The sequence below is a fragment of the Triturus cristatus genome, chromosome 6, assembly GCF_964204655.1.
Source record: "Triturus cristatus chromosome 6, aTriCri1.1, whole genome shotgun sequence".
In the NCBI taxonomy this organism is placed as follows: domain Eukaryota; kingdom Metazoa; phylum Chordata; class Amphibia; order Caudata; family Salamandridae; genus Triturus; species Triturus cristatus.
This window is the reverse complement of record NC_140589.1, coordinates 363,905,555-364,193,912: the sequence shown is the minus strand read 5'-3', so window position 1 is coordinate 364,193,912 and position 288,358 is coordinate 363,905,555. Positions and strand designations below refer to the sequence as shown.

The window sequence follows — 288,358 nt, the reverse complement described above, 5'->3', positions numbered from 1 at the left end:
CAACAGAGGTGCAGAAGTAGGCATGAAGGGTGCAGAAAGAGGCAAGAGAAGTGCAGAAAGAAGCAAAAGAGGTGCAGAAGGAGACAAGAGAACTGAAGAAAGAGGCAAGAGAGTTGCAGAAACAGGGAAGTGATGCTCAGAAAAAGGGAACAGGTGTGCAGAAAGAGGCAAGAGAGGTGCAGAAAGAGGGAAGAAAGGTACAGAAAGAGGGAAGAAAGGTACAGAAAGAGGCAAGAGGAGTGCAGAAAGATGCAACAGAGGTGCAGAATGAAGCAAGAAGGGTGCAGAAAGAGGCAAGAGAACTGCAGAAAGAAGCAACAGAGGTGCAGAAGGAGTCAAGAGAACTGTAGAAAGAGGCAAGAGAGTTACAGAAAGAGGCAAGAGGGATGCAGAAATTTGCAACAGAGGTGCAAAAAGAAGCAGGAGCTGTGCAGAAAGCACCGACAGAGGTACAGAAAGAGGCAAGAGGGGTACAGAAAGAGGTGGAAGAGGTGCACAAAGAGGCAAGAGGGGTACAGAAAGAAGGAAATGGAGTGCAGAAAGAAGCAACAGAGGTACAGAAAAAGAGGCAAGAGAGGTGCAGAAAGAGGAATAAGGGGTACAGAAAGAGGCAAGAGGGTTGCAGAAAGAGGCAAGATAGGTACAGAAAGAGGTAGAAGAGGTGCACAAAGAGGCAAGAGGGGTACAGAAAGAGGCATGAGGGGTACAGAAAGAAGGAAGGGGAGTGCAGAAAGAAAAAGTGGCAAGAGAGGTGCCGTAATAGGCAGGAAAGTTGCAGAAAGAGGGAACAAGAGTGCAGAAAGAGGCAAGAGAGGCGCAGAAAGAAGCAAGTGAGATGCAGAAAGAGGCAACAGAGGTGCAGAAAGATGCAAGCAAGGTGTAGAAACAAGCAGGAGAAGTATAGAAAGAGGCAACAGAATTGCTGAAAGAAGCAACAGAGTTGTAGAAAGAAGCAAGAGAAGTGCAGAAAGAAACAATAGAAGTGCAGAAAGAAGGAACAAGGGTGCAGAAAGAGGGACGAGGGTGGAGACAGAGGCAAAGGGGTGTAGAAAGAAGCAAGAGAGCTGTAGAAAGAAACAAAAGAAATGCAGAAAAAAGGAACAGAGGTGCAAAAAAAGAGAAGAGGGATGCAGAAAGAGGCACGAGGGGTATAGAAAGATGCAAGAGCTGTGCAGAAAGAAAAAAAGAAGTGCAGAAAGAAGGAACAGAGTTGCAGAAAGAGGGAGGGAAGAGGGGTGGAGAAAGACGCAACGGGTGTAGAAAGAAGCAAGAGAGCTGTAGAAGGAAACAAAAGAAGTACAGAAAGAAGGATCACAGGTGCAGAAAGATGCAACAAGGGTGCAGAAAGAGGGAAGAGGGGTGGAGAAAGAGGCAAGAGAGCTGTAGAAAGAAACAAAAGAAGTGCAGAAAGAAGGATCAGAGGTGTAGAAAGAGGCAAGAGGGGTGTGGGAAGAGGGGTGTGAAAGAGGCACAAGGGGTGCAGAAAGAAGCAAAAGAGGTGAAGAAAGAGGGAAGAGGGGTATAAAAAGAGACAAGAGGAGTGCAAAAAGACGCAACAGAGATGCAGAAAGGGGAATAGGATGAAGAAAGAAGCAGGAGCGGTACAGAAAGAAGAAAGAGAGCTGTAGAAAGAAACAAAAGAAGAAACAAGGAACAGAGGTGCAGAAAGAGGCAGGAAGGGTCCAGAAAGAGGGGAGGGGGTGCAGAAAGAGTAAGGAGAGGGGCAGAAAGGGGCAAAAGGGGTGCACAAAGAAGCAAGTGAGGTGCAGAAAGAGGCAAAAGAGGTACAGAAAGTAAAAGAGATTTGTAGAAAGAGGCCAGAGAAGTGCAGAAAAAGAATGAAAAGTTCAGAAAGAACCAACAGAGGTGCAAAAACAGGCAACAGGCAAAAACAGGCAAGAGAAAAAGGTACAAGGGGTGCAGAAAGAAGCAAAAAAAAGTACAGTAAGAGGCAAGTCAGGTGCAGAAAAAGCAAGAGCAGTGCAGAAAGAACCAACAAATGCGCTGAAACAGGCGTGAAGGGTGCACAAAGAGCAAGAGAAGTGCAGAAAGAGGCAACAGAGGTCCAGAAAGAGGCAAGAGAGGTACAGAAACAGACAGGAAAGGTGCAAAAACTGTAAAAAGAGGGAAGAGAGTTGCAGAAACAGGCAAGAGAGGTGTAGAAAAAGGGAACAGGTGTGCAGAAAGAGGCAAGAGAGGTGCAGAAAGAGGGAAGAAAGGTACAGAAAGAGGCAAGAGGAGTGCAGAAAGAAGCAACAGAGGTGCAGAATGAAGAAAGAAGGGTGCAGAAAGAGGCAAGAGAACTGCAGAAAGAAGCAACAGAGGTGCAGAAGGAGTCAAGAGAACTGTAGAAAGAGGCAAGCGAGTTACAGAAAGAGGCAAGAGAGGTGCAGAAAGAGGGAACATGTGTGCAGAAAGAGGCAAGAGGGATGCAGAAATTTGCAACAGAGGTGCAAAAAGAAGCAGGAGCCGTGCAGAAAGAACCAACAGAGGTACAGAAAGAGGCAAGAGGGGTACAGAAAGAGGGAAGAAGGTTGCAGAAAGAGGAAAGATAGGTACAGAAAGAGGTAGAAGAGGTGCACAAAGAGGCAAGAGGGGTACAGAAAGAGGCAGGAGGGGTACAGAAAGAAGGAAGGGGAGTGCAGAAAGAAGCAACAGAGGTACAGAAAAAGTGACAAGAGAGGTGCAGTAATAGGCAGGAAAGGTGCAGAAAGAGGGAACAAGAGTGCAGAAAGAGGCAAGAGAATTGCAGAAAGAGGAATAAGGGGTACAGAAAGAGGCAAGAGGGATGCAGAAAGAAGCAAGTGAGGTCCAGAAAGAGGCAACAGAGGTGCAGAAAGATGCATGGTAGGTGTAGAAACAAGCAGGAGAAGTATAGAAAGAGGCAACAGAATTGCTCAAAGAGGCAACAGAGTTGTAGACCGAAGCAAGAGAAGTGCAGAAAGAAACAATAGAAGTGCAGAAAGAAGGAACAAGGGTTCAGAAAGAGGGACGAGGGTGGAGACAGAGGCAAGGGGGTGTAGAAAGAAGGAAGAGAGCTGTAGAAAGAAACAAAAGAAATGCAGAAAGAAGGAACAGAGGTGCAAAAAAAGGGAAGAGGGATGCAGAAAGAGGCACGAGGGGTATAGAAAGAACCAAGAGCTGTACAGAAAGAAAAAAAGAAGTGCAGAAAGAAGGAACAGAGGTGCAGAAAGAGGGAGGGAAGAGGGGTGGAGAAAGATGCAAGAGAGCTGTAGAAAGAAACAAAAGAAGTGCAGAAAGAAGGATCAGAGGTACAGAAAGAGGCAAGAGGGGTGTGGGAAGAGGGGTGGGAAAGAGGCACAACGGGTGCAGAAAGAAGCAAAAGAGGTGCAGAAAGAGGGAAGAGGGGCACAAAAAGAGACAAGAGAAGTGCAAAAAGACACAAGAGAGTTGCAGAAAGGGTGAATAGGGTGAAGAAAGAAGCAGGAGTGGTACAGAAAGAAGCAAGAGAGCTGTAGAAAGAAACAAAATAAGTGCAGAAACAAGGAACAGAGGTACAGAAAGAGGCAGGAAGGGTCGAGAAAGAGGGTTGCAGAAAGAGGAAGGAGAGGTGCAGAAAGAGGCGAAAGGGGTGCACAAAGAAGCAAGTGGGGTGCAGAAAGAGGCAAAAGAGGTACAGAAAGTAAAAGAGATTTGCAGAAAGAGGCAAGAGAAGTGCAGAAAAAGAATGAAAGGTTCAGAAAGAACCAACAGAGGTGCAAAAACAGGCAACAGGCAAAACAGGCAAGAGAAAAATGTACAAGGGGTGCAGAAAGAAGCAAGAAAAGTACAGTAAGAGGCAAGTGAGGTGCAGAAAAAAGCAAGAGCAGTGCAGAAAGAACCAACAAATGCGCTGAAACAGGCGTGAAGGGTGCAAAAAGACCAAAAGAAGTGCAGAAACAGGCAACAGAGGTACAGAAAGAGGCAAGAGAGGTACAGAAACAGGGAACAGGAGCACAGAGAGAGGAAAGAGAGGTGCAGAAATAGGGACGAAAGGTACAGAAAGAGGCAAGAGGAGAGAGAAATAAGCAAAAGAGGTGCAGAAGGAAGCAAGAAGGGTACAGAAAGAGGCAAGAGAACTGCAGAAAGAAGCAACAGATTTGCAGAAAGAGGGAACATGTGTGCAGAAAGAGGCAAGAGGGATGCAGAAATTTGCAACAGAGGTGCAAAAAGAAGCAGGAGCCATGCAGAAAGAACCAACAGAGGTGCAGAAAGAGGCAAGAGGGGTACAGAAAGAGGGAAGAGGGTTGCAGAAAGAGAGGTGCATACAGAGTCACAAGGGGTACAGAAAGTCGCAAGAGAGGGGCAGAACGAAGCAAGAGAAGTACAGAAGGAAGCAACAGAAGTGCACAAAGAAGAAACAGAGATGCAGAAAGAGGCAAGAGGGGTACAGACCGAGGTAAGAGGGGTGCAGACAGAGGTAAGAGAGGTACAGAAAGAGGGAAGAGGGGTGCAGACAGAGGTAAGAGAGGTACAGAAAGAGGGAAGAGGGGTGCAGAAAGAGGCAAGAGGGGTATGGACATTCGCAAGACAGGTGCAGAAAAAAACAAGACCAGTACAGAAAGATCTAAGGGAGTTGCAGAAAGAGTCAAGAGGGGTGCTGAAAGAGGCAAAAGAAGTGCAGAAAGACGCAACAGAGGTGCAGAAAGAGACCTGGGAACTGTAAAAAGAGGCAATAGAGTTGCTGAAACATGCAAGAGATGTGCAGAAAGATGGAACAGGGGTACAGAAAGAGGCAAGAGAGGTACAGAAAGAGGAAAGAGAGGTGTAGAAAAATGGAAAAGGGTACAGAAAGAGGCAAGAGGGGTGCAGAAAGAACCAACAGAAGTACAGAAAGAAGCAAGAGAAGTGCAGAAAGAAGCAACAGAGTTGCAGAAGCCAACAAGTGGGGTGCAGAAAGAGGAAGAGAAGTGCATAAAAGGAGCAACAGAGGTACAGAATGAGGCAAGAGTAGTGCAGAAAGGGGCAGAAGAGTTGCAGAAACAGGCAAAAAAGGTGCAGAAAGAAACAAGAGCAGTGCAGAAAATAACAACAGAGGTGCAGAAGGAGGCAAGAGGGGTGCAGAAAGAGGCAAGATGGGTGCTGGAATTTGCAAGAGAGTAGCAGAAAGAAACAAGAGCAGTGTAGAAAGAACCAAGAGATGTGCAGAAAGAGTCAAGAGAGGTGCAGAAAGAGGCCAGAGTTGTGCAGAAAAAGGGAAGAAGGGTGCAGAAAGATACAAGAGAAGTACCGAAAGAGGCAAGTGAGGTGCAGAAGGAGGAAAGAGAACTGTGGAAAGAGGCAAGAGAGTTTCAGAAACAGGCAATAGTGGTACAGAAAGAGGGAACAGGTGTGCAGAAAGAGGCAAGAGGGATGCAAAAATTTGCAACAGAGGTGCGCAAAGAAGCAGGAGCCATGCAGAAAGAACCAACAGAGGTGCAGAAAGAGGCAAGAGGGGTACAGAAAAAAGGAAGAGGGTTGCAGAAAGAGGCAAGAGAGGTACAGTTAGAGGTAGAAGAGGTACAGAAAGAAGCAACAGAGGTTCAGAAAAAAGGCATGAAGGGTACAGAAAGAGGCAAGAGAAGTGCAAAAGAAGCAACAGAGGTACAGAAAAAGAGGCAAGAGAGGTGCAGTAACAGGCAGGAAAGGTGCAGAAGAGAAAACAGGGGTGCAGAAAGAGGCAAGAGAGGTGCAGAAAGAGGCAAGAGAGGTGCAGAAAGAGGGAATAAGGGTGCACAAAGAAGCAAGCGAGGTGCAGAAAGACACAAGAGAGATGCAGAAAGAAGTAAGCGAAGTACAGAAAGAAGCAACAGTGGTGCAGAATGAGGGAAGAGGGGTGCAGAAAGATGCAAAAGAAGAGTAAACACAAGCAAAAATGATGCAGAAAGAGGCTAAAGGGGTGCAGAAAGAGGTAAGAGAGTTGCACAAAGAGGGAAAAAGGGTACAGAAAGAGGCAAGTGGGGTGCAAAAAGAAGCAAGAGAGGTGTAGAAAGAAGCAAGAGAAGTGCAGAGAGAGGCAAGAGAAGTGTAGAAGGAAGCAACATAGGTGCAGAAAAAGGAAAGAAAAGTGCAGAAATGTGCAAGAGAGTAGCAGATAGAAGCAAGGGCAGTGCAGAAAGAACCAACAGAGGTGTAGAAAGAAGCAAGAGTGGTGCAATTGATGCAAGAGAAGTGCAGAAAAAAAGCTAAATTAGTGCCAAAAGAGGCAGGAGGCATGCAGAAAGAGGCAGGAGAGGAGCAGAAAGAGGCAAGAGAGGTGCATACAGAGTCACCAAGGGCGCAGAAATGTGCAAGAGATGTACAGAAAGAAGCAAGAGAAGCACAGAAAGAAGCAACAGAGGTGCAGAAAGAGGCAAGAGGGGTGCGGAAAGAAGCAAGAGAAGTGCACAAAGAAGAAACAGAGATACAGAAAGAGGCCACAGGGGTGCAGACAGAGGTAAGAGAGGTGCAGAAAGAGGGAAGAGGGGTGCAGAAAGAGGCAAGAAGGGTAAAAACATTTGCAAGACAGGTGCAGAAAAAAACAAGACCAGTACAGAAACAACCTAGAGAGGTGCAGAAAGAGCCAAGAGGGGTACAGAAAGAGGCAAAAGAAGTGCAGAAAGAAGCACAGAGGGTTGCAGAAAGAGGCAAGATAGGTACAGAAAGAGGTAGAATAGGTGCACAAAGAGGCAAGAGGGGTACAGAAAGAGGCAGGAGTGGTACAGAAAGAAAGAAGGGGAGTGCAGAAAGAAGCAACAGAGGTACAGAAAAAGTGGCAAGAGAGGTGCAGTAATAGGCAGGAAAGGTGAAGAAAGAGGGAACAAGAGTGCAGAAAGAGGCAAGAGAGGTGAAGAAAGAGGAATAAGGGGTTCAGAAAGAGGCAAGGGGGATGCAGAAAGAAGCAAGTGAGGTGCAGAAAGAGGCAACAGAGGTGCAGAAAGATGCAAGCAAGGTGTAGAAACAAGCGGGAGAAGTATAGAAAGAGGCAACAGAATTGCTGAAAGAAGCAGCAGAGTTGTAGAAAGAAGCAAGAGAAGTGCAGAAAGAAACAATAGAAGTGCAGAAAGAAGGAACAGAGGTGCAGAAAGATGCAACAGGGGTGCAGAAAGAGGGACGAGAGTAGAGACAGAGGCAAGGGGGTGTAGAAAGAAGAAAGAGAGCTGTAGAAAGAAACAAAAGAACTGCAGAAAGAAGGAACAGAGGTGCAAAAAGAGGGAAGAGGGATGCAGAAAGAGGCACGAGGGGTATAGAAAGAAGCAAGAGCTGTGCAGAAAGAAAAAAAAGAAGTGCAGAAAGAATGAACAGAGGTGCAGAAAGATGCAAAAGAAGAGTAAACACAAGCAAAAATGATGCAGAAAGAGGCTAAAGGGGTGCAGAAAGAGGTAAGAGAGTTGCACAAAGAGGGAAAAAGGGTACAGAAAGAGGCAAGTGGGGTGCAGAAAGAAGCAAGAGAGGTGTAGAAAGAAGCAAGAGAAGTGCAGAGAGAGGCAAGAGAAGTGTAGAAGGAAGCAACATAGGTGCAGAAAAAGTAAAGAAAAGTGCAGAAATGTGCAATATAGTAGCAGATAGAAGCAAGGGCAGTGCAGAAAGAACCAACAGAGGTGCAGAAAGAAGCAAGAGGGGTGCGATTGATGCAAGAGAAGTGCAGAAAAAAAGCTAAATTAGTGCCAAAAGAGGCAGGAGGCATGCAGAAAGAGGCAAGAGAGGAGCAGAAAGAGGCAAGAGAGGTGCATACAGAGTCACCAAGGGCGCAGAAATGTGCAAGAGATGTACAGAAAGAAGCAAGAGAAGCACAGAAAGAAGCAACAGAGGTGCAGAAAGAGGCAAGAGGGGTGCAGAAAGAAGCAAGAGAAGTGCACAAAGAAGAAACAGAGATACAGAAAGAGGCCAGAGGGGTGCAGACAGAGGTAAGAGAGGTGCAGAAAGAGGGAAGAGGGGTGCAGAAAGAGGCAAGAAGGGTAAAAACATTTGCAAGACAGGTGCAGAAAAAAACAAGACCAGTACAGAAACATCCTAGAGAGGTGCAGTAAGAGCCAAGAGGGGTACAGAAAGAGGCAAGATTGGTACAGAAAGAGGTAGAAGAGGTGCACAAAGAGGCAAGAGGGGTACAGAAAGAGGCAGGAGTGGTACAGAAAGAAAGAAGGGGAGTGCAGAAAGAAGCAACAGAGGTACAGAAAAAGTGGCAAGAGAGGTGCAGTAATAGGCAGGAAAGGTGAAGAAAGAGGGAACAAGAGTGCAGAAAGAGGCAAGAGAGCTGCAGAAAGAGGAATAAGGGGTTCAGAAAGAGGCAAGGGGGATGCAGAAAGAAGCAAGTGAGGTGCAGAAAGAGGCAACAGAGGTGCAGAAAGATGCAAGCAAGGTGTAGAAACAAGCGGGAGAAGTATAGAAAGAGGCAACAGAATTGCTGAAAGAAGCAGCAGAGTTGTATAAAGAAGCAAGAGAAGTGCAGAAAGAAACAATAGAAGTGCACAAAGAAGGAACAGAGGTGCAGAAAGATGCAACAGGGGTGCAGAAAGAGGGACGAGGGTAGAGACAGAGGCAAGGGGGTGTAGAAAGAAGAAAGAGAGCTGTAGAAAGAAACAAAAGAACTGCAGAAAGAAGGAACAGAGGTGCAAAAAGAGGGAAGAGGGATGCAGAAAGAGGCACGAGGGGTATAGAAAGAAGCAAGAGCTGTGCAGAAAGAAAAAAAAGAAGTGCAGAAAGAATGAACAGAGGTGCAGAAAGAGGGAGGGAAGAGGGGTGGAGAAAGAGGCAAGAGAGCTGCAGAAAGAAACAAAAGAAGTGCAGAAAGAAGGATCAGAGGTGTAGAAAGAGGCAAGAGGGGTGTGGGAAGAGGGGTGTGAAAGAGGCACAACAGGTGCAGAAAGAAGCAAAAGAGGTGCAGAAAGATGGAAGAGGGGTACAAAAGGAGACAAGAGAAGTGCAAAAAGATGCAAAAGAGATGCAGAAAGGGGGAATAGGGTGAAGAAAGAAGCAGGAGCGGTACAGAAAGAAGCAATAGAGCTGTAGAAAGAAACAAAAGAAGTGCAGCAACAAGGAACAGAGGTGCAGAAAGAGGCAGGAAGGGTCCAGAAAGAGGGGAGGGGATGCAGAAAGAGGAAGAAGAGGTGCAGAAAGAGGTGAGAGGGTGCACGAAGAAGCAAGTGAGGTACAGAAAGAGGCAAAAGAGGTACAGAAAGTAAAAGAGATTTGCAGAAAGAGGCAAGAGAAGTGCAGAAAAAGAATGAAAGGTTCAGAAAGAACCAACAGAGTTGCAAAAACAGGCAACAGGCAAAAACAGGCAAGAGAAAAAGGTACAAGGGGTGCAGAAAGAAGCAAGAAAAGTACAGTAAGAGGCAAGTGAGGTGCAGAAAAAAGCAAGAGCAGTGCAGAAAGAACCAACAAATGCGCTGAAACAGGCGTGAAGGGTGCAAAAAGAGCAAAAGAAGTGCAGAAACAGGCAACAGAGGTACAGAAACAGGCAAGAGAGGTACAGAAACAGGCAGGAAAGGTGCAAAAACTGTAAAAAGAGTTAAGAGAGTTGCAGAAACAGGCAAGAGAGGTGTAGAAAAAGGGAACAGGAGTACATAAAGAGGCACGAGAGGTACAGAAAGAGGGAAGAAAGGTACAGAAAGAGGCAACAGAGGTGCAGAAGGAAGCAAGAAGGGTGCAGAAAGAGGTAAGTGAAGTGCAGAAAGAAGCAACAGAGGTGCAGAAGGAGACAAGAGAACTGAAGAAAGAGGCAAGAGACTTGCAGAAACAGGGAAGCGATGTTCAGAAAAAGGGAACAGGTGTGCAGAAAGAGGCAAGAGAGGTGCAGAAAGAGGGAAGAAAGGTACATAAAGAGGCAAGAGAAGTGCAGAAAGAAGCAACAGAAGTGCAGAATGAAGCAAGAAGGGTGCAGAAAGAGGCAAGAGAACTGCAGAAAGAAGCAACAGAGGTGCAGAAGGAGTCAAGAGAACTGTAGAAAGAGGCAAGAGAGTTGCAGAAAGAGTCAAGAGAGGTGCAGAAAGAGGGAAGAAAGGTACTGAAAGAGGCAAGAGGTGTGCAAAAGAAGCAACAGAGGTACAGAAGGAATCAAGAGAAGAGCAGAAAGATGCAACAGAGGTGCAGAAAGCGGGAAGACATGTACAGAAAGAGGGAAGAGGAGAGAGAAAGAAGCAAAAGATGTGCAGAAGGAAGCAAGAAGGGTACAGAAAGAGGCAAGAGAAGGCCAGAAAGAAGCAACAGAGGTGCGGAAGGAGACAAGAGAACTGTAGAAAGAGGCAAGAGAGTTGCAGAAACAGACAAGAGAGGTGCAGAAAAATGGGTGCAGAGAAAGGCAAGGGAAGTGCAGAAAGATGAATTTTAGCATTTAAAAAACCTTGCAAATTCTCTTAAAAAACCATAATTTTCACACATGTTATAGTTAGCTGGACATTTCACTCGTAAAAAAACAATGAAATTCCCCCGTTATAGTTAGTTTAGATAACTATAACTCGCGCGACCGCCACTCTATCACAAGGATGATGTCATGAGTGATGCCACTGACCATGTCATGGGTGTAATATGTGTCGTCATGAGCAGTGGATTGCGGGCGCGCGAGTTATAGTTATCTAAACTAACTATAACTGGGGAATTTCATTGGTTTTTTACGAGTGATATGTCCAGCTAACTATAACATGTGTGAAACCTATGGTTTTTTAAGTGAATATATCTATATATATATATATTCCAACAAAAAGCACCCGACATTTGGATGCCCACACGTTTCATGTAAATCCTTTATTCCACAAGATAGCATCGCACATCAGTAAGGTAGGAACAGCCAGCTTTTGCCACCAAATTCTTTCTGACGCTTTTCAGGCGTCCTTCCGCCCTTGCTCACAGAGATGGCTTGTAAGAAAAGCAGCGGAGCAGGTGAAAAATATAATGATTAGCTTGTCCTGCCCAGTGGGCTTGTGCACACATTGCACGCTGGTCTCCAAATGTCGGGTGCTTTATTGTTGGGATATATATTTTATATATATATTCCACATGAAAAGCACCAACAGTTGGAGACCCACACGCATCGTGTTAAATGCATTTACTCTGCGAGGCAGCATAGCACAACATCTCCGTAGACACACCATAACTTGGCACCAATATCCTTATGCATTTCGGGCGTATCGCCCTTGTTCATAGGAATGGTTGAGTGAGGGGATGCAGCGAACACAAGTAAGTTATCAGTGTGTTAAATGAGGTCCCGCTCTCAGGGTGTGTTCGCTTAGTGTATGATGGTACATGAAGTTTTCCAAAGTTAAACCTTTAGTAGGATCACTGCTGTCTCCCCTAAAATCAATAAAATACCACAGTGGGTTGCTGCATCACTCCAGAGTCGAGTGCCATGCCGTTTCACCCTCAAAGAACTGACACGCAGAATAAATGCATTTAACACGATGCGTGTGGGTCTCCAACTGTTGGTGCTTTTCATATGGAATATATATATGTGATCTTTACCGGCCAAAACGCGTATTGGCAGGCAGAAGAGAGCAATAAAAACAACTTCATACACGAAGAGGAGTTCACGCATTCTTTCTCGCCGAAGTTCAGAGGTTTGAGAGTGCTTGGAGTCGATATATATATATATATATATATATTCACTGAAAAAACCATAGGTTTCAGGGGTGTTATAGTTAGCTGGACTTTTCACTTGTACAAAACCATTGAAATTCCCCCGTTATAGTTAGTTCAGCTAACTATAACTCGCTCGCCCGCAATGCACTGCTGATGACGTCACATATTACATCACTCATGACATGGTCAGTGACATCACTCATGACATCACTGATGACATCTCAAATGACATCACTGATGACACAACAAAAATCAATACAATTGTGTGACAAAAATTAATTAGAATTAATATTTTTATTTAATAATCTTTTTTTGTGTTCATTGCTTTGTTAATATTCATGATAAATGCTTGTATATACATGATTATTGTTATTTAAATCAAAGAATAGATTTTGTTGTGAGAAACACATTCATAGGATTATCAATGATCAACCATTAAACACATCACAAAAATAAATGAATAATTCAATTGATAAATAATCTTTTCCGTAGCATGAAAACACTGAGTAAGTACAAGAAATTGTAAGATTATAAAACACTGAACAAGTTCACAGAAATATGAAATGACGCGTTTCGGCAAAGCCTTCTTCAGAATATTCTTGTCAGTGATTACTATAGGGTGGTAAATTATTTGTTCAAGAAGCAGAAAATTCCTTGATCATGAAGCCAGCAAGTGGTCATAAATAATCAGATTGAAGTGGATTGCGACAAAGCTCGAGGGCTGTTGTTAGTCTGAGTGAGTTAGCAAATGACTCTTATTCAGTACATATAAATCCCGGTATACTGGACAATGAGAATTGATAATCTATACATCCTCTGTTATATTTGATGAAATACTCCAAATTTCACATCCCAAAAGAAATCAATGCTTATGGAATCATGTCGCGTATTGAAGATCAATGGTTATATGTTTAAAACCTCAGTCGATATCCTGGGGTTCAAAGGGCAATCGCGATTACGGAATTTTTGTCACACAAATGGATTGATTTTTGTTGTGTCTCTGAAGTTACGACGTTTTGTGCCACTTGATCCTTGCACTGAGCCTGGTGCCATTGTGTCTTTTCCATATATTGTATGAGTGGGTGAATTCCTGGGTATATGGGTTCAACAGTGCATCTGTGAGGGACTGTATGGGTGAGTGAGTGTGTGTATGGCTGTGTCGGTGAGTGAATGGATGTCTCAGTGGTATATGGGTGAGTAACTGCATATGTGAAAGGCAGTATATGTGAGTGTTGGAGTATATAAGTGACTGTATGTGCGAGTGAGTGATTGTGAGCTTGGCTGTATGGGTGAGTATGTGCTTCTGTCAGTAACTGTATAGGACAGTAAGTATTTGTTAGTATCTGTGTGAGTAGTGATTGTGTGTGTGTTTCTGTATGGGTGAGAAAGTGGCTGTGAGACTGAGTGTTTGGGTGAGTGAGTAGGTGTGTGAGTAGCTCTATGGGTGACTGACAGTGTATGAGTGGGTGTATGAGTAGATATATCAGCAGCTGTATTGGTAAAGGACTGGCTGTATGAGTGCCTGTATGGGTGAGTGAGTGGATGTGCATGTAGACATATGAATCAGTGAGTGGGTATGTAGCCATGGGCTGTACAAATGTCTTTGATATTAACATTATGTACCGGTATTGGTGTGTCAATGGTTTAAAGAATGGTAGTCTGAAATTTGGAGTGGGTGTATGAAAGGTTATATTGGGATGTGAGTAGGTGCATCAGAGATTATGTGTATGATGTCATCAGTGATGTCATTAGGGATGTCATTTGAGATGTCGTCAGTGATGCCACTGACCATGTTATGAATGATGTAATATGTGACGTCATCAGCAGAGCATTGCGGGGGCGCGAGTAATAGTTAGCTCAGCTAACTATAACGGCTGAATTTCTCTGGTTTGTACGAGTAATTTTTAAACAATGTTACTGCAAATTCATGCTGGATCTGCTGTAGAAAAAAAAAGCACCCTTGGAAAAAGAAATGGGGTGGCCAGGGCCCTGAGGGTAGTGAAATGTATTTGATAGGGGAGAGGGGTGTGCATCCCCCTCCTGGAGCATTCTTGACACCCTCAGGAACCCATCCCATGGGGCCTACTTTAATTTTAAGGGAGGGATATGTGGCCCCCTGTCCCAAGGCCCCCGGGCTCCCCCTAACCGAGTGCCAAACTAATTTGGGAATAGGATATGCTCCTCTCTCTCCTAGCCGAAGTACAACCCAATGAACCTATTCCCTGGGGCCAAATTCTTTTTTATGGAGGAGAGATCATGCTCCCCCTCTCTCCGAGCCAAAGTTTGACCCAGGGACTCCATCCACCAGGGCTCAGGTGTTGTCTATCGCCTCTGCCAGGCAGGAGCAAACATGTTATTTTATTGCGGACTGGGAAGAATGCCTGCTCTCGATGCAGGAGCAGGCCTAAAATCTGCTCATGCAAGGTGGGAGCATACTTTTTTTTTACCAGTTCCAGCCAGCATCCAGGATGGGTGCTGGTCGGAGAGCCAAAAGGGACTGTAGGGACCCTGGAGTTTCCACCATGGCACTTAATAGATTTAATAGATGTGGGTGCCCCGGGTGGGCACCAGCGCACCCACAAAAATAAAATGTGGCAGGTTCCTGCCTAGGCTCTCTCCACACCCCTTAATAGATTAAACAAATGTGGAGGCACCTAAGCACCATCAAACAAAAAAGCACCCGGCCCCCGTAAGGACAGCTGGCAAGGGCCACGTGGACCCTGGTGCTCTCCCTGTGGCCACCGATGGATTTATAAGTTGTGGGTGCCACGGGTGGCCACCCACAAAAATAGAGATGGCTGTCTCATGCAAGGGGAGCCAAAAAAGGCCGCTGGAGTTTCTCTGTGCCCCCTAATGGATTTAAAAGATGTGGTATGCCGGGTGGCCAACGGGGCACCCTTAAAATAGTGAAAAAAAATAAATGAGCAGCCGGAGCCGCTCACTTATTATTCACTGCTAGAGAAGGAGTGCCCCATTATGCTCTTTGTAGGCTAATTTAATTATATTTTGGTGCATAGTGACGCCTAAATCTAGGCAGGTGCACCACCAGCATATTTTAAGTGTTGTGTGGAACTGTAAGGGGTATAGCGGCCCCTCAGAAATACAGAAAAAAGTAACCCTATCTTTTTTGGGGTATATAGGTCAGAACCTTAGGAAAATCTGCTTTTAATTATTACCAGAGCTGGAGCTTTTGCTGTTCAGCTTGGGAATGCAGGGATTCCTTGTTGTTGGTCTTATGGCTGTGTTATGTAGCTTGAGGAGTGTAAAAGAAAGAGTCTGACACTTGATTAGGTTGTTTTTCACATAAATGCTGTATTTCAATGTTTACTGACAAATATTGCAATGATCCTTTGACAAAACCTATACTGTCTTTTATATGTTGACAGTGACTGACATTAAAAACACCCTAGAACGTCACTGAAAAAAACAAAGGCTAAAGCAGCATTATAGTTAGGTGCCTATGCCAGTTGCAGCATAACATGTTAAACTAAAGAAAACGCTAACATTTACAAGTTGAAGTAACTATAACTAGTCCCCTCTGCATGTACTGCTTCTACCCTCACATATTGCATCACTGAGGACATACACAATGACAAGGTTGATAACATCCCCTAGGGCATCTGAATTGACATAATTTATGACAACATTGTGCATAGTGGGGAGCTAGTTGTTGTTACTTCAGGGCTCGAGTTATAGTGGCTTCAGTTAACTATAACTGGTGAATGTTTTTTTTTGTTTAATATGCTATCTTGCAACTGGCATTGTCACCTAACTATAACGTCAATGTAACATTTTGTTTCTATGTGTATATGGTGCATCTCAAGGCGCTTGAGAAACGCCGAACCACCGCAACTCGCAGCGTATTGCCAGACCAGAAGACTGGGTGATGATTGCATCGCGGTGCCTCTGCTTACTTAGGAGAAGGTACACCGGCACGCTGTGATTATTGATGGTAGGGTGAAGGTCAGCAAATCGAGCCACCAGAACACTACGAGAACCATAGGTCTAAGGGAGCTGCAGTCACCGCCCACTGGGGCAAGGACTTCCACATGTGTTACTGCAGCCAGTTAAACTCTGGGCAGCAAGTTTGAAAATTTCCCCTTTAAAGGTGGAAGGAGTGTCTCCGCATATCTCAGTGAGACGCTCCGTTACTTGAAGTGGACAATACATCTAAAACAAAAATGGCATCTGAGGAAGGCACGGAGTGCCGAAATGCATAATGCCGTTTGTTTTTTTAAATTAAAGGAGGTCGATTTTAACTTACCTGTGTGGGCTCACGTCTTTCCTACTGGAGAGGTTCGTTTGGTCGGATGTTGTGTGCGTGGCCACTCGCACTCAAGCCCCCACCCTTAAGAGTTCTGCGGACCGTGGCAACTGGTGGTGCAGCTCAAGGCGCTTGAGAAATGCTGAACCACCGCAACTCGCAGCGTATTGCCAGGCCAGAAGACTGGGTGATGATTGCATCGCGGTGCCTCTGCTTACTTAGGTGAAGGTACACCGGCACGCTGTGATTCTTGATGGTAGGGTGAAGGTCAGCAATTCGAGCCACCAGAGCACTACAAGAACCATAAGTCTAAGGGAGCTGCGGTCACCGCCCACTGGGGCAAGGACTTCCACATGTGTTACTGCAGCCAGTTAAACTCGGGGCATCAAGTTTGAAAATCTCCCCTGTAAAGGTGGAAGGAGTGTCTCCGCATATCTCAGTGAGACTCTCCGTTACTCGAAGTGGACAATACATCTAAAACAAGCAATGGCATCTGAGGAAGACACGGAGTGCCGAAATGCATAATGCTGTTTGTTTTTTTAAATTAAAGGAGGTCGATTTTAAGTTACCTGTGTGGGTTCATGTCTTTCCTACTGGAGAGGTGGAGAGGTTCGTTTGGCCGGATATATATATATATATATATATATATATATTCACAGAAAAAAACATAGGTTTCAGGGGTGTTATAGTTAGCTGCCCATTTCACTCGTACAAAACCAGAGAAATTCCTCCGTTATAGTTAGTTCTTCTAACTATAACTCACGTGCCCGCAATGCACTGCTGATGATGTCACATATTGCATCATTCATGACATGGTCAGTGACATCACTGATGACATCACTGATGACATCTCAAATGACATCATCCACTGAATGTGGTTTAGTTTGAAATTTAAATATGTATTATATATATACCAATCTGTATTGAAGATTGAGTGGATATATAACTGTCTGGATGGAGGATTTAGTCGCTGTCTGACTGTCTTTTTAAGTGAGTAATTAAAAGTGTCTCACTTAATACATGGATTAGTAACTAAACTATGTGAATGTGTACAGCACTGTCTCTGTTGTTGTATAGCATGCTGCCTCAGTTGGTCACTAACTACATGAGTGTGTATATTAGTTATTGATTAGTTGGGTGAGTATTTGTATGGGACACTGAGTTTGTGTGTGGTTGGATGGGGTGTGTGTAACTCTATGCATAGATGTGTGAATGGTTGATTGACTAGTTGTATGGGTTTAAGAGTGCATGTGGAAACAGTTGTTTGGGTGACTGAGTGTATTTATTTGTGTGTTGGTGAGCGAATATATGTTTTAGTTGTACATCTTCAACAAAGTAAAAAAATAAAAGTCATTGTATGTGAGAGTTGGTGTATATAAATAAGTTTGTGTAAGAGTCAGTGATTGTGAGAGTAAATATACGAATGAGTGTATAATTGTAATGGTGCTTTTTTAACATATTAACGATGAGTTACTATGTGTTTGAATAAATGAGGTGTCGTTGGATAATTGTGTAAGTGAGTAAATTTAAGTGCGAAACATGTTTTTCATGAGTGAGTAGGATGACTGCATAACCGACTAAGATGACTGCTGATGTGTCAATGTCTATATATGTGTATAAGTGCATTTGATAGCGTTCTATTAATTAATGACTGCATGTATAGATGATTCTGTTGTTGAATGGGTAGTTGTGTGTGTAGACTTAGGAATCAGTGAGTGGGTATGTAGTAACTGGTATTGGTGTGTCAATGGTTTCAAATATGGTACTCTGTATTTTACAGTGAGTGATGAAAGGTAATACTAGTGTATGATGTGGTGTATCGGATTGTCAAGTGGATGATGTCATCAGTGATGTCATTTGAGATGTCATCAGTGATGTCATCAGTGATGTCACTGACCATGTCATGAATGATGCAATATGTGACATCATCAGCAGTGCATTGCGGGCGCGCAAGTTATAGTTAGCAGAACTAACTATAACGGAGGAATTTCTATGGTTTTGTACGAGTGAAATGGGCAGCTAACTATAACACCCCTGAAAACTATGGTTTTTCCTGTGAATTTCTAAGGTTTTTTAAATGCTAATTTCTAACTATAACGTCTCAGACACCTATGTTTTTTTTCAGTGAATTTCAAAGGTTTTTTAAATGCTAACTTTTAAGTGTGATAGTAGTTATAGCTATTTTTTTGTACTAATTTCCTACAGTTTTTTAACTGTTTATTTATCAATATTTTATTCATTAAATAACATATTTTTCTGAAAATTGCAAAAAAACATTTTTTAATTAAAACTGAAATATTGATTAATTTCCTTGTTCTCATTTTTTATTTTAACATATTTATATCATTTTCTTAAAAAAAAATCCAATTTTTTTCGCAGTCGCGCACTCAAAGTGTACACATCACGGTGGGTGCACGCATTCTAGCCGCCATTTTAGAAAAGTCATGAAGGATCCGCGTACGGTGTGCGACGGCTGCGTGTTTTTCAGTTACATCATATACATTTAATATCACGTGATATGCGCGATTGGCATGCGACCAGTCTGCGACTCCTGCTCCCGCGCATTCGCGACACATGCTCATTACAGTACAAGATGTTTGCGCGCTTGCGGGTCCCGCATGACATCATATACGTGCTGGGGCGCACTGGGTGCGCGACTCCCGCAAAAAAAATTTATGTTCCAAAATGATATGTATGTGTCTTTAATATACATATTAAGGCAAGAGATTATGTAAGATATTCATCAAAATAATATATTTGTACTTATAAGCAACTTATATTATTTTTAAATATATTTTCGCGAAGTCGGGTGCGTGTGTCGTGAGTGCAGAAAACCAGGTCAGCAGAGCTGCTGTAGAGCCAGAGAACCAGGTCAGCAGAGCTGCTCTAGAGCCTAAGAACTAGGTCAGAAGAGCTGCTCTAGAGTCAGAGAACCAGGTCAGCAGAGGTGCTGTAGAGCCAGAGAAACGAGGTCAGCAGAGCTGCTTTAGAGGGAGATAACCAGGTCAGCAGAGCTGCTTTAGAGCCAGAGAACCAGGCCAGCAGAGCTGCTTTAGAGCCAGAGAACCAGGTTAGACGAGCTGCTTTAGAGTCAGAGAACCAGGTCAGCAGAGCTACTCTAGAGCCAGAGAACCAAATCAGCAGAGCTGCTTTAGAGCCATAGAACCAGGTCAGCAGAGCTGCTTTAGAGCCAGAGAACCAGGTCAGTAGAGCTGCTCTAGAGCCTAAGAACCAGGTCAACAGAGCTGCTCTAGAGCCAGAGAACCAGGTCCGCTGAGCTGCTGCAGAGCCAGAGAAACCAGGTCAGTAGAGATGCTTTAGAGGGAGAGAACCAGGTCAGCAGAGCTTCTATAGAGCCAGAGAACCATGTCAGCAGAACTGCTTTAGAGCCATTGAACTGGGTCAACGGAGCTGCTTTAGAGCCCAAGAACCAGGTCTGCAGAGCTGTTGTAGAGCCAGAGAACTAGATCAGCAGAGCTGCTCTGTAGCATAAGAACTAGGTCAGCAGAGCTGCTCTAGAGCCAGAGAACCAGGTCAGCAGACCTGCTGTAGAACCAGAGAAACCAGGTCAGCAGAGCTGCTTTAGAGAGAGAGAACCAGGTCAGCAGAGCTGCTTTAGAGCCAGAGAACCAGGTCAGCAGAGCTGCTCTACCTGACACTGACTGACTGACACTGACTGACACTGATTGACACTGACTGACACTGATTGACTGACACTGACTGACTGACACTGATTGACTGACACTGACTGACTGACACTGACTGACACTGATTGACTGACACTGACAGACTGACTGACACTGACCGACACATTGACTGACATTGACTGACACTGACTGACTACTCTCTACTACTCTACTACTGACTCTGTACTACTCTCTACTACTCTATCTCTACTACTCACTCTCTACTACTCACTCTCTACTACTCTCTACTACTCACTCTCCACTACTCTACTACTCTCTACTACTCACTCTCTACTACTCACTCTCAACTACTCACTCTCAACTACTCTACTACTCACTCTCTACAACTCACTTGCTACTACTCTCTACTACTCACTCTCTACTACTCACTCTCTACTACTCACGCTCTACTACTCTCTACTACTCACTCTCTACTACTCTCTACTATTCACTCTCTACTGCTCACTCTGTACTACTCACTCTATTACTTTCTACTGCTCTCTACCACTCTCTACTATTCACTCTCTACTACTCACTCTGTACTACTCACTCTATTACTTTCTACTACTCTCTACCACTCACTCTCTACTACTCTACTACTCACTCTCTTCCACTCTCTACTACTCACTCTCTACCACTCTCTACTACTCACTCACTACTACTCTCTACTACTCACTCTCTACTACACTCTCTACTACTCTCTCTCTTTACTACTCTCTACTACTACGCTCTACTATTCACTCTCTACTACTCACTCTCTACTACTCACTCTACTACTCTCTGCTGTTTTCTAGCACTCACTCTCTACTACTCTACTACTCTCTCTCTACTACTCTCTCTCTACTACTCTCTACTACTCAGTCTCTACTACTCACTCTACTAATCACTCTCTACTACTCTCTCTCTACTACTCACTCTCTACTATTCACTCTCTACTACTCACTCTCTACTACTCACTCTCTACTACTCACTGTCCACTACTCACTCTCTACTACTCGCTGTCTACTACTCTCTACTACTCACTCTCTACTACTCACTCTCTACTACTCTCTACTACTCTCTCTGCTACTCACTCTCTACTACTCACTCTCTACTACTCTACTACTCTCTACTACTCGCTCTAATACTCACTCTCTACTATTCTCTACTATTCACTCTACTACTCTTTCCTACTCACTACCACTCACTCTCTACTACTCTACTACTCACTCTCTACTACTCTCTCTCTACTACTCACTCTCTACTACTCACTTTACTACTCTATACTACTCACTCTGTACTACTCACTCTCTACTACTCTCTACTGCTCACTCTACTACTCACTCTCTACTACTCTACTACTCTCTCTACTTCTCACTCTCTACTACTCTCTCTACTACTCACTCTCTACTACCCACTCTCTACTACACACTCTCTACTACTTGCTCTCTGCTACTCGCTCTCTACTACTCTCTAGTACTCACTCTCTACTACTCACTCTCTACTACTCACTCTCTACTACTCTCTACTACTCACTCTCTACTACTCTCTCTACCACTCTCTACTACTCACTCTCTACTACTCTCTACTACTCACTCTCTACTACTCTCTCTCTACTACTCTCTACTACTCACTCTGCTACACACTCTCTACTACTCTCTACTACTCACTCTCTACTACTCACTCTCTACTACTCTACTACTCACTCTCTACTACTCTCTACTACTTTCTACTACTCACTCTCTACTACTCTCTACTACTCACTCTCTAATACTCACTCTCTACTACTCACTCTACTACTCTCTACTACTCACTCTCTGATACTTTCTCTACTACTCTCTACTACTCACTCTCTACTCTCTATTACTCGCTCTCTACTCTCTACCTCTCTACCTCTCTCTCTACTACTCTCTACCTCTCTACCTCTACACCTCTACCTCTACACCTCTACCTATACACCTCTACCTCTCTACCTCTCTGTACATGCACACATATGCACATAAATATATGCATATATATGCATATGCATTTATATTACCTACTGGCGGTCGCCAGTAGGTAGTTATAGTTAGGACCCCTTTTCCATAGGAAATCCGCAACATTCTATTTTGAATAACTTTGGCGCCGGTCGACGAATCCTCGCGAATTTCTCAAAATAGGTGGGGCGCTACGCTCCGCTCCTACCCTGAAAGTCTCGGGGGGATTCGTCAAGCGGGGGCTGAGATAAAAGGGGGGTCCCAAAACGCGTTTTTCCCATGCATTTTTCCATAGGACCTTTAGACAGGGCTACAGCCCGAACGGCTGAACAGAATTACTAGAAATTTGGCAGAGAGGTAGTCCTCAGGTCAAGGAAGTGCCTTTTGTAGGTTTGGTGTAAATCTGTTCAGTAGATTCTGAGAAAATAGCCTTTAAATCAATATATATATCTGAGCCAGCTTACGGTACGCTTACCGTAAGCTTACCGTACGCGTACGGTGGCGTGCGCGAGCGCGATTCTGATTGGCTCTTAGATCTTAGTAAACATTCGAAACAGCCGAAACCAGGAAGCGGCGGCTGCCATTTTCTCTCTCGCACTGAGAGCTAGGTTGTTAAATAAAACCAATAAACATGTAAAGGGGCTGTTTAGACAGCTCCCACACACATAGCCATGTTGAGGGAGTCCCCAAAGACCCCCCAAGGCCAAAAATGCAATTTTTTTTTTTTCGCTAATTTCGCCGATTACGTTTACCGTACGCGTACGGTAAAAAATGTAAAAAAAAAACACTATCCACACTCACCCCACCCCCTGCGCTTTTGGTGGCCGAAGGCCACCAAATGTGCAGGGCTCAATATAATTGTGAAAAACCACAATATTTTAAACAAAAATAATAAAAGAAAAAATTAACAACACTCTCTCCACCCCGTGTGCAAATGGTGCCCGAAGGGCACCATTTGTGCATGGCTTATAAAAATTACGAAAAATTAAAATATTACCTTTCAAAACGAAGTGCATCATATGTCCTCCATGTGCGCACGGTGCGCGAAGCGCATCGTGCGTACATGGCCCATCCTGCGTAAAGTGGGCGCGCGGTGCGCGAAGCGCACCGCGTGCTTACTGTGCGCGCACGGTGCGCGAAGCAATCTTCTGCTGATAACATATGTGTCTTTATGAAAAAAAAATATTTGAAATATATGTATAGCTAAAAATGTATGGAAGAAGACATGGGCAAATAAGTGTCTAAACACAGTATTAGCATCAGCAGAGGATTGCGGTCGCGTGAGTTATAGTTGCCTGCACTAACTATAACGGGGGAATTTCACTGGTTTTTTATCAGTAAAATTTCCGCTAACTATAACATGTGTGAAACCTATGGTTTTTTCAGTGAATATATATATGTGTATATATATATATATATATACATATATAAACATATAATCTGCATATCTATATAAATATAAATTCATGCAAACATATACATATACATATATGCATACATATGCATGGTATGTATATGAAATTTTGAAAAACACTAATAAAATCAAAGCTAAAAAGCCACCTAATTATAAACAGAATTTCTTTAACTTAAACGAGGGCGTGACCTATTGCATTTTCAATGCTTGTTTACTTTGGTTCCATCAAGAAGGCATTCAGATGTGACACATTTGCCATAAATTCTGAATGGTAGCACTCTAGTTCCTCATTAGATCACTGTAGCAAAGCTACTGCTCACCAGGGAAGTCTGCTGCTGGTATTCAAAGTGCATGTTTCAGTCTGCATGTCAGAACTTTTTAATGAAATAGAAGAGGATTTGAGAAGTCAAAATGTGCCCAAACTTTTCTTTCTGCAGCACTAATCATAATTTCTATGGCAAAATGAACCCCCTCATTTTGTTCCTTTGTAAATTAAATGTTTTAAATGTTACCACTTTATTCCAATCAAGATGGCTTCAGGTGTGCCATACCTTTGTCATAAGTAAGACTGTTAGCGCTCTAGTTGTTCTTTAAAAGACTCCAGGATTTCTGTCATTGGGCTATACTTGGGCTACATCTCGGTGATATTTGTGCTACATTTGGGCTCTTTTGTCTCTGGTGGCCATCTTGGGAACCTTGTTATGAAGATTCCTAATTTCCTCATTTACTGCAGTCTCCTCAGTAGGCATACTGTCAGTTTTTCACTTTGATTCAATGAAGAAGGCATTCAGATGTGTCACACATTTGCCATTAATTCAGAATGTTAGCACTCTAGTTGCTCATTAGATCACTGTAGTAAAGCTACTGCTCACCAGGGAAGTCTGCTGCTGGTATTGAAAGTGCAGGTTTCAGTCTGCATGTCAGAATTCTTTAATGAAATAGAAGAGGATTTGAGAAGTCACTCAAAATGTGCCCTAATTTTTCTTTCTGCAGCACTAATCATACATTCTATGGCAAAATGAACCCTTTCATTTTGTTCATTTTTAAATTAAATGTTTTAAATGTTACCACTTTATTCCAATCAACATGGCTTCAGGTGTGCCATACCTTTGTCATAAGTAAGACTGTTAGCGCTCTAGTAGTTCTTTGGAACACTCTGGGAAGCTGCAGTAGAACACAAAGGAATCAACTGACAGTCTCTGCCCTTGTTGGATGTACATGTTTTACTGATAATGTCAGACTTCATTCTCACATGACTGAGAAAGATAATGTGAATTTACTGAAAATATGCTCTCAGTTTAGCTTATAGATCACCTTCCATACCTCTGTGGGAAAAGCATGTGAAAATAGTTTTCTCTCAAACATGATTCATGATATCCCAGCAGAAGGCTTTTTCACATGGTAAAATCACCTTAGAACATACCACAATTCCTAAAATGAGTATGGTACCATCAACAAATGATTTATAATGTAACTAAAGTCTTAAAACCTTCTATTAACTGCAATGCTTTTTAATGAGGTGCTATCATGTATATTGGTCCCAAGATGGCTGCCAACACTTCTTGGATGAAGTGCTGACAGCCAATCAGATCTCACAATGAGATGTGTGGTTAGGCTCTGCCTAGATATATATATGATTTTACTTTTGATTTTCTCAGGAACTACTGAACGGATTTATACCATATATGCAAAAGGCACATGCCTGACCAGAGGACTACCTCTTTGCCAAATTTCAAGTAATTCTGTTCAGCCGTTCGGGCTGTACCTTCGACTAAAGGTCCTATGGGAAAATGCATGGGGAAAACGCGTTTTGGGACCCCCCTTTTTTCTCAGCCCCCGCTTGACGAATCACCCCGAGACTTTCAGGGTAGGAGCTGAGCGGAGCGCCCCATTAGTTTTGAAAATTTCACGAACATAAGTCAACCGGCGCCAAAGTTATTCAAAATAGAATTTTCAGATTTCCTATGGGAACTCGGTCCTAACTATAACTATCTACTGGCGACCGCCAGTAGATAATATATATATATAGATATATATGTATATATATTGTCAGCAAAGTGATCCTTCATTTCCACGCGCTCAAAAATGGGTGCTCTGCATTGGGGCCGGATCTTGGCCCATTATTTTGATCACGGTAAGTGAGCTGTCATTTGTGTCTACCATTTATCCCATCTTTGCCTCAATGTGGCATTATGGGAATTGTAGTATACAAATTAAACATGAATAATAACAAACAATAATGACTCTTACATTTGTAAATCTCTGCCACATGTTTTCACAATAATTAAGCATGTTATTTTCAGGCGCTATGGATATTGTTTGCGAGATATTCGCCATTCGTCAATTTATATGGTATAGTACCTATATTGTTAGCGCTTGCCCATTTAATTCTTTTGCATGAGCTTTCTTGTAATATTGATAATTAGTTGATATAGTATCAACGTTCAAGTGACACAGAGATTACTCAAGTGCATACTACAATTCCCATAATGCCACATTGAGGCAAAGATGGGATAAATGGTAGACACAAATGACAACTCACTTACCGTGATCAAAGCCGAGAGTAGGCTGAAACGCGTTGGTCTGTGTGGAATATAAATATATATTGAAAGCTGAAAAGTCAAGTCTTGTGTGCCGCGTCTTTTGTTTGAAAATTGAAAATAATGGGCCAGGATCCGGCCCCAACGCAGAGCACCCGTTTTTAAGCGCGTGGAAATGAAGGACCACTTTGCTGACAAAAAAACGAATCAAATCCAGAGCGCCCTTTCCGCTGCGGAAGCAATTGCATACCAAAAGAACTCGCCCGGAGGTAGAGCGCCGTGCGATGGGGTCGGAGGACCCCATCAAGTCGGGAGTCTCCCGGAGGTGAGTGTTGATTTCAATGTCATCGCAGCAGCGGAGTGTAACGGTTTGTTGACTGTTTAAACAAGCAACCGATCCGTAAACAATACGGCGGTTTTAACAACCAACGAACATTGCTTGACCAGCTATTAAAACAAGAGGGCAATTTTTAAATACTACTCAGAAGTGAAAAAAGTATCTGCCAGTAAACGTTATAAACGCTTTTAGCAGAGATACGAGCAAAATGGAAGCGCAAGCAGCCAAACGCGCTACGAAAGCAGAAATTATGTTTAAAGGAACCGGAGGAATACAAAGTGATACAGGCAACACAAGCACTGCGAGCAAAACACCAGACACGCTGAAGCAATTATTTAATCAAGCAGAAAAACTGTACAGAAAAGAAGTTAATAAAAGTTGGGAAATCATTGCACTTGAAAACTACATAGAGGTTAAACGCATTCCTAGGGGCTTACGAATATTCACAATGTCCACACATCCAGATACCAAAAAAGAATTAATAGATGAATGGGTGGAAAATAATTTACAATGTTTCCTGAACATGATGCGTATATTAATCAAACATGCCAAATTGGATGTAATAGAGCTAACTCAGAAAATAGAAAAGTATCTGCCAGTAAACGTTATAAACGCTTTTAGCAGAGATACGAGCAAAATGGAAGCGCAAGCAGCCAAACGCGCTACGAAAGCAGAAATTATGTTTAAAGGAACCGGAGGAATACAAAGTGATACAGGCAACACAAGCACTGCGAGCAAAACACCAGACACGCTGAAGCAATTATTTAATCAAGCAGAAAAACTGTACAGAAAAGAAGTTAATAAAAGTTGGGAAATCATTGCACTTGAAAACTACATAGAGGTTAAACGCATTCCTAGGGGCTTACGAATATTCACAATGTCCACACATCCAGATACCAAAAAAGAATTAATAGATGAATGGGTGGAAAATAATTTACAATGTTTCCTGAACATGATGCGTATATTAATCAAACATGCCAAATTGGATGTAATAGAGCTAACTCAGAAAATAGAGGAAATCGAAGATCTAATCAAACAGCAAACAAACAAAGAAGAAACAGGAAAATTGCGCAAAGAAATGGATGGTAGATTAGAAAAGTATGAGACAGAGATTGAAGAACGAAAACAAAGGAAATACAAAAGGGATGAATTAGACTATGCACACAGGAGAATACTAACCTTTGCAAAAAGCTTTGATACCCTGAAGAAAAATTTCCCTCCACAACAGATAACAGTAACACCTGGTAGCACTAGCCAATCTGACATAAGTGAAGGAGAAATAATAAGTGGTCCCGGAGAAAGAGTTCCATCAGATTTTTTAGAGGAAATGCGACTCATGAACCTGGACAAAACACTAACCAGAGGGAGAGGTCGCGTAAAAACATCAAATCAAACACGATGAAGAGGAATTCGAAGCCAAGAAAAACTAGAATAGCAAAAAGAAAAAAGAAATTATCCTCTGAGAAACCGCAAATAGAAAATCTAATTGTTAACTTATCACACCATATTTTATCGAAAGAAGAAACATCATTACTCAATAAGGGGCTTTCCTTCTGTCTGGAGAAACACTTCAATCCAACTCAGGTCAGAATTGACTTATATAAATATGTACACAAATTAAAACTAGCTAAAATACATGCAAATAAATCTAATATGCAACCAGCCTAAGTAAAAACACAAGGCGCAACTAACGAACCAGAATGGACGATTGAAGAAATCCCTGATCTTCAAAATATGTTTGATCTAATGTATAATAGGGGTGGGCGGAATTTGCGGAATTAACCTTCGCAAATTATCGCGAGAATGTTTAAAATTATCGCAAACAAGCAGAAATATCGCAAAGATGCGGAAGTTTTTTTCCGGCATGTTCGCGAGATTTTCTGCATGGTTGCGGGTCGCCAACTTACCCATGTGGTTGCTTGCGGGCGCGGCCATCTTGTTTTGAGTTGTTCTCGCGGTGCATGATCGCGAGAAGAAAGACGTGATCGCGCGACGCATGACGTCACTGCGGGCGCGAACTGTCGCGAGACAGCGCAAATGGCTAAAAACAATACAACATCTCATGGAGAACGCGACCGGATCAAGAAAACTTGTCGGCGAACGCAGGGATTCAGGTAAGGCGATCGCGCGCGCGCGAGAATGTATCATTTTACAGCGCGAGCAAGAAACAAATTATCGCCAAGCTGCGGAAACCGGAATTTTTGACATTTTCGCGCTCTCCGCGGAACGCAAAAATGTCAAATTATCGCAATTTCCGTGAACGGAACAAAATTTTTGCCCAGGCCTAATGTATAACCAAAATCGTGCAGAAATAACTGAGGCACAACTGATGGGTCAACTAAATCTAAATACTGATAAAACAGTAAATAGTGGATTAAAAAGAAAATCTAAATATTGCCCCACCTTGTCACCTGCAAATATATTTGATCTGTTCTCTGATGCCATCGTTGAAGAGTTAGAGAAAATGCAAAAACTACGCAACACCGATAAAAGGGAAAATTTAACAACAAAAGAGAGAATTGCTATAAAATCGTTAATGGATGACAAAAACATAATAATTAAAACCGCGGACAACGGAGGTAATATTGTTATTATGGACATCAAAGACTACATGAATGAAGCTCTGCGACAATTAAACAATGTCAACAATTATTGTAAAATAGAGAACAACCCCATGAACAAAATGGTAATGGAATTGGATGGGTATTTACAAGAATGGCACAAGAAAGGTCTACTGAATGAAGAGGAGTTGAAATATCTCTCAATAGATTTCCCTGTATCACCCACAATATATTTCCTACCCAAAATTCATAAAACCCTAATTAATCCACCTGGAGACCTATCGTCTCGTCATGCGACTCATTATATGAGAATGATTCACAATATGTAGACAAATTTTTGGCGCCCATAGCGAAAAATATGAGCTTATACATTAAAGACACCGGAGATTTTTTACAAATCCTGAATGGAATTACTTGGAATGAGGAATATCTGATGATAACAATTGATATAGTATCCTTGTATACTTCAATCAGACATGAAATAGGACTTGAAGCATGTGGGTATTTTCTAAAACAAAGAAATATCAGTGAGCTACAACACACTAGGATGCTTCTATCCATGATTGAGATGTGCCTGACAAATAATGTTTTTCTCTTTAACCAACAACTTTTTAAACAACGATGTGGTACAGCCATGGGAATTTCTTTTTCGCCAAACTACGCGAATATAACCATGAGCTGGTGGGAAAAAAACATAGCCTGGGAGGCAGCAAATCAAGAAGATGTAGAAAAAATAATATTATGGGTACGCTACATAGACGACCTGTTCTTGGTTTGGAATGGTACACTACAAGATTTCAATCAATATTACTCCAAGCTCTGTAAGAACAACATCGGTCTAGAGTTTACACTGAGCACAAGTAAGAAAGAAGTAGACTTTTTGGACATCAAGGTCTATATTGAGAACAATCAAATTCATTCTACTCTATTCCGCAAAAAAAGTCTACAAATAGCATACTACATGGAACAATTTTCCATCCAAAAACATTATTGGCCAGCATTCCATATGGTGAGTTCACTCGGATGAAACGCAATTGTTCAAAACAGACAGATGCGGAACAAAAGATTCAAGATTCAATGACCAGATTGAGAACAAGAGGGTATAAGGAAAGAACTCTTCAGAAAAGTAAAAAAAGAATAGACAAGAAAACTAGAATGGAAACGTTGACACCGAAAGACACCAAACAGAAAAAGGAACAGGATCCTCCTCGCTTCATAACAACATATAGCAAAGAAAGTGGTTTATTGGCAACTAAAATCAAGAAATATTGGCATCTAATTTCTGGGGATCCAGATATTGGTCAGATGTTGGGAGATAGACCAATGATAACCTACAGGAAAGCAAATTGCCTTAAGGACACACTGGTATCAAGTCATTTCAGAATGCCCGAGGCGGAGAATTGGTTAAGCAATCAACAAAAGGGTTTTAAAAGATGCAGTGTCTGCAAAGCCTGCAAAATTGGCAGAAACAAAAACACCATCATGGATCCGAATGGACAAACTATCAAAATTGAACAAAAAATCCTTTGCACATCAACACAAGTGATATAAGTGATTCAGTGCAACTGTGGAATGCAATATGTGGGAAGTACAGTGTGTATGCTGAAAAAACGTATATTAGAGCATATGAGGGCTGTTAAAAATAAAGACATGTCATACCCAACAGCGAAGCACATGGCATCTTGTCAAAAAAGTGATTGGAGAGCCATGAACTATTATGGAATATGGATGATACCCCAAAAAGAACGAGGTGGAAACAGGATGAAGAAACTGAGGCAAATGGAATCCCGGCTGATTATTAGATTAAAAACAAAAAACCCGAGAGGGATGAACTTTGATGAAGAACTTTTTGTACATTTGGAATAAGGAGAGAAACTGTTCATTACTGACTTATTGATAGTCTGCATTGAAATTAAATTGAATTGCTGATCGTCATGATACAAACAATATGGATAAGGGTACTATACCCAATGGCATATATGTGTAGAAAAGCATCATGATGGTAACAAAAGTGGATGTATGCACTTGAGTAATCTCCGTGTCACTTGAACGTTGATACTATATCAACTAATTATCAATATTACAAGAAAGCTCATGCAAAAGAATGGGCAAGCGCTAACAATATAGGTACTATACCATATAAATTGACGAATGGCGAATATCTCGCAAAAAATATCCATAGCGCCTGAAAATAACATGCTTAATTATTGTGAAAACATGTGGCAGAGATTTACAAATGTAAGAGTCATTATTGTTTGTTATTATTCATGTTTAATTTGTATACTACAATTCCCATAATGCCACATTGAGGCAAAGATGGGATAAATGGTAGACACAAATGACAACTCACTTACCGTGATCAAAGCCGAGAGGAGGCTGACACGCGTTAGTCTGAGTGGAAAATAAATATATATTGAAAGCTGAAAAGTCAAGTCTTGTGTGCCGCGTCTTTTGCTGAAAATAAATAAATAAATAAATAAATAAATTTAAAAAAAGAAAATATATATATATATATTCACTGAAAAAACCATAGGTTTCAGGGGTGTTATAGTTAGCTGGACTTTTCACTTGTACAAAACCATTGAAATTCCCCCGTTATAGTTAGTTCAGCTAACTATAACTCGCGCGCCCGCAATGCACTGCTGATGATGTCACATATTACATCACTCATGACATGGTCAGTGACATCACTCATGACATCACTGATGACATCTCAAATGACATCACTGATGACTTCACTGATGACATCATCCAGTGAATGTGTGTTTTTCTGAAAATTAAATATGTTTTATATATGTATATCTCAAGGTCGAAGGAAGAATAAATGGGTATATAAGTGTCTAAATGGATGATTTGTTTTTGAAAAATTGATTGTGTAACTGACTGATTAAGTGTATCATAGTGAATACATGGCTTAGTGAGTAATGTTTAAAAATTTAAATATCTGTATCAGTCTCTCACTTTGTGTATAAGTGGCTGCATGGGTTGGTGAGTAGCTACATGGGTGTCTATATAGGTTATTAGTTGGTTTTTTGAGTATCAGTCTGAGTGTCTGCATGGTTCGGTGGGGGGTATTACGTAGTGCATAGGTGCATGAATGAGTGACTCACTGTTTGTATGTGTTGAAGACAGCATGTGTGCAGGACTGTATGGGTGGATGAGTGTGTGTATGGGTGTGTTAGTGAGTGAATGACTGTCTCAATAGTGCCTTTATGAGTAACTACATATGTTTTAAACTAGTATATGTGACTATCGGTGTATATAAGTGAGTATATGTGAGAGTGAGAGATTGAAAGAGTTCCTGTATGAATAAGTATGTGTTTCTATAAGTGATTGTTTAAAAGACTAAGTATGTGTAAGTTTCCGTAGAAGTAAGTGTGGTGGTGTGTGTATAACTGTATATGCAAGTAAATGTATGTTTGATTCTTTATTAGCATGAGTGACTATGTGTGTGAGTAACTCTATGGACGAGTGAGTACATGTATGAGTGACTGTATAGGACTGTTGGTGAATGAGTGGATGTGTATGTGGATCTTAGAATTACTGAAGAGGTTGTTGTAACTGGTATTGGTATGTCCATTGTTTTGAAAATGTTAGTCTCTATTTTTGAATGTGTGTATTAAAGGTTATATTAGGGTGAGAGGAGGTCTGCCACTCTATCACAAGGATGATGTCATCAATGAGGTCATGAGTGATGTAATTTGAGATGTCATCAGTGATGTCATGAGTGATGTCACTGACCATGTCATGAGTGATGTAATATGTGACGTCATCAGCAGTGCATTGCGGGCGCGCGAGTTATAGTTAGCTGAACTAACTATAACGGGGGAATTTCAATGGTTTTGTACAAGTGAAAAGTCCAGCTAACTATAACACCCCTGAAACCTATGGTTTTTTCAGTGAATTTCTGAGGTTTTTGAAATGCTAATTCCTAACTATAACGTGCCTGAAACCTATGGTTTTTTCTGTGAATTTCAAAGGTTTTTTAAATGCTAATTTCTAACTATGCCTACAGAGATAGGCATGTGAAGAAAGAAGGAAAAATGTACAGAAAGAAAAAAAATAAGTGCAGAAAGAAGCAACAGAAGTCCTCAAAGACAAAGAAAAGTGCAGGAAGAAGGTTAACGTGCAGAAAGAACAAAAAGAAGAGCAGAAAGAAGCCTTGTTGCAAAATCATCCCGTACCCTCCACTTTTTCAGACGGATACTGGTGGTTACTGAGTCTGACTAACCAGTCCTAGAGCTAGTGCTATGTTAAAAGACACTTAGAATACAGTGAAAACACCTACATACACTAGGGAACATTATGCGTTGGGGTCCCCCTGTGATTAGCATGAACTCCTCTGTAAGCCCCTAGTATATAATAGGGCAGGGGGATTAAAACTACCTCTTAAAACAGGCCACATGGCGTTTTTGTACACGTTAACTCAGGCCCCGTCCCCTCCCTTCACCACTGTGTAAACACGCCCTGTGTCCGTTTTTAGTTGGGAGATTAAGTTCATTTGAATCCTGAGGGTCCCTAGGGTCCAACTAGCCCACTAGGTACCTCCAGTAAGTGCCACAGAGCTGCGTTGCAGAGAGGTGTAAAAAGTGGCACGGCCTGGACCACCTCTCTGCAATGCAGCTCAGTGGCGCTTACTGGAAGCACTTGGTGGGCTAGTTAGCCCCCAGGGGCCCTCAGTATTGAAGGGAAATTATATCCCCAATTTAAAACGTGCCATAGTGCGTGTTTGCACACGTCACCTCAGGCCCCGTCCCCTCCCTTCACCACTGTGTAAACGCGCCCTGTGGCTGTTCTAAGTTGAGAGATTAAGTCCCCTTGAATCCTAAGGGTCCCTAGGGTCAAACTAGACCACTAGGTACCTCCAGTAAGCGCCACAGAGCTGCGTTGCAGAGAGGTGTAAAAAGGGGCTTGGCCTCAGAACACCTGTCTGCAGCGCAGCTCCCTTTTCGCATACTGGAGATGCCTGTTGGGCTAGTTGGCCCTCAGGGACCCTCAGTAGTGAAGAGGAATTAATTCCCCAACTTACAACTCGCCAGGGGGCACGTTTGCAGAGTGCTGCAAGGAGGGGGCGTGGCCTCCGGCACGATGCCAGTCTTTTATTTATTTTAATTTGTTTAAGAAGGGGGGCTGTGTGGTTCCCCTTCTTATTCTAATTTATTGGCCCTGATGACCCCATCCCCCAGGGCCTGTCTCCTAATTATATTTTTTTGACCCCAATCCCCAGGGCCGGCCACTGCTTTTTATTATTTTAAAAAAATATATATTTATAGACACACCTAGGACATGCTGGACAAACCGTATGTACCTATCACCATGACGATTTGCGTGATATTCATTAAAAGGCGACTATGCATACAATGAATCCACGTGGAATGTATTTACACCACTAGTGAAGCTCTGACATGTCTGATGCCCTACCGTGCCTAATCCCGGTAGACACCCTTGTCGTTTATTTATACAAACATGGGTAGCTATTGATGGGCACATTTAATACACATGCACACCAAGCCATTCAAAGGGGATTCGACAAAAATTCGACCAAAACTATGCAAGAAACCCCCCTCACGGTTAATAAAACACACATCCACTGCCGGATGTGTAATACTTTTTATTTTACTCTCTGGAAAGGGGACGAACATCACTTGAGAGTCACAGCGCGCTCCTGGCAGAGCCCAATGCTGTGTTACACCCACCATTGCCTGCCGAGTGCCACACACCTCTGTGTTGTATTCCACTAGCTAGTGCATATGCTATGACACTCTCTAGCCCATGTGCACTGTAACACCACCCCGTGAATATGTCATGCCACACTTGTCTTCGCACAGGTTATATTGCCCCATCTAACGTGGCTTCCTCGATGCCTATGTTATAACGCACAGTGCTATGCCATACATATTACAATCTGGGATCCATATCTTTGTCACAGTGCATATGCAACGTTACACTCCCCAGCACATATTTTATATTACAACTTTAGAGACTAGTTATGTTACACAACACTGCCCTGTGCATATTACACTCCAAGGCGCATATCGCATAGCACACTCTTGCCTGTGCAATCTCGCGCTCTCCAATGAATCTGTCATTGCGCACAATGTATTGCATATTATATTTCACGCCCAGTTCATCTTATATCACACTTTTTGGTGCATAGTTTATACCATACACTATATCTAGTTTTCATTTTCAATCGTGCTCTCAGGACTATGTTCTATATAACACTGTGTTCACCTACCCTTTTCACGGGCATTACATTTTGCGATAGGGGGTGGAGGGTCAGGGTTTGTTTCTGCCAAGTGAGCCCGGAGTCACTGTCACAAACGTCCTCTTCTTCCTGAATAAAAGTGAGATTATGCTGCATACTTGTTCATATTTTAAGTAGTTCGCACAGACACACGTTTTAAAAACAATAAAGTTCCTAATACCCGCCTTCTCTGAACAGTTAGCTTGCTGCACCATCCCCCTCCTCCCTATCCTCTGTTGTGTGAATCCATGGACTAGCCTCCTCCCTCCTGCCATGCATGGTCTGATGTGCTGCCACTGCCCTAAATTTAGTATGATGTACCAGTCCACTCCTCCTGCCCTCCATTGCCCAATTCTATGCCCCATCATTGACCTCCTGCTTAAACTCTGTGCTTAGCTTGCTGCCCCTATTCTCCTTCCCCCCGCCCTCCGATGTCTTTGTGCATGCCCCTGCTCCATCCTTTTTGCCCACCATGTTCCATGGACCTGCCACTCCTATCTACTCTGAGTGTTCTGTTGAGCTGCCACTCCCCTCCCACCTGCCTAGCATTGTCAGATTACTGTAACCTGTCCCTGCCACCTCCACCCTGCCTGTCCACATGCCATGCCCCTATCCTCTTCCTCCTGTCCTACATGGTCCATTGTACTGCCACACCCTTCTGCCCTCCCTGGTCTGTTGTGCTGCAACTGCTCCTCCTGCCTGCCCCGTGCGGTCTGTTGTGAGGCCCCTTCCCCTGAACTTTCTTGTCTGTGCACAGGTCCTGACCCTCCCTTCTATACTCCATCGTCCTTTGTGCATGCCCCTGCACCCTCCTTCTTGCCCATCATAGCCATTGTGCTGCCACTAACCCTCCCACTTGCCATGCATGGTCTTCTGTGCTGCCATGGCCCCTCCCACCTTCCCTGTGTGGTCCGTTAGCTGCCCCTGACCCCCTCCCACCTTCCCTCCATGGTCTGTGTGTATGCCATCACAGTCTCACTGTTGCTCTTCATGGTGTGTCTTGCTTCTAGTGCCCATCCTGCCTGACCTCCATGGCTATCTTGCTGCTCCTGCCCTGCCCCCTTGCCCCCAGCCCTCTGTTTACATATACAGACCCCTACTCCTTCCCTCCTGGCTTGTCTGTTCCATTGTAATGCCCCTGATCCGTCCCTCCTGCCCTTTATGGTCTGTTATGCTGCAGCTTTCTCTCCTGTCTGTCCATTATGGTGAGCTAGCTACCATTGCCTCTTTACCCTCTGTTCTCTGTTGTCCATGTGCATGGTCCTGTCCCCTCCCTCTTGCTTTCTATGGATTTTTGTGCTGCACTCCCGTCCCGCATGCCCTGTGTGGTGTATTGTGCTGCTGCAAACCCTGATGCCTGCCTTGCAGGGTCAGTTTGGTGCACCTCTCCATGTCCCTCCTGTCCTCTGTTATCCAAGTCCATGTCCCTACCCCATTTCCTTCCATGATCCAATGTACTTGCGAACATTTTGAACTTGGTAATAGGGAGATTTTGAAAAAAAACTGGGGTATTGATTTTCCCCTTTGAGTTACATTGAAAAAGAGGAGATTGTAGACAGAAGACAGATCAAATAAAGCCCATTTGAGCTTCAAAACATTGGACGTTTCCTGGCTGAATCGGGTCTGTTGGCATGTATGGTTGTACTACCATTGCCTCTTCCTTCTGCCCACAATGGTCTATTACATGGCCACAGCCTCTCTTGCAAGTCCTGTATTGTTGGTTTGTTGCCCCTGCCCCCCTTTCCACTGCCCTCCATAGTCTGTTGTGCTGCCACGGCCCTTCCTGCCTGCTCAGTGTGGTTAAATTGTTGCCTTTGCACCCTCCTACCTGCCTTCAATTTTCAGTGTCCGTGCCCCTGGCCTCTGCCTCTCAACAGTATCCTAATGAAAAACTAGATTGCTAATATTCTATATTTATTACAAAAGTGTGGAACGCCTGACGTCATCTTGATGTAATCAAAACTGTAATACCTAGAGCATTTCCTTTAGCAATTACATATATGAGAGGGTCTTATTGGCATCAAAATTATGGTTAGTGCTCTAAAAGACTAAAATAAGGACATATTTTCTGAGTTTTCAAATAGCGACAAAGCACTTTTAAATTATTTGTTATCTTTATGTTTTTTTATCCAGTTGACCACTTGATTAAATGTTGCACTTAGGGGAGAGGATGTGGTGTTACTTCCAGAACTGCAGACTTTGCAACTGGGGAACCAGGTTGGAGTTTCTGCTTCAACTCGACATCCTGTGATTCTGGTCAAATCACTTAGTCTCCCCATGTCTACAACCAAAATGAATTTGTTCTTGTGTGGTGTAACCAATGCTCATGTAAAGCACTCCAATACCTGACAAGTCTGCACTATATAACACTGCAAAAACACAAAATAATAAGTGTTTTTCACACTTCTGTCATTGGGCTATATATGGGCTACATCTGGGTGATTTTGGGCTACATTTGGGCTCTTTTGTCTCCGGTGGCCATCTTGGGAGATTTATTTGTTAAGAAGTTTCCTAATTTCCTCATGTACTGCAGTCTCCTCAGTAGGAAATGCTTTCAGTTTTTTACTTTGATTCCATCATGAAGGTATTCAGATATGTCACACATTTGCCATAAATTCTGAATGTTAGCACTCTAGTTGCTCATTAGATCACTGTAGTAAAACTACTGTTCACCATGGAAGTCTGCTCCTGGTATTAAAAGTGCATGTTTCAGTCTGCATGTCAGAATTTTTTAATGAAATAGAAGAGGATTTGAGAAGTCACTCAAAATGTGCCCTAATTTTTCTTTCTGCAGCACTAATCATACTTTTTATGGAAAAATGAACCCCCTCATTTTGTTCCTTTTTAAATTAAATGTTTTAAGAGTTACCACTTTAATCCAAGCAAGATGGCTTCAGGTGTGCCATACGTTTACCATAAGTAGGACTGTTAGCGCTCTAGTTGTTCTTTGGAACACTCTGGGAAGCTGCAGTAGAACACAAAGGAATCAACTGACAGTCTCTGCCCTTGTTGGATGTACATTTTTTACTGAGAATGTCAGACTTCATTCTCACATGACTGAGAAAGATAATGCGAATTTACATAGAATAAGCTCTCAGTTTAGCTTATAGATCACCTTCCAAACCTCTGTGGGAAAAGCATGAGAAAATATTTTTCTCTCAATCATGATATCCCAGCAGAAGGCTTTTTCACATGGTGAAATCACCTTAGAACATACCACAATTCCTAAAATGAGTATGGTACCATCAACAAATGATTTGTAATGTAACTAAAGTCTTAAAACCTTCTATTAACTGCAATGCTTTTTAAGGAGGTGCTATCATGTATATTGGTCCCAAGATGGCTGCCAACACTTCTTAGATGAAGTGCTGACAGCCAATCAGATCTCAAGATGAGATGTGTGGTTAGGCTCCGCCCACATATATATATGATTTTACTTTTGATTTTCTCAGGAACTACTGAACAGATTGACACCAGACCTGCAAAAGGCACATCCCTGAGCTGAGGACTACCTCTCTGCCAAATTTCAAGTAATTCTGTTCAGCCGTTCGGGCTGTACCTTGGACTAAAGGTCCCTATGGAAAATTGCATGGGAAAAACGTGTTTTGGGACACCCCTTTTTTCTCAGCCCCCGCTTGACGAATCACCCCGAGACTTTCAGGGTAGGAGCGGAGCGGAGCGCCCCACCTATTTTGAAAATTTCGCGAGGATTCGTCAACCGGCGCCAAAGTTATTCCAAATAGAATGTTGCGGATTTCCTATGGAAACACGGTCCTAACTATAACTATCTACTGGCGACCGCCAGTAGATAATATATATATTACCTACTGGCGGTCGCTAGTAGGTAGATATAGTTAGGACCCTGTTTCCATAGGAAATCCGCAACATTCTATTTGGAATAACTTTGGCGCCGGTCGACGAATCCTCGCGAAATTTTCAAAATAGGTGGGGCGCTACGCTCCGCTCCTACCCTGAAAGTCTCGGGGGGATTCGTCAAGCAGGGGCCGAGAAAAAAGGGGGGTCCCAAAACGCGTTTTCCCCATGCATTTTTCCATAGGACCTTTAGACACAGCTACAGCCCGAACGGCTGAACAGAATTACTTGAAATTTGGCAGAGAGGTAGCCATAAGGTCAAGGAAGTGCCTTTTGCAGGTCTGGTGTAAATCTGTTCAGTATTTCCTGAGAAAATAGCATTTAAAAGCATATATATATGTGGGCGGAGCCTAACCACACATCTCATCCTGAGATCTGATTGGCTGTCAGCACTTCATCCAAGAAGTGTTGGCAGCCATCTTGGGACCAATATACATGATAGCACCTCATTAAAAAGCATTGCAGTTAATAGAAGGTTTTAAGACTTTAGTTACATTATAAATCATTTGTTGATGGTACCATACTCATTTTAGGAATTGTGGTATGTTCTAAGGTGATTTCACCATGTGAAAAAGCCTTCTGCTGGGATATCATGATTGAGAGAAAAATATTTTCTCATGCTTTTACCACAGAGGTTTGGAAGGTGATCTATAGGCTAAACTGAGAGCTTATTTTCTGTAAATTCACATTATCTTTCTCAGTCATGTGAGAATGAAGTCTGACATTCTCAGTAAAACATGTACATCCAACAAGGGCAGAGACTGTCAGTTGATTCCTTTGTGTTCTACTGCAGCTTCCCAGAGTGTTCCAAAGAACTACTAGAGCGCTAACAGTCCTACTTATGATAAACGTATGGCACACCTGAAGCCATCTTGCTTGGATTAAAGTGGTAACTCTTAAAACATTTAATTTAAAAAGGAACAAAATGAGGGGGTTCATTTTTCCATAAAAAGTATGATTAGTGCTGCAGAAAGAAAAATTAGGGCACATTTTGAGTGACTTCTCAAATCCTCTTCTATTTCATTAAAAAATTCTGACATGCAGACTGAAACATGCACTTTCAATACCAGCAGCAGTTTTCCCTGGTGAGCAGTAGCTTTACTACAGTGATCTAATGAGCAAAAAGAGTGGTAACATTCTGAATTTATGGCAAATGTGGGACACATCTGAATGCCTTCTTGATGGAATCAAAGTAAAAAACTGAAAGTATTTCCTACTGAGGAGACTGCAGTAAATGAGGAAATTAGGAAACTTCATAACAAATAAGTCTCCCAAGATGGCCACCAGAGACAAAAGAGCCCAAATGTAGCCCAAATATCACCCAGATGTAGCCCAAGTATAGCCCAATGACAGAATGTCCCAGAATGTTCTTAAAAACAACTAGAGCGCTTACTGTCTTCATTATGACAAAAGTAAGGCACACCTGAAGCCATCTTGATTGGAATAAACTGGTAACACTTAAAACATTTAATTTAAAAAGGAACACAATGAGGAGGTTCATTTTGCCATAGAAATTATGATTAATGCTGAAGAAAGAAAATGAGGGCACATTTTGAGTGACTTCTCAAATCCTCTTCTATTTCATTAAAAAATTCTGACATGCAGACTGAAACATGCACTTTTAATACCAGGAGCAGACTTCCATGGTGCAGTAGTTTTACTACAGTGATCTAATGAGCAACTAGAGTGCTAAAATTCAGAATTTATGGCAAATGTGTGACATATCTGAATACCTTCATGATGGAATCAAAGTAAAAAACTGAAAGCATTTCCTACTGAGGAGACTGCAGTACATGAGGAAATTAGGAAACTTCATAACAAATAAATCTCCCAAGATGGCCACCGGAGACAAAAGAGCCCAAATGTAGCCCAAAATCACCCAGATGTAGCCCAAATATAGCCCAATGACAGAAGTGTGCAAAACACTTATTATTTTGTGTTTTTGCAGTGTTATATAGTGCAGACTTGTCAGGTATTGGAGTGCTTTACATGAGCATTGGTTACATCACACAAGAACAAATTCATTTTGGTTGTAGACATGGGGAGACTAAGTGATTTGACCAGAATCACAGAATGTCGAGCTGAAGCAGAAACTTCAACCTGGTTCCCCAGTTGCAAAGTCTGCAGTTCTGGAAGTAACACCACATCCTCTCCCCTAAGTGCAACATTTAATCAAGTGGTCAACTGGATAAAAAAACATAAAGATAACAAATAATTTAAAAGTGCTTTGTCGCTATTTGAAAACTCAGAAAATATGTCCTTATTTTAGTCTTTTAGAGCACTAACCATAATTTTGATGCCAATAAGACCCTCTCATATATGTAATTTCTAAAGGAAATGCTCTAGGTATTACAGTTTTGATTACATCAAGATGATGTCAGGCGTTCCACACTTTTGTAATAAATATAGAATGTTAGCAATCTAGTTGTTCATTAGGATACTGTTGAGAGGCAGAGGCCAGGGGCACGGACTCTGAAAATTGAAGGCAGGTAGGAGGGTGCAAAGGCAACAATTTAACCACACTGAGCAGGCAGGAAGGGCCGTGGAAGCACAACAGACTATGGAGGGCAGTGGAAAGGGGGGCAGGGGCAACAAACCAACAATACAGGACTTGCAAGAGAGGCTGTTGGAGGGAAGATCTATTACGGGTCAAGGAAGCTAGGGGCGGTCCCCAGATCCCCGGGAGCCACCACAGAACTGAGCAGGAGAGTGAGTCAGGGACAAAAGGGGCACCTTAATTTGAGCCAGGGTGCCTAGGAACGCTTGCTCCAAAAATGAAGAAAACAGACATATGAGACATGGAATTGGAGGCAGAATACAATGGCAGTTTAATGAGAAGATGCAACTTCAAAGAAACCGCAGAATAGAGACATAAAGTACAAAATACAGAATCCAGATAATCATACAGCTGTCATAATATTCTCTGTATCTCAATTAATGTGCTGACAGAGAGAGAGAGAAAACACATCTATAAATGCATCATGAGAAACAAGTTACACCAAGGAAAATGTTACCTAGGAACACTCACGTTTACTCTTAGAGCAAGCATTCCTGCAATTACAATACAAAATCTTTTAAATGCAAAAGTAAAGAGAACAATGGTTAAACATAACATGACATTTCATATAGGTAAAATAGAATAAGATACTTCAAGCAAAGCAGAGCAAGACATTTTAAGCAAAGGAAGACAGGAGCTCCCAGCTCTTGGGGAAAACCTGTACTGCCTGTTAACCTACATACAGACGGCGAGGTAGTCCGTCGATATCTGTGGGTGCTCCCTTTTTATATCATTTTGTGGGCTCCTTTGCACGCTACATCTACCTACGTATGCTACCCAAAAGCTTCGTCTGCAGATTTTACCAGACATTTCGTCATTTACCCACTTAATGCTGACAATGGACTGGGTGAAAAGGTCAGTCTCTCAGGCCAATCGCTTATCGTAAGTTCCATAGAGCAAGCAGAAAATAATGGGTATTGTACGGGAATTCAATATATTCATGTATAAAATCTCCTCAGTTCTCCTAACTTGACGCTCTGCGGTTGCCACTTCCTTAAAAGCGGGAAACCTGCCCAGGAAGCAAGTACCAGTCCAGGATGCAGCCTACTGTATGTCAACAGCTTCAGGGGGATGTTGAACTTTGATACCGAGCACGGAGCACTCGGGTAGGGTGGGGGCTACTAGTTTGGATCAGAAGGCCTCGCAGACCTGCCTTCAGACTGCTATACACTAAAATTGCAGAGCTATGGTCAATTTAACAAAGAGGCCTACATATTGAACAGAAGGGCCTACACAGGGGTTTTATGCTGGCTGAGTGGTAAGGATGTCTCAGGATAATTATATAGCAACACAGGACCCGCTGGTCAATTTAATACGGCCTACAAATGCAGCTGGCAGGGCAAGGACAAGGGTCTCATACTTCAGGTGTGGACAGAACGGGCCAGGGGCCCCCTGTGATACAAAATCTACCCTCCTTCAAGGCTGTGGCAATGTAATAGACCATTGTGGGCAGAAGGAAGAGGCAATGGTAGTACAACCATACATGCCAACAGACCCGATTCAGCCAGGAAACGTCCAATGTTTTTAAGCTCAAATGGGCTTTATTTGATCTGTCTCCTGTCTACAATATCCTCTTTTTCAATGTAACTCAAAGGGGAAAATCAATACCCCAGTTTTTTTTCAAAATCTCCCTCTTACCAAGTTCAAAATGTTCGCAAGTATGGTACATTGGATCATGGAAGGAAATGGGATAGGGACATGGACTTGGATAACAGAGGACAGGAGGGACATGGAGAGGTGCACCAAACTGACCCTGCAGGGCAGGCATCAGGGTTTGCAGCAGCACAATACACCACACAGGGCATGCAGGACGGGAGTGCAGCACAACAATCCATAGAAAGCAAGAGGGAGGGGACAGGACCATGCACATGGACAACAGAGAACAGAGGGGCAAGAGGCAATTGTAGCTAGCTGACCATAATGGACAGACAGGAGAGAAAGCTGCAATATAACAGACCATAAAGGGCAGGAGGGACAGATCAGGGGCATTACAATGGAACAGACAAGCCAGGAGGGAGGGAGTAGGGCTGGGGGCAAGGGGGCAGGGCAGGAGCAGCAAGATAGCCATGGAGGTCAGGCAGGATGGGCACTAGAAGCAAGACACACCATGAAGAGCAACAGTGAGACTGTGATGGCATACACACAGACCATGGAGGGAAGGTGGGAGGGGGTCAGGGGCAGCTAACTGACCACACAGGGAAGGTGGGAGGGGCCATGGCAGCACAGAAGACCATGCATGGCAAGTGGGAGGGTTAGTGGCAGCACAATGGCTATGATGGGCAAGAAGGAGGGTGGAGGGGCATGCACAAAGGACGATGGAGGATAGAAGGAAGGGTCAGGACCTGTGCACAGACAAGAAAGTTCAGGGGAAGGGACCTCACAACAGACCACACGGGGCAGGCAGGAGGAGCAGTTGCAGCACAACAGACCAGGGAGGGCAGAAGGGTGTGGCAGTACAATGGACCATGTAGGACAGGAGGAAGAGGATAGGGGCATGGCATGTGGACAGGCAGGGTGGAGGTGGCAGGGACAGGTTACAGTCATCTGACAATGCTAGGCAGGTGGGAGGGGAGTGGCAGCTCAACAGAACACTCAGAGTAGATAGGAGTGGCAGGTCCATGGGACATGGTGGGCAAAAAGGATGGAGCAGGGGCATGCACAAAGACATCGGAGGGCAGGGGGAAGGAGAATAGGGGCAGCAAGCTAAGCACAGAGTTTAAGCAGGAGGTCAATGATGGGGCATAGAATTGGGCAATGGAGGGCAGGAGGAGTGGACTGGTACATCATACTAAATTGAGGGCAGTGGCAGCACATCAGACCATGCATGGCAGGAGGGAGGAGGCTAGTCCATGGATTCACACAACAGAGGATAGGGAGGAAGGGGATGGGGCAGCAAGCTAACTGTTCAGAGAAGGCGGGTATTAGGAACTTTATTGTTTTTAAAACATTGTGTCTGTGCGAACTACTTAAAATATGAACAAGTATGCAGCATAATCTCACTTTTATTCAGGAAGTAGAGGACGTTTGTGACTGTGACTCCGGGCTCACTTGGCAGAAACACCCCCTGACCCTCCACCCCCTATCGCAAAATGTAATGCCCGTGAAAAGGGTAGGTGAACACAGTGTTATATAGAACATAGTCCTGAGAGCACGATTGAAAATGAAAACTAGATATAGTGTATGGTATAAACTATGCACCAAAAAGTGTGATATAAGATGAACCGGGCGTGAAATATAATATGCAATACATTGTGCGCAATGACAGATTCATGGGAGAGCGCGAGATAGCACAGGCACTAGCGCGTGCTATGCGATATGCGCCTTGGAGTGTAATATGCACAGGGCAGTGTTGTGTAACCTAACTAGTCTCTAAAGTTGTAATATAAAATATGTGCTGGGGAGTGTAACGTTGCATATGCACTGTGACAAAGATATGGATCCCAGATTGTAATATGTATGGCATGGCACTGTGCGTTATAACATAGGCATCGAGAAAGGCACGTTAGATGGGGCAATATAACCCGTGCGAAGACAAGTGTGGCATGACATATTCACGGGGTGGTGTTACAGTGCACATGGGCTAGAGAGTGTCATAGCATATGCACTAGCTAGTGGAATACAACACAGAGGTGTGTGGCACTCGGCAGGCAATGGTGGGTGTAACACAGCATTGGGCTCTGTCAGGAGAACGCTGTGACTCTCAAGTGATGTTCGTCCCCTTTCCAGAGAGTAAAATAAAAAGTATTACACATCCGGCAGTGGATGTGTGTTTTATTAACCGTGAGGGGGGTTTCTTGCATAGTTTTGGTCGAATTTTTGTCGAATCCCCTTTGAATGGCTTGGTGTGCATGTGTATTAAATGTGCCCGTCAATAGCTACCCATGTTTGTATAAATAAACGACAAGGGTGTCTACCAGGATTAGGCACGGTAGGGCATCAGACATGTCAGAGCTTCACTAGTGGTGTAAATACATTCCACGTGGATTCATTGCATGCATAGTCGCCTTTTAATGAATATCACGCAAATCGTCATGGTGATAGGTACGTACGGTTTGTCCAGCATGTCCTAGGTGTGTCTATAAATATATATTTTTTAAAAATAATAAAAAACAGTGGCCGGCCCTGGGGATTGGGGTCAAAAAAATATAATTAGGAGACTGGCCCTGGGGGATGGGGTCATCAGGGCCAATAAATTAGAATAAGAAGGGGAACCAAACAGCCCCCCTTCTTAAAAAACTAAAATAAATAAAAGACTGGCATCGTGCCGGAGGCCATGCCCCCTCCGTGCAGCACTCTGCAAACGCGCCCCCAACAGGCATCTCCAGTATGCGCCAGGGAGCTGCGCTGCAGCCAGGTGTTCTGAGGCCGAGCCCCTTTTTACACCTCTCTGCAACGCAGCTCTGTGGCGCTTACTGGAGGTACCTAGTGGTCTAGTTTGACCCTAGGGACCCTTAGGATTCAGGGGGACTTAATCTCTCAACTTAGAACAGCCACAGGGCGCGTTTACACAGTGGTGAAGGGAGGGGACGGGGCCTGAGGTGACGTGTGCAAACACGCACTATGGCACGTTTTAAATTGGGGATATAATTTCCCTTCAATACTGAGGGCCCCTGGGGGCTAACTAGCCCACCAAGTGCTTCCAGTAAGCGCCACTGAGCTGCATTGCAGAGAGGTGGTCCAGGCCGTGCCACTTTTTACACCTCTCTGCAACGCAGCTCTGTGGCACTTACTGGAGGTACCTAGTGGGCTAGTTGGACCCTAGGGACCCTCAGGATTCAAATGAACTTAATCTCCCAACTAAAAATGGACACAGGGCGTGTTTACACAGTGGTGAAGGGAGGGGACGGGGCCTGAGTTAACGTGTGCAAAAACGCCCTGTGGCCTGTTTTAAGAGGTAGTTTTAATCCCCATGCCCTATTATACACTAGGGGCTTACAGAGGAGGTCATGCTAATCACAGGGGGACCCCAACGCATAATGTTCCCTAGTGTATGTAGGTGTTTTCACTGTATTCTAAGTATCTTTTAACATAGCACTGGCTCTAGGACTGGTTAGTCAGACTCAGTTACCACCAGTATCCGTCTGAAAAAGTTGAGGGTACAGGATGATTTTGCAACAAGGCTTCTTTCTGCTCTTCTTTTTGTTCTTTCTGCATGTTATCCTTCTTCCTGCACTTATCTTCGTATTTGAGGACTTCTGTTGCTTCTTTCTGCACTTCTTTTGTTTCTTTCTGTGCATTTTTTCTTCTTTCTTCACATGTCCTATCTCTGTAGGCATAGTTAGAAATTAGCATTTAAAAAACCTTTGAAATTCACAGAAAAAACCATAGGTTTCAGGCACGTTATAGTTAGGAATTAGCATTTAAAAAACCTCAGAAATTCACTGAAAAAACCATAGGTTTCAGGGGTGTTATAGTTAGCTGGACTTTTCACTTGTACAAAACCATTGAAATTCCCCCGTTATAGTTAGTTCAGCTAACTATAACTCGCGCGCCCGCAATGCACTGCTGATGACGTCACATATTACATCACTCATGACATGGTCAGTGACATCACTCATGACATCACTGATGACATCTCAAATGACATCACTGATGACATCACTGATGACATCATCCTTGTGATAGAGTGGCAGACCTCCTCTCACCCTAATATAACCTTTGATACACACATTCAAAAATAGAGACTAAAATTTTCAAAACAATGGACATACCAATACCAGTTACAACAACCTCTTCAGTAATTCTAAGATCCACATACACATCCACTCATTCACCAACAGTCCTATACAGTCACTCATACATGTACTCACTCATCATATGTACTCATACACCTATACATCCTGTTACACAATGCCACTCATCCATAGAGTTACTCACACACATAGTCACTCATGCTAATAAAGAATCAAACATACATTTACTTGCATATACAGTTATACACACACCACCATACTTACTTCTACGGAAACTTACACATACTTAGTCTTTTAAACAATCACTTATAGAAACACATACTTATTCATACAGGAACTCTTTCAATCTCTCACTCTCACATATACTCACATATATACACCAATAGTCACATATACTAGTTTAAAACATATGTAGTTACTCATAAAGACACTATTGAGACAGTCATTCACTCACTAACACACCCATACACACACTCATCCACCCATACAGTCCTGCACACATGCTGTGTTCAACACATACAAACAGTGAGTCACTCATTCATGCACCTATGCACTACGTAATACCCCCACCGAACCATGCAGACACTCAGACTGATACTCAAAAAAACAACTAATAACCTATATAGATACCCATGTAGCTACTCACCAACCCATGCAGCCACTTATACACAAAGTGAGAGACTGATACAGATATTTACATATTTAAACATTACTCACTAAGCCATGTATTCACTATGATACACTTAATCAGTCAGTTACACAATCAATTTTTCAAAAACAAATCATCCATTTAGACACTTATATACCCATTTATTCTTCCATCGACCTTGAGATATACATATATAAAACATATTTAATTTTCAGAAAAACACACATTCACTGGATGATGTCATCAGTGATGTCATCAGTGATGTCATTTGAGATGTCATCAGTGATGTCATGAGTGATGTCACTGACCATGTCATGAGTGATGTAATATGTGACGTCATCAGCAGTGCATTGCGGGCGCGCGAGTTATAGTTAGCTGAACTAACTATAACGGGGGAATTTCAATGGTTTTGTACAAGTGAAAAGTCCAGCTAACTATAACACCCCTGAAACCTATGGTTTTTTCAGTGAATATATATATAACTAGATATATATATATTATCTAGGGGTGGGCGGAATTTGCGTAATCGCGTTACGCAAATCTCCGCGAAACGGTAAAAAATCTCCGCGAACACGCAGAAATTCCGCGAACACGCGGAATTGCTTGTTCGCGATACTTTTTTCCTGTTCGCGAACGCTGTTTGCGTGCTCGGGGTGAAATATTTCGTGAACACGCATATTGAGAACGCGAACAAGCAAAAAATTTCGCGAAGTCGCGGAACGCAGATTTTTGGGCAATTTCGCGTTCTCCGCGGAACGCGAAATTACCCAAATTCCGCAAATTCCGCGAACGGAACGGAATTTACCGCCCAGGCCTAATATTATCTACTTGCGGTCGCCAGTAGATAGTTATAGTTAGGACCGTGTTTCCGTAGGAAATCCGCAACATTCTATTTGGAATAACTCAGGCGCCGGTTGACGAATCCTCGCAAAATTTTCAAAATAGGTGGGGCGCTCCGCTCCGCTCCTACCCTGAAAGTTTCGTGGAGATTCGTCAAGCGGGGGCTGAGACAAAAGGGGGGTCTAAAAACGCATTTTCCCCATGCAATTTTTGATAGGGACCTTTAGTCCAAGGTACAGCCCGAACGGCTGAACAGAATTACTTGAAATTTGGCAGAGAGGTAGTCCTCAGGTCAGGGATGTGCCTTTTGCAGGTCTGGTGTCAATCTGTTCAGTAGTTCCTGAGAAAATAAAAAGTAAAATCATATATATATATGTGGGCGGAGCCTAACCACACATCTCATCCTGAGATCTGATTGGCTGTCAGCACTTCATCCAAGAAGTGTTGGCAGCCATCTTGGGACCAATATACATGATTGCACCTCATTAAAAAGCATTGCAGTTAATAGAAGGTTTTAAGACTTTAGTTACATTATAAATCATTTGTTGATGGTATCATACTCATTTTAGGAATTGTGGTATGTTCTAAGGTGATTTCACCATGTGAAAAAGCCTTCTGCTGGGATATCATGATTGAGAGAAAAATATTTTCTCATGCTTTTCCCACAGAGGTTTGGAAGGTGATCTATAAGCTAAACTGAGAGCTTATTTTCTGTAAATTCACATTATCTTTCTCAGTCATGTGAGAATGAAGTCTGACATTCTCAGTAAAACATGTACATCCAACAAGGGCAGAGACTGTCAGTTGATTCCTTTGTGTTCTACTGCAGCTTCCCAGAGTGTTCCAAAGAACAACTAGAGCGCTAACAGTCCTACTTATGATAAACGTATGGCACACCTGAAGCCATCTTGCTTGGATTAAAGTGGTAACTCTTAAAACATTTAATTTAAAAAGGAACAAAATGAGGGGGTTCATTTTTCCATAAAAAGTATGATTAGTGCTGCAGAAAGAAAAATTAGGGCACATTTTGAGTGACTTCTCAAATCCTCTTCTATTTCATTAAAAATTTCTGACATGCGGACTGAAACATGCACTTTCAATACCAGCAGCAGTTTTCCCTGGTGAGCAGTAGCTTTACTACAGTGATCTAATGAGCAAAAAGAGTGCTAACTTTCTGAATTTATGGCAAATGTGTGACACATCTGAATGCCTTCTTGATGGAATCAAAGTAAAAAACTGAAAGTATTTCCTACTGAGGAGACTGCAGTACCTGAGGAAATTAGGAAACTTCATAACAAATAAATCTCCCAAGATGGCCACCGGAGACAAAAGAGCCCAAATATAGCCCAAAATCACCCAGATGTAGCCCAAATATAGCCCAATGACAGAAGTGTGCAAAACACTTATTATTTTGTGTTTTTGCAGTGTTATATAGTGCAGACTTGTCAGGTATTGGAGCGCTTTACATGAGCATTGGTTACATCACACAAGAACAAATTCATTTTGGTTGTAGACATGGGGAGACTAAGTGATTTGACCAGAATCACAGAATGTCAAGCTGAAGCAGAAACTCCAACCTTGTTCCCCAGTTGCAAAGTCTGCAGGTCTGGAAGTAACACCACATCCTCTCCCCTAAGTGCAACATTTAATCAAGTGGTCAACTGGATAAAAAAACATAAAGGTAACAAATAATTTAAAAGTGCTTTCTCGCAATTTGAAAACTCAGAAAATATGTCCTTATTTTAGTCTTTTAGAGCACTAACCATACTTTTGATGCCAATAAGACCCTCTCATATATGTAATTTCTAAAGGAAATGCTCTAGGTATTACAGTTTTGATCACATCAAGATGACGTCAGGCGTTCCACACTTTTGTAATAAATATAGAATGTTAGCAATCTAGTTGTTCATTAGGATACTGTTGAGAGGCAGAGGCCAGGGGCATGGACTCTGAAAATTGAGGGCAGGTAGGAGGGTGCAAAGGCAACAATTTAACCACACTGAGCAGGCAGGAAGGGCCGTGGCAGCACAACAGACTATGGAGGGCAGTGGAAAGGGGGGCAGGGGCAACAAACCAATAATACAGGACTTGCAAGAGAGGCTATGGCAATGTAATAGACCATTGTGGGCAGAAGCAAGAGGCAATGGTAGTACAACCATACATGCCAACAGACCCGATTCAGCCAGGAAACGTCCAATGTTTTTAAGCTCAAATGGGCTTTATTTTATCTGTCTCCTGTCTACAATCTCCTCTTTTTCAATGTAACTCAAAGGGGAAAATCAATACCCCAGTTTGTTTTCAAAATCTCCCTCTTACCAAGTTCAAAATGTTGGCAAGTATGGTACATTGGATCATGTAAGGAAATGGGGTAGGGACATGGACTTGGATAACAGAGGACAGGAAGGACATGGAGAGGTGCACCAAACTGACCCTGCAGGGCAGGCATCAGGGTTTGCAGCAGCACAATACACCACACAGGGTATGCGGGACGGGAGTGCAGCACAACAATCCATAGAAAGCAAGAGGGAGGGGACAGGACCATGCAAATGGACAACAGAGAACAGAGGGGCAAGAGGCAGGACCATAATGGACAGACAGGAGAGAAAGCTGCAGCATAACAGACCATAAAGGGCAGGAGGGATGGATCAGGGGCATTACAATGGAACAGACAAGCCAGGAGGGAGGGAGTAGGGGTCTGCACATGTAAACAGAGGGCTGGGGGCAAGGGGGCAGGGCAGGAGCAGCAAGCTAGCCATGGAGGTCAGGCAGGATGGGCACTAGAAGCAAGACACACCATGAAGAGCAACAGTGAGACTGTGATGGCATACACACAGACCATGGAGGGAAGGTGGGAGGGGTTCAGGGGCAGCTAACTGACCACAGAGGGAAGGTGGGAGGGGCCATGGCAGCACAGAAGACCCTGCATGGCAAGTGGGAGGGTTAGTGGTAGCACTATGGCTATGGTGGGCAAGAAGGAGGGTGCAGGGGCATGCACAAAGGACGATGGAGGATAGAAGGGAGGGTCAGGACCTGTGCACAGACAAGAAAGTTCAGGGGAAGGGGCCTCACAACAGACCGCACAGGGCAGGCAGGAGGAGCAGTTGCAGCACAACAGACCAGGGAGGGCAGAAGGGTGTGGCAGTACAATGGACCATGTAGGACAGGAGGAAGAGGATAGGGGCATGGCATGTGGACAGGCAGGGTGGAGGTGGCAGGGACAGGTTACAGTCATCTGACAATGCTAGGCAGGTGGGAGGGGAATGGCAGCTCAACAGAACACTCAAAGTAGATAGGAGTGGCAGGTCCATGGAACATGATGGGCAAAAAGGATGGAGCAGGGGCATGCACAAAGACATCGGAGGGCAGGGGGAAGGAGAATAGGGGCAGCAAGCTAAGCACAGAGTTTAAGCAGGAGGTCAATGATGGGGCATAGAATTGGGCAATGGAGGGCAGGAGGAGTGGACTGGTACATCATACTAAATTGAGGGCAGTGGCAGCACATCAGACCATGCATGGCAGGAGGGAGGAGGCTAGTCCATGGATTCACACAACAGAGGATAGGGAGGAGGGGGATGGGGCAGCAAGCTAACTGTTCAGAGAAGGCGGGTATTAGGAACTTTATTGTTTTTAAAACGTGTGTCTGTGCGAACTACTTAAAATATGAACAAGTATGCAGCATAATCTCACTTTTATTCAGGAAGAAGAGGACGTTTGTGACAGTGACTCCGGGCTCACTTGGCAGAAACACCCCCTGACCCTCCACCCCCTATCGCAAAATGTAATGCCCGTGAAAAGGGTAGGTGAACACAGTGTTATATAGAACATAGTCCTGAGAGCACGATTGAAAATGAAAACTAGATATAGTGTATGGTATAAACTATGCACCAAAAAGTGTGATATAAGATGAACCGGGCATGAAATATAATATGCAATACATTGTGCGCAATGACAGATTCATTGGAGAGCGCGAGATAGCACAGGCACTAGCGCGTACTATGCGATATGCGCCTTGGAGTGTAATATGCACAGGGCAGTGTTGTGTAACCTAACTAGTCTCTAAAGTTGTAATATAAAATATGTGCTGGGGAGTGTAACGTTGCATATGCACTGTGACAAAGATATGGATCCCAGATTGTAATATGTATGGCATAGCACTGTGCGTTATAACATAGGCATCGAGGAAGGCACGTTAGATGGGGCAATATAACGCGTGCGAAGACAAGTGTGGCATGACATATTCACGGGGTGGTTTTACAGTGCACATGGGCTAGAGAGTGTCATAGCATATGCACTAGCTAGTGGAATACAACACAGAGGTGTTTGGCACTCAGCAGGCAATGGTGGGTGTAACACAGCATTGGGCTCTGCCAGGAGCGCGCTGTGACTCTCAAGTGATGTTCGTCCCCTTTCCAGAGAGTAAAATAAAAAGTATTACACATCCGGCAGTGTATGTGTGTTTTATTAACCGTGAGGGGGGTTTCTTGCATAGTTTTGGTCGAATTTTTGTCGAATCCCCTTTGAATGGCTTGGTGTGCATGTGTATTAAATGTGCCCGTCAATAGCTACCCATGTTTGTATAAATGAACGACAAGGGTGTCTACCAGGATTAGGCACGGTAGGGCATCAGACATGTCAGAGCTTCACTAGTGGTGTAAATACATTCCACGTGGATTCATTGTATGCATAGTCGCCTTTTAATGAATATCACGCAAATCGTCATGGTGATAGGTACGTACGGTTTGTCCAGCATGTCCTAGGTGTGTCATTAAATATATATTTTTTAAAAATAACAGTGGTCGGCCCTGGGGATTGGGGTCAAAAAAATATATTTAGTCAGGTACACAATCAATTTTTCAAAAACAAATCATCCATTTAGACACTTATATACCCATTTATTCTTCCATCGACCTTGAGATATACATATATAAAACATATTTAATTTTCAGAAAAACACACATTCACTGGATGATGTCATCAGTGATGTCATTTGAAATGTCATCAATGATGTCATGAGTGATGTCACTGACCATGTCATGAGTGATGTAATATGTGACGTCATCAGCAGTGCATTGCGGGCGCGCGAGTTATAGTTAGCTGAACTAATTATAACGGGGGAATTTCAATGGTTTTGTACAAGTGAAAAGTCCAGCTAACTATAACACCCCTGAAACCTATGGTTTTTTCAGTGAATATATATATATATATATATTAGGAAAACTTCCGGCAAAACCGGTTCCTCTCCAAGCGGGGTCAGTGCGAGGTTCGGGTGTCAGAACCCAGTTGTAAATCCAAGAAATCCAGTGGTCAATTAACTCACTAGAAAAGACTCACACACCAGGGTCACTGTAAAGTCCAAGTGTAGTATTGAAGACACGTTATGATGAATCAGCAGCGCTTGCCGGATTTTGTTTTAAATTCAGTGTATATTGATTTGAAGCTTAATATATCTTCCAAATCATCGGTGGAAAACACCACATGAAAGCATTTCACTTAATTTTGTTTAACACTTCAGCGGCAATGTAACCACACGCCGAACAAAAGACTCTCTTTTACTTTCAACAAGAATGTAATGTTGTGAACTACAATGGACATTAAGATAGTCTGTTTATACTATCTATACATGCAACCAGTTCGTGTTGGTCCGTCTTTTGTTTTGTTTAATGTACACTTTAAATGGTGGATACAGACGGTGAAAGCTTGGCTTGTGATAAAGAGTGTTCCGGTCGAAACGTGTCACCAATAATACACTTGGACTTACAGTGACCCTGGTTTTCTTGTGAGTTAATTGACCACAGAGACACTCAGACAGTGACACGCCCACTCACCGACCCACTCAGGCACCATACTTACACAGAGACTAATGTACCCACTCAAATACCTTTTCAGACACTCATGCATGCACTCATATACCCCCTCTGACCCTTATGCCCCAAGTCACAGACTTACTCAGATGCTCATTAGCCCACTCACAGACTCACTCAGACACTCATACACCTAGTCACAGACCCACTGAGAGACTCATGCACGCAGTTACATACGCACTCAAAGACTCATGCACCCACTTGCATAAACATACAGAGATTCATGCATCCACTCACAGACCCCACTCACTCAACCATTAATATTCTCATGCAGTCATTCACACACCCTCTCGGATACTCATACACACACTAACAGACATACTAACAGACTTCTGCGTTCACTGTCAGACCCTGTCAGAAACTGACACACTTACTGACAGGCCCACTAAGACACTGATGCACCCAGTAATAGGCCCGCTCAGAGACTTATGCACCCAGTCACACACCCACACAAAGACAGATCTGCCAACAGAGAGAGCCTTTGAGAGACTTATAGTGCCACTCAGAGACTCATATATCCACTGAAAGATCTAGTCAGACAGTTATTTTTCATACACACTGTTCCAGCTACATTGATGGACTGATATATGTTATTATAGAGTTATTTAGATAGTGATGTATCTAGTGTGATGGTTAGAATAAATGATAAAGTTATGCATTTGGAATGTGGTGGTGGGTATTAAAATCCTGATTTTGCTTTGTGTTTTTGTGATGTATTAGCAATGATCACTGTCACTGCCATCATCGCTAAAACGGAAAAAAGGTTTAAAAAAAGTTTTTTCTATAACATTACTAGAAAAATATCAGTTTAAACAGCACAGTAATACAACCATGGTGTTTAAAACACTGTAATATGTGTGCATATATGGTTTTTAGACTTTATGGAAAAATGTGCATTTGTCGCGGTCACCGACGCCATCACTACTCCAGGTGTCACCGCAAAAACAGAAAATAGATCTTAAAGATGGTTTTTCTAGCAAGTCAGTGGAAAAATATGAGTTTAAACAGTACAGTAATAAAACCCTATTGTCTAAAATACTATAACATGTGTGCATATATGTGTTTTACACTTTATGAAAAAGGCAAGTTCGTCGCAGTTACTGCTGCCATTGTGACGTCAGTGCCAAAACAGAAAATAGGTTTTGAAGACGGTTTTTAAAGAAACTTACTAGGAAAGCATGAGTATAAACATGTTTTTATACAGTCATGTAGATACTAGTGTGTGTTGTGTAATGTTTAGAATGTTTTTTTTGTTACAATTTTGAATGTGGTGGTGGCCGTCAAATGTGTGGTATTGTTTTGTGGTTTCACAACATATTCATTACCATCGCAATACTGTCACAAACAGTCCCTAAAATTGCGGAAAAAAAGGTTCTTTACAATATTTTGGGCACTAGGGTGGCTCTGACAAGACTCTTTGTGTTGATTGTGTGTAGACGAGAGCAACACATAAGACCGGATGCAGAGATTTAGGTTTGCTTAGAAACACTCTGTTGCCTTCATCTGTAAAGTGCACTCCATCATTTATATAGATACCATGCATATTTAACCTCTTCAATGCCCGTGACGAGCTGGACTCGTCATGGGCCGCGGTGGCGCTGTGCCCATGACGAGTCCAGCTCGTCACAAACCCCGCCCGCTAATGCAACGGCCGGCACAGGGCGGGGAAAGGGGCGGGCACCGAAGGGGTTAAATGTAGGTTGTTTTTGTAGATAAAGCCCTTGTAATGTTCTCTGAGGAAAGCAGAAACAGTTTTATTAATATGTTTCCTCTATTTGTCAATTTGTAAACAGAACTTAGTTCTGCCTTTGGCACATGTTAAAGTACACCAAAACAGTGGAAGGGAAAACCATCATCAATTCAGCAAAGATATTCTTCATTGCTACCACAGTGCACAATCATAAGGTCAGAGGGTGGTGAATCTGCAATGTTTTTAACCAAAAGCAGCAACTGATGAAACTTTAATTCTCTCTGCCCAATCCAAATAATATTCACATTAGCCAAACCCACATTTCTGTCAATACTTCTCTTTCTTGCAGCCCTCACCAGCCCAATAAACATAACTGTGGCCCCCAATTCACACTCCAAGCATTTTGAAGAAAGGAGGAGTTGCACACAGGACAGGTCTGCAGCTGAATATCACTGTCCGTACAATGAAAGACAGTGAAAATGCATGTGTGCTGGTGGTTTGAAAAAAACGAAAAATTGGATTGGATGGAGGGAATCTGCAGGTGAATAAAAGTAGGTAGAATTTGTAAATGATTAGTAAATAGATGTCTGATTGGTTCTGGTAAATAAAATAAAATGTAATAGAGAGTTGGATATGCTCTACAGTATGTGCAGTAAACCTTACCTGCCGCCGTTCTTTTTGTAAATAGTTTGGCCCTTCTGGAATATGCTGCGAACTTGTGACCTGCTGGTTCTAGTGGGTTTCTATGGAGAATGTGCTGAGGGTGTATTGAAGGAAGGGTGTTAAAGAGACAGGTATTCGTTTTTACTAATTGACGACGAGGATTAGGTTCATTGTTTTATATGACAGGTCTGATTACCTAGTGAGGATTTTGCAATAAACTGTGGTATAGTATAACAAATTTAATTATAAAGGAAAGTAGATTTTCCAACTCCTGTGTTTCTCGCAAATTCATCTACTTCTAAGAAGGAGTGAAGGGGTAGACAGACAGAAACCATTCAGAAATGCAGTTACAACAATGAAATATGATAGGAATGTTTTCATTTGCTGACATTTGCTGGGAATGCAAAGTTCAGGAGGTTGCCATTCATGGTTACTTTGTGTAAGAATGGTGTGCCATTCCTGTGCTCCCCTGAGAGAATTGCATCTATCTAATGAGAAAAAAAGATCTTATCAATTAACTCAATCTTCTGGTATGTCAATTATATTTGTTAATTACTAAGGTATATATTATGTCATATTATAACAAAAGATTTTGAAATATATATATAAGTATTTAGAAAAAGGATGATATATAATGATTCTGTACGTGGTTTTATATATCTATTAATAAGAGACTAAAACAAAGTTTGACTCATCTGCAGACTAGATATCTGTGAAGTTAATTTACAATGTGTTTCCATAGACCTGCATGATGCAATTGGGCTCTTTTACTGCATTTTGGGAGTGGTAAAAGAAAACAGTGCTGATTTATTGCACACTACTGGTTAAAGTTGTATATAATAATATAGTATTAAATGTGAAAAGTTTGCATGTGTATGCATGATGTGCTGTTCCCAAATAATGCTTTTATTTTAATTGTGAGAGTTGTAGTCCTATTTTATCCATTAGAAAAGAGGACTAGAACCCTCACAATTGGAAGTAGAAACCATGCACTGTAGGTCTACATGAAGTATAAATCTGTCAAGCGTGACAGCTATGTAGTACATAATCTTTAGTGCAGTTATTGAGTAATTACAGGGTAGGTTTGTATGTGCATAGATGGTGAGATATCGTCTTGAATTATTGTTCTAAGTGAGATTTGTAATATAGCACTGCTAGCCATAGTTAAAAATTTAGTGTTTAGATATGGACTACGATTTGTAATGGAGAGTGTGGCTTGTACTCTCACTGCCAGCATGTAAAATCAGTTTGTTAGATGTCAAATTTATGTTTTAGTGCACAAACCTGACTTCTGACATATGTTGTAGGTATGCCATAAACCATGGTTCTTTCTGGTAAAAAACAGTGATAGTTGTCCATTTGTGTTTCTGTAACTTACTCATTATGTGGACACTACTATGTGAAGTACTATATACACTATACCACCCATGTTGTAACTGACACACATGTTTCTAAAGTAAATAGGCTCTGATTCTCCTAGTCAAGGATAACCAGAAGAACCTATACATTCACTAACATACTCACAATGTAGATATATATCTAGCACTATCAAAACCTGTTGGAGATCAGCTTCTAATTCTTAATTAACCCTGGACGGTGAACTCCGCTCTGCTCGCGGAGTTTGCAGAGTTTTCTGCACTCCGCGTTACACGGAGATTGTGGAGTCCCGAAAAACTCCGCTTCCCATTGCGGAGCAGAGTTTTTAATCCTCAATGGCGTTCGTCAACATCAAGTTGGCGACCACAAGCGTGGAAAATTAACCTCCCGGCGAGATTTTTCCTCGTTCGCAATTGTCAACATCAAGTTGGCGAGCCCGAGAGTGGAGAATCAACATACCGGCAAGATTTCTCAACGCGGGGGGTCAGGTTTCTCATTGCGAGTGGTCACGTATGCTCGCGACAGCTCGTGTTGAGAAACTGCCCGTTCGCGTTGAGAAAGCTGCCAGAAGGAATGAAGGGACCGCTTGCACTATGCATGGTTCCTTTCGCAATGATTGCACAGTGCGAACAAGCATCCGGCACTGTGCAATCACCACGAACAGCATTTTTCTATTGTACTCTGCCGCTCTCGTAGCTCCGAGTAGTGCGGCGGAGTTTTTTTTGCACTTCGCGGAGTGCCGCGTAGTGCAAGTTCACAAACTCTACCCAGGGATATTCTTAATACAAGCACCTAGGAATTCATTTAGGTATCTATGTTCACATTTTTACAGCTTTCAGAACAGAGAGCCAGACACTGGTACATTTTCTTAAGCATGTTATAGTACTGCTAGCTAGGCCATAGCACTGGGTACTATGTGGGTAATATGTAAGATATGTACTTTTAATATCTGAGTGAGCTATATGTGCTTATAAACATTCTTGTACTCAAGTGTACTTGCAGTGTCCAATCCATGGGTGTAGAATTTAATAAAATATCTACCTATCCATGGGGCAGGTTGCTTCATAAATCTACTTGTCCTGTAACAAAATCCACTTGTCCCTTTTGTGCCATGTAAGGCAGAGACAAATTATGGCAGAAATCTCATTACATAGGAGCTCTAAAATAGCCTCTCTGATTATGCCGGGTCTCCATCCATTTAATTTTCTTTTTTTTTTTGTAATCTCTTTATTTGCATTTTATAGATTTTCTTACGAAATACAGTATACAAAGGATCATTAGTGAATGTCCGCTTCGGCCATGACCGTTCTTGCTCCCAAAACTTTACACAGATTCTTATTTATTACATTATTGTTTAGAAAAACAGGGGAATAACATGTTGTATATATCGGAAGGTCTATCAATACATTTTGTCTTGCCACCGATCTATCCGTATATCTTACATAACTATGTGTTACTTTTGCTTGGATTATTTTAATGCAGTAATGAGGTTACTAACTTATACAAGTAAACAGTTATATAACTTTGTTTACCAGTGCAATCTACACCCACAACAATTGAGCTGCTCCCAACATGTTTTAGCGCCTGCCTCCATACTGCTAATTTGATCAGCTGTGTTTGTTTATACCACTGCCTGTTTCTCATTAGTTAACAGATTGAGACCATATCGGCCACCAATTTCATTCCTACTCTGGCCTAATTGGGCTCAACCAACCTTCTTCTTCATCTCCATCCCCATCCGATGACTGTGCCCCTTCCTCTGATAGCCCAGCTTGCTGTAGCGACACCAGTATTGTGTCCCAGTGTAATGCAATGGGATATTTGCGTAGCCCCGCTGTATCTTTTTTGTGTAGAGCTGCACTTTCAGCCTGAGCCCACACCAGTAACAACCTCCTCCATTACTCTACCGATGGAGGGTGTTTATTTTTCCATTTACGGGTGACTAGTATTTTAGCTGTTTTGAGACCTAGCTCTATAAATCTGGATGTGACTTTGTGTTTTAAAGTCTGGGATACACTCCCAATATGCATTCCCCCATGTTTGTAGCCGTGGCTGGTCGGTGCATTCCGACAAACGTGCCCGACCTACCTCCAATACCTGTGCAACTGGGGACCATTCCACAGCATGTGGAGTAGGTCAGCGCCAATCTGTTCACAGTGGGGCATGCAGTGTCTGTTAGTTGAAAGTATCTATTTATTTTGTCTGGAGATAATTAGGCTCTATGTATGATGTAGAACGGTATTTATGCGGAATTTTGCGTTCTGCGGAAATGGTACAGCGTTTGCTAGTATCATATCCCATTTCTTCTCTTCCCAGGGCCTGCCCCTGTCCATTTTCCAGTTTGTGCGCAGTGCCACAGGGGGCCTCTGTGTATGTGTCGAAAATGCCTCCATTAGCCAATGTACGATATGAATGCCTGTTCCTATAACATGTAGGTATTGTATTACTAAGTGGGATCTTGGTTCAGTGTTCAAGTCCCCCCCAATGCCCTAGTCAGCACAGACATAATCAAATTGTGCAATATGAATTGACTTGGTGGAATATTTGTGCCTTGTATTAATGCTCCGAATGGTGGTAAGGTTCCGTCTGCAAATATGTACCCCAGTGTTTGCACCAACAGGGCTCCTTCCATAGTAGAGTTTGAATACTACCAATTCCCTTATGTTGCCACGTTTCCTCATATCTACATGTTGGGACTGAAGGGGATGGTAAACAACAGTTCCAGGGTTGGAATGCCATTATGAGTCTGTGCAAATCCACTAACTTGCATGTTTTAACTGTTTTCACCAACTCTTCTCAAATCTTTCTCATACTGAGAAAGGTTGGAAATTTACTCCTGACAATGGCAGACATAAAACTTCTTCCAGGCTTGGGGAAAAAAGAAGTTGGAGGAAAGTGAACTTGCAAACACTCAGATTTTCGCATGAGAAAATCTACACCTGCATATTTGCTCATGCTAAAATACAGTTCTCAAATATTTTCTAGGAGTACTATTTCTTGGCCTACTTCTGTAAAGTCTTGTGAATTCATGAAAGCCGTATATCTGCATTTAATGCAAGGACATAGGTGCACTTTTGAGACTTAATTTATTAATTGGGCCTCTAATGGGGTTTGGCATTAACCATGACCTTTTGTGTTTATTAAATTTCTGTCTATGTCCCTCTCTCTCTCCCTCTTGATATGGGCTAGCTTGTGAGTGACAGCATTCTCTTCTCTCACAAGGACCATATCAACACACAGTTGTTTTTTTCAGAGCCAGGAACTAATGTGGAAATGTGTGCTTTTTGAGACCAAAACAATTTTAGTTTTTTTCCAATATTTGTTATAATGGTGAGGGCCCAGCAGCTCCCACACCAATAAGGTTTTACAAAAGCCATGCCAAAACAAGTCACTCATTGACAAAACAAAAAGGTTAACCAACAATTTCAGAACTACTGGCTTTACCAATGCGTTTTTTTTTATGTTTCCCATAATATTATTAAAACTGGTTACTCTGATTTTCCATTATGAATATGTTTGGGAAATACTTGCATACATCAACACATTTTACTAAATGATGCTGCAAAGAAATGGTACCTACATTTTTATAGTAGTTTAGCTAAATGTTTTTGCATTTATTGTGAACATTTTATTTTGAAAGCAAAGAACTCTCAATCTTGCTTTCAAGCTTTTACAAATATTTGCATCTAATCAGAGGGCATTCTGGGTGTGTTATACATAGCCTCATATTGCTAATCATTGAAAATGTGTGTACACATCTTTATACTGGAACCACTGTCAGTAGTGCAGTCGGAGATAACAACATTTCTTAGAGCGCTCACCATATTAACAAAGACTGTGCATTAATGAACCATAAATACACGTTGAACAGCATTGACACATGGATGCAAATATTACCTTAACTGCTGAGAATGCCCTTCCCTGTTCCATAATATGGCACTGTAATCTGGCAGCCAAAGGGTTTGTGCTGTAGGGGGTTGGGCCTACTTGTCCCAAGGACAAAATACACATGAAAACCTGTTGCCCTTGAACCCCAAACTATATGTCCCGAGCGTCTGGCTGTAGGAATTCCACATCCCTGCTGATCCATACTTTATTTTGCCATAACTAAGTAGGAACATTGGCATTATGTCTTGTGTGAGGTGTAATTGACATGTGCATGCAGTTATACTGTTAGGGCTCTCTTCTAACTTAAACATTTTCCACAAGGTGTAAACTGCTCTTTTAGAACATATGACTGCGCACTAAGGAAGGGTGTAGTTAGGCTATAGCATAGGGAGCTTTATGCTTAAAACGTACCTCATGTACTCTGAAGATTCACTGAGCTATATGTATTTCTACAGAACCATGTTTCCAATTATAAGTGTACCAGACTTCTATGGGATACAGCTAAATGCAAAAGCAGACACTAAAACAACCAACATGCACTCCCTTAGAGACACATTTTGATAACCACATAGGTTACGAACAGAGGCGGTTATTTTCCTACATACTTATATACACATGCAAGTACATCCCCAGATACAACTGACACATTCATTCACATATCAGCTAAAGCACTAACACCTTCACATCTAATATGCACAGAAGTAGCCTTTACATCATATTTTGGGCCTTCTACAGTTTAGCGTCTGGATACAGTTTTAGTGCTAGCCCAACCTTCATATTTTAAACACCTGCATAAGATATAGCCTGATTTTCTATTAGATAAAAGTGACCACTGAGGTAGGCTGTAGCTAGTCCATAGGGTAGGCTGCTATGAACTTAAAAGGTAACACATGTACTCTGAAGATTCACTGAGCTCTATGCATTCATACAAATTAATGTACCCCACTAAACATTCACCTCATCAACCAGAGTTTATTGTGACACAGCTTAGTAGGAAAGAAGACAGTCACAAAAACACTCACTGACATAGTAACAGAAGCATCTAATGATGTACTGATATAGACACGTAGAAGTGTTATCTATGTAGTGCTAATGAAGGCAGTTGCACACAGACTTAAAAAACCTATTACTCACTGGCACATTGATGAGTCAAACCATGCAGTCCCTCAAAGAGACAGTTAGATAATTATAGAGGTAATAAACAGAAGCACTTTTTTGCCCACAAACGTACATGGACATGCAATGACAGCCCCGGATAGCACTGAGACATTCATTCATTCATGAACTCACACATTCAATTATAACATCCACATAAGATGCTATTGCATCATGTTTTGGGTCTTTTGCAGTTTAGTGTCTGGATGCAGTTTTTCTGCTAGTATCACTTTCATATTTTAAACTGCTCTACAAGGCATAAACAGACCTTTTATTATAAATAAGTCACCACCGAGGTAGTCTGTAGCTAGCCAAAAGGACAGGCTGGTATTTGCTTAAAAGGTAGCACATGTAGACTGAAGAGTCACTGAGCTATCTGCTTCTTATAAATTCATGAGTTTTAAACATCCACTGTACCAACCAGAGTTTAATCTGACACACCTTAGTAGAGAAGCAGACAGGCATTATAACACCGACTGACCTAGTGACAGAAGCTTCTGAAGAAGTGCTGATATAGACAGGCAAAAGTAATATATATCTAGCACTAATGAAGGAAGTTGCAAACACACCTAAAATGTATTACTCACTAACACATCCAGGAGGCAACCATACAGCCCTTTACAGACACATTAAAATAACCATAGAGGTTACAAACAGAGCCAGTGATTTGTCCATAAACTTATATCACATCCAATGACAGCCCCAGATACAACAAGACATGTATTCACATATCTGTTAAGGAACTAACACTTCTAAGTGCAACATGCATATAAGCAGCATTTACAACAGATTATGGGCCTTGTACACTTTAGCATCTGGATGCAGTTTTAGTGCTAGCCCATCCTTCATATTTTAAACACCTACGCAAGCCATAGACTGATCTTTTATTAGATAAACTTGACCACCAAGGTAGGCTGTAGCTAGGCCATAGGGTAAGCTGCTATGTGCTTAAAATGTAGCACATGTACTTTGAAGACTTACTGGGCTATATGTTTTTATACAAACTCATGAACCCTGTTACACATTCACTGTACCCAGGGCCGGGCTGGCCGTAGCAGGCACCGGAAAATTCCCTGGTGGCCCGGAGGGGTGGGTGCCAGTTTTGTACCCCTAGGAGCCAGTTTTGTTACTGGAGGCCGGTTTTGCAGCAGTGCTGCAAAATAGGTACCCTGTAACAAAAGTGTGAGCAGTGCTTGTAACTAGCACCACCCCCCGGGACGGTCAAGCAGCAATCTTACAACGCTGACTGTACCAACCAGAGTTTAATATGACACACCTTAGTTGGAAAGCAGGCAGGCACTTAAACACTCAGTGACATAGTGACAGAAGCATCTATGTATGTAGTGGTAATGATGGCAGTTGCACACATACCTAAAAAACCTAATACGCACTAACACATCCAAGAGGCAAGAAATGCAGCTCCTTAAAGACAAATTTACATTTCCTTAGAAGTTACAAACAGGTAGTAGTTAACTCACAAACGTACATGCAGATGCAATGACAGCCCCAGATATATCTAAGACTTGCATTCACATATCCGCTAAAGAATTGACACTTTCAAGTCTAACATGCACAGAACTAGCCCTTCCATCATGTTTTGGGCCTTGTACAGTTTAGTATCTGAATGCAGTTTTAGTTGTTGCACAACCTTCATATTTCCTACAAAAGGCACAAACTGATATTTGACTATATATAACTCAGTACTGAGGTAGGATGTAGATAGGCCACAAGGCAGGCTGATATGTGCTGAAAAGGCTACACATGTAGTTTGAAGATTGACTGAGCTAGATACGCTCAAATAAACTAAATGTAATGTTTAGAAACTCATTGTTTCCTACATCTCTTTCCTCCTGGACGAGTTGGTAGATACAATGACCTGCCTGTACAGATACTAGCGGCCAAATAAAGATCTACTAGACTTTACTCAAAGGACCCTAGATTTAGGCAATGTTTCCCTTACATGTTTTATCCACTGTTTGAAAGTGACGTGTCTGGATTATCTTATGCCATAAATCACATTATACAAAACAGTTGTAGATCTCCAAAATCTATCAGCAAGGGAATTTGAGAAAGTTCATGGAAAAGATGAACAACTGGAATTTATACATGATTATTCTAATGGCATGTCAAGTGGGTACCAACAAATATTGGTGTCATCGTCATGGTGAGCGGAAATGAAGGTTGAGAATTTTAGGAGCACCAACATGGTTTCTAACACTCAGTTGTGCTGAGTATGCATGGGATGACCTGCTGGAATTCTACTGAGACGCAAATTCAAATATAAAAGACATTATTCTGAAGACACCAGGAGAACTCTGCTCATTGAATACTGCAAATGTTTGTAGATATTTCAATCGCGGATTTCAAGTAGTGATGTCTTTCATCTGTGACAAAAGTAATCCTCCTCTTGGTGAAGTAACTGATTTCTTTTGGTGCAAAGAGTACCAAGCCAGAGGTGCTCCACACATTCAAATGCTGTTATGTGTAAAAGATGCCCCAAAGATAGGAACAGACAGTGATGCTTCTGTGTCTTTTATAGAGCAGTATGTGACGTGTGTCATCTCAAAGGAGCGTGGTGAAAAAATGTTAAGACAACAAGTTCTATGATTCCAAAATCATTGGTGTGGGAAATACTGTTGTTGAAAATATAGATTGAAAGGGACATTTTGTATAAGATTAAGCTTTGCCTTTCCATGAACAGTGATCTCAGAAGGGAGAGTTAGCAGCATTTTGTCTTGACTTGCATGTCCGACTGGATCAGTTCCTTTGCCACTCCACCACACAGCTGAGAGTAACAGAAGCTGAATACCTAGGGAAGACCCTTTCCGATCATTGCCCACTTTTTTGAAAATATATTTGATTGAGTTTTGAAGCATAAACACAACAAGAAAATGTACATGCACTACTCTACACACCACTTCCACCTACCTGTGATAGATTTTGTCACCTTCAACAAGCATTGTGCCTTCAGATAGTATCAAAAGTGCATAGTAGCCCCCCCCATTTGCCCCAAATCTTAGCAAGTTTTCAAGGGCAACCCATAGGAACATAAACCAATTCCTCCTGCTTGGCACACCAGTCCATACCATTCAGATATTGTCAGCGGGTGTTGGCATTTCCAATCCCGCTTTACATTCACATTTGCTAGACCTACAAGCATTCGGTCTTCCTGGGCACCCACATCTCATGCAAAAGACAGACCCAACAGTGCCAGTTTAGGTGCCAATGCAATCATCCTGTCCAACACTTCAGATGAAGACTGAGCTATACGTGCCAAATAGCACGCTACAGTTGGACACTGCTACGCCATGTGAAAGAAGTTGGAGTTAGACAGTGAGCAGTGGGTTCAGTGAGAGTCTGTGAGAATTCCAACTCACCAGAGCCACTGTGGTGTAAATTAGTTCATGTTAGATAGTGCAACTGTATCAGCCACAGGTGCATTGGTATGGCAATCTCACTAGGGCCATGCAGGCCTCGCGCCATCTAGCATCTTCACACTCCCCCACCTACTGCTCCCATAGGTGTTGGAGCATTTCAAGATCCTCTGGGGCATTATACACTACAAAATGGTATATCTGGTAAAAGTGGCCCATGAGCAGCTTCACTTCCAATGGGCTGAACTCAGCAGTTCATGGAGCGAAGTGTGATATACTGTAAATGCATGTCGAAGTTGCAGGTACTTATGAAACTGCATAGGCGAGAGTATAAAGGATTGCTGCAGATCTTGAAATGAGTGCATGTTTGTCACGCTCCATACAACTCCCAGTGTTGTGACCCAGATCAAGTCAAATCCCTGCAAGCCCTCCAGTTGGGCCGTGTGACCGAGCCAACGGCCTCTCTATTGAGTTGTTTATTGGATTAATTTCTTGTTCCAGCCGAAAAACCTATTGGCTGCCCTCCAGGTCAGTAAAATTGTTTTGGTGACTTCTGCAGTCTGGAATGGGAATACAGGATGTGAATCACATTGGTATTCTGTGCCGCTCCAACCCCCCATTCATCCAGTCATTTATCACTAGGAGCTGGGACACCAAGAAATGTATTCAGATATCTACTTCCCCTATCCCTCTGTCATAGATGGACATGCAGGATTTGCTAAAAACTATGCGGGGGGTGAGAAGGAGGTCCATCACCTCAGTGAACCATGTCTTGGGGATATTGAGTGGGCAGCTCTGCAACATGTATAGAAAACGTGGCTGAATCATCATTTCAATAAGTACAACTCGACTCAATGTGTTCAGGCAGAGACTTCTCCAGGTGTTCAGATGTGCTTTGTTAATAGTATGTAATGGAGTGAGGTTCGAGTTGCGGGTAATCTCCAGCAACATGGCAATATGTATGCCCAGACATTTAAAGCTGAGGTGGTGGGCTGGAACGTCTGACTTCCAGGAGAATGTGGCATTGGCACCACGTACTAGAACAAGAAGTGATTCGTATCGATTCATACAGAGGTCAGAGGTCTCTTCAAGAACCCCAGTGAATGTCCAGCACTCAGAGACCAAAGTCTTGAGGGTTGGCCAGGAAATGGATGCCATCATCCACATATATGGTAATCCTGTCCTTGTGCACCCCAGTCCAATCCCACCCCTTCACCCGGGTATCATAGTGGATAATTCTTTCCAGAGGTTCTATGGCCAGAACAAACAGAAGCAGGGAGAGAGGGTACACCTGTTTGGTACCACGTCTAAGTGGGAAGGGACAAGACAGTACTTCCTTTGAAAAGGACTCATTGGAGTCTGGTAGCCAGCACTTTGACAAAAATCTTAATGTCACTGTTATCAGGAAGATAGGACAATACGAGGCACAGCACTCCAGTGGTTGTCCTGCTTTATGAAGGACCACTATAGTTGTAAGCCTAAGCCAGCCAGGACAGAACAGTCTTGTGCCACTTCCTTATAGAACCTGAGTAGATGCGAGATAAGAATGTCACAAAATGTATAATAATATTCAAGGGGGAACCCATCAGCACCTGGGGTTTTCCTGGTATTCAGAGAATGGACAGCCACCCTAACTTGTCCTCCTTAAGAGGGGACTCCAGCTTTTCTCACTGTGACCATTCAAGATGTAGAAGAGGTACATCAAGTAGGAACAGGCAAGCCTCCTCCTGCGGAGACATGGGCCGGTGAGCATAAAGTCACCTGTTAAAGTCAGCAAAGGTGTCCGCTATCTCACTAAGGGTTCAAACACACAGTCAACTGATGTCCTCCAACACTGGTGAGCCTCATTGAATGCCAGCTGTCTGAAGGGCAGCCCGTCCACTTCCTAGTTCTTGACGTAAGGATTCAGACATGTCAGTGGCTATTTTAGATGCCAGGTGCAGAATATGGATTTCAAGCTCTGTGATGCTGCAGAGTTTGTCTCGTTCTGCATGTTTGAGGAAAGATTTGGCCAGCCCCCCGATGGACAACTTTACCAGCTGCTCACACAGTACCAACAGTACCCTCTGTGGCTATATATCCCTCAAATCGGTCATCAGTAGGAACTAGGCATTTAATCGTCAGAAGGGTTGTTTGCATGTCATAGGGGTTCCCATGTAAAGCAGAAGTAAAGCAGAAGTAGTGATTGATCTAAGATCCCACAGGGAAGAATGTCTGTAGCGGTTCTGAGTTATTCCTCACTTTTACAGCATACTGAGTGGGAAGAGCCTACATCACCTGTGCCCACCTGGAAATTGAAAACTATGGCCCTCGACGATACTGCCTTCCAGGTGAAGACTCAAGACATGCTGCTCAACTATATAACGGAAAATAGGGGGACAGCCACCAAGAGATTAGTAGACTGGAATGCCCTTAAGACTGTGGTGAGGGGCCTGAGGTGAGGGACTACTGCAAACATGCGTTCATTGGGGCACAGGGAGAGATCAGTTGGGAACTCGTCCAGGTGGAGGGCTCCATAGAAGGACTTGAGAAGGCTGCACTGACTTTGGATGCTGCTCCGGAGGACTTGACTGAAGGGTGGGACCGGTACGGCCACCCCCTAGAATCCTTATGGTTTATAGACTGTAGGATGTACCAGGCAAGGCACCTCAAGGATGGTGGCAAACCAGGTCACCTGTTGCATTGGCTCTTTTGGAGCACCACTGCTACGAGCTAATAATCAATATAATTTATTCCCTGATGTTGGTTGCACCTGCCCTAGCGGCAATACATGAGGCTTTCTATGAGCATTACCGGGCTCTATATAACCCTGATCCAATGCAGTGATTATCTAACAATCCAGCTGAAGGGAAGAGAGGCACTGAACAGTCCAATCACAGAGGATGAGGTCCATGGTGCTATTCAAGACTCTCCTATATGTAAATCTCTGAGGTTGGGCAGCCTGTCGGTTGAATTTTAAGCTAGTCAAAGTTTATACCGCTGCCCCTGAGAAGGGAATCTTGTCCCCCTCTATGTTAGAAACACTGCTAGTGTCGCTCCTGAAGCCGGGAAGAGAATCGCTGAAGATATTTTCACACACACCTCAATCTCCGATGGGCAGTGAGTATATGATACTTAAAAAGCTACTTGCAACAAGGTTAATGGGATATATGCCAGTACTGGTCCTTTCTGATCAAAATTGATTCATACTGGGTTGATCCACAACCCTTAATATTCACAGACTGCACAGATTGCTACTGGAGGCCCTATAGAAGTAGCCTCATGTGGTGTGCCTAGTGTTAGACCTGGAAAAGGCATTTCGTACCCTGGACTGGGAAAATATATTTGTGGCCCTGCACCAAATGGGCACACAGTGCTGGTTTTTACAGATGATCAAATGGCTCTATACGGCCCCGGTGGCGAGATTCTGGATTGGTTGGAATATTTCTGAGCTTATCCAGATGAGTAGAGGCACACACTAGGGCTGTCCCCTCTCCCAACTGCTCTTTGAGCTAGATCCTCTTTTGCAGTAATATCAGCAATCTGGCTAAGACTTGGACATACCTAATGGTGGTGTCATGCAAGCTGTCTCACCATATGTAGATGATGTATTTGTGTACATTAAGAATATCCATAGCGGTATCGGTGATTTCAGACACATACTGGATTAATTCAAGAGTGCCTAAGGTTTGGGAGTGAACTGGCAAAAGACCTGTCTTTTTCCACTTCATCTGGACTGTCTTCCATGCCCCATAGCAATCGGCAAGCAAATTGTTGGGTGGGCCATCCACACATTTTGCTACCTAGGTATAAATATGTATCATACAACTCAGGACATTCTGGAGGCTAATCTTGGGAGAGCAATATCCTCTCTGAGATCCCAGATAGCATTTTAGTGCTCTCTCCATCTGAAGGTGCAAGGTCTGATCAAACTCTAGAAAATGCTGCCAAGGCTCCTACAGTTTTTACTAATTAGCGAAAACTTGTCCCTAGTAGCACCTTTAAGACAATGAATGCAATGTTGAGCAGGCTAATTTGGAATGGGAGAAGATGCAGAGTGGTGCTGGCCAAGCTCCAACAGCTGATAGAGTATGGACTGCGAGTTCCAGTATTTGAACAATACTACCTGGTGGCACAACTCCAGTGGCCAGCTTGTTGCTTGGCTGACTGCCATTTTGTGGAGATATATAGGGTGGAGGTTGTTGAGAATGGTGCAGGAACTGTTTCTTCTGGGATTGGTGCTGCCAGCCACCTCAAATGCCCTCATTAGAGGGTTGCGCCTGAAATGTCACACTACACCCTGGATATTCCTCTGGATTCCATTCGTATATTTCGATCAAGCATAGGTAGAGAGGGATTGCCCATCTGGGAGGCGTTAGGGGTGGATACGCTGGGATCTTTGTTTCTTGATGGAGCTCTGATCCCCTTTGATCTTCTGTCAGAAAAAAATGATCTTGCAGTTGGCCAATTTCTGGCACCCATACGTCTTGTGTTAATAGTAGAGTGCATGTGGGGCATTACTGTGACAGAACCCATGACGCACCACCTCATGCTGGTCCTCTACCCCATGGGCAATAGGAGGAGACTAGTTACATTGTTAACTAAAGCCAGTTCCTATAACACTCAAGACCCATTGGATACATGGCAGCAGGCCTTGGAGAGGGACATTGGATATGAGCTGACCCTTAAGGAATGGGATAGAGTCCTACTGTACCCTAGGAACATTTCACATATTGCCCACTTTCAATATATACAGTTTAATGTGCTACATATGGTTTAATTAGCACAGTTAAGATTCATAGGCTATTCCCTACTGCATCTCTGGAGTGCCCTTATTGCCGGGCCCCAATAGTGGATATGGTGCATTTGTTTTTTAACTGTCCATCAGCTAGAACACTGTGGGTGGAGGTCTGCACCACACTCTCATGGGCTGAGGGGACTTGGCCAGTGTGATGAACTGCTTGCTGGGTCTTTCAAGGTATTGTAAAATGGGAGAGTCACTACTCGCTTCATTAATCTGATCTTCTTGCTAGCTAAGCAAACCATGGCTATGCACTGGGAAGCCCTGGCACTCCCTGGTGTGGATTACTGGTAGAGGGTGAGTATCCAATAGGGGTTGGCAGAGGGAGTAGTGTTGCATTATGAAAAAGTACGGGGCCTACAAATGCGCTGTTTCAGCAGAATGGGATGCACTGCTTACCACACTCTCCTGAGGATGATGACATGTTAGCTTGATTGGGCATGTCATGCATCTGCTAGTCCTGTGCTTCTCAGAAACTACACTTTACCTTCTCCTGGCATGCCCCTCTTACCCCCACATCAAGCCTAGGGATGGTTCACAGGTGGGACTGTATACCTCTACCCTGTTCTTATTCTCAGTAGGTGTTAAGGCTCATGTTCAGTTCATTTAATAATACCCGCTACATATTTGTATGCCATCATGGGATCCGAATACAATGTGTAAGATTGTGAATTGCAACAAATAATGTGATTTACCAATATACCCTAACTGTCTGTACTGCTGATGATACTACATGACAAACATTTTTATAAAAATAGTTCCAAAAATATCATCAAGTAGAGCTCCATCCTCACAGTATATCACATACTTCATTCATAACTCCATCTGGTGTGTACAGGTTTTGCAGGATGCTTTTGGGCTTGCATCAGCCACCTTATTTTTCCAACAGATGACGCAACTTATTTTGATGGGGTGTTTAAGTTTATATGTTATTAAGATGATATTTGTTATGGGAGTACACGGGAATAACATGATGAGGTCCTCTGAAAGAATTAGAAAAATTTAAGGGTGCTGGTCTAACTCTTAAGAAAGAAAAATCCCAAATTAGGGTTAGATCCATCTCTTACCTAGGTCTTGTTCTATTGTAGGATGGGATCAAAACCAAATATGATTTGGTGAGAGCCATAAAGAATGCACCTTCCCCTAAAAATAAAGATGAAATTAAATGGCTCTTGGGCTCGTCTGAGTGTTACTCCAAATTTGTATTACAGACCTCACTGATCCATTAAGTAAACTTTAACAAAAACGAAAGATATGTTTGGGATGAGACATATTAAGAAGCATTTTTGACATTAAAAAAGTAGATTATGAATGCTCGAGTACTTGGCCATTTCAATGTCAAAAGACATTCTATATTCATGACCGATGCCAGCAATATTCAGTCAAATTGTTGTAGATAAGGAAAAATTGTGACATTTGCTTCTCATGGACTATTGAATGCTGAAGTCAGATTTTCAGTGGTGGAACAGGAAGCACTTGCGTGATACTACGCAGTGCAGCATTTTAAACTTTTTGTTCGGATGAGGTATACCCGTTGTATTAGGAGCAGATCATCAACCATTAGTTTCACCATTTGTTGTGAAAGTAGTAGAAAGAAACACACCCAGAACGTCAAGATTAGTATTAGAACGTTTAAACGTCCATTTATTTTATGTTCCTGGTGCAAATCATTTACCGATTCAACACACAAAATCCTCGGGTATGAGAACACACATATATATGCTTGAAGAAGAGACAGCAAAGATGATCTTAACGTGCTACTAAGGGATCGCTTAATTAGGACGTGATCCCAAAACATCCCTGAGCTCCTCCCTAACAGTGCAGGGGTAGTAGCCCTCGGCGGGGCTTGGGTTCCCCATCAAGAGGAGAATCCCAGATGATGAAGCATGCCACCTTGGTGGGTGATGGGATTACGTCCTAATTAAGGGATCCCCCTTAGTAGCATGTTGAGATCATCTTTGCTGTCTCTTGTTCAAGCATATATATGTGTGTTCTCAGACCCGAGGATTTTGTGTGTTGAATCGTTCAATCCTCGCTGGTCTCTGAATTCCCTAGGACCCCCCTTCAACTGTGTTGTTTCATTGCAAATCATTTTCCCACAGATTTCTTATCCAGAATGCCTGTGCTACATGAAGGAATAGTAGAAGATACCTTTGATGAAGTTGTGGTAGCAGCAGTTTTAGAAAGGTTGAATCAAGAAGAATGTCCTGAGAACATGAAAAGAGCTCATACCTTGACTGAAGTTAAGGAAAGGATAATATAAGGATGGCCATGGTAGTATTCCGTGAAGGATTCTTGGGAAGTTTGAGATGAACTTTGCATAGAAAATGAAGATGTACATTAAGTGGATAAACTAGTATCCCCAGAGGTCTGTATGACAAATTAATTAAACTAGATCATGAAGGTAATTTAGGGTGTAGTCTTGCTAAAAACAAAAGGGCAGATTTGCTGCACTGCCCTACTTCACAGATAAAGGGCAGACATGCAGTGTATCTATGGCATACGGTGCATCCCCATCCTTTTCCACCATGCTGGCATTGTTTCGACAGCCTAGGACCAACACTGCACCCTTGCACCATGGTGCAAGGGTGTCTGCATTGAATGCAAGATTGTTTTTGTGCAGGAAAGGGCACCTTCCTGTATAAAAACAATTCTGGGATGTGTTTTCATCTTTCTATGTGTACTGCAGAATGCTCTCACACCACAGCTGGGACTGCTAAATATTTGGGCGGCGACTGACCATACGGTCACCCCACGCACCGCGCTCACTCCTCCGTGTGTGAGCCCAGGCTGCCCCCGCTCCCGCCAAGTGCCGCCGCTGCCCGCAGCTGTGCTCCTGGTCCCCGACCGCTGCTGCTTGCGCTGCCTTGTATTGTACTTTTTCCTGTGTTTATTTCGTTCCACTTTAGTGTGCTGTTTCTGCTTTGTATTTCTGAGATTGTATTTCTTCCCTGTGTTATTTAGTTTTACCTAGTTCGTGGTTTTTGTCCCCTGGTGCCCCTTGCTGTGCCCAGCCCCTGCCGCGTTTCCCGCCACCTCCCCGCTCCCCGCCGCTGCCCCCCTGCGGCCCCGCCCACTTCCCTCTGCCGCCCTTCCCATTCACCTCCCCGCTCCCGCCTCCCAGCTGCTCCTCCCTCCCTCTGCCCCCCACTCTCCTCATATGGCAGAGTGGCAAACGTGCAGCGTTGACGTGCAGCGGGCGCGCCAAAGGTAAGCCTGTCTGCGCCCGTCCGCGCCTGGACCGCGCCCAGCGCCCAGACCCCTGGCCCCCGCAGACACCAGCCCACCCGCCGGACCTACGACGCCACCGACCTCAACGCACTCAACACCGGCCGGATCCCAGGATGCTACCGAGCCACCAAGAGACGCACCCACGGACCCTTCAGCTGCCACTCCTGCAAATTCTCCTGCATCCGGACCTGCCCTGCACCCGCACCCACGAAGCCGCGATCCAGCAGCAACCACCTGAAGTGCATCCTGCTCAACACCCGCTCTGTCCACAGACACGCCGTGGAGCTCTGGAACCTTCTCGACATAACATCACCAGATGTCGCCTTCCTCACGGAAACATGGATGAACGCCTCCTCAGCACCCGACATCGCCATCGCCATCCCGGACGGATACAAGATCACCCGGAGGGACCGCGGCAATCAGACCGGAGGAGGCATCGCCATCATCCACAGAAACACCATCCGCATCACGACCAACACCGACGACACCCTCACAGCCGCCGAACACCTTCACTTCCAGATCCACATCGACCACAAGACCACCCTCAGAGGCACCCTCATCTACAGTCCCCCGGGACCACGCACACAATTCAGCGAAGACATCGCCGACTTCATAAGCCCGCACGCCCTCCCCTCCGCTGACTACATCCTCCTCGGGGACCTCAACTTCCACCTGGAGAACAACAACGACCGCAACACCACCACCCTGCTGGACAACCTCGCCAACCTCGGTCTCAAGCAGCTGGTGACCACCCCCACCCACTACACCGGACACACACTCGACCCCGTCTTTTCCTCCAGCAAGGACATCGCCTTCAGCCATGCCACCGGACTCCACTGGACGGACCACAGCTGCATCCACTTCAGCTTCAGAAAGAACACGATCCACCACCACCAGCAACGGGTTGCACGCAGAAGCTGGAACAAGATTACAGCCGACCAGCTCGCCGCTTTCCTGAGCCAGGACCCCCCCGCCAGCTCAGCGAACCCCAGACCGGCCGCCAACAACCTCACGAAGTGGATCAGCAATTGCGCAGACGACCTCGCCCCTCTGAGGACCCCGCCCAACAGACCCGGCAGTAAGAAAGCACCATGGTTCACCGACGAACTCAAGAGCTCCAAGAAGAACTGCCGAGCCCTCGAGAGAACCTGGTGCAGAGATCCAACACCAGACAACATGACCACCCTCAAGCTCGCTACTCAAAAACACCACCAAGAAAACCGCATTCAAGGAACGACTGGACAACAATGCACACAACAGCAAGGAACTCTTCAACATCGTAAAAGAGCTCTCCAACCCCAACGCCGGAAACAACGACATCACCCTATCACAAGACCTCTGCAACTCCCTCGCCTCCTACTTCCACAACAAGATCGCAGACATACACAACAGCTTCAGCACACAGCCAACGCACCCCACGACCGCACCCACACCCTAGTGCAGCACCTCAGCAACGTCGGAATCCAAGAGAAGGCACTAGAATGGATCGTCTCCTTCCTCGCCGGAAGGACACAGATAGTCCGCCTCCCCCCGTTCAGATCAGAAGCCACTGAAGTCATCTGCGGCGTTCCTCAAGGCTCCTCGATCAGCCCCACCCTCTTCAATGTCTACATGAGCCCCCTTGTGGCCATCGCACGCCAACACAACCTCAACATCATCTCTTACGCCGACGACACCCAGCTGATCCTCTCCCTCACCAACGACCCCGCCACCGCCAGAGCCAACCTACACGAAGGGATGACAGACGTAGCCGAGTGGATGATGAACAGCCGCCTGAAACTGAACTCAGACAAGACGGAAGTCCTGATCCTGGGCTCGTCGCCCTCCGCCTGGGACGACTCCTGGTGGCCCCTTGCCCTGGGCAGCGCACCCAAACCAACAGACCACGCACGCAACTTGGGCTTCATCCTGGACTCCTCCCTCTCCATGACCAGACAAGTCAACGCCGTCTCCTCATCGTGCTTCAACATCCTGCGCATGCTACGTAAGATCTTCCGGTGGATCCCCACCGAGACCAGGAAGACGGTCACCCAGGCCCTCGTCACCAGCCGACTGGACTACGGCAACTCCCTCTACGCCGGAACCACTGCCAAACTCCAGAAGAGACTCCAGCGGATCCAGAACGCCTCAGCAAGACTCATCCTCGACATCCCCCGACACAGCCACATCTCCGGACACCTGAGAGACCTGCACTGGCTCCCGGTCAACAAGAGAATCACGTTCCGACTCCTCACCCACGCACACAAAGCCCTACACAACCAAGGCCCAAGATACCTCAACAACCGCCTCAACTTCTACACTCCCACACGTCAGCTTCGATCGACCAACCACGCCCTCGCCACCGTCCCCCGCATCCGAAGAGCCACCACGGGAGGAAGGTCCTTCTCCTACCTGGCCGCCAAGACGTGGAACTCCCTCCCGACCCACCTCCGCCTGACTCAAGACCACCTCGCCTTCAGGAAGCAGCTCAAGACCTGGCTGTTCGAGCAGTAGGGGACCCCCTCGCTCCCCAAGCACCTTGAGACCCTCCGGGTGAGTAGCGCGCTATATAAATGCATTGATTGATTGATTGAACAACAGCTGGTGATGCTGGGATACACACTAGTTAAGCGGGAACTGGCGTAAGGGTGGGGGGGCAGCTCCACCCTCCACTCCGGTTTCGGCGAAAGAGTTAGACAAGTGCATGATTGCGGAGAAGGAAGTATTCATAACCCAGGGGTGCCCCAAAAAATGGGAGAGGAAATGGTCCAAATGGAATGTATATCGTGGAGACATATGTATATCCCCAATGGTGGAGTTGGAACTGCGCAGAAGGAAGAACAGAGAGCTACTTGATTAATGTATATGCTTTGTGGACCCCTGCATAATGTATAATGGTATAAGTAAGTGTACTCTTTATGAATCGGTATTGTATGTATGATTACTATTGAATTCAATAGAGATTTAAACAAAAATAAAAAAATGTGTAAAGATGCTGGTGATTGGATGAATGGTAATTTTGTGAACATGTACAGTAGGTTACTAAGGTGTATTAAAATACACGTTTGGCATAAAGATTACATTTTGCGACTCTAATACATAAAGTCCTTTGTGATGTTTGCATAAATTATATTAGCTTTATGGTTTCAGGTTTTTATATTATGTTATATTTTGCTGCTCCTTTATTCCACTCATAGGAAGGAGATGTCTACCAAACCTGTATAATGTGCCTGGAGTGCTAAAATGTTTTGTCATTATACAGCTCGGCATGGATGGCACTGTGCTAATCCTATGCTTAAAGAGTTTGTTGTAGAAACGGCAAAAGACTTTGTCTCTTTTTAGCTTGGCATGGTTGGCACTGTGTTAATCCTAGGCTTAAACTCTTTGCAAGAAAAACAGACATTTAAGATGCACACATTCAGAATGACTTGGGGTTGTAGGGTGATCTATGCAGGAGCTGCTCTCCACCTAAACTATCAAAAGTTCTTTGTTTCTATTTTGAATAATTTATGTGGCACTCTAAGCCTGAACGGGTATTGTTTTGACTGATACTGGATGCTTTCTTGTATCTGGACAAAGATAAACGTCTCTGAAGAGCTATGATAGGGAAACATATGTGAGGGTTTGCTTTTATTCATTCTATGATTGCTTGGATGGTATTTTACAAAGAGAAAGCAGGAATACTCTGCATAGAGAGGTAAAATGCTGTTGTAATTTTGCAACTTGGCGTGGATGGCACTGTGCTTGCCCAATGCTTTAAGAATTTCCTGTAGAAATAGCAAAGTACTTATTTCCCATTCTAGCTCGGCATGGCTGGCACTGTGCTAATCCAATGCTTAAAAACATTGCTAGAAAAGAAGAGCTTGTCAATCCGCCATGGATGCCTCCTCATTGAGACTCCGTGATTCGGAGCTCCGTAGTCCCAAATTTCTGGGTGGTGCATCTCCCGCGGCTGGAAGGCCGCATAAAAATCAAAGCTCCAAGGTTCCCACCTGTGGAGACGCACTCTAACATCCACTGCAGCAACCTTCATGAGGTAAAAGCCAGATCGGCAGGCAGATCCAGTTTACAGTATGCCTGTCGATTCACGCCTGACACGTTTCATGCTCATTGCACTCTTCAGAGGCGCGACAGTCATTTTGGCATAGAGGCCACACCTCCCACTTATAAATATGAGCCCTCCAATGGGTGACTCGAATCAGTCCGCGTTGGTTTGTGGGTCTTGTAGTGTGTGCCTCAGTTGCATGCCGCTGTCTGAGACGTTTCAAGCCCACCAATGGGCCTCCACTCGCACATCCGGCTTGTCAATCCTCCATGGATGCCTCCACATTGAGACTCCGTGATTCGGAGCTCCGTGGCCCCAAATTTCTGGATGGTGCATCTTCCATGGCTGGGGGGCCTCGTAAAAATCAAAGCTCCAAGGTTCCCACATGTGGAGATACACTCTGACATCCACTGCATCAACCTTCATGAGGTAAAGGCCGGATCGGCGGGTGGATCCAGTTTAAAGCATGCCTGTCGATTCACACCTGATGCGTTTCGTGCTCATTGCACTCTTCAATCCGAGTCTCAATGTGGAGGTATCCATGGAGGATTGACAAGCCGGATGTTTGGGTGGAGGCCCATTGCTAGGCTTGAAACATCTCAGATAGCGACACACAACTGAGGCATACACTACAAGACCCACAAACCAACGCAGACTCATTCGAGTTGCCATTGGAGGGCTCATATTTTTAAGTGGGAGGTGTGGCCTCTATGCCAAAATGACTGTCGCACCTCTGAAGAGTACAATGAGCACAGAACGCGCCAGGCGTGAATCGACAGGCATGCTGTAAACTGGATCCGCCCGCCGATCCGGCTTTTACCTCATGAAGGTTGCTGCAGTGGATGGCAGAGTACTTCTCCACAGGTGGGAACCTTGGAGCTTTGATATATAAAAAAGGGGGGTCCCAAAATGTGTTTTCTCCATGCAATTTCCATAGGAAACTTTAGACAAGGCTACATGTCGAACGGGTGAATGGAATTACCCAAGATTTGGCAGGGAGAAGGGTCTTGGTCTAGAAATCACACTTTTGTTTATTTGGTGTGAATCCGTTCAGTAGTTTTGGAGAAATATCAAAATTTACAGATATCGATATTTGGGAATTCTGCCATCTGATTGGCTGAGGCGTTACGAGCAAGAGCTTGCTGGTTATTGGCTGCGAACGGTTGCAACTAGGAAGTGTTGGCAGCCATTTTGTGATTCCGTTGAAGCGAGTAAGGGGAAAATAGGGAGAAAAAAGTAGGAAGGAGGAGGGTAGGTGCGCTGTGAGCTCTGTGGGGTGGTTAGAGTGTGCTATACAGGGAGTGTGAAGCGAAGTATTCATCCTTACCGGTGTGAAAGTGCTGTTTTGCCCAGAGTGAGATGGTGCTGAGGTGAGGTGCCGGTACACTCGGGGATGAAGCCGTGAGCTGATTGCTGTAAACTGATTTGCTCTGGACACTGTAGCATACTGGCTGCTGTAGCATAGCTGTGCAAGTGGTGTTAGTATGCATTTAGACTATAGCACTGTGAGCTCTGTGGGGTGGTTATGGTGTGCTATACAGGTAGTGTGAAGTGAAGTATTCACCCCTACCGGTGTGAAAGTGCTGTTTTGCCCACAGTGAGATGGTGCTGAGGTGAGGTGCCGGTACACTCGGGGATGAAACCGTGAGCTGACTGCTGTAAACTAATTTGCTCTGGGCGCTGTAGCATACTGGCCGCTGTAGCATAGCTGTACAAGTGGTGTTAGTATGGGTTTAGACTATAGCGGGAGTAGGAAGCAAACTACTCACCCCTACTAGTCTGAAGACTCAAAGGGAGTGTTTTAGCAAGCAGGAATAAATAAATATTTTAACGAAAGAAGAAACATTATTACTCAATAACGGGCTTTCCTTCTGTCCGGAGAAACACTTCAATCCAACTCAGGCCAGAATTGACTTCTATAAATATGTACGCAAATTAAAACTAGTTAAAATACATGCAAATAAATCTAATATGAAACCAGCCGAAGTAAAAACAAAAGGCGCAACTAACTAATCAGAATGGACGATTGAAGAAATCCCTGATCTTCAAAATATGTTTGATCTAATGTATAACCAAAATGGTGCAGAAATAACTGAGGCACAACTGATGGGTCAACTAAATCTAAATACTGATAAAACAGTAAATAGTGGATTAAAAAGAAAATCTAAATATTGCCCCACCATGTCACCTGGAAATAAATTTGATCTATTCTCTGATGCTATCGTTGAAGAGTTAGAGAAAATGCAAAAACTACACAACACCAATAAAAGGGAAAATTTAACAACAAAAGAAAGAAATGCTATAAAATCGTTAATGGATGACAAAAACATAATAATTAAACCCGCGGACAAGGGAGGTAATATTGTTATTATGGACATCAACGACTACATGAATGAAGCTCTGCGACAATTAAACAATGTCAACAATTATTGTAAAATAGAGAACAACCCCATGAACAAAATGGTAATGGAATTGGATGGGTATCTACAAAAATGGCACAAGAAAGGTCTACTGAATGAAGAGGAGTTGAAATATCTCTCAATAGATTTCCCTGTAACACCCACGATATATTTCCTACCCAAAATTCATAAAACCCTAATTAATCCACCTGGGAGACCTATCGTCTCGTCATGCGACTCATTATATGAGAATGTTTCACAATATGTAGACAAATTTTTGGCGCCCATAGCGAAAAATATGAACACATACATTAAAGACCCCGGGGATTTTTTACGAATCCTGAATGGAATTACTTGGAATGAGGAATATCTGATGATAACAATTGATGTAGTATCCTTGTATACTTCAATCAGACATGAAATAGGACTTGAAGCATGTGGTTATTTTCTAAAACAAAGAAATATCAGTGAGCTACAACACACTAGGATGCTTCTATCCATGATTGAGATGTGCCTGACAAATAATGTTTTTCTCTTTAACCAACAACTTTTTAAACAACGATGTGGTACAGCCATGGGAATTTATTTTTTGCCATACTACGCGAATATAACCATGGGCTGGTGGGAAAAAAACATAGCCTGGGAGGCAGCAAATCAAGAAGATGTCGAAAAAATAATATTATGGGTACGCTACATAGACAACCTGTTCTTGGTTTGGAATGGTACACTACAAGATTTCAATCAATATTACTCCAATCTCTGTAAGAACAACATCAGTCTTGAGTTTACACTGAGCACAAGTAAGAAAGAAGTAGACTTTTTGGACATCAAGGTCTATATTGAGAACAACCAAATTCATTCTACTCTATTCCGCAAAGAAGTCTACAAATAGCATACTACATGGAACAAGTTTCCATCCAAAAACATTATTGGCCAGCATTCCATATGGTGAGTTCACTCGGATGAAACGCAATTGTTCAAAACAGACAGTTGCGGAACAAAAGATTCAAGATTCAATGACCAGATTGAGAACAAGAGGGTATAAGGAAAGAACTCTTCAGAAAAGTAAAAAAAGAATAGACAAGAAAACTAGAATGGAAACGTTGACACCGAAAGACACCAAACAGAAAAAGGAACAGGATCCTCCTCACTTCATAACAACATATAGCAAAGAAAGTGGCTTATTGGCAACTAAAATCAAGAAATATTGCCATCTAATTTCTAGGGATCCAGATATTGGTCAGATGTTGGGAGATAGACCAATGATAACCTACAGGAAAGCAAATTGCCTTAAGGACACACTGGTATCAAGTCATTTCAGAATGCCCGAAGAGGAGAATTGGTTAAGCAATCAACAAAAGGGTTTTAAAAGATGCAGTGTCTGCAAAGCCTGCAAAATTGGCAGAAACAAAAACACCATCATGGATCCGAATGGACAAACTATCAAAATTGAACAAAAAATCCTTTGCACATCAACACATGTGATATACGTGATTGAGTGCAAATGTAGAATGCAATATGTGGGAAGTACAGTGTGTATGCTGAAGAAACGTATATTAGAGCATATAAGGGCTGTTAAAAATAAAGACATGTCATACGCAACAGCGAAGCACGTGGCATCTTGTCAAAAAAGTGATAGGAGAGCCATGAACTATTATGGAATACGGATGATCCGTACAATAAAAGACTGTGAAAATGCATGTGTGCTGGTGGTTTGAAAAAAACTAAAAATTGGATTGGATGGAGGGAATCTGCAGGTGAATAAATAAAAATAGGTAGAATTTGTAAATGATTAGTAAATAGATGTCTGATTGGTTCTGGTAAATAAAATAAAATTTAATAGAGAGTTGGATATGCTCTACAGTATGTGCAGTAAACCCCACGAAGAACGAGGTGGAAACAGGATGAAGAAACTGAGGCAAATGGAATCCCGGCTGATTATTAGATTAAAAACAAAAAACCCGAGAGGGATGAACTTTGATGAAGAACTTTTTGTACATTTGGAATAAGGAGAGAAACTGTTCATTACTGACTTATTGATAGTCTGCATTGAAATTAAATTGAATTGCTGATCTTCATAATACAAACAATATGGATAAGGGTACTATACCCCATGACAATGCATAGATGTGTAGAAAAGCATCATGATGGTAACAAAAGTGGATGTATGCACTTGAGTAATCTCCGTGTCACTTGAACGTTGATGCTATATCAACTAATTATCAATATTACAAGAAAGCTCATGCAAAAGAATTAAATGGGCAAGCGCTAACAATATAGGTACTATACCATATAAATTGACGGATGGCGAATATCTCGCAAAAAATATCCATAGCGCCTGAAAATAACATGCTTAATTATTGTGAAAACATGTGGCAGAGATTTACAAATGTAAGTGTCATTATTGTTTGTTATTATTCATGTTTAATTTGTATACTACAATTCCCATAATGCCACATTGAGGCAAAGATGGGATAAATGGAAGACACAAATGACAACTCACTTACCGTGATCAAAACCGAGAGTAGGCTGAAACGCGTTGGTCTGAGTGGAAAATAAATATATATTGAAAGCTGAAAAGTCAAGTCTTGTGTGCCGCGTCTTTTGCTGAAAATAAATAAATAAATAAAGAAATTAAAAAAAAGAAAATATATATATATATATATATATATTAGGAAAACTTCCGGCAAAAACCGGTTCCTCTCCAAGCGGGGTCAGTGCGAGGTTCGGGTGTCGGAACCCAGTTGTAAATCAAAGAAATCCAGTGGTCAATTAACTCACTAGAAAAGACTCACACACCAGGGTCACTGTAAAGTCCAAGTGTAGTATTGAAGACACGTTATGGTGAATCAGCAGCGCTTGCCGGATTTTGTTTTAAATTCAGTGTATATTGATTTCAAGCTTAATATATCTTCCAAATCATCGGGGAAAACACCACATGAAAGCATTTCATTTAATTTCGTTTAACACTTCAGCGGCAATGTAACCACACGCCGAACAAAAGACTCTCTTTTACTTTCAACAAGAATGTAATGTTGTGAACTACAATGGACATTAAGATAGTCTGTTTATACTATCTATACATGCAACCAGTTTGTGTTGGTCCGTCTTTTGTTTTGTTTAATGTACACTTTAAATGGATTTTTCACAATTTAGTAGTCCTAAATTTAGCCTTAGGACTACTAAATTGAGAAAAATCCTAATTTTAAGACTTTCGGTATTCACAGAAGGCATTTAGGAGTCCTAAAGTTAGGAGTCCTAACTATACTACTACTAAACTGAGAAAAATCCTAATTTTAAGACTTTCGGTATTCACAGAAGGCATTTAGGAGTCCTAAAGTTAGGGCTCCTAACTTCTGTGAATACCGAAATGAGTGAGTGCCTTCTGTGAATACCAAAATGAGTAGGTGCCTTCTGTGAATACCAAAATGGTAGTAAGTTTAGGATTTTGTCTTAAGTTAGTTCTGTGAATCGGGCCTCTAGTGTTTAAAACACTGTAATATGTGTGCATATATGTTTTTTAGACTTTATGGAAAAATGTGCGGTCACCGACGTCATCACTACTCCAGGTGTCACCGCAAAAACAGAAAATAGATCTTAAAGATGGTTTTTCTAGCAAGTCAGTGGAAAAATATGAGTTCAAACAGTACATTAATGAAACCCTATTGTCTAAAATACTATAACATGTGTGCATATATGTGTTTTACACTTTATGAAAAAGGCAATTATTGTTCTAAGTGAGATTTGTAATATAGCACAGCTAGCCATAGTTAAAAATTTAGGGGCAGATTTATGTTGCCTGGCGCATCCCTGCAAATCAGCAAGGATGCGCCAGGAATGATGCGTCACGCAAGTTTACCCTTGCGCCACACATGATGCGCCGCATTTATAATGCGGCGCATCATGGTGCAGGAATAAACAGATGCGTGACGCATCCAATGGCGTAAGGTTGGCGCAGTGCTTCAGTTGCGTCGCAAGCGCGACGCAACTCCAGCACTGTTCCAACCAACCCTATCCCTAACATGGTGCGTCAAGCCTTACGCCTGCTTCAAGCAGGCGCAGGGTTTTGGCGCATCAGCGTTGGGAAAGTGACTCAGTCAAATCTTATAGATTTGACTGAGTCACTTTTCAGGGGCGTTCCTGCGACGGAACGCCCCCCCTATGTCGACACGCCCACGTGAAACCTGACGCAGGTTTTACGTGGCGCAGGGCTTTACATCGTGACGCATCTCCATAGATGCGTCACGATGTAAATATGGCGCAACGTGGCGCAGGGTTTACACCGCCGCTGCGTCACAAAAGTGACGCAACGGCGGCGTAAAAGTGGCGCATCTCCGACATAGATCTGCCCCTTAGTGTTTAGATATGGACTACGATTTGTAATGGAGAGTGTAGCTTGTACTCTCACTGCCAGCATGTAAAATCAGTTTGTTAGATGTCAAATTTACGTTCTAGTGCACAAACCTGACTTCTGACATATTTTGTAGGTATGCCATAAACCATGGTTCTTTCTGGTAAAAAACAGTGATAGTTGTCCATTTGTGTTTCTGTAACTTACTCATTATGTGGACACTACTATGCGAAGTACTATATACACTACACCACCCATGTTGTAACTGACACACATGTTTCTAAAGTAAATAGGCTCACATTCTCCTAGTCAAGGATAACCAGAAGAACCCATACATTCACTAACATACTCACAATGTAGATATATATCTAGCACTATCAAAACCTGTTGGAGATAAGCTTCTAATTCTTAATTAACCCTGGGTGGTGAACTCCACTCTGCTTGCGGAGTTTGCAGAGTTTTCTGCACTCCGCGTTATGTGGAGATTGTGGAGTTTCGAAAAACTCCACTTCGCATTGAGGAGCAGAGTTTTTAATCCTCACTGGCGTTCGTCAACATCAAGTTGGCGACCACAAGCGAGGAAATAAACCTCCCGGCGAGATTTTTCCTTGTTCACAATTGTCAACATCAAGTTGGCGAGCCCGAGAGTGGAGAATCAACATACCGGCAAGATTTCTCAACGCGGGGGGTCAGGTTTCTCATTGCGAGTGGTCACGTATGCTCGCGACAGCTCGTGTTGAGAAACTGCCCGTTCGCGTTGAGAAAGCTGCCAGAAGGAGTGAAGGGACCGCTTGCACTATGCATGGTTTCTTTCGCAATGATTGCACAGAGCGAAAAAGCATCTGGCACTGTGCAATCACCACGAACAGCATTTTTCTATTGTACTCTGCCGCTCGCGTAGCTCCGAGTAGTGCGGCGGAGTTTTTTTTGCACTTCGCGGAGTGCCGCGTAGTGCAACTTCACAAACTCTACCCAGGGTTATTCTTAATACAGGCACCTAGGAATTCATTTAGGTATCTATGTTACAGCTTTCAGAACAGAGAGCCAGGCACTGGTACATTTTCTTAAGCATGTTATAGTACTGCTAGCTAGGCCATAGCACTGGGTACTATGTGTGTAATATGTAAGATATGGACTTTTAATATCTGAGTGAGCTATATGTGCTTATAAACATTCTTGTACTCAAGTGTACTTGCAGTGTCCAATCCATGGGTGTAGAATTTAATAAAATATCTACCTCTCCATGGGGCAGGTTGCTTCATAAATCTACTTGTCCTGTAACAAAATACACTTGTCCCTTTTGTGCCATGTAATGCAGAGACAAATTATGGCAGAAATCTCATTACATAGGAGCTCTAAAATAGCCTCTCTGATTATGCCGGGTCTCCATCCATTTAATTTTCTTTTTTTTTTGTAATCTCTTTATTTGCATTTTATAGATTTTCTTATGAAATACAGTATACAAAGGATCATTAGTGAATGTCCGCTTCGGCCATGACCGTTCTTGCTCCCAAAACTTTACACAGATTCTTATTTATTACATTATTGTTTAGAAAAACAGGGGAATAACATGTTGTATATTTTGGAAGGTCTATCAATACATTTTGTCTTGCCACCGATCTATCCGTATATCTTACATAACTATGTGTTACTTTTGCTTGGATTATTTCAATGCAGTAATGAGGTTACTAACTTATACAAGTAAACAGTTATATAACTTTGTTTTCCAGTGCAATCTACACCCACAACAATTGAGCTGCTCCCAACATGTTTTAGCGCCTGCCCCCATACTGCTAATTTGATCAGCTGTGTTTGTTTATACCACTGCCTGTTTCTCATTAGTTAACAGATTGAGACCATATCGGCCACCAATTTCGTTCCTACTCTGGCCTAAGTGAGCTCAACCAACCTTCTTCTTCATCTCCATCCCCATCCGATGACTGTGCCCCTTCCTCTGATAGCCCAGCTTGCTGTAGCGACACCAGTATTGTGTCCCAGTGTAATGCAATGGGATATTTGCGTAGCCCCGCTGTATCTTTTTTGTGTAGAGCTGCACTTTCAGCCTGAGCCCACACCAGTAACAACCTCCTCCATTACTCTACCGATGGAGGGTGTTTATTTTTCCATTGACGGGTGACTAGTATTTTACCTGTTATGAGACCTAGCTCTATAAATCTGGATGTGACTTTGTGTTTTAAAGTCTGGGATACACTCCCAATATGCATTTCCCCATGTTTGTAGCCGTGGCTGGTCGGTGCATTCCAACAAACGTGCCCGACCTACCTCCAATACCTGTGCAACCGGGGACCATTCCACAGCATGTGGAGTAGGTCAGCGCCAATCTGTTCACAGTGGGGCATGCAGTGTCTGTTAGTTGAAAGTATCTATTTATTTTGTCTGGAGATAATTAGGCTCTATTTATGATGTAGAACTGTATTTATGTGGAATTTTGCGTTCTGCGGAATTTGTACAGCGTTTACAAGTATGATATCCCATTTCTTCTCTTCCCAGGGCCTGCCCCTGTCCATTTCCCAGTTTGTGCACAGTGCCACAGGGGGCCTCTGTGTATGTGTCGAAAATGCCTCCATTAGATAATGTACGATATGAATGCCTGTTCCCATAACATGTAGGTATTGTATTACTAAGTGGGATTTGGGTTCAGTGTTCAGGTCCCCCCCATGCCCTAGTCAGCACAGACATAATTGAATTGTGCAATATGAATTGACTCGGTGGAATATTTGTGCCTTGTATTAATGCTCCGAATGGTGGTAAGGTTCCGTCTGCATATATGTCCCCCAGTGTTTGCACCAACAGTGCTCCTTCCATAGTAGAGTTTGAATACTACCAATTCCCTTATGTTGCCATGTTTCCTCATATCGACATGTTGGGACTGAAGGGGATGGTAAACAACAGTTCCAGGGTTGGAATGCCATTATGAGTCTGTGTAAATCCACTAACTTGCATGTTTTAACTGTTTTCACCAACTCTTCTCAAATCTTTCTCATACTGAGAAAAGTTGGAAATTTACTCCTGACAATGGCAGACATAAAACTTCTTACAGGCTTGGGGAAAAAAGAAGTTGGAGGAAAGTGAACTTGCAAACACTCAGATTTTCGCATGAGAAAATCTACACCTGCATATTTGCTCATGCTAAAATGCAGTTCTCAAATATTTTCTAGGAGTTCTATTTCTTGGCCTCTTCTGTAAAGTCTTGCGAATTCACGAAAGCCGTATATCTGCATTTAATGCAAGGACATAGGTGCACTTTTGAGACTTAATTTAATATTTGGGCCTCTAATGGGGTTTGGCATTAACCATGACCTTTTGTGTTTATTAAATTTCTGTCTATGTCCCTCTCTCTCTCTCTCTTGATATGGGCTAGCTTGTGAGTGACAGCATTCTCTTCTCTCACAAGGACCATATCAACAAACAGTTGTTTTTTTCAGAGCCAGGAACTAATGTGGAAATGTGTGCTTTTTGAGACCAAAACAATTTTTGTTTTTTTCCAATATTTGTTATAATGGTGAGGGCCCAGCAGCTCCCACACCAATAAGGTTTTACAAAAGACATGCCAAAACAAGTCACTCATTGACAAAACCAAAAGGTTAACCAACAATTTCCGAACTACTGGCTTTACCAATGCTTTTTTATTTTTATGTTTCCCATAATATTATTAAAACTGGTTACTCTGATTTTCCCATTATGAATATGTTTGGGAAATTCTTGCATACATCAACACATTTTACTAAATGATGCTGCAAAGAAATGGTACCTACATTTTTATAGTAGTTTAGCTAAATGTTTTTGCATTTTTTGTGAACATTTTATTTTGAAAGCAAAGAACTCTCAATCTTGCTTTCAAGCTTTTACAAATATTTGCATCTAATCAGAGGGCATTCTGGGTGTGTTATACATAGCCTCATATTGCTAATCATTGAAAATGTGTGTACACATCTTTATGCTGGAACCACTGTCAGTACTGCAGTCGGAGATAACAACATTTCTTAGAGTGCTCACCATATTAATAAAGACTGTGCATTAATGAACCATAAATACATGTTGAACAGTATTGACACATGGATGCAAATATTACCTTAACTGCTGAGAATCCCCTTCCCTGTTTCATAATATGGCACTGTAATCTGGCAGCCAAAGGGTTTGTGCTGTAGGGGGTTGGGCCTACTTGTCCCAAGGACAAAATACACATGAAAACCTGTTGCCCTTGAACCCCAAACTATATGTCCCGAGCGTCTAGCTGTAGGAATTCCACATCCCTGCCAATCCATACTTTATTTTGCCATAACTAAGTAGAAACATTGGCATTATGTCTTGTGTGTGGTGTAATTGACATGTGCATGCAGTTATACTGTTAGGGCTCTCTTCTAACTTAAAAATTCTCCACAAGGTGTAAACTGCTCTTTTAGAACATATGACTGCGCACTAAGGAAGGGTGTAGTTAGGCTATAGCATAGGGAGCTTTATGCTTAAAATGTACCTCATGTACTCTGAAGATTCACTGAGCTATATGGATTTCTACAGAACTATGTTTCCAATTATAAGTGTACCAGACTTCTATGGGATACAGCTAAATACAAAAGCAGAGAGACACTAAAACAACCAACATGCACTCCCTTAGAGACACATTTTGATAACCACATAGGTTACGAACAGAGGCGGTTATTTTCCTACAAACTTATATACACATGCAAGGACATCACCAGATACAACTGACACATTCATTCACATATCAGCTAAAGAACTGACACCTTCACATCTAATATGCACTGAAGTAGCCTTTAAATCATATTTTGGGCCTTCTACAGTTTAGCGTCTGGATACAGTTTTAGTGCTAGCCCAACCTTCATATTTTAAACACCTGCATAAGATATAGCCTGATTTTCTATTAGATAAAAGTGACCACTGAGGTAGGCTGTAGCTTGTCCATAGGGTAGGCTGCTATGAACTTAAAAGGTAACACATGTACTCTGAAGATTCACTGAGCTCTATGTATTCATACAAATTAATGTACCCCACTAAACATTCACCTCATCAACCAGAGTTTATTCTGACACAGCTTAGTAGGAAAGAAGACAGTCACAAAAACACTCACTGACATAGTAACAGAAGCATCTAATGATGTACTGATATAGACACGTAGAAGTGTTATCTATGTAGTGCTAATGAAGGCAGTTGCACACAGACTTAAAAAACCTATTACTCACTGGCACATTGAGGAGTCAAACCATGCAGTCCCTCAAAGAGACAGTTAGATAACTCTTGAGGTAATAAACAGAGGCACTTTTTTGCCCACAAACGTACATGGACATGCAATGACAGCCCCGGATAGCACTGAGACATTCATTCACATATTTATTCATGAACTCACACATTCAAGTATAACATCCACATAAGATGCTATTGCATCATGTTATGGGCCTTTTGCAGTTTAGTGTCTGGATGCAGTTTTTCTGCTAGTATCACTTTCATATTTTAAACTGCTCCACAAGGCATAAACGAGCCTTTTATTATAAATAAGTCACCACCGAGGTAGTCTGTAGCTAGCCAAAAGGACAGGCTGGTATTTGCTTAAAAGGTAGCACATGTAGACTGAAGAGTCACTGAGCTATCTGCTTCTTATAAATTCATGAGTTTTAAACATCCACTATACCAACCAGAGTTTAATCTGACACACCTTAGTAGAGAAGCAGACAGGCATTATAACACCGACTGACCTAGTGACAGAAGCTTCTGAAGAAGTGCTGATATAGACAGGCAAAAGTAATATATATCTAGCACTAATGAAGGAAGTTGCAAACACACCTAAAATGTATTACTCACTAACACATCCAGGAGGCAACCATACAGCCCTTTACAGACACATTAAAATAACCATAGAGGTTACAAACAGAGCCAGTGATTTGTCCATGAACTTATATCACATCCAATGACAGCCCCAGATACAACAAGACATTTATTCACATATCTGTTAAGGAACTAACACTTCTAAGTGCAACATGCATATAAGCAGCCTTTACAACAGATTATGGCCCTTGTACACTTTAGCATCTGGATGCAGTTTTAGTGCTAGCCCATCCTTCATATTTTAAACACCTACGCAAGCCATAGACTTATCTTTTATTAGATTAAATTGACCACCAAGGTAGGCTGTTGCTAGGCCATAGGGTAAGCTGCTATGTGCCTAAAATGTAGCACATGTACTCTGAAGACTTACTGGGCTATATGTTTTTATACAAACTCATGAACCCTGTTACACATTCACTGTACCCAGGGCCGGTCTGGCCGTAGAAGGCACCGGATGTTTCCCTGGTGGCCCGGAGGGGTGGGTGCCAGTTTTGTACCCCTAGGAGCCAGTTTTGTTACTGGAGGCCGGTTTTGCAGCAGTGCTGCAAAATAGGTACCCTGTAACAAAAGTGTGAGCAGTGCTTGTAACTAGCACCACCCCCGGGACGGTCAAGCAGCAATCTTACAGCGCTGACTGTACCAACCAGAGTTTAATCTGACACACCTTAGTTGGAAAGCAGGCAGGCACTTAAACACCCAGTGACATAGTGACAGAAGCATCTATGTATGTAGTGGTAATGATGGCAGTTGCACACACCTAAAAAACCTAATACGCACTAACACATCCAAGAGGCAAGAAATGCAGCTCCTTAAAGACAAATTTACATTTCCTTAGAAGTTACAAACAGGTAGTAGTTAACCCACAAACGCACATGCAGATGCAATGACAGCCCCAGATATATCTAAGACTTGCATTCACATATCTGCTAAAGAATTGACACTTTCAAGTCTAACATGCACAGAACTAGCCCTTCCATCATGTTTTGGGCCTTGTACAGTTTAGTATCTGAATGCAGTTTTAGTTGTTGCACAACCTTCATATTTTAAAGTCCTACAAAAGGCACAAACTGATATTTGACTATATATAACTCAGTACTGAGGTAGGCTGTAGATAGGCCACAAGGCAGGCTGATATGTGCTGAAAAGGCTACACATGTAGTTTGAAGATTGACTGAGCTAGATACGCTCAAATAAACTAAATGTAATGTTTAGAAACTCATTGTTTCCTACATCTCTTTCCTCCCCGACTAGTTGGTAGATACAATGACCTGCCTGTACACATACTAGCGGCCAAATAAAGATCTACTAGACTTTACTCAAAGGACCCTAGATTTAGGCAATGTATCCCTTACATGTTTAATCCACTGTTTGAAAGTGACATGTCTGGATTATCTTATGCCATAAATCACATTATACAAAACAGTTGTAGATCTCCAAAATCTATCAGCAAGGGAATTTGAGAAAGTTCATGGAAAAGATGAACAACTGGAATGTATACATGATTATTCTAATGGCATGTCAAGTGGGTACCAACAAATATTGGTATCATCGTCATGGTGAGCGGAAATGTATGTTGAGAATTTTAGGAGCACCTACATGGTTTCTAACACTCAGTTGTGCTGAGTATGCATGGGATGACCTGCTGGAATTCTACCGAGAGGCAAATTCAAATATAAAAGACATTATTCTGAAGACACCAGGAGAACTCTGCTCATTGAATACTGCAAATGTTTGTAGATATTTCAATCGCGGATTTCAAGTAGTGATGTCTTTCATCTGTGACAAAAGTAATCCTCCTCTTGGTGAAGTAACTGATTTCTTTTGGTGCAAAGAGTACCAAGCCAGAGGTGCTCCACACATTCATATGCTGTTATGTGTAAAAGATGCCCCAAAGATAGGAACAGACAGTGATGCTTCTGTGTCTTTTATAGAGCAGTATGTGACGTGTGTCATCTCAAAGGAGCGTGGTGAAAAAATGTTAAGACAACAAGTTCTATGATTCCAAAATCATTGGTGTGGGAAATACTGTTGTTGAAAATAAAGATTGAAAGGGACATTTTGTATAAGATTAAGTTTTGGCTTTTCATGAACAGTGATCTCAGAAGGAAGAGTTAGCAGCATTTTGTCTTGACTTGCATGTCCGACTGGATCAGTTCCTTTGCCACTCCACCACACAGCTGAGAGTAACAGAAGCTGAATACCTAGGGAAGACCCTTTCCGATCATTGCCCACTTTTTTGAAAATATATTTGATTGAGTTTTGAAGCATAAACACAACAAGAAAATGTACATGCACTACTCTACACACCACTTCCACCTACCTGTGATAGATTTTGTCACCTTCAACAAGCATTGTGCCTTCAGATAGTATCAAAAGTGCATAGTAGCCCCCCCCATTTGCCCCAAATCTTGGCAAATTTGCTAGGGCAACCCATAGGAACATAAACCAATTCCTCCTGCTTGGCACACCAGTCCATACCATTTCGATATTGTCAGCGGGTGTTGGCATTTCCAATCCAGCTTTACATTCACATTTGCTAGACCGACAAGCATTCGGTCTTCCTTGGCACCCATATCTCATGCAAAAGACCCAACAGTGCCAGTTTAGGAGCCAATGCAATCCTCCTGTCCAACACTTCAGATGAAGACTGAGCTATACGTGCCAAATAGCACGCTACAGTTGGACACTGCTACGCCATGTGAAAGAAGTTGGAGTTAGACAGTGAGCAGTGGGTTCAGTGAGAGTCTGTGAGAATTCCAACTCACCAGAGCCACTGTGGTGTAAATTAGTTCATGTTAGATAGTGCAACTGTATCAGCCACAGGTGCGTTGGTATGGCAATCTCACTAGGGCCATGCAGGCCTTGCGCCATCTAGCATCTTCACACTCCCCCACCTATTGCTCCCATAGGTGTTGGAGCATTTCAAGATCCTCTGGGGCATTATACACTACAAAATGGTATATCTGGTAAAAGTGGCCCATGAGCAGCTTCACTTCCAATGGGCTGAACTCAGCAGTTCATGGAGCGAAGTGTGATATACTGTAAATGCATGTCGAAGTTGCAGGTACTTATGAAACTGCATGGGCGAGAGTATAAAGGATTGCTGCAGATCTTGAAATGAGTGCATGTGTGTCCCGCTCCATACAACTCCCAGTGTTGTGACCCAGATCAAGTCAAATCCCTGCAAGCCCTCCAGTTGGGCCGTGTGACCGAGCCAACGGCCTCTCTATTGAGTTGTTTATTGGATTAATTTCTTGTTCCAGCCGATAAACCTATTGGCTGCCCTCCAGGTCAGGAAAATTGTTTTGGTGACTTCTGCAGTCTGGAATGGGAATACAGGATGTGAATCACATTGGTATTCTGTGTCACTCCAACCCCCCATTCACCCAGTCATTTATCACTAGGAGCTGGGACACCAAGAAATGTATTCAGATATCTACTTCCCCTATCCCTCTGTCATAGATGGACATGCAGGATTTGCTAAAAGCTATGCGGGGGTGGAGAAGGAGGTCCATCACCTCAGTGAACCATGTCTTGGGGATATTGAGTGGGCAGGTCTGCAACATGTATAGAAAACGTGGCTGAATCATCATTTCAATAAGTACAACTCGACTCAATATGTTCAGGCAGAGACTTCTCCAGGTGTCCAGATGTGCTTTGTTAATAGTCTGTAATGGAGTGAGGTTCGAGTTGCGGGTAATCTCCAGCAACATGGCAATATGTATACCCAGATATTTAAAGCTGAGGTGGTGGGCTGGAACGTCTGACTTCCAGGAGAATGTGGCATTGGTACCACATACTAGAACAAGAAGTGATTTGTATCGATTCATACGGAGGTCAGAGGCCTCTTCAAGAACCCCAGTGAATGTCCAGCACTCAGAGACCAAAGTCTTGAGGATTGGCCAGGAAAAGGATGACATCATCCACATATATGGTAATCCTGTCCTCTTGCACCCCAGTCCAATCCCACCCCTTCACCCGGGTATCATAGTGGATAATTCTTTCCAGAGGTACACCTGTTTGGTACCACGTCTAAGTGGGAAGGGACAAGACAGTACTTCCTTTGAAAAGGACTCATTGGAGTCTGGTAGCCAGCACTTTGACAAAAATCTTAATGTCACTGTTATCAGGAAGATAGGACAATATGAGGCACAGCACTACAGGGGTTGTCCTGCTTTATGAAGGACCACTGTAGCTGTAAGCATAAGCCAGCCAGGACAGAACAGTCTTGTGCCACTTCCTTATAGAACCTGAGTAGATGCAAGATAAGAATGTCACAAAATGTATTATAATATTCAAGGGGGAACCCATCAGCACCTGGGGTTTTCCTGGTATTCAGAGAATGGACAGCCACCCTAGCTTGTCCTCCTTAAGAGGGGACTCCAGCTTTTCTCACTGTGACCATTCAAGACGTAGAAGAGGCACATCAAGTAGGAACAGGCAAGCCACCTCCTGAGGAAACATGGGCCGGTGAGCATAAAGTCACTTGTAAAAGTCAGCAAAGGTGTCCGCTATCTCACTAGGGGAGCGCATGGGGCAGCCCTGGGGATCGCCGATGAATGGGATCAGTTTGGAGCTTGTATCCCTGGTAGCAAGCCAGAATAGGAGTTTACCACTTTTGCCTCCATGTTCAAACACACAGTCAACTGATGCCCTCCAACACTGGTGAGCCTCATTGAATGCCAGCTGTCTGAAGGGAAGCCCGTCCACTTTCTAGTTCTTGACGTAAGGATTCAGACATGTCAGTGGCTATTTTAGATGCCAGGTGCAGAATATGGATTTCAAGCTCTGTGATGCTGCAAAGTTTGTCTCGTTCTGCATGTTTGAGGAAAGATTTGGCCAGCCCCCCGATGGATGACTTTACCAGCTGCCCACACAGTACCCACAGTACCCTCGGTCATCAGTAGGAACTAGGCATTTAAACGTCAGAAGGGTTGTTTGCATGTCATAAGGGTTCCCATGTAAAGCAGCAGTAAAGCAGAAGTAGTGATTGATCTAAGATCCCACTGGGAAGAATGTCTGTAACGGTTCTGAGTTATTCCCCACTTTTACAGCATACTGAGTGGCAAGAGCCTACATCACCTGTGCCCACCTGGAAATTGAAAACTATGGCCACGACGATACTGTCTTCCAGGTGAAGACTCAAGACATGCTGCTCAACTATATAACGGAAAATAGGGGGAGAGCCACCAAGAGATTAGTAGACTGGAATGCCCTTAAGACTGTGGTGAGGGGCCTGAGGTGAGGGACTACTGAAAACATGTGTTCATTGGGGCACGGGGAGAGATCAGTTGGGAACTCGTCCAGGTGGAGGGCTCCTTAGAAGGACTTGAGAAGGCTGCACTGACTTTGGATGCTGCTCTGGAGGACTTGACTGAAGGGTGGGACCGGTATGGCCACCCCCTAGAATCCTTATGGTATATAGACTGCAGGATGTACCAGGCAAGGCACCTCAAGGATGGCGGCAAACCAGGTCACCTGTTGCATTGGCTCTTTTGGAGCACCACTGCTACGGAGCTAATAATCAATATCATTTTGTCCCTGATGTTGGTTGCACCTGCCCTAGCGGCAATACATGAGGCTTTCTATGAGCATTACCGGGCTCTATATAACCCTGATCCAATGCAGTGATAATCTAACAATCCAGCTGAAGGGAAGAGAGGCCCTGAACAGTCCAATCACAGAGGATGAGGTCCATGGTGCTATTCAAGACTCTCCTATAGGTAAATCTCTGGGGTTGGGCAGCCTGTCGGTTGAATTTTATGAAATGTATGAAGCCCTATCGGCTCTCAAGCTAGTCAAAGTTTATACCGCTGCCCCTGAGAAGGGAATCTTGTCCCCCTCTATGTGAGAAACACTGCTAGTGTCGCTCCTGAAGCCGGGAAGAGACTCGCTGAAGATATTTTCACACACACCTCAATCTCCGATGGGCAGTGAGTATATGATACTTAAAAAGCTACTTGCAACAAGGTTAATGGGATATATGCCAGTACTGGTCCTTTCTGATCAAAATTGATTCATACTGGGTTGATCCACAACCCTTAATATTCACAGACTGCACAGATTGCTACTGGAGGCCCTATAGAAGTAGCCTCATGTGGTGTGCCCAGTGTTAGACCCGGAAAAGGCATTTCGTACCTTGGACTGGGAAAATATATTTGTGGCCCTGCACCAAATGGGCACACAGTGCTGGTTTTTACAGATGATCAAATGGCTCTATACGGCCCCGGTGGCGAGATTCTGGATTGGTTGGAATATTTCTGAGCTTATCCAGATGAGTAGAGGCACACACTAGGGCTGTCCCCTCTCCCAACTGCTCTTTGAGCTAGATCCTCTTTTGCAGTAATATCAGCAATCTGGCTAAGACTTGGACATACCTAATGGCGGTGTCATGCAAGCTGTCTCACCATATGTAGATGATGTATTTGTGTACAATAAGAATATCCATAGCGGTATCGGTGATTTCAGACACATACTGGATTAATTCAAGAGTGCCTAAGGTTTGGGAGTGAACTGGCAAAAGACCTGTCTTTTTCCACTTCATCTGGACTGTCTTCCATGCCCCATAGCAATCGGCAAGCAAATTGTTGGGTGGGCCATCCACACATTTTGCTACCTAGGTATAAATATGTATCATACAACTGAGGACATACTGGAGGCTAATCTTGGGACAGCAATCTCCTCTCTGAGATCCCAGATAGCATTTTAGTGCTCTCTCCATCTGATGGTGCAAGGTCTGATCAAACTCTAGAAAATGCTGCCAAGGCTCCTACAGTTTTTACTAATTAGCGAATACTTGTCCCTAGTAGCACCTTTAAGACAATGAATGCAATGTTGAGCAGGCTAATATGGAATGGGAGAAGATGCAGAGTGGTGCTGGCCAAGCTCCAACAGCTGATAGAGTATGGACTGCGAGTTCCAGTATTTGAACAATACTACCTGGTGGCACAACTCCAGTGGCCAGCTTGTTGCTTGGCTGACTGCCATTTTGTGGAGATATATAGGGTGGAGGTTGTTGAGAATGGTGCAGGAACTGTTTCTTCTGGGATTGGTGCTGCCAGCCACCTCAAATGCCCTCATTAGAGGGTTGCGCCTGAAATGTCACACTACACCCTGGATAGTCCTCTGGATTCCATTCGTATATTTCGATCAAGCATAGGTAGAGAGGGATTGCCCATCTGGGAGGCGTTAGGGGTGGATACGCTGGGATCTTTGTTTCTTGATGGAGCTCTGATCCCCTTTGATCTTCTGTCAGAAAAAAATGATCTTGCAGTTGGCCAATTTCTGGCACCCATACGTCTTGTGTTAATAGTAGAGTGCATGTGGGGCATAACTGCGACAGAACCCATGACGCACCACCTCATGCTGGTCCTCTACCCCATGGGCAATAGGAGGAGACTAGTTACATTGTTAACTAAAGCCAGTTCCTATAACACTCAAGACCCATTGGATACATCGCAGCAGGCCTTGGAGAGGGACATTGGATGTGAGCTGACCCTTAAGGAATGGGATAGAGTCCTACTGTACCCTAGGAACATTTCACATATTGCCCACTTTCAATATATACAGTTTAATGTGCTACATAGGGTTTAATTAGCACAGTTAAGATTCATAGGCTATTGCCTACTGCATCTCTGGAGTGCCCTTATTGCCGGGCCCCAATAGTGGATATGGTGCATTTGTTTTTTAACTGTCCATCAGCTAGAACACTGTGGGTGGAGGTCTGCACCACACTCTCATGGGCCGAGGGGACTTGGCCAGTGTGATGAACTGCTTGCTGGGTCTTTCAAGGTATTGTAAAATGGGAGAGTCACTACTCGCTTCATTAATCTAATCTTCTTGCTAGCTAAGCAAACCATAGCTATGCACTGGGAAGCCCTGGCACTCCCTGGTGTGGATTACTGGTAGAGGGTGAGTATCCAATAGGGGTTGGCAGAGGGAGTAGTGTTGCATTATGAAAAAGTAAGGGGCCTACAAATGCGCTGTTTCAGCAGAATGGGATGCACTGCTTACCACACTTCAGGACTCTCCTGAGGATGATGACATGTTAGCTTGATTGGGCATGTCATGCATCTGCTAGTCCTGTGCTTCTCAGAAACTACACTTTACCTTCACCTGGCATGCCCCTCTTACCCCCACATCAAGCCTAGGGATGGTTCACAGGTGGGACTGTATACCTCTACCCTGTTCTTATTCTCAGTAGGTGTTAAGGCTGATGTTCAGTTCTTTTAATAATACCCGCTACATATTTGTATGCCATCATGGGATCCGACTACAATGTGTAAGATTGTGAATTGCAACAAATAATGTGATTTACCAATATACCCTAACTGTCTGTACTGCTGATGATACTATATGACAAACATTTTTATAAAAATAGTTCCAAAAATATCATCAAGTAGAGCTCCATCCTCACAGTATATCACATACTTCATTCATAACTCCATCTGGTGTGTACAGGTTTTGCAGGATGCTTTTGGGCTTGCATCAGCCACCTTATTTTTCCAACAGATGATGCAATTTATTTTGATGGGGTGTTTAAGTTTATATGTTATTAAGATGATCTTATTTATGGGAGTACACAGGAATAACATGATGAGGTCCTCTGAAAGAATTAGAAAAATTTAAGGGTGCTGGTCTAACTCTTAAGAAAGAAAAATCCCAAATTAGGGTGAGATCCATCTCTTACCTAGGTCTTGTTCTATTGTAGGATGGGATCAAAACCAAATATGATTTGGTGAGAGCCATAAAGAATGCACTTTCCCCTAAAAATAAAGATGACATTAAATGGCTCTTGGGCTCGTCTGAGTGTTACTCCAAATTTGTCAACATTATTACAGACCTCACTGATCCATTAAGTAAACTTTAACAAAAACGAAAGATATGTTTGGGATGAGACATATTAAGAAGCATTTTTGACATTAAAAAAGTAGATTATGAATGCTCTAGTACTTGGCCATTTCAATATCAAAAGACATTCTATATTCATGACCGATGCCAGCAATATTCAGTCAAATTGTTGTAGATAAGGAAAAATTGTTACATTTGCTTCTCATGGACTATTGAATGCTGAAGTCAGATTTTCAGTGGTGGAACAGGAAGCACTTGCGTGATACTACGCAGTACAGCATTTTAAACTTTTTGTTCGGATGAGGTATACCCGTTGTATTAGGAGCAGATCATCAACCATTAGTTTCACCATTTGTTGTGAAAGTAGTAGAAAGAAACACACCCAGAACGTCAAGATTAGTATTAGAACGTTTAAACGTCCATTTATTTTATGTTCCTGGTGCAAATCATTTACCGATTCAACACACAAAATCCTCGGGTATGAGAACACACATATATATGCTTGAAGAAGAGACAGCAAAGATGATCTTAACGTGCTACTAAGGGATCCCTTAATTAGGACGTGATCCCAAAACATCCCTGAGCCCCTCCCTAACAGTGCAGGGGTAGTAGCCCTCGGCGGGGCTTGGGTTCCCCATCAAGAGGAGAATCCCAGATGATGAAGCATGCCACCTTGGTGGGTGATGGGATTACGTCCTAATTAAGGGATCCCCCTTAGTAGCATGTTGAGATCATCTTTGCTGTCTCTTGTTCAAGCATATATATGTGTGTTCTCAGACCCGAGGATTTTGTGTGTTGAATCGTTCAAACCTCGCTGGTCTCTAAATTCCCTAGGACCCCCCCTTCAACTGTGTTGTTTCATTGCAAATCATTTTCTCACAGATTTCTTATCCAGAATGCCTGTGCTACATGAAGGAATAGTAGAAGATACCTTTGATGAAGTTGTGGTAGCAGCAGTTTTAGAAAGGTTGAATCAAGAAGAATGTCCTGAGAACATGAAAAGAGCTCATACCTTGACTGAAGTTAAGGAAAGGATAATATAAGGATGGCCATGGTAGTGTTCCGTGAAGGATTCTTGGGAAGTTTGAGATGAACTTTGCATAGAAAATGAAGATGTACATTAAGTGGATAAACTAGTATCCCCAGAGGTCTGTAGGACAAATTAAAACTAGATCATGAAGGTAATTTAGGGTGTAGTCTTACTAAAAACAAAAGGGCAGATTTACTGCACTGCCCTACGTCACAGATAAAGGGCAGACATGCAGTGTATCTGTGGCATACGGTGCATCCCCATCCTTTTCCACCATGCTGGCATTGTTTCGACAGCCTAGGACCAACGCTGCACCCTTGCACCATGGTGCAAGGGTGTCTGCATTGAATGCAAGATTGTTTTTGTGCAGGAAAGGGCACCTTCCTGTATAAAAACAATTCTGGGATGCGTTTTCATCTTTCTATGTGTGCTGCAGAATACTCTCACACCACAGCTGGGACTGCTAAATATTTGGGCGGCGACTGACCATATGGTCACCCCACGCACCGCGCTCACTCCTCCGTGTGTGAGCCCAGGCTGCCCCCGCTCCCGCCAAGTGCCGCCGCTGCCCGCAGCTGTGCTCCTGGTCCCTGACCGCTGCTGCTTGCGCTGCCTTGCATTGTACTTTTTCCTGTGTTTATTTTGTTCCACTTTAGTGTGCTGTTTCTGCTTTGTATTTCTGTGATTGTATTTATTCCCTGTGTTATTTAGTTTTACCTAGTTCGTGGTTTTTGTCCCCTGGTGCCCCTTGCTGTGCCCAGACCCTGCCGCGTTTCCCGCCACCTCCCCGCCGCTGCCCCCCTGCGGCCCCGCCCCCTTCCCTCTGCCGCCCTTCCCATTCGCCGCCCTGCTCCCGCCTCCCAGCTGCTCCTCCCTCGCTCCGCCCCCCACTCTCCTCATATGGCAGAGTGGCAAACGCGCAGCGTTGACACACAGCGGGCGCACCCTAAGCGTGCGGAAGGCGCGCCAAAGGTAAGCCCGTCTGCACCCGTCCGCGCCTGGCCCGTGCCCAGCGCCCGGACCCCTGGCCCCCGCAGACACCAGCCCACCCGCCGGACCTACGACGCCACCGACCTAAACGCACTCAACACCGGCCGGATCCCAGGATGCTACCGAGCCACCCCAAGACGCACCCACGGACCCTTCAGCTGCCACTCTTGCAAGTTCTCCTGCATCCGGACCTGCACTGCACCCACACCCACGAAGCCGCGATCCAGCAGCAACCACCTGAAGTGCATCCTGCTCAACACCCGCTCCGTCCACAGACACGCCGTGGAGCTCTGGAACCTGCTCGACATAACATCACCAGACGTCGCCTTCCTCACCGAAACATGGATGAACGCCTCCTCAGCACCCGACATCGCCATCGCCATCCCGGACGGATACAAGATCACCCGGAGGGACCGCGGCAATCAGACCGGAGGAGGCATCGCCATCATCCACAGAAACACCATCCGCATCACGACCAACACCGACGACACCCTCACAGCTGCCGAACACCTGCACTTCCAGATCCACATCGACCCCAAGACCACCCTCAGAGGCACCCTCATCTACAGACCCCCGGGACCACGCACACAATTCAGCGAAGACATCGCCGACTTCATCAGCCCGCACGCCCTCCCCTCCGCTGACTACATCCTCCTTGGGGACCTCAACTTCCACCTGGAGAACAACAACGACCGCAACACCACCACCCTGCTGGACAACCTCGCCAACCTCGGTCTCAAGCAGCTGGTGACCACCCCCACCCACTACGCCGGACACACACTCGACCCCGTCTTTTCCTCCAGCAAGGACATCGCCTTCAGCCATGCCACCGGACTCCACTGGACGGACCACAGCTGCGTCCACTTCAGCTTCAGAAAGAACACGATCCACCACCACCAGCAACGGGTTGCACGCAGAAGCTGGAACAAGATTACAGCCGACCAGCTCGCCGCTTTCCTGAGCCAGGACCCCCCCGCCAGCTCAGCAAACCCCAGCCAGGCCGCCAACAACCTCACGAAGTGGATCAGCAACTGTGCAGACGACCTCGCCCCTCTGAGGACCCCGCCCAGCAGACCCAGCAGTAAGAAAGCACCATGGTTCACCGACGAACTCAAGAGCTCCAAGAAGAACTGCCGAGCCCTCGAGAGAACCTGGCGCAGAGATCCAACACCAGACAACATGACCACCCTCAAGCTCGCCACTCGAAAACACCACCAACTGATCCACACCACCAAGAAAACCGCATTCAAGGAACGACTGGACAACAACGCACACAAAAGCAAGGAACTCTTCAACATCGTAAAAGAGCTCTCCAACCCCAACGCCGGAAACAATGACATCACCCCATCACAAGACCTCTGCAACTCCCTCGCCTCCTACTTCCACAACAAGATCGCAGACATACACAACAGCTTCAGCACACAGCTAATGCACCCCACAACCGCGCCTGCACCCCCCACCACCACCCTCCGCGCCTGGACCCCGATCAACACCGAAGAAACCCGACGCACGATGAACTCCATCCACTCCGGATCTCCAACCGACCCCTGCCCTCACCACGTCTTCAACAAGGCCGACGCTGTCATCGCACCCCACCTGTGGGACATCATCAACACCTCCTTCGACATCGCTACCTTCCCGGAGAGCTGGAAGCACGCCGAACTCAGCGCTCTACTGAAGAAACCATCAGCGGACCCCACCGAACTCAAAAACTACCGCCCCATCTCGCTCCTCCCGTTTCCGGCCAAAGTCATCGTGAAGACCTTCAACAAGCAGCTGGCCACCTTCCTCGAGACGAACGGATCCTTTGACCTCTCGCAGTCTGGCTTCCGGGCCAACCACAGCACCGAGACCGCCCTCATCGCAGCCACCGATGACATCCGAGCCCTGCTCGACAACGGGGAAACTGTGGCCCTCATCCTCCTGGACCTCTCCGCGGCATTCGACACTGTCTGCCACCGCACCCTAGTGCAGCGCCTCAGCAACGTCGGAATCCAAGAGAAGGCACTAGAATGGATCATCTCCTTCCTCGCCGGAAGGACACAGATAGTCCGCCTCCCCCCGTTCAGATCAGAAGCCACCGAAGGAATCTGCAGCGTTCCTCAAGGCTCCTCGATCAGCCCCACCCTCTTCAATGTCTACATGAGCCCCCTTGCGGCCATCGCACGCCAACACAATCTCAACATCATCTCTTACGCCGACGACACCCAGCTGATCCTCTCCCTCACCAATGACCCCGCCACCGCCAGAGCCAATCTACACGAAGGGATGACAGATGTAGCCGAGTGGATGATGAACAGCCGCCTGAAACTGAACTCAGACAAGACGGAAGTTCTGATCCTGGGCTCGTCGCCCTCCGCCTGGGACGACTCCTGGTGGCCCCCCGCTCTGGGCAGCGCACCCAAACCAACAGACCACGCACGCAACCTCGGCTTCATCCTGGACTCCTCCCTCTCCATGACCAGACAAGTCAACGCCGTCTCCTCATCGTGCTTCAACATCCTGCGCATGCTACGTAAGATCTTCCGGTGGATCCCCACCGAGACCAGGAAGACGGTCACCCAGGCCCTCGTCACGAGCCGACTGGACTACGGCAACTCCCTCTACGCCGGAACCACTGCCAAACTCCAGAAGAGACACCAGCGGATCCAGAACGCCTCAGCAAGACTCATCCTCGACATCCCCCGACACAGCCACATCTCCGGACACCTGAGAGACCTGCACTGGCTCCAGGTCAACAAGAGAATCACGTTCCGACTCCTCACCCACGCACACAAAGCCCTACACAACCAAGGCCCAAGATACCTCAACAACCGCCTCAACTTCTACACTCCCACACGTCAGCTTCGATCGACCAACCACGCCCTCGCCACCGTCCCCCGCATCCAAAGAGCCACCACGGGAGGAAGGTCCTTCTCCTACCTGGCCGCCAAGACGTGGAACTCCCTCCCGACCCACCTCCGCCTGACTCAAGACCACCTCGCCTTCAGGAAGCAGCTCAAGATCTGGCTGTTCGAGCAGTAGGGGACCCCCCCCTCCCCAAGCAACTTGAGACTCTCCGGGTGAGTAGCGCGCTATATAAATGCATTGATTGATTGATTGATTGAACAACAGCTGGTGATGCTGGGATACACACTAGTTAAGCGGGAACTGGCGTGAGGGTGGGGGGGCAGCTCCACCCTCCACTCCGGTTTCGGCGAAAGAGTTAGATAAGTGCATGATAGCGGAGAAGGAAGTATTCATAACCCAGGGGTGCCCCAAAAAATGGGATAGGAAATGGTCCAAATGGAATGTATATCGTGGAGACATGTATATCCCCAATGGTGGAGTTGGAACTGCGCAGAAGTAAGAACAGAGAGCTACTTGATTAATGTATATGCTTTGTGGACCCCTGCATAATGTATAATGGTATAAGTAAGTGTACTCTTTATGAATCGGTATTGTATGTATGATTACTATTGAATTCAATAAAGATTTAAATAAAAATAAAAAAATGTGTAAAGATGGTGGTGATTGGATGAATGGTAATTTTGTGAACATGGACAATAGGTTACTAAGGTGTAATAAAATACACGTTTGGCATAAAGATTACATTTTGCCACTCTAATACATAAAGTCCTTTGTGATGTTTGCATAAATTGACAAGCCGGATGTTTGGGTGGAGGCCCATTGCTAGGCTTGAAACATCTCAGATAGCGGCACACAACTGAGGCATACACTACAAGACCCACAAACCAACACGGACTCATTCGAGTTGCCCATTGGAGGGCTCATATTTTTAAGTGGGAGGTGTGGCCTCTATGCCAAAATGACTGTCGCACCTCTGAAGAGTGCAATGAGCACAGAACGCGCCAGGCGTGAATCGACAGGCATGCTGTAAACTGGATCCGCCTGTCGATCCGGCTTTTACCTCATGAAGGTTGCTGCAGTGGATGGCAGAGTACTTCTCCACAGGTGGGAACCTTGGAGCTTTGATATATAAAAAAGGGGGGTCCCAAAACGTGTTTTCTTCATGCAATTTCCATAGGAAACTTTAGACAAGGCTACATGTCGAACGGGTGAATGGAATTACCCAAGATTTGGCAGGGAGAAGGGTCTTGGTCTAGAAAGCACGCTTTTGTTTATTTGGTGTGAATCCGTTCAGTAGTTTTGGAGAAATATCAAAATTTACAGATATCGATATTTGGGAATTCTGCCATCTGATTGGCTGAGGCGTTACGAGCACGAGCTTGCTGGTTATTGGCTGCGAACGGTTGTAACTAGGAAGTGTTGGCAGCCATTTTGTGATTCCGTTGAAGCGAGTAAGGGGAAAATAGGGAGAAAAAAGTAGGAAGGAGGAGGGTAGGGGCGCTGTGAGCTCTGTGGGGTGGTTAGAGTGTGCTATACAGGGAGTGTGAAGCGAAGTATTCATCCTTACCGGTGTGAAAGTGCTGTTTTGCCCAGAGTGAGATGGTGCTGAGGTGAGGTGCCGGTACACTCGGGGATGACACCGTGAGCTGATTGCTGTAAACTGATTTGCTCTGGGCACTGTAGCATACTGGCCGCTGTAGCATAGCTGTGCTAGTGGTGTTAGTATGCATTTAGACTATAGCACTGTGAGCTCTGTGGGGTGGTTATGGTGTGCTATACAGGTAGTGTGAAGTGAAGTATTCACCCCTACCGGTGTGAAAGTGCTGTTTTGCCCAGAGTGAGATGGTGCTGAGGTGAGGTGCCGGTACACTCGGGGATGACACCGTGAGCTGATTGCTGTAAACTGATTTGCTCTGGGCTCTGTAGCATACTGGCCGCTGTAGCATAGCTGTGCAAGTGGTGTTAGTATGGGTTTAGACTATAGCGGGAGTAGGAAGCAAACTACTCACCCCTACCAGTCTGAAGACTCAAAGGGAGTGTTTTAGCAAGCAGGAATAAATAAATAATTGTGAAGAATATAATGCAGAATGTTGCAATGCCACAGAAGACAAATGGTGAAATCAGGTGTGTTTAAGAAAGTGGCTGTGTGTAATAAAGCGATGGAGTCTGCAAGTTATATAAAAAAAAATCTTTATTTAAGTGCCATAAATGGTCCCAGTGGTGCAAGAGCTAAGGCATCCAGCTAAGGCAAACTCCAACCGCTTCTGCTGTATTCAAACCTAAGCTCCTGCATTAGTCAATTCCACATTACATGTTACAGTTCCATGTGACATAAACAATACCTATTAGACATGAATGACTGTAAATTGTATAATGAAAATAAAGGTAGGATACAATTACCACACTGTGCCAACCAGTTCCTAAACAATGCCGTTTTTTTTACCTTGATCGCCAGCTCGTGAGCAGATGCTGAGGATGAGCTAATTTGTGTGAAAGGACTTTGTGTATAACAGGCAGTCAGAGAGACGTGTGCACAAAGAATAGACATGGTTTCAAAATGGATGCCGGGTTTAGGCTAATTTAGCAAGTAAATAGCGTATTTGCATAGGCCATACATCACCCATCCCTGTTTAGTCTGGAGACGTAAGGGGCAATAATGAAAACAGAGTTCAAATGCCTAAGCATACTTAGAAAGTTATTATATGAAAATAGTTCAATTGAAGTGTATTAAAAAAATGTGTAGGAAAAAGTCAAAAAAGTTGGAAAAAATCAATCCAAGAATAAAGTGAATTTCTTACAAGTCTTGGAGATTGCAGTCCGAAAGTTCTTCATAGGCTTGAGATGCGTAATGTTCCAAGAGGCGATTGTTGCCATCGTGTGAGAAAAGCGAAGCGATCCAATTCATATCCCCGAAGGGAAAGTAATGTTCCTCGAATGATGGAGCGGCAATTTAAATTGGCAGGCAATCTGCGATGTTGTCAAAGGTCGCACTTTCACGGCTGCGCAGAAATCCCATTATGCCAGGATAACTTTTTGCGTTGCATCCGCCATTGCTCTACTGCCCGAACAATCAAGTTCATGGTTTTCAAGATACTCCATTTCCTGCTGGATATTGGGAGCGTTTGTTGGGATGTTGGCAAGGCATAGATCCATTCGCCAGTCAAATGGGCAAGTTTTGCAATAAAAAGATGGTTGCACACAGATTGCATATGTGTAAATAAATGTCATGTTGTAGCTGGCTCCGACAATAGATAGAGGCAGGCAGCTGAAAAGTTGTTCTGTCAGACATGATTGTTACTACAGGGAGCGCAGCCATTTTTTACAAGCAGAAATAGTAGTGGGATGGCCTCAAACAGAGCGAGAATTATGGGCACTGTTCCTGTAATTCCAGAGATGATCGAATGAATGAAGTCTAGTATTATACTAAAAACAGTTTGAAATGCTGTGACAAGGCTGGAGGAGACAGTGTTAAAAAAGTGTGCCTGAGCTCAAATGTCAGATGCGTTGAAAATTGTGTAACAATTCACAAAGTGTAATGGGAGGTTCATATTTATGAGGGAGTGTATTTTACTTGAAGTTCATGCTATCTGAAGTCGATAAATTACTTTTGGAGAAGTGAGGGACACTTCTGTTTGAAACAAAAGCGCTTTCAGTTTGCTCAGTTGAATAAAATCTGTTTTCAAAGCAGGTATTGAAGGCCAAGTTGAACTTTGGGAGTTACTTTGTGTGGGTGGGAATAGAGACTGCCACATGAAGTTACCAGGTTTGAAACAGTAAGGACATACGGTATGCCAGTTCACATTCCATAGCAGTCCATGTTATTAAGAAGCAGATAACTGCTATTAGAAAGCTGTGTGAATGTTGGTCTGATTGTGGGAGTTGGCACGCTTTTAAGAAAGCACGCAAGATTGGGGGCTGTAAGCTTAGAAGCGTCATGCAGTTGGACATTCTTGAATAGTAATGAATGACTGCCATTGTGGTCGCACTTTTCACCTGTGAGAAAAACTTCTGTATCCTCTTTAAGACAGCGATATGTAAATGGAAGAAACCACTGCTCGTAAATAAACACGCTACCTTATATAATCACATACAACATGACAAACAACATGTACACCTAGCAGACACAACAACACTACGTACTGTGGGAACCGTGGCTTGCCATGTATACAAGCCAAACATGGCATAGCACCTCTGCCACACAATGCAGAATGCGGGGAGAGATGGGAGCAAAGTATGTGCGAAGGTGGCAAGTGATTCTCGATTTTAAAAGTATACAATGCAAAGTGTTGAGGGGATGTGCCGGACAGACTTGAGTATGCAGAGCACAGACATGTACATGTCAACATACACTGATGGTCTATTGAGTGAAGTGAACAGTGGACGCAACCATGACAGTACAGTCAGTAGGGAAGATTATGAAAACATAGCACGTACGTGCCCCCTTGCCCCCAAATCTTTAGTGTAGTGGGATGGCTCGGTGTACGCAAGGCTACCGTAGGGGTATGAATAAAAGGCACGTTTCTCTGAGTGTGGTTCTCTTCCGGAATGGCGAACATGTCTGCCAGGTCTGTGCAGCTTACACCGCAAAGAGGTTGACGCCGTGAGCGAAGGTGGGTGCAGGAATAATGCTCTCAGCCTGCTGGTAGCCGGAAACCGTCATGGCCGCTGCGACGCACATATGCCACACAGTTCACCTTTCGACACCGCCGTATGTGAAAGAGGGCCCACCACGTGCCGGCGGAAGATTTTGGGCTGAGGTCTGCGAGCTGGGAAGGCTCCTGAGATCAACGCTGGCTACCGCGACACAGGCAGACAGCACCCAGCCTGAGGCCCAGCACCGTGGAGTGGCATACTACTAACACAGTAGTCCAACAGGTGCCAAGAGTGGAATGGTGTCTTGATCCCACAATGGACTGATGAGTACAGGCCCCAGCTAGGCCCGCAGGACGCAAGGGTTCGCTCTCCTGTAAAGGAACCTATAAGGAAGTTGGCACGGAAACTGCAAAGTACAAAGACAGAGTTTATTAACCCTTAAGGGTGGTCCTACAATCCATACAATACCCTTCAGTATTGCATAGAGTAGTACAGAGAACTTGCGTACACGGTCCCCTTTTATACACAACAGAGGGGCTCATAAGTGGGAGGATACGACATGAGACGAAGAATGTTACCTTTTATGGACATTTTCAATACAAGATCAATATGTGGGCGGAGCTGACATACTCCTTAAGCCCGCGAAAACATGGTCAAGCAAGGACTAACTGATAACAGATGTGGTCAAGTCTGGGCATGCGCCAGAAAGACAAAGGAACTATTTATAGACTGTTACTAGGCAGATTACAGGAGCAACTAACACAAAGGTAAGACTCTCCTCGTGTTGCACACGTGGAGACACGACAATACAAAATGGAGTCCAGACTTCAGTCAACATAACAAAAGAGACATGTGTAAGGCAGGAGAATTCATGTCTTTAGTAAATGCTTAATCACATCAAAGTTGCAATTTACAACAGACGACCCTTTCAGCATTTACTGAAGACATCCGGCTTGTTAGAATAATCATCATATATATCAATTATCATCATCTCTTCTACTTCCTTAGCTAAACGTTTCTGATGAGTGACATTGTCAATAGCTTTCTTATCGGGGATACAGAATGATACACATAAGGAACAGAGCAAGGGACCACATTGAACACAGATGCAACAAGAAAACAGAACTGCTATAATTATACAGAGACCAGTTAAAACCTTCCAACCCCAAGCAGTGATCAATGCCCAGAACCATCCAGAAAAGGACCAAGTGCCGTTTTCTGTATGGATTTCAGCTGCAATTTTATGCAACCTGTTAATTGCATTATAGACTGACGGTGTGTGGTCAGGAATAAACACACAGCAACTACTTCCGATAATTTTACAAGCTCCACCTCGATCAGCTAACATAACATCTAACACCATACGATTCTGTAATGCAACAATTCTGGTAATCTGTAATTCTTCCGTAAGATTCCCAAGAGCAGCAGCGGTTTGGTTTGTCACAGCCTCTACCACTCTTGTTAATCTTCGAACTTTCCTACTATTTAGGGCAGCTCCAACGAAGAAAAACAATCCTAAATTGAAGTCAATATACTGCTGCAAACTGGTGTCAGTCTGGTCCACGTCATCAATTGATAGAGTACGTTTATACCTATTTACAGTCACATTATTTAACAACTTTAAATCCTTATGATAGGATGCAGGTGCCAGAAATACAGGAGGCAACAAAAATGATACATAACATATTCCGGACCAACCTGCTGGCAAACGGTAATAACCTTTATTTCCGCATACAAAGTACGTATTATGGGATGCTAAGAAGGTACTGTTATTCAACCCATCGATGTTTAATATGGTAATACAATCGCTAACACCAACAGGAATATAACCCACACTTTGGACACACAGGTCCGCTTGAGCTTGTGCCACTTGAATCACAAATTTGTCTTTTCCCACAGTGTCTCTGGTGTTCGTGAAAACATATGGAATCGATTCATTGTCTGGTCGATACTCTTCCCATTCCCAGATTGTCCCATTCGCTTGCGGATATCCGTCTTTATCCTGATGACATTCTTTATTGAGTCTGAAGAGTAATCGTCCCACTGTGGGTTTCCGAGTGGCAAAAAGCAAAGTGTACCATGCTCTACAAGAGCCCTTATGAGAGAAAGGAAGAGGTATAAATGGCGTTCCTCCTTTCTTCTGATGAGCTGGCATCATCCCACATATCCAACAGTTCGTAGCATTTGTGGCAACGTGGGTATGATGCAACATCTGGATGAAAGTGTTATTCAAATAAGACTGACGATGCTTCAATTCTTGATACGGAAGGGTATAGAAGTAGTGTTCCGCAGGCACTGGAGTGGTCAACACAAGCAACTCTCGAGCAGGAGTCACATCCACCACAAACCACGTGGTTAGCCCAACAATAGCTACTGTGAGCATAAAACCTGTTACACAAAGGATCTTCTTTTTCTCCATGTCAGAATAGAGAATCAATATCTTCCTGGAACTAAAAGGTTTGTCAGAACTCTTCCCCTTGGGCAGCGGTCGAGTTCTTCACCAACGGGCCAAGACGGGTGTCGCTACACTAATGCAGGGCTGATCCCCCCCCCTTGCCTCATTGGCTCTCCGTTTCACTAACCCAAGGGCCGTTCTGACAACATGTCCCGATACTGAAGCATTCACTTTCTTGGCCTCAGATGATATCGCCTTCCTCCAGGAGTCGCGTGGTCCGGAAAGAGCTCCTCAGCGTCGTTCGATTCCACAGCACGGCCTTTCTCTGTGGTCAGAATCTCTCGTTGATCGGTCAATACAGCAGGCTCCACCAATCCGGGCGGTACTTTGCGGCAGTGCAGGGAATGGATCCAATTCTTCCTGTTGGAAACTCGCACAGCCGTCCTTGTTGCCAGTAAGACTTGCTCAGGGCCAACCCATCTCGGCTCCAGGCTGTTCGTCCTATCAAAGATTTTCAGCATGACATAGTCTCCAGGCCGGAGACTATGTCCTTCGCCGGTGGACCGATCAGGGAGCGCCTCCCGGACCTGTTGATGAATGGAAACCAAGTTATCCGTTAACTGTGCCAGATAATCATTCATCATTACACAAGGTACATCATACACAGCCTTAGGTTTTGGTGGACCCCAAATATTCATTGGACGTCCAAAGACAATCTCATACGGTGTAAGACCGATTCGAGAGTGCGGTACCGACCTAATTGACAACAATGCCAGCGGTAAAGCATCTGGCCAAGTCAAAGACGTCGAAGCTTGAATTTTAGCGATCTTGAGCTTCAGTGTACCATTATACTTCTCGACTAGTCCTGCAGATTGAGGGTGGAATACCGCGTGGAACTTCTGGGTGATGCCTAGACCCTTCAAAACATACTTTATGACATCCGCTATAAAGTGGGGTCCGTTATCACTCCACAGAAGTCTACAAACGCCATATCGAGGGAAGAACTCCTTCAATAGCATCTTAGCGGTAGTCATTGCAGTATTGTCCTTCGTAGGGTATGCCTCAACCCATTTGCTAAAGGCACACACCACTACTAGAACATACTTCAAATTGTTACAACGCTCGAGCTGGATGTAATCCATCTGCAAAACCTCAAAGGGTGCAGTAGGTGTTACGAACCCTCCTGCTGGGGTCCGCGTACCCTTTCCTGGGTTGTACCGCAGGCAAATCATACAGGTCTGCACCACCCTCTTTGCCATGCTAGCAATCTCTGGATGCTCCCAGACTTGGGTAAGCAATTTTACAATTGCGGAAGCTCCAACATGTGCTAGCCCATGTGCCATCTGAACCATAGGTTGTACAAAAGCCGTGGGTAATTTCCATCTATCCATCTGCTTATTTCTCCAGCAACCCTCATCATCCAGTTCTCCCTCACTGGACCATTGCTCCCGTTCTTTGTCAGAAGCGGTCCTCTGTATTTCTCGCACTTCTTCCTTCGCATCATGCCATCTTTCTACTTGTGACTTCACTACATACATGGCAGTAGCACCGGGCTGCATCGCAGTCTCCCGTGCCACCCGGTCTGCTAACGCATTCCCTTCTCCAATTTTATCGACTACCTTCCTATGGGCGCTACATTTAACGATGGCAATTTTCTTCGGATATGTCAATGCAGTTAAAAGATTATGAACTAACTCCCCATGCATTATTTGTACTCCATGCGACGTTAAGAACCCTCTTTCCTTCCAGAGCAGGCCGAAATCGTGCGCTACTCCGAAGGCATAGCGGCTATCTGTATAAACATTCACACACAATCCTGTACTGAGCTCACATGCTCGTGTTAATGCTATTAGTTCCGCTGCTTGAGCTGATTTCTGTGGTATGCGTGCTGTCTCCACTATTGTTTGCAATGTGGTAATCGCATACGCTGCTGAAGTCGTACCATCTGGTAGCTTCAGGCATGACCCGTCCACCCACAGTTCTCCATCTACATCTGAAAAGGGCGTATCCTGGAGATCAATACGACCCTTTGTTTGTTCCTCGGTCACAAGGATACAATCATGTGCTTCTCGTGCCTCAGACCGAGTCTCGGGGTATGGCAACAATGTGGCAGGATTTAACGTCACGCACCTCTTTAACGTAATATGAGGAGCCAAAAGCGTCAGCTCATATCCCGTTAAACGGGCACTGGTCAAATGCTGTGTCTTTGTCTGATTAAGCAGGGCATCAACAGCATGGGGGACTAATACCAACAGCTTATGAGATAACACAATTCCCTCGCTCTGGCGTATTGACACAGCTGTTGCCGCAACCGAGCGAAAACAACCAGGCAATGCTCGGGCAACAGGATCAAGTACAGCCGAAAAATATGCACAAGGGCGCTGCTTGTCGCCGTGCATCTGCACTAAAACCGATAATGCACATCCATCTTTCTCATGCACATACAGCGAAAAAGGCTTGGTATAATCAGGAGTCCCTAACACTGGTGCCGAACAGAGGGCCTGTCGCAGTTTCTGAAAGGCAGTGTCACACTCATTCGTCCAAGGAAGCGGGATAGGTGTGTCTTTTGTCAAAAGGGCTAACAATGGCTTGGCTATGTGCGAAAACCCTAATATCCACTGCCTACAAAAAGAAACAAGACCCAAAAATGCACGCACGTCCTTCTGTGTGGACGGCGTCGGCGTATCCAGAACCACTTGGACACGATCTGGTGTGAGTGCACGTCCCTCCTTAGACAAAAGGTGACCCAGATAAGTCACCTTTGGTCTACAGAATTGCAACTTTTTTCCGAGAGACTTTGTGATTGTGGGATGCCAGAAAGGAAAGCAAAGACAACGTACTCGTTTCACACAACTCCGGGGTGTCGGCCGCCAGCAAGATGTCATCGACATATTAAATGAGGGCGACACCCTCGGGCAGAACAAAGGAGTCCAATTGTCTTTTCAAAGCTTGACTGTAAATGCTAGGGCTTTCCGTGTAGCCCTGAGGGATTCTACAAAATCGGTAAGACCTATTATTTAGAGTGAAACCAAAAAGGTATCGACTATCGAGATGAATGGGAATTGAAAAGAAGGCATTTTTCAAATCAATAACTGAAAACGTGGTCGCCGTAGGCGGGACCAAAGTAAGCAACGTCGTGATATCTGAAACCACTGGGTACTGGGGTATCACGATCTTGTTTACTTCTCTCAAATCAATGATAAACCGATAGACTTTGGCATCCGTATCCTTTTTCAGAATGGGTAGAATCGGGCTATTACAAACATTATAGGGAACTTCTTCCACTACTCCCACCTTAATCAAATCCTGCACAATCTGTATAAGAGCCTCTTCCCCCTCCTGCGAAATACGATACTGTGGAAGGCGTGGTAACACCGCCCCCTCCTGGACACTAACGTGAACAGGCGGAATCACCATCTGTCCCACATCAGTATCCGAGGTGGCCCATAGAGCACAAGGGAGGGTAGCTAACACAGCATCTTCTGTAACCACACACATCCGTTCAGACAGGGGGTAATTGTCATTCAATATCACCCGCACTCCAGCAGGAGAACAGCGGATCGTAGCTCTGAAGTGCTTCAGCATATCAAGGCCCATAATATTATCCGGCGTGTTCGGGGCTAGCAAAAACGGGCAGGGTGCGGAAAAGGAATTGACCTGAAATGTGAGGGGCTGCAAAAGAGGGCTTCGGGAGAGTGTACCATCAAACCCTACCGATGTAACCATTAAGCCAGATGGGGGAGCCCTCGGAACCAATTGTTTAGACAGCGCACTACGAGTCGCTCCTGTATCCACTAGGAACTGATCAGTAGAGCCCAAAACCTCAGCCGATACGTAAGGACCCTTCTGATCAACTGGCACCTCAACTGATTCTAACCCCCATCCAACGCATTCCTATGCATGCTGAGAATCATGGTACCCAGAACGGTCAATCCCCGACACTTGATACTGATTTTGTCGATCGAAAACATTAGACCTGTCTCGTTGCTGCCCGGCAGGGTCAATCCGAGCGTGATCATTCGAATTCCCTCTAAAATTCGAGAAGCCCCCTCTACCTCTCGGGCCACCCTGATTGTGTCCCTGACTGTGTCCCTGACGCGAAACATGCAACGCTGGGCAATCTCTGGCCCAGTGTCCCGATTGCTTACAATACGCACATTGATTCCTATTTAGATCAGATCGGCCCGAGGGAGGACCATAAAATCCTCCCCTACCTCTATTTACACCCCGTCGGGGCGGACCATATACTTGTGCTAACATCACCTTCGTTTTTAAATCCTTCGATTTCTTCTCCTCCTGCCCCTTCGCTTCTTGCTCCTGGCGCTCATAGTACTGAGCTATAGTCAGGAGGGCTGTCGGGGTCGCAGTGGACCAAGAACTTTCACTCGCTTTTAGGCGAGCTGCAATCGCCGGTAATAAATTTGCCACATATTTATCAGCAAAAAGGTGCCGACCCGTATCATCCGTAAGGGACTGACCACTAAAATCATGAAACGTCTCCTCAAAGCGCGTAAAGAAATCTGCAACTGATTCATCGGCTTTCTGCTTGCACGAGGCTAGCATATTCCAGTCAATCTTTTTAGGGGGAATGATTGTCTTCAACTTAGTCAGAATAGCAGCAGGGAGATCTAAGATAATCTGAGGTGGTTTCTGCGCGGGCTTTCTCTCCCTATCCTCATCCTCAAGCTCAGACCATCGAGCCTTAAAAGTGGCAGCATCATCCACCTTCCGCACAGATCGCCACATATCTGGTGGTAGAATAAGCCCAAAGAACAAATCTATATCTGCTAAGGTCATAATACAAGAATTCAAGGCCCCCTCGACTTCTTCGTAAAAGGCCGCTGGATTCTTGCGGGGATCAGGCAACGCATTCTTTAAGGCCATGACGTCAGCCCTGTGCCAGGGAGTATAAACCCAATTATACACAAAATATCCCTTAGCATCGGCGGAGGTAGTATCCGAGCTAGTCCCCGCTCCTTTAGGAGGAACATACAAAGGCGCTGCCTCGCGCATTGGTTTAGCATGCACTAAATCGCTCTTATCTGATTGAGAGGTGGATGAATGGCCGCCTCCGGTACGCGAATCCGACCGCTTTTCCTCCTCAAGGTGTTGGCGCGTTTTCTCTTTAAGATCTGCCGCCGCATCCCGCAACGCAAACAGTCGCCGAACCGCCTCAGGCGCCTTAGAGGGAGAGAAAACACCATTACGCAATGCTTTAGCATCTAATACCACATCGTCAGGTTCAAAGACACTGGAATATTTCCGAAAGGCAGCAATCACTTCATCAGAAAAGTGTCCCAAGAAATACAACCTTTCTCTATCCTGCCACGACTCCCAAGAATCCAACAACTCAGCAAGGGATAACTTGCCCTTACATGCACGATAGGAAAACTGTCGAAGCTCACCCATTCGCTCAGCCGATAACATGGACCGCGTGTCTACCTTACTCGAACCCGATCCAGAATCTTGTGGCCTCGGGGCAGACGCGCCAACATAAGGAGGCGGGGAACGATCTAATAAATAAAAATCATCGTCATGATTATTAAGGACAGGATAGAGTGGCTGACGAACAGCATATTGACCCGAGACTTGTAACCTGCGTTCTTTCTCTTGCTTCTCCGTCTGTTCTCTTTCCTCCCGACGCTTTGCTTCCTGCGCTCTCACATGATCATTCTTCCGTTGCTCTTTATCAAACAGCGCTTTCTCACGCTTCTCTCGCTCACGCACTTCCTTCACCCATAATCGCACACATTCAAACATGTCTTGACGAGCACGCCGTTTACACATACACTGTTCCACATACTCAATCTTACGTATATCAAACGACCCATACAACGGCCACCGTAACTCAGGATCCTTTTTGGTATATTTCCTCCATACTGTGCTGTACATTATGGAGGAAAGACCATGCTTCACATACATATCCCTATTAGGAGTCCCCTCTGGGGGAGCTGGAGCAGATTCCTCGAGGTTTAACCGGTTTCCAAAGCAGCAGCACCACTTACGGAGTGCGCTAAAAGCAGGCATGCTCAAAAATAATGCAGAATATGCAGTATTATCAAAAAAATGGCACTTAAACGTTGTGCTGTTCAAAGTTACACAGTTCCGGAGAAATATCTCCACATTACCTGCCTATATGTGTTGCAACGCATATATTCTCACAATAATCAATACAAGATATGACCGGTCATCACAAATCAAACTCAAATAGCCAACCCAGGCTTCAAAAACTCGGAGCAAGTACCGTACGACGGTTCTTACCAATCAAGAGTCCAGATTCCAACTGCCAAGCTCCAAAATTCGCCCAAACGGCTGTCACGGCAGGACCGACAGAAGAGGTCTCAGTCGAGGACCGGCGCCACCCAGATGGTCAGGTCGGAAGGGAAGGAAGAAAAACCTCGGGATGCCAGGACTAAAATGCCTCTGGCAGTGATCACATCCCCGGCCAAATTCCTCACCTTCGTCGCGACCAATCCTTCGAGCATCCGAGTCGCCGATGAGCCCCACGTGACGGGCGCCAATTGATGAGTACAGGCCCCAGCTAGGCCCGCAGGACGCAAGGGTTCGCTCTCCTGTAAAGGAACCTATAAGGAAGTTGGCACGGAAACTGCAAAGTACAAAGACAGAGTTTATTAACCCTTAAGGGTGGTCCTACAATCCATACAATACCCTTCAGTATTGCATAGAGTAGTACAAAGAACTTGCGTACACGGTCCCCTTTTATACACAACAGAGGGGCTCATAAGTGGGAGGATACGACATGAGACGAAGAATGTTACCTTTTATGGACATTTTCAATACAAGATCAATATGTGGGCGGGGCTGACATACTCCTTAAGCCCGCGAAAACATGGTCAAGCAAGGACTAACTGATAACAGATGTGGTCAAGTCTGGGCATGCGCCAGAAAGACAAAGGAACTATTTATAGACTGTTACTAGGCAGATTACAGGAGCAACTAACACAAAGGTAAGACTCTCCTCGTGTTGCACACGTGGAGACACGACAATACAAAATGGAGTCCAGACTTCAGTCAACATAACAAAAGAGACATGTGTAAGGCAGGAGAATTCATGTCTTTAGTAAATGCTTAATCACATCGAAGTTGCAATTTACAACAGGACGATGTTAGAACTGCATCTGAGAGTGGAGATGAAGGTACTCCCTTCGACCAGGTGCTAACGAACTCTAGATCTCAACAGCGGAATGGTGTCTTGATCCCACAATGGACGATGTTAGAACTGCATCTGAGAGTGGAGATGAAGGTACTCCCTTCGACCAGGTGCAAGCAACTCTAGGTCCCAACAGTGGAATGGTGTCTTGATCCCAGAATGGACGATGTCCAATATTACCTGCTGCTTGTTGTTTTTTACAGAACTCCCTCCGTTGAGGTGCATCAGACTCTGTGATTCCGTAGCTAATTGATCATTGGGCTTGGCTGACTGCAGTTGCTGGAGTACACCGCGGTACAGCAGGTGCGAACAGTGAAACGGGGTCTTGATCCCACAATGGAATATGTTAGAACTGCATCTGAGAGTGGAGATGAGGGTACTCCCTTTGACCATGTGCAACCAACTCTAGGTCCCAACAGTGGAACGGTGTCTTGATCCCAAAATGGATGCTGTCCGAAATTACATGCTGCTTGGTTTTCACACAACTCCCTCCGTTGTGGTGCATCACACTCTGTGCTTCCGTAGCTAACTGCTGCACATGATTATTGGGCTTGACTGACTGCAGTCGGTGGAGTACATCGCGGTACAGCAGGTCCGATCAATGAAACGGGGTCTTGATTCTGTGATTGAGGATGTCAGAAGTTAAAGTCTGTGATGATTTGTGTGTACCCCCTCTGATCAGGTACAACCAACTCCGTGCTTTCGAATTCAACGGCACAAGGCTGCGAGGCTTTAATGACCACTGCCTCTGGCCTACACTGCTGTCAGTAAGGCTCACAATTCAGATCGAGTGGTGATTGTTTAATTGCAGAATCCAGTAGGCAACTAACTACAACGTCTATTGAAATATACACAATATCCTTTTAGTATATTTGCTTGAAGAAGTTTTTTTAGATGAGTTATAGGTTTAGTACAATGACCAAATTCTTCTTGGTAGTGGAAAAGAACACTGAATAACAGTCTACACTGTGGACAGCAGAGATCGCAATTCTAATTGTTTTGATTTATTTATTGCAGAGTTTTTTGTAATTTATGTTGTATTGTTTTGTGAAGAGGAAGTGAGAAAAAGTTTTCATTGATGACTGTGCTGACTATTGCCTTCAATTTACACTGCAGACAGCAGTGTTCACAATTGAGATCGAGTCGGTATTGTAGATGAGGCAGTCCTGTAGGCAAAAGCCATTGCTCCAGTGTGCTCTGTCCGCACCACGCATACGCATCATCGCAGGGTCCGCATACGGTTCTTGTTGCTTCGTTTATGACAAACTGGGCAGCTCAAGTCAACGCCACGTGGCTGTGGGCCCTTGCTGACCGCTCTCTGGCCAACACTGCAGACAGCAGTGTTTACAATTCAGATTGAGTCGCTAATGCAGATGAGGCAGTCCTGTAGGCAACAGACATAGCTCCTAGTACAGCCCGTCGGCAGCACGGATCATCGTTGGCTGTGCACATGCTGAATGCTTTTGATCTGGATATCTGAGTGCACTAGAACTGATGGCACCTTTTCGATACAATTTTTTTGTGTATTATTTCAGATCTACTGCCTGTATCTCAGTATACCACAAGTTATGGTTCTTTTACGATAGAATCTTTTGTGTATTTTTTCACATTTAGTGTCCCTACCTTACTGCAGCACAAACTATTGCCCCTTTTATTATTGAATCTCTGTGTGTGATCCAATGATTACTGTTGTAGTTGATGCTAGCCACAACCATTCCCTGAGGGCTGGTTTACACTCACCCCACACGCATCCAGCACAGACGTCACTGGATATGTGACCCTGGTAATAAAGAGGAGTCAAGCGCACGTGCCCGTACCCACTTCCATCTACTGCCCTTGGGCCGTACCACATTACCTTGTGCTGTGGACAGCGTATGCAACCATGTTACCCCTGGCAGTGGGGAAAACTTTGGGTATGTAACTTTTAGGTGCATGGCTATCACAGGTGGAAGGCTACTTTACAGAGCATGAATATTGATGTATGTGATGGTTGCATGTTGTGTGTAGTGTCAGATATGTGTACATAGCAAAATGTTTTCAAAAAAGCTCTCTAAACAGAAGAGGAGTCACTCACCAAACACTGTAGAGAGAATGACTAAAATAGGTGGGGTCCTCCAACTGTTACAATGGGAAATGTTATGAACCAATCAAATGCTTTTCTTTAAGGTCACATGGCAATCGTGCACTGAACGCGCAAGGAGGCCGCACTCAACGCGATTTTGAGAAAATATATTTACCATAATATAAGTTTATTACAGTTAGAAATATATAAATGTTTAAAATATTTTAGATTATCGCTTGTACTTGTATACACTTTAAACTTATTTAGATATAGTTTTGAGACAAAAAAAAATGAGGGAATGGCATACCCGGCACAACACCATATGTGTATGATGTAACACAGGGCCTGGCAGCATGCACTCATCGCATACGCAACGCTCAGCGGGCGTGACTCCATACGTACATGACACAACGCGCGGCTAGGTACTGCATACCCGTCGCATACCAAAGTAGCAGCTGGCGCGACCTTATACGTATATGATGTTATGCGGGACGCGGTGCCACGAACCCGTTGGACACGAAATGCGCATCATTTATGAGTTTAGCAATATGGCGGATAGGATTTGCGTGCTGATGCAGCTTGGTACACTACCGGTACGGAGCTCCAGTTTTCTGAAAAAAAAAATATGTATATATACATATTTTTTTGAAGATATAAAACATTACATAATTTTTAAAATTAATTTAAAAAAAGGATAATAGAGTTACCAAATATTACATAAAAAATAGAATAAATATAGGTTCTATAAATATTAAAATATGAAATTAACATTTAAAAAACCTTCGAAATTCACTGAAAAAACCATAGGTTTTACAGACGTTATAGTTAGGAATTAGCATTTAAAAAACCTGTGAAATTCACTAAAAAGCCATAAGTTTCAATGACGTTATAGTTAGTTGGACATTTGACTCATATATAACCAGAAAAATTCGCCCGTTATAGTTAGTTGAGCTAATGCACTGGTGATGACGTCACATATTACATCACTCATGACATGATCAGTGACATCACTGATAACATCACTGATGACATCTCAAATGACATCACTGATGACATCACTGATGACCTCATCCACGTGATAATCTGATGCACAGACTGTTAGCCTAATATAAACTTTGATACACGCACTCTAAAATACAGACTACTATTTTTGAAACATACACACAACAATGCCAGATACTTCATACCACCCACTATTTCCTAGGTCTACACTCACATCCAGTCACTTATACATGAAGTTACTCATCAATGCAGCACTATAATATGCACTTATACATACAGTCACACTCCGCCACTCATCCATAGAGTTACTCACACACCTAGTCAGTCATGCAAAGAATCAATCACATACCCATTTACTCATGTATACAGTTATACACACCGACTGCATTATTTATACACAGACCACAACACTTATTTATGCAGATACTAACACATACTTACTGTCTTATACAATCACAGATACAGGCAGACACTCATTTATACACCCACTATTCAAATAACTTACTCTCACGTATAGTCATTTATATACTCCAACACTCACATATACTGCCTTAATATGTAGTTACTCACACATATACCACTGAGACACTCATTCACTCACCAACATACCCATACACACACTAACTCACCCATACAGCCCTTCCCAGATGCACTTTTGAATCCATACAACCAGTGAATCACCCACTCCGACATGTATGCACAGTCACACACACCCCCACCCACCCCCACCCACCCACACAGACACTCAGGCACTCATACAGATACTCAGACAACAAATCAATAACCCCTATAAACACTCATGTAGCTACTCACCAACCCATGCAGCCACTTATACACCAACTGAGAGACTAATACAGATTTTCACACAGTGTAGTCCCTAGCCCATGCATTCAGTAAGACACATTCAATCACTCACTTATACAGTGTCACACACCTACTAAATAATCCATTCAGGCACTTGTAAATCCACTCATTGTTCAATACACCTTGGCATAGATATATATAAAAAATATTTAAACTTTACAGAAGCACACATTCACTGGATGATGTCATCAGTGATGTCATCAGTGATGTCACTGATCATTTCATGAGGGATGTAATATGTGACTCATCACCAGTGCATTGCGGGCACGCAAGTTATAGTTAGCTCAACTAAATATAACGGGCGAATTTCTCTGGTTTTATATGAGTCAAATGTCCAACTAACTATAACGTCCCTGAAACCTATGGTATTTTAGTGAATTTCAAAGGTTTTTTAAATGCTAATTCCTAACTATAACGTCTGTAAAACCTATGGTTTTTTCAGTGAATATATATATATTCACTGAAAAAAACAAAGGTTATAGGGACGTTATAGTTAGACTTAGGTTTCACTCATGCATAACCAGTGAAATTCAGCACTTGCAGTTAGCTAAGCTAACTATAACTTGTGCCCTGCTATGCACTGCTTATGACCTCATATAATACATCATTCATGACATGGTCAGTGACATCACTCATGACATCTCAAATGACATCACTCATGACATCACTGAAGACATCACTAATGACATCATCCACAGAATCACTGACACACCCACTGATACCCCAATATAACCTTTCATACACCGTTTCAACTTCCACACTACAATTCTCCAAAGTATTGACAGACACACTCACTGATTCAGACTTCAGGTGCATAAAACCGTTTGCAGTCCCCCCTAACACAGCACGGCACCAATTCAGGTGCAGCCGCTTTCCTTTTCTTTTTTACCAAGGACACATGCCACCTGTATTAATTAGAGCCATTTGACAACCCAGCTAACGCGATCTGCCACGACTTCAGGTACACAAAATCATTTGCAGAACCTGCTAACGCTGGGCACCACAACTTCCGGTGCACTTCATGGGCTGCCATACACATAGTTTCTATTTACGTAGGCACCACACTCTGTTTTATCATGGCACACACTTTTTCTTTACTGCTTTCTAAATCATTAATGCAGACAAGGTGTCAATTCTGGTTTCTTCTCCAGCACTTGGACCCAGCACTGATTCATTGAGCTTTATTAGTGTCTCTCCCATGTTCCTTCTTTCAACTTCCCTAACCACTTCTTCATGCTGCTGACACCCCTTTCCCCACCCTCCCCGTCATCCACGAGTGTTTGCCGAGTAGGCAGCTTTCCTGGGACATCGTTTTTCAGTGTTTACAATGTCTAACTCTGTGGCATGGGGACAAATACAAGTCCCTTCACAGTACACCTTCTGTAAATGTGTTCTACTTTTCAACTATAATTTTCCTTTTAAGTCTGGCTTCTCCATATTGCTCCTTGCTCATTTTGTTTGGTTGATGCTTTATACGTCTTGGAAACCCACTTAGTGTTTCTTATAACACTCCAGGCTAATCTCTCCTCTCCATCCGAAAATAAACAATCTCTCCCCCTAATGCACATCTCTTTTCTGTCACGATGAGCAATATCTGCAGTTTTCATATTCCATAGACATCATGTATTGCCAAAATAACATGACTTGTGATCATCTACCCTAGGTTTTGTCTATTGGTTCATTTTGTTTACTTTGGTCTTTCCCTCCCTTTCACTTTTCCTATCCACCATCTCTAGCCCTACCTCTCTCCCTACATTCCTCTTCTGCTCTCTTGCGTCATCTTTCTCCCTACCTTACTCGCTATTTATCTGTCCACTCTTTTAATAGGAACTAAACATCCCAGTTGAAAACAAGCATTTTCCATGCAATAGGTGTAACATTACTGAAATGTTGAGCTATTGGCATTGCATTATTATTTGGCAATGCCAAAAGCTCACAATGTTACTAATGAGAGACCTTTTGCATTGCAAATGCTTATTTTTTGTTACATAGGAGGTGGGCCATGAAGCCCACCCCCTGGGGCCAATTTCTGCCTCGGGGAACCCTTGTTCCAAGGCAAGGTCTTTATTTATGGTTTTGAAAAAGGGAAGGGGGACCTCATAGCCCCCTCTCCAGGCCTATTTTGACCCCTGGGACCTCATCCCCTTGGGCATGGCCACCTCGTTGGGGATTGCGGGCGAAGCCTGAAGGTGGTCCCTGCCGGCTTCCTGCCTCCTGCAGGAGCCAGCAGTGCTTTTGGGCCGAGGAAGCTGCTAACACAAAGCTCCCTCTGTCCAAAAGCAATTCTCTTCCGCTTCACGGAAGTGGGAGCATTTTTAATGCTCTCACTTTCGCAGAGCAGTGTTTTCAATGGCTTGGTGGGAGCTGTGCTCCCACCAAGCTATAGGAAAGTGCAATGTGCCCAGGGTGGGCACCCTGGGACATTGCTGGAGCCAGCCCTGGGGGGTGGTGGTCCCCATTTCAAAGTAGGGCTCCTAGAGGGGGGCAGTGTGGCACCCTCCTTTGCGAAGTAAGCCCTGGGGAGATAGTGGTTGGGGCCAGGGGTCCACAACAGACCCCTTTAAATGTTATATATCTACCTTGGGGAAGAGACAGTCCCCAGGGCTGCATGGGTGGGCCGGACCCCCCAAAGCATTATTATTTGATATAGCTTAGGGAGTTGGTGGTCGCCTGGGCTGCTGTGGGGGGGCCACGTGCCTTCCCCTGCATTTCTTAGAGATATAGCCAGGGGAGGTGGTGGTCACTGAGGTAGTAAGGGCACCCATAACCCATCCTGGTTTTTAAAACAATTATTTTGTCTTTAATGCCCCCGGGATCTGATACATCCGGGGGTGATTCTCAATGAAATGCAGGAATTTGTACTTCTATTTTTTGCTTCTTTTATTCTTGACAGGAGTAGCGTACCCAGAAAGACTCTCTGTGAAGTGTTTTTTAAAAAAAATAATATTAGTTATTTAATGTTCAATGTATTTTTGTTTTCAATTCTACATTTTTACAACTTTAACATTGCACTGTTTGCGTAGATTTTGAAAATCTATAATTTCTAAGATAGATATATAAAGTCGTGTTTACATTCTTACATGTAAAACTGGAATTCATAAATACTACAATAATAGTGCATCAAGCAATAAAATTATATTTTGGATTAATATTAATCCTAATTGTATTTCTGTGGTAAATAATTTAATTACCGGGACTTAATTTGATACAGAAACATAATAAAAATAGCTCAGTAAATAAGAGGCAGAATCCGTGGTATTAGAGGTTCGGAATGGGCTTTATTCCAATGGACGATTCGAATCGGTTGCTCCAAGTTCCATCACCACGAAGGTTCAGGAAGTGAAGTACATACATTATTGATAATTAATCACTTTTATACAATAGGCATTACAGTGAAGCAAATGCAAGAGGCGTAACAATTGATAGCAAAGATAACATTTCACATGCGTAGCTGAAGGAGGCGTAATTGGGAGTAACAAGGAAACGTCATTGGTTGTGATGTCACATATGGGTGGACCTATGAAATAATTTCGCAATGTCAGCAGAAATACTTGGCAGAGATGCGCGCGCAGCAGCATGACGTATGATTGACGTGCGACTAGGGGGTGAAGGGGACTTGACATTTAGCTCTACATGTGGCGACAGATGTCTGGAGGGTCAAGTCAACCTAATCCCCAAATCATATCTAACATCCTATGTTTAAAGAACTATGTTATCCAAAAGAGAGGTCTCTTAGAGTAGAATCTTATTCTATACTGACTATACTGACTGTTAGTGCGTGTACAAGCGTCTAAGTGTCTACACTAGATGCGAGGGCAGGAATCTTCCATAGTAACAGTGCTATGAATTACTTGCATAAAGACAGAGAAACCGGGCCTTTGCTCGGTAGCTGGAAGAATGTTTACTTAAACTACTAGACAGGAATGCATTGGGCAGGGAGCGGAGCAGATAATTTCGAAGGTGAAATACAGTTTCTTGGCAGGCAACAGGCTGATGTCAGGCTTCTTGAGCCGCGCAGGGAATGAGACAAAGTTCATGGTCACAGATGCAGGCTCAGACTGGAGCTTCAGAGGCAGAAAGCAAGAAAAGCTTGATGACAGAATCAGGGCCTACTTGCCTGGACTGTAAAATGGCATAAGTGAACCATATAAAGCCGGTGGCCTTTCGTACTTAGGAATGGAATATCCGGCCCATTCATGGCTGATCTGAAAGAGGACATGTTGACGGTGGACGCACATGTGTTTGCGTCTTCATAACTGGAACTGGAGGGAACATACATGTACTTGTGATTCATACATGAAACCGTTGGAGTCCAAGATAGGGGACATAACTGATCATAAAAATCCATATTTCCACATTCCCTCCTTGTCCCCTACTTGCCCGTCAAGAGATATCAATCTTCATCAATCCATTGATCTGTTCATATAGCATCATTTGTTCTTCTTTTTTCTTCTGGGACGAATGAAATCTTGGTGATGGAATACACGATGTGGCACACAGACCACAAATCGCTGGTCCACATTGTAGGCATAGACAGCAACTGAATAGTATGAGAAAGCCAATACCTAGGAAGGATAGGACCTTCCATCCAAAGGTGGATAATACACTCCAAAACCAACCGGACCAAGTCCAGGTGCCTGGATTCTGGTGTATCTGGCTTACAATCTTATGAAGGCGAGTTATGGCTTTATATACAGATGGCGAATTTTCTGGTATGAAGATGCAACAACTTGATCCGATGACCCTACAAGCTCCGCCCCTATCGGCCAGGATGACGTCAAGGACAAGACGATTTTGAAGCACAACAATCCGCATAGCAGACTGCTCTTCTGTTAAATTGCCTAAGGCGGAAATAGTTTCGTTCACTACTGCTTCAAGGGTTCTAGTTAATCTACGTATCAGCTTACTATTAGTAACGGTACCTATATAGGGAAAGAGACCTTTTTTGAAATCTGTGTATTTTTCCCATGCTGTTTCAGTGTAATCGACAATTGGGAGATCTCTCCTTTCTCTATGGTGTACTAAATGAGTATTTCTGTGATAATCGGGAGGAGCTAGGAAAACAGGTGGCAAAAGGAATCCAATGTAGCAGGTACCATCCCAATCTAGAGGCAAACATACATATGCCGTCTGACCACATATAAAATAGGAATGGCGGGAAGCTCTAAATGTCGACTTGCCTTGATCACTGAATTCTATTACAGTGGTGCATCTACTATGGCCCATATGTATGGAACCATTCTTTCTTACACATAATTCACCTTTTACTGGAAATACTGACATGGCGGGCAAAATTGGAGTAGCTTCGGATTCGACATTTAGGATCATAAGATTAAGCGTAAAATTACCTAATCCATATACTTCATTTTCTAGATCAGTTCCTGTTCTCTTGGGAAGTCCCTCCTTGTTAGGGTAGCAGACTTTAAGTAAAACTAAGTTTAAATTTCCCCATACCCAGTTGTCTTGATAAACTGCAGAATTTGAATCTAGGGGATTAATGAAACTAAACCATGCTCCACAGGAGCCGTTGTGTGTGAATGGGTATGGAAAGAGAGGTAGAATTCCTTTATAATTCTGATAGGGAGGGAGTCGGCCACATATCCAACAATTTGTAGCATTGCTAACCTGATGGGAATGATGTAACATACTAATAAACGTGTTATTGCGCAGCGCAAATCTATAAGACAACTCATGCGGAGGTAATTCACTAAAAGAATGTTCAGCAGTAACATTATAAACATGTCTAGAAATAGGATAATATATGTGCAACAATATACTTGCAGTAATTATTAAAAGACTTAAGAAAAACAAAATTAATAACGTCACTGTGCAATGACTACGCAGTGATTTACAGTATGCATGTCGTTTCAACATTTTTCGGGTGTTTTCTCTATTCAGATCTAAGGGATACATGTCAGAGACAAATTCAACCGCTTCACCTTGAAGAGGACTTAAACAATCAAATTTCCCGACCGGTTAGATCTGAGTTTTAGTTTATATTGTTCGTGACTACTTGATTCAACAAAAGGAAGTTTTGAGTCAATGGGTGAAGACACACGAGGTGTGGTGTTTACGTCCGATGGTAGTCCATGGAATTTCTTGATATGACTTGAATGTACCCAGCCTTTTCTGCCTTCGATCTTCACGGCTGTCCTTGTGGTGAGCAAGACCAGTTGCGGTGACTTCCACCTAGGATCCAGCTGAGTCTTTCGATCAAAGTTCCTCACGAGGACCAGGTCCCCCGGAATTATATCATGGGGTTTCACCTCAGTGTTGTCGGGAAAGGCTGCAGCTACCTGTGAACGACAAGATTGTAGTGCAGACATCAAGGAAGCTAAATAATCTGTCAGCATATTACAGTCAATATCAGTTATTTTTCGTGGTATAGGCGTCCCCCACATATTTGGTGGTCTGCCAAAGATCACCTCATACGGGGATAGCCCTGTTCGAGAGTGTGCTACCATTCTCATGTAAAAGAGTGCAACTGGTAAGGCTACTACCCAGTCGACACCTTTCTCTCTGCATATTTTGGACAATCTGATTTTCAGGATCTGATTATGTCTTTCTACGAGACCTGCTACCTCGGGGTGTCGGACACAGTGGAATTTCCACTGATAGCCTAACAAAAGTGAAACGTGTTTCATTAGTTCGGATGAGAACGGCTGGCCGTTATCTGAGTAGACAACACGTGGTAAACCGTATCGTGGGAAGAATTCTCGAACTAACTGTTTGGCAGTAGTCGGGGCAGTGTAATCTGAAACCGGGTATGCCTCTGTCCAACGGGAAAGAGCACAGACAACTACGAGAACATATTTGAATCCTCGACATCGTTCCATCTGGATATAATCCATCTGGAGCACTTCAAAAGGGTGATCAGGAGGCTGAAATCCACCCTGTTCTACGGGAACGCTTTTTCCTGGGTTGAACTGACAACAGATCATACAGGTACGAACTTTTTGCTTGGCTGCTGCTCGTAAATGTTTGTTGAACCAAATGTGTTGGATGCTGTCTAGCATAGCTTTTTCTCCTAGATGTGCTGGACTATGTATAGTGTTAATGATGACTTGGACCATTGAGTCGGGAAGAAACCATATAGAGTTTTCCTTCGTCATCCATCCTTGGTCCGTTTGAATCCCTCCTAATTCAGTCCATTTCTTTATTTCGTCTGGTGTAGCATGCGTCTGTATGTCAATTACGTCAAGAGCGGGATCTTTAATCGTCATACAATGTGTTGGCGTCGGGACTATTGTCTTTGTCATGTCGGATGTTTGAGTTTGAGCAGTCTGTTTAGCTGTTCTGTCAGCTAGATCATTGCCTTGAGAAATGATATCAATAACTTTCGTATGAGCTTTACATTTCATAATTGATATTGCAGTGGGTAGATGTATTGCATCTAATAAGGCATGAATGAGGGGTCCGTGCTGAATGTGGGCACCGTGAGAAGTTAAATAACCTCTCTCTCGCCACAGCACGCCGAAGTCATGTACAACTCCGAATGCATAACGTGAATCAGTGTATATGTTGACTTTTTTATTTGTGCCTTGAATACAGGCTTGTGTCAGAGCGATGAGCTCTGCGGCTTGAGCTGACAAGGTATTTATGCAATTTGTTTCAATGATTTCAGTGTCTGTTGTGACTGCGTAAGCGGCCACTAACTCTCCTGTACTTGTTCTCATACATGAACCATCTACATACAACGTCAGGTCTGGGTCTGACAATGGGACATCTGTCAAGTCTTGTCTGGGTTTCGTCGTGATTGTAATAACGTCAATACAGTCATGAGCTAGTGGGTCTGTTCCAATTACGGGTAAAAGTGTGGCAGGATTCAATGTGTTACAACGTCTGATTTCTATATGTGGCTGGAACAATGTTAATTCATACCCTGTAAGTCGCGCTATAGTTAAGTGTTGTGTTTGCGTTCGATTCACGAGAACCTCTACTGCATGTGGTACTTGAACTGTCAATGGATGTCCTAACACTATGGCATCGCTTTGTCTGATTGCTAAAGCTGTTGCTGCCACTGATTTTAGGCATGCAGGCAAAGCCTGAGCTACGGGATCTAATGTACTAGAAAAATAAGCACATGGTTTGTGGGATCCTGCCTGTTCCTGTGTGAGTACTGACAAGGCAGTACCTTCGCGTTCTGTAACAAAAAGTGTAAACTGTTTATTGTAACATGGTGTTGCTAAAACCGGTGCTTGACATAAAGCTTTCTTTAAGCTTTCAAAAGCTTGTGTATGTTCCTGAGTCCAAGGGAGAACAGTCGATGTGGCTGCCTCCTGTGTTGTCAACTGAATGAGTGGTTTTGCTAGAAATGCATACTGAGGGATCCACTGCCTACAATATGAAGTGAGGCCTATAAAAGCCCGCACCTCCTTTTGTGTCTTGGGTATTGGCATGTTAGCTATTAACTGAATGCGGTCGGGTGTAAGCTGCCTTCCCTCCTTAGACAGCGAGTGTCCAAGATAAACAACTCGCTGGACACAGAATTGCAGCTTAGAAGGGGACACCTTGTGCCCTTTTTCGGCTAGAAATTGTAAAACTGTCAGTGATGCTTTCTCACATTCAGGTTCGCTTCTAGCGGTGATCAGCAGATCATCGACATATTGAAGCAGGGCAGTGTTTACTGGCATGTGGATACTGTCGAGTTCTCGTTTCAGTGCTTGGCTATAGATGCTGGGGCTTTCTGTAAATCCTTGAGGTGCGCGTGAGAATTTAAAGCTACGTCCATTTAAACTAAATCCGAACAAGTATTGGCTTTCCGGATCTATTGGGACGCTGAAAAAGGCATTCTTGAGATCAATTACAGTAAAGAATGTTGCTTCAGAATCAATAGCTGTCAGTAATGACGAGATATCTGGGACCACAGGGAATTGTGGCACAATGCACTTGTTTAATTCGCGCAGATCAATAACCAATCGATATACTGGCGGGGCCTTCGGATCTGTTCGTTTAAGAATCGGAATTATCGGTGAATTACATACATTGGAGTCTGTTTCCACAACCACTCCTTGGGCAATGAGCTCGTCAATGATTTGTAGTAAAGCCACTACAGCATCTGGTGGTAACTTGTATTGTCGCATTCGTGGTAGTACCACTCCTGCCTTTAGTGTAACTCGATATGGTGTGATATTCATGCAACCAACATCAGTAGGGCCTTGTGCCCATAGATGTGTAGGTAAAGTCTGCAGTCGGGGATCCATGTCTCGAGACACATAGTGACCTTTAAAATCACGTAAAAACAATCTTACTCCTTCCGGAGAACAACATATTATAGCTCCTAGAGCTTTCAGTGTTTTTATACCTAACAAGTTTTCTGGACATGATTTAGTAAGCAATAAATCTGTAGTTCTGGTCAAAGGTCCTATCGTAAGTGGAAGAGGCTGTGATAATTCATTAACAATAGGTTTTCCTGAGAAACCAAGGGAAATATTCTGTGAGCCTGAGAGGGGTGCCCCTGGAACTTCACTACGTTTTATGGTTGTTCGACTTGCCCCTGTATCGAGTAAAAATTTTCTATCTTAGCCTAATAATTCACTATGTACATAAGGTCCTTCTTGGTCTACAGGGACCTCGATAAGGGGTAAGTCAACTTCCCTCTATAGGCTTGTTCATGCGTATCGTTGATAATCAGGATAGTCGTTCTGTGCGGTCTGGTACAGCTGTCGTGTCGTGGTTTGTGTAGCAGCAACAGGCAGCGCTGGTGCAGCTGGCACAAACTGTATAGACTGTTGTGGAGCTGGCATGGACTGTGCATGCTGCGGGGCTCCTAGTTCATTCTGATCCTGTCTAAGTGGCCGTGGTCTTTCTTTTGTAATTCCTGTGGCGATATTACGCTTCAGGACTGGGCAATCGTGTATATAATGACCTGGTTGTTTACAGTAGTTGCATGTCCCTTTTACAGGCCCTGCTGAATCACCGGAATGTGTCGTACCCTTTTTATGTCCTTCAGCTGGAACTGTCTGGGAGACTAGCATTTTCATTTTCGTGTCTTTCATGCGTCTTTGTTCATGATCTTGTTCCTCTCTAATTCTATTGTGATGATACTGTAACATTTGTAACATTTGTGATGGGGTGTTACCTTGCCAGGTACTCTCGAATTTTAATACTCTATTCTTCACTTGGGGCAAGGAATTTTCAACTAATTTTGTCACAAACAGATGTGGGTATGATTCGCTACTTGCTTTTATGCCACTATTTATACCAAAACATTTTTCAAATCGGGCATAGAAATCACTAGTGTCTTCATCTTGCTTTTGTTTACAGGCTGAGATTGCACCCCAGTCTTCCTTTTTCGTAGTTAATAAACGTGGCAGTACCTGTACTAGTAAACCTGGTAGTGCTTTAGTTTTGTCCCCAAGCCCCGAACCTGGACCTCGGGCCTTTTCTTCATTTTCTAATGCTGTCCAGTCTATCTTTTGGTCTCCCACCTCCCACTCTTTTTCCTTGAGTTTTTCATAAATGCCAGCAGGCATCAATACCTTTAATATTGTCATAATGTCGGGATAGGTATACTCTCCCATGAGTAACATGTCTTTAATTTCTCGGTGGAAACCCGCTGGGTCTTTGTCATGACTGGGTACCACTTTCTTCATTTCTAACAATTCTATTTTCGATATGGGCGTATATACAAATACACGTTTAAACTGATTGTCCTCGCCCTTTATTGGGTGTACTTCTCGTAAGGGATTCGGTCTATCCATGTAATACGTCGTTCTTTCCTTGATGGGCAGTGAGACATGCTCTGGGCATACAAAAAGAATGTACTGCTTTCTTGATTCTAGTATTTCTTTAATTAGCTTAGTACCTGAACCTCTCCATCTATTCGTGAGTAATTCAGTCAATATATCAGGTAAGGGACCAGGATCTGAATGTTGGCTTTTATATAGTATAAGAAGTTGTTGAATCATATAAATCCCAGCTAAACGCTGTTCATCTGGGGTGAGATTCAAAAATGTGTGTGCTACTGTATCATCATCATACTTTCCGGGACTGTCAATCCAATGAACGGCTGACCTGGCTAATTCTTGTTCATCCATAGAATCGAGAAAATGATAACCCCTTCGTTCTCGGAGTAATTTGTCAGCGGCTTGGAACGAATGCTCGGGGGACCTTATATTTATTATAGGTGTTTGGAAATTCCTGTTATTATCTGGACATATCGGACGTATCGGGTCAATAAAACATCTAGTACTATTACAAGATCTTCCTCTACCTACATAGGCTATGGTTCCTGACTGTCCTGTGGGCAGTCCTGATCCTTCCTCCTCGCTTTGTTCGAACTGGTCTACCGCTAATCTCTCTTCGTGTAGGCGTTCTATTTCTTTACGGATCTTTCGGCACATGGCTATTATACAGTTTTGCTTATCATGTCTCCCTTCTGATATATTCTGGCTCCATCTGGTAAGAGTTTGCATTGCTTCCGGGTCTACCCCCGGTCGGTCTTGATTTCTGATCACACAATTTATGAGGAAACGTAACAGTTCCCCCTGTATTTCCACTTTCTGGTATTCCATAGCTCTGTTAATACATTCAGAATCTCGCCCTGTTTGGACAAAATGATATATATTATCTAGATGCATAGTCATTCCTGGTAACTTCCCTAAATACACCGCGGCTCGTCTGATACGTAATGATGCCATGATCATTTCGTCCTCTTTGCCGGGCACAGGGTCATATCTACAATCTACAAGAAGTTCCTTAAGCGTGCGTGCATTTATGAGTTTGGGGGTACGTGGATGTGCTGACTCTTGAAAAGTAAGTTTATTTATTCTGGGTGGCGTAGAAAAAATGTTGGTAGCACCTCCCGTAGCCCCGTCTGGGGTATCGGGCGTGAAAGGATTCGTTGAACGCGATACAGCAACTATAGGTGTGGACACAGCTATAGAAGTAGCTGTAGGAACAGATGAGGAAACAGATGTGCTTGCCGGAACTTGTGTCAGGATTTGTTGTTGTAGAGATACAGATACAGGATCTTGGCGTTGAACCTCCCCGGCCGACGGTCTATGTGGGGCGGGGTTAGCATACTCGGGAGCTGCGTCATCTAAATATGAGGAAAGAAAAACATCTTCTGCGGTTCTAGGATGCCCCTTAGGATGTACTTTTATTGGAAACAATGGGGGTGGCAAGTCTTTTGGTATTTCCGGAGTAGCCTTAGGTAATCCCTCGGCCAGGAGGGGATACATACCATTCATAAGGGCATTTCTTTGTCTGTCTACTTGTTCTGATTTTACTCGTGTACCTTCTTCAATTAATAGATTTTCTCGGACTTTATTTGAATTCTCTTTATTTTTCTCTTCCTGTCGGAGTGCTTTTTCTGCACGTCTATGAGATTCTTTACGCCATAACTCAACGGCGTCTTTCTGTGACTGTCTCACTTTCCTTTTCCATAACTCTTCCTCTACTTTCATGATGCACTCTGCATCCCAGGTCCCAGCTGCGGGCCACCTCTGACTTTCTGGTAATTCCTTAGTGTAGTTTACCCATAGATCAAGAAATAATATGGCGTCTAGGCCATGTTTATGATACATGAAGTACCCTGGAGTGTCCCTAGGAGGAATGGGAACAGCTTCTTCGAGTACCCCTTTTCTAGTTGTGATCTGTCTTAATTTCGAAAAGAGCGGCATATTGAGAACTGATCTGATACTTGATCTTGAACAAACTTAATACAATAAACACGATAATGAACAGTCATTCATACCACAATATGCAGAACGTATTAACACATTTAACATTTAACATTTAAATGAGCAAACAATGATGATGACGATCTAAGGAAAACTTAATCACTAAACATAATACTCGGCATTATCTGGATTATTCTGAATTTATATACTTGATATACTAGATATACTGCTAAACAGTACAGATACACTGCTGAAACAGTGCAGACCGGATTTGTGTACCCAAACCCGTCTTGACCGGCACAACCTATGTGCACGTCAGAACGCCTCCCCAGTAATGGTACTCACCGGGTAGCTCGGAACGGAAGGCCTCGGAACGGAACTGAACTGAACTGGACCGGACTGGACTTGACTCGACAACTTCGGACACTTCTGAGCTTCGGAAACCTGGTGGGCCTCTGTATACCTCGGATCTTGCTCTCTCAGCTAGGCTCTGGTCGGGATACTTCGCACTTCTCACCGCCTCGTCTGGGTGTTGATCGCAGCCTCAGTCGCCCCCGCTTGACCGGAGGGAGATACAGGAAATCCTGCTGGTACGCGTTGTTGTCCGTCCAGCTGTGGCAGGAGACCGGGCCTGCAACGCACCCCGGCGCGTGAGATGAGAAAGTGTCCCTGTTCGGGCGCCATTCATGTGGTAAATAATTTAATTACCGGGACTTAATTTGATACAGAAACATAATAAAAATAGCTCAGTAAATAAGAGGCAGAATCCGTGGTATTAGAGGTTCGGAATGGGCTTTATTCCAATGGACGATTCGAATCGGTTGCTCCAAGTTCCATCACCACGAAGGTTCAGGAAGTGAAGTACATACATTATTGATAATTAATCACTTTTATACAATAGGCATTACAGTGAAGCAAATGCAAGAGGCGTAACAATTGATAGCAAAGATAACATTTCACATGCGTAGCTGAAGGAGGCGTAATTGGGAGTAACAAGGAAACGTCATTGGTTGTGATGTCACATATGGGTGGACCTATGAAATAATTTCGCAATGTCAGCAGAAATACTTGGCAGAGATGCGCGCGCAGCAGCATGACGTATGATTGACGTGCGACTAGGGGGTGAAGGGGACTTGACATTTAGCTCTACATGTGGCGACAGATGTCTGGAGGGTCAAGTCAACCTAATCCCCAAATCATATCTAACATCCTATGTTTAAAGAACTATGTTATCCAAAAGAGAGGTCTCTTAGAGTAGAATCTTATTCTATACTGACTATACTGACTGTTAGTGCGTGTACAAGCGTCTAAGTGTCTACACTAGATGCGAGGGCAGGAATCTTCCATAGTAACAGTGCTATGAATTACTTGCATAAAGACAGAGAAACCGGGCATTTGCTCGGTAGCTGGAAGAATGTTTACTTAAACTACTAGACAGGAATGCATTGGGCAGGGAGCGGAGCAGATAATTTCGAAGGTGAAATACAGTTTCTTGGCAGGCAACAGGCTGATGTCAGGCTTCGTGAGCCGCGCAGGGAATGAGACAAAGTTCATGGTCACAGATGCAGGCTCAGACTGGAGCTTCAGAGGCAGAAAGCAAGAAAAGCTTGATGACAGAATCAGGGCCTACTTGCCTGGACTGTAAAATGGCATAAGTGAACCATATAAAGCCGGTGGCCTTTCGTACTTAGGAATGGAATATCCGGCCCATTCATGGCTGATCTGAAAGAGGACATGTTGACGGTGGACGCACATGTGTTTGCGTCTTCATAACTGGAACTGGAGGGAACATACATGTACTTGTGATTCATACATGAAACCGTTGGGGTCCAAGATAGGGGACATAACTGATCATAAAAATCCATATTTCCACATTTCAAGGAACCGCAATACCACTGTGCACCGTTACATTATGTAATTCCAGGGTCGTGATTCCTACGAGTCTGAAAAAAAAGTTCTAAATCAGTATATAGATGTTTTTTAATTGCAGTAATTTATCCAATACATTATAATGTAATATATTTTACGGAATCTCACCCCCCAGCACTTTGGTATCGCATTGGAGTCACTCACCGCATGTGCTCAACAAAAAAAAAAAATTTGATTGGTGTAAGGGAGTTAAAACTATCACCTGTTTCTAGAAATAGGAGGGTGTTGTTTGCATTCTACTTACTATTAGTTAGGGAGGAGGTTCATTGTATTGGTGTGTTTATTTTCTTTCTCCAAAACTATGGCTAGTTCTTCCAGACAAAAGGAGGAGGAAGAATTAAGATTGTTAGAAAAAGGAGAGAAAGAAGAGCCATCCAGGAAGAAGAAAAAGAGCATTGTGTGGCAGTTTTTTAGTATCCCGGAAGGAGAAAAAAATTATACTCCCAGAAAGTTACTTGCACCATCTGTAAAAAAGTTCTTTCCCAGGGTAGTGAAATCAAATATAGCTGCGGCATCTCCAGCCTGCAGAAGCACCTTAGAACTATCCAACCGACTCACCTCGCACGGGCTGAGATGGAGAAACTTAGAGAGGAAGATGCTGCTGTTGAAGGAAGTGCTCCTGAAACATCTTGCGGAACTATAGTGACCAATATTCCTGTCACCATCCCATAATTTCGAAAAATGTGCATATATGTCTAAAATGCAGTACCTCTTCGGCAGGGGGTGAACAAGTTCTTTCAACTCTAATTCAAACAATCAATACACATAAATGCTATTTTTTTGCATTACTTTTATAGCACAGATTGTTTTTTGTGTGCTTTGTTAACATTTCTTTTCTTAGTTTTTTGAAAAATAAAATAAAAACACTCAAAAAATGTAAAACATTGTTTGATTTTTTTTTAAACTGTTTAAGAAAACGGTTCTCTTCAGAACCACCTATTCTGGTTAAAAGAAAGATGATTTATTTGTTAAATGTATGTCTGTTTATGTGAATCTGTCACTGAGGGCTCATTTATATGGGGCCATGGTGGGATTTTTGCACCACCACAGTGTAATTTTCTCATCTTTGTATGTGTAAAAGTTCACTAGCATATATATAAGGTTAGGTAACATCACTTTAGTTGTTTTTTCCATTCTTTGTAAATATGTGCCTCTTTGACGCACAACAGGAGTAATTCATGATTGTTGCTGTAGGTGTGCCTACAGAGCACTCTTGAAATCTGAACCATTCCCCGAATTATGAAAATCGTAAATCTGGATATGTGTCAGAATCTAATACCACCCCAATGGGTAAGAAAGGCACAATTAGAAGAAATCTTTTCATTTCCCTTTATTATTTCTGTTTCATATTTGTGCTATATTGTGCACTATATATAGAAAAAGGAAACTGTCCAAATTGATTGATTTTGTAGAACAAGGTGTCCCTTCCAGAATAACATTAATATAGTTTCAGATCCCAACGTTGTAGGCTCCATCCGGCCATTGAACACCCGCTTCACTGTTCAAGGCCCAAACCAAAGGTGAAGGTGTTTAATAAATGAAGCAGGCTTTTAATGACTGGTAGAGCCCTCTTCAGAGGGCTTTAAGACTGTTAGAACATTCTCTGTATAGTTGTCAGAATATTGTAATTACAAAAAACACAGGCATCTCAGAGCTTAAAGAGGTTTGAATCCCCTCAGAGTCTGAGAGGCCTTTGTTCAGAAGAACACCTCTAAAATGACAAAAGCATTGGCATGGCCAATAGGTCTCGCTTTTGGGACCTTATGCGTTTAGCCAGAACTTTTGGCTATTTTGTAGAGCATTGTGGCTGATGTGTGTGTCTGGTCCCCATGCACCTCCCCTCCACCCCACCTCCACAAGAGTGCGCGTAGTAGAACTCGCACAGAGTAAACAAAAGCAACACAAAGCTGAAAGCATGCAGCCACTAAGTAGAGTTGTGCTAATCAGCATGAGGAAAAGTTGCACAAACCAACAGAACAAAGCTGGCGAAAACAACGAGAAATCAGCTGAAAATATGCTGTGCGAGTCAGCGTAGGACAACCCAGTTGCCAAATGACACAGCCTGGGTACGAGGAGCAAAGTTCCGATTGCCAGGGCCACGTGAAGAAGAGAAAACCAGCCAATGACGTGGAGGAAGCAGGTGAGGACTCCCAATGAGGCTGGAAGAAGCAACACAACTTGGCTGACCTGCACGTAGTACCAAGAGGCAACATAGGCAGTCGATGGCAAAAGGAGACAGCAGAAATTGTCTAATAGGTGGCAGTGAGGAGAAAGGGCTGGAGAGGCAGAGCCATAAACGGGGAACAATAAAGCTCAATTTGAAAAGAAAGAAAAAAAACAGTCTCAAGTGACTGCATGACGCGTCGCATGGACACACACAGCGTTTTGCTTGCAGGAGCGTGCAGGGGCACCATCTGTTTTCAAGATAATTACAAACAGATGGCACCAATGCTCACTCCCGCAAGGGAAACGCCAAACGTGCATGCGTTGAAATAGAAAGCAATGCAAACGTCCACGCTTTTAGCCAAAATGCTGATCGATTGCAAAAGGTCCCCTCCTATGCATCACATGCACGCTGCGTAGGCGAGACCTAAAAAGCAGAGTTATGTTGTTGCTTTGGGCTTCTGCCATCCAGTACATCTGGCAACATGTTTTAATGCTCACTTTTTTGTACCAGTTTCATTAGCAAGTCAGACCTCATAATCCGTCCTGGGAGTAGTTTGAGGAGTTTCGCTATGTGGAACTCCGCGAAGTTACAAAAAAACTCAGCGGAGCTCTGCAAGTGGTGGAGTGCAGTGCGGACCGTAGGAAATGTTACCTGAGCAGCAGTTTGCATTCACCAACTTACCATTCGTGAGCAGGTAAAAAACTCTGCTGCACCATGCGGAGCGGAGTTTTCTGCACTGCGTGAGCTCCGCGGAGTGCAGAAAACTTCACTAACTCCGCAAACGGAGTGGAGTTCAGTGCCCAGGCCTACTGATAATGCCAGGTCTAAGCCAAAACAAACCCCCCGCGTGCGGGGACTCCCCCCATGACTGTGGGGCATCTGCCATTTGTGCAGAGGTCCTTTATGAATCAGGCCCATAAATGCAATTGATATTGGTTTAGGAAAGTTGTGAATTTGGCTGGTTCACCATAAAACCGTTCTGAGGGAGCAAGTGATACCGGGCGAGGTGTAACTACATGTATCAAAGACCCAGTGGCACCTTTAGAGTTTGACAGTGAGGAAGGATTGGCTGTAGCTAAATGAATGAACATAGGAGGATTCAATATGGGTGTTGTCTTTGGATGCAGACCGTGTCTCCACCCAGGACCAGGTGTACAAGAAGGAGCTTGCAGAGAATCTAACCCATGAATAACTCATTGAGTGTCTTCTTGAGTTTGTCTTACTGCCTGCTCATTTCCCTTGAGTCACTTTGTATGACTACCAAGAAGTTTACAGCCTCCAACATGGAGACAGCCTATGAATCCACCACGCTCAGATGAAATGTACGTTTTGTGGCATGATATTCTGTCAGGGTCTGGACAATAACCTTTACCGCAATCTTATGGAGGCAAGATGATGTCACTGAGGCCTTCTTCCCAGACCCTCCCAGTGACTAGCTGCTCTGAACATCTTATGTTGAGAGCAGCTAGTGATCTTAGGGATCATTCACTGCTCCTGGGGGAAAGGGGAATGAGATTAGAGAGGAAGAAAGCATCCTCTCTGATGCTTCATATGAGTTTGGTTTGATTGTGAGTGTGTTTTTTCTGCCACTAGTGGCACTCTGCCTCAAGTGGGAGGGCTGTCTAGTAAACCGTAGAGGAATAAACAACATGTTAGGCGTGTGCGCATGACCTAGAAACCCAATCTGAATACGCATCCAAATGACAAGACATGTTAAGCTTAACACTCCATTCCTTCTTTCCCACGGTGAGATGTAGGACACTGATGTGGAACAAGAACAGGACTTCTAAAAATACAATAGAGCCAAGAATAGGCACTCAGGGTGATTTAGCTTCTACTGCTGTCCACCCACTTCTCTACTAAATACCTGGGGCGTCATTTTCTATATTTTGATGCACAGCAGCGCAGCAAGCATTCCTCCTGCAATGCCATGCATAAAAAAAAGGGACAGGAATATGCCATAGCTACAAGATATGGTGGTGCATTCCTGTCCTTCTTTCCTGCACCGCGGCACAAACAGCAGCCGTGCACCAGTGCAGACACCCTACCATCATATTGCAAGAATGCCTGCGTTGAGGGGATGATTGTTCCCTGCACACCTTCCTGCACAAAAACAATAATTGAAGGCATTTTCCTCTTTCTATGCATGCTGAAGAATACAGCACGCATAAAAAGAGGAAGAAATACAAGTATTTCTGCTTGTTGTGGCACTAGGATTCTGAAGCATTCCCAGCTTCACAAACATTGTAAATCTGGGACTGTCAGGTTCCATGGATGTTGCGTGGGAACACCACAGCAACACCCATGGTACGCCCCTTTCAGGCAGAGTAATGCGTAACAGAGGCCCATATTTACAAGGCCATGAAAAGTCATGCAGGGTGCCTTTATGTGTCCTTGTAAATATGGACAAGCCCATTGCCCTGATGGTGCAATGGGCTTGTAAATGAAGGCCCTGGAGTATACGGTGGGGTTTCTGTCATGCATTTTCAGGGTGCTATGACGCACATGTGTATGAAATATTGAACCCCAGCTGTTCCCCAACTATCTCATGCTGTGCTCTGGAAGCGCTGTTAACTCACAATGTGCAAATCACAAGTTCAAGGTTTAATTCTACACTTTTACATCACAGTGCCCTGTTTACAAGTTCAGAGATACACTGTTGAATCCTATTGCGCTGTTCACAATTGCCCAAGTAATTGTCTCTGTCTTTTTTCCTAGGACTCTGCAGAGACCATGAAAACCAAGAACTGAACAGACAGAGTGTGCATGACAGAAGAATCAAGGCGGGAGAGCCCTCCCCAAGGACAACAAGTATGGGCTTGGTTGCGCTGCACATTTGCCATTACCATTGGTAGAAGAGAGCTGTAACCTTCTTCTTTCTTTATCAGTTTGGAATGATAATGAAGCCAAACTTTGGAGGAGACTGGCATCAGGCATAACGGGCTGGCTTCTGGGCTTGGCTTAAAGCAAGACCCTGAGGCCAACCTCCACCACACATGGATGAAGGTGTGTGAAGCAGGGGTTGGCCATGTATGAATGGTTGGCCATAGGGCCTGGGCATTCTGTCAATGACGAGGGGGGGCACCAGTAGCAGGTAGGGCGCAGGGCCTTACTGCTGTGGTGGCCTAGCAACCAAACCTTGCTGCCTACTGCCGATACCAATGCACAGCTGAGGTTGGTCATCCACAGAAAGTTGGTCTCTGCTGCTGCAGCCAATTCCTGCTGCACACAGCCAAAGGTCGCTTGCAATGGACTCTGGAAATTAAGTACATCAAAAAAAGCAATGGAAATTCACTGAAAAAAAACACAGGTATAAATGGAGTTATGATGCCATCTCAGATGCACAAAACCACTGAAGTTTACAGTTATAGTTAACAATTCTTACAACTCAAGCCTCCAGCCATGCTCAAAACATTAATTTGTTAATGGAACAGAAACAAAGAAAAAAGGTATCAAGTGAACAAAATAGAGTGTGGGTGAGCTATGGTACATGGTGTGTGCACTGGCAACCATAACTCCTGACGTTCAAAGGATTGGTTTCCTGTGGTTGAGTCAGAAGCATAACTCAATTTATATAACAGCGGAGAAGAACAATGCAAGTATTCAAAAGGCTTTCACATAAAAAATAATAGGAGAATTAGAAGGAAGTAAAACCATACCAGTCATCCCACAGGTTTGAGCGAAGGTTATGAAGAGTAAGAGTTTTCTGGCTAGGAAGGTTGGTATGAGAGGAAGAGAGGGATAGGAGGATGTGTGTGGATGGGACAGATTAGGCATAAAGATATGGCTAGCAGCAGAGAGATAAGAAAGAATAACGGTCCATGATCAAGCCACAATTGATCCTTAAACAGATAAATAGGGCACTGAGGAATGGGTTGAATACACCATCAAGGCAGGCACTTCACTCTGCATGGCTGTATGAGGACGTGTATATTCATATATCTGACAAGAATAAAGGAGAACGGGGCATATTCACGGTGCAGATGAATGTTGGGCTTGGAGTTAGGAGGTGACATTTATGCACAAGGTAACATACCAAAAGGTGAAAGAGTCGATAGTGTGAAAATGTGACTGTGCATGGGGAACAAACCACTAGTGGTGTAATTAATGCAGTGTTTTAACTATAAGTAACATTGAGTGATTTAAACAAAACTGGGTGCTTTTCCATTGGAAAATGTGCAAATAAGGAAAATTGCATTCCGAGCTACGTATACTATAACAGTGGTAATTTCATGACTATGGGAAGTATAGTGACACAGTGGCGACTGGTAATTAGAGCATAGGGGTTAGCAGTGAGGCCGTGCATGCACACTCACTCACACTCATGCATTCATACACACACACACATTCACGCCAACATCATTTCTTTCATCTACCCTACATAAATCAGAGAAGTGTGAGATTATGCTTTTTCCTCACAGAACCCAGGAATCTCTTTAAATGGTTGCTTATTCCTGGAATGTCTGACATATGTCTGATATATAATGGAACAGGTCATTTGAAGCACAAGGAAGCACAACAAAACATTGCTAGGCCACTAGAGACTATCCTAATGTTCCAGATTGTATTCCACTATGTGTTCGATCTATCTCCCAACCACAATATATGCAAATTATAACCTTGCTTTGCGCAAACGTGATAGCAACCAACGAATCTATGTAATATATTTAATACATTTGCTTTTGGGCTGGCCTCTCTTAAGGTAATAACATGAATTGGTAATGCCAATAGATCTGGCTTCAAGAGAATGTTGTATGGCAATGTGAAGCATTACAAGTAAATAGCATGGGAATGGATATGTATTTGTGTGGAAGCAAGGAACTGTAGAAAATAAATTGGTGTAGGTTGACATGCTAGGTGACAGGTGCACTATCAAGCCAGGTTATACTCAGACGTTGAGTCCCTTGCTCACTTTGCCACTGGATTCAAGCAAGCCTGGCTGAAGACGGCTGAAATGTCAGAAACCGGTCCTAGGAAGCTTGTTTCCGGTCCAGGGAAGGCATGGCTTGGCAGTTTGGGCTGGACTGTTCCCATGAGGCACAGGGTCAGACTGATTTGCATATGGCCATGTCTGAACTGGGGTGGCAGAGTGGGCTAAAGAACGGTGATGGATCAAACCCAGATCTGTTGACTGGGTGTGAGTGTTTGATTGGTTCTGATGCTACGTCCATCACCACCCCCTTTTGTAGCACTATCAAGCCAGACCTAAACATCCATGTAGGTTTATGGCTGCCCTCTTCCCATCTGTGCTGCTGCCAGTCAAAAAACACCATTTATTATCTAGTTATCTAGGACACTTTAGTACCATTACAATGTCATTTGATTGCGCCTAAAAGTTCAACTAAGGACGAAGGATAAACAAACAAAATGATCACTAATGTGTGGTGGCAAGCACTTATTTGTTGCAGCACACAACTTCTGCCCAATCAAAATATACTCCTGGCTCTTAACATGTGGGAGGAGCTACATCTCTTCTCTATTAATGCTCGCATAATTGTCTGGTGACAACTGTGCTGTCAAACCAGACCATAAAGAACAGCAGCTGTTCACACCAGGCTTCTTCGGAGTAAGGAGCTATAGAGGCATGGCTGGCACAGGTAACATCGGTGGGGCGGGGCAGGTGGTAGAGGAAGTAGACAGACCATGGGATAGAGAAAATAAAATAAACAAAAATTTAAAAACCACTTACCTTGGGCTCGCCGCATCTCAGAGTCGATGATGCAGCGAGCGCAATGTAAGTGGTTTTATTTATTTTTATAATTTAATTTTACCTACCCCTTCGTCTGTCCACTTGAACTCCCACCCAAACCACCCCACCTCTGGTACCTCTGCCTGCGGCGCCTGAGACTATACCTTCTTCTGCCATTGGATTCTGAACAATGAATCTCTCTGGTAGAGCGATCTTGAATTATAGTGCCGGAGAGGCAGGAGACTGCCCAGCCAGAGATCCTTCAAGCAACCATAGGTTTTCAGGTAAAAAAAGATTGGTGAGGTTCAGAGCAGGGAATTAACTTGGAATTGTCAGGATAGTAGACAACGGGCTGCTCAAAAAGAGTAAAATCACACAAGCACCACAATCTCTGTACAAATGCAATGCTTATATAACCCCAAATCGGTGTAGATCAATTTACCTATGAAAAAATCTGCATGAAGATTAAATCAAATAAATTGAATTTTTGGCTCCCTTTACATCTACAAAGGAGGCAACCGCATTTGTAATAGTAGAGTTTTGGGTGCGGGGAGAAACACTGCTGAATGGCAACTGACCTGGAGTAATGTGTTTTTGCTGCTATTTTAATGATTCCATTGAATCATAAGTGTGTTTCACGGCTGCCAAGCAGAGGAAGCCCACAGAGCTTTCACAATAATATAGATAGATTTTTTCAAATTAATAGCAACACAGTAAGGCTATAGAGACGACGAGCTTTGCATTTATATGGGTTTATTTGATACCTCTTATGAATGTCCTGTTTCAACTGCATGAACTGGCTTATGGATGACAGGCGCATTTAAATTTAGTTTCACACTTCATAGGCTATATAGACATTCTAAACATGCATAGACTTACACATGCAAATCAGCTGCTTAGACGCTTAGAGGTTATAATTAGAATGCATATGAAATCACAACTAGCCAATAATACATTTTTTGCATTTTTATCAAGATTCTATTCAAATTGTACGAAAAAACAGGGTCAACTATTTTTCAGGAATGGAATAAAGATTAAATATGCAATTACCTTACCGAAATGCTTCTTTTAAACGCTTAGTTCTATGTATTGTCTTAAATAAAGTAATACGATGTTTTGTAGCTCCGCTTTTGTTTGAAAAATACACTGAATACTCTTCTATAGTATTATAGTAGAATTATGTTGTAATGGATAATCGAGATAATTAAACAAAAACCTGAGTATCTTTTGTTTGATTGTATGTCGATTCCATTAAAATACAAATATTGCGGCATATTATCAAGATCCAGCGTTAAAATAATTGCCGCTTTAGCGGCAGAAAACTTCCGCTAAAGCGGTGATAATGGGCTTTGAAAATATGCCCTTGAGAATTCCAATAGAAGCCCATGGGGCATATTAACAAGCCAGGCGATACAATTATCGCTAAAACGGCGATAATGGGCTTGATAATATGCTCTATGGAATTCCATTTGAAGCCCATGTTAAATGTGAAGGACGTCTGACATGGGCTTCAATTGGAATTCCATAGAGCATATTATCAAGCCCATTATCGCCGTTTTAGCGGCATTTTTCGGCCGCTAAAGCGGCGATAATTTTATCGCCTGGCTTGATAATATGCCCCCATGTTCGCACCGGATTGAGCGATAATTTTAACGCCGAATCTTGATAATATGCCCCTTAGTTGCTTAGTGTATTGGCTTAAAATACCAGTAATTTTGTAATCTCAATATCAGTATTAGAGATTGGCTGTGTAGCTAGACAACTGTAAATTAATCAAACAATATGTTTGCTACATTGGTTTTTCATTTTAACAAAAGTGACCTGAAAAATATTCACATGTAGGATTACGATGTAAACTATAAATAAATAAAGGACAATGGTGTAAACGGCCCCAAAGTACTTTCAAACTACCATCACCAACCAAGCAAAGTATACTGTTATTTTAGATGACAGAAAATCATATTTTTTTTCTGAAATCTCCCAGTGTAAAGTCCTTTATCGAAAAATAAAGGCTGATATTACAAGAGTTGAGTCAAACCTGTTATAAATACAGATGTAAGTTATTTTTTCACTTTTTAGGTTGCATGTTTCTCGAATGGGAAAAATGACTCCATTTCAGGTAACAGTGTTGTTGTAGATTCTTTAATGCAAACAGAAGGCTTTTTCTCAAATGAAAAATTAAAGAAGAAATTAAGGGGCATATCATCAACGAGGCGATAAAAAATTATCGCCGCTTTTGCGTCTGGTTTTCCGACGAAAAGCGGCGATAATTTTAATGCCCTATTAGCAAGGACACGCTAACGCGTGAATCTATGCTTCTTCGCCCTTTCCCTTAACGCCCAGCTTTGCATCTCTAATGAGATGCAAAGTGGCGTTACTCCCTAGAATAACGGGAGAAATGTCGCTAGGCGACATTTCTCCTATTATCAAGCCTCACGCTAAGAAGCAAAGCGGCAAGAAAAGTAGCGATGACCTCTGTTATCGCTACTTTCCTTATGCCTGTTTTGAAACTGACTTAGCCATGATATCCTATGGAAGGTGGATATCATGGCTAAGTATGCCTTACCCTATCAGAAAGCTATCTCCAAACGCTGTGCGATTATCGCTGTATTTCCAGCGATAATCGCACAGTTGGCAGCTTGCGCTCTGAATTTCATAGCTTTGGAGATAAGCGTTGCTGAAAGCACGCTATCTCCGAGATAAAATTCAGAGTTGGCCAGCGATAATTATCCTCACGCTAAGAGCGCTGAGCGATAATTATCGCCTGGCCTTGATAATATGCCCCTAAGTTGTTACCAAGCTAAATTAAACGAAGGCAACGGTTGTAAAAACCTATGATCAAAATATGTCACTAAGATAAAAGAGAAATATTAGAGGTTAATTTAGAGATTAGTGAAGCAAGAGTACCACCATAAATTGGTGGTACTCTCGCCTGTCAACCTCACAGTTTCCCCAAATCAGTGAAAGCGCTGGGCTTCAGTTGGTGGATTTCCAGCTTTCTCTGCCTCTTATTAAAAGGTCAATCGACCACAGGGCTGTCAGAGCCTAAATAAGGTGACAAGCGCCACTTTATGACCCTACCTGGACATATGAGGCATGGCAGGAAAGTTGCTAAAAGGCTCCCACATGCAGGAATGTGTGTGGGGTTTTGACTATGTGTGTTCCGTGTTGAGGTTATTGACTATTTTATTGAAAGGGGATTGGAAGGGCCTTCGCCAACCACAGAGCACATCAGAGCACCTACATGCTATAAATGATAGCCTTAATCCAGTTGTGAGTTTGGGGTATATTACGAAGTGAAAGTCCCAGTTTAGACTTCTTTAAATGTTAGACAATGGAGAACTTTGAGACAGAATACTGCATTACTTGACAGTCACTAACAGTAAAATCCATTTACAGGGAGAATGGCAGGGCACATTTTCAGGTTACGAACTATTATTGGCCGGCATCACACATTGATAACTTGTGGATAATACTCTAGGTGTACCCTGCAGGTTGCCATTTCAGTGTGCATGTGTTTTATTCTGTCTATGGTATAGGGCACATTTGACCGTAACTAGAATCCAAGGAAATACTTTATTATCATCAGTTCTGGTTTCTCACTAGACTCCCTGGCTCAGTCTCCTGTGGCAGGCTCATTATTATTGGTAACTAGAATAGTAAGTATTGGTTTTTTTTGTGACAGGGGTCCTTTGTGGGTTTCTTGAGTGGGCTTCACATGTGCGAGAAGACATCTGATACGGTAAGTTAAGTCTTTATTCAGGGGTGCCACATTTATGCCTGGCACTGGACTGAGGGAGACTCCTGGCCCCTCCCTAACCAAAGTTCCCACTGTACCCATCCTTAACTCTACCCACTTTTGCCGTGGCTCATCTGTGCCCTCCTGCAAACAATCCAACAGTGCCCCCTCTCTATACCTAAAACCAGATGGCAGAAACGTGCTTCCCTTATGCACAGCACCTGACCCCAACCCAAAGGTGAAGCCATGCAAATGAGCAAACCTCCTCTGTGGCCACTTCAAACAAGTTCTGTGAGTAGCTTGTCTACCATTCAAGTGTCAGGTAGCAATTGCCAATGACAGGGTATGCCTCTTTGAAGTTAACTAATTTCATGGGCATAGCCCATCACTCCAGAGAAACATAGTCATCACTCCAGAGAAACAGAGCACTCCCCAACTCCCAAGGCCTTTGTTTCAGCTCTATAAGCAGGTTCACACTTCATCAAGGAGACTATTCAGATGCCAGGTGACAGCTGAAGCTCATGCAAATTGGATTCTACAGGCTTTAGGGGTGGGAAAAGCTAACATTTTAAAAGTAACTCTTACAAAATATGAATTGCAAATTCAACTTCACCAGTAAATTGGGCCTGTAAAAAATATTCTAAAAAGTCCAAGATTCAATTTTGCAGTTGATAGCTAGCTAGAGTTAAAATTATTAAATGTAATTTTGTATCCCTGTGCTGTCCTATGAACAGTTAACACTGGACGATAAGTAATTGACATCACTCAATAGAAATCCAACAACAATTTATAAATATAAAGTGTATTTTTATCTTAAGTTAAACACCAAAATGAATGTGATCAGATACATATAACAGGACTTCCGGATTTTAGAAAAAAACATAAATCCCACAGTAATTCTATAGTGCAGAACGTTTGCATTGTTGTCAATAAGAAAATGTGTTACTGACAATTGGTCACTTGCAAGTCATTCAATTCTATCTGGCCCGTGGACCCCAGGTGCAGATGTGCCCTTGCTGTCTCTGGTGCTGAAAGGGGGACACTGGAGAGCTTTTTTTTTTACTGCTTACATGGTGCTGCATTGAACAAGAAGCTAAAACACAACAACAGGGTGGTTGCTGACGTCAGTCAAAGATTGGATTGAGTTCCCTCTAGGTGCAGTGTTGAGTGCAGGGGTCAGTTGCAGGACTGGCAACCAACAAGCCTTGACAGTAGTAAACTTTGGAAAAGGGTTCATTGATGTCTAGTGGTCGCGGAGAACATGGTAGCTGCCTGTAACTTCAAGAAAGATAGGACTGCAGTTCTCACAATGCACTAGACCACTTAGTTTTTGAGAATCCCTTATAGGGCCTGATGGCCAGTGATTCTTTTGATTCAGAGCATTGTTTTAACTGCAGTTTACAGGGTACTAGTCCCACTAGTTTGTGGGAGTCTGAGAGTGCTTCAGGTTCTCAAAGGGGTCCCTCTGTCTGAGGGAACCGAGAGTTAGCCTAGGACAAGTCTTCACCAGACAGTTCCAGGTGCATTGTCTCAGGTGCAGAGTATCTATCTTTTGATTTGTGCAAGTACTGTTGTCGCAGACACTGGTCTCTTCTTTGCCCTCTTTGATGCAGTTTGTTCAGAACTGAGGCTCTGGATTTCAGGTGCACCATTTAAATCCTGGATTTAGGGGAGCTAGGGTGTGGAAGCAAGTAGCCAATGGACTGCTAGTCCCTGCAGCTAGTCTGACCCTGAGGTGACCACATCCGGGAGTGTAGGTCTCCTTTTCTACCCAGAACCCACTATATCTACCACTTTTAGATATGTCCTGATCCATATCAGAGTCAGTGTAGCCTTTGAAGCTCACCACTTCAGTAGCCTTCCTGAGAGGGAGGAAGTGTGACCTCTTTCCTGCCCCGGCCTTTGTTCTTGACTCCTGGCAATTTGACACTGCCAGGCAGGAGGTCAAAATCCTATCTTGGTGGTGGTAAGCACAGGCTGTCAGCCAGACCACAGAGAAGGTGGGGTAATTAGGTGGGCAACCACTAAGGTAGCCACTTGGGTGCATGCCATATTGCCTTGGACACAAGATTAATCTCAGGGGTGAGAAGGCATGTTGTTTGATACCAAGCACAACATATTTAGGTGGTACTATAATGGAGATGCCAACTTCAGGTTTGCCCATGTTATACTATGGACTGTCCATCACTTATAGAGTACTTTAATGGTAAGGGTAACCATAGAGATAAATAAGCTTGCACTTACGTGTCCACACCTTTAAAATAATGCACCCTGCTTCCTGGGCTTTAGGAGGCCTTCTTTGGGATGACTGACATATATTAAAAACAGTGCATTGTCTTTGCCACACCTGGTAAGTACAAAGTTAAAGTGGTGCAGTTTATACTGTTCCTTTAGTCGGCCATGGCAGGCCTGCTGTCAGCAGTTTACGTGGGACACTCAGGGTGGCACAAACAGTGTTTCAGGTTCGGGTACCCCTTTTGCCACCTATGTCCTGGGTACCACTGATATATACTAGGGAGGTAAAAAGGGGTAAAGTATTTGTCAATTGGGGTTGCCAATTTACACATAACAGTTTTATGGAGCTGTCACTGGCACTGGCACTGGGGCCTGGTTAGCAGGCTTCAGTGCACTGCCAGAGTCAGAATCCAGCATCTACTACTCAAAATGGGGAAAAAAGTGGGGGGCATCTGCAAAAAGCCCTGGTTTCCTATAAAATATCTTTAACATTTGGCATTTATGTGTTCTGCTTTTGAATGCCGTGCACCCTGGCTCATGGACAGTAATGCAATCAGCAGAATAAATGCATGTATTTACATATGTCCCACATTATATCATGTGGTTGTTTTATTCTGCATACCTAGTTATGATTTAGAACTGGTCTTCAGTTTTGTGTATACTCTGTGTTCACATGTGGGCAATGAAAAGCTCTGCTCTCCATTAACAAGCAATGGCAAAGCCAATATATCTCAAATATGTGAGGGATATGGTCTTGCCAGTGCCTTTTAGCCATACTGTAGAGCAGCGTGGCTACTGTGCAGCATGCACAATGACGCAGGAACAGGAAGCTAAAAAAGAAGTGTTCTTAAGCAGCCACGTCTTTTTTTAACTTATGGCGGGTGGATGTGGGATCAGCACATACATCAGGAGGGTGTGGGGTGGGAGGGAAGAGGCAATGAGGACAACGGAGAGTTGGGGGAGAGAGGGAAATATCAGCATGGACAACAGGAGGGTGGAGTTGGGAGACTGGAGTTGGGAGGGAAGGCACAACTCGTGCAACAACAGGTGGGTATGGGAGGGAAGAAACAACTTGGAAAAAGAGGGGTGGGGTATTGGAGGGAAAAAGCAACCAGTACGACTGCACTAGGTATAAAGAAAAATAGGAGCTCAATTACAGATTCCATAGGCGAAGGACCCCAATGTAGATGAAGCAATCAGTATTTGATCCAAGCTCCAGACGAAAGAAGAAGAGTGAAGCAGGCAGGTGCTACCCATTCAGGAGTTAGCAACTGCGAGTGATAGTGAAGCTTGCGAATGGTAAGCAATGGATAAGCTGCAAGTTCTTTGTAGAAAATAATATGCCTTGCAAGCAAGAGCGCCTGAGCTAGATAATGCGTTGTTGCTGCAAGACCTAAAAAGAGCCCTGCAGAACAGTATTACACTTTATATTTCTATGATCTAATTGGTTCACTAGACGCAACTGTATGGTTCAGGAAATAGGGCTTTAGGAAAACAAAAAAGTACTGATTCACAAAATTGAAATGAGATGAAAGTCTAACTTTACGACTTTCAGTACTCACAAAGAGCATTTACTATTGTAAATGTCCTTTTTGAATACCGAAAGTCGTAAAGTTCAACTTTTGATATTCACAAAGGGCATTTATGAGTAGTAAAAGCTGTTTATGAATACCAAAAGTCATAAAGTTAAACTTTCATCTCAGTTTACCTATGTGAATGAAGACCATTGTTTTTTTCTATTCAGAGTTCTACCTTCAAATAATTTCTGCTCTGATAATAGTGTTTGTGCTGTAACATTAATTTTCATGAATAATTAAATGAATCATTTTTATAATGAAGAAGGAATCATTATTTGTACCTTGCTTGAATTATATTGAACTTTCATGGTTTATTCAAAAGCCTATGATAGTCCATCATATGGGGCCTTTAACTCTATTTGGATAGTGTTCAACTCATTGTTACCAGATTAACACCTGAACAAAGCAATGGACCCCTGATGTGTGACTAGTTAACCTATGCAAGGTGCTTGCCACAGCCTTGCCCCACAAGTACTCTGTTTTTACCAGCGTTTTTATTCAATTCGACTATATGCACATTATTGTTGCTGAAATTTGTAAATTGTGTAACAGATGATGGATTATGTGGCAACTGCTGTAAATTAGTAATTATGTGGTGTAGGAAGCTGGCTCTTTATATGATATATCAAAATGAGATATACTGTGACAAGAGTCCAGGGGTTCCCTTATAAGTGGACAGAGGCAAGCTATGGCAATCCCAGGTGCTGTTCTAAGGGGTAGTGTGGTCGAGCAACCAAGCCTTATCACAGTGGAGTGCTAAACGTTTACAAATACACACAATAGTCAATAACTGAGACACACAACTCAATAAGGAGGTGCACACCAATTTATAAAAATAACACATATCTTTATATATGTTTAGGCACCAGAAGCAAATAGTTCAGGTAAGTATGTTTTTAAATAGGAAATATTTTCAGTTCAAAATGTTTTTGAATTTTTAGAAGCTGCAATGTTATCCTATCGGTGGAAAAGTCAATGCAGCATTTAAGTACAGTACAGCGACATATGGGACTAATCTCCAGGAGTTAATGTGAGTGGTGGGAAAGGTTTAAGGCAGCACCAGCAGAACACCACCAGCAGCACTATGGCAGCTGGGTGCAGAGGTGCAAAACAGCTTTGGGTGCCCAACGTTACTCCATGGGGATCGGTCTTTGCATTAAGAGGCTACATGGTCAACTGGGAGATCAGTCAGGCTGAACCTAGAGGGGGATTCAGGCCTCATGATGTTTGGGGACATAGGGACAACTTTGGACCACTTCTCCATTGCCCAGGGGCAATGGGTGCAGGGGTGACTTTAGGCATCAGTGTAGGAAAGTGCCTCTTTTGAGATGGTTAGCCCCCACTTTTTGCCTGACGTCTAATGTAATTTTGAACTAAGTGCACTGGGTCCCTGCTAACCAGGTTGCCAGTGCCAGATCTCCTTCCCAAAAAACTGTACCAAGATTGGCAACTTCAACTACCCCTGAACGTCCCTAGTAAGTGGTACCCTTGGTACCTAGGGCATGGGTACTGAATAGGGACCCCTCACCAAGGCTATGTTATCTGCCATTGCAGGCTGCATGTCTTGGTGCAGAGAAATCCGAAGAGTCAACATGGCACACAGCCCCGCATGCCATGCCACCCATACACTGCATAAGATATAGTCAAGTCACTCCTACTGTAGGACTTTAGCCATAAGGCAGGGTCACTATATCCTATAAGTGGGCATAGCAGCATGAGCAGATATGCCCCTACTATGTCCAGTCTATTTGAGATGTTGTAAGCGCACAGGGAAGCCATAAAGAGTACATGTGCTGGATACTTAACAAGTGTTTCATAGCTCCATGATGGCTTCACTTAATCCAAAGGGGTTTGGTACCACACACCTTGTCTTAATAAATCCTCACTGATGCCAGTGTTGGATTTAATAATACATTCACACAGGATGTCCTTTAAGAGGGTCTCCTGAAAACCTACCAAGCACTTGTGTGGTTCCTGACTTGTTTTTGCCAGCCTGTCACTAACAAACATATTTCTGTCCTCATGTAATGAGAGCCAGTGCTCTCAGAGAATAGACACAAAGCCTGCTCTGGGTGAAGGTGCTTCACACCTCCTCCAGGACAGGAAGGCTTTCCCAGGTGGGTAGCGTCAAAGGCGATGCCACCTTTGAAATCCAGCCCTGAAGCCTCCCTATAGAGGGGGAAGTCAAGCCCCCTTTCCTGCTTCAGTTTTGGCAAGCGGAAAGGTGGGAAATGTAATTAGATTAGGAAGAGGGTCCACACTTAGCCTACACCACCCCTTGGGTGGGCCAGGCAATGTAAACCCCTCTCATGAAATTCTACCATCGTGGGATCATGGGAAAACCTCCTATCAGGGCTAGAGTCATGCCTCTTTCCATAGGAAGTGGTTACTAGAGGTTATAGACAACCTAAAGGTAGGTAACCCATTAGCTACTATCTGTCTTCCCTTGTAACGCCAATAAATTCTGTATTTAAGTGACACCCCAAGAACTGAACATGAAATTTGATGGACAAGAGAAGACCAGGACAAAGAAGACGTGCTGCACAAGAACTGAAGCCCTACTGCAGAAGAAAAAGGTGCCAAACCCTGACTGCTGCTCCTAGGACACGACAGTCACTGCTGCTGTGTCGTCCTGAAATATGAGAGTACTCCAAGAACCCCAGAGCATGTACAAGCTTAAAAAAATCATCAAGACACTCCTTTGGAGAGAAAATTTCACTCCCCTGCACACACAGGCACAGATCCCATGAAGCCCGATTTGTCGACTTGCTGCTCTTCAAGGAACACAACAAAGCACCAAAGCATGAGATGGTACAACAGCTCTGGAGAGTCAGATCAGTCTTGCCACCAAGTTTGTAAACACTGGCACCTACCAGAGCCGTAGCGTATCAATACCCAGGGTGCTGGACCCATAACGGCAAACATTGAGAAGAAAAGTCCCCTCTGGACTACCAAAGCACCCAAATCAAGCACCCTCCAAAGAATGTCAAGACACCTGAGACCTACTTCCTGAGTGGCCCAGCTATCCCGAGATCACCTCTCCAATTTGCCTGCTCCTGACCGCAAGGACCTCAAAACGCATGATGCACGACTGTCCTGTTTGCTCTGCACCAGGCCCCACCAGCCACAGCACCAGCAAACCATCTCTGCTACCATGGTCCCCAAGCACTTGCAACCTCCTCCCTCTAAGGAGAACAACTAGACTTACTTGTGAATCCCTCTGTGGAGTGCATTTTCAAGTGGCCCCCTTCGTCTTTGTGCACCAGCTTCCAAGACCTCAACTCTCTGCTCCCAGCCGATCTGGGACGCTCCCGAACTTCTCATGCTGAAACTTTAGAAGTGGTCCCAACATGAACCTACGATGAGAGAGTAAACTTCATGAAAGCATTGGCTGAATATCTATTTTTTTGTACTTTTTTCACTATTGTTTCCCATAGTGCGTTATTGCACATGGAAGTTATATATTTATCCAACTTTGCTAAATCGTATCTCAGAAAGTACTTACCTTAGAACTGTGCTCTTGGTCTTAAAGAGTATATAAAAATCAATATTATTTTACAAATTGGTTGTATTCTTAAGTGTGTTTCTCGTATATTGCCTCTGTGAATGCAACAAATGCTTAGCACTACTGCCTACACTACCACAAAAGGAGTTAGTAATATTTACTTTCACCTCTGTATAGCCATTGAGAACTCCCCAGAATCTCTACATAGTGTACTTCATTTTAGTACACTGTACAGAGAGGCAGTGTCCTACATTCAGGTTTTTCTTACTGAGAGCAGTCGTGGTAGAGTGGGCCTGCTTACAGAGGCTGCAGGCATCGTCGATGAGTTCACTGGGGGTGAAACCACACTGGACTCGGTCTCTGGAGGACCACGATGACACCAATGGCCCACTTCAACTTGGGCTTCGAGTGACGGGTGCAGTGGAGTCTTAAGGCGTCGGGTTTCTGCGGTCACAAAGTCCTCACAGGAATCTTCCGAATTTGCATGGAAGCAGGCCTGCTACTTTTACGGAGGTCTTGGTTCCTGGGTGAAATGCTGGCATGTCTCCCAGGCTTTGGGGACTCAGCAGATGCAAGACAAGGTGGGCCCGATTCACAGAACTAACTTAAGACAAAATCCTAAACTTACTACCATTTTGGTATTCACAGAAGGCACTTACTCATTTTGGTATTCACAGAAGGCACTTACTCATTTCGGTATTCACAGAAGTTAGGAGTCCTAACTTTAGGACTCCTAAATGCCTTCTGTGAATACCGAAAGTCTTAAAATTAGGATTTTTCTCAGTTTAGTAGTAGTATAGTTAGGACTCCTAACTTTAGGACTCCTAAATGCCTTCTGTGAATACCGAAAGTCTTAAAATTATGATTTTTCTCAATTTAGTAGTCCTAAGTTTAGGACTCCTAACTTTAGGACTCCTAAATGCCTTCTGTGAATACCGAAAGCCTTAAAATTAGGATTTTTCTCAGTTTAGTAGTAGTATAGTTAGGACTCCTAACTTTAGGACTCCTAAATGCCTTCTGTGAATACCGAAAGTCTTAAAATTAGGATTTTTCTCAATTTAGTAGTCCTAAGTTTAGACTTAGGACTACTAAATTGAGAAAAATCCTTATTTTAAGACTTTCGGTATTCACAGAAGGCATTTAGGAGTCCTAAAGTTAGGAGTCCTAACTATACTACTACTAAACTGAGAAAAATCCTAATTTTAAGACTTTCGGTATTCACAGAAGGCATTTAGGAGTCCTAAAGTTAGGACTCCTAACTTCTGTGAATACCGAAATGAGTAAGTGCCTTCTGTGAATACCAAAATGAGTAAGTGCCTTCTGTGAATACCAAAATGGTAGTAAATTTAGGATTTTGTCTTAAGTTAGTTCTGTGAATCGGGCCCGGTGACTTTTGGTGCAGTTGTCAAAGTCAGCAGACAGACAGCAGGGTTGGCGCCAGGTCAGTTGTTCAGTTCTTGACAGATGCGACTCTTCACATCCGCCTTTGGCTTTCAGGTCAACAGGATCTGGTTTCCTGGTTCCCGGGTCTTCCCTAAATACTGAATTTAGGGATATTAGGGGAGTGTAGGGTAGTAGCTAAGGGGCTACTGATTGTTGGGATCACTATGCCCCCTATATGACCATTTTGTTTTGGACGTGGACATAACCCTGTCCCAGAGTTCTTAAGTGTGCCAACACAAAAATGGACACTTCTCAAAAGTCATACCCACATCAGGTTAGGCCACCTTAGGGGTGGTACTAGGGGTGGTACTAGCCAAAGGGTTGAGCACTACCTAACTAGCTAATTTCCCACATGTACAGGTGTCAGAGGTCTCTGGACAAAGGGGTGTTGGCCTCCTTTCAAGTGAGGGTAGCATAATTTTAATTTCAAAGACGGGAGCCTATTTGAAGCTTGCTGGCATAGGAGTGCTAATCAGTAGGTCATCCTGAGAGAGGGGTTGTAAACCCCTCCTTCCCTTGCAGGCTGTGTTTCTGACCTCCTGAGAGTAAAGGCCCTCATCCTAGGAGGTCAGAAATCTATCTTGGTGGCAGGCTAGTAGAGACCAGTCAGCCAACATACTAGAGGCTGGTAGGCTTTCAAGAGGCACCTCTTAGGTGCCCTATGTGTGCATGTATTTGCACATCCACCACTGGAATCATGGTGGGCTTAGGAATACAATATGTTTGATACCAAGCATCCATATTTTCAGTGAAGCCATCAAGTACTTCGGGACCTTGTTTTCACCAGCACGTGTTCTAAGATGGATTCCCTGTTAACTTGCACTGAAAGTCTTGGAAATAGTCAGCAAAGGGGCATATCTGCTCTTGTAGGTATGCCCTCACATGTAATACCAAGCACCCTGCCTTAGGGCTATAAGGCCCACCGTAGGGGTGACTTACAAGTACTACATGCAGTGCTAGGGAACCTGTCACACAGGGATGTGTGTCATATCATGTTTTCATTTTTGTCTGCACCAAAACACGCAGCCTGCGATAGCAGCCCTGCATGAGTTTGGTGAGGGGTCACTTAGGGTGGCACAATTTGTGGTACAACCCCAAGGGGACCCTCTTTAGTACCTCATGCCCTAGGTATCAGAGATGCCATTTACTAGTTTTGGACTTGGCCCTTTTTGCAGGGTGTTCCCTGAACTTTTTGCCTTCCTCCTGTATTTTTTCTGACCTATTGTTGGCTGTTTTATGACTCTGGGCAATTTACCACTGCTGATCAGTGCTAAAGTGCATATGCTGTCCCTATGGTAAATTAATATTGGATTAGTGATTCTATGACTGGCTGGTTTGGTTTACTTGTCAGATCCTAGTACAATGCACTCAGTGTCCCAGGGCTTGTAAACCAAATGCTGCTAGTGGGCTTGCAGCACTGGCTGTGCCACCCACAGAAGCAGCCTGTTAAAGTGTGTCTAAGGCTTGCCATTGCAGAGCATGTGTGCATTCTGGTACTGCCATGCTGACTGGGCAAGTGCACCCAGTTGCCAGTCTCTAAACCTTTACTTTTCTTCATATCAGACACCCCTATGGTAGGCCCAAGGGCAGGGTGCATTGTAAGTATAAGGTAGGACATGCCCTGGTGTGTGTGGCATGTCCTAATAGTGAATTACAGCCATTTTCGTTTTTCACTATTGCAAGGCTACCTGTTCCCCATAGGCCAGAATGGGCAGTTTGATTATTACATCATATAATCCTAGCTGACTCAGGGAATGTGGTAGAATTTGAGTTTAGTGTGCCTGAGCTCAGAATGATAAAATACATATTTTAGTGAAGTTGGTTTTAACATTCTGCGTTTGAAAATACCACTTTTAGAAAGTAGGTATTTTCTTGCCTAACCATCCAAACCTGCCTCTTCTAGGTTGTGTATTCCTTGTCTGGAGTTTGAGTGACCAGGGCTGGGGGATTCCAGGAGACAGGGTGAGTCAGCACAGGGCTGGATAGAGAGATCTGCATCTAGATGGGTGGGAGGAGTTGCACCTGGGACCTGAATAGGGCTTTGCCTTCCCTCCACAATGCTGGCTTCACCTCCTGTGGTGCGTCTGATGTCTCTGCCCTGCACTCTGAAAGGAAAGAAGGAGTCTTGTCAGGAAAGTGCTCCAGGACTGACCGGAACTGGTTTGGACTAGGCAAAGGCCTCTCTGCCTCGGGAACTGTGTTGCAGGGCCTGTCGCGGCTCGCATCGTTGTCAAAGCAACTCGCATCGCCGGAGAAGAGGATCGACGTCGCATCAGATGCCGCCGCATCAGCGGGAAGCATGTCACAGGGCCTGTCACGGCTCGCATCATTGCCAGAGCATCCCGCACCATCGAAGAAGAGGATCGACGTCGCAGCAGATGCCGCCGCATCACCGAGAAGCGTGTCGCAGGGCCTGTCGCGGTTCGCATTGTATTGCATCAGGAAAAAATGCCATCTTTGTTTCTTTGCACCGGATCTGCATCGCATCACGCCATTGCGTGCGGCATCGTCACAGAAGCGCAGTAAGGAACCGACGCATCACCTTCCCTGCAACACTTTTGTTGTATTGCGTTACGCATCTTAAGGTACATTGACTCAAAGTGTCGCATTTTAACATCTGAAGAGAACTAAGCTAATTCTACCATTTTAAGTACAGTATTGTGGATTTTTGTCATTTTGTGTTCTTGTGATGTCTATATAAAGAATACTTATTTTTTATAGAAAACTTGTGTGGTGTCCATCTGTAGTGTTGTCACTTGATTACTGTATGTGTTCACAAATGCTTTACACACTGCCTCTGAGATAAGCCTGTCTACTCATGCCAAGCTACCAAGGGGGTGAGCAGGGGTTATTTTAGGAGTGTACCCCCTTACCCTGACTATACGCAAGGGTCCCTATTTGTCAAAGGTACCTACCTCTGCCAACTAGAGACCCCCAAATCTAGCAACTAGGGACTTATAGAGGGTTCCAAAGGCATTGCCAAATGAGGGAACAATTGCACAGTTTTGGGAAAGAGATCTGCACTGAGGACCTGACTAGAAGGAACCCAGTGCACTTCCAGTCAAAATCACATTTCAAAAATGAATACTTTCCTATGTAACCCCCCTCCATACTAGAGAGGATGAAACTAACCTTTCCTGAGAGAGTTGTAAATTTTTAAGTAGATGAACCTGGAAAGGCCATCTGCATTGGCATGGTCAATCCCAGGTCTGTGTTCTACTGTAAATCCCATACCCTGTAGGAAAATAGACCACCTCAACTGTTTGGGGGTTTCACCTTTTATTTGTATAAGGCATCTGAGAGGCCTGTGGTCAGATTGAAAAAGGAAGTGATATCCAAACAAGTATGGCCTCAAATTCTTCAGGGACCAAGCCACAACACAGGCTCACTTCACAATGGCACACCAACACTGCTCTCTGGGGAGTAACCTCCTGCTAATGAAAGCAACAGTTTGGTCATGGCCATCATCATTGGCTTGGGATAGGACTGCTCCTATCCCATGGTCAGAGGCATGTGTCTGCACTGTGAACTGCTTTGTATAATCTGGAGCTCTCAAAATGGGTGCTGAGCCCATTGCTTCCTTCGGACTGTCAAAAGCCTTTTGACAGTTCACTGTCCAGTTCACTTTCTTTGTCCTCTTCTTTCTTAGAGTTCAGTTCTATGAGTGGGGCACAATCCCCTCACACATCTCCTATAGTTCCCAGTCAAGCAAAGGAATGCCCTGACTTGAGTCTGGGTGATTGGAGCCACCCAGTCCACAATTGTCTGGATCTTAGGTTGTAGGGTTGAACTTGGCCACCACCCACAAGGCGACCCAAGTATACAACTGAGCCCTGCCCTATCTGATGCTTGCCTTGATAGTGAGAATTACACTTCCCAGAGCCTCAAGGACCTTGCCAAGGCGGATCAGGTGATCTTGTCAGCTATAGACAGCAATATTGTCAAGATAAGCAGCACTAAAAGATTCCAGCCAAAGCAAAGACTTTGTTGACCAACGGTGAAATGATAATGATGATTTTTCTTTTGCAGCAGGCGTGAGACCAATATGCCAGTACCCTGATGTCAAATCAAAAGTACTGAGATTAATTTACCAGGCAAACAGTTGGGATGACCAAGTCAATAAGGAATACATTCCTACATGTAGAAAATCAAAATGCAATATAATCACATAATTCCACTGCCCCTGTCCATGATGTTAGGTGGGCCAGTGTTTTTACGCTCTCACTTTTTCTTCTGATTCCTGTACTAATATATGAAATTAATTCCCATTGATTTACTTCAATCTTTTTTGTTTTTCTGCAGATTTTACAGTCTCCAATAACCTCGTGAAACAGGGATCACTGACAGAACAGCAACATTAAATAACATACAAAATGACACAGATATCGATAACAAAAATATAGACCACACATTTATCGCCAAAAACGAAGTATCGACACCTTAAAAATATTTCAAATAACACAATACATAACAAAAAGATATAAACAATATCACAAACACACACAACATATTAAATAAATAGAATAAAACTTAAATAAATTATTTTAAAAAATTACTTTAACATAAGTAAATCCACCAAAATAATTACTCTTTACAAACAGAATATATCAAATAAATAATTATTATTATACATTCAATACAATATAAATTACAAATTATAAACTATTATACCTTTAAATAAAGTAAGAATAAAAAAAGTTTAACTAAACATTAATTAGCATTTCCCATGTAAGGAAACAACTGCCAAAATTAATAAAAACATTAGTAACCACCAATGAAAAACCCCTACAACTTAAATAACCCAATAGGATTTAAAGAACAATTAAACAAACATTATGTAAACTAAAGAAAATGGAACATCATTTTATTCTACAACAACAAAACCACGAGTAAGGGGAATCTCTGCCGGGTTGCTTCTACAACATTGGACTTCCTCACTGAAAACTCTGATTTTAACTTCATAAAGTAAGTAAAATATCAATGTAATGTTACAACTGTATAAAATATGCGTAAAGCACTTTTTACAATAATTAAATAATTAGGGGTCGATTCCGATCCGGGTTGGAAGGGCACCGAACGCGATCCGGCTCGGAAAAACTATGAGCCGTAGGCGTGTTTTCCGGCCGACTCGTACAGCTGTACGAGCGAGCAAGTACGATGCGAGCTACATGAAATTCACAGACCGAGTCGTTTCCGGGTCCGAACCGCTCCGTACGTCTCGGTCGTAAGCTAACCGTGGCGTGCAATGGATGCGATTCATGACCGAGCCAATACGATGCACGCGTCGGACAGCCTGTGCGAGCCGCAGTGTCTGGGTGGTTGCCTTTGTCACCCGCAGCCCTATGACTCGGACACAGGGGAAGACCCATGGGTCTCCCCAACACAGGCATGTATGGTGTGGATGGCACTGACGCGTACCCACTGTAGGGGGAGCACTAGTCCGCGACGTACCCATTCAGTCAATGGGAGTCCATGCACGCGTCGTAGGACCGGCTCCAATTGACTCCTATGGAAGCCTGACTGAACTGAGTCCGGCAGCATACGGCCGCATCGTACTCGCTCGGTCGGACTGCAGGACTCCGTCTCGGTCGGAGTGCTTTCTGACCCGGATCGGAATCAGCCCCTTAATGTAATATTTTTTCATATTATATCTCCTCTACAGAAACTCCAAAAGACACTCAACTAACTACAGAAATCATCAAAAAACCCCCTTGCAAAAAAAGTAAGTATTAATTACAATTAAACGAATATAACAACTAAAATTCCCAACCCGATGAACCCACTAACCACCCAAACCCCAAAATACAGAAAATGCTGTTAAACATCTGCAGAAAATAAAAGGAAACACTAAAGCCAACCACCAACAGAAACATCTCATCATCGTCAACAAAAGTTCGAAATATTCAAAATATTCAAGCATTTAAGTATAATTTTGTATATGGAAATCTGCTGTACAATAAAAAATAATTACAATACTTTTTTTATATATACATTTCTCAAAGCATTTCAAACATCAGAATGACTGAAGGTGCAAAATGCATTACTTCCCAGAAAGGAAAACTTTTGTTATGCTATATGGGATATAGCTACACCCAAGAAAAAGAGACAGGCGACAAAATTAAAATGCAAATGCATGTTATGGGAGGGCTACAACAAAATAAACTACTTTATTAAATGTTAAGGAACATAACCACCACCCAACATAGCTGAAATAGAAGTGAGAGATGCTTTAGAGATTCTGAAAGAAGCTAGTACTAGCTCTCAAAAACCTACCACTGAAATACATGTAACTGGCCAATTACCCTCTGTCTTAATGTTATAAAGGCTAATAGCTAGAACAAAAAAATCAACTATGACCAACCCACCTGCCCCCAAAAACTTTCAGTGAAAGTCAAATACCACCTGAACTCACTGTAACTCATAATGAAGAGCAATTTCTTCTTTATGACAATAAATCAAATGAAAAAAGGATTATAATATTTGCAACTCCCACAATTTTACTTAAACTACAGAATTGTGAGACATAGGTGATGGATAGAACATTTAAAATATGTCACAAACCATTTTACCAACTATACACAAAACATGGACTGTATAACAATAGCAGCATCCCCTTGATATATACCCTATTACCAAACAAACAAACCACTACCTATGTAGAACTCTTAACAAAAGTAAAGCAAGAAACTAATAATTACTATCCTAAAAAAAATTATCATACTCTTTGAACACTCAATGATACAAGCCATCCTGAAAAACTACACTCACACAGCAATACAAGGTTGCTATTACCACTTCAATCAATGCATATGAAGACACCTTCAAAAATCTACATAGTGTAGAATATGCCACTAATATAGCATACGTCGCAATAACTGATGTAACAGAACACTACAATTTATTAATAGAAAGCCCCTACTACCAAACAAATGAACACAAACTAAGTCCCTACTCGACTATTTCGAAGATATCTGGGTGGGAAGGCCACACAGATATGGACATGGAACACAGCCGAAATACAACATTCCATGGTGGAATGTTTATAACAGTACCCTAAACAAAGAAGCAAAAACTAATAACACTGTGGAAGGATGGCAAAATGCTTTCCAAGCCACAACAGGCAGAACTAACCCTACATAAATTATTACAATCAATACAAAAAGAACAAAGCCACCAACAACTAAGACTTGAACAGTCGGTAAAACAACTAGGTCCAAAACTAACTAAACAAACAAAAACAATGTTCGAGCACTTACAATACAAAGAAAGACTCTACCCAAACACTAAAGGGCTAGAATATTTAGAAACAATAGCTAAATCCATACTTTAAAACAGTAATACATAAACATAGAAAAATCGCAATTGTAAACTGAGTTCTTAACTAAACATTCCTTTTCTAACATCTAAAATATAAATATTATGTCAATTAATGTAAACTTTTTTAACAAAAATTATTTGACATAAATGTATTTTATATATTCAAAAATGTCAATAACAATTACAAAAATTACATTTCTCTCTCATTGTAAATTATTTAAAATACCTTATATTTTTGTAGCTGAAAAATGTAATCCATACTGCCATAAATAAATCCAAAACGTAGAAATATCCCAAAACTTAGTTAAAATCCCCCCAAAAAATAGAAAAATACAACTGTATAAAATATAATCCACCAGCAAAACATCCATAGTGTTGAATCCATAAAAAAAACAAAAAATGTAATTAAAAAAAGAAACGCTCCAGGAATACCCGAAAAATAAAGGAACTGTAAAATAATTATTAGTTTACTAGAAACTAATACACAGTTCCTGAAAACAAAAAGAAACCTTCAAATGTCAAAGACCTGTGGGAAATAAAGCACAATCCCTCCCGCACACATATACAGTCAAATCATTAAAAAACAAAAAAAAAGAAACTAACAACACCATACTCTAAACATAATTAAAAATATATAGCAAGCTCTAATACCGACCTATCAACGCACTGACTGCATTTCGCATACTCAAAACTACGTACTAAACCTCACAAAAAACACTAAATCCAAACATTACATACACTATACACTACCTAACTACCTTCGCCCTGCTCCTAAATTAAGCCTAAAAGCAATTAAATTAAACTTACCTTACCTGGGACAAGAGAAACATAGTATTATCCGATATGATTGATATACCTATAGAGTTTATGCAGAAAGTGGCATTGCTAGAATAGACAAAAAGTGGTGCTCCTGCTGGCTAATAGGTGGACATCTTGTGTGAGGGGGCAGGCCTGTGCCAGTGGTACAAGACTGGCTTCAAGATTGGTCGTATTGCAATAATCATCAGGAACTTTATTACTCTATGATGCCTCCTAGTCCTGAGGGACATTTGGGCTCCCTTGTAGGCATACCTGCTAAACCACACCATTGAGCGGACTTCTACGATTGAGGAAGAAGGGGGGATGATACATGGTCTTAACAGGCTGACGAGGGATGCAAAGGGGACTCCTATGAGCTGCACCAACGAAGATGGAGGAAATGCAGAGGCAAGAGTATTGGTACAGCCTCATGGGATAGGTGCAAGCGATGTGCTGAGGTGTTCCATCCTCGGATGCCTTGGTGTCAGGACCACACAAATCTTACCTTCTGCTTCTGAAGTAATCTCAAGACATGAACAACCTCCACCGTCTCCCACCTTGCACTAGAAATGGTGTATATACTGACCAGGGTGAAGATGGCGACCAGAGGAAGAAATCCTAGAGATGTGGAATGGTATCCTTACTGAGGACCTGATTGGTGCTCCCACTGGTGAAGATAGAACTCCTCTAGGAAACACCGTCTGTAGGGAGAAATCGTCTGAGTAAACACTATCACCACTGGATCTCACTCATACAGACTAACACATAGTAGTCAACAGTGTTCTAAGAACTGTATTTTCACCTGACGTGTGGCACAATAACAGGTAGAAAGGAGTCCTCACAGACAGAAAAGAAACAAAGGCGCTCCTGCGCGTGCTGTCAAAGTAAACAAAATAAAGCGCTCCTGCACTCTTCCCCAGCACACAAGAAGAAGGCTATGCGCTCCTGCGCAAGCCTCAAGAAAACCAAGTACAAGCACTCCTGCGCTATCCCCAGAACACAAGGTACTGGGTACGCGATCCTGCGTGTGCCGAAAGTAAATGAACAATGCAAGCACTCCATGACACTTGGGAGTCTGCGGCGGAGATTGAGATCAGACTGTTATTTACTATGCACAGTTTATATTGCTATCCCACACTGTAGCTCCATGTTCTTTTTTGTTTTGTCCTGTCATACCTGTACTATTGAGAGATGGCAAACAAGAAAAACATGGATGGTAGCATGGGAATGTCAATTTGCCACCCATGGAACGCTCCCTTGATGGAGAGTGATGCAAAGCAGTACTTTGAGCTTGTTTGTGTTACCTTTTCTCACTATCAACTACAAACACCAATTTACGTTGTATTTTAAATCTAAAAAGGACTTTGCTTCAGATCTACATTAAATAAGAAACCCAAACCCAACACAAAACCTTTGCAACTCTGGGCGTGCTGCTAATGTACAGTCCCCTATAAGAAAAGAATGCAATTGTGGGGCTGTTGGTTCAACACACTACAGGTGGTTAATGAATGAGACAACATATTAAGTTGAAGCCTGAATGGGAACACCAGACATTTCTGGTTGAGGGGAAAAAATACAGACACCATCTACCCAGGAAAGAGGAAAACCAGAAAATGTTCCTGAAAGGGTGCTGCAAGATATTGAGGAAAATAATCTCCACCTCAGCATCTTTCCACTTCCTTGAATGAGTGCATAACTAGCATCTGGTTAAGAGAGAAAAGTCCCAGATTTATTGAAAATAAAAAGATGGGGCACCATTGAAAGAAATTCCATCAATAGAAAAAATAGCACCAAACAGTTCTTTTGAGACCCACCAACAAAACTAACTCCTAAGCCCTGCAAGGCACGTTCCTGCAGTGCCAACCGGGGTATGTTTGGCTAGGCCTTAAATCCAATCCCTGTGATGAGTTGGACACAGAGCCAGTCCTTCAGCTACGCTCTTCACCCAATCTCTCCTGTTCATATTCCAATCTTCATTGTAAATGAGGCTTTATGGAGCAGGAGCTGGTTTCCAGAGGTAGACTGAATACAGGGTCTAACAAATGGCCAGGCCCTGTCACCAACTCTCAGTGCAAATGGCCTTTAGCCTTGAGCACTTGTAGCTGGCCCACCAGTAAGGTGGCTGTGGGCAGTTTGAAAGGAATCATTTCAAAGAAGTTTGATATGATTTATAATGAAAAGATCACCGCAAATTCAGTGAATAATGTAAAGTTAAGAATGAGTTATGGCCAGGATTATTATATTATACCTCAATGTATGTTTAAAAAAAACCTCTGAAATGTGCTTTAAAAAACCCAGTTAAACTACAGTTATGATTACAAATTATAACCAAAAATCACTGAAATTCATCAGATAAGGCTAAATGAACTCTGCATTCTACAACTCACATAGCACCCACACAAACCATAATTGCATACTGAATGCACAACTGTTGTTAAATACCAACATATATTCAAACCAATCAAAAATATTATATTTACAGTTATCACTTTTATACCGCTAATGGTAATTTCAGGTAAAATCATTTATAAGATCATTTATGATATTTGTAGTTGCATCTCTAACACCAAGTGTGATGTGGTGAGCATTGTATTTCTTATAGTAGGGTAATTTTTTATTTGTAAGTATTATGTAGTATTTATTGATATGCATCTTTGAAAGGGTATCCTTTTTGTCAAGAGGTGGCAGATCCCTGACCATATTTGGAGGTCCCAACACATCAACATGACATTCTAGAATATTAATAAGAAATGAAAATAATGAAGGAGAATAAGAAATGTGAACGGTCCCTGTCTGGAAGCTCTTCTGCTTCGAAAAGGGGAGTAAGGGAAGGGTTGTAGATAAGGTCAGCAGTAACATGATATTACATCTTGCAAGGGGGTGGTATGAATTGTCTTTGGGCATGTAATATATCTCTTTATGTTTTCTGCCAGTGAATTTTTTGCAAGATGGGCATCACTTTCAGAAATACGTTTGGCAAATGTGAACCTTTTGCTTCTTGGTGAGAGCATACCAGACAGCGCAAGTTGTCAGGTGGAAAATAAAAAACCTACTGTCAGTTTACCAGATTTTACAGTTCTCTTTGAGCCTGCCAATTGTTTACCATTGTTTGACATCACTGCATTTCTTATTTGCGTGCTTCTTAACTGTTTATTTTTTTACTTGTATCCATCAACTGCTCACTTTTAGTAACCTACTGTTGGACATGGCCCTCTCTGCACTGTCACCTCCAAACTTCTTTCCTTCACTCCTCCTATTTTTACTGAATTTGTTTTTATTATACTTAACACTCTATGCACTTAACCACTGCTAACAAGTGCTATAGTGCTTGGGCTCACTCCCTTAAACATGGTAAAATTGGCTTAGACCTGATTAGCATATTTGATTTACTTATACATCCCTTGTAGAGTGATCTACCAAATACCCTGGGCCTGTAAAATAAATTCTGCTATTGGGCCTGCAGCACTTATTGTGCCACCCACTTAAGCGGCCCGTCAATATATGTCCAAGGCTTGCCATTGCAGACTAAATGTAGTTTCCAACTGCCAGATTGATTGGGCAAAAAAAACCCTTGCCAACCCTTAAACTTCCTTTTTATTGCTTATAGGTCAACCCTAAGGTAGGACCTGGGTAGCCCATAGGGCAGGGCACATTGTAATTAAAAGATTGGGCATACACTTTTAGGTTTGATATGTCCTGGAGATAAAAAAGTACTAAATTAGTTTTTCACTACTGTGAGGCCTACCTGTCCCATTGGATAACATAGGGTTGCCTTATTGCATTTAATAAGTGCTAACGTTTGATTAGGAACAGGTAAGCATTACATGTTTGGTATCTATGAAACTGAAATTAAAAATCCTTTTTAATGGTAAAGTCAGATTTTAAACGACAATTTTGAAAATGCCACTTTTAGAAATTGGCATTCTCCTGCCCTTGCTGTTTGGTGCTTGCAGCTTGTCCCACGTCATATGACCAGGTGTAGTAGTCCATTGGACTTAGTGAATTCCTCCTAGACAGTCACACCATAGGGGAATTAGGTGTGCCTGAATGGGATATCAACTGCTAGGATGGTTCGTGGAGTTGGCCACAGCCCCACTTCTTTCATTTTTTTTTATTATTAATATGTATAGAGCGCCTGGCTACCCTTAGGCATCCCCGCGCTATCAGTGATAAGCAGAGCACAAAGCACAAAGAAGGTGACCTGGTTAAGGCAGACTCTGAAAGAGCCAAGTCTTCATCTGCCTCCCGAAAGAGAGATGGTGAATAGTTGCACGCAGCTGAATGGGAAGAGTATTCCATAATTTAGCAGCGTTGTAAGAAAACATGCGACCGCCGGATCGTACTCTCTTAATTTTTGGTATCACTGCCAGAAACTGACTGGCTGACGGAGACATCTTTTTGGGTGGTAGAAGGCCACAAGAGAGCGGTTTATCTTGGGACCTGTCCCCCAAAGTGTTTTATGTGCTATGCACAAAGCTTTGAATTTAATTTGTTGCGTTTATCGGCAGCCAGTGAAGTTTTTTTAGGACCGCCTCAACGGATTGCCGATAGGAGGTGTGATACAGCAGCCTGGCTGCACAGTTCTGTACCACCTGTAGTTTCCATATAGTGGCCTTTGTGGTGCCTAGGTAGAGGGAATTCCCATAATTTAATCGCGAGAGCACCAATGCCTGTACAATAACTCTGCGTGCCGCAACCGGGAGCAGTGGGAGGATTTTCCACAGCATTTTAATAATGCCAAAACAGGATTCAGCTAACTTGATTGCTTGGCTATTAAAATTAAGAGATTTATCCAGCCAGACGCCTAAAGTTGTAATCTGACGTTTGGGGGTTGGACCAAGACAATTAGGCCAGTTTAGTCCCACTGATTCCATTGAAGCGCAGGGATGGTTATCTAGAATCATTATTTCAGTCTTGTCTCCGTTGAGCTTGAGACAAGACTGGTCCATCCAGGTGCCCACCGTTTTCATACAGGATTCAAGATTAGTGTGTTCTTTGGATGCTTTAATATTACTACCAATTGCGTATCGCCTGTGTATGTGATAATTTTAATCCCATAAGGTAAAACTACTTCGGCCAGTGTTTTGAGATAAATATTAAAAAGGGTGGGGCTCAAAGATGAGCCCTGGGGAACTCCACTCTCGAGTGGCAGACAATTGGAGGTGTAGTTCCCCTCAAACACCTGGAATACTCTGTCTTTCAAGAAAGATTTAATCCATGTCAAGACCTTGCCTGAAACTCCCACCATTCTGAGCCTGTCAAATAAGATGTTGTAATTAACCGTATCAAATGCTTGGAACATAATAGGATAGGCTGTGCTCTGTAGTCACACAAAGGACTTGTCCCAACATTGATTTGACCCTGCAGCCAGCTTAGAGCCAGGACTGGGGAGTAAGGGAATTCCAAGGACTGCAAAGGGAACCCACTAGAAGCTTCTACTTCAAAGATGACAGCATGTTTAAAAAAGGGACTCTCAGATCCTCTTTTTATCTCAATTTCTGGACCTGCAGACAGACTCTCAGAGGACTGTCTGCTGCTGTGGCCTGCTGTGCTTCATCATTTGAACCCAGGACTACCGGAGAGACTCCAAGAGCTAGTTTGCTGGCTTCCAGTTCAGAGCCACAGGGACATACCAGACTCCCACCATCTTGACCCAAACCTGGTCCCAGCATGAGTGACTCCTAACTCCCAAGTTGTGCCCCCCCCAGTCCCGGAACCTTGGTGATGGTGGTGATAAATGTGCCCAGATAGCCAAATCCAGAACTTGGGAATTAGAATTTGTATTGCTAAAAACTGCTCTCAGAACCAAAGGAAGACCAGGACTAACCTGCTTGTGGATCCACCCATAATGCATAGCCAGTCGGCCTTTCTTTGCTGTAGCTCCTGATATGTTTTTCTCCACAGCAGTAAACCCTGTTCAGCGGTCCCTCAATGATGGGGTATTCGGCCTCCTCTAATTCTCGAGGCTACAGACTCTTGTTACCTCCTGCTGATGATTTTCAACTTCCAAAAAAGACTCTAAGTCCGACATAGAAAATCTTCACTGCTACTACATCCAGAGGCTTCCTGACCACAACGCTATCTCCTCGGACGCTGCCTGCTACCTCGCTGAAATTTACTTTCTCAGAACATTTTCTTAAAAATTTCTTATAAGTCCAAAGGTAAGTGCTGACTGGGCCCAATTCACTTCTTGTATCCTACCCACAACCCATTGCGGTCAGCTACATTTTTCAACTTTGACTTTAAAAATGCATAACTCTGGTTCTGCTGACTGGATTTTTGTTGTTGTGGTGTCAACTAATTTAGGAAAATGTACTCTATTGTTCTAAATTGGTGTGAGATTTTCCTTGTGTTCTGTTTTCACTTTATTAAAGATTGTGTGCTGCATACATATTTTAAACGTCTTTAAGTTACGCCTGACTGCTTTTTCTGCCAACTACCAATTAATTTAGTGACTTTTCTGGTTCACCCTGACAGCGATTGTGGCTGTGTCTTGAACATGGGTCAACCCCCATTCAACTAACAACCCAATTTCTCACAAATAATTTTAGTTTTTTGTTTACGCCCCAAACAAGATGGCATGTGTTTTCCAGCTATCTCTCACCTGTGCTTCTCTCTGAGTTATTCTCTTTCATCTGTGTGCTTATTAACCCCTCCCGAGTGCTGCTTTCTCTCATTCATGTGTTTCTCTCCCTCATCCACTGCTCTGTGTTGCTCTCTCTCTTTCTCTCTCTTATCTGTGGTGTTCATTTCTAGTTGAGCTTCCACTCATTCTGTGTGCTGCTTTTCCCACTTCCTTCGACACCTGCTCCTCACTTACTCTCTTCCCTATCCGGATTCAACATTAACCACAGCACCAAGACCACCCTCATCGCCACCACAAATGACATCCACACTCTCCTTGACCAGGGCCACACGGCAGCACTCATCTTACTTGACCTCTCTGCAGCCTTCGACACCGTCTCCCACTGCCCTCTCACCACCAGACTCCACGACGCGGGCATACACGGAACTGCCCTCGACTGGATCCGCTCTTTCTTTACCGGCTGCACCCAAAGAATCTGACTCCGGCCTCTCCTCTCTAAACCCGCAAAGATCAACTGCTGAGTAACCCAAGGATCGTTGCTCAGCCCACGCTCTTCAACATCTACATGGCCACCCTTGCCACCATCGTCAGACAACATGGACTCAGCATAGTATCCTATGCCGATGACACCCAGCTCAAACTCTCCCTCACGAGGAAACCGACATCACCAGACTCAGCTTCCAGCAAGGAATTAAAGAAGTCGCATCCTGGATGAGTAACGGCTGTTTGAAGCTCAACTCAGTAAAGTCAGAAGTCCCCGTCCTCAGACCCACTACCCTCTGTATGGGACAACACCTGGTGGCCTTCTGCAGCCCCCCTGCTCCCACCAACCACGCCTGCAACCTCGGCATCATACTCGATTCCTCCCTCACCATGACACGACAGATCAATGCCGTCTCCTCCTCGTGCTACAACACCCTCTGCATCCTTCGTAAGACCTTCAAGTGGATCCCCGCAGAATCTAGAAAGACCGTCACCCACGCACTCATAACTGGCAGACTGGACTACGGAAATGCCCTCTATGCCTGATTCAACAAATACCGGCTCTGGAAACTCCAGACCATCCAGAACATCGCTGCCAGGTTCGTCTTCGGCATCCTACCACATGAACACATCACCCAGCACCTACGACACCTCCACTGGCTCCCCGTCGAGAAGAGAGTAACCTTCAAGCTACTCACTTATGCCTACAAATCCCTAAACAACACCGGACCCCAAAACCTCACCAAAAGAGTCTCCTTCCATGCACTCATGAGAATCCTCATCTCCACCGAACTCGCCCTTGTCAAAACCCTGCGCATACGTAGAGCCAGAATGGGTGGAAGATCCTACTCCTACATCGCAGCAAAGACCTGGAACGCACACTCGCTCAGCATCAGACGTTCCCCCACTCTGCACACCTTCATGGAGAGCCTCAAGACCTGGCTCTTTGGTTGAATTGGAGCTGCACAACCTCCCCCACTCAGCACCTCAGACCCCTACCAGTGAGTAGCGCGCTTTACAAATCCCTGATTGATTAATTGATTGACTCCCACCCCACCGCATCCTATCCCACCCCAACACCTGTGTTGTTTTTCTTTTCAAATAGCGCTCTCGGGCTAAAATAAAATGTAATTTTTGTATTTAACGATAGAAGTTGCGTTTACATATTGCTTATTGGTGATTTTTCAGTTTGGATGTTATTCTGACTACATATTTTTTTCATATTCCTATATTGCATTGTATGTACTCTGTAGGATAGGATTTAAGCTATTCTCCATTGATGAGGGCACCCTCAGATTTCACCTACCCCCCTCAGAGTTTCCAATATCCCTTGTATCAGTAACACCTGGAGGGGTGGTGGGGTGGTACTCGGGGTTTAAAGTGCAACTTCCAATGAGGGCCTTTGAATCCCCACATTTGGATGCAACTGGAGATGTATAGGGCACATCCCCTCGAGTCATATGGAGGGGTCACTGTGGCAGAGGGATGGGAAGCCAGGGGGCACTGATGGGTGGACGGAAAGCATAGACATTGGGTAGCTGTGGCACAGAATTGATGACAGTTATGGGGCACCTTGAGCAATGATGTCCTTAGGGTGGGCAGCGGATCTTTTCCTGAGTGCCCATGTAGGGGGCATTGTTGCAGATTCGTACAGTGCGCTTTCACCTGTAGAGGGTCTTCTTCCTCTCTCCCTCCCTTCCCAATCTTTCTTCTTTCTTTCCTTCCTTTTTTCTTTCAATCCCTCCTTCCCTCCTTTCACCCTCATACATTCCCTTTGTCCCCCCTTTACTCTCTCCCTGCGCCCTTTCTCCATCCCTACCTCTCTCCATCTCTGCTTTTCTCACTCTCTTCCTCCCTCCACACTCCCGCTCAGTTCACACTCTTAAAGCTCTCTCTCTCTCATGCACACCACAAACACTGCACTCAGGCAGCAACACGTAACCCAACATGTTCATTTGAATGCAGACAAGTGGGACCGTCAGATCTGCATATCTGCAAGCTCAGCTATGTACATTTGGTCTATTTGGCGCTGAGTAAATATTCACTCCTATTTATCATCTGCTACCTCCAACCCCCTGGGAGGCCATTTAATGTTAAACCTATTCATCCTGTACTGATGATATCATGCACCTTCACAGTCCTAGCACTTTCTGGACATTAATGATATGGTTTTAGTTCCGATTTTGCTTATGAATTGGCAATTTTATGGAGCCTACTATGACATTGATCAGAATCTTTAAGTTCTTGTATATAATTTATTTGATCTACATTCATGTTTCTGTATATTAACTGCCAATGATTTTAATTAATTAAGCAATAAAGGATTTTTGACTGACTGACTGGCTGATAAGTGGGACCTACCATGTAGAAACGCAGACACACATACACCAAAGGCACGTAAAATGTCATTTAAATGGTAAATAGACGCACTATTATGAAAGCTTTAGTAATACCCCATAAGACTTACATGAGGGCACAGGTAATACAAAAAGGCTTGATTTAGAGTCTCACGAACATGAGGTCACACATCTGCCTTCCCAGATGTCTCCAATCTCCAATGTTGTGGCCATATGTCCACTTGAAGCCGATGGACACTATCCGTTTACGGCTGATGCACATCCAATTGCGTTCTCCTACTGCCTCTTGGAACCTGTTTATTTCCATAATTCCTAATGGAAGCTTTTGTCCTTATCATTGATGTATATGTGCATAACATATCAGGGTTCCCTGTCGAAAGAGAAACTCCAGTAATGTATCTATCTCACTAACAGAATGCTTGGCAGTGTACATGCGAGGCAGGCTACCCATCTCAGATGCTCTCAGCAGATGCAGTATGTCTTCACATTTACACACAGGCATCGACTAAGCTGAGCGAACCCTGCATGGCTGTGAGATTCTTGCACAAACTGAACCCTTCACAATACTCAAACGAATACACATCACTTTCCCGGCGGTTTTGCTGATCCAGCAACTGGGCTTATCCAGCAATGTAGTAAGGTGACAGTTAGTCTGTCGGAATGGGATTATCCCATTTGAGGTGTACAGGCATGTCCCCATGCTCTTAGTGCTCGCCTATGTGTACCTGGTATCCTGTCTCTTGATTTCTGGCCCTAGCGTCCTGCTAGTCTAGGGTGAACGCAGAGGTCTAGGCCTAACCCTAGACATGCACAGCTCCGAGACTTGTCCTGTGACCGGAGGGGGCACACCCAGAGTGCCCTCAGTTACTGATAGAGGACTGCTGTACTAGTTGAGGGTTTAGCACTACAGCGGTGGTGGCAGTGCAATGTTGTGAATCCATTAAAAAAAATGAGTTTGGTTAACTCTCAATCTTATTGTCTTGAAGGTAATGCAGAAACAACATAACTCTGTGCTTCAAGCAAATCCACGCATTCTTGTTGTGCCGCCATGTACTATACTGTCACCTGTGCACCGGCAGGTATTTCAGAAGGTGGTCTGCGGGGGTAGGCTACACTTACACTGCATACACCCTTTTGATGCCACTGCTCAGCAGGCTGGTCTTTGGTTTAACTATTTGTTAGTTGCGGCGCGGGGTTCCCACCGCAACCAGTGGCCGTTTTAGCTCGGGCATATGTTCGTGTCAACGTTTAGGAGCAAGTGAGAGGAAACTTAAAAGAAAACCATCGGCAATTGGTTTCCAAGTTAACTTGCATTAAGCAACATTCCTTGTGAAATGCTAAAAAACCCTTAAACAAAAAGGTACGCTTCTTTTCAATGTACAGGCTTCAAGACAAAACAATGTGCAAATTGCTCATTCAACACAGCGGGGCCGATTCACAGAAGTAATCTGAGACAAAATCCTAAACTTATACTTTTGGTATTCACAGAAAGCATTTAGTAGTAGTAAAGTTAGGCTTTTGTCTTAAGTCTGTCTTAAGTCTGTCTTAAGTCTGTCTTAAGTCTGTCTTAAGACTGTCCTAAGTTTGTCTTAAGTTTGTCTTAAGTCTGTCTTAAGTCTGTCCTAAGTTTGTCTTAAGTTTGTCTTAAGTCTGTCTTAAGTCAAACGTAAGACAAAATCCTCACTTTACTACTACTAAATGCCTTCTGTGAACACCAAAAGTAGTAAGTTTAGGATCTTGTCTCTGTGAATAGGCCCCAGGATCATTGCGTCTCATTTAAATAACCATACCACGTTGAAGCAGCAGGAACATCAAAGTATTCGTTTTCTCTAGTAAACAACTTGCAACCAAACAACCACAAACATTAAACTTTAAAAATACATGAGGCAAACAAAACCTTCCATGCAAAAATAATATGCAGTACGATACCAAGTGTGTTCTAGTTGTTGACAGCAATATCGATGCAGCCTATTAAGACGTGTTAGCTCACTAAACTGCCTGCCTAGCAAAGCCTTGCTGGTCTACATACATTACTGAGGAAAAAACAGTCATCATGCATTTTGCAAGTATACGTCTGAACATCGTACAGTCTGCGTTTAATAAGTATATCAGCATTTACGAATAAAGACTCGCACCTCTGCCAATCAGTTTGTTCTTCCCCCTCATTACTCCTTCATGTCTCTCTTGTGCTTTTGTCACTTCTTCCTTCCTTTTAGCCATTTCCACTCTCCTTTGGCCCTCTTCTTCACTTGTCCCAAGTTCTTTACCTTTTAGCCTCCATCCATTTTCCTCTCTCTTTCCAGTTTTATTACTCCAGGGTTTTCACCATCTTTCTTTCTTCCTCGACTTTTTCCTGCCTTCCTCTTTCCTTCTGCTCCCCCACCCTTTTCTTCTCTCTCCCCTCCTCCTCTCAATCCCAATACGTGTCTAAGGGGCATATTTACAAGGGCTTTATCTCTGCTTTTTTGGCTTAAAATGCCAAAAAAGAGGAGATAAAACTATCGCCCTATTTATAAGAGGGTGCAAACATGCATAATTGCATGTTAGCACCCTTTTTCCTAGCGCCTCCCTTTGCATCTCTAATGAGATGCAAAGTGGGCGTACCCCAGATGGACTACCTTGCAAATATCGCTGTTGTTCACATCGCGATATTTACAAGGCAGCCCACAGGATTTTTTCAGACGTTAGATTTTGGCGAAAACTGCTGTTTTCGCCAAAATCTAATGTCTGCTAAAATCCTGACTTACCTATGTTTGACATAGGGGGTGGATTATGCTGACACGACCACAGGATCGTATCAGCAAAGTTATGGCCATTTTGCAGGGAACATCGCTGGAAAAAGCAGCGATGTTCCCTGCAAAACGGTGATAACCTCGCTATCTCTGGAACTTTTATCGCCCTGGAGAAACGCGTTGTTAATAACGCGCTACCAGGACGATAAATTCCAGAGGTAGCTTGCGATAAGAAATTTATCACTAAGCATGGCCAGCGATAATTATCGCTGGCCGTTGATAATATGCCCCTAATTTCTTTATCAAAGCTCTTTGTTGAACACTTTTACTCAACTGTATGCACTACTTAAACACGTGCTCCTTTCTTTTTTGGTCACTGTCTCGTGCTAATAGTGCTACACCCTCTCCTTCTTTATATGGTGTTCTCTTGCTCTCCCTTTGCAGTTTTACTTTGACAAACCTGGCCCAAAGGTATCAGAGCGCTTTTCATAAGCACTAGATTACATTACTCAGGGTCCGTTTTTAGGCACAGGGTGATTAAGCAATTTCGCCAAAATCATACGATGTTAAGTTGAGGTCGGAACTCAAACTTGGTTCCCCAGTTCCATACTAGGCTGCTCAGGCCTCTTTGGAGACCTTGCAAACTCTAATACACTGGCCCCTTCTTTCTTTCCTCTTATCACTAGTTTCTTGCTTCTCTCCTCCTCACTCTTAAACTCCCATTCCTCTGTCACTTACTGTCCCTTTGTCTATTGTGTGAACGGCAAGTCATCTCAAGCTAAACATTCGCTCATTAAAGGGCAGAAGGTTTATTACTTCAACTATGGATCAAGCAAAACTTAACAGAATCAATTGGATGCCCAAATGTATACAAGCAGCAAAATGACACTGTCTCAACTGATAAATCATGTAAGGGAACAGTTTAAGCAAGACAATTAAATTATATAGCACAGGAAAGGGACAGAGGAGACCAAAGGGATGGTGAAGGGTTGTTATTTGTAGATAGAAGCACAAAATACAACTAAATTACAGTAACCATAACAACCACATGTGTACTGGGGGTGTCATGGTGAGTGAACGGCGCAGTGTCACAAATGATAAGGCAACAACGTGGAGCGGCAAAAAACAAAATATACAATAGGGGTCAAACAAAAGTATTTACAAGGTATTAACAGTCACAAAAATAATTCCATTATTTGTGAATGACCCTTTAAATGCCGCAATTGGAGTTGTAGAGTCGACGGCGTTTCGACCTCTTTAGCTTGAGGTCATCATCAGGACTATGGTTACACGGTTCATAAAAGTGCTTCTAAAAGAACAAAAGGGAAGGGATGAAAAGTGATTGGTCGTGGGACCCGGAGAAGTAGAATAAAGCAGAGAAAAAAAACAATAGGGTTGAGAAGGGGGTTACCTGTTGGCAAGGAAGGGAGGGTACAGAAGTACAAGGTGAGTGAAACACGTGGGGCGTGACCGCGTCAAGGAACTGTGGGACGTATCTGGGTAGGGGAGAAGGAATACAGGACGAATTACCTATACCCACAAGGTCCAAGAACCCACGAAGAGCCCAAAAAAAAGGCAAGAGTGAGATAAGCATCGAGCTAAAATCAATAAGTAATAATTGTGGAATTTCCCATCAAGAGAAAATAAAGCTAGGAGCAAATTAGCCTTGGCAAAGCCAATTTAGTGAAAGCATAAAGCTTCGGTTTTATTCTTCTTCTTCATAAAACTTTATTTCGGCAAACAATTGCCATAAAAGCATCAAGTAAAAACATATAGTACAATACATTCAATAGTTACAAAAGGAATGAATAAATGGTTTGAAAATATTTAAATACAGCTGTTCGAGGATCAAGTTAATAAGAATAAAAAGGCCCTACCACATCCCCCTATACATCATGCTGGAGCAGTAATGAATTGGCTCAAGCTGAACCTGCATTATCATTTTGCTATTGCAATCCTTTAAGGATGGTCCTGCGAGTACACCACATGTTAAAGAGGAAGAGGGAAATAGAACAGATGATAGGAATTTGCATATTTGTTTTCAGTATCCTATATACTTCGCTACAACGTTTGGACACCAAATTTCTGCAAAGCTGGATTAGCCAGCGTGTTCTGGACTTTCCATAACCTCTGCAGAAAAATAATACGTGTATTTCAGTTTCTTCGGGATGATTGCAAGCCGGGCAGCCCCTACTTAAGGACCCCTCCCATTTTCGAGTAAAGGCACGCAGGGGCAGAACTCCGTGCCTGAACTGGACAAAGAGCTTTTTGGCTAGAAGGGGCTGGATATCGTCCAGCACCTGTTCAAAGCTATAGCTAGTTTTTATAATCAGGATTGCCGCTATCAAACAGCCAGCGGCAGTTCTGTGCTCAAGTTCATTGAGCTTGTGCTCTCTGTAGCTCTCTATCAGGGTCTTCCTTGCTGTCGTTTGGGACGTATTTTCTGCATTCTTCCAAAGATCACCCCTATCCAGGCCCTCACAGATGTTCCTAATGTTTGACAGCCAGTGTATCCTCCCAGATCCTCGCAAGCCCATGACTTCAGTTAATTCTTCCCTATAGGCGACTAACTCTGCGATACTACAGACACTGCACCAATAGAGGAGAGGCCTAAGGGCCACCTCATCCGTCATGGGCCTGACCATAAGATCCAAACGGAGTGGTGTTAAAGGGTTGCTATTGGGGAGGGATAAAAGCTGTCTTATAAAGGAATTTTCTTTTCGGGTAATCGGGCTCAGTGCACAATGTCCCCAGAGTTCTGCTCCATAGAGGACAGCAGACCTGGCCTGTAGCTTATAGATTTCCAGTGCTGGGCTAAGGAATTTTTTGGTACATGTCCTATAAAATTTTAGGATGCCCCCTGTTGTTTAAGTAAGTTTTAACCCTGCTTTATTTATTTGGGCTCCCCAGTCTATTTGCTCTGTCAACTTCAGACCAAGGTAATCAAATATTTTTACTCTTTCCAGAGGTCTACCGCCTGAGCAGGGGTTTGGGCGGGTGGATTTGCCTGCATTAAAGGCCATATACTTTGTTTTCTGCAGGTTAATTTCCAGGCCCCGATGTTTGCAAAATTCGCTAAAGTTGTCCAAGGTCCTTTGTATTCCCATTGGGGATTTTGAGAGGAGGAGCGTATCATCTGCAAACATCATCGGCCGGGGTCCTGCGCTGGGCCAGTCTTGGGGCGTCTATGTTAGTTCCACGAATCAGAAAATCTATAAGCCCATTAATGTAGAGTGAAAACAGTGTGGGTGCCAGGACACAACACTGGCGAACCCCTCTCTCCACATGCAAAGGGGCAGAGAGTTCGCCGTTCTTTCCATATCTAATACATGCATAGTTCCCCTCGTGGAGCTGTCTTATATGGTGGCACAAGTATTCAGGCACTCCCATGTCTCTTAGTGTTACCCACAGCTTTTCCCTCGAGACCAAATCAAAAGCAGATTTTAAATCTAAGAAAATAAGATAGAGGCTGCCACCCTCTATATGTACAGATATTCAATGTAGCAGCTGCAGCCTAAATAATTGGTTGATCATAGATGTTTTAGCCCTGAACCCAGCTTGTAAGGGGGTTAGAATATTGTGTTCGTCCATCCATGATTGTAGGTGCCCCAATAAGATTCGAGCAAAAAAATTTTGACCAACGTCTATGAGACTTATTGGGCGGTAGTTGACGGGCAGTAGCGGGGAGCCTTTTTTATAAATCGGTATGATTTCAGCTCCCGCCCAAGTGAAGGGAATTGCCATGCCTTGTAGAATGGCATTGAACAGCCTAGTCAAGTAGGGGGCCCAAATAGTAGGTTCGGATCGGTAGAGGTTACCAGGGATTCTATCCAAACCTGCCGCTTTTGCAGGCTGGGTCTTCCCTACAGCATCGGTGATTTCTCTTACTGTAATTTGAGGGGCAACATCCTGGGGTGGATCAGGGTGCACCAGGTCTCCGATCGTTATTTCTGTTCCCTCTGTGTCCCTCCTATAGAGCATTTCAAAGTGCGCCCGCCTGACGGTTTTGTCTATATTGGGTTCTACGGCAGATCTACCAGCCTGGGAGCAAGTGTTTACTATATTCCAAAAAGACCTCAGGTCGTGAGTGTTTAATGCGTTTCTGAGGTCTTCCCATTGTTGTTCTTCCCAGTATTGTTTGGCGTTAGTTGTGGTTCTTTTAAACAAGGTCCTAGCTTCTTTGATTTTGGTGTTGTCCCTACTTTTGATAACAGTTATTAATTGCGGATTTTACAGCTCGGCAGTTAGCGTTGAACCATTTGTGTTTGGGCTTATTAAATACTTTTGGTTTTTTGTTTTGATAAAAGAAAGTTGCCAAAATACTAACCAGGTCGTAGTGGTTTTGGAAGATCTTTGGGAGGGAATTTGAGACACCAGTACCCTCTGCTAGTTGAGAAGTAATTAAAAGATACGAAACTACTTGGTGGTATAATTTGGCCATTTTAGCTTGAAATTGGGAGATTTCAGCCCAACGTACTCTTCTCCCTCCATTACTTTGTATTAAAGGTTGAGATGGTATTTGGGGATTGGCCTGTGACATATTTATAATTGGCGATGTTATTTCTAAAACAAGAGCGTTATGATCACTGTCATGTCGCGGGTTGATTTTAAAATCTAGTACCTTATTCCAGGACTGTAGGTCTAGGATAATATAATCGATTATTGAAGTATGGCCCGGTCTATTACAAGTATGTTTCCCTGGACCGTCCAGAGGCTCAAATTGGCAGTTGAAATCGCCGCCAATAATTAGTCCACAATTTGGTGGAATTGTTGTGAGAAAAATATTGAGCTGGGCTAGGGTGCTAGACTCTTGGCCCCGGGACGTCGGACGTGAGTATAGGTTTATGAGCATTATGCTTGTTTTTCCTGGAATGTTAGGAGTACACAAAGGATATCGCGGGAGAAAGTCTCAATGAGTTTAGCCTCCCATGTAGCCAGACCACCTGAGGGTCTGCCTCTTCCCTCATGAATCACTTGGATTTTGAATACAGCATACCACTGCCTGCTCTATTCAGCCCTGGACCAAGTTTCCTGGAACATGCAGATTTCATGATGTTCAATAAACCCCAGTCGGGGTTCCCCAATTTAGATGTTAATTCTGCTATGTTCCAGGAAAGAATTTGCATGCTCAGGGTACGCACTGTGGCAGTGTTTATGGGTGGGTCCATGTTTGCACGATCCATGCTATGCTCATTATGTGAGACTCGAATTGGGTTGGAATTTGGGGTGAGAAAGTTTCTAGTTAAAGGTGGAATTTCCCCATCCCCTATTACTGATTTGCTTAGATGCGAGTCTACGTGAATTTTGTCTTTATTTTGTTGTCCCTTACGATCCTGAATCGATACATCATCTATTGGCCTGCCACTTGTTCCAACCTATGTGGTTAGCGTTGTGGTGTTAAATGCTGGTAGAGAGTCTCCCCCTTGCTCAATTCCACTTGTCATCGTGGTACGCTCTAGTGAATTGCGCTCTGTCTAATATACAGTCTGGCAATGGTGGTTGTCAATCTACTGCCGCGAGGGGGCTAAACCTATTATTCACTGGAATATTGTAAAATTGCGAGGTTGAGTGCGCCTGCATGGGCATAGGGAGCGCTCAGGTTCGTTTCCCACTTCTGATAATGGGCTCCTCTAGGTTCTCGGGGGTACTGACGGGGGGGTAAAAATATCCTAAGGGGAGTAAATTAGTGGTACTCTCAGGCCTAGCTAAGTGCTTGTCTAAAAGATAGTTTACCATCCCCCGGTTCCTGAAGTTAATAATAACACAGTCCCCTGTGATGTCTTTGGGTCTCCAACCTACCCATTCCACCCTGCGAATCATAATGATTTTGTTTGTATCCCTATTGGTAAGCAGATTGTTACTGGTTAACCAGTGGGTGCATTTATTCTTCAGGTCATAAAACGTTTCCCTAATGCCTTTCTTTAGTTCGGGGACTCCCGCTAGAATAACTGCAAAGGGGATTGAGGCAGGGAGGAGATTAATACATGGCAAGGCAGACCCTACCTCTTGTGGAAGCTCCTGATACCTGCTATTACGTCTGGCCCTTGTGCTATTAGATGTATTCTCTCGGGGCCCTGGTACCCCCCAGCCATTGACTTTTTCCTTCTGGGCTCCAGGCTTTGGTTCCTGTTCATGGATAGTGTTTCCTTTCTCCACCCCTTTTGCACTGATTTTTGCATTCCCTCATTCTCCTGATTTAATTGAGATGTTTTACTAGTGGCGGGCAATTTCGCTTTTATGACCTGGGGGCCAGATTTTGGTGTGGGACAGTGTATTAATTGGCACCTTTTCTTTCAGAATTACCTCTGTCCTATCCACCCACCGTTCTACTAGCTTTGCCAGTTTATCGACCCGATCCCAAAGATTTTTTAACTCGTCCCTCACTATTGTGCTTACTTGGACCTGCATATCTACGACCACGTCCGTGACCCAAGCTGGCTGTTCCTGGCCTCCATTAGATGGAGGGCTATGGTTGTTGGCCCTTGGTACAGTGGGGGTCTCAGGTGCTGGAACTTTTTTTAAAAATCCTCTTGTGGTATTAGCCTTAGTTTTCCCTTTCTTTGTGCGAGCCCCCCCCTAGGTGAAGGGTGTCATCCCTATTTTGTTCGGGGGGACCTGTATCACATGGGCCAAGTTCCTGATCCCTAGTAAGGGGGGAAATTGATAGTTCGAGTGGACTTAAAGGGGCGGCAAGGTAAGGTGTAAGTGATAGACACCTTTCAGTTAGTTCGATTTCATTTGCCACTACGCCAATGGCTCTCTGGAGCATCCGGTCTATAGATGTCTGTTGAATGGAAGAGGGTGGCTGTGCAGGTGCAACATTTGGCTTTCCCGCCCCGGCTCTCCTTCCCATCTTTGCAAAAGAGACAATTATTGTGTCCAAGGCGAGGGGACCAGAGAGCCTTAAGTCACTAACCTTGGTAATGAATTAAGATGATACACTTCCAAGGTCCTTTGCCCTCTTCAAGAACTTAAGGGGGTGGCCTAGCCCAGCTCCCTCCAGTCTCCGACGGATGCAGACGGGCCCGCCCGTGGCCTGGGCTTTGCCCGGGCACGGCCCAGGCACGCCCATGTGCGGTCCGCGCTGCGGGAGCCCTGGCCCTTTTTTAAAGCGCTTCCTGGTGCCTCAAGCGCGGTACGCGGCGTGCGTGCCGCTAGGAATTCTGGTAACGATGGGCCGGTGTGGATGTGGCCTTCCCCGCAGCAATCCGGTGGCGGTCCCGCGCCCCCAACAGCAGCAGCAACAACAGGCAAGTAGGGCAAGTTTCAGCAAGATTGAGGGCTCCCGGTTTTAATAAATGTCCAAAGAACACAGCCTGACGTTTCTGCTCTGGATCTCAGCTGATCTGTCTCCCATCTCCTCTTGTACTAAATCTCTCCTGTGATCTTCCCTCCTGGACACAAATCTCTCCAGCTATTAAAGGAACCTCTCCAAATCTTCTCCTGTCTTCTCTGAAACTCCTAAACTAGGAATACGTTTATAAAGCTGTAATTGAATGTTACAAAACATTTGGTCTGTTCTTTTCTGTTCATTTCTCCATCTAATGGACATACATCATGCGAGCTGGCTATCTCCTTTGTTCCCACAGTTTGAATCTTCATCTAAAATGACTTCATTTTCTAAACTTCTATTTAAGCAACTGTTATTTTAACTGAACACATGGTCTGTAACCTGCACAAAAAAGCTTATTACCAGGAAGGCATTAGAAACAAAATATGGAAATGCATTTTGGAATACTGAGTTTGCTGTTCTCTATAGCAAATTATGAATGGGGCTCTGATTAAATAAGCAACAAATCGAAGGTTGCATGCTGTAATTCATGCAAGGCGTCTCTATTTCACAAACAAAAGACACATTCTGTTATCTAGAAGGTAAAGGTCCTCAAACAAGCTGCATTACTACAAACCAATAATTCTGGTTAGCTGTGTTCTGCACTTTTAAATTTCGTGTTAATTTAAGGCAAAATGCATGTTACTGCTGCACACATGTTTACTAATTATTGTAAATTAAACAAAACCACATTCTATAGTTAAGACAAAATCTAAACTAGTCACAACAACTATAAATTATATTTGTGCATTTTTAGCATTCCAAAGAATATGATTAATTAAAGGGAAAGTGTATGGTTTAACGCCTTTGACTATCAAAGCCTTGTGTTTTCATGTTTTCAGCACCAAATGTCTGCATGTCATGTTTGAAACCCAAGGCAGATTTGTCACTCTGATTGGTTATGCAAGTCAACTTTTTATTTTTAAGTAGTTTCCCACAATAGTCACCTATCGTTGATAACTTCTTAAAAGAGATTACATTATATTTCTTAATGTATCCTTTCAGATCTTTATCTGTAGTAGATTGGGCAGATGTTGGTTTAACCGTTTTTAATTAGTGTTGTCTGATCAATAAACATCATAATGAACATCACCGAACCTATCATATCATATCATATTTGAAGTATGTTTGTCATATAGCAGATCAAGTCTTTGGTGTTGTGTGGTGATACATTTTGCATGGAGAATGATATCATTAGATCAGCATCATTCTTTAAAATGTTTAGGAATCAAGTTTAATTCCCTTTCAAATTGTTGTTAACTTAGCAATTCTGAGCCATATTTTCAAGGACCTATCGCTGAGTTAGCGGCACTTTATCGCCGCCAAAGTGGTGATAAATTCATCGCACCATTCACAAGCTGGTGCTAACAGTTTTCCTGTGATAGCAGCTGCAAAAAACATCGCCGCAGATGACGCCGGCAACTAACGCTAATGAGATGCAGAGTAGGCGTTCCCGTGCAAAAAGCCGCTAAAACACCACTCTGCAACATTCTCAACGACCAGCCAGATCGGCAAAAAGTTCACAAAACATGCGATAAGGCGCGTTAGCAGCAGGGATTTAACACCTGCTCTTACCTGGTGTTAAGTCGGACGACGACCTGCACCATGAAAGGGAGCCCAGCCCAGAGCCACACCTGCAGAACGACAGATGCCATGGAGCCACTGATCATGCAGCTCGGAACCCCAAGAGGGCCACAACACCCACCGCAAACACCCCCAGGACCCCACCCCCCTCCGGGCACCCCCCGGACAAAGAGACATTACAACAACTGTACGAAATCCTGAACAAAACAGTTCACCTGATGTCGCACAATCACAACAATCAACAATCATGTGTGGTCAGAAAAAGGAGAATCAGTCATTTTGCTTTGAATTTCAAAACAAAACAATGTATTCAAATTAAACTAAATACAACTATGTGGAAGAGTCATGGCGGGTCTTCTCTGGACAACCTGTAAGTCACAGCCTGCAAGATAAAATGTAAAGATAAGAAGGTGTGTTATGCGCTCATCCAAGGACAGAGTAAGAGAAGGAGAGAGAGCATGAAAGGGAGAGTGAGATAGAGTGAAAGGGAGAGAAAGAGGGAGAGAGAGAGAGAGAGAGAGAGAGAGAGAGAGAGAAAGAGAAAGAGAAAGAGAGTGAGAAAGAGAGCGAGAAAGAGTGAGAAAGAGCGAGACAGCGAAAGGGAGAGAGGGAGAGAGTGTGCCGACACTGCGGACCCAGGCCTCACTGCTCACTTTCCACCACCGGCGTGTCTCCAAGAGGGCCCACCACGTGCCACTGCAAGCTCCAAGCACGGGTCCCACGATTTTGGCAGCCCTCACATCATGCAGCCCCGCACCACGGACCACAAGGTCACACACCTGATTCTGGGTCTTGATTACACAATGTCAGAGAATATATCAGTGCACATGGCATCATTGCAGGCTGCACACCCTCCCAGCTCTTTAGGTGCCACTAACGGTGAACTGCGAGGCAATGCCACGTGGTGGTAGGCCCGCACTGCCTCCTGGCTCAGTCTTACACTGCAGTCCACACAAATCCTTACCAGTCAGGTTTGCCAGGACGGCACATCATCACAGGCTGCACACCCGCTCAGCACTTAAGGTGCCCCTTCCTCAGTGCACCGAAAGTCACCGTCCCATGGCGGTAGGCCCATGCCGGCCGCAGTGTATCCGGTGCTACCAACTCTGTGCAACGCAAGTCATGGACCCTTTCTGATTGAGTCTCATGATATTTCAGTCAGACGCAGCCATGTCACCTCCAGCAGTGGGGAAGAAGTGGGACACGTAGCGACGTCATCTCCCCCCTTATACATAAGCCATATGTGCTGGGTCAGCGTACACCAGGCCAGCATAGGGGTGTGAATAATTATTCCTGGGCTCTGGGCATGGTTCATTTCTGGGCTGGACAGGTAACCAACTGATGCGTGTGTCTCTGTCGCAGTGTTGGTGCCACACGGCTTGCAATCAACAATGTTGCAATTTTGCATGCACTCGGAGGCCAGCCGTGCACAAAGGGATTGTACAAGGAGCACAAGACCGTTCGGGCTCTTGGATCATACATGCCAACTGTTGTGTGTGTTTCGCAATTGGTGCACCTTAAGCCTAAGGCCTAGCCTCATTTGCCACGCGAAAGCCACATCACATTTCCAGAATGCAAGCAGTTGACAGACTAACATTAGGGATGAAAGCATCTTTGTCCCAATACGTAATGCTGAAGGACATCTGCACCTTTAACCTTGGTCTTGCATTATGCCAGCACCCCCTGGGAGAGATACCATAGCAGATGATGATGCCTCCCACACTATGCACAGTTCAAATGAAAGAGCAACGTATCCACACCACACACACAGAAGTCCTAGCTCAAGGTACTCCTGCATGGAATGCCCTTGACCCTTACGTACACAACTACCCATATGTCCAAATGTTGCACACACATCCAAACCATTGCTCCGAGCTGTGGCATATCATCCACATAACTGCCGCAGGCCTGAGGAGTGCCGGTTCTACGAGTGCCACCAACGCACTGAACGTCTAACCATCCCGGGCACATGCAAAACGGCTGTCACGTGGAACTGTATCGTGACTGAATGCTGACTGTGAGTGTCTGATGCATTGGTCTGCATGCTGTGGCCCTCGTCTTGCCCGTACTCACATGCAAATTAAGTATATGCAACTTCATTGTGATGAATGTTGATTACAATGCCAAATCCTGTGCCTCAATGAGCATTGTCCGTACACAGTGAGGGACTGAGGTGCATTTCATGGAGGGTTGAGTCCCTATTGCCAGCTTAACCCCTGTGAGCCAGACATTGTGGTTGGGATAGTTGCTGATAGACCTGTGCTCCTACGTGTCTTCAGCAATGTGAGTACGGTGTCCAACTTCTTGCCATGTGTATCAATGTGATTCATCACCACAGGCTGTGTCCACCCAGTGGAGTGTGAGTCGGTATGCTAAGAGATGTGCTGTTGTCAAATGTGATGGAGGACACTACTTTAAACCTGCCAACAACTTAGACATTACATACACAACCTTATTCCGAACATTGCATGGGGCAAAGTTGTGAAAGTGCGTGAGTGTTGTGTCTGTGCATTGAGGCCACAGCTAGTGCACACATTCCCAGTCATCTCACTGCCTATGTGTGTCACGGTCACACATGAGCATTGCTTTCATTTCCCAGGGTGTACCTTTATGTTCAATCAATGTCCTTACATTCATTCATACTTCCAAACTTGATCGATTATGGACATGACACATCTGTGTCAATTTGAATGTTTTATTCACATTCGTTGAGGTTGTCTGAGCTGAAGCAGTACATGGCCATGCAAACACCACATTACATTGTAGACCAGGGCAGAGCCAGCCAGAGTCATTTAGGGATTGACAAGTACATCAGATGAGGTAAAGGACAGTCCGCAGTGTGATTGCTGTGTCATTGGTGAGCAAACAGAATATGGCAGTCCATGTCGAGGTCCAAGGTGAGTGTCGCGGAGTGGTTCGGGGGACAGTGGGAGGTGTTGTTACAGGGTATGATGCAGAGGGCAGCACCAAGATGAAACAGGGCATATAGCAGAGAGGATTGCTATTGTCCTCTTCTTACTACATAGGTGGAATCACCCGGATCCTCGTCCTCTCTGTCATCTGTCTGACATGTTGGTGCTGATGTTTGGTCTGCAGCACTGTGTGCCACTGACACATCAGGGGCCGTAGATATATGTGTGGAAGTACCAGCAGCATTCATCTATGACTGCCTTAGTAGCAGCAATGCCATGATGAGGATCTGCAGGGCATGGAAGATACCAACAACTTTTCGCTGCTGTGCATCCTTTACAGCCATTCTTTCTGCATGCATATGCTCCATGTTCTCCATTATCCTCATCATCTGTGCCAACCCTCGGCTGACATCGCTGAGGCCACTCTGAGTAGACAGTTGTTCTCCTCTCAGAGTCATGGCTCCAGAGGTGTCAGGCATGGATTGTTTGACATCATGGAGCGAACTGTGGGTGTCCGTTGTGAGTGTAAGTGATCCCTGATGTCACTCAGACACCCAAGTATGTCATCCAGTTTGGCTGCCATGTTGTCGAACCCCACCCGCACATGTTCAGCCACCTGCTTCTGGCAGTCTAACACCTGGCTTTTGAATGCCATGTGTTCTTGGGTGAGGTGGTGGGAGCTAGCTGTGGTGGTGGGTGCTTCCTGCTGTGTGGTCTGTGCAGGGGGTGGGGTCACCTTGATGCAGCTGGCCTGCACTGCTCCTGGGGGTGGGGTACGGAGGCTGTCCACAAGCCGTTGGAGGGTGTCGGGGCAAATGTCCAGGGGTCCTCTTCATCATCAATGAAGAGATGTCTGCTCTGCTCTGCAGAGGTGTTGATTGTCCCTCTGCAATGTAAAGGGGGCATTCTGGTTGACGGTGTGTTACATGTATGTTGACGCATTGTACATGTTTACATACAGAATGCATGACAATGTACATTGTGACTGTTTGGGAGGAGCTGACAGAGGATATTTGAACTACATCAGGGATGTGAGGTTGTACACGTACATTGTAATCTCACAGTTTCCTGCTATGCCAGATGTGATTGACCAGTTTCTATGCACAAGCAGAACCAGTTGTGTCCTCTGTTCTGCAGTGGAAGTGTTGCACTTCGTACCACAATGTCGTCAATGTTGATGTGCTGTTGTTGCTATGTGTGTGTGCTGCATTGTGGGTGAGGTGCCCCTGCAGCTGTGATTTTGCTGCCCCTTATCCCTTTGAGGCGGTGTGCCTTTGACTTCTGTGCTTCTACAGTGCTGAGATGTTGCAGACTTGGCTGATTTGAGATCTTGGGCATGGTTTATATGCAGATGTGTTGTTGCCGTCAGGGGTTATGTGTGCACGTGGATGTGTCAGGGTGTGACCTGCTCCTTTCCGGATGTGTTCCACACTCAGCCACCTCAGTGTTGTGGCGTGCAGCATGTCATGATAATTGGATTGCAGCCATGCTATTCATCATGCAGTGTCACTTGCATTGTCAGTGTGGCTCACAGACACGCAGCTTTGCTGGTTTTCACACGTGTGCATGGGTTGGTTGTGAGATTGGTGCTGTGTGGGGGGGACACCTTTATGCCCATAGTGGACGGGGGCCTACTTGGTGTTTGTATGTGTGCTGCATTGTGCCAAGGGGATCAGGGACATGCTTTAGACTCATTGTGGGTGTGCAGTGTGCTCTACTTAATTGTGCATGTGTGCCATTGTGCCCATCTCCCCCGTCCCCCAGTCCCCGTTCGGTACTCACCCTGGTGATGTTGTGTCAGGTCATGTCGAGCAGTGTCCCCCCATCTCCTGCCACTGTCTCCCCACTGATGACTGTGGACACCCTTTCCTCCATCTCATCCAGCTCTTGGTGTTCCACTGGACTGCCACCTCCAGTCTGCATTGCCGCATGATGGTTGTCAGCAAGTTTCTTCTTGGTTTTGCGCTTTGCATCATTCCAGCGCCTCTTGACCTCTCCAATTGTCCTCTTCCTCACTCTGACTGCATTCACCTTGTCCAGGATGGCCTGCCATATTGCATTTTTATTTGATAATGGCACGTTGGAGGTGATGAACAGTTGTTGTTGGTGTTCTATCACCTCCGTGATGATGATCCTGTTGTCCTGCGTGCTGAAACTCGTCTTCCTCGTCTTCTTCTCCTTGCCCTTCCATGATCCCGAGGTCCCAGGCAGGTCCTCCTGGAGGCTTGTGGGGTTCTGGTCGTCCTCTGTACTTGCTCCGGCTTCCTCCATGGTGCTACGCAGTTTGAATTATTTTGTTTGTGTTTTTCGGTGTTTTTATAGTGCATTTACCCGCATGACGTGTGGGAATTACAGGCCTGTCGCAGGTTATCACTGATTTTTGTTACGCGATTGGCTACACTGCAACTTTCTCCGCGTTCGTGTTTCGCGTTTTTTCGGCGTCGCGTTATTCTGCGCATTATCATGAGAATATTGCATGGTGCCGCCGTGTTGTGAATACAACGGTAACACAGCATTATTTTCCAGCGATAGACTGTGATATGCAAAGTTGCGTTAAGCAAATTGTGCGATAGTTATCACACATTCTTGAGGATATCCCCCTATGTGTTGTTTGACCTTTTTGATCAAACAGTGTTCCCTTGACCACATTTGCTAGATTGTCAAGGATAGATGCTGTAAAGCTACCTCTTGCTTCCTTTGTGACTGCCTAAAGAAAGGATGATTCCTCCCAGCAGTCAGAGGGACACCCTACATTTAACTTATTTATTTTTTATTTAAAATGTTTTGTATAGCGCGAACAAGACCCCAAAGGGTATCAGAGTGCTTCACATTATTGGGAAGGGGAAACAAAGTAGGGGAATGTTGAGGTAAGGGAGGCTTACATGTTAAGCTAGTACGATTGTACATAAATGTGAGGAAAAAAAAATTCAATACATAATTATAAGGTACAACGTTACATAGTAGGTAAGGCAATGCATCAAAGACATTAATAATTGATAAAGAAAAAGAAAAAAAGAAAAACTGACACTTCGAGAACCGACGTGCCATGGACAAATTAAGGCAGGAACTTGTTCATTAGGATTGTTTTCACTTCCTTTTTGAATGCCACAGTGTGGGGGATTCTACGAATTTCTGGTGGGAGAGAGTTCCAGATCTTGGGTGCTACGCCTGAGAACGCTCTGAGCCTCGTTTTCTTTTTACGAGATGTCTGCGGTATGAGTAGCAATGAGGTAGCATTTCTGGAAGGTCTGCCATCCCCTGAAAATTCAAGTTTTTGTGCCAGATATCCGGGTGATTTGTGGTGAAGGGCTTTGTGTGTCAGAACGGCAATCTTTAATTGTATTCTCGCTTCGTAGGGTAGCCACTTTAGAGATCTTAAGGCTGGGGAGATGTGCTCATTTCTTTTAGTGTCGGTAATCAGTCTGGCCGCGGCATTCAGGGAGGCCCTAAGCGGGGCTAAGGAATATTTGGGGAGGCCGCTGAGCATTGCACTTCCATAGTCAAGTCTAGGTAGGACAAGTGCTTGTAACACCTGCTTGAAGTCTTCTTGAGGAAGGAATGGTTTTAGGTTCCTAAGAGTCATTATTTGGTGATTCGCACCCTTACACATCGTACTAATATTTTTCTTCATGTTCAGGTGTGAGTCCAGGATGATTCCAAGAGATTTTGCTGAGTCGAAGATAATAGGGGAGCAGTTGAAGGTGGTGAGGTGTTTCATCCAGGTGTCAATCTTGAGGGTGTGCTTAGGGGGGAGATGAGAAGGAATTCAGTTTTAGAGGTGTTCAGCAGAAGATGGTTTTCAGTTAGCCAGTTTTGGATAACCTGTGTAAAAAATGTCAAGTGTCTCTGTAAAATGGTCCTAGTTAGAAGGAAAAAGCTATGAATGGCATAACAAATCTTGAGTTGTTAGCAATATGAATATTTCTTGATTGAAGATGAAGAGTTTCATAAGATTTGGGGACCTAAAAGAAACTTCCCTTGGTCAGAGTAGAGAAAGAGTCTAGCATTATTTTCCAGGCTGAAGAATAGAAAAGGAAACATAGCTGCAAAAAAGAAGTACAATTCAGGAATTAAAAGTATTTAGGATTATAAATGCAATGAAAAATAGAAAACCGAAAGTATTCTCAGGTTAGGTTCCCTTATATATTTGTAGAACAAGAAATTAATTTACAGGAAAATTGTGACCCCACTACATATACCTAATTGCAGCCGCGGCCCGTGGAGGGAGTTCCGTGGGGCAGAAAGGCGGGGCGGGAGAGGGGCAGGGGCAGGGTGGGGGCTACTAAACACCGGAATATGGAAAATTGGAGGTAAGTAAACAATTAAATAGATAAAACAAATTTCGTTGCGCGCCCTGCATTTAAAACTGCGATGCAGCGCGCACTACAAAGTTTGTTTTAATTATTTAATTGTTTACTTACCTCTAATTATCCATATTCCGGTGTTTAGTACCCACCCCCATTCCCCTCCGCCGCCCCGCCTTTCCGCCCCACGGAACTCCCTCCACGGGCCGCGGCTGCCTAATTGCTATTTCACTGTGCTAAACTGGAGGGTAAAATATCACAGAAACGTATTGTCTGCTGTCTTATTTCACTCCTGTTTTTCTAATGTGTTGCCAATGTATGTTATCGGCTCTAGTTATGATGGCCAATTACATTCTAGTATGTGCAGTAGTTATGGTTGTCCAATTACATTCTGGTATGTGCTGTAACACCCGATACTCATCGCAACTGATGGGTTATAACCCCAGTAGATTCACATTTTCTTGGGTGTAATACATTTTGCAAAAAACTCTGGATCACATGCAATGAGGGCGTTGTAGTAAAACTATTGTCAAAAGCATATTTTTATTAACTTAGAAGGCCAAGCAGCAAATTATTGTGACAATTTTATCATAGCACTAGTGAATGCAATTTTTAGAACTTGTACCAAAAAGGGAATGACTGCTAATTTGAATTCACTTTTGTGCTTACGCAAATTCTCAGCATCAGTTCATACCTGGCGGTAAATGGCCATGTAATCCTATCTGCAAATTGTAGTAAGACGTACACATTAATTAAGCACAGTGGGGCCTATGTAAAATGAAATGGCAGAGCGAGGAGCTGTGCCACTTTGGCAGCGCCACACTCCGACATTTCTAAAACTCGTGGATGCACCGTATTAACAATATGACACACCCCTGTGTGGTTTCTCTAGCACAGTTACTGAAATTATCTGCCTAGCGCCAACGTAGGCCCCCTTGCTCCATAGTGCAAGGTTGCCTGTGTTGCAGAGAAAGATTGTTTATATGCAGGAAGGTGTCCCTTCCTGCACATAAACAATCAATAATGGTGATCCGTTACTTCTATGTGTGCTACAGAACGCAGCACACTTCGAATTAGCAAATTGTCATTATTTAATGATGGTTTATGAGCAGGAAGGGACATCTTCCTGCACATAAACAATCATTCATGGTGTTTTTCTCCTTCCAATTTTGCTGCAGAATACAGCACACGTAGAAAAAGCAAAAATGATGAGAAATAAAAGTATTTCGCCTCTATAGGCTATTCTAACGTCTGCTCCTGCATGGGGTTAGTTTTTGGCACTGCCACAGATTTACACATTCTTGTAAATCTGTGGCAGCGTCAAAAAGCAATGGGTGTTGTGGTGAAACGCCCACAGCAACATCCTTTCCATGCTCCTTTCATGCAGATACCTGCTTGAAAGGGTACCATATTTACAAAGTGCCATTAAGCCACAAAAAGTGTCTTAACACTACCTTGTAAATATGGAGCAGGCAACTGCACCACAGCAGCTTCGTTAAAAGTGACATTCCTGTGGCGTATTTCCCTTGTAACTATTCCCTAATGTCCATTTGTACATGGTATTTATTCCCTGTTCATTGTCTAAATGTGCACAAATATCACCCACATCTTGGTGCAAATCTTATTTTTGCTACGGGAGTACCTGTTTTTGTACACTTCTGTGAATAAGAAGATTAAGATTCATTGCTATTTTATGTTTCATTGCTTCTTGTGTAAAATGTGTTATGATATCCACCTGTTTCGTGCATTGAACTTGCTTTAATGTATTTACATCAGATTAGCATTCCTTATACACGGTGGCCTTTTGAGATAGACACACAGAATACTTCATTCGCAAAATGTCTCTTGCTTTTTGTGGGAAGGAAGGTGACTAGGGTCGTAGCGCGTAGTCAATGCATCACACTAGTGGTAGCTATATAAACCAATATTTCAATTAAAAGGACTTAATTGAGGACCGTGTATAGTATTGATTACGAATGAGCAGAAGCTCTGTTTTCCAATAGACACTGCTCCACAGAGGTGAGAAGATTATAAATGCCACCCTCCTTTCCCCATAGCAAAACAACATTTAAAAATGCAACATGATTCAGGAAACTCATTCTACATTCAAGGGTGGTCTGAGACTGATTAATAACTCGTAAAGATTTAAACCATGGCATGCTGAATTTCCTAGTAAGGTTACATTGGAGTTTTAAAATATCAAATTTCAAATTCTGCAGATTTTCACTTGGTGAATGTTGTGATTGAAAATCCTTTTTATAACAAATATAATTTGAACTCGCTTTTTTGAAAATTTCCCTTTTGTAAAGTTGCCATTCTCCTGCCTAAAACCAAATGTGCCTTTCTGTCATTGTCTAGGGTCCCATGAAATGGTTGGTGCAGCTCACTAAATGTTCCCAAAATTCTGAAAGATTCTGGAGAATTACAGAAGAAGAGTAATTCTGCATTTAGCTTTATTTTCTTAGCACAAAAAAACCCTACTTGCATCCAAAATGGATGCGAGGGTGCATTTTGTGCTAAGAAACAGCTCTAAATGCATCAGAACATGAATAGTAAATGCGAGCAGCCGCTCGTACTCACTAATGTGCACTTGGGGCAGGATTTTCCCCCAAATTACTGCTAGCAGTTACCGCTTGTTTCATAGCACAAAATGCACCCTAGCATCAAAGATGGATCTGGGGATGCATTTTATGCTAAGAAAACAGCACAATATGCAACAGAACATAAATAGCAGACACTCGCGCTCACTAAATGTGCTCTCCTATTAGGATTTTATTTCCGGCATATTGCTCTCAATTATGTGAGCAGGTGTATTTACATTATTATTGGTAATTTCACATCAGAGAGTAATGAGGAATCATCAACATTTCCCAGATTACTCCTGCATGATTGAAATTCCACCCAGACCAAATCACATGACTGTTAATGTCTCTTCTGTGTTGTGATGTGTATTCCTCCCTTCACTCCCAAGACAGTTAACAAAGGACCTCGTGTGGTGTAGGTTGTTCCTCCCCTAAGCAGGATGGCTTCATGGGGTTGTACCCAGCCCCTTCCTGACTTCAGAAGATGCCTACCCTGTCACTGGCAAATGCAGCTCAGACATGGGCATGCCTGCCCTTAGTTTCACTGGATCGACTGGAGCCAAACCCAAGGTAACAGGAAGAAAAGTCCGTCCATAACCAATTTTTGGTTTAGACAGAGGGATGACTCGCACCCATAGGCTAGCACTATCCCATCTTACCCATCACTTTACTGTGTACTATAGTGTTTTGCCCTAAGTAGTATGGGTATGTCCAGACGGTGGTCTGTGCGCACTGTGTCTCTGGAACCAAGCTGTACCTGATTATCATCTGATGATGTTGCAGATTTGTGGCAGAGCACATTGCTTTAAAGACAAGAACTAGGGGCAAGTGAATAAGAGTTTATCGCATAACTCTTCTAACACTCCTCATCGCCTCTGACTTTTGTCAGTTGCATTGGAAAGCCACCTCCAAAAACCTTTCATGCGCTGGTTGGGGTAGTTACAGATGCTTAGTTATTCGGGTGCATTTTAGAATGTTACCGGATAGAATTCTCCTTGCCTCTTTAAAATTCCAGTGTGCTGACAACACGATGGCCTAATTTAAGGGATAAAAATTATGTTTATCTTTCAGAATTTACTCTGGTACATGTCAAAATAGCAATCTCCCTTATTCGCTCGGAAGAGTAGGGCAGGGTCTTATATTCCCATGTTTTTCTTGTGTCCAAAATCAACAGGAGTTTTAAGAAGATCATCAATTTAATTCCGTCAACCAATTCATGCAGACTGTTCCCTTTAAAATGAAATCATTACTCACTATCATTCCCCTGATTTCAATAGTGGAACTTCTGGCAGCACTAAACTTAGAGGGAGCCTTTCTCTTCATTCCTATGTAGCCCTGCATCAAAGGTCCCTAAGATTCTCACTACTGTCCTCTCAGTACAAGTTCAATGTTCTCTCATTCAGACTGGATTCAAGAGCCCTTCTCCAAGAGAATTGTCAATCATCAATTAATTTACCTCAGGAGGAGAAAACTGTGGAGGACATTCAAGTTGTTGCTTTCTTCTTTCTTCTCTGGAATTCCTGATTTATACAGACAAGTTCAGACTGATACCATCCCAGGATCTACAATTCATCAGGGCTTAGTTTCAGAGAGACGTGGAAATGCTGTCTTTATGTGGGAACAGAGCCATCCAAATACAGTAGCATGTCTCACCTCTTTTGATTAGACATTCAGCCTCTGCCAAGTGATGGATGCAGATGAGATGGCATTCATTGAGTTTTTCCTCGGCTTATGATTTTGACTGCTTCTAGTGAAATAATGAAGGAGTTCCCCAAAAGTTAGTTTTCGTATTGATCCTGCATGATTCTGCAATCTTTTTAGCTTCCTAGGATCATCTTCATATGGGTCCAATTTTATATAATACACCTTTTATATTTTTTACTTTGTGAAGGATTTGTTCAACTAAACTTAAAAAAAAAGATTTTCTTTAAAATGTAACACATATATAATAGAAAAAATCTGTGTTATTTAAAAAAAATGTAATACACTTCAAACCCAGCGTGCAATTGAGTTATCGGCCATCGTACTGTTTGATTGGAAGCCCTGAGGCAGTGCACACAGTAGATTGGCGAGAGGGGCATGGCGTGGTGGAGGATGCAACATGGGTTGTCGCTGCAGAAGGCTTACTGGAGGCTTAGCTCCGGTCCCAAACCCCGACACCTAATGACTTAGGGGCTGAGGGCTGTCTGACACACAGAATGCACTGTAGGATATGGAGACATGCATTGGTTGCCAGACACAGTGCGCTATCTGATGTCCAGGGGGGCAGCAGTCTGCAGTCCAGAGAGGGGCTGGTATGTCTCCCATGCGGAGGGGCCGGGTGCTGAGGCCCTTTGTAAGATAAAAGAGGCATTGTTAGAGGGTGCCGCGGAGGTCACATGGTGACCACACGGACAGCAAGTCCTCAAGTGCCTCTGTTAGTGTACCTGCTGCACCTGACCCTGAGCATACAATCTGCCCCATGACCCATGCTCTGCTACATGCTCTGAGGGGCTCTTATAAGTTATTAGGCTCTGCTCTGCCCGCAGTGTGTGGTGGAGGTAACTAGAGCCTGGTGCTGTGGTGTGGTGAGGTTGGAGTGGGTGAGGCTTGACCCACGGCCAGTTCTCCTGCCTACACTGCCCCCAGACCCTCACCGCCATCACGGCCTCCCACACTGCTGACGCCAGCACTGGCGGCACCCTAAAATGCATCCTCCTCAACGTACGCTCCGTACACAATCACACCATGGAAATCTGGAACCTACTCGACTCTCTCTTGCCCGACATCGCCTTCTTCACAGAGACCTGGACCAACGCATCCTCCGCCTCCGACATCAGCACCGCAATCCCAGATGGATACAAGATCCAGAGGAAATACCGCCCAACCAACCCAGGAGGGGGCCTCGCCATGGCCCACAAGAGCACCCTCCGCCTCACCACCTCCAGCGAAACCTTCCCCTCTGCCGAACACCTGCACTTCCAGACCACCCCCAAAGCTACACTCTGAGGAACTCTCTTCTACAGTCCCCCAGGCCCCTGAACACCCTTCGCCACCACTGACTTCAACACACCCCACGGCATCACCTCAACAAACTACATACTCATTGGAGACCTGAGCTTCCACCTCGACAACCCCAGCGACCCCAACTCTATTATGCTTCGTGACACCCTCGCCAGCATCGGACTTAAACAACTCATCAACACACCGACCCACAGTGCATGACACACCCTCGACTCCATCTTCGCGGCACGACACAGCATCCAATTCAGCCACACAATGCAGCCGCCATGGACAGACCACCACTGCGTACACTTCGCCATCAACGCCATCAACAAACCCAAGGCACCCAAACCAGTACCACGCCCACCACGATGGAACTGGAGCAAGGTTATCGATGAGCAACTTTACTCCACCCTCACCCGAGACCACCACACCTGAGCACCCGACGCAAACAGCGCAGCCAGAGAACCCCACTCCTGGATATTCAGCTGCACAGACAAGCTCGCCCCGCTACTCAACCCCGATAGAAAATGCCCCAGAAAAGCCGCCTGGTTCACCACCGCTCTCCAAGAAGCCAGACGCACCTGCAGAAGAACTGGAGAAACACCTAGACAACCGAAATCCACACCACCTTCAAGGATGCCATGACGGACTACCACAATCAGATCAGAGCCACCAAGAGGGACTTCATCCACAGCAAAATCCTGGCCAACTCCACCAACTCCAAGGAACTTTTCAGTGTCATTCAAGAATTCACCAACCCACGCAGCGAAGCCACAGACATCACCCCATCCCAACACCTCCGTGACAAGCTTGGAACCTATTTCCACCTCAAGATCAAAAACCTCTAGGACAACTTAATCGACCATCCACCAGGCACCACAGACAGCTCCCAGCCCCCCAGAAACACCAGCCAGCTCACCATATCCAACTGGACACCAATCACGGCCGAAGACACCACCTCGACCATGAAAAGCATCCACTCGGGGGCCCCCACCGACCCCTGTCCCCCTCATATCTACCACAAAGCCACGGCCGCCATTGCACCTAAACTACAATGCATCATCAACAGCACCTTCAAAACAGGCACCTTCCCAGATGACTCGAAGCATGCAGAAGTCAGACCCCTGCTCCAGAAGCCCACAGCTGACCCCACTGACCTCAAGAACTAAACAACCCATCTCGCTCCTCCCCTTCACAGCCAAAGTTGCAGAGAAAACAGTCAACAGGAAACTGACACAATTCATTGAAGAGAACGCCGTCTTCGACCCATCCCAATCTGGATTCCGAAGCGACAACAGCACAGAGACCGCACTACTCGCCGCCACTGACAACATATGCACCCTCCTGGACCAAGGTCACTCCGCAGCCCCCATCCTACTCGACCTATCAGCAGCCTTCAGCACTGTCTCCCACCGCACACTAGTCACCAGACTACACAACGCAGGCATACAAGGAACAGCCTGGACTGGATCCGATCATTCCTCACCAGAAGAAGCCAAAGGATCAGACTCCCACCCTTCCTCCCCGACCCCACGAAAATCACCTGCGGAGTCCAACAGGGTTCATCACTGAGCCCCACCCTCTTCAACATCTACATGGTTCCCCTCGCAGCCATCGTCCAACAACACGGCCTCGACATCGTATCCTACACTGATGACACCCAGCTCATCCTCTTCCTCACCAAAGACCCCACCACTGCCAAACTCAGCTTCCAGAAAGGAATGCAAGACATCGCAGTCTGGATGACCAACAGCTGCCTGAAGCTCAGCGCCAAGAAGACAGAAGTCCTTGTCCTTGGTACCAACCCTTCTTCATGGGGCAACAGCAGGTGGCCGACCGCCCTCAGAAGCCCACCTACACCCTCAGACCACACCAAAAACCACGGCATTGTACTCGACTCATAACTCACCATGAACCGGCAGGTCATCGGCGTCACATCCAGCTGCTTCAACAACATCCACATCCTCCGCAAGACCTTTAAGTGGATCCCCCCTGAGTCACGGAAGACAGTCACCCACGCACTCATCACCAGCAGACTGGACTATGGAAACGCACTCTACACCGGCATCAACAAGTCCCTACACCGCAAACTCCAGACAATACAGAACACCGCTGCCAGACTCGTCCTCGGCATCCCCCGACACAAACACATCAGCCAACACCTACGAAGTCTCCACTGGCTCCCTGTGGAGAAAAGATTTACTTTCAAAATCCTCACTCACGCCTACAAATGCCTACACAACAACAGACCCAAATAGTTCTATGACACAATCAACTTCCACGTGCCCAAAAGAAACCTCCGATCTTCCAACCTCGCACTGGCTGAAACCCCGTGCATCCACAGTGCCAGAGCAGGCGGAAGATCCTACTCTCACAATGCAGCCAAGACTGGCAACGAGCTACCGACAGACAATAGACGCCCCCCCTCCCTGAACACCTTCATGAAGACCCTCAAGACCTGGCTCTTCAGCGAAACAGATCTGCGGACCCCCTCATGCCTTGAGATCCTCACGGGTGAGTAGCACGCATACAATTCCCTGACTAATTGATTGATTGATTGACCTGGGAAGGGGCCCGGTATGTCTCGCTAAAGCCCTCAAGAACCCAGCAAAAGCCCTAAGAATAAACAAGAAACCCCTAAATCCCAAGGGAGCTGTGCAGTCCTCAGTGAGTATTTTACAGCTTAAAAGAAACAGTGTGTGCTTGCCTTGTGCCTTTTTCCCTTTGCTGCCAGCTAAGAGCTTAATAGAGGGGTGAATCAGCATAAAGCCAAACTATCATCAAAAACAGGGGGATGCAAAGGTGGCATGGCAGAAGGACACAAAAACCCTGGCACCAGTCTATCAGCCCATGAGCCTACCCATAAACCGCTATTGGAGTTTCACAGAAAGCAAGCAGCTCACAGTGGAGGCTTGTGGGAGACCCTAGGTAGTTGGTGTCTGCTGGGGACAGGCATGAAAGCAGCTTGCACCTGCCCTGCAGCCTGTTACATCATGCAATCCCCTCCATTTGTCCATCTAAAAAGTGCATTCATATCGGCACAGCGCTCCATCTGTAGACACGGGCAAGACGACAACAGCCAGGAGCCTAGCTATCTTGACGTAGCTTAAGCAATGTGATCCAGAAAATCACTGGGCCAGTGGTCACCCAAAAAGGTGAAGATAGAGGACAGATCATTCATTACATTCAGCTCCGCCAGACTAGATTTTACTACTAACTCCAACAATACAAATAACAGTACACCAGCCTGCATCAAAAACACATGTGATCGTAACTAGCATTTCTGGAAGGACGGACATAAACTGCTTCCAGCCAAATCTCACCTCCAAATTAGACTATTTAAAAGATGCACAGGCAGTAATTTTCCCCAGCAGCACCAACATCAAGGAGTTGCCAATCCCCTGAAACCCCACCCTGATTGTTCGCACAAGGTCTCTGCACTTCTCTAGGCTGGCAGAGAGCCAAGGAGGTCTCAAGGTTCTCAAGAGGCTTGAAGCCACTAAGGATCCCATCTTCAATGAGAGGAGCCAGAGACAACAGCCAGGGAGATCAACTTCAAACCTATAGCAGTGGGAAACTCAATGCAACCTTTGTTCAGGTCATTGTTGGGAGGGGGAGACTTGTCTCACGTAATTACTCAAATTGATGAAGAGGGGAAAAAAAAGCTGGTTCCTCCTGCGACTCGGGGCTCCCTTAGCCTGCAAACCAGGACCTGGTGGCACCAGCCCAACTATACTTAGGCACCGTAAGGGAGTAAACAGGCCACAAAGGATGCAATAAACTGCTAGGAAATGGATCAAACCAATCGTCTCACACCAAGAATGACTTATGAGTTATTGTGAAAGATCTACCACATCTCCACTCAAAAGAATGGGAGAACATATTGGCTGTGTATTGGCAATGAAGCACAAAAGCTCCCCAGCCCCATCACAACTGGCAATGAGAAACCTCAAGAGCCCCAAGAGCTGCTCTGGTAAACTGTGCTCAGAATCTTACAGAGCTCAGTGGAGGCAATGAACTTCCAAGCCAACAAAATGGACATACAGATCAGTCTCCTAAACACTCTAGCAATGTATGTAGTAAGAATCAATGAAAATATCTCACACCTAAACAACTCGATAAAAAGGGCACATGTGGGCACACAGAGACCTGGTCAGGCATGCCATTTCTTCCCAGTACTCGACAATCTATCTATACTTCCAGAAATTATGTCATAGCTAGTGGGTGACCTGAAGGAAGTGATCAATGGGAAACCCTAAAAGAGCAAAGGGCGATTTCAAGAAGGAGCGATAGTTGATTATGGAAATCAGGCTGGTCAAGGAGATGACTTAAATACCACTATTAGATGAGGTTGTGAAACCGCAGCATGAAAATCCCAGATATATCACGACTGAAGGCAACTACCAGAGCACGTTAATTAATGATACTGACCCCAGGAATGTATCCGCCTCCTCAACTGGACCACTGGATTCTGGAAAGGCACATCTAACAGCAGAAGCGAAGTCAAAATGGAAAAGATCAAAAAATGGAAGTTCCTTAACAAAATTCTAATTCAGAATCATAACTTGGTGGCCTACCCAATCTTCCACATCAGAAAAAGACCATTGCCCTGGAAGAGGCTCCCGTGGATGCAGACTCAACCCATGAGTTTATTTCTGTGTCTCAAATTAGCAATATCACAGAAACCCCCCAAGCAAGTGCCTCACAAGACTCCGCAGGATTAGCCATGACAGGCAAATTGGAGCCTATACAACCCTCCCACAAGACATCCTGGGTAGGCTGACTTCAGACTCAAACACCCATTTTGCGGGTCCATTTGTCTCTCTTAATAAAATGCACAGCAAAACAAAATGGGGCGACAGTTATGCTCCTTGGAATCAAGTGAAAAATCCCACAACTGGCATGCTCCACCACTTCCACCACAAGAGATCTTGCAGTAGCCGCCTCCTTGGACTGGGAGACCAACCACCTTCTGAGTCATGTGATGTCCTGCAGGACAATTTACAAGCTTCATTTGCTAGAGCCTGCAAGTTATTCTGCCTGGAATACATGTCCTGGGGATTGTTTGACATTTTAAACTGGGGCAATATCCTTAAGCTTGTTCGATCACAGAGCATGCTCGGAGAAGTCACATCACAAGATATCCCCTCTATTGAATTTAGATCCAGGCCCTGGCCAGAAAAATAAAACAACCTAAGTAGTCTGGAGATTCACCGAGCTGGCCAAGAGCATCCTGGAAAACTCTGAGACCTTCAAGCAGTGAGTGATTGTAATTACCCCGCCAAGGAAACTTGGATATCCGCATGCTCTGGAGAGCTTGAGGAAAGAGGTCACCACATTGATCCAACCTAGACCAGCCTACTCGGTCTTAAGGAATGCCCTAAGAAAATCCCCAATCCCTGCTACTCAGCAAACTAGGAGTCCCTATGAAAAACTTGCTTTTGGCCTTGAAGTGGCAGGTAATCGGGGTTGGTTGTCAGGAGCTTTAAATTCAACCAGACTTCTACAATGACAAAACACCAACTTAACCGATTACTCAGATCAGGTGTTTAAGGTATGCCCTTGGAACATCAGTGGATCGGCAAAAAAGTTGGGGGAGACCTTAAAACCCTTCAATACCTCCTCTCTTTTCAAATCGCCTGCCTACAAGAGACTTGGACACAGAAGGCTCTCCTTTCGGAGAGTTACACAAATCATGTCATCCCTGCAATTTATCAATACAACAACGGGCGCAGCAAGGGCGGTCTTGCCATTTATGTATTCATCACCAGTGCAACTGAGTCCTGGGAATAAGACAGCAATGTTGCAGGTCTACAAGTAGTAGGACTTTCACTCTTCAGCAAGCTGATTGACATCACAATAGGCTTAAGGTCGGAGAGGCCCAGGAATGATCTCATGATATCAGGCAAATTCAATAAGTGGCTGATGAGTGTACTACCTACAAATGAGATAACAGAGGCACAAGACAGCCACTGAATTACACCGCCTCAAGATACTCCTGGGTGATCAAAGACAACAAGAGAGGACAGTTCTTACAAGATAATCTTGAACACCTGGGAGTTAGAGCTTTAAACGGAATCCTACTCCTGGACAAACCACCTGGCTCTCATATTTCACATCATCTGGGGCATCTTTAATTGATTACACTTTTGTCAGTGTCCCCCTTAGGAGCATTATCTCCTCCTTTGGCTCTGGAGAGAAAATAGATAGTGACCACTGACCACAAGAAATAACCCGCCTTGATACTCGTCCGGATGTCTATGACTGCGCAGCAGATCAAGGGTTCAAAGGGAACACAATCAATCTCAAATGCACCAGGTGCATCACTGACACCCTCTCAAACCTGGCAACAGAAGTCAAACAACTATTGCAATCTGTTCATAAACTCAAAGAAGACCCTCTGTCTTGTTGGTCAAGATTTACTTAAAAATACGCAAGTCAGCACGCATAGCCCGTTCTAGCCAAAAATAAATCCAAAGCACAAATTACGACCCTCCCCAAGGATAGGGTAACAACTACTCAATAAGGAGGTCCAAAAAGAGGGCACATTTACTGTGGAGAGCCCTTAAAAGGTAGCCAATGGACCCAATAATGTTATATAAGCTAAGGGAGGCAAGAAGAAAGTTAAAGCAGGAGAAAAAGAACAGACAAAGGGAGAGATGGAACTCCTTCTGGTCAAAATTACTGCATGACATCAGGTCAAACAACTCCATAAATGGAGTGAGCAGAAATCTTCCCACTGCGGCATCCTCCAACAACTCAGAGCCAATCTGATACCACTTCCTGCTTGACCACTTTAATCCATTGGCACAGCTGAACCAGTCTCTTGTATAAGGAGATGAATCGGAGGTTATTAAATTCCTGTCACCTCAGTCTTGGGGCAATGATCACAAAACATCCTGGTGCTCTATCACTGCAAGTATAGTCCAGAAACAAATTGCAAAGGGCCACAAAAAGGGTGCGCCAGACACGGGCGGAATCCCACCAGCCACTTATAAGGAAGACCCAACATTCTGGGCTGCACAACTAACACCTCTTTTCTCCACCATCTTGCAGCTGAACTGCATTCCTCTTTCATGACATGGCTTAATTCTCGCATCAGTATTCAAGGGTGGAGACAAAGTGGTCCATGGCAACTATCACTTGGTAGCTCAAATTGATAATGATCTCAAATATTTTGCAGGGATCTTACTAGAATAGCTACAGCATTGGGCCAAGGCTAATAATATCATCCTGCCAAACCAGTTTCACTTAGCATACAGGGATATCAATCAACCTTATGGCACCCTCACTATTATCTGACCAGGCAAGATCGAACAGCCAAGTAGTGTACTTAGGGTTCATCAACTACAAGTCTGCATTCAATAGAGTCGACCGGGGGGGGGAGCATTTGCAGAAATTGGCCTTTATTAACATCCTGGATGGCCTACTAAGGGCCTTGAAATCACTGCACAAAGACACATGGGTTAGAATAAAAATCAGAGAATGCTCTTGTTTGTCCAGGTCAATTAAAACCACCCAAGGTCTCAAGCAGGGATGTGTCCTTGGCCCAACATTATTCAGCCTGTTCTTATTAGCTCTAACTCCACTTAAAACACAGTTAATTCCCATCCACCCAAACTGGGGGGTTTTGTGCTCTCGAATCTACTGTGTGTGGCTTATGATCTATGCCTGATTAGTAGAACCAAGGTTGGTCTGCAGCACCTTCTTGATGCAATCTCAGCCTCTCAACTAGGAATGGCTTGACAACCAACAAAAAGAAAACTAAGATCCTGGTTATTCAAGGGACTAGATCACAAAACCAATGTGGCTTCTGGACTAAGAAAAGTTAGGGTCAACTAAATGTTTTAAGTACCTGGGAGGCCACTTCAACTAGAACGGGTGATACAGCAATCAATTACAAGAAATCAGAAAAAGAAAAAAGGGCAATGCATTTACCTTGGGCCTTAGGTCTCGCTCCACAAACCTGAATGTTCCTACGCCGATCCTCCAGTTGGCCCAAGCAAAGGTTCTTCAGACTTACCTTCCAGAAGCAAGGCTCTTAAGGGGCGGGATAGCACAATACTGGACAAAATGCTACGCAAGAGCTACCCTCCCAATCATTTCCAGCCCAGATAAGGCTGGAATTTGGCATTCTTAAGAAGACACTGATATGGAAGGCAGCCTTCACGAAGTGTTGTGTTTACAATGTGTTGTCATAAACTCAGGTCAACAAAAGAAGAATTAATAGGCCCCTTTTTTTGCCCTGAACCAGAAACAAGGCATAGTTCCCCAGAAAGCTCATACCTGTCACAGGCCTTGAGTACTCTTGGTCTAACTAGCGCTTGGGACCTACCCACTATCCATCAGGAGTTCCAAAGGCTGGCAAAAGCAAGCACACAACTGCTCTCAATGCTGGAGGGCAAGGCCTGCTAGTCTCAATTCAAACACTGCTCGATGACACTCCATACCTATAAGCAGCTGAAACCACAGTAAACTATATAATTATTGGACCATGGTACTGTCCATGAAACACAGGATGGGGATATTACTGACCCCAATTTATTATCCCATATGGAAAAGACGAGAGGCGCAGGTGAATTGTCAGCGTTGCGACCAGGGTCAGGAAGACATTATTTATATATTGTGCTTGTTGTGCCCCACCCACCCTCTTGGAGCACCGGCGGCAACTGCTACGAAGAATGTGGAATGACCAAGGCATAAAGTCCTGCACGGAGGTAGAGTTGGCCTGCTTCAAACCATCAGCCATTAGGTTAAACTGTGCACTGGTGAAATTCCTTGAGCGATTCAAGAAAAAGGTTGCGGCCATGGCTCAAGCAGATGAAGAGAAGGGGTATGCCCAGATAATATATAGCTTTGGTTTCAACCTAAACCCCCATCCTTGACTTTTTATGTGTACATAGGCTTTATAAGCAGGGTAAAGTATTTACATTTTAAATCGATTGCACCCGCACCTCTCAGGATAATGCCTCTAGCACCCTCCAGACCTTGCTCTATTGTCATGGTTTTCTAACCTTTGTCTTCCTCTACCATTCATCACTTTGAACACAAAAAATAACTCTGCCCAAAATGACTCATTAGGTGCACATAGATCCACCAGTCGGCTAAAGTTGTTAGATGCCTAGACCCTTGCACACGCTCTTTCTATAAAAAACAGCATATGCATCTTAATCATCCTGTGCTCGGACACAGTTTTGATCTTATTCTAGGCATGTTGCACTTTATCTGCTGCACCCACACTTTCACAGTTTTATTTTACAGAAATCTGTATCACACTGGGGGAGGGGGCGCATGCCTCGAAAACAGGCTACATTCTACTGATGTGCCTTAATTATGTACACTCCTACCAGTTGAGACAACTGACATTAATAGTCCTGGGGTCTACTCACCTCAAACTACATGGTAGGTAGTGAGTCCCTTTAAAAATTTTCCACAAAACATTCCTCCAGATGGGTCTTGATTTTTAAAGGACAACGGTGATGGCACTATGTGCCTGTTGTATGTATTTCTTTTAATACATTTTGTATGTATTTACATTGTACTGTATTGCAGCAGTTTTAATAATCAAGAAATAATGATTACTTACATTCAATAAACTTTTAAACGTGTCCATATACTTTATAAAAAGAAGACCTCTACGCTGCCTACAAGTAGTAACTGTACAGTCATAAATTATGCTCCACCCCATGAATCAGGTGGTGGGGACATACATGTAAGTCTACACTTTAGAGTAACAACACTTGGAAATGGCGAGTATCCTAAACAATTAAGTTACTCAAAAGTATAAGAGTAAACTTATACATGCAGGTTTACTTGCATGCACGTTTGCCTTTGTGAATAGCCCTCACACTTTATAATTGTAGTTAGATTGCTTTCACCATACTTTAAATGTATTTCCCATACTGTCTGCACCATTTGGTCAATCACTGTAAAGTTCTGTGATTCTGGGAAAGAACAAAATCCAGAGGAAATCAGAAAGGGGAAGGAGGCCGAGATCAACCTGGATGGTTTGCATTGCAGTCATTATTTATATTAGCAGGACCTATGTAAGAATGGCTTAAAACAATGACGTCAGGGCGGGCAATGGTAGAATTTGATAGTCTTCCAGTGTACCAGCTTTGTGTGACAGTTCTCTTCAGACATTGTATTTATGGATACTGATTGGGTGATTAAAGTACACTGATTTAGGATTTATAAAGATATTTTATATCCCTAAAGTAGTTCTGGTCTGCTATGAATTCTTTGTCCGGGCCGTATTTGTATACAGATCGTATGTAAGCTGAACCAAATACAGCTGTGCAAGTTCCAGTGACAGTGATTCCTTTGCAATTTACATGCTAAATTTGCTCTACCTTTGCTGATGCTCTGTTTGCAGTTGGCCATGAGTTGATTATATTGTGGCCTTCCAGTGTAACAATTGTATTTATTATGTTCACATCTATTGTCCAGCAAGGATTGATTGTTTGCAACAAGGAGAGGATTCTAATGCGGCTTACGGGGACTTTTTGACATACTTGTTCAGACTGTGCTGTATTGATCATGAATGATCTGGTTGTCGTGCGCTCGGGAATTTGGTCCCTGTTCAAGATCTAGGTGATATATTTTATTTTATGAAGTTTGAATGGCAAAGAGTTCCACTGTACACTACTCCACTATATGCTGTTTCAGTGTACGCTATTCTACTGTACTCTATTGTGCTGTGTGCCACTCCCCTGTATGACATTCCACTGTATGCTATTTCATTGTACGTCACTCCACTCATCCCCATTCTATTATGCACTACTTCCCTTTATACCACTCCAATGTATGTTATTCTGCTGTCTGTCATTCCACTCTACATGACTCCCGTCTACGCTATTGCAGTGTATGTCACTCCACTGTGCTCCACTCCAGTCAACATAACCCCACCGTATGCAGATACACCCTTCACCACTGTACTGTTTGCTATTCGACTGTAAAGGAATCCACTATTTGGGGTTCCACTCCACTCCACTCCACTCCACTGTACTCTACACCAATCTATGCAACTCCACTCTATGCTGTTCCAGTGTACACCAGTTCACTATGTGCCACCCCACTCTACGACACTATACTCTTTGCTATTCCACTGTCAATACCTCCACTCCACCCCACTCCAATCTATGCAATTTCAGTCTATACCACTCAACTCTAAGCCACTCCACCCAACACTTCTCTATTCTATGCCACTCCACTTTATGCTATTCCAGTGTACACCACTCGGCCCTACCTAAGTCCACTCAACACGACTCCACTGTACTCTGCTGAACAATACTGTACTCCACTTAATAACACTTTACTCTATACAACTGTATGACACTCTATTCCACTACATGGCACTCGTTCTGTGCTGCTCCAACCCAATTTACTATATGCTGCTCTTTGAGCCACTACTCCACTGTACTCCACTACATCCCACTGCTGCACTCTATGCCACTCCACTGTACAATACTCTATGCCACTCAAATCTACAAAAGTGTATGCTGCTCCACACCACCATACTGTACCACACTTTATTATACTCCACACCATTCTCTGTACAACACTGTCTTCCACTCTGTGGCACTTTACTCTACTCCACTCTATGACAGTTTCTGACACTCTACAACACACATCATTCCACTCCACTGAACCACACACAACTCAACTACACAACAGATTTACTCCTCAGTATGCGATGTCAGTACACTCTACTACACTTCACAACACTCTACTCTACAACATGCTACTCCGCTCTACGTTATGCCACTCCACTGGACTCTACTCTACTCTACTCCACTCTATGACATTTTTTACTCCACTCTATGGCAATGTACAACACTCCACTCTACACCACTCCACTCTACCACACTCTACTCCTTTCTAAGCATCTTGACTTTAGAAGACTCTACTACACTCTGTTGCCCTATAGCACACTGCACTTCGGTCAATGTCGCTCCAATACATTGTACAACCCTCTACTCCACTCTTGGCCACTACACTCCAATATATAACACTCTACTCCACTCTACGCCACTTCCTAACACTCTACAACACACTACTACACTGTACTTTAAAACATGCCACTCCAAATCATATCTTTAGATAATTAGGACATGCATCTGATGTATGTGGTAATTCAATGCATTCATTAGGGAAGATTAGAAGGATTGATTTACCTTAAAAACCCTTTGAAATCATGATCAAATCATAGAGGTTCCTCACCCCAGATTATTGAACCACATTTTGCCCGAGATTCTCCTGACAGCATCTGCCAGTTTGACACCCTGATGCAACCTCCAGTCCCATGCTGATTGCTGATAATGCACAGAGAGGAGTACAACTGTGCCCAGCTATTGTGTGTTTTCTACTGAGAGAACAGTCACTTCCAGCCCTCATGATAATCACAGCACTTAAATGTAAACAGGTATGCAGAACATTGTCTCCCATAAACTCTAGATCCAAGTTTACCTACTTCATGCTCTCATTATGTATTGCATAGAAGTAGGTGTTAGAGTGTTATGTTGTCAGACTAATTTCTCGCTATGTTAGAAATGTTATTATTATCATAATTTTTGGTCATGTTCCTCGGTGCTGGGTTGATCATATTCTCTGGCACTACTTTTCATATGCTAAGCAACAGCGTTAGAATGTTGAAATAAAAACTTTTAACGTTAAAGCCTCTCTTGCTTAGTTCAGTGCTTGAGTGTGATACTCTAAAGATTGAAATTGGGTTTGAGTTATCACTGCATCCCTGAAATTATTACAAGACTTCTGGTAACCTAGATACGCTCCCACCATGTCAACCAAAGAGTTGAATGGGATTGTGTGGGCTACAACAACTAGTATTTCACATTTAGGCATTGGTGCACTGAACTAAATTCAGACATCCATGGATGGTAAAGCCAGATTTTGCAAAACTAAGCCTTTAGACTTAGGCAGCAGATTGTGCGTCAGCACTGACAGAGAGCATGAACGCTCCATATGGGCCAGATTCACAAAGTTAAACTTAGACAAAAAGTCTAACTTTACTACCTTTTGGTATTCACAAAGGCAAGCTAAGACCAAAAGTCTAACTTTACTTCTTTTTGGTATTCACAAAGGCAAACTAAGACCAAAGTCTAACTGTCTAACTTTACTAGTAGTAACTTACCTTTGTGAATACCAAAATGTAGTAAAGTTAGACTTCTGGTCTAAATTTGAATTTTGGTCCAAATGGCACATTTCTGCTCTCTGTCCGTGCTGGCGCACAATCTCCTGCTTAGCCCCAATGGAGGCACCCTTGCGCCATTGAGCAAGTGTTCCTGTGTTACAAGCAGAATTGTTTTTCTTCAGGAAGGGGTACCTTTCGGCACAAATCTTTCCTCCGAGGTGTTTTCCTGAGCAGAATTCAGTACACCTGAAAAGAGGAAACAACAAGAAGAAATAAATATATTTCTCCTTATTGCAACTCCCCTGGGAAGGCCTAACATTTTGACAAATTCCCAAGTTTAAGAGTGTGGTAAATCTGGGAATGTACCAAAACACATTAGTGGATGCGTGAGAACATCCATAATGCACCCATGGAATGCCTTCCCAGGGTGGAGTAATTTAAGGCAGAGACTTACCCTGTCTTGCTGTACTCCAGATTTACCAAGAAATGCAGGGCCATGCAAGGTGGCATTACATTGTTTGGTAAATCTGACTTAGGGATTACATTACCCATATGACACTGTGTAAGATGCAAGGGCAGAGAAATCCCTTGATACATCGGTTTTTTAGGTATGCAACACTCCAACTCTTGGCCAGTACTGGCAAATATTAACTTGGTCTACAATTGGCAAAGTCATCAATGGGAAGGCCTTTTTTTAATGAAGGAGAGTCATAACATCCCGTAAAGCCATTTGTAGACTACGCCGTCTTGTCACAACTGAGGCAGATACCTAGACATGCTTTTAAGCAGAGATCTAATGATGACCCAGCATTACCAATTTTAATGAGTCACCTACAGTGATGAGGGGAATTATTGCAAATCCTGAGTAAAGGCTATGCATTTATTGTAGGATTCTAATGATATTGTCTTATAAAGCAAGAGTCCCAGTTGTCCACCAAACAATGCAAGTTGCATGATGGATGAGTAAACCTACTGAGCCCATAAAAGCTCAACGTACTCATACTGGCTTCCATTATTTTATTTTAACACTACTTTTGTTGCTCTTTTTCATTTCCTTAAGGAGCTGCAATTGCTTTCTGCAGCAAATCTGTCTTCTTCAAATCCTTAGTCCCTCTACTTTTTTTCTGCTGTTGTACAGGTCTGCCATAGCTGATGAATGCACAAACAATACCAGGGGTTAGAGTCCTGCCTATCAGGTAGGCTGAGAGAGGCACCCACATCTTTTTAAACCTGTGTCTATGGCATAATTAAAAACCTCAAAGTTCTCTCTACCACACCCTGAAACAAACTCTTGAAACTTCAATTTCTCAGTTGTCTTTAATTTGTTGGTTTGCACTATATAAGCATCCTGATTGATTGATTATCATCCTTCTCTTACGTTGTCTATGTCCTGGCTCTGCCAATCACTCTTAAATAGATCATTTCTGATCTTGAAATTGTCTTTCCTGCCAGTTCAAAACATTCATTTCCTAACCCAATGAGCAGTAATTTTAGATCTAAGAGACCTCCTTTTCTTTTATCAGTCTCGGGTGTAAACTCCAGCATCCTACCCTGTTTTGTTGACGTCATTCGATGTGTGAAATTTGACATGGATGATTTCTAAAGTCTAAATTTTCAAGGATCATATGGGGTGACCTAGTATGGAAGAGGGTATTTCCATCTCCAGGCAATAGAGTCACTCATTATTGCAACTCTCTTTGAACACATTTATAATGCACTGAGATAATTAGTTAACTGATCAGGAAATCAATCTCCTTGAGCTGGCAGTCTGTAAATAATGGCTAACAAAAATAGGGTTTGTAATTCCACTTAGCTTTCACAGCTCCTGATGCAGCTCAATGTTTATTGCTCAACATTTTGGCTCTTAATGTATTATGAATTAAAATGACCAAGTCCTTACGGCCTTCCCATCCTTTGGCCACAATGCATTTTCCCCTAAGCACAGAACGGGTAAAACCCTTTATTGGACCAAACTCTTGGTGTTCGCAAACTAAGTCAAAGTCTGGTGAAATGAATTCATCCAGCAAGCCTCTATATCTTAGCTTAACCCTGGTTTTAGTAATATCCAAGAAATAAAGAACTTATTCAGCCAGTAGAGCATGCACCATTGATATCTTGTGTGATAAATTGGATTGTTGGTTGAATGGGGGTAACCCTGTTCAAGCAACAGTCATAATACCTGTCAGGGCTAACTAAAAATGTAACTAAATTAACATGTGCTTAACCCCGTTTTGCTTGCCGCAAAAAGCATTCAGGCTTAACTTAGAGACAATGTGTTAAGTATTTTTGCAGCACACCAGCAGTAATAAAGTGAAAACACTTCACAAAAAATCCCACATCAATTTAGAAAAATAGAATACAATTTAATAAATGCTTTGATATCAAAACAAAAAGAATCCAATCAATAGAACCAGAGTTCATATTTTTTTTTTCTATTTTGGTAAAAATGAGTGCCTAAAAATTCAAAGCACCATCCGCAGACATCTAATTACGATAGACCGGGTCAAAGTCGAAAAATATGGCCAACCGCGATGGAGCGCAGGTAGGATACAAGAAGTGCATTGGGCCCTGTCAGCTCGTACCTTCAGACTTGGAATACATTTTGAAGAAAATATTCTGAGAAGGGAAAGATCAGTTGGGCAAGGTTGCAGGGGTGTTCGAGGGGAGATGGTCATCTTTGGGGAGCCGCTGCATGAAATCCCTATGAAGATTCCTATGTTTGGACTTAGTCTTTTTTTGGAGGTCAAAAATCTTCAGCGGGACACAGCTGGAAGCTGTAGAAAATGAAAGTTTGAGGAGGCCGGATATCCCTTCACTGGGACGGCTGAACAGGATTTACTGCTGTGGAGAATATAATAGTGAGAGCTACCACAAAGTCAGGACGACCAATGATGCACCTCGGGAAGATCATTGAGCAGGTTTGTTATGATCTTCTCTTAGGTCTCAGAGCAGTTTTTAGACAAAAAAATTCTAAATACCAAGTTTTGTATTCTGGCTATCTGGGTACCTTTAACAGCACAACTAAGGGTCCAGGACTGGAGGGGCACCACTTGGAGGTTCAGGATTCACTGGGTCCGGGTGTGGGTTCAATATGGTGTGAGCCTGTTATGTTACTGTGTCTCTGAACAGGAGGCTAGTAAACTAGTCCCTTAAAGTGACTCTAGTAGTCCTGGGTTCAAGTGATGAAGTAGGGCTCAAGCAGCAGGGTAGGCATTTGAGGGTTCAAGGCAGACTCCAGGCAGCAAAGCAGTCCCTTCAGGTGCAGCAAAGTCTTGTGGACTACACAGCAGGCCACAGCATCATGCAGTCTTTTCACACATCTGAACAGTGGGTCTGATTGTCCTATTTTTATACCTGGCACCTTCTTTAATATAGGCAAAGTTTCAAGAAGTTTTCCTTTGAAGTGCTTGGAATTTCCTGACTCCCCTACCCTTGGGCTCCAAGCTGGCTGTAGGGACAATGCAGGGGTGACAAGTCACCTTTGTGTGAAGGCAGAGAACAGCCTATTCAGTTGCAAGTGGGGCTGGGACCAGCCATGCCCCCCATCCTGCCAGCAAGTGGCCCATCCAGGCACACCTTATTCCTCTATTGTAAAACTGTTTGGGAGGAATTAACAAAGTCCAACAGACAATTACATCTAGCCATGTGACCTAAGACAGGCTGCAGGCACCAAATAGCAGTGGGCAGTAAAATGCCAATTTCCTAAAAGCAGCATTTTCAAAATATGTGTATCTGTCCCCAATCAAAATGTACCACGTATTACATGTAATAAGGCAACCCAACGCCATCCCATGGGGCTGGCAGGCTTCACCTGCCCTATGGGCTTCATAGGGCCTAACTTAGGGATGAACAAAATGCAATATAAGGGGAGTTTAAGGTTTGACTGAGGTTATATTGCCAATTCGAATTGGCATTTTAAAACAGCATTCAGGTTACAATGGCGGGGCTGGGGCATGTTTTAAGGGCTTACTTAAGAGGGTGGCACAAGAAGAGCTTCATGTCCACCAGTAGCATTTAATTTACAGGCCCTGGGTATATGGTATACCACTCTACAAGGGACTTAAAAGTAAATTAAGGGTGCCAGTGAGGAGCAAGCCAATATTACCATATTTAGGGAAATGAGCACAAGCACTTTCTCACTGGTTAGCAATAGTAAAGTGTACTGAGTCCTAAGGCCAACAAAAAGTAAATTTCAGCAAAAATGGAGGGAAAAAGGCAAAATGTTTAGGGGAAGGCCATCCTAAGGCTGCCAGGTTTAATGCCTTGTTAAATATGGGTCTACATTTGAGAGCCCCACTGTTAATCTGATAGTGTCCTATGATTGCCTCATTCTATCTTGAAATGGAAGGTGGAGTAGCAAGCAGATAAAGCTTCCTGGAAAATGTAAAAACTTAGGAAGAGAACTACTTTCAGGTAGAGAAGACTCCTTTAAATGCGCCCCTTAGTTCACAGTCATCATATACTATTCTGCACCAAGATCTCTAATTGTAAACATTTTGTTTGTCAGCTCATGCTGTGTTATGAAACAAAGCCACCAGAATCTTGTGTCATGTCTGATAAATCCTGTGCAGAAAATGTCCAATAAGAATGTACTCTTCATCATGATAGTCTCTGATAGCAATAATCTGCATTCATTTTGTGGCAAAATGCTGCAAATTCACATTTTTGAAGCATAATACAGCAAAACAGTATCGTACATTGTTTTGAAATGTAACACTTTGAATCCTCAACTAAGCATGTCTTCCTTCTATTCATGGCGAGGGAGAAACAAATGGATGTGAGTTAGTGAATGCTTTAGGGCCAGATACCTTAACATGTTTCCTTTTGTGAAGTTATTTCTTTCAACAATTAGTCTTACACAAAAGAGTGCAAAGGCATCACCTAAGTAAACAGGTGAGTTCACAGAAGCAAAGGCAATCCGAGGGGCTAACTGAATGTATGCATGAATGGAAATTCAGAGCGTCACCCTGAGGTTCAGAGACATTAGTTCATTTTCAGGGAAGTTGTGATATCATCAGGGTCTCCCAGATTCAGCAATTCACAATTTAATTTTTTTGATACAGATATTGTTTATCTCATTAAAAAATCAGCAATTAAAGCAAATGGTTTGAGGTGAGTTTCGAGGACATGTAACAATGTTAACATGTAGTTCACACCCAAGCATGCTATGCACATTGGGCATCCAGAAATATGTCCCATGCAAACAGGTTGTTGCACAAGAATGATACAGGAATAATACCATGATCTTCTAATCTATCTCCCTCATCATGAGTTCACAATCATTGGATAAAGTCACATCAAATGTGCAGTAAGTTTACTTCCATGCTTTTGACATGGTTTTCAACAAGTGAATTTATCGCATCAAGAAATGCAGTTATTCCATTTCAGTGCAAGAGCAGTCCATTACTTGAAATGGCAAAACTTCCTCTTGTGTTGTGTCTAATGTATCCCTGTTAGTCGATATAACAGCATCCACCAAATATTAAAGCTTGCACTAAGCCAGTATACGTGCTAAAAGAAACAAGCATTATAAACAGTGCCCTTGAAGAGGGTCACACTGTTTTTGAAGTGAGAAGGGGGGAGATTAAGGAAGAAATAGACACAATGGAAGTGAGTGAGATCATGCATAATGGTGGAATGATTGCATAAAGCAGTTTTGCAGCTCTATGGAAGCTGATACTAGTCATTAAAGTAAAATCTGAATGTTGAAACCCCCATATTCAAAATCTTCCAAAGAATGAAGGGTGAGGAAAGGGCTTTGTTTTAGCTAAGGTGATTCCAAAACCTTGTTGATTTGTGGAATGATCCTAGGCCAGGTACTCACTGATGTAGGTGATGTTCAAATAATCTCACAGTAGAAGGTGTGTAACCCAATGGATCTCTTCTACCTAGAGGCAAAAAGCTCTACTATGGAGACTGAATTAACATTACTGTAATTGAAATGAATTTCTTATAATTTATAGAAACTAAGTTAATTATGTGTTTTAGTTAGGCCACATATTTGAATAAAACTACATTATGAACAAGATGGAAGCTATCTCTATCACTCACTCATGCTTCCCCCTGCACACTTCCTCTCCCCATAGGCTCCACAGAGCACAGTAAAATGGAGGTCATAATAGTTTATTTTCAATGCTTTTCTTGTCCTGCTCACTATGAATCTTTTGTAGTGTGGATTAAAAATTGATACATGTTGAAATGTTTTGTGTTCTTTCACTAGCTCTATTCATTCCTGAGAAAGTCTTATTGTTCAATGTTTCATATTTGTTTGAAAATCTCCATGTGACATTAGAATAGATGGTGTTGAATTCATATTTATTGGAGAAAATGGGATAGCTACTATGTGTAAAGGTAATAAAGTAAATGTTTTGTGTGTTCTGCTAGTGCGGCAGCCCATTTTCTTAATCATTTTGCTGGCAGATGAGACTTTGAATATTTTCTGATTCTTTTGCATACTCTGTATAACTTTGCATCTGTGAGCGTCATGGCATGCATTTGATCCAGTAAACTGCTGCAGAGCTGAATGAGGTAAATGTTAGTGTGTCCACATTTTGAGTATGGTTTTGCTCCCACAAACGTTTAGTAGCAGATGGCAGTTGTATGTTAAAGAGCACCTCTATTTGCTAGAGGACCCTTTTGGCTTTTCTCTATCATTTTCCAGTTTTCCTTTTTGCCCGGTCCATAGAGATAGTGGATTTTCTTGTGGAGTTCCCAGTTCTCAGATTTTGCCAAAAAATCTGACTTGCAGTGCTGTTCCAGAACTATTTGAAGAGTAAGAATGAATAGGGCAGAATGAGTCTTTGAGTAATGTCTTTTTGTGGTGCCCACAATCTAAGTTCTAGCCCTCGAGGACCATGTGGAAACTATTAACATTGTACTATATCTAGAACAGGAACTTTGGTCTTTGCAGGAGAAACAAGTAGAGATAGAGGATGGAGGCCAGAGAAAAAAATATATTTTATGGGGTTCCAGAAGGGGCAGAAGCTGAAGACATATTGGACTTTCTGACGACTTTCATCCCAGAAGTAATGGGTGTCCACTTTGTTCCTCCTTTAGAATTCCAATTGATCCACTGAATCTAACCGCAGTCCGGAAGAAACCAGACGACATCATCCCAATGATTGCTCCCTTCGCTGCAGCAAAAATGCATAATGGTCCCTTCCACTACAATGAGATTATAAATGGCAGGTGAGAAATTATTTAGGCTACAAGATTCTGCTTTCACTTGAAGGAGAAAAGCATTTGACAGGGGAATATTTATTTCATGTACTTGAAAGAGTGGGATTGGGCCCAATTTCATGGCTTAAATAAAATAAGTGTATACAGAGCCCACAACTGAAATAGACTGGTGATGTGATATGTCTAATACCTTCTCAATCCATCAAGGGATGAGGGAGGGATGTCCTTTCTCCTCACTCATGTTTCATCTAGTCCTGGAACCATTGACGCCATTAGTCAAGTGGATCTGATACAGGGTTGGAACCTCAAAAGCCCAGAAGAAAGCAATGTTATGCACTGATGATGTCCTTCTGATGCTTAGTGACCCAGATAATCAATATGACTCTCATGTCTCTGATTATCTCCTTCTTGGCACCCAGGGTGTAGGATTAATTGGACCAAAAGCGAGACACTCCCTATGACTAATTGTCCAATTACACCAGATGCTAATACATACAGGATTACATGAAAGATCATATTGAAATATTTGTGTGTTTATGTTAATATAGGATTGGAAACTAGCCCCTCAACAACCTACAGCTGTTTTGTAAGGAGTAGCTATGCTCTCTATAAATCACATGAATAATTTTATTATTAATATTCAGATTAAATGGATGAGTTCCTTAGATGGCCCCCATTGCAACTTTCTATGTTGGGTAGAGTACGACTGGTGGCAACTGTGACGGCCCCTCGGTTTAACTGTATACTGGGATGCTGTCACTAGAGATCCCCAAAGCTTTACTATCTACCGCAAATAAACACATTGAAGATTTATTATGGGTAGGTAGAAGACCTAGGCCTAAACACTCTAAACTACATGTAGACATAAATGTAGGAGGGCTCCGTCACCCAGACATGTATCTGTACTATCTTGCACACGAGCTACACACTTAGTAGGTTTTACAGATGATAAAGCTGAACAACCAATGTGGATACCTGTGGAGCATTTGTCTCTAAACTTTACTGTAGAAACAGCTCATATACCCCCATTCCAACCTAAGTTGAAGGTCATCCTGGCAACCTGTCAGGACTCGCACAAGAATAAAAGGTCACTTACAATTAGATGCACCAATCTGGTTCAATGCTGACGTCACATTTGGAAGTGAAATGATCAGATGGCCATCATGGGTTAGACATGGGATCGGAACATTGGATGATTTATTAGCAGGGGATGCCTCCATTACTCATAACAATGGAAGTAAAGACAAATAATACATTGTTTAAGAAGTAGATTCAGCCCAGACCCCAATATTATTACATGAATCACCAATGCATAAATACTTAGAGACATGGAAGAAATGCAAAGGTAAGGAATAGTGCATTTATCAAATTCCCATGGAGAGCCTATATTTTGCAACAACACGACTCACAGCAAAGACATATTGGGGGACCTGTCTAGGTATAGAATACACATATGAGGACTGAACAGCCCTGGTCAAGGTCAACATCCAGGTTCTAAAAGAAGCCATACTCAAAGACATGCATTTTCAAGTGCTCAACAACTGTTACTGGTATTAGTCACTATAAAAACTGACAAAGGCGTAACTAATGTTAGGCGTTGACATCGCTAACATACTGTGGTCCTGTCTGTGGCAGAACAGGTACTGGAGAGGCATTTGTCATATCTTATATGTTACTACTGTAGGTCAGTTCAGGGAGTAAGACAAGCTGGCCGTTTTACATGACACTTTAAATACAGATAACTCCAGTTAGCAATGGAGACGGTGGAGGTGGATGGCCTGATGGTAGCAAAACGTTTGTTCTGCATCATTGGCCTACTTTGAACACACCGACACAACAGGTATTTGGACATTTGTAGATTAGCCTCATATGAGAGGAACAAATATAGACTCAAGGACCACATTCCCATGTTTCATTGAGTTTGGGGCCGGTTTTGTCACTCTTGTTTTAATTCAGTTTCTGATCCCATTCGTATTTAGCCACCATTTTGTGTCTTGCTGCCATTTTGTGTTGCCCTCACTCAGGCGGCACGGTGAACGAAGTATTGTTTTCCCTCCTCCTACTGCAACGTGTCAAATAACCTCCTGCCTCTGTTTATAGCTGGTGTCAGGGACCGGCCGACTCCACTAATCCTCATCTGGTCTGACTGATCCCTGTTTTAACTATCTGTTGGTTCACACCATTCTTTCCTGACTTTATCTTATCCTCTGCCCTTCGCTATTCTTTACTCGTATTCTCTCATTTCACAACTGTCCTGTGGGGCATACAAATGTGTCCTGTCACCTGCAAGTCGACTTATAAACACTACCACTGATTAACGTGTGGGGAAGGGTGACAAACACAGTTGGGAGAGAGGCTTATTTGAGTTACTTAATATATTGTTTTCACATTCTTCTCATTGGTTAACCCTGTATGCATTGGGAGTGTTCTTTGTGAATATGTGTGTTATAAAAGATTGTGCGCCACGAAGTAAAGTGGCAGTCTCCTAAGAACATGCTGAGTGTACTTCTGGGACAACTGTACTTAGCTGCAGCTAATAAACCCTATCTTCTACGCCTAACGGAGTGTCCCGTGTCTCTGTTCGACAAAGCAGGTGAACTCAGGAGATTAAGGCATACCCTGTGCCGCCAGGCCCCCAAGGTCTTGGTTCTTCAATTGGCGCCTGAACGTGGGCCGGCTTCAGAGATAGCAGTTCTTGCCCGAGGATCGTGAGGAGCCCCGCAGGAAAATTCTGGAGGAATCGCGAACCACGTCAAGCGACCCCTGTATGTCGAAGTGGTCCGAAGGTCTTTTGCAGCACGCTTTCTCCTTTCTGACGGCTGCTGACGACTGCTGCCCTGACTGCCCCCCTGCTTTGGTCCCTTTGATGATGTTTGGTATCGCGAGACATTAGACGGGCCTCTGTTGGCGTAAGAAGACACTTAGTTAAGTATTGGTGGGTAGCTCCCACTATTTTTTTTTGATTTGGGTCTTTGATTCGGCTATTGCAAAAGTGAGTACGTTTGTGCTATATTATTTGATTTAACCCCTTGATGTTTGTGAACAGTCCAGTGAAATAACGATGCCTGGTCTGAATAAGTTTAGGAAGTTCTGTTGCTTTGGTTGTAATAGGGATTCCCGGCTGGAGGACTCTTGTCCGATTCCTCCGGTTGGAACTCCCACCTATGAGCTTTATTCAAAACATGGTGTCGGCCCCATTGCCTTTAATAAGGCATGGATCCGATACACGAAGAACGATGGTGTTCTACAGTGGCCACAAAATGGTAGTTTTGAGCCTGACATATTAGACAATTTGGAAGCGATATAGATTCAAAAGACAAGCCCGGCCGGCAATGTTTGACTCTTTCCGCCTCTGGCATAAGGAAGCCAAACAGAAAGAAATTAAGCAGGCAAAACGAGATAAGAAAGCACAAAATATGACGATTATACAGGCTGCCCAGCAGTTTAAAGATAATGAGATTGATAATGCAATGGAAATTTCAGAGAGACAGCATCGTATGGCAATAGATAGATGCTATCCGGTGTTGCCTAATTCCCCTTCTGATAAAAGTAAGGATCTGGAGGAAGACCCTTTGATGTCTTAACTATTGAGATTGCCTCCACCCTATGTACAAGGTGCTAATGCACCCCCGTTGTTACAACCTGTTCAGTTACCTGTTGTCCCCCCACCTGTTCCGGTTCTTCCACATTTGCCTCTTCCGGTATTGCCACTCCCACCTCTCATGCCACCGATTCCTTTGTCTCCATCTCCTGAACCTCAATCTTCTTTGCCTTCGGCTCCCCTTATAACTGCCAGGTTCTCTCCTGTATCGCCAAATACTTTGGGCCCGATTCACAGAACTAACTTAAGACAAAATCCTAAACTTACTACCATTTTGGTATTCACAGAAGGCACTTACTCATTTTGGTATTCACAGAAGGCACTTACTCATTTCGGTATTCACAGAAGTTAGGAGTCCTAACTTTAGGACTCCTAAATGCCTTCTGTGAATACCGAAAGTCTTAAAATTAAGATTTTTCACAGTTTAGTAGTAGTATAGTTAGGACTCCTAACTTTAGGACTCCTAAATGCCTTCTGAGAATACCGAAAGTCTCAAAAATAGGATTTTTCTCAATTTAGTAGTAGTAAAGTTAGGAGTCCTAACTTTAGGACTCCTAAATGCCTTCTGTGAATACCGAAAAACTTAAAATTAGGATTTTTCTCCGTTTTGTAGTAGTATAGTTAGGACTCCTAACTTTAGGACTCCTAAATGCCTTCTGTAAATACCGAAAGTCTTAATATTAGGATTTTTCTCAATTTAGTAGTAGTCAACTTAGGACTCCTAACTTTAGGACTCCTAAATGCCTTCTGTGAATACCTAAAGTCGTAAAGATAGGATTTTTCTCAGTTCAGGAGTAGTAAAGTTAGGAGTCCTAACTTTACTACTCCTAAACTGAGAAAAATCCTAATTTTAAGACTTAGGTATTCACAGAAGGCATTTAGGAGTCCTAAAGTTAGGAGTCCTAACTTCTGTGAATACCGAAATGAGTAAGTGCCTTCTGTGAATACCAAAATGAGTAAGTGCCTTCTGTGAATACCAAAATGGTAGTAAGTTTAGGATTTTGTCTTAAGTTAGTTCTGTGAATCGGGCCCCTTGTCCCCTGTCCTTATGTCTAATTCTCCAACTGTGCGCAAACGAATATCTGGTTTCTTGTCCCCTTTCTTTGAGACTCTGAACATGTCTCCGGCTTTTTCTCGAAGACAGTCTCGTAGTCAACTTCCAGGTTCTGACGAATGGGTGGTATTGGACTCTCTCGCTCGCAAACGGATCGAGAAGGGTCCCCAGTATAGTGTGAAATATATCATGATCACCTTTCATCAGTGGGAGGCGCCCACGCAGAGATATGTATTTAATGTTATGTGTGACACTCTTGCTAAAGAATGGGAGGATATGGATTTGGGTTTACTTCCCCAGGGTTTGTTGGATGTTCAGGCTAATTTCGATAAAGGACTCATTGTGGGTTCTAAGGTTGAGGATGCCATAAGGACACTTGTTACTTTTAGGTCCTTATTTTCTTCACAAACTTTTCTTGATTCTGATCCTGCTGTTCGGCAGACATTGAAACATTACCCAATGAGAGAGGTTCCTCCGATATGGAGGGAAGAGGTTGAGAAAGCAGGTAATAATCCAGCTATTCCCGCTCACTTCCAGCGTATATGGGTACATGTGCCCTGGAAGAGATCTGATGTTTTGGCCCTCAAACAATCTTTACCGGATCCCCGTAAAAACCCTGCTGGTTACTAAAAAGAATTGTCTCAGACTGTTGATGCCTGTATTCTGAATATTGATTGTTTGGTTGATTTATTAATGCTGTGTTTTTTGGTTTTTGTTTTTTGATTTCTTTTGATTTATGTTGTTTGATCTGTTCTATTTGAAAATAACTGTTTCCCTTTGGAACCACTGTTTATATTACGTTGATAAAGGCCCAGGTTCCTTGGGTTATAGGGTTACCCCTGTTTATTTAACTTTTGTATTCTGAACTTAGCGGATATTGACATGCTGATGGGAAATGTAGTCCCACAAGCGTTATGGGCTCGGATTCGTAGAGAGGATCACGTTCAAGAATTGGGTGGTACATGGGATGCTATAACTGCCTCGGATAGAGCACAAGTGGGTGGTGCTAAGCCTGATGTTTTGATCACAGAACTCCCTGGTAGGATTATTACTTTAATGAAAACAATGATGCCCGCCTTACAAGTTAATTAGGATAAATTAGCCGCGTGTAAACAGAAGAAAGATGAGAGTGTCTCCGGTTTCTTCTTTGAGGAGACGTTTATTGATCACAGTGGTCAGGATATGACTACGGAGGGTGGACAGCAATTATTTGTAGATAAATTCGTATTCAATTTGCTCCCCGAGTTGTCACATAAGTTAAAAGACTCTGAAAGTTCATGGGCTGTTTCTTCTTCGGCTCAGATATTGGCTACTGCTCAATATTACGAAAACAGGGACAAAGAGGAAAAAGACAAGCAAGAAAAGAAGACTAAAGAATTAAAAACAAAGGTTCTTCTGCAACAAGCTTATCCTCCTCGCTCTGCTCAGCGCCAGTTTCAACAGCCTCCCCAATTTCAGAGGGTGTTTCAAAAGCCTGGGCCCTATATTCCGCGGCCTTTGTTAGGTCCTAACCAATGCGCCTATTGTAGGGAGGAAGGTCATTTTAAGAATAGCTGCCCGGTTTTATTACAGCGTAATGGAGGACTATCTACTCCACGAGGTCGTGTTGGTTCCCAGTTAGCGCCCAGGGGTAAAGGTCGAGGTATGTCGCCCCAGACACAGCGTTCCCCTCCACCTCCACATTCTATGAACTACTTTGATCAGCAAAATACTCAGTCTACACAGTACTACAATGATGATTACTATGTTGAAGGTGAGAATGACGGTCTTCACGCTAACTAGGACAGCCATAGACAAAGTGAGGGAGTTGTATCGATTCCAGTAGATCAGAATGGGCCTTATGTTAATGTCACTACAATGGGTGTTTCAGAGCCATTTCTTTTAGATACTGGTGCGATGAGAAGTTCTATTATTCACTCCAAACTCCCTGGGGCACCTTTGTCTGGCTTAACAAACGTATCCATAGGATTTTCGGGCACCCCAGTTCATAGCCCGGTCTCTTGTCCTCTGCCTATTTCAATTGGTTCTTATGATTTGGAAGCTCCGCTTCTTTTAACGACTGGTTGCGGCGAAAATCTGTTGGGTTTGGATTTATTGAAAAGACTGCATGCAACGATATATTGTTCTCCTTCTGGTGTACATCTCGTTTTGGGGCAGAAACTGACTTCTCCAATGTATTTGTCTAAAGATCAATTTCCACCTGAATTGCTCTCTCTCCCTGCAACACTTTGGGCTACGGGTCCAAATGATGTTGGTAGTCTTGAGATCCCACCCTATGTTGTTACCCTCAAGCCCAATGCTAAATTGCCATGCATCCCTCAATACAAAATTCCCAATGATTATTTATGATTTGGTTCAGAAGGGTGTGGTCGAGGAGACGAGGGGAAATGTATGCAATAGTCCTGTTCTCCCGGTTCTTAAACGCACTGATCCTTCTCGGCCTCCTGTTTATCGCTTTGTTATTGATCTCCGGGTGGTTAATAAAATTGTTGTACCACAGTTTCCTGTTGTTCCAGATATCACCGCCCTGTTAACTATGATACCTGCCTCGGCAGCTTGGTTTTCTGTTATCGATCTGAAAAATGCTTTCTTCAGCATCCCCATTGCTGAAGAGAGTAGAGATATTTTTGGCTTCTCTTTAGGAGGCCGAAGTTTCCGGTTCAAGCGCGCACCCCAAGGCTATTGTGAAATTCCCTCCATCTATAGCCAAGCTCTGAAATGCCAGCTTGATGCTTTTCCTTTGCCGCCAGGTGCTACCCGTATTCAGTATGTGCATGATTTATTGATTGCTGCTGATTCAGAGGATATTTGCAAAAACGTGACTATTGCACTATTGCGTCACTTGTCTGACCTTCACCGTAAGGTTTCACCTTCTAAATTACAATATGCCCGCCAAGAGGTTACCTATCTAGGTCATCTCTTGTCGAAGGAGGGAAGGTGACTGACCCCAGAACGTATTCAAGCAATTGCACAAATGTCTGTGCCATCCACACAAAGAGAAGTGCGTGCCTTTCTGGGCATTACCTCTTATTGTAGACAGTGGATTCCAAATTTTTTCATCCTGGACTCCTCCCTCTCCATGACCAGGCAAGTCAACAGCGTCTCCTCGGCGTGCTTCAACATCCTACGCATGCTACGGAAGATCTTCTGGTGGATCCCCACAGAGACCAGGAAGACCGTCACCCAGGCCCTCGTCACCAGCCGACTGGACTACGGCAACGCCCTCTACGCCGGGACCACCGCCAAGCTCCAGAAGAGACTCCAGCGGATCCAAAACGCCTCAGCCAGACTCATCCTCGACATCCCACGATCCAGCCACATCTCCGGACATCTGAGAGACCTTCACTGGCTCCCCATCAACAAGAGAATCACCTTCCGCCTCCTCACCCACGCACACAAAGCCCTACACGACCAAGGCCCGAGCTACCTCAACAACCGAGTCAACTTCTACGCTCCCAAACGCCACCTCCGATTAGCCAACCACGCCCTCGCCGCCGTCCCCCGCATCCGCAGAGCAACTACAGGAGGAAGGTCCTTCTCCAACCTGGCCGCCAAGACCTGGAACTCCCTCCCGTCCGACCTGCGCCTGACCCAAGACCACCTCTCCTTCAGGAAGAAGCTGAAGACCTGGCTGTTCGAGCAGTAGCGGCACCCCCCCCCCCCCAGCGCCTTGAGACCCTACGGGTATGTAGCGCGCTTTACAAGTGTCACTGATTGATTGATTGATTGATTTGTTGGCTAAAACTTTGTTGGCACTCACTTTGAAAGACACACCCCAACCCCTTCCTTGGACTTATGAATGTCAGAAGAGTTTTTTTGATTTACGTGCTGCCCTGTGCTCTGCTCCTGTGTTGGGTACTCCGGATTACAGTAAGCCTTTCACGCTCTATGTCCATGAAAGAGAGGGTTGTGCGTTGTCAGTCTTAACACAACGATTTGGAGATAAGCAGCGACCATGTGCCTACTTTTCAGCCACATTAGATCCAGTAGCCAAGGCATTGCCTAGTTGTCTTAAAGCTACAGCAGCAGCAGCAATTTCTATTTGCCAATATGCTGGAGTGGTGCTTGATAACACTCTTATTATCATGGTACCACATGCAGTGGATACCTTGCTAAATAGGACAAAAACGCAGAATCTTACAAGCGCTCGCTTGTCTGGTTATGAACTGACGCTCTTGGCTAGTCATGTGCACATCAAACGATGTTACACTTTAAATCCAGCCACATTGTTACCTCTTCCAGAAGAGAAAGGTATTCAGGAACAACATGATTGTTTTCTCCGTACTGAGGAGGAGCAAAAGGTAGGACTGATTTGAAGGATACACCACTAATGGACCCGGATGGGATCCTATGGGTGGATGGTTCTTGTTTTAAACTCCCTAATGGTGAAACAACTTCAGCTTACGCTGTTACCAGCTTGCATACATTCGTGGAGACAGCACGCATCCGACATAATTCAGCTCAGGCGGCTGAACTGATAGCTTTGTCCAGAGCATGTGTGTTATCTAAGGGGAAGAGAGTGAATGTATATACCGACAGCCAGTATGCGTTTGGTGTGGCACAACGCTTTGGTCATTTGTGGAAGGAAAGAGGATTCTTTACCTCCCACGGTACTAAAATACAGCATGGTCAGTTGGTAGCTGATCTTCTTGAGTCACTTGCTTTGCCTACCCAGATAGCAATCATAAAGTGTAGTGCGCATAAGAGGATTACTGATGATGTTGGTCGCGGGAATGCTTTTGCGGATGAGGTAGCGAAAGAAACAGCCAGAGATGCTATAAGTCGCATGTATGTTGCAGGCCCTGCAAATTGGGTCAAGGAAAAAGGAATGTGTGAGGATATAATAGAAAGTGTGAGATCGACTCAAGTAGAGGCTACAGAGAAAGAGTTTAGTAAGTGGAAAGAGAGTACAGGAATGTTAGACGCAATGGGATGTTGGATAGAATTGTCAGAACATCAGCGTTGGCTGTTGCCGGATGCCGATGTACTGCCTGTGGTTGCTACGGCACATGGTCCAGCCCACATCAGTGCGAAAGGAATATGTAAGCTTCTGGCTCCAGTATGGCTGAACGAAGGGATTCCAAAATGTGCAGATAATTTAGTGAAGCATTGTATCGTTTGCTTGATGCATAATCCAGGAAAGGGAACCCCAACTCTAGCAGGTCATTTTGCTCCCCCAACATATCCTTTTGAGGTGTTGCAAATTGATTATATTCACATGGAACGATGCAACAATCTCAAATATGTTTTGGTGGTGGTGTGTGCCTTCTCCAGATGGATAGAGGCCTACCTCCTGAAAGACAACACTGCTTTATCCACTGCAAAAGTTCTTCTGAAAGAGTTCTTCCCTAGGTTTGGTTTGCCGCGCATTGTCTGGAGTGACAATGAAAGTGAATTTGTGGGCCAAATTATGAAAAAGGTGTGTGCCGGTCTTGGTATTCGCCAGAAATTCCATGCGGCGAACCATCCCCAATCAGCGGGTTTGGTAGAGTGCTATAACGGCACTCTCAAACTTAAGCTTGCAAACGTACAGGCTAGCAAGGGACTTGCCTGGCCCGATGCTTTTCCTTTGGCCCTCCTATCCACTAGAACAGCTGTACATTCTCGTTTGGGACTCAGCCCATACAAGGTTGTTTTTGGGCGTCCGGCTAATGTTTGGGGAGTCCCTCGCCCTAAAAAGTATTCTGACATACAGTATCCAATGCTGATTGACTACTTGCATGACCTCACCACTAAATTACGTGTTCTCCATCAACAGGTTCAAAACGCTTTACCAGAGGCCTCCACAGACCCAGGTCATTCTATCCAACCGGGAGACTGGGTCTGTGTGAAAAATTTTCAGAGGACAAGGAATTTGGAACCTCATTGGAGGGCTCCTCGACAGGTTCTTCTGGTGACACGTACAGCAGTGAAAGTCGAAGGGAAAAAGAACTGGATCCATGGCGTGCACTGCAAAAAGGTGCCCTTGCCCTTGCCTTTTGACCAGTGGGTCCGTAAGGGTGTAGGTGATTTTGAAGGCGAAAGGGTCCCCCGGTTTGTACCTTTCAGTAGTGCACACCTAGATGGAGCTCGGTCTGAAAAAAAAGATGAAGGCGTTTTACAAGAAGCCGTACCGCCACATCTCCGATTGAACACTACAGATCCACAGACACTATTTCAGGACCAAACTGTACTGAACAGAACTCGATTAAATTTAAGGCCTAGACTGGTCAAGGACACCTGAGATTTTCATCTCTTTCGTGACATGTATCATCTGTCCAGGTTGCAGGGTCACGCTAGGAGTCTTGGTTCGTGACCTGTATAGTGGCTAGGCCCCCAGGACTTGCAGTGTCATAGGACGGCTAATAATTAGGCCTGGGCTAAATTTCCGTTCTGCTCGCGGAAATTGCGATAATTTGACACTTCCGCGTTCCGCGGAGAGCGCGAAAATGTCAAAATTTCCGCATTCCGCAGCTTAGCGATAATTTGTTTCCTGCTCGCGCTGTAAAATAATACATTCTCGCGCACACGCGATCGCCTTACCTGAATCCCCGCGTTCGCCGACAAGTTTTCCCGATCCGGTCGCGTTCTCCACGAGATGTTGGGTTGTTGGTAGCCATTTGCGCTGTCTCGCGACAGTTTGCTCCCGCAGTAATGTCATTGGTCGCGCGATCAAGTCTTTCTTCTCGCGATCATGCACCGCGAGAAGAGTGAAAACAAGATGGCCGCGCCCGCGAGCAACCGCATGGGTAAGTTGGCGAGCCGCGACCACGCAGAAAATACCGCGAACGGGCGGGAAAAAAAATTCTGCATCTTCACGATATTTCCGCGTGTTTGCGGAGATTTTTAACATTTTCGCGATAATTTGCGAAAGTCACTTTCGCTAATTCCGCCCACCCCTACTAATAATCACAGCCAAGTGAGTAAGGAAGATTGTGCCGTGAGCAACAATTTTAGAGGATGGATGTCAAATCGGGAAAGAATAATAAGAAGGAAGAGATGAAAAAGAAATATTGTAAATTAGTGTACAGTCAATGTGGCATAACATTGTGTGTTCTTATGTTTTCTAGTATCTTATTGGCTTGTATAGGTTGGATTTTTCATGTTATGCAGCACAAATCTGTTCCTACTTCTATTTCTTTGCCTTTTCATTCTACTATCTCCCCACATCAATTATATACGCTTCCCCAACATGAACTAATCAGGAGAACAGAATATTTTAACAATTCATTTGTCCAGTTATTGCATCAACACCAATTGGTAGTCAACACAACCGACTGTTGGGTGTGTGGACTTATGCCTCATACCACAGAAAAAGGGATGCCATATTTAACCCTTCCATTTTCTTATGAAGGTTCCGCTTGGGCCTATTTTGTGATGTTTTCAAATGCATATCAGAACCGATTTAGACGTCCAGCTGGTTCATATGGTAGTGGACAAGATTTTAGTCATAGTTCTCTGATAAAAGGAATAGTGGCTATGGCTAGAATTGTGGAGAATAGTATGGTTCCTGTTGATGAGAAACGGGCATATGATGCTTGGAACGTGACTCGTTACGCCACTAGCCTTACAGATAGAATTAAACAGGGAAAATCTCCACCAATTTGGACTGTGCCTCATCGAGGTAACTTTTGTTTACAAATAAATGACCAGACTACTGACACTGGACAAGGAAAGAGTGTTTGTTCCCATACATACATTCACACATCTCAGAATTCACCACCATTAGTGCCATCCCAGGGCACGTATTTTGTCTGCCACGATAGAGCATACACGTGGCTACCGACGGATTTTTCAGGAACATGCTATATAGCCTTTCTTCTCCCCCCTACATACACTGCTCCTTCGGGACATCACAGAAACAGATATGGCAGAGGGATTATCGATTCTAAAGACACGGCAGGACAAGAGGGAGGTGATTTCCTTAAAGGATTTCTTCCTTTTTGGGGCCCAATGGCCAACAGTAGAAACATGAGACAATTGGTTCGTGTTGTTGAGACTACCATAGATGTCACTGTGGGAGCCTTGAGCAATCTCACAGCTGAAATTCAGGCGGATCATCTCATGACATTGCAGAACCGGATTGCTTTGGATGTTATTCTTTCTGATCGTGGTGGAGTTTGTAAATTGATCGGACACAGCTGTTGCATTTATATACCTGACAACGCCCCTACGGTATACCAAGCCATCTCCAAGTTACATGTGATCTCCGAGTCGATTCATCAGGACGAAGGAGATTGGTCTTTAGTGGAATGGTTTTGGGGATTACTGTCCAAATGGGGATGGAAGGTATTACCACTCCTTGGAGTGGTTTTGGCCATCATTTTTTCCTGTTGTCTCTGTATGCGGTGTGGCCCCACCATCTGTGGTCTATGTGCCACTATGTGTGTCCCAAGGCCTGTGCCATGATGTTGCAGCAACAGCTTGATGACCTCATGGCCATTGACGTCGACTCAGATTAAAATGAGTCTGTGTGTCTTGCCTGAGTAATGGCAAAAGGAGGGTCTGAGGTAATTCAGTTTCTGATCCCGTTCGTATTTAGCCACCATTTTGTGTCTTGCTGCCATTTTGTGTTGCCCTCACTCAGGCGGCACGGTGAACGAAGTGTTGTTTTCCCTCATCCTACTGCAATGTGTCAAATAACCTCCTGCCTCTGTTTATAGCTGGTGTCAGGGTCCGGCCGACTCCACTAATCCTCGTCTGGTCTGACTGATCCCTGTTTCAACTATCTGTTGGTTCGCACCATTCTTTCCTGACTTTATCTTATCCTCTGGCCTTCGCTATTCTTTACTCGTGTTCTCATTTCACAACTGTCCTGCGGGGCATACAAATGTGTCCTGTCACCTGCAAGTCGACTTATAAACACTACCACTGATTAACTTGTGGGGAAGGGTGACAAACACAGTTGGGAGAGAGGCTTATTTGAGTTACTTAATATCTTGTTTCACATTCTTCTCTTTGGTTAACCCTGTATGCATTGGGAGTGTTCTTTGTGAATATGTGTGTTATAAAAGATTGTGCGCCACGAAGTAAAGTGGCAGTCTCCTAAGAACATACCGAGTGTACTTCTGGGACAACTGTACTTAGCTGCAGCTAATAAACACTATCTTCTACGCCTAACGAAGTGTCCCGTGTCTCTGTTCGACAAAGCAGGTGAACTCAGGAGATTAAGGCGTACCCTGCGCTGCCAGGCCCCTAAGGTCTTGGTTCTTCATTGTAACCCACCGGGCAGAGACCATTACCCACTATGATACAAAGCTCCTGCGGGGGTGCTTTTAGTAAACACAATATCTCTCTTCCTGTCCCTTCAGTGAACCTCTCTATTAGTCTCAGAGAAGCAAGGTTTGATAGAGCTACAGATAAGGATATAGCAAAATTATTCATATCATCAAGACTTGAACCAAGTTTCGTATAAGGCAATTTGGCCAACAGTATTGTTTTAGTGCTGTCAGAATTATTACCCTTGCCTCCTCGTTCATGTAAATGGACAGCTAAATATTTGCAATGCACATAATGCCATCATGCATGTAAATTCTAATAACTGAGGTGATGACCTGTACTCAGATCAGAACTGCAACAATATGATATTAATCCTGTCACAGGGTAGCTGAATAAATTTGTTGGTAGCTAACCCAGTAACCAGTTTTGATTCACATTTATATTAGCACTGTACTTCACTCACCACACACCATGCTTACATGGGGTTTTAGAATAACCCTCCTGACTCATTGAAAACATCCCTGAGATTCTCCCCCACAGCAAGGGGATTTTGTAGCCTGCGTCAAGACTAGGTTCTTGACGCAAGGAGGCACCCCTATGATGAAGCATGACACCTTTGGTGTGTGTGGGGAACTGTCCTTAAAAAGGGAATCCCCCTCTTAGAAAGGTTGATACAGTTCATATTTCCCTTAGACTCTTGTTTTGGACCCGTGGGTTTGTTTTGGGATACGTATTACAAATGGGGAGGGTGCCCACGCAGGTCTTTAAATCTCCTCATATCCCCTTTATGTGTTTTACCTTAGCCATTTCATCCAGTGTTCTTAATCTGTGTATTGTGCTTTGGAGGCTGTGTTTTAAAAACATTTGAAATAAATATCTAAGTGCATTACTCAGAGCATAGATACCATATGCTTATGGTTTATGCTATAGAAATGGGAAATGACAACTTTATTAATATCATCAGTACATAAAAGGTAGTTTATCACTCAGGCTATAATACCTTGGCCTTTGAAAAATGACAAATATATTTTACAAGTGTCACTATTTTACAATAAATCATGTGTTCAATCATTCAACCTGGACACTAACTGAACAATCATATGGATTACCGATCCGATTATTATGACAGAGTTAAATAAATAACATTTAAAGGGAAAGGTAACATTTAAATTGCCCAATATTGCATACTTCATCAAAACCCCAAAACATATTTATTGTTTTGAAACTAAAAATACAGCTCCTACTCGAAGCTATTCTCAAAGTAATAATTTCGCTAACAATACATTGAGAATTGTTGAAGTGTGTGTGGTAATCTGCATTATATTAAATATTCAACATGGAATAAAACATACGCAAGCCTATTTACAGTTAGTTTGTGTAAATTGTGTTAAACCTATCACCATCAATAAGACGAAAATGTCTGATAATCTGATGTAAATATATGGGTGCATGGGCTACGACCTGATTACCGAATGCATGTGCATATTTTTTCTGCCGATTGACATAGCAATTATAAAATATTCCCTCTGAAAATTGTTCATGTAAAGCTTAACATTATATTGACATTGAGAAAAGGGATGTCAGCTGCAGTTGAGGGCTTTATGTTTCAGATTAAGGAGATGTGTAAACATGCAATGCATAGAGAGAAAACGAATCAAGTGAAATGGAAGCAAAAGCACAAGAGAACAAAGGCGCCGGGAACTAATTACTGCAGCTCTCATCCCTCTAAAACTGGAAAGCATAGACACATCTGTAAGTAACCTTGGATGAAAAAAAATACACACAAATTACAATGACATCGTGCGAAATTAAAAGTAAACAGTACAAAAGAATTTCATCCCGATGAAGTAAAATGCAATTTGCCAATTGATTTTTTCAAACTTGCAGAATGTGCAAGTTTTAAAAAGGGCTAGAATAAAAATACACAAATAAATAAGTTGAAAGCAGTGTAAAGGGCAACATTGATATTGTTTCTGGAGTCAATGACAAATCTTAACAGTTGTCACTGTTGATGCGTTTTGTATTTGTTCTCAGATTTGAGAAAACAGGGGCCATATTTAAAAATTTGTGGCGCAGGGCATCACAGCAGGTCACCTTGTGGTGCTGCCCTGCATCACAGGGAAAGGGCAGTAATATGCCTTATTTATCCAATATGGTACATTCCTGTCATTGCCCCCTGCGCTGGTGCCGTTCTGGCAGCCTAGAGCCAACGCCGGCACCCTTGCCCCTACGGTACCAAGGTGCCTTTGCTATAGGCTGGAATGTTTTTGCACAGAAGGGACAACTTCATGCACAAAAATAAACTTAAATGGCGTTTTACTCTTTCTATATGTGCTGCAAAATGCGGTACACATAGAAACAAGAAAAATGAGAAAAAATAATGATATTTCTCCTTATTATGCCTCCCCTGGAAGGCGTTTCTATTTGGCACAATCCCAAGGCTGGGAATGCGTCAAAATCCATGGAAGTTGAGTGGGAACACTAACTAGAAGACCTATGGAAAGCCTCCCTTGTGTAGAGTAAGATGACACTGCGATTTGCACTGCATTGCCTTTCACCATATTTGTGATGCCATTAAACGCTATTCAAAGTGGTTTTGCATAGCTTTATAATTCTGATTTATGGGTTTCTGTCAAGCATGTACCACATTGCATGATGCAAGCATGACACAGAGCTCTCAGAAATATGCCCCTGATTCATATTCACCATTAAAGCATGTGGTATAAACACAAGATAACACTGTTTCAGGCTTTACTGAAGACCATAGTAAAATAAATAACGATCAAGGGGCCGATTCCAATTCCAGCCGCAAAACGTACCGACCGACACGGACCCGGAACGGAGACCGGCCGACATGGACCGGCACCTACGAACTGTGCAGTATGATGCAACACGTGTGAATTACAACCAACACATACGGAATACAAGCCGTACGACCGAGCCGTAGGGAGAACAGTGATTTGCTCAGAAATCGGACGCGATTCGCACCGACCGACACGCACCAGGAATGAACCCGACCGACACGTACCCGCGATGTCCGATTCGAGCAGTGCGATGCAATGCGTGTAAAACCAGACCAACTCGCACGGAGCCGAAGCTGCATGACCGACATGCACAGAAAACAGGGACCTGAAGCAATAGAGATCTCCACGACCGAAGTGTATGAAAAACAGAAGAAAGTCAGCGTGAAAGACCCAGAGAAGCCCGCACGAGCCAACATCAGCGTCCGTCTCGGTCAGAAGAACGTCTCCTTCATGCCGAGAAAACCCAAAGGAAAAAATACAAAAAAAGGACCAAACAAGCAATGACAAAGTCAATAAATATAAAAAAAAACTTGGAACAAAGACACACCCACAACTCCACATATATAAAGGACACCAATTACTACCATGATCCTTTGCAAATTCAAGACAACAGCCAGCAGAGAACACCATCAGACAGCAACCACAGACACACTCACAACTCACCCATCACACAACTTTCACACTATTAGCACCTCACCAAAAGCACACACACATACACCTAGCAAAACTGACACACACCCACCCTCACTTGCACCCTCACATACACATCACCCATCACCACCACCCATCACCATGCCCCCAAAGAAGAATCCAAAGTTCACAGATAGTGAGTTATAAGTGCTGGTAGATGAGATCATCAGAGTAGAGCCACATTTGTTTGGTACATTGGTCAAAAGGACCCCCATGCCACAGAAAACAAAGATGTGGGCGAGGATCGTGGACAAGGTAAATGCACAAGCATCAATGTTGAACACAAAGGATGATATCCAGAACAGGTGGTATAACGTGCGCAGGAGGGTCAAGAAACCCATCGAGAAAGATCACGCCTTGAGTCAGCGCACTGGCGGTGGCCCTCCTGCCAAACCAGAATACTTCAGGTCCTGGTAGGTGAAGGTGCAGGACATCCTACCACTAGAGAGCGTCCATGGTCTATCAGACATACCAGAGCCTGGTGAGTACACAGCCAATATACTCAAAATTGTGTGGCAAGGGGACAGTGAAACCATGCACTGTTAGCAAAGCCACAGTAACCAATAGATAATTATCCCAAGATGTGTATGCTAGTCAGACAAACACAATACCTGCCATCTCAAAGTGACTTGTAACTGTGTCATGACGTGTACAAACCTACTAACAAATAGAGCAAGGCAGTGGCACAAAGTAAAATAAACACTGTCAGACAGATTGCCACCACAAACACACTAGCTCACAGTGCAGCTGATTGACAGGAAGGAATAGTGGGTATGCAGTTGATGTGAGTGTATCCAAAAGCATGATGGGGTTTGTAGTTAATGTTCCCCCTCTCAATTGGCCCATCAAGGCCTCTCTGAACCATGCCAACATAACAGGGAGTGGAAAATGACTGACAATTTGGCTGACACTGGGTCCTGCTGTGGGGAGTTAATGGCCCTGGAAGAGTTGTGCACAAATCAGAAGTAGGACACCACTGCCTGACATTCTGAAAGCCAACTTGCACGCACTCCAATGGAAGCATGTTTCATGGTGGGATGTCTGGCCGGGTGGGAAGGAGGACTGACAGCTCTGACCATACTTACCAGCATGTGGAGACACACACACCCCTCAACACAAACTCCACACAACTCACTGGGTATAATGCATTCACTCACACTATAGTGAAATATCACCCAAAGATACACCGCACTGGGTTCTGCCATGTGACGCACAGGGGCTCTCTTTGGACTTGTAGCCAAACAAACACCAGGACTTCACAGTCAGCCATCTTGCCATTGCTGTCACACTCCCTCACAGGGAAGCAGAGTCAAATGGAAGGAAGTATGGGCATGCTGGGAATGGGGGTGTAGCCAAAAGCATGATGGGAGTTGCAGTCACAGACATTCCCCACCCACCCACATGGCCCAGCAGGCTCACACTGAACCATGCTTGCCTCAAAGGGAGTGGGAATGGACTGACAAGATGTCTGACACTGGGCTCTGCTGTGGGGAGCACAAGGCCCTGCTGGGAACTGGGCACCAACAAACACCAGGACTGCACAGTCAGCCATCTTGCCATTGCTGTCACACTCCCTCACAGGGAAGCAGAGTCAAAAGGAAGGAAGTATGGGCATGCTGGGAAGGGGGGTGTAGCCAAAAGCATGATGGGAGTTGCAGTCACAGACATTCCCCACGCACCCACATGGCCCAGCAAGCTCACACTGAACCATGCTCACCTCACAGGGAGTGGGAATGGACTGACTAGATGTCTGACACTGGGCTCTGTTGTGGGGAGCACAGGGTCCTGCTGGGAACTGGGCATCAACAAACACCAGGACTGCACTGACTGACATCCTGAAAGTTAACCTGCACCCAGTGCAATGGTGGCACGCTTCATGATGGGATAACTGGCGTGGGGGAGAAGGAGGTCCTGACTTGAAAACAAATAACACCAATGCTGGCCATACACACACCTTCTATGCTAACACACATTTCACACATGGTACCAATCACTCACAAAAATAATGCCTGGGAAAGATGTCTGACACATGGGCCTGATAAATGATGTGGATGAAAATCACACATATGTACTGGCCAACCCAAAAACTGTCGCACACACAGCCATTGCAACCTTATGTCCAAACTCACTGTCTGGGGATGCAGTGTCCAGGGGTGCCCCCTGGCCTGGCTGTGGAGGTGTGTCTTGCAGATGACAAGTGTGGAGATCCATATATAGTACATTGCACAAAACACACAGGAACTCACATATACATCATTGACAGAGGACATCTGACAGTGAATGGAATGGACACAACAATATAGCCAACACCATAGCATGGTCTCATTCACACTCGGTGCTGTTGTGATCTGCATTCCACTTCTACATCGTGCTGCAACATATGCATCCTTCAAACAACACACCACTCACTGACATAGACACTGTAGACATATGGTCTAACCTGGACTGCATTGGAGGAGACATGCTACTCACAGCAGCCAAACCGCAACACACACACCACCGGCTCTCACTGTCATGAGCATTGAAAAGGCAGAGTGCTTCCTTGCCCAATCCATGTCACCATGGAGAACATTGACAATTCAAATCACATATGCACGTACAAAACTCAGCGCCAGAATCATTAATTATTGTGACATCATCACTTGTATGAAATGAGATGGGAACTAGGAACACTGTAAGAAAACACTTTCTCCAAAGAGATCACAGGCATACCGGACTGTGACCATGTTGTACAAATACACCAATGTGACACACAAAAACTAGCAAAATCTGCTACCACACATGCCCCAATCTTACAACATATCCTCAGTGGAATTGCACATATGTCCTTGTTAAAGGTCAAATGTGTACAGGGATGACACACCTGTGTCAGCAACGTGATGGCCTTGGAGTAGTAATGGCCATGTACAGCCAAATCTATACATGAGCTGGGCATGCACACACTTTGACATGCACATTGAAATCTTTCATGTTGGCTGGGCAATGTGCCACAACAATATCAATTTCTGTCCATGACAACTTTGGACAAAGCAGTGTACAGGCACGCATCCTGACGTACAGTAGAAAATGTCATGTATGTGAACCATTGATGCCTCTAGAACCATAACTTACATTGTGTGTCTCTTCCAAACACAGGTGGTGCTGGGGACACAGCAGCAAATGAAGAGGAGTCCCTGTCCCAGACTCTGGCGGACCCTCAGCTCTCTGGTGTGGATCAGTCTCTGTACTCTTCGGATGATGAAGAACAACCTGGCACCTCTGGTGTGAGTCATCATGCAGCACCAGCAGTACAAACATCTGCACCGCCTGTACCCACGCCTCCAGCATCTGGCAACAGACAGGGCACCCCCACCACCACGGACAGACCAAGGACAAAGAACACCGACAGCACAGGGACACAGGACCCCCAGGAAGTTACGGACAACAACACCCAAGGGGGCCCAGTGTCACCTGTGCGTGCCATTGCAGCTCCTGCCCGTGTGGCTAGGGGTGCTAGGAGGGGTGGTAGTCAGAGGGCACGGGTTGCAGAGGGGTCTGGACTGCATGATGACCCCCAACTGGCACGCATCATAGATGCGTACCAGGATAGCACCGGAGGATTCGGCCAGGTAGTGGGGATCCTCAAGAACATACAACAGGAGATGCCTGCCCATCATGCCCGCATGGAGGCAAAGTGGAATGCACTTACTGCGGTGCATCGGGACATACTCCAATGCCTCCGCCAGATAAGCACCAACATGTCCACACCTCCCTGTGTGGTGTGGTAAATAAAATTCCTTTACCTGGACTTAATTTGATACAGAAACATAATAAAATAGCTCAGTAAAATGAGAGGCAGAATCCGTGGTATTAGAGGTTCGGAATGGGCTTTATTCCAGTGATCGATTATAATCGGTTGCTCCAAGTTCCATCACCACGGGGGTTCAGGAAGTGAAGTACATACATTATTGACATGAAATGACTTTTATAGATCATACATTACAATGAAGCGAATGCAGTAGGCGTAACAATTGATAAGGAAAATGACGATTTATCTGCGTAACCAGAAATGGGTGTAATAAGGAGTAAAAAGGAACGTAATTGGTTATGATGTCACATATAGGTGGATCTATAAGATAATACTTGGCATAGATGCGCGCGCAGCAACATGACGTGTAATTGACGTGTAACTAGGGGGTGAAGGGGACTTGACATTTAGCTCTACATGTGGAGACAAGAAGTCTGGGGGGTCAAGTCAACCTAATCCTAAATCATATCTAACATCCTATGTTTAAAGAACTATGTTATCCACGAAAGAAGGACTCTCGGACAGAATCTATTCTATACTGACTGTGCGTGCGTGTACAAGCGTCTAAGTGTCTACGCTAAATGCGAGGGCAGGAATCTTCCATAGTAACAGGACTATGAATTACTTGCATAAAGACAGAGAAGCCGGGCCTTTTGCTCGGTAGCTGGAAGAATGTTTACTTAAACTACTAGGCAGGAATGCATCGGCTGAGGGGGAAGCAGATAATTCGAAGGTGAAATACAGTTCTTGGCAGAGAATAGGCTGATGTCAGGCTTCGTAAGCCGCGCAGAGAATGAGACAAAGTTCATGGTCACAGATGCAGGCTCAGACTGGAGTTTTCAGAGGCAGAAGGCAAGAAGAGTTTGATGGCAGAATCAGGGCCTACTTGCCTAGACTGTAAAATGGAGTAACTGAGCCATATAAAGCCGGTGGCCTTTCGTACTTAGGAATGGAATATCCGGCCTATTCATGGCGGATCTGACAGAGGACATGTTGACGGTGGACGCACATGTATTTGCGTCTTCATAACTGGAACTGGAGGAAACATACATGTACTTGTAACATGCACATGGAACTGTTGGGGTCCAAGATAGGGGACATAACTGACCAGAAAAATCCATATTTCCACATTCCCTCCTTGTCCCCTACTTGCCCGTCAAGAGATATCAATCTTCATTAATCCATTGATCTGTTCATATAGCATCATTTGTTCTTCTTTCTTCTTCCGTGACGAATGAAATCTTGATGGTGGAATACACGATGTGGCACACAGACCACAGATCGCTGGTCCACATTGTAGACATAGACAGCAACTGAATAGTATGAGAAGGCCAATACCTAGGAAGGATAGAACTCTCCATCCCCAGGCTGATATCACACTCCAAAACCAACTGGACCAAGTCCAAGTGCCTGGGTTCTGGTGTATCTGGTTTACAATCTTATGAAGGCGAGTTATGGCTTTATATACTGATGGCGAATTTTCTGGTATGAATACGCAGCAGCTTGATCCGATGACCCTACAAGCTCCGCCCCTATCAGCCAGGATGACGTCAAGGACAAGACGATTTTGAAGCACAACAATCCGCATAGCAGACTGCTCTTCTGTTAAATTGCCTAAGGCGGAAATAGTTTCATTTACTACTGCTTCAAGGGTTCTAGTTAATCTACGTATCAGCTTACTATTTGTAACAGTACCTATATAAGGAAAGAGACCTTTATTGAAATCTGTGTATTTTTCCCATGCTGTTTCAGTGTAATCGACAATTGGGAGATCTCTCCGCTCTCTGTTGTGTACTAAATGAATATTTCTGTAATAATCAGGAGGAGCTAGGAAAACAGGTGACAAAAGAAATGCAATGTAGCAGGTACCATCCCAATCTAGAGGTAGACGCATATATGCAGTCTGACCACATATAAAGTAGGAGTGGCGATAAGCTCTAAATGAAGATTTGCCTTGATCACTGAATTCTACTATAGTAGTGCATTTACTATGGCCCATATGTATGGAACCAACCTTTCTTACACACAATTCACCCTTCGCTGGGAATACTGACATGGTGGGTAAGACTAGTTCAACTTCGGATACGACATTTAGAATCATGAGATTAGGTGTAAAATTACCTAATCCATATACTTCATTTTCTAGATCAGTTCCTGTTTTGGGGCGACCCTCCTTGTCAGGGTAGCAGACCTTGAGTAAAACTAGGTTCAGGTTTCCCCATACCCACTGATCTTGGTAAACTGCTGTGTCTGAGTCTATGGAATTGATTAAACTAAACCATGCTCCACAGGAGCCATTATGTGTAAAGGGGTGTGGAAAGAATGGCAGGACTCCTTCATAATTTTGATAGGGAGGGAGCCGACCACACACCCAACAATTGGTGGCATTACTAGTCTGATGGGAATGATGTAACATACTAATGAAAGTGTTATTGCGCAGCGCAAGTCTATAAGACAATTCATGCGGCGGTAGGTCACTAAAAGAATGTTCTGCGGTAACATTGTAAACGTTTCTGGCAATAGGGTAATATATGTGCAACAATATACTTGCAGTAATTATTAAAAGACTTAAGGAAAACAAGATTATTAATGTCACTATGCAATGGCTACGCAGTGATTTACAATACGCCTGTCGTTTCAACATTTTCCGCGACTGTCCATGATTCAGGTCTAGAGGATACATGTCAGAGACAAATTCAACCGCTTCACCTTGGAGAGGACTTAAACAATCAAATTGTCTGACGTTCTAGGCCTCAATTTTACTTTATAGAGTTCGGTTTCAGTCTTTTCAACCAAAGGAAGTTTTGAATCAGTCTGTGAGGGAGTGCAGGGCACAATGTCTATATCCGAGGATAGTCCATGAAATTTCTTGATATGACTTGAATGAATCCAGCCCTTGCGGCCCTCGATCTTCACGGCTGTCCTTGTGGTGAGCAGAACCAACTTGGGTGTCCTCCACCTGGGCTCCAGCTGAGTCTTTCGGTCGAAATTTCTCACAAATACGAGATCACCCGGAACTACGTCATGGGGTTTCACCTCAGTGTTGTCGGGAAAGGCTGCAGCTACCTGTGAACGACAAGATTGTAGTGCAGACATCAAGGAAGCCAAGTAATCTGTCAGCATATTACAGTCAACATCAGTTATTTTGCGTGGTATAGGCGTCCCCCACATATTTGGTGGTCTACCAAAGATCACCTCATACGGGGATAGCCCTGTTCGAGAGTGTGCTACCATTCTCATGTAAAAGAGTGCAACTGGTAACGCTACTACCCAGTCGACACCTTTCTCTCTGCATATTTTGGACAATCTGATTTTCAGTATCTGGTTATGTCTTTCTACGAGACCTGCTGCCTCGGGGTGTCGGACACAGTGGAATTTCCACTGATATCCTAACAGAAGTGAAACATGTTTCATTAATTCGGATGAGAACGGCTGGCCGTTATCTGAGTAGACAACACGTGGTAAACCGTATCGTGGGAAGAATTCTCGAACCAACTGTTTGGCAGTAGTCGGGGCAGTGTAATCTGAAACCGGGTATGCCTCCGTCCAACGGGACAGAGCGCAGACAACTACGAGAACATATTTGAATCCTCGACATCGTTCCATCTGGATATAATCCATCTGGAGCACTTCAAAAGGGTGATCAGGAGGATGAAATCCACCCTGTTCTACGGGAACGCTTTTTCCTGGGTTAAACTGACAACAGATCATACAGGTACGGACCTTTTGTTTGGCTGCTGCTCGCAAATGTTTATTGAACCAAATGTGTTGAATGCTGTCTAGCATAGCTTTTTCTCCGAGATGAGCTGGACTATGTGTAGTGTTAATTATAACTTGGACCATTGAATCAGGAAGGAACCATACAGACTTTTCCTTCATCATCCATCCTTGATCCGTTTGGATCCCTCCTAATTCAGTCCATTTCTTTATTTCGTCTGGTGTAGCATGTGTCTGTATGTCAATTACGTCAAGAGTAGGATCTTTAACTGTCATACACTGTGTCGGTGTCGGGACTATTGTCTTTGTCATGTCGGATGTTTGGGTTTGAGCAGTCTGTTTAGCTGTTCTGTCGGCTAGATCATTGCCTTGGGAAATGATATCAGTAACTTTCGTATGAGCCTTACATTTCATAATTGATATTGCAGTAGGTAGATGTATTGCATCTAATAAGGCATGAATGAGGGGTCCGTGCTGAATGTGGGCACCGTGGGAAGTTAAATAACCTCTCTCTCGCCACAGCACGCCGAAGTCATGTACAACTCCGAATGCATAACGTGAATCAGTGTATATGTTGACTTTTTTATTCGTGGCTTGAATACAGGCTTGTGTCAGAGCGATGAGCTCTGCGGCTTGAGCTGACAAAGTATTTATACGATTAGTTTCAATGACTTCAGTATCTGTTGTGACTGCATAAGCAGCCACTAACTCTCCTGTACTTGTTCTCATACATGAACCATCTACATACAATGTCAGGTCTGGATCTGACAATGGGACATCGGTTAAGTCTTGTCTGGGTTTTGTCGTTATAGTAATAACTTCAATACAGTCATGAGCTAGTGGGTCTGTTCCGGTTACTGGCAAAAGTGTGGCAGGATTCAATGTGTTACAGCGTCTGATTTCTATATGCGGCTGAAACAATGTAAGTTCGTACCCTGTAAGTCGCGCTATAGTCAAGTGTTGTGTTTGCGTTCTATTTACAAGAACCTCTACTGCGTGTGGTACTTGAACTGTCAATGGATGTCCTAACACTATGGCATCGCTTTGTCTGATTGCTAAAGCTGTCGCTGCCACTGATTTTAGGCATGTAGGCAAAGCCTGAGCTACGGGATCTAATGTACTAGAAAAATAAGCACATGGTTTGTGTGCTTCTGCTTGTTCCTGTGTGAGTACTGACAAAGCAGTACCTTCGCGTTCTGTAACAAAGAGTGTAAACTGTTTTCTGTAACATGGTGTTGCTAAGACAGGTGCTTGACATAAAGCTTTCTTTAGGCTTTCAAAAGCTTGTGTATGTTCCTGAGTCCAAGGGAGAACAGTCGATGTGGCTGCCTCCTGTGTGGTTAACTGAATGAGTGGTTTTGCTAGAAATGCATACTGAGGGATCCACTGCCTACAATATGAAGTGAGGCCTATGAAAGCCCGCACCTCCTTTTGTGTCTTGGGTGTTGGCATGTTAGCTATTAACTGAATGCGGTCCGGTGTAAGCTGCCTTCCCTCCTTGGACAGCGAGTGTCCAAGATAAACAACTCGCTGGACACAGAATTGCAGCTTAGAAGGGGACACCTTGTGCCCCTTTTCGGCTAGAAATTTTAAAACTGTCAGTGATGCTTTTTCACATTCTGGTTCGCTTCTTGCGGTGATCAGCAGATCATCGACGTATTGGAGCAGAGCAGTGTTAACTGGCATGTGGATACTGTCTAGTTCTCGTTTCAGTGCTTGGCTATAGATGCTGGGGCTTTCTGTAAATCCTTGAGGTGCGCGTGAGAATTTAAAGCTACGTCCATTTAAACTAAATCCGAACAAATATTGGCTCTCCGGATCTATTGGGACGCTGAAAAAAGCATTCTTGAGATCAATTACAGTAAAGAATGTTGCTTCGGAATCAATGGCTGTCAGTAATGACGAGATATCTGGGACCACAGGGAATTGTGGCACAATGCATTTGTTTAACTCGCGCAGATCAATAACCAATCGATAGACTGGCGGGGCCTTTGGATCTGTTCGTTTAAGAATCGGAATTATCGGTGAATTACATACATTGGAGTCTGTTTCCACAACTACTCCTTGGGCAATGAGCTCGTCAATGATTTGTAGTAAAGCCATTACAGCATCTGGTGGTAACTTGTATTGTCGCATTCGTGGTAGCACCACTCCTGCCTTTAATGTGACTCGGTATGGTGTAATATTCATGCAACCAACATCAGTAGGGCCTTGTGCCCATAGACGTGTAGGTAAAGTCTGCAGTCGGGGATCCATGTCTCTAGACACATAGTGACCTTTAAAATCACGTAAAAACAACCTTACTCCTTCCGGAGAACAACATATTATAGCTCCTAGAGCTTTCAATGTCTTTATTCCTAACAGGTTTTCTGGACATGATTTAGTAAGCAATAAATCTATAGTTCGGGTCAAAGGTCCTATCGTAAGTGGGAGAGGCTGTGATACTTCATTAACAATAGGTTTTCCTGAAAAACCAAGGGAAATATTCTGTGAGCCTGAGAGGGGTGCCCCTGGAACTTCACTACGTTTTATGGTTGTTCGACTTGCCCCTGTATCGAGTAAAAATTTTCTGTCTTGGCCTAATAATTCACTATGTACATAAGGTCCTTCTTGATCTACAGGGATCTCGATAAGGGGTAAGTCAACTTCCCTCTCTAGGCTAGTTCATGCGTAACGCTGATACTCAGGATATTCATACTGTGCGGTCTGATACATTTGTCGTGTTGTTGTCTGTGTGGCAGCAACAGGCAACGGTGGTGCAGCTGGCACAAACTGTATTGGCTGTTGTGCGGCTGGCATGGCCTGGGCATGCTGCAGAGCTCCTTGTTCATTCTGCTCTTGTCTAAATGGCCGTGGTCTTTCTTGTGTTTTACCTATGGCGATATTATGTTTTAAAACTGGACAATCGTGTACGTAATGACCTGGCTTTTTACAATAATTACATGTCCCTTTTACAGGTCCTGCTGAATCGGAATGTGTCATACCCTTTTTATGTCCTTCAGCTGGAACTGTCTGGGAAACTAGCATTTTCATTTTCGTGTCTTTCATGCGTCTGTGTTCATGTTCTTGTTCCTCTCTAATTCTATTGTGATGGTACTGTAACATTTGTAACATTTGTGATGGAGTGTTACCTTGCCAGGTACTCTCGAATTTTAATACTCTATTCTTTACTGGGGGCAGGGCATTTTCTACTAATTTTGTTACAAACAGATGTGGATATGATTCGCTACTTGCTTTTATGCCACTATTTATACCAAAACATTTTTCAAATCGGGCATAGTAATCACTAGTGTCTTCATCTTGCTTCTGTTTACAGGCTGAAATTGTACCCCAATCTTCCTTTTTCGTAGTTAATAAACGTGGCAGTACCAGTACTAATAAACCTGGTAGTGCTTTAGTTTTATCCCCAAGTCCTGCTCCTGCAGTTCGGGCCTTTTCTTCCGCTTCTAACACTGACCATTCTATCTTTTGGTCTCCTACCTCCCACTCTTTTTCCTTGAGTTTCTCATAAATACCAGCAGGCATCAATACCTTTAATATTGTCATAATGTCGGGATAGGTATACTCTCCCATGAGTAACATGTCTTTAATTTCTCGGTGAAAACCCGCTGGGTCTTTGTCATGACTGGGTACCACTTTCTTCATTTGTAACAATTCTATTTTTGATATGGGCGTATATACAAATACGCGCTTAAACTCGTTGTCCTCGCCTTTTATTGGGTGCACTTCTCGTAAGGGATTCTGTCTATCCATGTGATACGTGGTTCTTTCCTTGACGGGTAATGAGACACGGTCTGAACATACAAAAAGAATATACTGCTTTCTTGATTCTAGAATTTCTTTAATTAATTTAGTACCTGAACCTCTCCATTTATTCATAAGCAATTCAGTCAATATGTCAGGTAAGGGACCAGGGTCCGAACGCTGACTCCGATATAGTATAATGAGTTGTTGAATCATATAAATCCCAACTAACCTCTGTTCATCTGGGGTGAGATTCAAAAATGTGCGTACTACTGTATCATCACTGTATTTTCCGGGACTGTCCACCCAATGGACAGCTGCCCTGGCTAAATCTTGTTCATCCATAGAATCGAGAAAATGATAACCCCTTCGTTCTCGGAGTAGTTTGTCGGCGGTTTGGAACGAATGCTCGTTAGACCTTATATTAATTATAGGTATTTGGAAATTCCTGTTATTATCTGGACGTATCGGACGTATCGAGTCAGTAAGACATCTATTACTATTACAAGATCTTCCTCTACCTACATAGGCTATGGTGTCCGACGGTCCTGTGGGCAGTCCTGACCCTTCTTCCTCGCTTTGTTCGAACTCGTCTACCTCTAATCTTTCTTCGTGTAGGCGTTCTATTTCTTTACGGATCTTTCGGCACATGGCTATTATACAATTTTGCTTATCATGTCTCCCTTCTGATATATTCTGGCTCCATCTGGTAAGAATTTGCATTGCTTCCGGGTCTACCCCCGGTCGGTCTTGATTTCTGATCACACAATTTATGAGGAAACGTAACAGTTCCCCCTGTATCTCTACTTTCTGGTATTCCATAGCTCTGTTAATACATTCTGGATCTCGCCCTGTTTGGACAAAATGATATATTTTATCTAGATGCGCAGTCATTCCTGGTAACTTCCCTAAATACACTGCGGCTCGTCTGATACGCAATGATGCCAGGGTCATTTCGTCCTCTTTACCGGGCACAGGGTCATATCTGCAATCTATAAGAAGTTCCTTCAGCGTACGGGCGCTTATGAGTTTGGGTGTACGTGAATGTGCTGACTCTTGAAAAGTAAGTTTATTTATTCTGGGTGGCGTAGAAAAAATATTGGTAGCACCTCCCGTGGCCCCATCTGGGGTGTCGGGTGCGAAAGGATTCGTTGAACGTGATACGGCAACTACAGGTGTGGACACAGCTATAGAAGTAGCTGTAGGAACAGATGTAGAAACAGATGTGCTTGCCGGAACTTGTGACTCGATCTGTTGCTGTAGGGATACGGGTACTGGATCTTGGCGTTGGACCTCCCTGGTATGCGGTCTATGTGGGGCAGAATTAGCATACTCGGGAGCTGCGTCATCTAAATATGAAGAAAGAAAAACATCTTCTGCGGTTCTAGGATGCCCCTTAGGATGTACCTTTATTGGGAATAATGGGGGTGGCAAGTCTTTCGGTTTTTCTGGAGTAGCCTTAGGTAATCCTTCGGCCAGGAGGGGATACATACCATTCATAAGGGCATTTCTTTGCCTATCTACTTGTTCTGATTTCACTCGGATACCTTCCTCAATTAATAGATTTTCTCGAACTTTATTTGAACTCTCTTTATTCTTTTCTTCCTGTCTACGTGCTTTTTCCATACGTCTATGAGATTCTTTACGCCATAACTCAACGGCATCTTTCTGTGACTGTCTGACTTTCCTTTTCCATAACTCTTCCTCGACTTTCATGATGCACTCTGCATCCCAGGTTCCCGCTGTGGGCCACCTCTGACTTTCTGGTAATCCTTTGGTGTAGTCTACCCATAAATCAAGAAATAATATAGCGTCTAAGCCATGTTTGTGATACATGAAGTGCCCTGGAGTATCCCTAGGAGGAATAGGGACGGCTTCTTCGAGAACCCCTTTTCTAGTAGTGATCTGTCTTAATTTCGAAAAGAGCGGCATATTGGCAACTGATCCGATACTTAATTTTGAACACACTTAATACAAAAGCACAATAATGAACAACCATTCATACCACAATATGCAGGACGTTTTTAAACACATTAAACATTAAACATTAAACCTTTAACTGAAACAACAATGATGATCGTCTGCATAACTAATCACCAAGCATAATTCTTTGACAATAACTAGATACTTCGGAATACTTGATATACTGCTAAACAGTACAGATACACTGCTAAAACAGTGCAGACCGGATTTGTGTACCCAAACCCGTCTTGACCGGCACAACCTATGTGCACGTCAGAAATGCCTCCCCAGTAATGGTACTCACCGGGTAGCTTCGGAAACGGAAGGCCTCGGAAACCGGACTTGGACCGGACTGGACTCGACTCGACTCGTCGGAAACTGGACTCGACTTCGAACTGGTGGGTCTCTGTATACCTCGGATCTTGCTCTCTCAGCTAGGCTCTGGTCGGGATACTTCGCACTTCTCACCGCCTCGTCTGGGTGTTGATCGCAGCCTCAGTCGCCCCCGCTTGACCGGAGGGAGATACAGGAAATCCTGCTGGTACGCGTTATTGTCCGTCCAGCTGTGGCAGGAGACCGGGCCTGCAACTCACCGCCGGCGCGTGAGATGAGAAAGTGTCCCTATTCGGGCGCCATTCATGTGGTAAATAAAATTCCTTTACCTGGACTTAATTTGATACAGAAACATAATAAAATAGCTCAGTAAAATGAGAGGCAGAATCCGTGGTATTAGAGGTTCGGAATGGGCTTTATTCCAGTGATCGATTATAATCGGTTGCTCCAAGTTCCATCACCACGGGGGTTCAGGAAGTGAAGTACATACATTATTGACATGAAATGACTTTTATAGATCATACATTACAATGAAGCGAATGCAGTAGGCGTAACAATTGATAAGGAAAATGACGATTTATCTGCGTAACCAGAAATGGGTGTAATAAGGAGTAAAAAGGAACGTAATTGGTTATGATGTCACATATAGGTGGATCTATAAGATAATACTTGGCATAGATGCGCGCGCAGCAACATGACGTGTAATTGACGTGTAACTAGGGGGTGAAGGGGACTTGACATTTAGCTCTACATGTGGAGACAAGAAGTCTGGGGGGTCAAGTCAACCTAATCCTAAATCATATCTAACATCCTATGTTTAAAGAACTATGTTATCCACGAAAGAAGGACTCTCGGACAGAATCTATTCTATACTGACTGTGCGTGCGTGTACAAGCGTCTAAGTGTCTACGCTAAATGCGAGGGCAGGAATCTTCCATAGTAACAGGACTATGAATTACTTGCATAAAGACAGAGAAGCCGGGCCTTTTGCTCGGTAGCTGGAAGAATGTTTACTTAAACTACTAGGCAGGAATGCATCGGCTGAGGGGGAAGCAGATAATTCGAAGGTGAAATACAGTTCTTGGCAGAGAATAGGCTGATGTCAGGCTTCGTAAGCCGCGCAGAGAATGAGACAAAGTTCATGGTCACAGATGCAGGCTCAGACTGGAGTTTTCAGAGGCAGAAGGCAAGAAGAGTTTGATGGCAGAATCAGGGCCTACTTGCCTAGACTGTAAAATGGAGTAACTGAGCCATATAAAGCCGGTGGCCTTACGTACTTAGGAATGGAATATCCGGCCTATTCATGGCGGATCTGACAGAGGACATGTTGACGGTGGACGCACATGTATTTGCGTCTTCATAACTGGAACTGGAGGAAACATACATGTACTTGTAACATGCAAATGGAACTGTTGGGGTCCAAGATAGGGGACATAACTGACCAGAAAAATCCATATTTCCACAGTGGCCACAACATCTGTTGTCGCAAGATCTGCCAATGCCACAGGGAGGGAGGGTGACTCTGGCGGAGAGTCCTCTGCACCGCAGACGCCTGCACCTGAGGATCCCCCCCGAACAAGAAGAGGGGTGGTCCGAAAAAGGACATGTGAGACGCAGATGTCCATGCACATCCCCCAGGGCCTCAAAACCTGTTCTGGAAAATGATCTTTGTGCGCAAACCGTTCACCTTGTCATATCTAACACAACTCGCCTACATGACATGGAGGGTTCATGTTGGTCCAATTAAGCAGATGTCTGTGGACTTTACTCTGGACATTTCAGCTACCAACACTTCCAACTCTACTGTGAACTTTGGATTCAAAACCCAATGTACAGCACCCACCATCCTGTGCACTATCCTCACACATGTTTGTAAATAAACTCACCAGTACACTATACTTGCCTCTGTTGTGATTCCAACTTGTTATGTGTCATGGAGATGTTGATCTGCGAAACAACACAGTACATCCCAAATACTACAGCAATTTGATCACCGTTATGTGAGTCATGGTGATGTGACACATGTGAGGGACACACACCACTATGGCACCACAACACTTACTCACCATGGCCATGTAAGTCATCCCACACAATGATGTTGACCTGAAATACATTGGAATGCACAGATACCACACCTATCCACATTCAGTGGTAACAATCCCACAGTTGAGGTAAGCAAATGTCAGTCAGATGTGGGAAGACAGACAACGCACATAACAAAGCATAGCACAGGTTCATTACACATCAGCAACATGTTTATTCCACAACAGTTGCAAGGTAATTCTACGTTACAGTGGACACACGGTCACAAAGTATCGGCGAATTGAAGTCCAGGGGTGTGCGGTACATCACTTGATGGGAATTGACAACTTCCACCCTGGTGTTGGATTCTGGGTGTTGGGGGTCAGTGTTGACCAAGCAACAGGCAAAGTACCCTCGTAAGGACAGACACAAAGCACAGTCAAAAGCACAGCAGAACAGGAGAGAAATGCAATAAACATGCACAAAACATGTCAAAATAAACCTACACAGAAACAAGTTGGCAGTTCGACACTATTGTGGAGTACAGACCACCTGAAAGGACACATCACTGCATGCATCCAGTCAAGTAGCACACAGACACAGTCAAACAGCAACAGAGCAGCCCCAACACATTTCAGGCTAACTCAATACATTGACATAACAACCCTGTAAACTCACATTCAGGTGAAGAAGTTGTTGATGATCTGTGTGCGGACGTCACCCTCATCATCATCATCACTGGCATCGTGGCCCAGGCCTGGATCCTCCACAGGTGGTGGAGGTAGGTCATCGTCACTTCTTCCGCACTGCCATGTTGTGTAGCATGCAGCATACAAGGTTAATTTTGCACACCTTTACAGGGTCATATGGGAGGGCCCCTCCGGTCTTGTCCAGGCAGCGGAAGCGGCTTTTCAGGAGACCAAAGGTCCGCTTAATCACCCTCCCGGTCCGACCATGTGCCTCATTGTAGCGCATTTCGGCTGGTGTCACAGGGTTCCTGAGGGGTATCAGCAACCACGGCATGCTGGGGTATCCGGAGTCACCTACATGCAAACAATTGAACAATTAGTTGTGTTTTGAAAGAGGGTGGAATACAACATTGCCAAACACACACAATGGTAAACAGTCAGTACACACCGACAAGCCAGGCACGCTGGTCTGGCATCTGTGACATCAGCGTTGCAATGCGACTACTCCTCATGATGTAGGCATCGTGCACAGAACCGGGGAAACGTGCATGCACATGTGTGATACACATGTCTGCAAGACATACCACCAGAGCATTGATGGAGTGGAAATGTTTCCTGTTCCGTTATGCCTGCTCATGTGCCTGTGGTGGTACCAGGGCCACATGTGTACCATAAATAGATCCGATGACGTTCGGCATCCACCCTAGTGTATAAAAAGCATCCTTTATATCAGTGAGTTGATCTGGGCTAGAAAACTTGATGTACAGGTCAAGAAAATGCAACATCCCCTCCAAGACATTGCGTAGCACACGACTGAACATAGTTTGCGACATACCACCAGCAGTAGCCACAGTGTACTGAAAGGTACCAGTAGCAAAGAAGTGCAGGGCTGCCATCACCTTCACCACTGGGGTCAGTGCTGTAGGGTATGTCCGGCCAGGTAGCAGATGTGGCGCCAACTGCTCTGCCAACTCCTCAATCAGTGGCCTGGTGAAGCGGTACCGTCGTATGCAGTTGCATTCCTGCATGGTTTCAAGGTCTGGGAATGGTCTATGGACAGCTGGTGCCCTGCTGTACAGAGATGAACAAAGGAAGATTGTCGATTAATCCACCATGCGGCTATGACCAAGCAAAATATCACATGATACATCATGACAATACACAATGTACTGAGGTGTGTGCTGTTGAGTATGGACACATATGTCACCTACATGCACATCACCTCACATCTCAAGTGCACATGTCTACATAAGTTCCATGTAGTGCAATGGCCAATCATTGGGCTGTGTCACAGTACCTATGTATTGTTGTCACTTTACAAACACACACCACAGTGACAAGTGAGGCCTGATGTCTCCCAGGCATCATAGCTCTTTGACAGGGTCCCTGTATTGCCACATGGACACTGGCATGACATGGCATATCATGTACATGCCACAAAACAATTGTGAGTCCCACAGGTAGGGGCCACTGTTGTCTCTGCAGGCCCTACATGGACGTCTTGTAGACACACACACAACATCAATGTTTATGCACAAACCACATGGATATGGAGACTGTCTCCCATTGGGCACATTTGATTAGCCACATCTGAGACACAACATGCACACAGACTGTGGGTTTACATCAGAATTGTGGCTATAGGTCTCACTGTGACGTACATACCATCACACCCAGGACTCAGGGTATATGTGACATGTCCTAAACATATCCAACCTGCAACTGTGTCCATGACTCATGCCCATAACTGTACAGTTGCACATCACAGTGGTAATGTGCACAACACACAAAGGATTCTGTCCCCATGAACACGTGCACAGCCTGGGAGTGGCTGCACAAAAGCGCCACACAACAAACCAAATGTTGCCCCACCAAAACACACAGGTAACGCAGCCTTTCATGCCATGGGATACAGTGTGGCACATGCTGTAGTGTGGTAGGTGTGAACCTGAGTCCCTGGCAAGCAATTGTGTGTGGAAAATGTCAAAAAGTCACACCAATGTCAACCGACGTGGGTGACATCTACAGAGACGCATTGCACAGTTCAGGACCGAGCCGTGCGTACGCTTAGCCATAGACTGCAATGAGAACCGATGTGGGTGACTATCATGCGTACGCATTGCACAGTTCAGGACCGAGCCGTGCGTACACTTAACCATTGACTGCAATGAGAACCGATGCGGGTGACTATCATGCATATGCATCGTGCAGGGATGGACCGAGCCCTGTGCACGCCTTGGCCATTGAATCAAATGGAGACGGGTACGTGTGGATTTTCAAAATACGCGTTGTACAGTCAGTTGACCGAGCCGTGCGCACCCATTGGCTCTGGACTGTCATGAAGACGGACGCGGATTCAAAACTTGTCTGAGTTGTGCGCTGGAAATTCAGTTGGATACCTACAACAATGTTGCAATTTCTAGGGTATTATGAAGGTGAAGATTTGAATGATGCGGAAGATGTGTACGAGTCGTACAATTCCATGGATTGGCCAGATTCATGGAATGCAACCGTGTTGGACCTATTACTTGGGACACATGGCACAGATTCTGCCTCTACAGCACAGATATAAGGCTGGCTGACCCCAGGGAGCCAACTTGCTTGCACTACATGCATACTGGACCACATCTCTGATACTACTGCTGCTGTCTCTAGATCCTCTGGCTACTGCTATGGCACGTACTCTGGAGAGGGCCCCAGCCTTCACAGAGGAGGCGAACCAGGCCCTGCTGGATGAGCTCCTTCCACAGTACAGCAAGCTGTATGGGAAACTAGGGGAGAAGGTGAGTGTGCAGTCCACTGCCTCCGTAATTGTGCATGTTGTCTGATTAGCAGTACTAGCAGTGTGTACACCAGTGGCAAGCGTACTCACTGAGTACTTTCATCCCCCAAAGTGTGTAGGTACATGTAATGGACAGGTGTTCTGCAGCAAAAGTGCATTTGTGCAAGCTTCAACTTTCCATGCAATGTTAACATGTCAGACATGCAGGGCATTTGTCCATTTCCATGGGTGCACTACCTGTGTAACTCATTTTCCTTTGTGTTGATGACATGTATATCCAACTGTGTGTTAATGGACATTTAACTTTGTCATCCTCACAGGTTGATGCCCACCAGAGTAGGAGATCTGGCTGACATTCGCCCGGGCAGTTCGATCAGTGGGGGTCTACAACGCTGGATCCGCAACTTCCAGAAGAGGTGGCAGGATCTTCGGGGCCGGATCCGGAGGATCACAAGGGTCCAGCTGAAGCTGTCACCTCCTCGCAGGAGGGGCGGACACCGGACCCTGACCACCCACATGCTCAGGATTCTGGCAGTGGTCTTCCCGGACCTGGATGGGCAGCTGAAGACCAGACAGCAGCAAGGAGGGGGTAAATTCATGCCTAATCTGTGTACTATGTCTGACATGCTATTTGCAGTCTTTTGGCCTGGTCACACTTCCACATTACTCAGGTCTTGTAGACTAGGACTCATGTCCCACAATTGTGTGATGCACCCTCCTCATCTGTTCCAAAGGTGTGGCCCCTACAGTCTGTGGCTTGTGTCACTAGGGCACTGTGTCCCTGCAGTCAGCTATGCTTCAGGTTCCGGACAGCATCTGTTACTGTGACTCTGTTGTGTGTTTCATGGGTGGGTCAATTGTTTACACAGCGCCTGAGATCTGACATGTGATCTGTGTGTGCCCTTGATATGTGTTCCAATTACTGGTGTGACTCGCCACATGTGTCTGGGGTATTTCAAATACACCCATTTAGCAGGGGACTCCAAATTGTGGGCCTCAGGAGTATATATATCAAGTGTGTCACACATGCTTAGCCACCTGACTACTGTCCAGGGCTATACACTGTTTCACGTAGACCTGGGCAATCATGCCTACTCAAGGGCATTTAGAAACACTCTGTAATCCCACTCCTGTGTATCAACTTGCAGGTTGTGCTTAGTGACATGCGCCTTCAGGTGTCTGCCTCTGTGTCATTGTGGTGTGGCTTCCTTTTCAGGACAACTGGGGTGTTCATGAGTTTGAGGGTCAGCAGGACATCTGAGATGTGACTACAAGAGACAAGACCTGTATGACATAGAGGTGTGTGATCACTTGTCAGTGCACAATGGTGTATGCAACTGTGAACTTCAGGCAGCTGTGTTTCAAGCACAGCGGACTGTGATGTGCTCATGTACAGGGAGTTGTGTTCGCAGAGACTCATATATCGGTTTTGTATGATGTGGGGTCATTTGGGTCCGGGATATGCTGTTTGCAGGGGATGGACAAGTGCACTTGTCAGCTGCAGAGTTTGCTTTACCCATGACCTATGATTGTGACACAGTGCATACTGTTGTTGTCTGGATGCCCTAACCCTGTGACAGAAGACAGTGATTACTGACTTTCCAGGCATGCCAGAACAATGGCATTTAACTTGCTATGAGTGATCCTGCATTGGGCTCAGATGTGCTCCATGCACCCCATTGTGGCATTAATTATCAGGAAATGAGAACATCATAGTGTGTGTTGCTGGTATGCATCACAAGCATGTGAAATGAGACTCTGGCCATCCCTTCATCCTGACACCTGTACTGAGTCAGTGGCAAGAGATGTGATGTGTGTATAGTGATATACTCCTACATGTTCACTTGCATGTCCAACAAATGTGTAGGTGGTGCATGTCTGCACACTGGGGTATTAGCATCCAACATGCAACAGACATATGGGTGGAAGTCCAGGAGGGATATGAGTGCCATGGTTGATGGTGAGACTGACAATTGGCTTATTCTAAATAGTGTGAGCACTTTGAGCAGTGTTCAGCTGATGATGCCAGGGCTTGCCCTGTGATGTGCTGTACTCACTTTGGTGTGTGCGGTCAGTGCAGGTGACTGATGTTGTTCTTTTTTTCATAATTCTATCCAGATACATCCACGGCCACTGGAGGGGACAGCTCCATGGACCAGGAGGAGCCACAGAACCTGACTGGGACAGAAGGTGAGGAGTTGGAGGGACCCAGTGGCATCGAGGGCAAGTGGAGCCACACCAAGGAGTCCTCAGCACCATCCACCCCAGCTGAGGGCCACAGCAGCTCGGAGGATGACTCCCTTGTGGAGGCGGGTGTCAGCAGCCACCAAACCCCAGCTAGTGAGGCTGTCCCCGCCACCACCACCACCATCACCACCCTCCCATCACAGAGGTCTGTGGAGGCTCCCGTGTTCAGGAGCATGTCTCCTTTGTGCCAGGTACTGCACCCCCTGCCCCTGTGTCCCCTGCTGCCCTGAGTGTGGAGTCTGTGGACTTGCTTCAACAGATCCATGTAGGGCAGACATCAATGCTGAATGTCCTCCATGCACACACCAGTCTGTTGACACAACTGGTGTCGTTCATGGAGGGCATTTCATCGGGCATGTCTGCCCTACAGAGTTCAAATCAATCCATGGCCTCCTCCCTGACGGCAGCAGTGTCCCTCCTCCAACAGTCCCTCACCCCTCCTACCCCTGCCCCATCCACGATTCCTAGCACCCTACCTGTTCCAAGCACACACACACCAGCACATTCACCCAAACCCACAGACACGGGCAGCACACAAACACCCAAACCTCAGGAGACTGATACCACACTCACAGGGGATGGTTTTCAAACACACACACAGGCATCCACAAACACTCCGCAGTCCTCCAATACCTCTCCCTCCAAGACACCTTCCCTTGTCTCACCTGCAACCCCATCTCCCCAGAAGCTCTTCCTCTGTGACCTTGGTCTCTTCCCCACTGATCCAGCAGATCCAGCTTACAAGGGGAAGAGGAAGTCCCCACACACAGAGGGGAGTACCCCTCACACCCGGACACCCTCCCCTAGGTGCAGTCAGACTGAGGCCCCCACCCGCATGTCCCCCCACAGCCAGAAGAGCAAGACCCCACCCATGCCCCGCAGCTCCATGACACAGTCTCTGTCCTTCATCCCCCAGGCCACCACTCCAGAGGATCCCTCACCACACCCTGCCCCAGGTTCCCCCACCCACAAATACACCATCCCCAAAATGCTCTGGCCCACACCCCCTACCACTTGCTCTTCCACCCCCACTCAGTGGCACAAACACTCAGACTGTTTGTGCCACTGATGTGGGGACCGTGCCCCCCCCTCTGTCCTGCCGACCTCACCTGAACCCTATTCTTGTTCCATGGAGTTGGGCACTGCATTGGCATCCACGAACACCCCATCTGACTTGGGCACTGCAGTGGGGACCCAGTCCACTCCATCTGACCTGCCCACTACAGTTGTGCCGGCACCCACCCCATCTGACTTGTGCCCCACAGTTGTGACTGCACCCACTATGTCAGACACCTCCACTGCAGTTGCCAGTGACTCACCTGCATCCAATACCCCTTCACTGCCTCCTTCTGCTGAGCCCTGATCCTGTCCCTGCGGTGCCTGGCCTGCCTCCATGTATACCCCTCCGAGTGGATGTCCCCTGACCTTACCAGTGCAGGCAAGCAACGTGTGACAGTTGTCACTCAAATCACATTGTTGACATTTGGATGTGGACAGGCCAGTGGCCTTTGTTTTCAAAGGACTTTGAATTTGCATTGAAATTTGGCTGAATAAAGCATTTGTATTTATCCTTGTGAATTTGATTTAGCTGTTCATTATGTTGATGATGTTTACCATGACCTTGCAGTTATAATGCTGGATTCCAAATGTTGAATACTGAGGTGTTGATGTGAGGTACTCCATGTGGTCCATGAGATAGGTATCCTATTCTGGTCGGTATCCATGTCATCCTTTGCAGCTAACTGGGTGTGTCATGATTAACAATTTGAGAACATCTCTGTAAACATTTCATTTGCATGGTCACATCTGTGGCTTGCACACATGCACATATGATGTGCTTCCCATTGTCCAATGTGTCTATTTCCCTGACTGTGGGTGCATCTCCACTGGACCTGCAGGTGTGGGCATCATTGGTGTAGAAGCAACTGGGTCCTCTGTGCAAATTGCTGGACATTTGTATTAAGTATGTGCAGATGACTTAAGGGACACTCCCGTACCCAGGCTGTTGTGACCAGAGCCTTCATTGGGTGGTAACTGATGGCTGACTGACCAAGTGTTCTGCTGACATGACTGAGACCTGCTGGGACTATGTTTGGCACAGCTGAGCTTCCACAGGAGTTGAGTCCCCTCAAGTAAGTGTGTTGTTCCGTGACATTGCCTGGGCCCATGGTGTGTGTTGTGTGAGCATGTGTGTGTGTCTACATCCCTTTCATACACAGGCAGTGTTCCCTTGATATGTTCTTGTTGTTAATGCTTGCTGAGTTGTACTGTGTTCATCTCACATCTTTATCCTGGACTACCAGATGTGTGGGGGCATGAGACACTACTGTTAATTGGTGTTTCATTATTGGGATTTGTTAGTTCTGAGTGGTGATTATGTGGTCAGACGTCAATGGGACACAGTCATGGGTCCCCAAGGCACTCCTTTGTTCGCAATATCATGTAGTTGTCCCTAGGTGGTACCTTTCAGTGATTGAGACATGTGTATGTGTGTGTGACTGCTCCCACTCGTCAGGTTCAGGGCTGCAATTTTGGCAGGTGTCAGCATGTGGTTCTCCTTGGCTTCTACATTGTCCTGGGACTGTGGCAGGGATTCCGAAGATTACGGGAGCTTTGACATCATGGCCATGTACTGCATACTGTGTAGGATGTCTGTCATTCACCAGGGTTGTAGGCTGTCCTTGTGTAATCAGTCTGTGCACCTTAGTTCCTCCCAACATTACTGTGTTTGTCATGGGTGCATGTGCAATGAAACCTGTCCATGTGGGCTTCACAGATGCACATTGGTGCAGTTCAGGGTGTGTGGTGTTGAGGTTGGACAGATGTGAATGTTTGCATGGATGGGCCCCTAGTTCCCGTTTGTCCATGGATGACGAGCCATGCTGAGTGATTTGTGTTTGTGTAGGTGTGATGTACGTTTGTGGCACAGGACACATGTCTGGGTTTCACAGTTTGTACGACATCTACCTTTGTCATCACAGTGGACGTATCATGCATGCTTGTGTCACCCCAATGTCTGGTCCCTGGGGGTAGTGCTGTTGTGTGTCAGTCTCTTGCTGTGTTGGTTGCTGTTCATTCCAGCTTGTGTCACATGTGTCTGTTGTGCTCCCTCTCATCTCACAATGCCTGATTGCCCACTAAGGGGGACCCAAGGATGGGTTACTTTTGTATGGCACTGTGTCCACATCTGTCTTACTGTGGTTCAGCCCCCTCATGTGTTGTGCGGTTGCCTGGGGATACTGACACACAAACACACATGTTGTGTCAGAAGTGCAGTGTGAGGTTGCCTGTTTGTGTTTGTCCATCTGCACCAGTGCATTGGTATTGCTGTTGTGGGCCATTGTCTGGATGTTGTTTTTGTGATATTCCCTGCTGTCCCTGTGAGTCATATAACATCATTCTGGACATTCATCCTGGTTGTTAGGTCCCATTGCTGCCATGGAATGGGAGTTTGTGACCTGACACCTAGAGTCTACACATGATGTTTTGATTTGTGTGTCTATTTTCGAGATGTGTCTATGCTTTGTGATGGTCACTTCTGCTTTTGTGTCATCGAACACTGTATGCAATGTCAGCCCTCATGGGTGGTGCTTGTCTGCACATGGCCGAGAGTATGTTAGGATTTCACAGCACTGTTACCCTCACCACATCTCTGTGGGTATGGGACACAACCACTACTTTGCCCCAAAAGTGTTTCATGTGTTGGGACCAGGAATCATACATGCTGTTTGGCATTTGCAGCTTTGGCCATGATGATACTTACCTTTTGGTCACTGTGATGGGGGGTTTTAGACCCCATCACCACAATGCTCAACATTTGCTGCAGTTTGGAACCACACACTTAACTTTTGTTCTACACAGTGAGGGGGTGTTAGTGCACATTGACACAGTGTAATTGTGATGCTTGCCTTGTGTATGCCACACTCAGTTTTTACTCACACATGTGATGGTAGTTACATTGTATGTTCGAAGTCATATTCACTGTTGTGGGCATTTGTCATAGACTACACACTGTTGTCATGATGTTACGTGGGATGTATTTTGCAGACATACCTAATGTTGGTGTATGATGGATGTGTGGAGCATCACCCAACCTATGGTTGGGAGTGGCAGTAGTGATGGGCCACATACGCCCTATGAGTGGGGGTGGCAGTAGTGATGGGCAACAGGTCCCCTATGGGTGGGAGTGGCAGGAGTGATGGGCAACAGGTCCCCTATGGGTGGGGATTGCAGTAGTGATGGGCAGCAGGTCTCCTATGAGTGGGGGTGGCAGGAGTGATGGGCAACAGGTCCCCTATGGGTGGGGGTGGCAGTAGTGATGGGAAACATAAGCCCTATGAGTGGGGGTGGCAGGAGTGATGGGCAACAGGTCCCCTATGAGTGGGGGTGGCGGGAGTGATTGGCCACAGGTCAGCTAATAGTGGGGGGGACAGGAGTGATGGGCAACAGGTCCCTATGAGTGGGGTTGGCAGTAGTGATGGGCAACAGGTCCCCTATGGGTGGGGGTGGCAGGAGTGATGGGCAACATAAGCCCTATGAGTGGGGGTGGCAGGAGTGATGGGCAACAGGTCAGCTAAGAGTGGGGGTAGCAGGAGTGAGGGGCAACAGGTCCCCTATGAGTGGGGGTGGCAGGAGTGATGGGCAACAGGTCCCCTATGGATGGGGGTGGCAGTAGTGATGGGCAACATAAGCCCTATGAGTGGGGGTGGCAGGAGTGATGGGCAACAGGTCCCCTATGAGTGGTGGTGGCAGGAGTGATGGGCAACAGGTCCCCTATGGGTGGGGGTGGCAGTAGTGATGGGCAACATAAGCCCTACAAGTGGGGGTGGCAGGAGTGATGGGCAACAGGTCCCCTATGAGTGGGGGTGGCAGGAGTGATTGGCAACAGGTCAGCTAAGAGTGGGGGTGACAGGAGTGATGGGCAACAGGTCCCCTATGAGTGGGGGTGGCAGTAGTGATGGGCAACAGGTCCCCTATGGGTGGGGGTGGCAGTAGTGATGGGCAACATAAGCCCTATGAGTGGGGGTTGCAGGAGTGATGGGCAACAGGTCCCCTATGGTTGGGGGTGCCAGGAGTGATTGGCAACAGGTCAGCTAAGAGTGGGGGTGGCAGGAGTGATGGGCTACAGGTCCCCTATGAGTGGGGGTGGCAGTATTGATAGGCAATAGGTCCCCTATGGGTTGGGGTGGCAGTAGCAATGGACAACATAAGCCCTATGAGTGGGGGTGGCAGGAGTGATGGGCAACAGATCCCCTATGGGTGGGAGTGGCAGGAATGATGGGCAACATAAGCCCTATGGGTGGGGGTGGCAGAAGTGATGGGCAACAGGTCCTCTATGGGTAGGGGTGGCAGGAGTGATGGGCAACATAAGCCCTATAGGTGAGGGTGGCAGTAGTGATGGGCAACATAAGCCCTATGAGTGGGGGTGGCAGTAGTGATGGGCAAAAGGTCCCCTATGGGTGGGGGTGGCAGTAGTGATGGGCAACATACGCCCTATGGGTGGGAATGGTAGTAGGGATGGGCAACAGGTCCCCTATGAGTGGGGGTGGCAGTAGTGATGGGCAACATAAGCCCTATGGGTGGGGATGGCAGTAGTGATGGGCAACTTAAGCCCTATGGGTGGGGGTGGCAGTAGTGATGGGCAACAGGTCCCCTATGGGTGGGGGTGGCAGTAGTGATGGGCAACATGAGCCCTATGAGTGGGGGTGGCAGGAGTGATGGGCAACAGGTCCCCTATGAGTGGGGGCGCCAGGAATGATGGGCAACAGGTCAGCTAAGAGTGGGGGTGGCAGGAGTGATGAGCAGCAGGTCTCCTATGGGTGGGGGTGGCAGTAGTGATGGGCAACATAACCCCTTTGAGTGGGGGTGGTAGTGGTGATGGCCGTGCAACCCCTATGGTGGCCTGTTGCTAGTGGAAAGGCTATGGATCCCCTGGGTGTGTGTGACATTTTGCGGGTACGTGTCGTTTGTTTGTGTGGTGAGTGTCTGACTTACCGTCCGAGCCGTCCGCATCTGTTCCTGATCCGGTCATAGATGTACAGTACTGGTATGACCTGCGCGATGGGATTCATGATGTGTTCGTCTCATGCACGCTGCTTGTTGCTCCGTCTCGTACCCGTTGCTAGCTGGTCCGTCTCGTAGCCGTGGATTGTGTTCTGGCGCAAATCCTACCTGATATGCTTCTTTTCCGGATGCTGTGACGTGATGAACGTGGTGACCTATCCGGCGCGCATGATTTGCGCATCGTACTTGTCCGGCCGGAAACTGCTGTGGTAACTGCTTCCGGGCGACTCGGTTCGGCGATCAGCGGTACGGCTCGTACGGAAAATGAAGCTTGAATCGCAGCCTACGTGTCGGTCGGATTTGTGTCAGTTATGCACATCGTACTTCATCGCCCGGACGGACCGGCTCTGGGTAAGAGTCGGTCGCAAGGTAAGGCTACAAACAGCTCTCGGAGAGCTGTCCGACCCGGAATCGACCCCTAAGTGGCAGATTTAAAATTGAGTTGCATCACACTTGTGCCACACAAGGGGGTGCAAAGCCGACTCCACTAATAAATAAGTTAATCAGGCCACACAAAGCCAACTTGCATGGCCCTTCATGGATTGCACGAAAATCACTGCGTTGCATTACTCTGCCCCAGGGAGGTGGAGCATGGGTGTTCCCACACATTCACCCATGGATTTTGATGCATTTCCAGATTTACCATTACTGGCAGACCTGGGAATGCATCAAAATGCTATGCCTCACCAGGTGAGGTGCAATGAGAAGAAATTGCCTTATTTCTTGTTGTTTCTTCATGCAGCGCATAGAGAAAGATGAAGATGCCTAAGAGGATTGTTTTTGAGCAGGAAGGCGTCTCTTCCTGCACAAAAACAGTCCTGTCTGCAATGCAGGCACCCTCACACCATGGTGCAAGGGTGTCTGCATTTGCACTAGACACCACATAGTGTGTTAGAAAAGGACCGGAATACACTGCATCATAGTAAATCCGACACATTCCTGTACTTTCATGTAACACAGTGCAGCAAGGGGGCTTGCTGCTCTGCATGAAAAATGATAAATCTGCCCCTAAGTGTGCAAATCCTAAACATAGAATGAAGGCATGCGTGTCAGTTACAGATAATGGTATACAGTGGTAGCAGACGCTGCCCTGGTTACACTGTCCTGAGAGGTTATGAAGACATATGCAAAAACAGAAGGTAAGATTTGCTCTACCACATACGAGCCAAATTTCTGAAGAAAAAATAGCACGTGCAATATTCCTCTTGCTTAATTTTATGACGCGATTATGTGTACAACTCTGAATTCATCAAATTACCAAAAGATAGGCACATAATATTGTAAATGTGGAGACAAACGACATTTCATTCCATTTGCCTATGCACATTATGCGAGATGACACGAAACACACATACTTTCACTCAAAATGTTATCAGGTATAATCTTTGCACTCACTTTTGTGAACAAATGTTTCTATACACCTATGTGACTCAAATGCAATATGGCAGCACTCAAACATGAGGGGCAAGATTATGAACAAAGGAAATCATATAACTGACACATCAGACAACAATCACTTACTAGAAAGAAAGTTCAAACAAATATACATAAATAGCTGCTTGCGGCATAGGATCACACTCCTCCACTTTGACTGTACATTGTGAATGACTCAGACTTAAAGGAAAAACTCAGTACTTATAACATAACAGGTGTTTTTAAGGTGCACGTTCACCCAGGGCAGGTCTGTATCCCAGTTCTCCCCTCGCTGCTTTGCTGAGTGTTATCCTCTTAGCCTTGCCCTTGGGTCCGTTTTGCTGGCCTCTGTGCCTGTCATTTTCTAGTGTAAAGGTGGTCCTGCAAGTTTGTGTCCATTTTGCTATCCTTGTATATATATATAACAAGCAATTAGTGAATCACTCTTAATATGCTCCAGACTCCTCCTAACTAGATTTCGACGCGGACGCATTTCAGCCTTAGATGTTCTTCAGGCCTCTTAAGGACAAGGACAATGGTGCAAACACTACATGAATAAAAATAATAAATATACATGTATTTGTCATTCACTATTTCTGACCTGTTATGTGTGAATAGCATGTTGGCTCTTTCAGACAATGGCCTGTGTATTAAAAATGGCTACAGTGCCACCGAAATAGTGCAGGAATTGCAAACGATAGTCGGGTGACCTATCAGTAAAACATGCAAGTGTGGTTCAACAGGGAGACCCCACCCCAGCACCTTGTGACTTCGAATAAACAGGGGTGGAAAGTTAGACTCTCTGGGGGTGTGCCGGAGATGTGTGCATCTATAGCCGAGGTGTCCCAAGAAATTTCATAATCGAGACATACTTAGATGTACCGTAATAATCCTCTCTATAAATTACATCAATGTATTCACCTGTCGGATGAACTCACAGATCATGTCAATATTGCCTATATCCGTGTCCACCACACAAGGTCTATCTCCCTAGAAAAATCAATAATTCAGACACATTTGTGAAGGTGCCTCTGTATGTAAGGCGACCACTAACTAACTGTGCTTCTTCACTATCAGTCACCTCTCCTTCACAGAGGCGGACCTTCCTTCGTGCACACAACTCGCATGAAATAGCTCCGGAATCACTCGCTGTTTCCCTAATAACAAAAACGCCAGTTAAATGACTGATTCCCAGCACGCAAACACTCCTGCTCTCCCTTTCTCATAACCCCTCTGAATTCACTTACTTAAGGCCTTACTGTTCCGCTGTGATTTAGAATTTCTTCGTACCGCCACCCCATCTGCGTGTGACAGAAACTCTCCAGCTATCCTCCCGGTTTCAATCAAGCAGATTGACGTCATAGCGGGAAGTTCGATATCAAAAGAGGACTGTCTAATTCCTCTATGACTAGAACGCTTACCCTTTAACGCGTCCTATAGTCACCATGCAAACGCAAATCAGGATGCGACTTACCATCCCAATGTGTACAAAACAAATATTGCACGGTATATATAAGAATTTACATATATACTTATAAATTATTATATAGTGGTCAGTCTTAGCAAGTACTACAAAAGTGGACAAAAACGCTGACACCCAAATAATATTTAACAAGTTCTAAATTTCGGGGAACAATTCACCCGCATTAGACCGGATTTAAAAGAATACGGCATTCCAAATGTTATAAAAGGTACTACACATATTTGCTTTGGTTCCATGTTCTCAGATACGTTCCAAGATTGCCATAGTCAAAGTCGGACGTGACTTTAGGGAATCCGACAGCATGAACAGCCTCACTAGTACTTCTATAGCTAGAACGCATGCATCACTCAGCGTTCTGACGAATACTATAATGTAAGTATGATACACCTCTCACACATACTTATACATTATCTGGGCTCCCAGAAAAACGGCCACGGTGGCACAAGTGAGGGGCAAAAACAAAAGCAACAAAAAAAGTGTGTGCGCTGAAGGGCTCAATAAACAGCACTGTTGAGGGAAATTCTTTGTTGTCAAACTCCAGCTGTCACACACTGTACACTAGTACCCACTATGGGTCATGTTTTGGAATTACAAGGTGTCATGGTCAATGCCACTTAGACCAATCCTATTCGCCAGGATGCCTCTCACACACAAGGTTCACAATCTTTGTCAATAATCTATAGACATATATACAAATGCATTGCTGAGAAATTATATACAATGTGATCAAGTACAATCCAGAGCCTACGTTTAAAACATCACTTCTTTTACAATATCTAAATCCTGTCAGTTTCATCGTAGCACAAGCTGGTCATCTACAGCGAAGAACCTATGTTAGTATCACATTTAGTGAGATGTCTAATTCAAGTCATCTTTGTCCTCACATATTATCAAGTTGCCCAATTAGCAAGCTTTTCAATCATAATAGGGCCCAAATCTCATCCCGATCATTCAGTCCTTCACTTGATGTATGAAACTTCTCTATCATACGGGCCTCCAACCGATTGAGATTCATTTGTAAAGTGGTTTTATTATGTGTTTTCACCACTATTAACACTGTCCACATTAAAAAAATTTCATCATGTCCTTGCTGTTCAAAATGTTGGACCAATGGTGCCCCTTGTGTTTTACAGCGTATACAGGACTTGTGTTGTAATACTCTCATTTTGACAGCTTGAGTGGTTTGCCCAATATACACTTTACCACACGGGCATATTACAGAGTAAAATTCATTTTTTGTATTGCAGTTCGAAGAACTCAATTGTGTATGTTGTTTATTATTGATCTTGATGGATTTAGAATAACTTGTATTTGGACATGATGATCAATTATTGCATCTGTAGTGACCTGTCACTGCTGGTAGGCATAATAGGCCTCTTAGATCCTTCCTCGTTGTTTGGGCACGTGCCGCTCTCGCTAGATGCTGCCCTAAGTTTTTTACTCGTCGGAATGCAAATAAAGGCCACCGGATATTTAGGTGTTCTATCAACCGCAAGTTCCGTAAGATGATTTGTTTTACCTTATTTGCCTTGGGATTAAATGTGAGTACACATGTCAACTGCTCTGAGTCTTGTTTAGCATTGGGCACGAGGAGACATTCGCGAGGAGTGAACCAGGCCCTTTTCAAAGCCCCCCGGACAAGTTTCTTTGGGTAACCCCTTGCTGTTAACATTTTTTTGTAAAATTTCGGCATTCCTAAAGTAATCATTCTTATCGGCGTAGTTTCGTCGAACTCGCAAAAACTGCCCGTTCGGTATATTATCCTTAAGGTTTCTTGGGTGACCAGAGGTATATTCTAAAAGAGTATTACGATCAGTTGAGTTGGTGTATAAGTCCACCTCTAGTTTCCCATCTTTGTCAATGACCCAAACTTCTGGAAAGTTGATTTGAATATTGCTCGAAGTTTTAGTAAACCGGAGGTCCCCTGTGCGGGAGTTGAGCCACATATGGAACTGTTGCAGTGTTTCCTGTGATCCGTTCCATATCATGAAGACATCATCGATGAAGCATACCCATTCAATGATGTGCGTATTAAATGGGGTAGCTTCATCAAAAATATATTGCCTTTCATAATAATCCATAACCAGATTTGCTATTTCCGGGGCGAAACAACACCCCATTGCCACGCCCTTCAGTTGTAAAAACAGATCATTTTTGAAAGCAAAGAAATTGTTTTTAAACACATATGGGCTAATACTGTCAAAAATTCTGTTGGTACCTGGTGGGGTCTGGGTCTTGTGTCAAGCACCATGGTCATGACCACCAATGCTTCGTCTTGTGGGATGTTTGTATACAAACATTGGATGTCGAATGTGACAAACAACTGTCGGTCTCTAGCAAACATCGAATTCTCTATCTTAGAGATCAGGTCCAAAGTATCTCTCACACAGGGTTTGGTTTGGGCCACAAATGGTTTTAAAAACACATCAATATATTTCGCCAAAGGTTCCACCATTGAACCGCATGCCAAAATAATCGGCCTGCCCGGCAGGAGTTTTTATGTATCTTTGGGAGTAGATATATAGGTGCCGATTCCGATCCTGGAAAAACCGGGTACGAACCGTCGGTCGGAGCGTTTTCTCCGTCCGACTCGTACCCGGGAAAAAAACATTACAAACATGCAAGTACGATTCGCACGGAAACACCATTTCTGTACAAATCGTAAAAAACACCGACCAACGAAAATATACATACAAATGTGATCCGGGAAAGCGCCGACGTGACGTCGGGACGCTTGCAGGCTGCGTTTCACGAACCAGGAAGTACGATCCGCACCGACGTAACCCCGCATGGATAAAATTCTCCGCCTGCCAAAAACTGCCGGGAAATCAGGACGACGCGTGCAAGGAGCACCTGTACGTGACGGACAACCATGGACCCGAACCTACGTGTCATCCCAGCCCTCATAGCAGTCCACCTGCTCTACAGGAACCGACGCAGACGCCGCAGAAGGTCAGAACAACACCCAGGGGCAAAGGGGGGGGGGCAGGGGCAGGACACAAAACCCCCACCCAAGTCACAAATCATACATGCCCTGGACATACCTGACCTTCAGGGCCTGGTCACTTCGAGTGGGTGGGGGCGTGTCCTGCAACGGAAGTGGACGTACACGCGAACCGGCAACACAACAAGTCCGGTACGTACCGTACCCACGCCTTAAGAGTGTGGGTACGAGTCGTACCACGCCCACCCCTACGTCACCCCAATAATGGCGGTACGGCCCGTACCCACGTTCCAAAGGCCTGGGTACGGGCCGTACCCCCACCGTGTATGTACGACGTGTACCAACACCCCAACCGTGGATGTACGGACCGTACCCACACCCGCGTACGTATGGAGGGTACCCCCACCCTAACAGTGTATGTATGGAGCGTACCCCCACCCCAACAGTGTATGTATGGAGCATACCCCCACCCCAACAGTGTATGTACGGACCATACCCCCACCCGTGTATGCATGGAGCGTACCCAGACCCGCGTATGTTCGGAGCGTACCCCCATCTGTGTATGTACGGACCGTAACCACACCCGCGTACGTACGGAGCGTACCCCCACCCCAACAGTGTATGTACAGACCATACACCCACCCGTGTATGCATGGAGCGTACCCAGACCCGCGTATGTTCGGAGCGTACCCCCACCCGTGTATGTACAGACCGTACCCACACCCTCGTACGTATGGAGCGTACCCCCACCCCAACAGTGTATGTACGGACCGTACCCCCACCCGTGTATGCATGGAGCGTACCCAGACCCACGTATGTTCAGAGCGTACCCCCACCAGTGTATGTACAGACCGTACCCACACCCACGTACGTATAGAGCGTACCCCCACTGCAACAGTGTATGTATGGAGCATACCCCCACCCTTACAGTGTATGTATGGAGCGTACACCCACCCCAACAGTGTATGTATGGAGCGTACCAACACCCCAGCTGTGTATGTACGGACCGTACCCACACCTGCGTACGTATGGAGCGCACCCCCACCCCAACAGTGTATGTACGGACCGTACCCCCACCCGTGTATGCATGGAGCGTACCCAGACCCGCGTATGTTCGGAGCGTACCCCCACCCATGTATGTACGGACCGTACCCAGACCCGCGTACGTATGGAGCGTACCCCCACCCCATCAGTGTATGTATGGAGCGTACCGCCACCCCAACAGTGTATGTATGGAGCGTACCCCCATCCCAACAGTGTATGTACGGACCGTACCCCCACCCGTGTCTGTATGGAGCATACATGGCCAGACACAGGAGGGGTGTGTGCAGAGTCCTCCCAGCAGTGCCCAGACGCAGGAGGGGTGGGTGTAGAGTCCCCCCAGCAGTGCCCAGACACAGGAGGGGTGGGTGCAGAGTCCTCCCAGCAGTGCCCAGACACAGGAGGGGTGGGTGTAGAGTCCCCCCAGCAGTGCCCAGACAAAGGAGGGGTGGGTGCAGAGTCCTCCCAGCAGTGCCCAGACACAGGAGGGGTGGGTGCAGAATCCTCCCGGCAGTGCCCAGACGCAGGAGGGGTGGGTGTAGAGTCCCCCCAGCAGTGCCCAGACACAGGAGGGGTGGGTGCAGAGTCCCCCCAGCAGTGCCCAGCCACAGGAGGGGTGGGTGCAGAGTCCTCCCAGCAGTGCCCAGACGCAGGAGGGGTGGGTGTGGAGTCCCCCCAGCAGTGCCCAGACACAGGAGGGGTGGGTGCCTATCACTCCCAGCAGTGCCAAGACACAGGAGGGGTGGGTGTAGAGTCCCCCCAGCAGTGCCCAGACACAGGAGGGGTGGGTGCAGAGTCCCTCCAGCAGCGCCCAGACACAGGAGGGGTAGGTGCAGAGTCCTCCCAGCAGTGCCCAGACGCAGGAGGGGTGGGTGTAGAGTCCCCCCAGCAGTGCCCAGACACAGGAGGGGTGGGTGCAGAGTCCTCCCAGCAGTGCCTAGATGCAGGAGGGGTGGGTGTAGAGTCCCCCCAGCAGTGCCCAGACACAGGAGGGGTGGGTGCCTATCACTCCCAGCAGTGCCCAGACACAGGAGGGGTGGGTGCAGAGTCCCCCCAGCAGTGCCCAGACACGGGAGGGGTGGAGGAGGGGTGGGTGCCTATTACTCCCAGCAGTGCCCAGATACTGGAGGGGTGGGTGCCTATCACTCCCAGCAGTGCCCAGACACAGGAGGGGTGTGTGCAGAGTCCTCCCTGCAGTGCTCAGACACAGGAGGGGTGGGTGCCTATCATTCCCAGCAGTGCACAGACACAGGAGGGCCGTGTGCAGAGTCCTCCCAGCAGTGCCCAGACACAGGAGGGGTGGGTGCAGAGTCCCTACAGCAGTGCCCAGACGCAGGATGGGTGGGTGTAGAGTCCCCCCAGCAGTGTCCAGACACACGAGGGGTGGGTGCCTATCACTCCCAGCAGTGCACAGACACAGGAGGGGTGGGTGCAGAGTCCTCCCAGCAGTGCCCAGACGCAGGAGGGGTGGGTGTAGAGTCCCCCCAGCAGTGCCAAGACACAGGAGGGGTGGGTGCCTATCACTCCCAGCAGTGCACAGACACAGGAGGGGTGTGTGCAGAGTCCTCCCAGCAGTGCCCAGACACAGGAGGGGTGTGTGCAGAGTCCTCCCAGCAGTGCCCAGACGCAGGAGGGGTGGGTGTAGAGTCCCCACAGCAGTGCCCAGACACAGGAGGGGTGGGTGCAGAGTCCTCCCAGCAGTGCACAGACACAGGAGGGGTGGGTGCAGAGTCCTCCCAGCAGTGCCCAGACGCAGGAGGGGTGGGTGTAGAGTCCCCCCAGCAGTGCCCAGACACAGGAGGGGTGGGTGCCTATTACTCCCAGCAGTGCACAGGTACAGGAGGGGTGTGTGCAGAGTCCTCCCAGCAGTGCCCAGACACAGGAGGGGTGTGTGCAGAGTCCTCCCAGCAGTGCCCAGACACAGGAGGGGTGGGTGTAGAGTCCCCCCAGCAGTGCCCAGACACAGGAGGGGTGGGTGCAGAGTCCTCCCAGCAGTGCCCAGACGCAGGAGGGGTGGGTGTGGAGTCCCCCCAGCAGTGCCCAGACACAGGAGGGGTGGGTGCCTATCACTCCCAGCAGTGCCAAGACACAGGAGGGGTGGGTGTAGAGTCCCCCCAGCAGTGCCCAGACACAGGAGGGGTGGGTGCAGAGTCCCTCCAGCAGCGCCCAGACACAGGAGGGGTAGGTGCAGAGTCCTCTCAGCAGTGCCCAGACGCAGGAGGGGTGGGTGTAGAGTCCCCCCAGCAGTGCCCAGACACAGGAGGGGTGGGTGCAGAGTCCTCCCAGCAGTGCCTAGATGCAGGAGGGGTGGGTGTAGAGTCCCCCCAGCAGTGCCCAGACACAGGAGGGGTGGGTGCCTATCACTCCCAGCAGTGCCCAGACACAGGAGGGGTGGGTGCAGAGTCCCCCCAGCAGTGCCCAGACACGGGAGGGGTGGAGGAGGGGTGGGTGCCTATTACTCCCAGCAGTGCCCAGATACTGGAGGGGTGGGTGCCTATCACTCCCAGCAGTGCCCAGACACAGGAGGGGTGTGTGCAGAGTCCTCCCTGCAGTGCTCAGACACAGGAGGGGTGGGTGCCTATCATTCCCAGCAGTGCACAGACACAGGAGGGCCGTGTGCAGAGTCCTCCCAGCAGTGCCCAGACACAGGAGGGGTGGGTGCAGAGTCCCTACAGCAGTGCCCAGACGCAGGATGGGTGGGTGTAGAGTCCCCCCAGCAGTGTCCAGACACACGAGGGGTGGGTGCCTATCACTCCCAGCAGTGCACAGACACAGGAGGGGTGGGTGCAGAGTCCTCCCAGCAGTGCCCAGACGCAGGAGGGGTGGGTGTAGAGTCCCCCCAGCAGTGCCCAGACACAGGAGGGGTGGGTGCCTATCACTCCCAGCAGTGCACAGACACAGGAGGGGTGTGTGCAGAGTCCTCCCAGCAGTGCCCAGACGCAGGAGGGGTGGGTGTAGAGTCCCCCCAGCAGTGCCCAGACACAGGAGGGGTGGGTGCAGAGTCCTCCCAGCAGTGCACAGACACAGGAGGGGTGGGTGCAGAGTCCTCCCAGCAGTGCCCAGACGCAGGAGGGGTGGGTGTAGATTCCCCCCAGCAGTGCCCAGACACAGGAGGGGTGGGTGCCTATTACTCCCAGCAGTGCACAGGTACAGGAGGGGTGTGTGCAGAGTCCTCCCAGCAGTGCCCAGACACAGGAGGGGTGTGTGCAGAGTCCTCCCAGCAGTGCCCAGACACAGGAGGGGTGGGTGTAGAGTCCCCCCAGCAGTGCCCAGACACAGGAGGGGTGTGTGCAGAGTCCTCCCAGCAGTGCCCAGACGCAGGAGGGGTGGGTGTAGAGTCCCCCAGCAGTGCCCAGACACAGGAGGGGTGGGTGCAGAGTCCTCCCAGCAGTGCCCAGACGCAGGAGGGGTGGGTGTAGAGTCCCCCCAGCAGTACCCAGACACAGGAGGGGTGGGTGTAGAGTCCCCCTAGCAGTGCCCAGACACAGGAGGGGTGGGTGCCTATCACTCCCAGCAGTGGCCAGACGCAGGAGGGGTGGGTGTAGAGTCCCCCAGCAGTGCCCAGACACAGGAGGGGTGGGTGCCGATCACTCCCAGCAGTGCCCAGACACAGGAGGGGTGGGTGCCTATCACTCCCAGCAGTGCCCAGACATAGGAGGGGTGGGTGCAGAGGACCCCAGCAGTGCCCATGGAAAGAAAAAGGGTGGAGTACCCACAGATCCAATGGCCACAATTGTCAGTCAGGTGCACAAAGACCCTGCAGTACATGTAACACATGTGTGCGAGGCTGGAGGTACACACATGCATACTGCCTAAAAGGAAACATGTCCACATGAAGTCATGTCAACAGACTACATACACAATTACAGTGATCACCAGGGATGCCACGAATGATGCAGGTGGAGACATCGCTCTGCATGCATGGCCAAAGTTGAAGGGGTCCGTCACACACCCAGCTAATGTAGACACAGCTCAGCACAACATATTGGAAGCACCCTGCAGGGAAGATGTCAGGGTACACAGAGGAAGGAACACACCTTGGGACAATTTCACCATGCAGTAACTGCTTACATGAACAAAGAAACTTAGCTAACACCTTGTGATGGCACACAGATACCAGGGTCCCCCCTATGACCAGCACACTACTACATTTCCCACACAACCAACACATGATCACCACCCAAAATCATGTAGCAGCCCCACCAACAGCAATACCACAAAAGCAGTAGTGTTCTAAGGAAAAAAAAAATGGCTTTATTCAGCATTATCAAAAAATGTTTGTGTGGATAAAGTTCAATATTTACAAAGCCCATAGGGCAGTCCATAAGTCACAGATGGATGGGGGACAGAGTGGGACACGTGTCCCCTAGCTTTCCTGCACAGTTCAGACCACCCTGTCTTCCACAGGGGGGGGGCATCATGTGGGGGGGAAGGACCAGGCACCGCAGGGACAGGAGGGGCAAGGGCAGGCGTTGTGGGTGCAGGGACAGAGGACTCCACCACAGGGGGTGGGGCAGCACCAAAGGAGGTGGTGAGCATGGCGCTGCACACGTCAGCAAGGTCCCCCAGCATATCCCCTGCACCCGAAGGAACCACAGGCCCCAAGAAGGGGGGGGGGCGGAGGAATGGGTCGCAGCGCCACTGGGGGAGGGTGTGGACAGGGTGGGGGCACTCAACTACCCTGACCGAGGACTCCTTTGCCCGCTTGCGGGGTGGTGTCACTGTTGGGCTCAGGGACAGAGCGGCCATGAAGGAATCTTTGCTGGATTCGTGGCCAGGAGAGCTGAGGGGAGTGGATTTGGAGGGAGTGGATTTTGCAGAAAGCGGACTCCCACTCTGGCTGCGTGACTTACGTTTGCCCCCGACCCAGTGGGTGTGCCTACTTCACCCTGTGTGTGAGTGCCAGGAGGTATGCGCTTGCCCTGCCCTGCTGGTGTGGTGCCTGTGTCTGGTGGGGTGCGTGCATGCTGACGTCTGGGTGTACGTGGGACAGGCATGGGAGTGGGAAGTGTGGATGGGGCAGGGGTAGGGGGTGGGACGTAGCGCTGCAGGAGACCCACTGCTGCAGTCAGTGTCGAGTCTATGGACCTCAGCAAGTTGCGTTGGTCAGACTGCGCGGCCGAAATGCCCTCCAAGTATGCCTCCATCTGGTTGAGCACTTGGCTGTGGCCATGGAGCAAATTAAGCGTCGCAGCCTGACCAACCCGCAACTGCCGCAGGATGGCAGCAGTGGAGACAGGGGCAGGGGGTGCGGTGCCTGGCAAGAAGGAGACACGTGCTGACCGAGCACGGCGGGAAGGGACACGAGCAAGTGGGAGGCCGGTGATCGGAATGGAGGGGGCGGGTAGTGATGGAGTGCTGGTGTCAGCTGTGGGACCAGCCACCGCCCCCTCGGAGTGCTCAGCCTCGGACCCGTCTGCGTCATAGTCGGTGGTGGTTTGACTGGACAGGTCCTCCGCTGCACTCCCGTCGGCCTCCGTGCCACTCGATGTGCCAGACAACTCTGCACTGCTGGCACTGGTGCTCGCTCCCTCCTCACGGTCCGTGCCAGTGTCTCCCTCGGTGTCCCCCGACGATTCTGTGGGAAAGGTGAAGAGACAGGAAATAATCAGACACCTGTATACATATGTCACATGAGTCAAATCCACATAGGTCACAGTGCATAGCCTGAAAAGCAATATGAGTAACATCTACAATACAAGGTACATATGTAGGCCCTGAAACACACAGTTGGTTGACCCACCATGCCACTGACCAACTATGGAGAGCATGGCACAAAAGCAAATAACATGATATGGATTTGGACAGAGGAGCCAGGCACTGGGGACAATCCAGCACAGCATCTGCAGCACACAGCGTTGGCGTAAAAAGGGATGAGCAGGAACCATGTCTATTAACTGTAGGCACATGCTGCAAAGGCAATACTTAAAAACATGCCCAACATTAATGGGTCACTGCACCTTGAGTGTATGTCCAGACAAACATCACACACTGGCCAGACCTAGCAAGGAGACTTCAGGTCTAGACATGTAGGCCTTGCCCGCACCAACCACCCCCTACATGAGACAATTTTTTGAGACACAGGAAGCACTTACATCTCTTAGTCTGGAATAAAAACAAATGGCCTGCAAGAAATCCTGATTGGACACAAAATACTCCTGGTGCGCCGGTACAAATACATCATCTAAAAATGGCCATCATCAGATCATTTTACCAAGACACACAGGCACTGGCCCCCGTGAGTATGAACAAGGGACATTTGGTCAGCCTGTACAGTGGACACATGTAGCAGAGTTTACGTAAACACAAATGGTGCCAGGGTACAATGGCACAGAGCACAACCTATGCTGTAGACACAGAGATTGTCGACATTTTTGGATTACACACATGATACCTACGAAAAGATGCCCCAGGGGACAGTAGTGGCCACACTAGTCCATGGTCCTGAATGGTAATGACTGCAACACAAGCCACCATCCCTGCACTCTGCATATCTCACACTCATGCACATCATGTCACAGGCCACAAAATAGGACATGCATGCTGTAAAGCAATACACTTTAGAGACACACTGCTATGTCTGGACTCAGCATCAGTGACAACTGACATTTACCCCACAAGTACTGAACTGGACAGGGCACAGGCAAGGTCCCAAAACCTGTTACACACCACCCCCACACATGAAGCTGCAAGCATTGGGCACATCGATAAACTGGCAGCCTAGATAACCTTTTGCAAGTGTGACTACACACAGACCAGGGTACACATGGCAAGGAGGGGAAGGGAGGAAGGACAGCACCGCTACACTTTGGGGACCAGGAACTGCACTGCACATGTAAACCCTGGCAGTGTATCCATGCAACTGTGCACTTACAAATGCTGGTGAACCACAACAAACACACATGTACCTACCCCCTTCCTGCTGCTGCTTTTCCCGTAAGCGCCTGTCCATGTCAGGGAAGACGACCGCCAGCACACGCTTGTGGATGTGGGTCAGACGGCGGCGCCCATGGTTCTTTTGGCTCACAGGTGAGTCCCCCAGCAGGACCCGTGCGATCCTCCACGTCCAGCACCGGATATCCTGCCAGCGTTTCCTCACCTGGGCTAGGCGCCGCTTCCGACCATCCGTCTGCCTCACGGCACTGACGGCGTCCTTCCAGATCTGCTCCTTGGCACAGGCGCCTACCTGTGAGTATGAAAAAGTGAGACAACATCAATACACCTGCGACATGTCACAGAGACACACATTAGCACAATTTGGCTGGTTTTAACAGGGCATAGAATGCATCAAGCTCATTACACCTGTGTCATAGGGACACTTTCCTCTGTGGAAGGCAAAAAGCACTAGGTGGCATTGTAGAGTACACAGGTGGCATGAGGGGTACGACACAATCAGTCATCCAGGCTCACACTGTGCATCATAAGCGACACCAGGATTATGTGCAGCACCTCAATGCAGTCACATGCCACAGGCCACTAAGGCGCCCTCAGCAGAGTACACAGACACACACAGCCACAGGACAATCACCTGCCATTGCCAACTGCAGCTACACACCTCACTCTGCACATGTGCCACTAGACTGGGGGGTGTCACAGGTGTGGGGCTGGCCCATCACTGCAGACACAAAGCACTGCTCCCTGCTCACATCAGATGGGCAGGGTATATCCATCCCTCATGCAGGTGGGGTGCTACACTCCACATATGCACTCACCCACATGACAGGGGACTTACACACACACACCAATGTCCAGGGGACAAACACATCATTTGTACACTCTCAGCACATGTACACTAAACAAACACACATCTGTGGGTACTGCCACCTGTCACACTGGGGGGACCACAGATTCACATAAGGACTGTAGTAACAACATTCCCAGGAGGATTAGACAGGCAGAATGTGTAATGCCACATGCAGTGATTGTCACAGTACACACAATGCAAGTGAGGAGAGCAGACATGCACCACAGCATGCTCTGGCTGGGAGACATTAGGCATTCCCCCACCCGGGACCCACACTACAGTACATTGCATGTGTGTTACACCTGTACACAATGGCAGAAGTCACAGTCACAAAAAAGGGGCACAGTCTTTGCTAGTGGACTCAGCACTCACCTGAACCCCTGGTCGACCATACAGCATGGGGTACTGTGGGAGGATCACATCCAGAAGGGCTTGGTTCTCCTCCTCGGTGAAAGGCTGGGCCCTCTCCACAGACCTGGACATGGTGCCAGAGGATTCACGAGCAGCAGCAGAGTAGTTGAATCAAAGGATGTGCAGGCAAGTGCTCTCTCATGGGACCTGGCTGCCTTATATCTACCTTGCTGCCCTGTTTCATTCACAGGAGTACAGAGTGAATGGTCACTCACATTTGCATCCTATGTTTCCTCCAATCCCTTTAAACCTACCACAGTCAGTGGCTTTGCTTTTTTTATATTGAGCATGATGTCAACTCAACAACCACTATGCAACAAAGTAGATTCTTTCAAACCGACTTTAGCTGGGCACCTGATGAAAAAAATTCAAACTTTAAACTCGGTCTCCATGACAACCAGCATGCATGTAGGGCTTTATACTTGTCCCTCATGTGTCCCCTATCTAATTTGGACATTCACACACAGGTACGGTGAGTTCCAGGGCCCTAGGGCACCCCAAATGCATAGAAACGGCCCGTACACGCGCGTGTATGGGGCGTATCACTAAGGGTACGCATACGCGAGCAAAGCCATAGTGAAACGGCCCGTACACGCGTGTGTACGGGGCGTATCACTATGGGTACGCATACGTGAGCAAACCCATAGTGAAACGGCCCGTACACGCGTGTGTACGGGGCGTATCACTATGGGTACGCATCCACGAGCAAAGATATAGTGAAACGGCCCGTACACGCGTGTGTACGGGGCGTATCACTATGGCTTTGCTCGCGTATGCGTACCCATAGTGATACGCCCCGTACACACGCGTGTACGGGCCGTTTCACTATGGGTAGGCCTACGGCAGCACTCCCATAGTGATGGGGAACGTACACACACCCTCAGAGCGCATGTACGGTGCATTTCACACCTGACAGTGGTGACAGGCAGCACACAGAAAGGAATAGAGCTGACATACTTGTCCAAGACTGGACATCAAGACATTGTCTGTGCAGTACTACATGTGTGGGGCACAGGTGTGTCAGGCTGTAATGTGGCACATTACTCCTGAGTTGTGAAGGCAATAGATGTATGATGAGATGTGTACAGATGTCATGTGTGATGGTGGACTATGTGCCAGACATCCCCTTCACTCCTTTGACATGTGTGCATGTAGTACAGAACAGTTATGAAAAGCGTCACTGCCATGGCACAGTCAACAACACACGCAACTGTCCCCTGATGCCAGCTACAGGGGTTTTCACACCTGACATGTGACTACCCGAGTTGCACGATGTGACTATGTCATGTATGTGTCACGTGTTCCCATTAGCTTGCTGTAGGTGTTTGGTCAAATGCATCTGCAGTTGCTGCAACCAACATGTGTCTGTGTGTAGATGGCCATGGCACAGTGTTACGCATACCAGGCCACATGTGGAATCCGACGTAAGGTGTGTGTGTATGCATCATCAGGAGTTTCAAAACAAGGACATATCTGCATACTCTCAATGTATGTGGGATCATTCTTGAAATGTAATCCTTCATGGCAAGGTGTGTGGTCTGTCCTTTTTCTATTACATGTGACCTGTGCCTCTAGTGTTCCGCAACCTGTCTGTACAATAAACATCCTTCCTCTGCACATATTTGGTTGTCTGTAACTCCTGTAATGTGTCTGCCTGCTCACTTACACTGGCCCACAGCTAGTTTCATGGCATGGCATTATGAGGTTGAGAATAAACGTTTGGAGCTGTCTCTTGGTAGGAGTGTCACATGGCTGGCATACGTGTCCAGGGCATATTGCACAGACCTGACTCTGTATGTAGCATATGTGTATTGCCTGTTGACCATGTGCTCAGTACATTGACATTGGTGGTGTACTGTACTCACTCTTCGTTGTCCCTTCTAATTCACTGCAGGGCTCCGCCTCTCCCTCGAGCAATTCCGGACTTGGCTGACATGCGGGAAAATGACTGTATACGCCACTACCGCTTCCCCCAACGTTTGATTGAGAACTTGACGACACGGCTGGCAGCACACCTCCAACCGCTACACAGGTATCCTCGTGCACTGACACCCAAGATGAAGGTGATGGCAGCCCTACATTTCTTGGCCACGGGTACCTTTCAACATACCATTGCCCATGTGGGTGGGATGTCCCAAACCATGTTAAGCCGTGTTCTGCATGATTTTTTAGAGGCCATGTTGGAGCACCTTGATGAGTTCATAAAATTCCCACCTCCTGAGCAGTTGACAGCTGTCAAGCGTGAGTTCTATGCCGTGGGAGGGATGCCCCATGTCATTGGGTCCATAGATGGAACACATGTGGCTTTGGTACCACCACAGGCACAGGAGGTAGCCTTCCGTAACCGCAAGCATTACCACTCCATTAATGCCCTTGCGGTGTGTCTTGCCAACATGGTGATTTCACATGTCTGTGCTCGTTTTCCAGGATCAGCACACGATGCGTACATCATGAGGCGTAGCAGGGTGCCTGAAATGATGCTGCAGCTGCGCAACGAACGAGCATGTATTGTTGGTGGGTATACTCTGCCAGTCCTGTTTTTAACGTCATCTTCCTGTCTTACTGCTTCTCCTGACCCACTCTTGTCCATGATGTTTCCATGTAGGGGACGCTGGCTATCCCAACATGCCATGGCTGATCACGCCTCTCCGCAACCCCAGCACGGCTGCCGATCACTGCTACAACAACGCCCATGGGCGGACCAGGCGAGTGATAGAGAGGACGTTTGGCCTCCTGAAGAGCCGATTCCATTGCCTCCACAAGACCGGTGACGCACTCCCATATGCACCGGTGAAGGTCTGCAAGATATTCCTCGTGTGCTGCATGCTGCACAACATGGCAGTGGAGAAAGCTGTGCTACTCATCCTGGATCCAGATGAGCAGGACCATCCACCCGTGGAGGATGAAGGGCTTGGGCACGAGGCAAGTGATGTGGAGGAGGAGGAGGCGGTAGAGGACATGCGGAGTTGGCTCATACGCGACTTCTTTGCTTAGTGGTGAGTTCCAGTGTCTGAGTGTGCACGCATTGGGCTGTGTGTGGCATGTGTTGCAATGTGTGTGTCCATCTGCATGTCTTTCAAGTGAGTCTGAGGTGTGTTTGGATGTGTCACTCGAGTGATGGTGCAATAGAAGAATGTTTTTCCAGAGTCATCATTGTCACCTAGCATGTTGACAACCTAATACGTGTCGAGTACATGCACATGCATGCGGATGTACTTCTTTTGGCTGACTTCTGGTGTGTCTCCCATCCACAGGTACTTGTGCATGCTGTCTGCTGGTGGCATTGTTGTGCTCCTGCTATTCCTCATGATCACAGCAACATGTGCTGAATCAGCGTTACATGCACGGACAAGTTTGAAAATCTCCTTCGGTTAAGGGATGCAGCACGGCTTTTTGGGAGTGGTATTTGTTTTGAATGTGTGTGCACTGCTCCTGTTCATGTTTGGTTACTTTGCATACATGTAGAATCACCATGGGGCACATGACCTGGAGCAGAATTCACCTGAATTGATGGTTAGACTTGGTGACAGTCATCTGTAATGGGATTGTGATGGAGCCATCAATGTGTGTAACACTGGCCTCGGAAACATATGGGTTGCACCGGGTTGACATGGTGTGTGAATTCCCCATTAGGGGCTCAATGGTGTATAGCAGGCTCTCCGTGAGCAGCAGGGGGTGTTTAGCTGTAACCCGTCACTTGTGTGCCAGTGCCATGGATTTCCAGCATCTGTGGTGGTAAGGGGGGTGCCAGTGTTGGTCCCACGTGTTCATTCACATGACCTGTGTATGTGTTGACAGAGTTGCATTAGCATTCCGACACACATGAGTAATAAAGGTGTCCCTCTGCCTCCAAGGTGCCTCATCTCTGTCAATGGTGTTCTGTTGCCACTGTGCATGCGGCATGTCTGGCATTGTTCTCAGAGATGGTGCATATGAGTCTATGTGTAGAGTAGCAAGATGCAAGCTGTTTGTCAGGGATTAGATTCTGTATTGTGCATGATGTCCATGGCTGTGTAGGTTTTGTGGCATGTCAGTCTCCACGACGGCCACTGTGCCGCATGTGAATCCATTGTGTGTGTGTGTGCCATGTTGAACCAGACATTCCTTCCTTGACATACACCTTTTGCATGGTTCCTTCCTGAGATCCTTGTCTTTGTGTGCTACTTGTGGCATTGTTTCCTTGACATGGCGCATGCTGCTGCAGGTCCTGCTGCAAGGGCACCCAGTGTCCACGCAAACGAGCTGGTGTCCATCACTGGTGTCCATCATGGAGTGCTTGCTGACATGTGCTATGCTGATCAGCAGCATCTGTGCCTCATGTGGCAGCACACTCTGCATTATGCACAAGATCCCCAGTTCCATCCACCTCAAGGCAAGAGGGAGACCATCCCCCAGGTCAACTATGACATCCGTGTCTACTCCTACCCTGCACTCTACGGACATGTGCGTTAGAAATCCCATGATACTTGTCCACATCCAGGGTGCATCTGCACAGCTCTGCTACTACATCCGGCGACCAGGCCACATCAACGTCCAACAGAGATGGGGGGAGTGGATCACTGCCAGCTGCAGGATGACCTTCTCAATCCACGCACACCCTCAGGATGCAGCCCACACCCACAACACAACCTTGTGGCACTGTGATCCAACACCCAATTTTGCCATCTCCATGCATCCAACCTTGGCTGGCCCACCATTCTCCACATCCACCTGACTCAAGCATGCAGGACATGGTTCTGCCACGTGTCTACACATACCTGGGACTCCCACCCCAGGACACTCCACATGATCCCTGACCTCTGCGCATGACTGTTGCTCTTCTAAATAGGTCTGTGGGCACAGTTGTGCGGGCACCCCTTCAGCTGGTTGGGCCCATCACGGGTGAGTATGGTGCTCCATGTCTGTCTTGGATGGTACGTTGTGACCCATGTGTGTCCTGTGCCAGACTCAGACCCCAGAGTATGGTGGTTTGGAGTTAATTCAGAAATCAGGCATGGTTTGACTTTACAACACACACATGTAGTGGAATAATGCAAAATGACGGCATCATCTTGTGATTGTGATGAATTTTATTAGTGCTGGGGTACGTGTTTGGGGGGTGACAAGAGGTGCTTGGCGGGAGTGTAGAATCCAAAGTTCACAGGGGGAGTTGGTGTCCTTGCCATTGACAGTCATCAGAGTCTGTGCCACAGTCTTTGTCAACATTGGTCAGACAGTGACCAGCAAGGCCATGTGGCAGAGAATGTTGTTTGCTGCTGTGCTGCTGTTGGGCCAGAGGGCCAGGTGCCAGGCCAGGTAAATTGTAAATTTGATACTTGTATAGCGCACTACTCACCCGCAAGGGTCTCAAGGCGCTTGTACGAATACCGCTGTGGAACCCATCCTGGCTTTCCCTGTGAGGCATCCACTCCTGGGCACCCCCAAGGTGGAGGCCAGGCATCCTTAGCGTTGAGGGGGCCGTTGTGGAGATTAAGCAAGCTATTGCCCAGAGTTGCAGAGTGGGACTCCATGATTGGAAGAGGCACCGAGGCGAGAATTATCAGGTCCGTGGAATTTTTTGAGCCCAAGACCCGCCGAGGGTGGGAATTGAACCCTCGTCCCGGGCTAGACCTCTGCATCAGGATCTGCCGCTCTAATCATTGAGCCACACTTCTCCTGGGAGATGGTGATGTTCCGCTGACTCTCACGGTCTTTTTCGTGGATGACCCACCTTCCTGCGGGGACCCTCAGACGCCTGCCTTGACGATGCAAGGGACGCTCCGTCAGATGAATCCTCCTCCTCCTCCCTCCCTGTGTGTGGTGCTGCACTACGCCTGGTGGCACAGGGAGGGTTTGCCAGGCTTTGGGCGATCTGACGGAGGGATTGGCTCACGTCCCTGTGCACCGCCAAGTGCTCTGCATGTCTTGCCTCCATCCTGGCATGATGCTCAACCTGCAGGGCCTTCATCTCATTGAGAGTCTCCACTACCTGGGCGATGCCTCTGGAGTCACGCCGGTAAGCGTCCAGGATGGTTCTGACGTGTGCCATAGCCGGGTCCTGAGCCAACTGGGAAGGTTCTGGCCTCCGCCGTCCTCCACTCCCACCACCCTTGCCCACTTGCACCTGGCCTGCCGTTGTGGGCACATCGGGTCTCCGGGACCCCTGAGGGATGGCATTTGCGGTGTCGCCTGCCTTCTCCTGGGTGCCCGGAGAACCTTGTCCCTCCTGGACAGACTAGCTTCGTTGTTGTGTGCGGGCAGGGCTCCTGGGTGTCTCCTGGGATGTGGCAGGAATGGGGGTGGTGGTTGGCACAGTTGTACCTGACGCAGGTGCTGCAGGTGGTTGGACACCAGAGGGGCCAGGTTGGTCTGGGTCATCCACGGAGTTGTGAGAGTCATCGCTGCCGGTGGGGTCCTCTTCACGCAGAGCCTGGTCCTGTGAGTCTTCCCCCCCAGTGTTGGGGGGAGATCGATGACGTTGACCTGTGTGTGAGAGAGACAGTGTTAATTGTGTTACATGCGACATCCATGTTTCATTCTTTTTTGATTTGGCACAGTTCCTCTGGGTGGTTGGATTTGGCTAGCATTCCTCACACAGTGCACTTGTGCAAGGTTATGTCCCTTGGCCACATCTTTCGACACTTTACCTATGTGTGACACAATCTTAGTTGATGCATCTTTTGGGAACGCAGTCAGCAGTGTAGTGAGCGGGCGTAGCAAGCCATGCAGAGCCGCCTTACGTGTTGCACTGTACGTGGCCAAATGGTGTTTTTTCCATGCTATTTGAGAATGCAGGTAGGTAACTTAACAATTTGTGACAGGGTTCTGACGAACACAGTGGGTAGATATACTGGGTGTAAGGTTCTGTTTGTGCCTGCAGCACGGATGTACTCGTGCACAGATTGACACATGGCCTAGTGTTTATCAAAGGTTGAAGGGGGGGTTAAGGCACTGCCAAACCTTGTCTACATGCACACAGTCCATCTGCTGACGAGCGGACATGGCCACACCACCCAAGGGTGATTTGGTCTCCCTCTGTCTCCCTTTCTCCCTCCCTCTGTCAGCCTCCTCCCTCTGTCTGTCTCCCTTTCTCCCTCCCTCTGTCAGCCTCCTCCCTCTGTCCGTCTCCCGTTCTCCCTCCCTCTATCAGCCTCCTCCCTCTGTCCGTCTCCCTGTAATGTAATGTAATGTAATGTAATGTAATGTAATGTAAAATGTATTTCTATAGCGCCATTATCACTCAAAGAGTATCATGGCGCTCATGTCTCCCTTTCTCCCTCCCTCTATCAGCCTCCTCCCTCTGTCCGTCTCCCTCTGTCTCCCTTTCTCCCTCCCTCTATCAGCCTCCTCCCTCTGTCCGTCTCCCTTCCTCCCTCCCTATGTCAGCCTCCTCCCTCTGTCCTTCTCCCTCTGTCTCCCTTGCTCCCTCCCTCTATCAGCCTCCTCCCTCTGTCCGTCTCCCTTTCTCCCTCCCTCTGTCAGCCTCCTCCCTCTGTGCGTCTCCCTCTGTCTCCCCTTCTCCCTCCCTCTGTCAGCCTCCTCCCTCCCTCTGTCTGTCTCCCTGTGTCCACCTCTGTCTCTGTCCCTCTCTCTGCCCCTCTTCCTCCCTCTGTGTGTCACCCTCTGTCACCTCAGCCCAGCTTCCTGGGCACACACAGTTTGCAGGTCTTGCAAAGGCCATTGGCTTGTTCATGAGGGTTTGTTTCTTCTCTGCGGGCGCCCATTGGGCGGAGTGTCTGAGTCTGCGCTGCTGCTGTGGCGGTGTGTGCTGACACTCTTTTAGTGTGCTGCGTCTTGATTGGCTGATGTTATGTGAAAATTGTGCCTTCATACCCATGTCGTCCTGCAACGCGGCCACCATTAGTAGGCAAAACAATACTGTGTGGGGACACACTGTTTGTATGGCTGTGCCCTTAGCCATATGGGCTGAGGGCATTGTTGTGTGCTTCAGAGTTGCTCTATGTTAGTTTTGAGGCCCACCCTCCCGGCATCAGGGACATCCTGTCTTGTGTTGGTGTTTTGTGTGGCCTGTGACTTGGCATGGCCTTGCTTGGGGCATGGGGCATGGAGGCGCTAGTGGCATGTGTGTGTTTTTGGAGTGTGGTTGTGTCCGGTGCTGGCTTTGGGGGGGGTTGCGTGCATGATTGGTATTTGGGTTGTATATGGCGTTCCCCCCATGTGAGGTGAGTTGTTTGTGTACTCACCAGGCTCTCGGACTCCTTCTAGTCCGTCTACTACCAACGGAGGCAGCGTGGCCATCACCTTCTCCTCCCAGGGATGGTAGTGTACCGGTCTGCGGGCCGGCCCTCCTCCAGTGATGTTGGCCTGGTTGTGCTCATCCGTCATTTTGCAGCGGACCGTCCTCCGCAGATCGTACCACCTGGCTTGGCACTCATGCCTGGTCCTTCTGGTGGCCCCAACAGCATTCACGGAATTGACTATCCTCTCCCACATGGCTGTTTTTTCTGATATGCTGGTCCGTCTGATCAATGTTCCAAAGAGCTGTGGCTCGACTGTGATGATTTCGTCGACAAGGGACTCCAGCTCGACCTTTGTGAACTTTGGATTCTTGTTGGTGGGCATGGTGTGGGTGTGGATGGTTGTGGGGGTGTGGGTGGTTGTGGGGGTGGGGGTGTGGGTGTGTGAATGTGATGAGGGTGTGTTTGTGATGGTGGTTGTGTGAAGGAGTGCAAGTGTAAGGTGTATTAATGGTTGAAGTATGGTGCAGTGCGTTGTCTCTGGGGTCTGGCAGCAGTGGATCTGTTGCAAAGGATCATGGTTTGTGTGTGTTGGGCCTTTTTATTGGTCCATTTGTGGGTGTGGCTGTGTTT

At 44.8% G+C, this 288,358-nt stretch overlaps 1 long non-coding RNA gene across 1 annotated transcript; it reads right to left on the bottom strand.

Moving 5' to 3' along the window:
- Positions 1-83,096: 83,096 nt before the first annotated feature.
- On the bottom strand, positions 83,097-267,250 carry LOC146817175 (uncharacterized). The gene is made up of 4 exons (XR_014962497.1): positions 267,173-267,250; positions 166,222-166,336; positions 155,781-155,928; positions 83,097-83,197 (listed from the first exon to the last, which is right to left on the bottom strand). It is a non-coding gene; the product is annotated as an uncharacterized LOC146817175 (long non-coding RNA).
- Positions 267,251-288,358: the final 21,108 nt, after the last annotated feature.